General features: G+C 36.2%; 8 protein-coding genes, 1 long non-coding RNA gene and 2 pseudogenes across 15 annotated transcripts in view; 5 read left to right on the top strand and 6 right to left on the bottom strand.

Annotated features, from left to right (window-relative positions):
• side-VII (sidestep VII) overlaps window positions 1–39,339 on the bottom strand; it is a 321,489-nt gene extending 282,150 nt beyond the window's left edge. The window contains exon 1 of the mRNA XM_034977882.2: window positions 39,058–39,339. The gene's annotated coding sequence lies outside the window, so the exon portion shown is untranslated. The remainder of the gene's footprint in view (window positions 1–39,057) is intronic.
• Window positions 39,340–107,358: 68,019 nt separating this feature from the next.
• On the bottom strand, window positions 107,359–138,326 carry LOC117990746 (zinc transporter ZIP1-like). Of its 2 annotated transcripts, XR_011237833.1 has the most exons (6): window positions 137,872–138,326; window positions 111,430–111,692; window positions 110,509–110,687; window positions 109,663–109,997; window positions 107,679–109,302; window positions 107,359–107,609 (listed from the first exon to the last, which is right to left on the bottom strand). XR_011237833.1 is itself a non-coding variant. In XM_034978234.2 (5 exons), exons 1-5 carry the CDS (start codon window positions 138,152–138,154, stop codon window positions 109,220–109,222), a joined length of 1,143 nt encoding a protein of 380 aa, XP_034834125.1. In that variant the 5' UTR covers window positions 138,155–138,326; the 3' UTR covers window positions 107,678–109,219. The 2 variants fall into 2 exon arrangements, 1 of the variants encoding a protein (XP_034834125.1); XM_034978234.2 differs by lacking the exon at window positions 107,359–107,609 and having other exon boundaries at window positions 107,678–109,302.
• Window positions 138,327–160,235: 21,909 nt separating this feature from the next.
• Snap25 (Synaptosomal-associated protein 25kDa) lies at window positions 160,236–196,252 on the top strand. 6 transcript variants are annotated; one of them, XR_011237834.1, is made up of 9 exons: window positions 160,237–160,611; window positions 173,459–173,549; window positions 174,142–174,183; window positions 176,545–176,593; window positions 179,130–179,247; window positions 179,503–179,631; window positions 179,801–179,945; window positions 188,699–191,033; window positions 193,295–196,252. XR_011237834.1 is itself a non-coding variant. In XM_034978238.2 (8 exons), exons 2-8 carry the CDS (start codon window positions 173,460–173,462, stop codon window positions 188,762–188,764), a joined length of 639 nt encoding a protein of 212 aa, XP_034834129.1. In that variant the 5' UTR covers window positions 160,236–160,611; window position 173,459; the 3' UTR covers window positions 188,765–190,385. The 6 variants fall into 6 exon arrangements, 5 of the variants coding, with proteins under 5 accessions (XP_034834129.1, XP_034834128.1, XP_069360844.1 ...); XM_034978238.2 differs by lacking the exons at window positions 176,545–176,593; window positions 193,295–196,252 and adding an exon at window positions 177,367–177,415 and having other exon boundaries at window positions 160,236–160,611; window positions 188,699–190,385; XM_034978237.2 differs by lacking the exons at window positions 176,545–176,593; window positions 193,295–196,252 and adding an exon at window positions 178,236–178,284 and having other exon boundaries at window positions 188,699–190,385.
• On the bottom strand, window positions 168,247–170,932 carry LOC117990749 (uncharacterized; annotated as a pseudogene).
• Window positions 196,253–197,088: 836 nt separating the features above from the next.
• LOC117990747 (zinc transporter ZIP1-like) lies at window positions 197,089–214,999 on the bottom strand. The gene is made up of 5 exons (XM_034978235.2): window positions 214,384–214,999; window positions 209,235–209,604; window positions 206,844–207,051; window positions 200,139–200,274; window positions 197,089–199,650 (listed from the first exon to the last, which is right to left on the bottom strand). Exons 1-5 carry the CDS (start codon window positions 214,673–214,675, stop codon window positions 199,643–199,645), a joined length of 1,014 nt encoding a protein of 337 aa, XP_034834126.1. The 5' UTR covers window positions 214,676–214,999; the 3' UTR covers window positions 197,089–199,642.
• Window positions 215,000–215,688: 689 nt separating this feature from the next.
• On the top strand, window positions 215,689–218,870 carry LOC117990908 (beta-1,3-galactosyltransferase 5-like). Its single transcript, XM_034978407.2, has 3 exons — window positions 215,689–216,037; window positions 216,766–216,913; window positions 217,686–218,870. The coding sequence occupies exons 1-3, from the start codon at window positions 215,875–215,877 to the stop codon at window positions 218,440–218,442; spliced, it is 1,068 nt and encodes a 355-aa protein (XP_034834298.1). The 5' UTR covers window positions 215,689–215,874; the 3' UTR covers window positions 218,443–218,870.
• On the bottom strand, window positions 218,833–221,653 carry LOC117990909 (uncharacterized). The gene is made up of 3 exons (XM_034978408.2): window positions 221,119–221,653; window positions 220,225–220,403; window positions 218,833–219,492 (listed from the first exon to the last, which is right to left on the bottom strand). Exons 1-3 carry the CDS (start codon window positions 221,380–221,382, stop codon window positions 219,084–219,086), a joined length of 852 nt encoding a protein of 283 aa, XP_034834299.1. The 5' UTR covers window positions 221,383–221,653; the 3' UTR covers window positions 218,833–219,083.
• Window positions 221,654–232,922: 11,269 nt separating this feature from the next.
• LOC117990906 (63 kDa chaperonin, mitochondrial-like) lies at window positions 232,923–234,701 on the top strand. Its single transcript, XM_034978406.2, has one exon. It carries the CDS (start codon window positions 232,948–232,950, stop codon window positions 234,604–234,606), a length of 1,659 nt encoding a protein of 552 aa, XP_034834297.1. The 5' UTR covers window positions 232,923–232,947; the 3' UTR covers window positions 234,607–234,701.
• A 1,007-nt stretch (window positions 234,702–235,708) lies between these two features.
• LOC117990834 (uncharacterized) lies at window positions 235,709–274,023 on the top strand (annotated as a pseudogene).
• LOC138403577 (uncharacterized) lies at window positions 252,946–254,579 on the top strand. The gene is made up of 2 exons (XR_011237835.1): window positions 252,946–253,054; window positions 253,957–254,579. It is a non-coding gene; the product is annotated as an uncharacterized lncRNA (long non-coding RNA).
• Window positions 274,024–278,189: 4,166 nt separating the features above from the next.
• LOC138403536 (uncharacterized) lies at window positions 278,190–288,140 on the bottom strand. Its single transcript, XM_069504482.1, has 2 exons — window positions 287,349–288,140; window positions 278,190–286,547 (listed from the first exon to the last, which is right to left on the bottom strand). Exon 2 carries the CDS (start codon window positions 281,227–281,229, stop codon window positions 280,288–280,290), a length of 942 nt encoding a protein of 313 aa, XP_069360583.1. The 5' UTR covers window positions 281,230–286,547; window positions 287,349–288,140; the 3' UTR covers window positions 278,190–280,287.
• Between the last annotated feature and the right edge of the window lie 218 nt (window positions 288,141–288,358).

Genomic DNA, 288,358 nt, shown 5'->3' with positions numbered 1-288,358 from the left:
CAAAGGCAACTCTTTTCACTTTTATCTTTTATCAAGAGTTTTTTGATAATAACCGTGCTCGAGTCATTAGCGAGCTCTTAAAATTATATTTTGGGGTACACCTTTATTGCTTTTATTTTATTACAAAATCTCTTTGAGATGGGCAATATAATTTGCTTTATTGGTATTTTGAATAACCTTATTTCCTATTACTTTTAACCTTTTAACAAAAACATTTTTAGAGCTAGTAACAACTTTGGTTTTCAACTTTCTTTAGAAAACCATATTAGCTAAAGAAATTTTAACAATATTATATTATAAAAGCGAAAGTATGTCTGTCTGTCTGTTGCATTTTCACGGCCCATCTGCTTAACAGATTTGGTTGAAAGGTACAATAACTTACATCATGGAGACGCATATAGGCTATGCTTTTTATTGCGGAAAATCAAAGAATTTATAAGGAAGTAGCTGATGCTCGCGACTTCGTCCGCGTGGACTACACCAATTCCAAACCTCTATTTTACCCCCTTAGGAGTTGAATTTTCAAAAATCCTTTCTTAAGGGATACCTACGTCATAACAGTTATCTGCGTGGCAAATTTCAGCCTGATCCGTCCAGTAGTTTGAGCTGTGCGTTGATAGATCAGTCAGTCAAGCAGTCAGTCGGTCACCTTTTCCTTTTATATACATATTTAGATAGATAGAAAAACTAAAATTATGTACATATTATCTACATTTACATATAGCTATATTAATGTTTTTTTTTTCAGGGTAAAAAACATACAAATAGTAATAATAATCGAACATGATAATAACTAGACTAGATGATGCCCGCGACTTAGTCCGCACGGATTTAGGATTTAATAAACAGACAGACAGACACACTTTCGCGTTTATAATATTAAATAAGAACGGATAGTATGGATTATTTGCGCTCGTACCCGCAGCCGGGTACAAAACAAATACCGGTATAAAATTACGTTACCACGCTCATATTGTGTCATGACATAAAATATTACATCTTATCGATTAAGGGCTAATACTTCCAACTACTAATTAGATCCTTCCTCACGACACCTGCTCCTAACAAGATAACTTGAAGGCCGTTGTGTGTTATGTAAGCTTATGTTCATAATTTATTGTTGTTGTCGACTAGTCAAGCAACTGTGGAAGCAACCGGCTGAGCTTTCAGTTGCCCACAAAATGATGTAGTGAATTGTTGTGACGGACATGATCTACTTTTTGTCCTAGAAAATCAAAGAGTTCCAATAGGATCTATAAAAAACTAAAATTCACGTGAAGTCGCGGACATCATCTGAGTAGTTGATAATATTGCAACTTATATTTTACTAATTTATTCCCGCGAAAATTTTAAACCCCTATTTTACATTTTTTGGGGTTGAATTTTCAAAAATCCTTTCTTAACGGATGTCTACGTCATAATAGCTATCTGCATGCCGAATTTCAGCCAGATCCGTCCAGTAGTTTGAGCTGTGCGTTGATAAATCAGTCAGTCAGTCAGTCAGCTTTTCCTTTTATATATTAAGACGATTGGAAAAGAGCAACTGCTGAGTTTCTTGTTGGCTCTTCTCAGTAGAATCTTCTTTTTGAACACCGTGTGGTAGAGACACAGACGTAGCATAAAAGTAGTCCTACATGAAATATTTTTTAAATTTGCTTTTGATAAATTTTGAACGAAGTCAATTCAAAGAGTGGTCTCACCCCAGTGTTATTTTCTTATGTGATCCTATGATCACACACTTAATTATATAAAGAAAGGTGCCTCTCAATCCGCACTTGGCCATCGTGGTGGACTTGTGCTGAACCCTTCTCATTCTGAAAGGAGACCGGTGGTTATTAGTGAGCCAGCGATGGGTTGCTGATGATCATGATAATGTTAATGATTCTTGAATCTTAATTTTTCTATGAAAAATAAGAACTGGGTAATATTATCCATTTTAAAACTACCTGTCCGGTGGAGAAACATACATAAGCTATGTACTTTTAGTTTTATGATTTTGTAAGCCTTGTTCGCATGACCTATTTGCACACGTACGTCAAAACTATTGCATTAAATTACCTGCTATAAAATAATGTGCTAAATAAATTGAAAACCAACGCATACATCACTATTCCTTTGTTCTTGACAAGCACGTAGTCTTTTGTTCCAGTCGTTTTACTAACATTTAATCGCTAGGCTGAGAAGGTTAATTACTTACTCTACCTACTACTGATTAAAGCTCGCTCTTATAACAGATTTAAATCCTCTTGTTTATCGTTTTAGTTATCCTCAGTAATCCCTTAATAATACTTTCACACTGATTTAGTGATTTTCCTTTTTATTACGGAAAAGCCCCGAAACCGATCGTGAGTACAGTATTCAAATGTATGCCTGAGAATTCTCCATAATGTTCTAAAAGGTGTGTGAAGTCTGCCAATCTGTACTTGGCCAGTGTGGTAGACTATGGCCAAAACCCTTCTCACTCTGAGAGGAGACCTGTGCTCTGTAGTGAGCCAGCGATGGATTAAAATGTATGTTTCACGTGAGCATATATTATTATGTATTATTTTTTTATTCATATTGTTCATTCATAGTTTGTTAGGTTTGAAAAAGGATACCTAGTCTTGTAAAAATCTTAACGTAGGTATGTAAATAGTTCTTCAACGTAATTGAAGGTAGATCGTCAGTTACCAATATTGATATACGAGTACAAAAGAGACAGAAACGCAGATTCTTAGAAAAGTCAATATGTAATGATAGATGTATTCTACTTATAATATAAAAATGAATCACTAAATGTGTTGGTCATCGCAAATCTCGAGAACAGCTAAACCGATTTCGCTAATTCTTTTTTTATAATATTCCTTGAATGGATGGTTTTTACGGAGAGAAAAATTTAAAAAATTTGAATCGACTGTTAGGTGGAACGAAGTTCGCCAGGGCAGCTAGTTGTATATAAAAATATGATAAATAATTGAAATTGAAACTGGTATCATGTTTGTTACCTTAAAATTCTCTAGATGCTTATATAGGTAACTCGAACAAGATGGACCTCTAAACCTTTGCGACAGTAAGATTGAGACTTAAATCCGCATTAATCATAGCAGACGAACCGGCTCCGACGCGGAATAACGACGCGAGCGAGTTAATGGCACTTTTATCATCAGGACAATCAATAATGGCGACTCTGGGCTCAATAAAAATGATTAATACCTCCACAGGAAGTGTCCACTCGCGTGTGATAGATGCCCGGATGTGTTGAGATGTTTACCCGTGGTTCCAGAGCGGTTGAGGCTGGTCGCACATCGTGACGTATTGCGTTCAGTAATCCTTTTTCAATTCGAGTTAATTTTGAACGATATTCGATTCGGCAATTATAAACTATTAGCTTATGCCTACGACTTTGTCCACTTAGACTACACAAATTTCAACCCCCTATTTTACCTCCTTAGGGTTGAATTTTTAAAAACCTTTCTTGGCAGATGTCTATGATAACAGCTATCTGCATGTCAAATTTCAAAGTCTACTAAATTAAAAATTTACTTAAAATTAATAATAATATTATTTTATTGTTCATTTACTACTCGTACTAATTAAATTAAAAAAAATTAAAGTCAATGCCTAAAAGTGAAATCTAATGTAATCTAAAAATATTCTAATTCATTTATTTTTTTGAGATTAAAATATACACGGCGGTACAGAGCGGCACACTAAAGCCACTGTCACGGTAATGTCCACTGTAATTGAAATGTATTTTTAATTTTGATAATAATTATTACGCATCAAGCATTAAAAGTAGACACTGGAATGAAAGGGCGTTAATTTATTTAAACAGGTCAATCGCACTTGATGGATTAACCTCGATTACAAATGACGACGAAATAAAAAGTAACATGTACAGAAAGTAATTAGCGTTACTGATGTTTTCGGAAACACAACTTCCGAAATCCTTAATCGACATCCCCTATGATTGATACCAATTTGCGATACGAGAAAAACATTGTACGTTATTCTGTGAACGATAACGAAATGTATCTGCAGAGAGCAGGGTTTAATTAAAATTTTGTAATTTTATTGCCTTTTCGCTTTGAGGCGTGTAAATTGATGTTATTTATGGAATGGCTTATTTTAATGCCATCTTTTTTCGTTATTTTTACGTTTCAATCTATAGGTACCTCTCTATTACTTATTTAATTAGCTTATTGTCGTTTAAGTTCAAACACCATGTAAATCAAAATTCAACTTTACAGGTGCGGGAAAGTCAGTCAAAGAATTTATTCAAAGTAGGTACTATTATATACTTTTTCATTGATTTTTAAGATGAAAAAACCTGCTGTTACCAGAACTTTGATAGTTATGGTTCCAAGAATTTCTGTTGCATGTTTTCTTTTTTCTAAATAGCCAAAACAACGCATCTCTCAATTCTATAGCGAATGGTTTCAAAATGTTAAAAGCGCCAAATAATGACTTCGGTGCGTGGTTTTAGAACTTAAGCGACGTGATATTCCATTTTCCCCTTCAATTCACCTAATCATAAAACAAAACTTATGCTTTAAATATTGAACTATTAAGTACTTATCTACTACCCTAACTACTCCCTGCAGGTACAAAAACGAGTAGGATTTAAACCTACCTACGTCATTTTTACACACCCTTTAACAATTGAGCCATTGTGGCTTCAAATATCATTTAAAAAAATGTGCTTCGTCTATAGATAGATAGATTATTGAATTTCCGTTTTAATTTTATTTAAAGGGGGATGCTAAATGGAAAGACTTACTATAATAAGTAATTTATCATTTACGAAAACCTTATTACTGTTCTATCATGTTCAGCTGTCACCATAGTTGTCATGTATTAAGCCCTTAAGAGGTGTTTCGTTAACTAATTAACTATGTATTTGATATGGTATGATAATATTTAAGGATATAATAGATTAGGCGGACTCGTTTTTTGACTACTGAAAAACATGTAGGTATATTTTTTATATTTTACACTTTATAGCTTTTTAATATTAAGTACCTTAAACACAAAGAACATACACCTAATATATATTTTAGCTTTTCATTTACTTTTACAAAAGTGTCAATAAAATAAAATAGTGCAAAAAAAGTGTCCTTCCAAGTATGACTTCCACAGATCAACATAGACAGAGTAAATTAGAACAGAAGAGATGGTATTAAGACATGTTTTGGCCAGAGAAATATCGAATAAAAAGAATTTATCAAAACAGCCAGAATCCAACAACAAAAACTTTGTTTTCCTTTCCGTTAAATGTTATGAGCCAAAAAACATTTAAATACTTAAGAATCGCCTCGCGCAACAAAAGAAAAACTTTAGATTCCCGAAATCGCATCAAACTTAAAACCGAAACGTACCACAATACAAGTTTGGTAAACAAAATAAAGTCGGAAGCGACAAACAAAACAAAACCCGAGGGAAAAGCTCTAGATCTCAATAAAGACACCAACTTACTACTCAGAAAGAGTTAGTAACTTCATCACGTTTCCGTTGCTCATTTCAGCGCTTAGTTTTGTATTAAAGTGAAAGTTTTACGATTCTTGGGGAACGATGAACCCGTACATCCTTGTGTCTCGTATTACCTAGTAGCTACTGCAGAGTTATCACACGTGATAATACATACTATTTTCACACCACTCGCTCGACAATGCCTTATTACAGACCGGTTATCTAAAGGTAAAGTACGTCATAACATTCCTATGACTTAGCCGGATTTCTAGCACTAATAGTCTGTGAGATTAACCGAGGACGGACGGACGGACAGATTGACGGACATGGCGAAACTATAAGGGTTCCTTGTTTACTACGGAACCCTAAAAACGACCAACTATGTTATAAATCTGCAGTTAGTAACTTTATCACGTTTTCGTTGCACATTTTGAAGCTCAGGGTTTCTATTAACGTGAAAATTTTATGATTCTTGGAAAATGGTAAACCGTTGTAGGTACTTATCTGTATTTGTATTCTCTACTACTGAAATCTTTTGATAGGGATAGATGCCCTTTCATTTTTAACTAAATTAAATACAAAACAGAGATTAACACCTAGGTGTGTGGCCCAAATATGAATAATATGAAAAACGATGACCAAAATATTTTATTTTAATAAGCTTAGTAGGTATATTATATCATATTAGCTGTAAGTTTTCCTGATAAATAAAATAAAATAAAATTATGTAAGTACCTAGTCAATTATATATTTTTAAATAAATTACTGACCTTATCCAAAATTTTCGTACCTACTTATGTAAAAAACTTAGCACTTGATACCTACACTTTGTGAACTGATATAAAATTAACATTGGAACTTTTTAACCGGGATGAATTTTTAATCTTTTTTGTTCGAGCAAATTGTTTCGAACTTTGCACAACTACTTCGCGTAATTCCCTACCTTTAAAGTTATTTAACTTTGCAGCCGAAAATTATGCTAAAAGTACAACTGCATAAGTAATAAAGTACTTATCTGTTTTATTAACAAAACTAATTAGGTCATCGTCATCATCACCATCATCGCGATCAACCCATCGCCGCCGGCTCACTGCCGAGAGAGGGTCTCCTCTCAGAATGAGAAGACTTGGCCATAGTCTGCCACACTAAGTGCGGCTTGACAGACTTCACACACCTTCGAACATTATGAAGCACTCTCAGGCATACAGATTTCCTCACGATATTTTCATTCGCATATAACCCCGAATAGTTAGAGGTGCGTGGATCCGCATCCGCGGGTCAAACCCCTGGAGGCCGACATCTTAACTACAAGGCCATCACTGCTTTAATAATAACTAGCTTATGCTCGCGACTTGGTCCGCGTGGACTACACAAATTTCAATCCCCTATTTCATCCCCTTAGGAGTTGAATTTTCAAAAATCCTTACTTAGCGGGTGCCCACGTCATAATAGTTATCTGCATGCCAAATTTCAGCCCAATCCGTCCAGTAGTTTAAGCTGTGCGCTGATAGATCAGTCAGTCAGTCAGTCAGTTACCTTTTCCTTTTACATATTAAGAAGATTAGGTAGATAAATCTAATTCTAAATTTGAAAGAAAATGACATACATAATCTGGTTTTCATACCACAATATACCTTGTATGTATGTATAAGCGATCTGTTATACATACATACAAGGTATATTGTGATTAGTTTGGAATTTTGGATGGGTCTCAAACGCCAAAGCATCCAATTAACATCGGGGTGGTATGCCTATTGCACTTTATGATAGATGTTAAGTATAATTCATTAAGATTACCCGGCTATTGTATGCTTGTGTAATATTAACTAAAATTTACTGCCAATAAAGCTGTAATCACTTAAGGTGTATTTATACATTCTCAAAAATTGGTGCGCAGAATGGCGAGCCGGGGTGTGAGCGATGTACCTGCTCACACATTCGACTCCGGTCTGGTCTTGCAACTGCGCGGTGGGTGGCGAGATAATGCGTGGTGACATGTCAAACATTAACAGCGAGCAACGAGACGTGCTGCGATAGGGAATATGTAGATGCAGGGTAATGTTATTTTGTTTTGTAAATATTTTATTGTTTGTTCTGTGGCAACAAACTTGAAACAAATTTTAAATAAACTTAAGAATAAATTAAATTATTAATTCGGACGTAAAAATGTGGTTATAGAGTTAACTCTCACAGGAAATTATACAAATACTTAATTTGAAGCTAAGGTAGAACATAGATTAGTACATCACTACTCATGTTATGTTATTTAAATGCGAAAGTGTGTTTGTTTGTTGGTTTGTCCTGCAGTCACGCCGCAACGGAGCAACGGATCGGCGTGATTTTTTGCATGACTATAGTTAAAGACCTAGACTATAGTCTAATTTATTCCGGAAAATCAAAGAGTTCCTTTGGGGGTTCTTTTTGACGGGATTTAAAAAAAGTAAACCCAGGCGAACGAAGTCGCGGGAATTAGCTACTTTTAAATATAAATAATATCCCTGGTCCATATTAATCTGCCGATTTCATTACATCCAGGATAAGGCGGGTCGGATCCAAATATATGAGGGTAGGTAATAAAGGCCGAGTATTTTATGTTTGGACTGCTATTTCAATATTGTTTCAAGTAATATAAATATACACGATAAAATTTATTACGCGTACTGCAATAAATAATTCGTGTTTTCGAAATTTCATGCGTCTGAATAGTTTAATGAAGCTTGATTGCTATAATAACTATTTGAATTTATTTGGATTGACACAAACAATGTTTTAGGAATCACAAAATAAGCCCCTTATTTTGTGACTTCTTAAACTTTTATTTTAATCCATAACCCATAAATAAACCCAATTTGACGACCTCCCTGGCGCAGTGGTGAGCGCTGTGGTCTTATTAGTGGGAGGTCCCGGGTCCGATTCCTGGCAGGGTTTGGAATTTTATAATTTCTAAATTTCTGGTCTGGTCTGGTGGGACGCTTCAGCCGTGCTTAGTTACCACCCTACCGGCAAAGCCGTGCCGCCAAGCGATTTAGCGTTCCGGTACGATGCTGTGTAGAAACCAAAGGGGTATGGGTTTAATAAAAACTGCCATACCCCTTGCAGTTTAGCCCGCTATCATCTTAGACTGCATCATCACTTACCATCAAGTGAGATCGCAGTCAAGGGCTAACTTGTATCTGAATTTAAAAAAAAATTAAAAAAAAATTAGTCTGATTTAATAGTTTTCTTTGCTTGCGATGAATTTTTTAATAATTTCTGCTTAACTGAAAAAATTATGTTGCTTTACGTGTTTGTTGAGACTATGATATCATCAATTTTGCTTGAGTATACAAACCAAGTGTAAAATTAATTTAGAACCTCTCTCAAAATCGTGCGCCTATATATCGCGTGCGGCGACGCACGCGGTCGAATAAATTTGCGGCGAACGAAATCGGTCGATCAATCTAACGGATTTATTTGACCGCATCACCCTTACGCCTATATTCCATGGGGGATTCATTAATACTGTGTCAAGATAAATATATAGGTCACGTAGAATAACCCGACACCAGTATAATAATGTGTCTATTATGTGTTTGTGTTCCTCTTAGGGTCAGAGAAGCTAGAACAAATATTAAACTAAAGCATTAGTGCCAGTTTTTGTAGCAAATGACCCGTGTTCTTATTAGGTATGATTTATGCCAATACGTGCCGAGTCCGTACGCGGACGCCACACGTTGATGTATGAACTACTTCATATAAAATGTTCGTGATGTTTTCAAATCGTGCCTCGTCCGCGCCTCGTATGTGGCACGGCGCGCACCCGGCTGCCACGTATTGGCATAAATCATCCTTTAAGTTTACCTATACCAAAGGATGATATTAAAACGAATTGAAAGCTCAATGCTCAGTCACGGTAATGTTATCTATTACATATATATGATAACATTATCGTGGCTCCGTTTTCATTATGCCCTGTCTGAAAGAAAAACCTAGCATACTAATGACGTCGTCCTTAAGTTACATCAAACCTTGTACCTACACTGTGTACTGCATATAATATTAATATATCACATGATATTTTACAGATTATTTCAATGATTTATAGATTAGATTTATAGATTAATTTCAACATGCTTCAAAATTATTTTCGTCGTCAACAAGAGATTATCAAATCAAAAAAGGCTTACGATCATCTGAAATTCTGTCGATCGCTTTTTATCAAACAGCGGATTATACGTTAAGGAAGATTATACCTACTTACATTTAAAGCCTTGGACACACATAACGTGAGTCGGCAGCGACGCGTGGCGACTACCCGACCAATGCGGCTCCTAGATAATTTGTAATACAAGAAATTGTAGGAGGCTGCACACTACAGAGTGCGTAGAAACCGTACTATTACCATGGTGCTTTGCAGTGTGACGTGTTTAGTGCAGTTTTTGTAGTAATTATTATTTAAATTGCAACCCCAAATGTCAAATTATACTTACCGCTCTTGTCACTATCATTCGGAGCTTGCGTTATTAGATCAGATGGGATCGCACCTCGATATTCCTTTCTCGTTTTTTTTATTGCACCACAAACACCACAATGTTCCCAAAACAAATGAAGTGTCACCGAAAAGGCGTTCAAGAAAGAAGAGCGGGCCCGACTTCCATCGAAACACAAACAATACTTATACGTCATGTTTAAAATTGCATATATTAATTGTGCATGTAAAATAATGAGTTGCCAATAAACTATAAACTAAAAGTAGAAGTCTTTCTTTTCTGAAAGCCAGCTCAAGTGAACCTTATTGCAATCACCAACTTCACAAGGTAATAAACGTGAAATACCTACACCTAAAAATAGTAATTTCGGTTAATTTAATCTCCGCGAGATTGCAGACGAGACATACTTCCGATTATTGATTATTTTTGTATCGAAAACACGCGTTCAGTATGTACATCTTGCCGTGGAGTTTAGGGCTGGATAAAATCTAGTACCTAAGGACAATCACTTTTGATCTCAAATATATTATGCATTATTTGATCTAAATAAATACAAATCTATATTTATCAATAATAATTAGTGTTAGATGTAATAAATCACAGCACAACAATATTTATATCAGAAATAAATAATTTACATGGCTTTTATAGATCTCGAATAGGCTTTCGACCGAGTACCCCGGAAGCTGATATGGGAGGCTTTACGATCTCAGCAGGTCCCTGAACAATACATTAAACTAGTGAAAGATATGTACTGCAATATAACCACCAAAGTACGAGGACCAGCTGGGATTAGTGACAAGTTCAAAGTCGATGTGGGAGTGCACCAGGGTTCAGCACTGAGTCCTCTTCTTTTCAACCTAGTAATGAATCATCTCACAGCTAATATACAAGAGCAGCCACCTTGGGATCTGCTATATGCGGATGATGTAGTGCTCATAAGAGAACACCCAAGTGATCTTCAAAACGCCCTCGAAACATGGAGAGCAGCTCTTGAAGATGCAGGCCTAAGAGTGAGTCGAAATAAAACTGAATATATGTGCTGCAACTTTGGTGGTATCGATAAAGGCGCTACCATACAACTGCAAGGAAATCAAGTACAGAAGGTTGATATGTTTAAATACCTAGGATCAATGGTCTCATACAATTGTACTATTGATGCCGACATCACACACAGAATAAACACAGGATGGATGAAATGGAGGGAACTTTCTGGATTAATGTGCGATCCACGGATGCCTATTCATATTAAAGGTAAAGTTTATAAGACCGCTATTCGTCCTGCTCTAATCTACGGCTCGGAGTGTTGGCCTCTAAAGAAAACCCAGGTCTCTAGGCTGCACGTAGCTGAAATGAAAATGTTGAGATGGGCAGGTGGAGTTACCTTACTTGATAAGGTACAAAATAGGCATATTCTGGGCACCTTTAAAGTAGCGCCAATTGAAGATAAACTCTTGGAGAGACGCCTGCGGTGGTATGGTCATGTTATGAGAAGACCCGAGATGCACATGACCAGAAGTGTAATCAATGTTAGCGCTGGACCCAGACGACGGGGAAGACCTCGACAAAGCTGGATGTCAGTCATATTGAACGATCTTAAAACAGCCCAAATTGACCCCATGACGACCCAAAATAGAACAACTTGGAGAAATATGGTTAGGAAAGCCGACCCCAACTAACATGGGAAAAGGCTAGGCATATATATATATATATAAATAAATAATTTACTTTGATGTACGTCGTGCTTTGTATGGCCAATCCTTTAGCTTTCTTCTGTAGCAACTAATTTTTTTCTGTACCAATAAGCCTGTTAAGTAGAAATAGCTTTAACAACTTTATTTACGAAATTGCCTTATAGCCTTGAAAGTAGATAATAGTAAGAGATCCAGCGCGTGCCAGACCTTCGTTATTTTGTAAAAGCTAATATTAATCTCTAGCTCTGCGTATTGTCCCCAATACTTGGAGGTAAGTTAGTTTGGATCATGGTGGCTTGGGGAGGTAGCAGGTAATAAATATGTAAAAAATCTTACGTCAAAGTATAAAGTCTAATTTTTTATATTTTCTTCGGACACGTCTTAGTATCATGATACTAAGTGTCTAGCAATGAATGGCGTGATTTTTAATACTAGTGTTTAGATGCAAACAAACATTTCAACAAACGTTCCTCCCACTATTGGGGGCAATACGCATGGAAACTTTCAGCTTTTGTAAGTTAACGAAGGTTGGGCACGCGCTGGCTACTAGTCCTTTAGTATAAAGCGTAAAATGCAGAAAACGTGGGGCTAAGTATCCGCTTTTATAAGAAATACTAGATAGGTACTGTTTTTTTTAAAGATTGGCCACTAGAAAAATGTAAAACGTACTTATCGAGGCTATAATAACATTAACAGTATATTATAACTAGATTATGCTTGCGACTTTGTCCGCGTGGACTACAGAAATTTTAAACCCCCATTTAGCCTACTTAAGGGTGGAATTTCAAAAAATCCTTTCTTAGTGGATACCTACTTTTTACAAAGAACACACCATCCAAGTTTCGTGTCGCTAGGACCAGTGGTTTAGGCCGTGCGTCGATATATAAGTCAGTCAGTAAGTCTGTCAGTCAGGACTTTGAATTTTATATATACACAGATAATAATATTTCGTAATAGTGCATGTAAGAAAAAGAAAATTTTAAAGTACGTAACATACGCATAGCAAGAATTCAAACATAAAGAAGCGATGAAAACAAATATAGGTATGATGTTTTCATGATTTTGTACCAAAAACTTCTACCTACTCGTATTTTTATGAATCCGTACAGCACAACCTTGTCAGCTTTATAAAAAGGTTTGAGGATATAAGCTTCCTATTTACAATAGGTACCATTACATAAATCTGTAGGTACGGTTTACAGCAGGTGTAGACAAATGTGCCCGTATCACAAAAATAAATTACGAAAAAAGGCTTGTATTTCCCGATAATTTTGTAACAAAATTCGCATTTCCCTAATAATCACACAGGTAAATATTTACAAAGCTTCGGCGTAAAAAGATATCCTTGATGGTCGAGGGAGAATTACCTCCCTCATAGTATTAGGTTTTTTATGAACAGGAATCAGGTGAAATCAGACTCTGATGGGGAGAAAAATGGGAGGAATTTTAGAAGGAGAGAGGAGTTTTTTTAGGAAATCAATAGTCGATGTCCGTAACCTCCTGCACTCATTAGAATGTAGGTAAAGGTTTATCAGTCATTATTCGCAAAAAAAAAATACAATATGTTTTACTGAGATTCCGTCTGTTTATCACACTAATATTATAAAGCTGAAAGTTTGTATAATATGTTTGTGAGTGTGTGTTTTTTACTCTTTCACGCAAAAACTACTGGACGGATTTGACTGTTTGGAATGGAGATAGCTTATAAGTACCCTGACTTCACACTTTTTATCCTGGAAAATTAAAGAGAGAACTCTTTAAAGAGGGGAACTCTTTAATTTTCTGGGCTTGAAAAAACGTATATCCACGCGGATGAAATCGCGGGTATCTAATATAATCTACAGTGATACTTTTTCATGTTAAGTACTTTTTTCTTAAACTGTAGTCACTCGCCACTTATTAGTTTTAGTCAAGGTTATTTAGTTTGGTAGTTTGAAGCTGCTATAACTTATATTTTAACTTATTTTATAACTTATATTATTTGGCTATAACTACTCACATACTTTTATTTTTATTATAAGTACCTACCTACCTTATCATACATGTTAGTTAGGTACTTAATTATCTTTTTATTTTATTTTTATTATTGTCTAACCATTGTTTTATTATATAATATAACGACAAGTCTTTAGCATTTATTTTCTACTAGATGATTCCCGCGACTTCGTCCGCGTGGATTTAGGGTTTTTTTAAATCCCGTGGAACTCTTTAATTTTCAGGGATAAAAAGTAGCCTATGTTCTTCCCCGGAATGTAAACTAATTTTTTACCAAATTTCGTCAAAATCGGTTGAACTGTTGGGCCGTGAAAAGCTCACACCATTCACAATAGCTAGGTACTATTTTTTTTTATTGTGAAGACTGTTGAGCTCGTGCGCGTCACTCGTTTCGGCCCCAGCAGAATACCAGCGCTCAGGTTTTATTTTTAAAACCTGCAGCATAAATGCTTTTCATCTTGTGACATGTGGGCCTGTGGTATGGGTGCAAGAACTCATTTTAAGTAATTATTAAGAACTTACCTATTTAATACCACTTACCGCTCATTACTTTGCAGTCGCAGGGAGCCGCTGGTTTTAGGCGGCGCAAGACCGTGGCGTGTGGAAATCCCTACAAGAGAGCTATGTCCAGCTGTGATGATGATGATGACTACTCATTATTAAGTTTGTTTATATGCACAAGATGAAAAAAATCGTTTTCTTTCTTTCTTTCAAGCTTTTCAACGATTATTATTTACGTTTCCAAAAGTCCCATGTTAAAAGGCTAGTAGCCTAGTAGGTATACGCCAATTATACGCGCTAAGGGCCTGAAATTTTGCGGACGACGAAGCGGAGACGTGACGCTAACGACATTAAAGCAAATAACATGCAGAAGCTTATATGAACAGGAAATTTAAGGAACTCCGTTTATTAAACGGCGAATGTACGTGTCACACTATATGAAATTTCTTCCTCAAGCGTTCTTTTAATCGTGGTATAAATAGATCTCAATTTTATGATTTAGTTGCTTGACTTAGTAGGTATGTATTGTTAGACGGCATAAAAACTAGGTGATTGATTATCTGTATCGTGCTCTGCGGAGTAGCATCTATGCGAAATGTCACTCTGAAATGGCGCGTAAAAAGTGGTGTTTGCTTATATTGTGTTGATATAAATAATAATTACTATGTGAACAGTGAATAAAAGCCTTCTAAAGTATATCAAAGTGGCTTTCATTCTAATAGTAGGTATATTAGCTAAATTATGTTATTTTGTTATATGTATGTAATATATTTATTAGGCGAAACCCGGGCAAGACGCATATTATGTTAAGAGAAAGTGTAAACTCAAACTCAAAACTTTTAAATTTGATTTAGAGCTGTTAAACCTCCGGTCTTAATCTGCCAGTTGCAAGCCCTTTGTTTAAATTTATACCGCGTGCACTCAAATTTAGAGCCTTTAAACGTAAAATTCATGTTCCGTCCTTTTTTAGTAATACTTATTAAAAAGAAATACAGATGCAGATACTCTAAATTTAGTTTAGAGAAAGATAACAGAATCAGCGCCAATAATAATTGTAACCGCAAAAAGAGATTAAGATTATTTGGAGATGGTTGAATTTTGCTAACAGCGCCATCTATTAACATTATTGTGAAATTATGATAGAAATACTTAGTTTTACTAATCAAAAATTAAATAATTTCGTTTCTTTATAATATTTATCTAATTTTAGGATTTGTTGTTCAAGCACAGGATATAACTGAAATTATACACAAGTATATAGTTTCTAATACGTAGCCGTTTATGTCAAATAGCGTCGACTACAAACTCCACTTTAAAGCCCCCATTTCGTATGGGAGCCCCCCTGAAATAAAATTTTTATATTTTGTATGCAATATTCGGCTGAAAACCATCACTTTACATACTATTATGTTGAAAGATCTCATTATGTTCAGTAACTCAGACTTAGTTATAAGTCTGTGACAGACGGACGGATGGACGGATAATTTCAATCAAATAGACTCAGAGGCCTCGCTTCGCTTGGTCAACTATCCATTTATTTTTAAATCAGCTTATCATAAGTAGAACAACATTTTTTTCAGTAATTCATGAGGGCATGTGGAGCGTAGAGCAGACGTATTGCGACGTCACGTATTCGTCACGTCAAATTAAAAGGAGAGAGTCGTGAGTGGAGAAAAATGGGCGACGTGTCGGCTTATTAAGTCCCTTTTACCTTTGAAGGTTAATTCGTTTAAGTGTTATATAAAAGCTGAATTACGCTCTCAATTTTGATAATAAATTTAATTAAGGCTACGCCATATTCGAATATAGGCGTGGATACTGTGCAGTGATAAAACTTTTATTAGTGATACAATTTTCGTTAACTTTTGAAAAGATGACCCTAAAAACAGTTTAAAAATATAATTATAAAAGGAAAAGCTAACTGACTGGCAGACTGACTGACGGACTGATCTATCAACGCACAGCTCAAACCACTGAACGGATCGAGCTGAAATTTGGCATGCAGATAGCTAGACGTAGACATTTGCTAAGAAAGGGTTTTCGAAAATTCAACTCCTAAAGTGGCAAAATAGGGGTTTGAAATCTATGTAGTCCACGCGGACGAAGTCGCGGGAATAAGCTAGTATCTTATATAAGCCTACCCAGTATTCTATTCGTATACTATTCGTGAGAAAAACGAACCATTTCTAGTTTATAGGAACAGGACATAAGTATACAGGGTGTAACCAGAACGCTAGCAAAAATTTAGCGTTATTGTTATACTACCTTAACACAATCAATTACCTATAACCATTTGCCTCATTTTGTAGTTTTAGTTTAGTTTAGTTTGCAAAACTCGGATCAATGCCCCACCTACGACGCGGCATTGAGTCCGTGTGGCCTACATACGCAATGTTTGTTGACCTCTAGCTGACGCTAGATGACTGACGTCAGATGTTTTATTTGCAACATATCGTGAACTTTAACAAAATATAGATTTATTTACTTTTTTCGTGTTTTTGTGGTATCATATCAGTAATCATCAGTACTATCACCTGTCTTTGCTTTTTCTAGCGTTCTGATTAAACCCTGTATGTGTGCCTGTAGGTATGTGGCCGAAAATCGACCTGTCCCTAGCGCGGCGTGCCTGTGTCACCTCTGTCATAGTACTATTATAGAGCGCACTCTGACTTAGCTTAGACTTAAGACAGTGAAAACGAGAAAAAAAATCACATAAATCTGTCTCGTTTTAACTCAATCTTAAATCTGAGCTAAGTCAGAGTGCGCTCTATAGAGCTCAGCCGAAATGATAGCCATCACTTTAATTATTTATATTTCAGGCATAAATAAAAAACTAAGCAAGTGCTTGTGTTTCCTATGAATGTCATTAGCCTATTAAATTAACCTCAAATCACTCTAGACTACAGTAATTTTACAATAAATTAGACGTAATTATCGCTCAATAAGCTTTCCATCAAACGTTAATTGGACGCTTTCGAGCGAATCACACTCCAACTACAATCGATAATTGCATATTAATATTATATTACCCTTTTCAGACATAGGGCCGATATTTCTATAAACCATAATTCTTTTTACTGGCCTCTATGGCTTTTCAAACATCCTACTTTTGTTTAGGCCTAAATTACACTTTATGAAGTGCAGGTACAGGTACATGAAGTGATTTCTGATGACCTCCCTGGCGTAGTCGTGAGGGCTATGGTCTTATAAGTGTGAGGTCCTGGGGCTGATTCCCGGCAGGGGCAATTTGGGGATTTATAATTTCTAAATTGTCTCTGGTCTGGTCTAGTGGGAGGTTACGGCCGTGGCTCGTTACCACCATACCGGCATAGACGTGCCACCAAGCGATTCAGCGTTCCAGTGCCATATAGAAACCGATAAGGGATATGGATGTAATAAAAAAAATAAAAAAAACTGCTATATCATTCCAAGTTAGCCCCCTACTACCTTGGACTGCATCACCATATTTTACCTACTACTATAGGTGAGATGGCAGTCAAAGTCAAAGTCAAAGTCAAAGGCTTCTGATGGAATTAAAAAATAACATGTTTTGTCAAAATACCTATACGCGATCACTTCACATTTACAATTTTCCCCTGCACTTGCTACTTACAATGTGTAAACCAGGCATTAGTCATAAAATCGGGTTATGTCTTGGTAGATTTTACTCCGTTGGTCTCTCAAAAAATTTCTCACAGAAACAATGTTATCTTTAGCCTAAGACTTTTCAGTTTTCAATCCACCCCCTAATCCGTTGAGCTTTTGAGGCTTCCTAGCTTACGTTCACCATGCTGCACTGGAGCGAGCCACAAATATCTATCCTAAATTTTCTCTCTATACCTACTACTTCGTAATATGTCGGGAGTCGGGATCATTTCAAATATATTATTTGTACTTATAAGTATTTTTAATTAAGTATAGCGTGAACATCATAGAGCAACTTATAATTTATTTAGGAAAACCAAGAGTCCTTCCATTTTCTAACCTATAAGTATTCCATCCAGTGTTAACGTGTTCTAATACATTTAAGCAATACTACTTAATAGTTCCATACTTCATATACCTACCTTAATTTTCGGAGTTATGAGCGTTTCAAGCAATTAAATAGGTAAGCATCAGCATGCCTCAGAGTTCTCCATAAACGTTTTCAAAGGTCTGTAGGTCTGAAGTCTGCGAAGATGCTTATTTTGCGAAGAGACCCGTATTCAGTAGAGAACCAGCTGTGAGTTGAAATAATGTTTTTTTTTAAATAAAAAGGGCAACCTGATTACCGCCGCCCATGAACATATTATGCAGTACCACAGGAACCACCAATGTGTTGCTGGTCTTTCAGGAATTTGTTGGTCCGCTCTTTGAATAACCCCATGTTGTAATCTATTGGGAACACCGCCTAATTGATTCCACAGTTTGCATGTGCGTGAAAAAAAGGATCTGGCACAACGGGTACCACCCGTTGTGCGAAGTGCACTCAAGTGGTGAGGGTGAAATTGTTTGCAGTGGCGTGCGGTGGCGTAGAAAAAGGATTAATACGATTTGCACATATGATAGACAAGTGTGAGAGTCCAGTCTAGTGATTCTATTAATATATACATGAGATCGCAGTAAGGTACGCCTTGCATCTATACAGTGTACAGTAATCTCGTAATAAATTACACGTAATTACCGCGTAATAGGCGTGCGAGCTAATGTTAATTGGATGCCCTAGAGCGTGACGCACATCAATAATAATCGATGTGTATGCAATAGATTGCTCGTATATACGCTTGGTATTCCTATTATTGTATGCAATAGCCAGCAAGCCACCTGCGGTCTACTTTACCTAACAATACATCAAATGCAATTGATAATAAAAGAGAATAGTTTATCTATCGATACATACAAAAAGACTTGTCCTGACTGACTGACTCATCTAAGCACAGCCTAAACCGTGGGGGTTACAAACTTGAAATTTTGACAATAGGTTCCTTAACGTAGGCGCCCACTAAGAAATGATTTTTGAAAATTTCATCTCTAAGAGGTTAAATAGGCGATGACAGTTTGTATGAAAGTCCGTAATTTTTTCAAGTTATACCTTTAAAAATTGGTATTCAGGCTTTCGGTTATAAAGAGCAAGCAAATGCGTCATAGCCGCCCATAAACATAGTCGTATAAGCAACATTTTACCTGAAATCGATTTGAAACGACTATGAAATGAAATAAATTCACGTATTTCATGTAAAACACCTGTGCCACTTATGATATCTCAAGACTACCACCCAGTTCGGAAAGCTGGTCCTACTGAGAAGAAAAAAGTTAAAACCATAATATTATATGGATTCCATTACATGAACCATTATGGCTTGCTCTATTTCACCTACTTTATTATTAACTTATAGGTACTAACCCAAGTTATTAACCACATTTTTTATACTTACTTATAATATAATATATTCTTTTTTTAAATGTCTGAAACTTCTGGCTCCACGGAAGACCAGCGCTGTGCCTGTTTTCCCGCCACAGGCGCAGCAAATGCTGAGTGGAGTCCAGTTTGGTACCACACACCACGCATCTTATTTTGAGTGTTTTTATGTCTACTTTCTGTGGCACCAAACAAACACTCTTTCTTTCTTTTTTTCTTTTTTTTTTCTTATGGATGTTTAAGGAGTTTTTTGAGAGTGAGGTGTTGAATGTACACAGATCGATTTTTGCCGCTGGACCGTACGATGAAAATCGACTACGAATTTAAATAGGCTGCTGCCAAAGGTAAAAATCGACCCGTGTATATCCAGCTTAAGGGTTTATAAATCTACTATTTTCTTACCATAGTTATACATCTAAATATATAAAAAGGAAAATGACTGACTGACTGACTGATCTATCATCGCCCAGCTTAAACTACTAGAAGGATCGAGCTGAAATTTGGCATGCAGAAAGGATTTTTGAAAATCCAAACCGTAAGGAGGTGAAATAGGGTTTTGAAATTTGTGTAGTCTACGTGGACGAAGTGGCTAGCATAAGCTAGTCTATCAATAAAATTGTCATCAATTACTAAGTATACCTATGGGAGACCACGGTCAAATACCAACTGTCGTGAAAATAATCTTCTAAGAATTAGTGTAAATAAAAGAAGAAAACTTATTGAATTTAGAAGAGGTATCCAAATGTAATCAAAAAATCCTATTTCGATTTCAATTTAATCCTGTTCAAATGTTGCCAAACATCAATAGCGTGTAATAAAACCAAATCTGATGGCACTGTTTGAGCAACGCAAATATTTGCTTGTCATATTAGGGGTGGGGTTGCTATACTAATTCATCAATAATTTTGTTTGCCATTTAGGGTTGAGGTGAACGTATTTCTTTTATATAGCCAGCAAACAAGAAGGCAGATCACCTGGTGACATTTTTTTTTTAATTTAACAGTATAATACATAGTAACATATAAGAAGATTTTTTAAATCGACTTTGCGATCACAAGCAATCGAACTCTACTTTGTGAACTTTCACCAGATTTCAAGATTCATGACATTATATTAGACTATAAGGACCAGTTGCATATCAAGCGTTTCAAGTTAAACTTACGGTTAAATTTTGATTGTCAATAAAGGTAAAATGGGTTGCAGAGATCAAGGTATGTTATCTTTGGGCACGTGTGCAACCCAATTCACATTTTATTGCTGGTCAAAGTCTGAAGGTAACCGTTACATAACTTTTAACTACCTGTCATGCAATAATTGGAGCTTAGTGAAGTTGTGACCTTATTGACTCAGCTTTGATAGTGCTGGGTCAATCTTATATAGAAATACCTGTAGCATGATGAAACGTATACCGTTTCATATTATTGGATCCGTTTATAACGTTGACAAAATCCCATTGCGTTTTAATTCAACTGAATTTGATTGTATTGTGCTTGACTAGGGTTAACATTTGGGAGTCATATTAGGTCCAGGATATTGTTTTGTTAAAACTTTTCAAACGCACAACACAAATATTGATATTTAAATTAAAACCGATCGTTCAAAACATCGACTATATCGGACACAATAATCCGAATAGCTGTTACCCTTTTCATATACGAGTAAATAGATCACCATTGTTTATTGTTGATTGTAAAAAATAGCATTTGAAAAAAAAAAACTGAAAACTTTGTATGTAAAGCCTAGAATGAATAGGTAATGGTACTGATTCTGAGCACACCTAATAGAGTATTCGCATCCTCTTCTTACTAATGTAATATGAAAGGGGCATACACAGATTGACAGTTTTAAATTTAATTTAGAGCTGTCAAACCTCGTGACTTTAGCTGCCATTCACGAGCATGTTTAAATTTATAGCGTGCACTAAAAAAATGTAAAATTCATGTTCTGACCTTTTTTAGCAATATTAAAAAGAAAAAGATGCAGATAATGAAATAATAGGTATATAAGTGACGTACCTACTATCCAAATAGCCTCCGTAATTTAGGTATTTTGGCCAGTGAAGAAATAGAATGAAAAGGTTTAATAATCTAACAAAACTAATACAGCACAATAAACACTTCACCTAACAACACTTACGAAGTTCGTCCTAATCAGATTTACTACCTCATCCGACAATGGAAACTCAAGTCAAGCAGAAGTTACGACCTTAATAAGTGCGGACCTTCTGTAGGTATCACGTGACTCGTCTGCCTCATATAAATTAAGAGAGACAATTGATACAAACACGCACATACTGTATCGATGTTACGATAAAGTCGTGGCTCTTATTAACTTTCTGATACGCTGCTGCGTAGAAAATAATTACCTTATAGTAGGGTAAAAGTATTTACCTAGTATTATTAAGTATAAATGCAAAAATGTGTCTGTTTGTCTGTCTGCTAATATTAGAAATAAAAGATCATATTGTGATGTTTAAAAAAAGTTATCTTCGCGGTTGAATTTTCGGGCATCATCTAAAAGTTGGTTATCCCTACAGATAAATTATCTGTGGTTATACCACATGACATCCTCGTGAACGCATACGGTCTTTAATAAAACCATTAGAATAGAATAGAATAGAATTTTTTTTATTCATGTAAACTTTTTAAAAGTGCTTATGAATAGTCAGGTAGTTTTAATTATAATAATATGATTGAGAATATTTAACTTCGAATTGTATCAACCAACGTTATCGTTAAATATTTACATACAAAATGATTGAAGGTACAGAAACATGTTGAAACCAAAATTAAAGTTATAAACTTGAGTCTCGTAAAATGAGTGGTCGTTCTGAAAATATAAAGTTACCAAGTCGCGACCTTCCGCAGTTATTTAATCGTAGCGCGAATACTCAACTTCATTTAATAAACGTAGCGTACCGGGAAAATTACTTAAAATGGTGGTCGTTGACCTTATGGTTAAGATTAAGGCTTAGACAGATGCAAAGCGTTACGGCTAACGGCAGCGATGTGCAACAGAAACGTGTCTACGTAACTCCTTTGTACCCGCTAGATTGTAACACGAGGTGTATAAATAACTAGCTTATACCCGCGATTTCGTCCGCGTGGTCTACTCAAATTTCGAACCCCTGTTTTACCCCTTTAGGAGTTGGATTTTCAAAAATCCTTTCTTAACGGATGTCTACGTCATGATAGCTATATACATGTCAAATTTCAGTCCGATCCGTCCAGTAGTTTGAGCTGTGCGTTGATAGATCAGTCAGTCAGTCAGTCAATCAGTCACCTTTTTCTTTTATATTATACTAGCTTATGCTCGCGACTTCGTCCGCATGGACTACACAAATTTCAAACCCCTATTTCACCCCCTTAGGGGTTGAATTTTCAAAAATCCTTTCTTAGCGGATGCCTGCGTCATAATAGCTATCTGCACGCCAAATTTCAGCCCGATCCGTCCAGTAGTTTGAGCTGTGCGTTGATAGATCAGTCAGTTAGTCAGTCACCTTTTCCTTTTATATATTTAGATTTAGATAGAAACCGTATAAAGAAAATGTAAAATATGAGGTGTCATTATAATCATCATCATCATCATCGTCAACAACCGATAGACGTCCACTGCTGGACATAGGTCTCTTGTAGGGAGTTGGTCTTGATGCGCCGCCTGAATCAAGCGACTGCCTGCTGTCAAAATTTTAAATTTCGAAACAGTCTGCCAATCAGGACAAGTCATTTTATAGATTTTACCTTTTTAATATCTAGGCGTTTATTGCTGGGGCATTGCATTCGCATTTTTGTCTACCCTAGCCTATTGTATAATTTAAAAAAACCGGCCAAGTGCGAGTCAGGCTCGCGCAATGAGGGTTCCGTACTACAGTCGTATTTTTAACCGACTTCAAAAAAAGGAGGAGGTTCTCAATTCGTCGGAATCTTTTTTTTTTTTTTTTTTTTTTTTTTTTTTTTTTTTTTTTTTTTTTTTTTTAATGTATGTTCCCCGATTACTCAAAAACGCCTGGACCGATTTTGAAAATTCTTTTTTTGTTTGAAAGGGTATACTTCAAAGTTGGTCCCATTTCAATTTGGTGAAGATCTGATGAACATCTTCGAAGATAGATACTGGAACTCCTCAACGGATAAGAGTAAATTGCTCGCGATCAGTGTAATAGCTTAGTAAACAGTAGATTTTTAACCAGTCATAGCATAATTCCATGGGGCCACTAAAAATTGTGAAATAAAAATTTTTTACAAAAAAATAAAACCGACTTCGTTACATAAACACTAAAAATTGAAAAATAATTTAATTTATTACCGAATATATTATGTATACAAGAGTTAATATAGTTCCATAATAATATTTTTTGGGGTCGGTGCCAATGAGGTGCCATTGTGGAGTCCCATAAAAATATGAAGTCTAGACGATTCGCGCAGCTAAAGCTAATTGGCACCGGCACCAAAAAGTATTATTATGGAACTATAATAACTCTTGTATACATAATATATTCGGTAATAAATTAAATTATTTTTCAATTTTTAGTGTTTATGTAACGAAGTCGGTTTTTATTTTTTTTGTAAAAAATTTTTATTTCGACATTTTGCACGATAATTCAAAAACTATGAAAATAAATAAAAATCTGTTTTGTATGATCTAACCCTAAATTCATGGTTTTCAGATTTTTCCCCAAATGTCAGCTATAAGATCTGCCAAATCATCTGATATATCATCTGCCAAATTTCATGATTCTAGGTCAACGGGAAGTACCCTGTAGGTTTCATGACAGACAGACGGACAGACAGACAGACAGACAACAAAGTGATCCTTTAAGGGTTCTGTTTTTCCGGAACCCTAAAAAATAAAGTGTTTATGTAAGTACCTAGACACAAAATAATAAAATGCATTTTTAACAACGAAAGTTTCTAATTCACGCAGTTTAATCCAACTACGACAAAAAAAAATTATAAAACAGAATGCACTTATCTATTCAAACAATTTTTGATAGAGCTGAAATATTTAATCCTGCAGCAAAACATTCGTGAAATACTCATATTGAAAAACAAAGCATTCCAAGTAAAGTGGTCGTTTATTTAAGAGTTTGTATACCAAATAAAAATTGTTTTTTTTTTCAGAAAAAACATTTTTAACAATATAATACATTAATACTAGCTAACGTGTTGCCAGTGATGGCATTATGGCTCCGATTATGGTAACTATGGACCTCATAAGTAATCTCACAGTCACTCAACGGGTAATGGAAAGTCCTTACAAGAGACCTGAACGTTCAGATTCTACAGTGAAGGTCCATTAGTTGATGATGATGATGAGGATTATTAGCTTACTTGCTCCAGCATCGACTAGCTATTTTATAGAGATGGGCTTGCGTCTAGCAAATTAATTTTAGATTTTAGTAGGAAAATGATGGATGGGTCTAAACACGCTTGTCTGCGCTTTGTAAGCAGGTAGGTACTCAAGTTATACAAATTTAATGGAAAAAAACACGGATGCCTAAAGGGGTAAGATAAAAATAAGTAATTTAAACGATATAAACCTTATTTCAAAGATCCATTGGTGAAAACTTGGCTAAAAATCCGTTCAGTTACGGATTTGATTTCTATGCTTACCAGCCATATAATATTATTATGTTTTAACCATTGACTTACATATTACTTCGTATGGACAGGGTTATTGAACAAATAAAATGTTGATGAAATGATTCTTGTTGCAACAATGCTTTGTAGCCCATAGTGAGCGAGCATCAACCAATCAGAGGTAATTGCGATCGTGACATTGTAGACATGACACTAAGCCCAAGTTCCAACTTTTTCACGCTTTGTTATTAAAAAGAACAAAATGTAAAGTGATGCAAAAATATTTCATGCATAAAAATTACAGCAAAACTGTATTTTTCAATTAACCAGTGTATCGGTTTTATTTATGGTAGCGGATCAAGTGAAATTTTTCATAGAAAAATTCTATTTAGTTTTCACTGTTCATAGTACAGTGATATCCGTTCAAATGTTGACAAACTGTAGTTTTGAAAGTAATGGAATTAGATGAATCTAATTGTACTGTATGGGATTGAACAATGGTACATTTTTAGGGTTCCGTGCCTCAAAAGGAAAAACGGAACCCTTATAGGATAATTTTATTGTCTGTCTGTCTATCTGTCCGTCTGCCTGACTGTCAAGAAACCTACAGGGTACCGTTGACCTAAAATCATGAAATTTGCCAGGCAGGTAGCTCTTATAGCAGACATTAGGGGAAAAATCTGAAAACCATGAATTTGTGGTTACATCACAAAAACAAATTAAATTGTGGTCATGAACAAATAATTAGTATTTTCAATTGTCAAGTATGATAACTATATCATGTGGGGTATCATATGAAAGGGCTTCGTCACCTGTGGATTGTAATACAGATTTTTATTTATTTTTATGATTTGATTTATCGTGCAAAATATCGAAATAATACGACTGTATAACGGAACCCGCGGTGCGCGAGCCTGACTCGCACTGGGCCAGTTTTTTATGTGAGTATTGTCGATTGCTTTTTTGGTGTATTTTAATAGACATAACAAAGAGGAAAACGAAAACAAGGATAAAAATGTTCTGGACCATTTAAATTTTAAAGAAACTCAGTTTCATATTCTACGTCTCTCTATCTAGCAGCTTTCACAGTTTTAGTTCAAATATCTAAACTTGGCAAATAAATCTAGTCAGGAACTCCTTGTGGTCTACCCTCATTAAATACAACTTTAGTTATTGTTCCTTCGCAACCAAGTTTCATATTTATAGCTAAGCTACGGATTTGCGGGAGCTTACCTGGTATTAAACGTGTTAGCCAGTTTTCTATGGACAAAAAAACAAATACCTACTGAACTGAATCTGTTTTGAAAACAATTTAACTATGTGCTTTTTATCCGTTGTTGTAACCTGGTGCGGGATAGCGCGGGTGACGTGCGGGTGTGCGGGATGTCCACCCGCCTCATACCCCGATTGCCATGTCGACCTGTCACAAACTATACTTGCACTGTGTAAACAAAGGCAGCAAATCTGCAAGTTTTAGTAAATATAAAATAATACTTCTGGTAGTGGACACTTCACTTTAAAAACGGCATTGGCTTGACATACCGTCTAAAATGTGGATCAAATTACTAATAAATTACGCTTATTTTATAGGAATTGTTATTGTACATGAAATAAGACCACCATTGCTTTCAAGACAAATTTTATATGTTTATTCCAAAGTATAAGTATACGCCTCCCTTAATTATACCAGCAGCTCGAAAATAATTATTGTGACACATCACTCATGCGGCTTTTGCAAGGTTTCGTCGATGAAAAAGCCCTGTAAAAGCGTCACTCTAATCGTGAATTCCCTTTACAATGTTTAATAACAACTAGTATATCTGTACATCTACTACCTTGTTATCATACAATGATTGTAGTCAGTTTTGTGGACTAAATAAAAAAAAATAGTCAAAAAAGACACTGTCAATGGTTTTAACTTTGGAGAGAATCTAGTTTCTCTAGACTGAACGAAGTCTGTACTTGTCCAAATCCGTCTAGTTACTAGACAGAAGTGGATACGTACAGCTCGACTATGTGTCATATAACATGTTAACAGACTTTGTTTTATGACACGGTCCTTATTTATTGGGAGGCTAGTGGAAACGTAGGGTTATAGAAAAATATTGCCAACTATTCAAATAAGCAGCTCTTTATCACGCGCTAAAACAAGTGCCTAATAGGGTGGGAGGCTAAGTCGTGGCTAATTACCACCGTACCGGCAAAGCCGTGCCACCAAGTGATTTGGCGTTTCGGTACAATCCCGTGTAGAAACTGATATGGGGTATGGGTTTATTAGAACTGCCATACCCCTACCAAGTTCGCCCTCTACTGTCTTTGACTGCATCATCACTTTCCACCAAGTGAAATCGCAGTCAAGAGCAAAGCTGTTGTAGTAGAATAAACAAAATATTACGTTACCTAACCTGCATATTTTTGACGACTCTCTATTTAATAATCACTAGGAAATAATAATTTATTTTAGGCAACGTCCCTTTTGCCTATGTTTTGTATATAAGTATTTATAGCTTTATGAGAAAAATATTTGTGCCATGACTGGTCACAGTTATTATTTCCGTTAGCTAAAAATAGTTGGGATAATAATAATAGCTCTAATTGGGATACTGATATTTTTATTATTCGCTTGATATTTTGCAAGTTAATTCTTGGTAAAGGTCAAGTCCCTAATCAAATTTACTGCCTTATTCAACAAAATAAACTCGAGTCACGTCGCGCCTACCGAACAAAAGTGATCTAAGCCAAAATCTTAAGTTTTCTATTTACTGTAATAAAAAGACTTAAATAAATATGTATTTTTTTGCTATTTTTCTTATCACAAAACGCCTGCTAAGGAGAACTTTTGTACATAATATAGGTACTAAACTATAACCACATTTCTGTACCATGATGAATAAACAAAGATTTTCTTGGTGACTGCGTGTGGGCTGTAGGTAAGTACCTTTTTTTGATCACCATAAATAGGCAAGGCAGGCAGTAATCGCAACCAAGGGCTCAATTTTGTCATCGAATAAAAAAAATACCTCTTCATATAAGTACATACATGGTCTTTTTTCATTTATATCAAAAGAGATAAAAATCCATTGCCGCATGTATGCAAAATCGTCACTTGAGAACGTCTCGACCTATTTAACTGCTTTTATGTTGTGTTCGTGATTATGCTATGAAAGAAAAATTTTGAAAATCCACTGGAATCCATCGAAAATCTGGATGGGACCTTCTTCTTCTTCTTCTATATATTATATTATAAAAGGAAAAGCTGACTGACTGACTGATTACTAGACGGACCAATCTTAAATTTGCCATGCAGATAATTATTATGACACAGACATCCGCTAAGAAAGAATTTTTGAAAACTCAACCCCTAAGGGGGTAAAATAGGGGTTTCAAATTTGTGAAGTCCACGTGGACGAAGTCGCGGGGATAAGCTAGTTTTTGCATAAAATCTCAATACACTTTTTATTTTCTTCATAAGTAAGATAATTTAAATTAATAATAACTGTAAGTAGTCTAATTAAGTTACTAACATAGCTAATAAGGTCTACTGTTACTAACAAATTATATGGACGAAATATCTGAAAATAAATGTTTATTATTATTTATTATTATTATTAGTGAATTGTACCCGTGCAAAGTCGAGACGAATAAGAAACCTCTATTAAATAGTTTATTTTCATAAAAGATAAAGGTTGTTAGCTATTAAAATGATATGTGATGTACGTAATAATTGTAGATAGAAGATTTAATAGAGTAATTAAATAAGCGCATAGGCTCCTTTTGGTCAACATATCAGTTCAAATTGCAGTTACCCTTTTTGGTAAGTGATATAATTATGCGCCCATATTGGCGGGTGGAAATCCATTAGCCATAATTTTCGTCCGTGCCGCGTCACATGCAACTATTATTATATTATTATTCAGCGATTGAGCCCAGGCATCTATATTCTATACTTTATGTAATATCCTGTCCAGCTGATACTAGCAATTACAGTATGCGGCAGAAAATACCTTTAGAATGAGATTTTGGCTTTGTAGAGTGTTGTCTCTGTCAGTCATACCTATGTGACGTTTTGTCGATCTCAACAACATAGACAATGCTCTACAAAACCGCTATCTAAATATATAAAAGGAAAAGGTGACTGACTGACTGACTGTTCTATGAACGCACAGCTGAAACTACTGGATGGATCGGGCTGAAATTTGCCATGCAGATAGCTATTATGACGTAAGCATCCGCTAAGAAAGGATTTTTGAAAATCCAACCCCTAAGAGGATTAAATAGGGGTTTGAAATTTGTGTAGTCCACGCGGACGAAGTCGCGGGCAATAGCTAGTAACAATATAAAATCGACCTAGATTCTAAGTTATACCTTTCTTACTAAAAATATTGTTTTTTACCGGTTTAAAAAGGTTTTAATATAAATGGTGTTTAAACCTTTGACAAATACGTACTTAAATGTTACAACGTCTTTTTCACATTTATCATGAAAAGGACATTAGGCACCCTTAACAGTTCCGATCCCAAACGAAACTTTAATTAACAGTTTCTGTAACACATTTATCTCATAAGATAGCGGAATGGGCTCAAAACGATGTAACCCGTTCTAACTTGGAATTAAACACGTTTGAAACACGTCTCAACTGTTTAACATGAGTCTTTAAAGGTCTATTCAGACGGATCACACTACAGTGGCAACAATATCGTATAATTCCCGCAAATTACCAATGCGCGTGGCCGCCATTTTAGTGATGTCAGCACTAGACTGAAATTTCGAGCTGATGGTATATTTTTATTTCAGCTGACGTCAAAATGACGTCATTTCGATGTTAATGAGACATGGTTCCAGCGAAATAGCAATTTGGATCTTATAAAGCAGTGTAATTAATGCCTGAAGTTGCACTGTCGCAGTTACAAAATATATATAATATGATAGCTTACTTTCAAGTGTCACAAGTGGTTACCAAATAATGATATTATGGTAAAAGTAAAAGTAAAAGTAAAATATGCTTTATTGTACACCGAAACAAAAACAATAGACATATAACAAAGATAGCATGTACAATAGGCGGCCTTATCGCTAAAATAGCGATCTCTTCCAGACAACCTTAGGGTAGAGGTATGGTAGAGGTTTGGTAGGGTAGAGGGTAGGGTAGAGGGTAGGGTAGAGGTATGGTAGATGTAGTATTTAAATTTATGACAGCTCTTATGCGAGATTGCTAACTGTAGTATGTGTAAATAAGTTTTAATACAATTTTATGCTTGGCGACATGTTTGATGCTGTGGTGTGGTTGTTATTGCGGCACGTCAGAAAGAACCCTAACAAAAGGATACTGCTGTTCCGTTGTCACGTGATGCAAACATGTCGACAAATTGGGACATATAAAGTTTAAGTATATTTATTTTTCTAATTGTCTTATACCTAGGTGTTTTCTTATTTTTAACCAACGCCAAGAGATTATATCACAAATGTTTATGATCAACATATTCTATTATTGATTATTTAATAAATTGTTATAGAATCGTAACCATTCCCTATTCCATTCCACCCTCATATCAGTTTTTAATATAACACCACGTCTTTTAATTTGTCTTAGCTACCTTAAGGAATCTGAAGAGCCTAAATCTAAACATTCACTCAACGCGCTTATCTAGTACTAGCATCTGCCCGCGGCTTCGCCCGCGTGGCCTACAGGAAACAAATAACATTTTTTTTCAGAAACAAACATTATAACATCAGGACGCGCACTCTGAACAGCACCGAATAACACATATAACCTTCCAACTCCCATTTCACCCCTTTAGGGGGGGGGGGGGGGGGGGGATTTTCAAATAGTCGTTTCTTAGATGCCATTTAACCCACTTAGGGGTGGAATTTCGAAAAATCATTTCTTAGTGGATACCTACTCATTCCAAAGACCTAGAGTGGACCTAGAGAGATGAAATTTGGATGGTCTACCTCCAAATTTCATCTCTCTAGGTCCAGCGGTTTAGGCTGTGCGTTGATTATATGTCAGTCAGTCAGTCAGTCAGGACTTTGAATTTTATATATATAGATTTGCCATGTGCGGCTTGCGCTGACCGGCTTTTCGACGTTTGCTAGATTTTCATACAAACATGAAAGCATCTTGGTGATACTTTAACAAGCATTTTTTACATATTGAGCGACACTAGGCATAAACATCAAGCCCATGTCTATTGGAGCCATACCGTTTTATATTGTAACATCTTTATGAGCTATATTCGCTCGCTCTCGCACTACACGTAAAGCACATAACTCGTAGTGACGTACAACTACAATAAACACATACGCGTACATCCACCTTTGACGACAAGTTTACGAGGAATTTAATTATAGGGTATATTGAGGTGTATAAACATAAATAACCTTCTTGAGACATTCCGCCACTGTATTTAAACGGACAGAAATTAATGCTTAAAGAAACAAAAGAAAGCAATGATCTAAATATTATTATGTAACAGGAAAAGATGTAAATGTTCAACATATAAGTCAAGATTACATCCTCAAATCAACCGATCCCATTGCTGCCAGTTTCCACTTTCCACTGTTAAAGATTGCACCCTATTTTAGTGCGAAGTTATGTCTTAGGGCTTTTTATATTGATAGGGATTTAATGGAATTTTGGGGTAAAATCGAACTTCAGGTGGTGGTCACACTGTTTTTCATACAAATAACTCCCTTGATGTATAAAAATGACGTCAGAATTCCACCGAATTAGAAATCAGAGTATAGGTGGCTCGTCTATCAACGCACAGCTCAAACTACTGGACAGATCAAGGCTGAAATTTGGCATGCATATAGCTATTATACCTTTACATCCCCTAAGAAAGCATTTTTGAAAATTTAACCTTTTACAGCGATCGAGGTAAACTACGGATATAAAGAATATCTACGACATAATATGTCATAACATAAGCTACCAAGCATACAAAACAAAAAAGAATGTATTTTCACGGACTCAGGTCAGGAGTGCGTAAATAGGCGTTTGAAATTTGTGTAGTTCACGCGGATGAAGTCGCGAGCATAAGCTAGTTATACATTAATGTTTTAAGATAAAAAGAATCATAAGTGGCTGATGGAAAACTTAACACAGAATTCGACGGTTCATATTATACTATAATCGTGCCTTCAAATCATAGGGGTGTATCTCGCGGCTTTATAAACAAAATGCAAATTTTAGCGTTTAAACTATCGTGAGTGATTTCCATTATATACAACCTCTGACCTTCCATTATATGCAGTCTCAACCGTGACGCGTGCGCGAAATGACTCCCTTGAATAAGGACCCCGGATGGGTTCGAAACTAGTCGGGCTAACGTCGACTAAATCCATGAGTACAGCTGGTGACAGATATTGTATATAATAAAACGCAAATGCTTATTTATCGAATCCAGCCTAAAACAGCCTTGAAATAAATAGTAACTTTAAAAAATAAAGCAATACATACTTAGGTATTGTTGATGTATGGTTGTTACAACAACAAAGATATTTAGTAGTTTTAACACCTGAAAACAAAGAGTAAGTATAATGTGAATACGCCCCTATGGTTTGAAGCCCATGAAAATAATGGTCCCTATTCATGAAAATACGATTGTTCATGGTGCGACCCCAAAATACTAATTACACACAACAATAGCATGAAATTATCTATTCAAAACGACAAAACACCATATTAAATTTAATAACTTTTATTTCTCAAACAAGTGGTTTGCGTGGTTGCTCTTTGATAAAACGAGTGGTCACGAACCCCTTATCACGCTATGCTTAGTGGTAGAGAGAGAGCCAGCGCGTGCCAGAATTTCGTTATTTTATAAAAGCTGAAAGTTTCACTGCGTATTGTTCCCAACACTGGGAGGAACTTTTGTTTGGATGTTTGTTTGAATCATGGTGGCTTTGGGAGATAACAGGTAATAAATGTGTAAAAAAAAATCTTCGGAATAGTATTAGAAATTACGTCAAGGTCTGGCAAGCGCTGGCTCTTAGTCCATGGTGGTATGTGGTAGTAGCCAACGTGTAAAAAATAATCTGCAAAAGCGTAATTTTGATTTCAAGCAAATGTACTTCTTAGGGTTAATCACGTAGAGGTGATTGTACTGTGAGGGAAATTGTGTTTTGCCTTCGACGTGTCAGAAATTCTGTATTACTCAAATTGATTTATGCCCCCGTCTAACCTGGCGTGTGTTTTGTTATGTCAGATTTGTGTCAGGTTATGTGTTTTTAGGCGTTAGGGCGAAGTGGGTATCATTAATGTGCTATTAGAACGCGTAGTGGGGCTATAAAAACAATTTAATTTGTACCAAAAACTACCACTATATTTTTATTAATGTCTAGGTATATTATACTGTTTCATAATTAGGCATATGAAATTTAACAATTTGCGAAAATAAAGCCATATTCTAGCAGTGAGTATTAGAAACGAGGAAGTGAATCTTTTCCTGCTTATATTTCTTTGTTATATTTCTATTGTTTTAGTTTTGGTGTACAATAAAGAATATTTTACTTTTAAATTAATTTACTTTACTCTTTGTACAAGTTTATTTCTACTTTCGTGATAAAGAAGTCAGTGTACCTATATAGTAGGGTGAATAAATTTATATGGCGCTAGAAGTGGGTGGGCGAGAAGCTTTCACAGGGTGAAGTAGTCTCCGTGCGGGATGGAAAAATAATAGTCTCTGCAGTGCCATAATAATGTTTGAAGTATGCTCTAAGGCTCTACGTTAGCACCGAATCCGTCACAACGAAAGATAGCTAGAGATCTGGTAGAGAATGCCTATAAAACTGGTAGAGAAAAATGTTCGGGGATAATATTATTGTAAGAATATCATAATATAAATATTCATGTTATGATGCCATAAGTAGATTTTACGAATCATGTAGTTACTTCACATTTTATCATAATTAAAAAGAACAACGAGTGAGTTTCTATCGATTATTTACTTTAGCGCGAGCTCCTGTAAAATAAACCTACAAGGAAATAAAGTACAATCCGTACAAAATAAGTCCGCCACGAGCCATTTTAACTCTGTGTCATGTCAAAAGTACGGTTCACCTAAATAAGGACTAAAATCGCACTTTTAACATAACAGTTGACATATAAAGTTAAAATGGCGCGTGAAAACTCATTTTGTACGCATTATATTTGTGTTTGAGTTTTTAGTGTAGGTAGGACCTAATACAACTACAATAATAGTACCTACGTAAGCAAAACTTGATTTGAGCCAAGAAACCAAATTATAGAATCTCCACGATTTGTAGTAGGTCAAATCGTGGAGACCTACCTACTAAGCAAATAAACAATCGGAAACTTTCGAACAATAAACCATTTTGTTTACAAACAAGAGTAATCAGATGTTATTACTTCGGTAAAGAACTTGAAAACTTTACTATTAAAACTACGAATCTAGCTACTTTTTGTTGATGTCAATTTTTGCGCGTATCATCGAATTGATTTGTTACGACTGATGCAAACAGATTGCCTTTTACCCGACTATACGGCAAAACCAAAAGGAAGGGTTATTATTTTGGCAGTTTATGTATATATGTATGTATGTATGTATCTATGTGTGTTCCACTGTAGCGACTATACTACTGGGACGATTTTGATGAGTGAAGTGTCAATTGATTCGTTATAGTCCGGGTAACAGGCTACATTTCATATAAACAAAATCGATCTGATGGATGTTACATCCAAAGAAGTGGGGGTCTTTATATATTTTTTTGCTATTGTATCGAGTGAGATTTCAAATGAAAAAGGAAAAATACTGAGTTCATGAATATACTTAGTATACTAATAAAATATACCAAGCGACAGAAAGCCAATTTTATTATAATATTTCAGCGTTTATTAAGAGGTCGTAGTCGGGTTTTAGTTTCCAACTTTATAACTTTATTTATTCTTTGTAATTGATAACTTGCAATCATCTTAATATAATTTAAACTTTAGTGAAATACAGAAAATCTACGTAGATAAAGTCGTCGAGAACAGGCGTTAATTTCCACATAATTAATAGTATCACGTGGTATGATAAGACCTGATACCTAAACTGGAACGCCTAAGTATCTAGTTATAGCCGACCGCTTGGAGAAAAAGAGAAGAAGAGAAAGAGTGCCCATCCGCTGCGCGCTGGCGTCATTATTTTGCTAGGTCACCCAGACTAATATTTAAGGTTCTTTCCAAAAGACTTAAGATCTCATACATACTGGCGAGCCTTATAGATATAGTTTACAGAGAGGATCACGACTCATAACGTTGAAGAAGAATTAATTATAAACTTAAGTGACAAGAGAGTAGAATAATTCGAGAACAGAAGAATTCTTATTACTTATTCAACTTGGAAATTAATTGTAAATCCAACACCTTTAGATTTACTGGAATGGAAATTAGGCGAGACCCAAAATTTATTATTAAAGCGGGAAGCCAAGTTTCTGCACGGTTGGTTTGGTCCTTTGAAGTTGAAAGCCAAAATCTGCGTAACTCACTACGTGTAGTAATCGTTCATGTGTTTGTTTGATGATTTTGTTGTTGTTCGCAACTAATGATTTTAGATACAACAATATTTTTGGTTTGTGTGGCTTTAGGAATCATTTAAAAAGCTTTCTTCCATATTCACGAACATTACCTTGCATCGATTTTTAGAACACAGTGTTGCCTGTCACTTTTTGTTTAGGATTTGCCTTTCCAGTGTACCTATTTGTAGTAGTTGCAAGTACATAGTGTACGTACGTATGTACCTATTCATAGAAGACATGCTACCTAATGTTTTTGAATACTAACTTAGACTCTGTAAAAGAGTTTCATGTTTTGGACGTATCTGTTCGGACCCGATCTTGTTCTTAAGCAAAACCACTCAATTATATTTTTACGGCAAGAAAAACAAATCTGCTGTAGCAGATGTCCTGTTTGGCTTCTAATCTAATACTATCAGTATCAAATATAACTAATCAAAATATTTTCTCATATCAAAAACGAACAATACTAAGAAACCATTAAACTTGGCTTTTGGGCTTTTACAAAAAGGGCTCTTAGAAGTTTTTTCAGAAATAAAAACTCACGTAGAAACTGCGATGATGGAGACTACTCGTTATAATTTTTACCTAAACGTAACGAGCCCACGCCACCAGAAAGTAACATTAAAAATACAGTATGAAAATATTACGCCTACTCCCAATTAAATATAAGTGCTTATACATTTTTCTTTGTCCGTACCCTTAATCAAATGTTTCCCATTGTGCTTCCAACAGAACCTATAAATGTCAGGCGAGTGGGTACCGAGAGCCTGCGTAAAACAATAAGCCCAGTGGGGAGCCTTTCAGGGAAAAGAAAATATTCCTGAAAATGTTATCTTAAAGCATTGTTTGGTGAATACCTTTTCTATGTTTTTTTATTGATGACAGGTTTGTGTCTGACAACGGAATCTCAAGATGGCGAATGATAATGCAGTCCAAGATAAAACGAGAACAAAAAAAAATTTACTGGTTACTTTAAAACGGATTGTGAGCTCGCCTGTTGATAGGTGATGAAGAAATGTAAGATGGAAGCAGGCTAATTTGGAAGGGGTATATTTATATATTTTTTATTTATATTTACTAGGACAGCCATAAAATTGTTACATCTATACATATTTAAATCTATACACACACACACAATATAATTAGACCTATACTCGCTTGGCAGACCACAACAGAAATAATTTTGCCTAGCGGGAGTTTATCCTGCGACTTCCAACTTACCTATAAGACCTCAGTACATAACACTGCGGTAGGAACGTCATCGAGATAATGGCAAAACCACTTTGAATCCCACAGAGCCAAATTGAATCGACCAAAGTCTTCGAACAGTGATTGTTGACAGTGGCGCACATAATTCGGAAAACTGATACATTGAGGTCTCAAGGAGCTAGAATGGCAGACTGTCCTTTAGATAAACAGACAACGACAGCATCAAACGAGTCGCAGAAGTGTTGAAATCCCTTCATGAGACCTAAGTCCAGCAGTGGTCATTTATTGGTTGACAACAACGACACAAACAATTAATGCAGGTTAATACTTTGTCATTCCAGCACCTTTGGATTCTCGCACCGGAAGACGCAGTGTTGGAAGACCCCTCACTAGGTGGACGGACGACATCAGTGATCAGACGGGTCGCAGGGAGCCGCTGGATTCAGGCGGCGCAAGACCGTGGCGTGTGGAAGTCCCTATAAGAGACCTATATCCAGCAGTGGACGTCTATCGGTTGAAGATGATGATGATGATGAATACTTGTGCCTCAGATTAACTTTGTTCTATAATATAGTTTTTAGTTATTTATTGAAACTTCAAAGCGTCTTCATAGTGTTTAAACCGATAAACAAAACTTAACGATACATTACATAAAAATACAATGTTTGGTATAATATTTATCCATCAACCATCAGAGAGTATAAAAATGTAGAGTAGAACATGTAGGGGAAGTAATGGGGAAAATAGAGCAATAGTACATAGACAAAGAGAGGCATCTCACAATAATGAGCACCATCCTTCATTTTGGATCTGAGCGCGTTAGGGATCTCACGCATGTTCAAATCTATTACCCAACACAATAGTTGGATCTAGTTAATTTTAACGTGTGCATACTGCATATGGATGAATTTGAAAAAGACGAAAAATGCTATTGTAGAGACCAACGGTTCTGCTGCCTTGAATTTGATTTTTGTCATGTAAGTTGCTAGCTGTGTATTATGTAGATATATTTTTTAAAGAAACTTAGACATCTTTAACCAGAGTAATACCTATTCTCCTTTCATCTCAAACTAATAGCGTAAAACTTGTGCTAAAAGTAAGTAGATTCGTTGAATAGTGCAACGATTGGATTTGAACAGAACACCTTTCGCTTTTCGGTCCGAGCCGTGATTTTGAAGCATCTTATCAGACTGGATATACGATGTATTGACTTCCTCACATGTGAATTCAAAGTACTGAACGTGTGTAAGACACCTTATGCTCTCATAAGTATAACAGTATTAGGTAGGAATATTATTAGGTTGAATGAACTCAGGGGTCTCTCCATGGGGGATATATTCTCAGAAGGACTGGATGTATTAAAAGGGATGATGACCAGTAGAGCTTGTATTTCACTAAGCTAAGTCTTCACTAGGAATAAAACGTCTTGAGTACTAGGCTATCAATACTCATACCTCTTAAAATGTGTAGGATAAAACACAATAAGATATGTAAGAAGCGTTAGTAAAGAAAGAAAAATATCATCTGAGAAATATATTTCATAAATGTACTTCATAATAATGCGGTGAAAAATGTAACAATAAATAAATTATAACCTAAAATATATTTTGTAAACATTGTATTGTCACTTTTGTTACAGGCTAGCTTTTTCTCGCAGCTCTGCGTAGATAAAATTTATATTTAAAAATATTTTATACAAGCAGTTCTCAATGACTCCATCCGCATTCAACGTATACGTACAACGTAAATATATCTACATAATACCGACCTTGAAATGTTTCAAATAATGATGAAAATCGCATAAAAATCCTCTTAAAAGTTTAGTAATTACTATAAGCGAATACACAAGCAAACGTGGATTTTGACTTTGTTTTTTACCATTAAGAGATAGAGACGAAAAGAGATCACATTTCCTACAAATAGACGCCTAGGTTTTTTTTAAGTAATGCTCTTGACTACAGTAAGTTATTAAATTACTTGGTTTGGACACACATATTCTGAAAAGTATGTATAAATGTAACTATATCAAATATATTCTAATTATGTAATATATCTGTTATCAGTAGGTACCTAAGCATTTTTACCAAAAATCTCCGTGGCTAAGTATAAAGAAGTTGTTCCAAATTCTCGTTTGTTAATTTTCGAAACATTCAACTTTATGTACTAAACGTACTCGACATCATTAAAAGAAACATCATTATAAAAGCAGTACACGGTTATAAACTCCAACAAACAATACGTACCTTAGTGAAAATTCATAGCATTCATAAAGCTGAATAAAAAATTTCGCTTCAAAAGCTCAGTCACAAAAAATGTGTCATGACAAGTCAACATCACACAAATTCTACTCGTACATAAGGTATAACAAAGGCGGACTCTATAATAGAGAACCTTTCGCACAAGCACTTCCACTACACTCCATACACGCACAAAAATTACAAGTGTACCGCGAATTACAGTAATGCACGAGTATTACAGGTCGGCACTTCACTGCATACGATCGTACCGGCTACGGCGTAGCGCTACGAGCTACGCGCGGGCTACGACTGCCGCCGCGTCGACCCCACCCCTCCCGTTTCGGCGCAATGTGACGTCTACGTTATTAAAGATATTGAAAAATAAGTTTTTAAGGTTTTCCAAAACCCAAAGCCTTTACCTACTCCTGAATTATTGCATAGTGTCGGAATGAATGAAAACTGCAATTTAATTACACGTATTTCTTCAAAGCTTAATGTGTCCGTACCCGAAGGGTGTCACTGGGACTCTATTACTAAGCCTCCTCTGCCCGTCCATCTGTCTATCAGCTGTATCTCATGAACAACAACAGGTAGAGAGATGAAATATTACAATAATAAAAAACGGAAATTACGATTTCCAAAACGGTTGCCATGCAAATTAAAAAAAATGTATATAGTGCTATATCTTGTTTAATGGTACCGAACCCACTCGACCGGTTTTATTTATGCTACTATTTATGTTACTTTGATTATAGATCAAAACCTATTCACTTCTGCTATATTAATTACATCTATATATTTTAAGTAAGTAAGTAAATGCTTCTTATAATAAACAAACTTTCATTATTTCTATACAAGTTGCATAACGTACAGAATAAAACGTATTGTCTTTGCGATGACAATGCGAAACGGCATCATCAATTAAAATTGCCATGCACCAGAATTTTTCGATGGCTCAGTCATTTTAAAATGCGCTTCGAAAACATTGAACTAAACTGTAGAGCGTAAACAAACAACTGTCTTAAAACACGACAATACAATATTACGTGTTTTTGCGACAGGTATATCATGTGAAAACTCATCAAGTTTCCTTTCAAGATTTGATGCTTTATAAAGATTGTGTGACTTGGTATGTATCCATCAGTCTGCATGTTTCCACAGCTGGAGGCCTTTTCAAGAGTGCGCTACAAAACACAAATTGGTAAGCATGTCGTTAGACAATTTTGTCTAGCGTCTGCACTCACCAGACTGAATGGTTGGCAGGCGCGAACATATTGTAGAACTCCGAGCCAAGTGCTCGATAGTTACTAATTCGATAGAATTGATACTTCTTCTTATTTATTACAACTATTCTTCTTACTACGAGGAATCTACTCAATCTGTGAGTCGATAGCTGGAAATTAAACTGAAGAACTTTGAAGTCACTTAAAGTTTGTTTGTTACAGAACTTTAGTTTTAAACAAAAGAGAATAAAACTCATTATTCTGTCTCTTATGTAATCTCAACTTGTTATCAGAATTTCAAAGACTAAGAAAATCGAATATAAAAGCTTAGAGTCGGTATCGTGTACACAAAAACCTTATATTCTTTCGTTTCAAGACACTAGTTTTCTTGGTTACGTTATTATTATAATAGGTGATCTCATAAGATGTTCTGCAACATCCACAGAAGGCGCAAAAAGCACTAGCGCCTCATTTGTCAATCCTGGAATGCATGTGATAGCATCAATAAGATTCGGCAGCACCAAGGGCATTGAAAAAAATGATACTGAGGTGAACTACTCTTGCTTTTTAAAAAAAAAGGTCACATCAACGTCTACCTCTGATGGGCTCTATTTGTTATGATGTCACATAAACTATGACACGCTAAACGCAAATCGAATAAAATTTTATGCTAGGTAATTGAGATGGAACCATTGAACCAATAAATAAACAAACAAAGTAAAATTCTAATATTATAACCCTCCCGAAGTTGAGTTAAAAATATGTCAACTTCCTAAGAAACAACGCATAAAAGCAATTTTGTGACAACATTATCGGTCTTACAATACGCAATCTTTCGATTGCTGTTATTATTACAGCAACCGAATGAATGACATAATATAAAGTTATTTATGGATACTAAAACGTTTAACAGTCGATAGCCGTAAAAATCAGTGATGTATCGAAATCATTGCAGTAAAAAAGGACCTTTGTGATAAGGAGCGATATTATTTTCTTTGTTCGGCACGGGGATAAATATAGCGATCTCTGTCTGGCGCACTCTTCTCGCCGTTCAACCACCCGTAGATTGTGGTGTAATTGTAAAACTGTTGCGGATTTAAATTTTATCTATGATTAATTCGTTAGAACAATAAAAATTATTGTATTTGTACTAAAAAAATCAGTACCCTTATTATAAATGCGAAAGTGTGTTTGTTTGTTGGTTTGTTGGCTTATTGGTTTGTTGGTTGGTCCTTCAATCACGTCGCTACGGAGCAACGGATTGACGTGATTTTTTGCATGGATATAGTCAAAGACCTGGAGAGTGACATAGGCTACTTTTTTAAGTTCCCACGGGATTTTTAAAAATCTAATTCCACGCGGACGAAGTCGCGAGCATCAGCTAGTCATTCATTACTCTAAAGCTCATTTTTCGGCGGATGAATTCCTAGGGCTTGTTTTTTTTCCAGTTTGCATTATTATAAACAGTTCTTGAATAACGATCGATAAGCCCTGATAAGCAACAGTGGTCAGTTTGTGCGGAGTTGCAGGCCTTTTATGCATTACTATGAAGCATTTCTGAATAACGCTGACAGGTTAGCGCTTGATCGCTGACGCTGATCATTAGCCTGATAAGAAAACTAGCCCTAACAGATGAATAACGCTCATTTTCTTTGAGTTACGACACGAACTCAGACCCTGCGTACAACGCACGCGCTGTGTAGCAAAACTAACTCGGTAGCAAAAACCTCTGACTGAACTACCAACAAAATTATACAAAAATAAAATTACAAAATACAAATCCTATGTGCCAGGCTATTATACAATGAAAATTATAGGCGGCTACAGCATGCAAATTTAGATAGATAAGTCATGCGGATTCCGTGTTTGACATAGGAATTTTAAGAACCCTAAAGAACCGCAATTCTTTCTAGTGGGTATACAGGGAATAAGCCCAAAATAATTAGCAGCTTAAAAAAATCTGTAAGTCTAAATTTCACACGTGTTCATATAAAATAAGTAACTGAGCGAATGTTTTGTTTGCCAAGGGAGCAGCATTGAGAGAGTTTTCTTTTTGATAGCTCTTGTCGCTGCGATAAACTAGAGGAGAGAGAGTTCTTCTCCACAGTGTTTACAGTCGGTGATCAACTATATTTAATATTTTTATATCTTTTATTGATTTGGAATAATATATTGAATGTACGTTTCGTAAGCGCGAAAATAGTCTTTTCCTCGTTGGCGGTAACACAAATGCCCAAAACGCACATTTAATGCACGTGAAAATGTCGCCCTGTGCAAATGCATTTAAACACAATGTATTGTTTATACGGCATCCTAAGGCATCAATCATTCTTAAAGCATACCCTGGTACCTCTTGAATTTTTAACGAACACTCCTACCAAATTAAAAAAGAAACTGCGCTGCATTAATTCTCGGTGTGCGAGATTTGTCCGAACGGTTGGTTTTTTAACAAAACTTTTTGTTCCTTTCACGAAGTTTGCGATGCAATTGGAGACGCTTGGGAATTGCTTGTTGGTCCAATTAGCAAAGTTAGTGGTATTATCTATACTTCAAGAAATAGAGGAAGGGACAGACAGAAAGAAGTTTTATTGTTAGTGTCAACTTACAATTCCACCCAGTGTGTAGACTAAGAAAGCAATAAGATAATATAAGACGTTTATTTTTGTTCGGCAGGATAAATTACTTACTTACAGCAGATAACAAAAGCGTATCTGATAGATTAAGAACTTCCTTAGTAAACTTTTTAGAATTCTGTAGTGAAACAAGGAACCCTGAAATTTCATCTAATCCATCTGTCTGGGTGTCTCCGGAATTTTAAAAATAAACTATGAAAGCTGTAAAATTGATATTTAGCATTGGTATAGAAACCTATTATCGCTACATAAAAGCCTATTAAAGTTTCAATAAATATTCTGGGTTTAACTTCCATGGTGAACATGAAAAGTTAGAGTGGAAAAAAACTGGTTAACCTTTCGTGTGATTCCTCGTTAAATATTATTTTGAAACCATTGTGAGGCTTAGACAGTTTTCGGAAAAAGTACCCACCGTTCGAGAAATAATGACTGTTAAGATTTTAAACAACTGCATGGCTATGGAACTCTACTTTATGTGTGTTCTAACAAGTACTTAAACAGTTTTTCATGTTTGATTTATCTAAAAAAAATAGCCAAGTGCGACTCAGCCTCACGCGCTAAGGATTCCGTACTCGGGTATTATTTTCAACATTTTGCACGATAAACCAGAAACTGTAATGCATAAAAATAAATAAAAATCTTTTTTAGAATGTACAGGTAAAGCACTTTCCTATGATACCCCACTTGGTATAGTTATCTTATTTGTTTATGAACATATTTTAAATTTTTTTTAATCATGTCACCACAAATTCATGGTTTTTGGATTTATTCCTTTACTTGTGCTATCAAGACCTACCTACCTGCCAAATTTCATGATTCAAGGTCAACGGAAAATACCCTGTAGGTTTTCTTGACAGACACGACAAACGGACAGACGGTCAGACAGGTTATTTATTTATTTATTTATAAGGGTTACTTTTTTCCTTTTAAGGTACGGAATCCTAAAAATGTAGACAAAAAATTTACAATCGATATATTGGTCAAAACAAATTAAATTAAACATTACCTAAACGTTTGAGATTAATCCACAAACTATATAATCCAATCTATGGCTACTGCTAATATTATTTTCTATTATTTAACAGATTTTATTTAATTGATGCAGAGGTGTTAGTAGATGTGAATGATTCAAATTGAATTCACTATACATACCCTACATTTTAATAAAAGCACAAACTTGACTATTCTACTTTATTTAGGTAATATTCGTGACATCCCTGATCCACCTAGATCCGACTCAATCCACTTTGAAGCGGTCTCATCCAGCTATCGGTTAGACATCACGCCGCGTTTATCACGATTAACGGTATTGACGTCTAAAAAGTCAAATGCAAAATCGTTGAGCTTAGAAACTACAAAAAACATTTTGTTATAGGTTGTGTATAGGTTTTCTATCGCCCGCACCCACCATACAAATTTAGCATTTCGACGTAACACAGCTTTTGAAAAGATTAGATTATAGTAATAGCTTTGCTCGCAACTTCGTCCGCGTGGACTAAACAGATTTTAACCCCCTATTTCATCACCTTAGGGGTTACATTTTCAAAAATCCTTTCTTAGCGGATGCCTACGTCATAATAGCTATCTGCATGCCAAATTTCAGCCCGATTCGTTCAGTAGTTTGATCTGTGCGTTGATAGATCAGTCAGTTAGTCACCTTTTCCTTTTATATGTGGACTTTATGCGTGGACTTTACAAATTTCAAAACCTTATTTTACCTCCTTAGATGTTGAACTTTTAATAATCCTTTCTTAGCTTCTTTTCTTAGGATCTAGCGAATAGGATCATTATAGTAGGTCCACAATATCGAATTAAGCGACCCCCTGAAACGACTTATAGGGCCTTCCCCTTTGTGCCTCGAGAGCTGTTTAAGCCGTTGATCCCAGGTATTATTACTAACATATACTTAATTAATCGCTTGCCGTTAGTGAAGCATTATGCCAATCTATACGTTACTAATACATACTTAACGACTATCTGAGGTATACTTTAGTACCTTATGTAGATTTAATTAAATCCGTGTTAAAGTATTGTGCACACTTACTTACGTATAACTTTTTTCAAATAGGTAAGTAAGTATCAGTAGCAAAGACTTACAAACAATCTGTGCTGGTTAGTTATTCATGTGAGCCAATGCATCTGATAGGTTACTACTACCATTTTATCCGACCAAGCATTCAGAATAAATCTACACTTTTTCTGACGAGCCTGATGACACTTCTACACTTTTTCTGTTTAGTTAAAGCATTATGTGCTTATGACATACTAGACGATACCCGCGACTTCGTCAGCGTGGATATAAGTTTTTTTAAACAAGCGGGAACTATTCGATTTCCGTAATAAAAAGTAACATAATGTGTTAAGTCAGTATATGAAGCTATCTCCATTCCAAATTTTAGCCAAATCCGTCCAGTAGGTATAATTTTGGCGTGCAAGAGTAGCAAGCACTCTCACACATACACACACGCACACACACAAACACACACACAATCTTTCACCTATATGATATTAGTGTGATCCGTGCTAATTCGAATCCAAAATTCTCGAAATGCGTGAAGAGCCTTCACGATCAACCCCGGTCCACTACTGAGCACAATTAATCTCGTCTCAGAATGAGAATGGTCTAGGCCATAGCCCGCCACGTACGAGAGGAGGTCCAAAAGTTCGTGGAATGAAACGGTTTTAAATAAAATGAAACAACAAATCTATTTTTCCTTTTCAATATTATAATCACCCTTAAGCTTCACACAGCTTCACTTCACACACCTTTGAGAACTTTACGGAGAATTTTTCGGTATGCAGGTTTCCTTACGATATTTTCCTTCACCGTTAAAGCAAGTCATATTAAATTGCTTGAAACGCACGTAGGTCTGAAAAGTTAGAGGTGCATGCCAGAGATCGAACTTCCCTCCTCCCGAATAGGAGGCGGATGTCTTAACCACTAGGCTATAACAACGGCACATTTTGACATAGAATATTTGACTTCAATTCAAGGCCCTTTAGGTCATTTTACTTTATTGTTACTGTGTTTCGACTCTTGAATTCTAGCAACGTTGGTGTGACGTAGAATCTTATACTAAGTGTACTGTTGTAGCATTGCTTAGTCACACAAATCCATGAGCTGTTTCCAACTTCAACACCTCAGTAGGTGATCTATAAAGGCAATAAAAACACCAATTAAGTTGCGGGCGCCGTTCCCGACCGTTAATCTGGCAGTTAATAGTGTAAGTCCATTAAAACGCCTCGTTGGCCTAATGACTCTAGGTCTGCCTTCGAGATAAGGGTCGCGAGTTCATCTGGCACACCGATCGGGGTAACTACGCGATAACGCCTAATGGAAGTTTGGATGACACGATTTTACATCAACTTGAATTTACTTAATTACAAACTAAAAGTGATAAGAGTAACCGACATAGCTCAGCGAGTGGCAAAGTTGAGCGGCAATGGACAAGGCACATAGTTAGAAAAACCGATATAGTCTACAACGTGAAAGTGCAACGTTGGAAGATCCCCCATTTGGTGGACGGATGACATCAGGCGAGTCGCACGGTACCGTTGGATTCAGGCGGCGCAAGACCGTGGCGTGTAGAAGTCCCTACAAGAGACCTATGTCCAGCAGTAAACGTATATCGGTTGATGATGATGATGTTGAGTGATAAGACATGGGATCAAATTAATGTCTTCAATGTCAGTCCACTAATCCAATTACAATGTTTCCTTTTATGATGATAAGTATAAAAATCTATTGTGCAGATTTTACTATACCTAGCTATAATTTTATTTACGTTCATAAAAGAACTTTGCTAGTCACACAGACCACAGTCGTATACCTGTTTGGCATATCTGCATGAATTTTTATTATGTTTCCTAGGCTTTTGAATCACAAATAAGGTAAAAACAAATCCCCTGTTCGGAGGTGTCGCCTGCATTATTTATAGCTTATATACCTGCCTATACCGGTTTGTTTACGCGAAAATTCTTTTGAGATGAGAAAAAACGAAGCACAAAATATGAAGGAAGGTGCACGCAATACATTTTTCAATACTGAAAATGCATCTAAGAAATGCTGATGAAGTCATTAAATATAGAGTCTATATAGAAGTATGATACCAGAATACAGACTAGGTAGGTACAGATCTTATTTATAGGCTGTTTCAATCATCTTTTACGACAGCTTTTTTTTAGGGTTTCGTACCCTAAGTATCCAACGGGACCCTATACTAAGCCTCCGCTGTCCGTCCGTCTGTCCGTCCGACACGGTCCATCCGACCGTCTGCCTGTATGTCTGTGTCTGTCAGCGGGCTGTATTGATGGTTACTGACTTAAATTATTATCATTAACCGTAACAGGTAGATAGTTGAAATGTTCACAGATTATGTTTTTCTATTGCCGCTACTTACAACAAGAAAGAATTTAAAAAAAATGGGCGCCATGTGAATTATAAAAAAGCTTTAAGAAAGAGATAGCCGTTTTGTAGAGCATTGTCTCTGTCGTTGAGACCGACAAAACGTCACACAGGTATGAGTGATAGACAACGCTCTACAAAGCCGGAATATCTTTCTAAAGGTTGATGTAAATTATTTTCTGCCGCGTACTGTACATAGGTACTTAGTATATTATGGTCTTGTATGATGGTACGGAACCCTTCGTTTGCGAGTCTCACTCGCACTTGCGGGTTTTTTCTGACTTCCAGACCAGAGCTCAAAATGTTACTGAGAAGCTTCTATGGACGAATATTCAATAGGTACAACTATACCGTTGAATATAATACGTATAGGTACCTACTATCGGACGAATATTCAATAAGTACAACTATACCGTTGTCGATTGAATATAACAGGTTAGGAAGTTAAACAGTTACCCGAAACAGATAATTTCAACTAATCACAAGTTAATTAAGATGCTTATGTAGCGAATCTAAACAGGCCTGTATCGCGCTGTAGGTACGCCCCCTGGCGCCAAAATTAAATTTTAATGAAAACATTGTTCAGTGAGTTAGAGAGCATAAATAAAGCTTTGTAATAATTTCGTGCGTACAGCGGACTTTGGATTGAATCTTTGTTTATGCCAAGCGTTGTACTTTACTAAATAAATAAATAAAAATATTTTTATTCAATTAAACTTTTACAAGTATTTTGAATCGTCAAATGCATCTACCACTGGTTCGGAATGCCTTTCCCACCGAGACGAACCAGCAAAAAACTCGGCGGTTGCTCTTTTCAAAGATTTGATATACAATATTATGCCATGTATAAAAAAGTATTTGCAGTTGCTGGAAGTTGGAACGAGCTGCAGGTCAAATCCACGCTTTTTTATCATTCAGATAATCTTCAATTGTGTAATATGCTTTTTTCAGGAGAATAGTTCTAATAGATTTTTTAAACTTGTGTAAAGGCAAGTCCAAAATAGTTTGCGGAATTTTGTTACTAATAGGTTATACCCACAAATGACTGTTGCACTTTTTCCTGAGGTTACTTTTCCTAATGGTTACTTACCTAAATATTATTATTATACTTTCATTTATTTATTTTTCTCATTTTTATCATATTTAAAAAAAAAACAACAAACAATAAAATAACAGAAGCAACAAAAAAAATTAAAGTAAAGTAACAGAAAATCAAATAACAGGAACAACAAAAAATTAAATTAAATAAAATAAACAACAGAATATAAAGTAACAGAAACAACAAACGATAGAATAACAGAAACAATAGAAATTAAAATAACAAGAACAACAAAAATTAAAGTAACTGGAACAACAAAAAAAACAATAATTAAAAATATGATAAAATGGATCCCACTAGCAGCGGGCTAGGATCCAAGCTGCCAATAGTCAGGTCTCCAGAGTGAGGAACCTCCTCACAATGCGTGCCGTCTCAAGAGCCACTGCTTTCTGTATCTTACCCTTGATCCAACAATTAAGCGATAGTTTCTTAAGATGTTGGTCGAAACTATTCGCAATAAGACCATGGACTGATACAACTATCGGTACAATAATCGTTGAGTCAACACTCCACATGGCGGTCGTGAGCCAGGTCCAAGTATTTTGATACTTTTTGCTTTTCTGCTTTCACTAGGTTATCATCATGAGGAATAGTAACATCAACAATTATTGCTCGACGCGCTGAACGGTCACCTAGCACTATATCAGTAAATCACGACGTATATCTTACCTAAATTATTATTATAATACCTAAATGCAAGTGTTAAATTTTGTCGAACTGTTTACCAATTTTAGCTCAGATTTAGCACTCATGGCCGATCTTCTGCCAGACCTCAATACTTTCTTTCAAATTTAGATACAAAACTGTGGCTTCACTACGAAGCTGAAGATAGAAAATAGGTAGATACTACATATATATAAGGGGGTAAAATTGGGGGTTCGAAATTTGTGTAGTCCACGCGGACAAAGTCGCGGGCATAAGCTAGTTAAATCATAATTGCTCATCAATTAATTGTAAAACAAATAAGGCTTGTTTACTTGGATATTGTTACCATTAGTACATTAAATAGCCTTATCAGCCTAAAACAACAAAGCCCAATCAATATGCTAATTAAATCCTAAGCAACACGGCACGGCACCTAATTTAAATGCATTCTGATCAAAATTAAGTGCACAACTACAAAGGGATGGTTATAACAAGTATCTATTAATTTCTAAGTCATGTATGTATAATAAAAAATATAGGTACCTACGATTTAATATAACTATAACACCATTATTTATTATAATCACTTTAGAATAATAATCTTCTAAATATATAAAATGTTTACAAAAAAAATAAAAACCGACTTCGTTACACAAACACTAAAAATTGAAAAATAATTTAATTTATTACCGAATATATTATGTATACAAGAGTTAATATAGTTCCATAATAATACTTTTTGGTGCCGGTGCCAATTAGCTTTAGCTACGCGAATCGTCCAGACTTCATATTTTTATGGGACTCCACAATGGCACCTCATTGGCACCGACCCCAAAAAAATTATGGAACTATATTAACTCTTGTATACATAATATATTCGGTAATAAATTAAATTATTTTTCAATTTTTAGTGTTTGTGTAACGAAGTCGGTTTTTATTTTTTTTGTAAACATTTTTTATTTCTCAATTTTTAGTGGCCCCATGGAATTATGCTATGACTGGTTAAAAATCTACTGTTTACTAAGCTATTACACTGATCGCGAGCAAAAAATCGGTCCAGGCGTTTTCGAGTAATCAGGGAACATACATAAAAAAAAAAAAAAGTTTCCGACGAATTGAGAACCTCCTCCTTTTTTTGAAGTCGGTTAAAAAGGAAAAGGTGACTGACTGACTACTGACTGATCTATCAACGCACAGCTCAAACTAGTGGACGGATCGGGCTGAAATTTAGCACGCAGATAGCTATTATGACGTAGGCATCCGCTAAGAAAGGATTCTTGAAAATTCAATCCCTAAGGGGTGAAATAGGGGTTTGAAATTTGTGTAGTCCACGCGGACGAAGTTGCGAGCATAAGCTAGTCCATACTATCCATACTAATCCTTACCAATATTATAAATACGAAAGTGTGTCTGTCTGTCTATCCGTCTGTCTGACTGTCTGTCTGCTATCATTTTACAGCCCATCTGTTTAACAGATTTTGACGAAATGTGGTACCGACATGTCTTACATCCCAGGGCTAGGCTACTTTTATCCCAGAAAATCAAAGAGTTACCACAGGATTTATGAAATCAAAACTTACGTGGACGAAGTCGCGGGAATCATCTAGTTATTAATGTTGAGTAACTAACTGATTCCCGCGACGTCGTGATTTTGTTTTTTAAAAATTATGTGAAAACTTGTTGATTTTTCGGGAAAAAGATAGCCTGTTTATCTCCAGGTTCACTATACCATATCCAATTATCCATGTAAAGATCACGGCAATCCGTTGCTCTGTTGCGGCGTTAAAGGACAAACTAATAAACCAACAAATAAACACACTTTCTCATAATTTGGTGTAATCTGACATTAGTCTTAAAACAAGTTCCAGAAAAACCTGCCCTGTAAAAAAATCCCATATCTCTATTTAATTAGGCAGAGTACACGCCAGGAAGTGCACGCCTAGATAATGTTTATGTTTGCGCCCTACGGTCGTGTGCATACAATTACGAGACTAACTTAGTGTCCACGCGAGACCGTGTAATCCATTTAAAGCCAGAGTTACACAGTACGACTCAAATGTCAGGGATTATTCATACCGTTTTAAAGGGGAAAGGGGTAAGTTGTGTAACTAGAGCCGTGAAAAATACCGGCTGTAACCAGAACGCTAGCAAAAACTTGCGTTATTGTTATACTACCTAAACGCAATCCAATACCAATAACCATTTGACAGATTTTGTAGTTTTAGTGATTCAGTATTTTTCGATCAATGCCCCACCTACGACGCGGCATTGTCTTCAAGTGGCTTACTTACGCAACGTTTGTTGACCTCTAGCGTCAGTCAGATGCTTTTTTTTATTATATCGTGAATTTTCACAAAATATAGGAATTTTTTTATTCGCGTTTTTTAATAGTATCATGTCAGTAGTCATCAGTACTACCACCTGTCTTTATATTTGCCAGCGTTCTAGTTTAACACCCGGTATCTAAGAGGTTTTTTTTCCTAGTGCACTCCAAACGAATGTAGTTTGGCTCTCATTTGAATACTCATTAATCAAGCTCAATGTATTTGTATGTATGTTGTATGTGTCTGTCTTTCCAGATATCCGATAAATGTTTTATTTTAAAGGTACACGCACTCAAGGTTATAATATCCAACTAAATACTTAAGCTACTTGCAAACCCGTATATTATTATTTTTCTGAATTTTTTTGCGATCTTTTAATCATTATAATATGACTGTGTCAGATCTATAATAACTTATCATATATCTTTCTATCTTATGCCCGTGTCATTCAAATCGGTCCATCCGTTTGAGCGCTACAATGCTTCGGACAGTCACACATAAACAGATACACAGACACACAGATACATACATTAGACTTATATATGATTTCAATGGCGGTTAAAACTCCTATAACTTACTCATAACTGACTGACTCATCAACGCCCAGCCTATTCCCTTGGACCTAATTAGCTAAAATTGTGAATAGAAGCAGGCGTTATTTCGCGGAATGCAGGTATTTTCCTGCATGTTTAGCAGTGGGAGGGCGAGCGGTAAATATCGCATGCTGCATGTTGCACCATACAGATTTAATCTGTTTCAGCGGATTAGAGCAAATTAAGCGTTTGGTATAGCTAAAATTTTGCACAGAGTTACTTACAAAATTTAAAAAAAAACATAGTTTAAATACTACCAGCAGTCCCATCACTAAGTTTACACTACACCGAGACCACATACTTAATCAGTTTAAGGAAAGTACGCACTATAAACCGTGTCGAGTGGAGTTCAGTAATTATAACATGAGAGCTGAACAGAAGTTATTGTTTTAATCTTCTCGTACGCAGACCTTGAAGTCATAAGCACATGTTAAATTCAAAAACCGTATACTTTATAACTACTAATCATAAGCGTGAAAATGTGTCTACTTATCTGTTGGTTAACTTTCCACGACTCAATCACTGAGCTTTGGATATTGAAATAGCTTATATGTTGTAATTTATCTCAATAGTCAGACAGCTTACTTTTAAACCCAGTAGGTATAAGCTCCTGAAAATTTTGTGATAGGATGGGAGATTAACATTTTATTATAAAAACAGCACATTTTAGTCGTGAAAGAGCAGATTATGGAGGCGGGCGGGCGGAAAACATCTTAGACCTATCCAGGGATAATAGAAAAAGATAATATACGTATAAACACCTAAACTTCACCTGGACGAAGTAAAGGTCCTAAAAAATCTCTCGGTAAGTTACTAACAGCCGTACTCAGAGTCGCTAATCGTTACTTAAGATTGAGTTAAAACGAGACAGATTTATGTGAGAGATATAACTCTGTCTTGTTTCAACTAAACTTAAGTAACGATTAAGCGACTCTGAGTACGGCTGTCAGCCACGTTGTTAATATTGTCAAAAAGACCATACAATTTGTGAAAAAAAAACAAAGTTTCTAACGGTCAAAATTAATAGTCAATTTATTTTATATTTTTATTTAGAAATCTTTATTGCACACACTAAAATATAGGTATACAGAAAACAATAATATAAAAGAAACTATACTAGAGGTGCAAAGGCGGCCTTATTGCTGTAGCAATCTCTTACAGGCAACCTTTGGTGATCGGATTTAGTGACCAGAGCGCGGGATGGTGTACAAAGCAAAATTAATAAGCATAATACATGCTACAAAGATAATAAAATATACATTACACACTGTCATACACATTGTATTATAATACATACAAAAATATATCATCAATCTATCTGTAATCTGTCGTAATAAGTTTTTTTTTATATGGTATATTAGCCATGTTAAATGACTAATATTCCCCTTTTTCATCTCCAACTAAGCGTGAAGCTTGTGCTAGGAGTAGGTACGACAATAGTGCAACGGGCGGGGTGTGAACCATCGACCTTTCAGTTTTCAGTCCACTCCTTTACCAGTTGAGCTATTGAGGCTCTGCTCTGCTATTTATTAGTAACATTTTTATTTATCAAAAAAGATCATACCATTTTGAAGAATAAGCTAAGTAACCTATGACCAGATTAAGATAAGATTGATTATTATTATTAATTTCGGTCCTTAAACAGTAACAACACAGGATAATATAGGCACATCCGGATCAAAATGTAATGCAAACACCAAACGAATTTCAAATATTAATTACTTAAGCAAACCTTTGAACCCGTTGAACTCTATTAATTAAACCGTTGGGTCAAAATTAACTTAGCGTGAAAAACATTTTAATTACGAGCACAGTATTAGACAAGATATAAAATTATAGAACTTTACGATATTTGTGATTTAAGTAGTACATTATTGCACGGCGTTAGTTAGCGTTAACGCCGTGCATTAATGGTCTTACTGAAGTCACGAGAATCGCATACTATTTTGTTGCTCGTGTGACCTAAGTTCACCATGGTCTTAAGGGTGGCTGTTCGAGAGACCAATCACAGCCAGTGACATTCTTTAAGCAGATCGTAGATCAAGCAGCTACGACTAAGCGATTCCCTTCAATCTATAGAGAGAAGATATAAGAGACAAGAGTTTACGCGTTTGTTAAACTTACCTTTTCTTCTACTAAAGTCTTGTTACCATAAAGTTGCACTTTATTGCGTTGTGACAAGAGTCGCAATTTATTTGAACGTCTTAGTCAAGTGATCCTTCTGTTCCTGTAAGATACCAACTATGTGATAAGGTCGGCGGAGCAGTGCTATGAAGGCTTAGGGCCTCGAGGTTGGGTGTTCGATTCGTGGACCTCCCGCGGGCAATGAACTCTTCTAGTCCGGTAGTGCTCGCTTCGTAAGGTATCCATCTCTATACAGCTTTCCGCACTGGTGAGTGTAACCTTAAGCAAAATATTGTACTTGTTTTACGAGAAAATACCATCACCAAATTCCTCAGTACAATCGTCTTTTTTCGACATTTTGCACGATAATTGAAAAACAATGATGCATAAAAAGAAATAAAAATCTGTTTTAGAATGCACAGGTAAAGCCCTTTCATATGATACCCCACTTGATATACCTAGTTATCTTACTTCGAAAATTGAAAATACAAATTATTAGTGCATGCACCACAATTTTTTTTTGTGTGATGTAACCCTAAAATCACGGTTTCAGATTTTTCCCCCAATATCTGCTATAAGACCTTCCTACCTGCCAAATTTCATGATTCTAGGTCAACGGGAAGTACCCTGTAGGTTTCTTGACAGACAACAAAGTGATCTTATAAGGGTTCCGTTTTTCCTTTTGAGGTACGGAACCCTAAAAACAAACTGTACCTACGGATTTTTGTCTTGATCCCTTACAACAAACTACATTACATTATTGAATCCATTTTTAAATAAAACTACCTCACTTCTCTGTTTGTACCGCAACACACAGTCGCGAACTACTTTTCACGTGTGTAAATATGTATACAAAATAAATGTTATGTATTTATGCATTAAACAGGAAATGACGCAAGGAAAGCCCTCTCGTCTGCCATCGAACCGATTGAAAGAAGCCGACAGAAATACGTTACTAAGGCAAGGGAATAAAGGAAATCTATTTACATAACAGCCTCGAGTTTTGTGAGGGGATTTTTTTCTCAATAGGCTCACTTGTTCTACATTCAATATGTGAGTCGATATGTGTACCTTGGGCTGTCTGCCTTCCTATTGTTACACCTCTCTCTCTCCGGTCGTTCCTTCATTGCTGAAGATCGTGGTCCCGGCAAACTTCTCTCGAATGGAATTGTTACACCTAAAACTCCTCAGATCAAGTATTTACTGTGCGCCGTACAACAGTATCTTTGAAATGAAGTTTGGTTTTATCAACCAGCTTCGATCACATTACAACAAAAAAAATTGGAGTTCCGTACCCGAAGGGTGTCAACGGAACCCTATTACTAAGCCTCCGCTGTCCATCCGTCCATCTGTCCGTCCGCCCATCTGTCTGACGTCTTGTCCAATTTTTTTGTGGTGTTAGAAAGATTGATATGAGCTTGAAAAATCATAATTTGTTCGTAAACCATCCGAAGTTGAATCGTATTTTAAAAATTGTAAAGTTTCTGTTAAACGATTTTCGCGAACCATTCTCATAGATAATCTTTTTGCCAGTTCAAAAGTGATTTTGATTAAAATAAGAAGAGTGTCAACTTATGTTTTCTGCCTTTTTTTACTTAGGGCTGATTTTCAATCACCAAATAACTTTAAAGTAATGAATGAATTATGTATAGTTTCTAATAAATTTATCTAAATAAAAATAAAAAAATAAATCTAACGTCGGCACTAACAGAACGACAAAAAATTAATTTGGTTTATTTTGGTAGGCTGCAATTCACACCAGTATCTCATTTTGCTTGTATTTGCAAACTAAGACCCCAAGAACGCCTGACTGCTACAGAATGCGTAACGAAACACAGAAGCGGATTAAGAATGGCTGACGCCGTTGGAATTAATTATTTTAATAGCACCCGTAGTTATTGTCATAAAGGACGTGCCAAGGATGAGTTAGCAGGAGACTGGTCACTCCTATTTCAGTTTGGGGATTCTTGAAGATAGTTAAAAATTCAACCTTTCTCTGTGCGACAGTCGTCATTAGCTTTCAGTTACACTTAGCTCTAGTACTAATAACTTCAGCATTTGTGATGATGTGATTCCAACAGATCTTAAACATTCCGTGTAGTGTCGTAGTCAATAAAAACTTACTAAATACAATACGCTAATAGGTATTACAAATACCAAAGATGCATGCAGATTTATTTGTTTCATACTTTTTACTGCAGTATCAATATTAATGTACAATTTCGCCAACCCGTCCTCGAAGAAAATTGGCATATAGATAGCTTGCATTCTTGACACAAACACGGGAAAGCATATTGCTGCGAAAATATATAAATCACATATATAAATACAAAGTCGCGAAAACAGCTATTGTAAATAAATATAACAATCGAAGTAAACAAAAGAAACCATTATTATCTTTTAGGCAGGACTCTCAGATGGTCATAACAATTAGGCAGAAACTCATTAAACAGACCTTGGAGTTCTTTGTGGACTAATCTACTGCAAACTGTCCACATTATTCTTTAAGCAAGCGAAGCTAAGTGCTCGACATTCACTATTCAGCAAATAAAAGCTCCATTTCCCTTGGATCTGACCGGATAATGGGAAAACAGAAGACGGTGGGGCGTTACGAAAACTGACGACTTTAGTAAAGAAATGCATGTTTAAAAAAATAAAAGCTGGTATAAAACTTATAAGTAAAAACCACCTGACTCGAAATACCACACGTGACTGTTGAGTTAAATCAAATTAAAGTATTATCTAAGGGCAGTAATCCTGATTGTAGTGTTTGTGTGTATGACACTACAATCGAGCCGAGTGGTGTATTTTACTTAAGCAATAAGGGCGTGTATTGTTTTAATTATATCTTATTCTTTTGTAATATTTTCTTCAAATTCAGAAATGTGGATAAACATAACAAAGAATCTTCTCTAACATAAGGAATTCAGAAGAGTGAATGAACATAGGAAAGACGAGTGATACGCAAGTGGGATATTCACACACTATATTCACACTTTTCAAGTAACAATCATTTTACAGCCCAAACACAACAGAAACCCCTTTTTTAGGAAAAAAAATAGCTTTTACTTACTTACATTTTCAGCCTGCAAGGATCCATAAATCACATAATCTAAACATTGTATATTTTAGAAAAGTATAAGATTAAATTCAAAGTATCTGTAGTTAGACCAAAGCAGCCTGGAGTGTTCGGTCGAGATAAATGCGGCAACAAAGAAGTATGTAGTGTATAAAATTTGTAAAATACTAGCTTATACTCGCGACTTCGTCCGCGTGGACTACACGAATTTCAAACCTCTATTTCACCCCTTTAGGGGTTGAATTTTCAAAAATCCTTTCTTAGCGGATGCCTACGTCATAATAGCTATCTGTATGCCAAATTTCAGCCCGATCCGTCCAGTAGTTTGAGCTGTGTGTTAATAGATCAGTCAGTAAGTCAGTCAGTCAGTCACCTTTTCCTTTTATATTTATAAAATACTTCACTTCACTGAGAAAAATGTATATCTATATTCATTCACGCTTTTTTCCTATTTGAATAGGTACTTTAAAGTTCAAGGTCAATTATACCTACTAGCACCTTCTCGTGTTAAAATTTTAATATAGAAAAAATAGTGAGGAGGAATAAGAAATTCTTAATTTTAATCTTCTTAGAGTTCTTCCAAAGATTTCAAGCTCACTTTTTAAAAAAAAATTACAGTAATATTAATAGGTAGTTACATAATCTGTACGAGTGAAAATGGCAAAAAATATTTCGTTGGGCAGTATTAAGCGAATAAGTTGGAGATAAAAACAATGAATTTGAAGTCATTTATTGAAAATTCATCGCCAAAATTGTTACAAAACTTTTTCACATAAATACCTAATACTTTATGAACGATGTTCATATGTTCGTCCACGTGGAATTAGGGTTTTAAAATCCCGCGGGAACTCTTTGATTTTCCGGGAAAAAAGCATTATATCTCTGTAGTATACTTCGGATACTCTGTAGTATAGGCCATACTCCGGAGTTCAAGCTATTTTTGTATCGAGTTTCACTATAATTGGTTAAACGGATGGCTCGTGAATATGTAACAAATACACTTTCTTAGCGGATGCCTACATCATAATAGCTATCTGCATGCCAAATTTCAGCCCGATCCGTCCAGTAGTTTGAGCTGTGCGTTGATAGATCAGTCAGTCAATCAGTCACCTTTTCCTTTTGTATATTTAGATATTAGTATGGTACACCGACACCTTGTCGATACCGCTGATGCTAAAGATATAGAAATTAGGATAGTGTATAGCATACACTATTTGAATTTCCATATCTCAATCAGCAAGTCAAGTTCCAGAGAGGGTTGCGGTAGCTCAAGTTTGTCGCCACAAAATATAACGACGAATTATAACACATTAGGCATGTGCCACCAGGATTTTTTTTTTTTAAATTTAAAAGTATTATTTCTCGTACGATGGTACGGAACCCTTTGTATGCAAGTCCGACTCGCACTTGATCGATTTTTTACATAATATACTATCATTGGCTACAAATAAGTTATACGATTCGAATGTATCTCATTACATTCTGATTCTGCATACGGCTGGAGGCAAAGTAGAACTTACAATAATCATTGTCACGTAACTCCCGGAGCTAAACGTAAAGCTAGGAGAACGTTCCATTTCACTAAGCACTCAACCCACTTTGCACTCCACGAGTATAAAATATAATATTCAGCAGAAAGCGCCGATTAGTACGGAATCTCGTTCGAGAGAATGGACCAAAAGCAAATTCCGTGTTTGCACGTCAGGGTGTTCCGCGGAGAACCATTGTAGCGATTCGCGTACACTGCTGTGGTATCACGTTGGAACGGAAATTCGACACGACCGGAGAGGAGCAGGACCGAGGGCTTTACGTGCTCTCTCGTGCGTTCGAGGCACAGAGGGTGCAACATCGTTAACTTCGTAACTCCGGGCTACTACTAAGAATTTCGAATCACTACCCATATTATTATAAATGCGAAAGTGTGTTTGTTTGTTGGTTTGTCCTTTAATCATATTGCATCGGAGCAACGGATCGACGTGATTTTTGCATGGGTGTAGTTAAGGACCTAGAAAGTAACATTACTACTTACTTTTTATCAGGAAAATTTAAAGAGTTCCCACGGGATTTTTAAGAACCTAAGTCCACGCGGATAAAGTCGCGGGCATCAACAAGTAAGCAGTGTACGCTCTCGCATGTGGTGAATAGATTTTTATACAGCTCAAGGAGGGTGGGCAAGTACCGTTCACTGTAATGCACAATTAATGGAGGACACAAACCGCGCGCAAATTAGATTGGTTTCGTTAATCCACACTCTGAACGTTGTGGTTGAACCCAGAATAGGAGTAATGGATGGGCAGGAAACGGACTGTCAATAAAAGAATTTATGATTCTACTTTAGTAGATAATTCAGAACGAAAAATAATACCTACTTACAGTAGCCGGCAGGAAATATTGTACCTACATCAATTACCTTCTAACCTTTACAAATAGATTCCGGCTTCGTAGAGCGTTGACTCTGTCACTCATACGTATTTGACGTTTTGTCGGTCTCAACGATAGAGACAACGTTTTACACTACAGCTATTTCTTCCTAAAGGTCGATGTATAATATTTCCTGCCGGGTACTGTAACTATTTTTTTCACTTACAAATTTTAAAAAGTGCTACCTGTGTAAATTTAACTATTTTTACTTTTAATTCCTACCCTCACGCAGTGGGTGTACGGGTAAATACGAATTCCTTTCATTCCCACCCACAGGTGGGAGAAGCCGGTGGGTGCACTGGTCGCCTCCCCGATAATATTATAAGATATTAACATTACAAAATCTGATACTTTAACCTTAGTTAATATCAATTTTGTATTTTACATTATAAGAAATTAATATTACTTAACTATAAATAAACGATACAAATTGAGAAACAAATAACCAATAACCGAGTAATCGATTGCCTATATTCATTTCAGAGAGAGTTAATTGCTGTTTACTAGGTACTTAATTATGCTACGTATTTGCTCTTCAGAAGTCGTCTGTAAGTTAATTAACTACATTATTCTACTGAAACAAGCGTTTAGGTGTAATAAACATAAGCGCACATATTACAGCGACGCACCGGAAAATTAACAATATTTGTGTCACGGTAGGCTGACAGATGTAAAAAAAATTATTGTAGATGTTCTTGTCCGTTTGGGTTTAAGCAGATAAAAACCAGTTCAGATTTTAATATTATAATATAAAAAATAAATATAAAAGTATCGATTTACTCACTGACTGATTCATCATCGCCCAGCCCAAACCCTTAGGGCGGTTACGCACTCATCCGATCCGAGTCCATGAAAATACGTTCCGAAGTCGTCATAGAACTATTTGTATGGTAGCTTATGACATATGACGTAGATATTTTTATAATCATACTAGCTGCCCCGGCGAACTTCGTACCGCCTAACAGTCGATTCAAATTTTTAAAATTTTTCTCTTCGTAAGAACCATCCTCGTACTTCAAGGAATATTATGAAAAAAGAATAGGCTACTTGACAATTTTTTTAAGTTGGTCTTAAATGGTTAATATTTGTCCTATTATATCAAAAAAATTAACACTATATTTTTTTGCGCCCTAAAAACCGTAAAACTTTAATTTAAAAAATATTTTTCTTAGACAGGTGAAAACACTGTCGGCCATGTTTGGCCGATAGATTATCTGTGCTCTGACGTCATGCATTTGTAAACAACAGTATAACCACAGGGTTATACTGTTGTTTACAAATGCATGACGTAACCACAGGGTTATACTGTTGTTTACAAATGCATGACGTCAGAGCACAGATAATCTATCGGCCAAACATGGCCGACAGTGTTTTCACCTGTCTAAGAAAAATATTTTTTTAAATTAAAGTTTTACGGTTTTTAGGGCGCAAAAAAATATAGTGTTAATTTTTTTGATATAATAGGACAAATATTAACCATTTAAGACCAACTTAAAAAAATTGTCAAGTAGCCTATTAGTGAAATCGGTTCAGCTGTTCTCGAGATTTGCGATCAGCAACACATTTTGCGATTCATTTTTATATATAGAGATTTTCACGGATTCGGATCGGATGAGTGCGTGATCGCTTTTACACCTAAAGAGCTGAAACTTTGCTTAGAGGTTCTCATAACCCAAACAAAGGAATAAGGCCAGATTTTTCAAAAGCTCCACAGGATAAGGTATAAAGGTGATATTTTATATTTTCGCTTTATGAGTGAAGTGACCAAGCAAAGCCGGAACGGCTCAGCTAGTCTATCTTCCAGCTTATTTAAACGTGACTTCGTCCGCGTGGAATGCGCATTTTATTTGTGGTTATTATAGTGCATCATTAAAATAACTAAAGCTTCACTTTCCATTTTTATTCTTTTTACATTAAAGCCTACTCGCACAAAGACAGTCAGACTGATAAAGGTAAATTTTTGTTATTTTAAAACTTCCATTTTTATTATTTTACAACTTCAGCAATTTTTTATGAGAGCCTTTTTGTTTGCTAACCTAACCTAACCCTTTGTTATTAAACCTCTGCAACTCAGCCCCAGTACTGCAAACTTGATGTTGTGACCACGAAACCCAAGTTTGAATCGTGAAATACGTTTTATTTTGGTATTGAAGTGCAAAACTCATTTGCGGTTGTTGCAGTGCGCCAATAGAATTACTGGAGCTATCCGCTCCGTCGTAATTGGAATTTATTTCAATAGCATTTATTTAGATTTCAGTGATGCGGGCGCTCCACTGCAAATCAATAAACGCGTATAATGCTTACGAAAATCGTTATTGCTATACGTTATACGCTATGGGATGACGTTGCCGGGTAAGCTCGGTTTGGATTAGTATGGATATTATTAATAAATACACCAGCTATTTCTGCTATCATCATCACTATCTCCAACCTATCAGTGGTTTGCTAGGTACTGTGCACGGATCTCCTCTCAGAATGAGAAGGATTTGGCCGTAGTTTACCACGCTGGTGAAATGCGGATTGACAGAATTCAAATCCGAATTTCACCCCGCAAATACGTTTTAATAAATATTGACTCTTTTTACATCACAATAAAGTGCAATTCAGCTCGCACAGCACTGTAACCTAAAAAAAACAAAAATTTCTCTTTCTTTCACGTAAACTCTTGACGCTCTCTAGCTATCTTGCTGATATAAGACTTACGCGGGAGTCGGATCGAGACAGATACCAATGATATCAATACATACTATAAAAGAAATAGTGCTGACTCACTGTTCTTTTTCTTCTCTTGTTTGGATAGACTCAGCAATAGCCCAAGTCCTTGAAATTTTGAACAGAGGTACCTTTTATAATACAGTCAAGACACAAGACCGAATTTTTCAAAATTCTCACGGTATAGGGAATACAGAAGGACGAGGGGAGCCGCGGTTTATTTATTTGTACCTATACTAACACGATATACCTGCAATAGCGCGAAGTAAGTACACTTTTAACGCCAGGGCTCCCAAGTTGTGAGCCGCTGTAACTTGTTTCACTGTTTCTATCTTGTTTCACTCGTTACTGGATTTACTGTGGAACGTCCAACAGGGATATCAAGTTTATTTTCTTAACAATTCTTCTGTTAAATATTTCAAGCTCCTGTCACAAAGCGCGGGGCTTAGTTAACTTGAAAACTTTTGTCTTGATGTCTCTTTGATGTGGATATCAGTAGATATATTTATTTGTTTTTTTTAATAAAACTTAAAACTAGCCTTATCTTATAACTATATAAATCATGCCCGCGTGGAATGGTGTCAAGAATACTTTCTGCATTTTCGCGCTGGACAACCAGGCTGATCTGTTAGGCAAAAAATGAGCCAGCCCTTAATCTGTCACCAGATGAGGCGATGCGTCTTGTAATTTTTTTTAGAATTGTTTTCTATTGTATTTTGCAATTTATTACAAATCCATTTACTATAATTGCAAACGTGTCTAAGTTTCATTACGCTTATTTGAGATAGGTACACTTATCTATATGTATAAAAGGAAAAGCTGACTTACTGACTGACTGATTGATTTATCAACGCATAACTCAAACTACTGGATGGATCGAGCTGAAACGTGGCATGCATTTAATATGACGTAGACGTCCACTACGAAAGGATTTTTGAAAACTCATCCCCATATCGTCGCGGGGATAAGCTAGTTAAATAAAAAAAGGAGAAGAGTTTCTACAAAACCGTTATGTATTCTTAGTATTTCTATTTTTCTTCAAATTCAAAAATTCTTAAATTATAATATGCGATATGATTTTCAAACTTTTATATTCCGCTGAGTCGTCACGAGTCTCTGCTATCAGCATATCTTGATTGCCAGAGCCTGAATTGAGTAGAATTAATTTTTATGAAACTCCGCCAACTCAGCATTTCTAGTATCAATGTTGTGGTATATTGTTTAGAAAGGGCATTTTTGTCCAGGTAGTGTTTATTTTGCGCCCTGCAAATACCTATTTAAAAATATCTAAATCAGTGAAGTAGGTATTTATTTTTAAATGGGACCTATTTACTAGTAGATACGTTTTATTAAAACTAAGTATAACAAAGTGGTTATAGCCCAATGGCTAAGACGTCGGGGGGTCCGGTATTCAATCCTGGGAAAGTTAGAGGTAAACTTTTACTTTTCGGAGTTACGTGCGTTTTAAGCAATTAAATATCACTTAGGTACTTTAACGGTGAACGAAAACATCGTGAAGAAACCTGCATGCCTGAGAATTATCTAGGTATAATGTTCTCAACGGTTCGTGAAGTCTGCCAACCCACACTTGGTCAGCGTGGTAGGCTATGGCCAAACATTCTGAGAGGCGACCCATGTCGAGTTATGACTTATGGGTCGGCGATGAGTTAATCATAATGATGGTGATCGTACAACAATATCTATAAAAAAACCGGCCAAGTGCGAGTCAGGCTCGCGCAATGAGGGTTCCGTACTACAGTCGTATTTTTTCGACATTTTGCACGATAATTCAAAAACTATGATGCATAAAAATAAATAAAAATCTGTTTTAGAATGTACAGGTAAAGACCTTTCATATGATACCCCACTTGATATAGTCACTTACTTCGAAAGTTGAAAATACTAATTATTAGTTCATGACCACAATTTAATTTTTTTTTGTGTGATCTAACCCCAAATTCACGGTTTTCAGATTTTTACCCAAATGTCAGCTATAAGATCTACCTACCTGCCAAATTTCATGATTCTAGGTCATCAGGAAGTACCCTGTAGGTTTCTTGACAGACAGACGGACAGACAGACAGACAGACAGACAGACAACAAAGTGATCCTATAAGGGTTCCGTTTTTCCTTTTGAGGTACGGAACCCTAAAAATGATAAAAAATATATGATACGCATATAATATCTCACAGAAATGTATGGTAGACATAAGATAGAATAAAAAGAGCTAGTCACTTTAGATGTTGAGAATCGGTTTCAGATTTTACGCCGGTATAGGTACCTACGCCGGATTTTTGCGAGATAATATCATTATTATAGTTTATTTATGCTAACTTTTGTGATTTAGCGGACCAACTTATTATTTTTAACCGACTTAAAAAAAGGAGGAGGTTCTTTCTCAATTCGTCGAAATCTTTTTTTTATCAGTCATGTTTAACAATTGAATAATTTTAGTTCGAGCTTGTTTTACCTATTATATTACATAAATATTTGTATAAGATTATTGAAATATATTATTCTCAGTATTTTTTCGTTTATCTTTGGGTCAGGTCAAAATATAATATATTTCGGGTCAACGGTAACAAAAACAAAGGCCCACCGCCCGCGGGTAACAGCAAAAATGATGGAAAAATGACTAAGTAAATATTCTTATTGCGTTGTTGCTCGGGGTCTACAAACGCGAATCTTGTTAAAATAACGTTAAGTACAGTCGGCACCAAAATATGCGAGATCAAACATAGCCGTAGTAAAATATTTATATGTTGTAGATTATTATTATTCTTTTGATCGTGACTCCCGCAATGCGTGACTTTAGGGCGGCAACACGCACGGATATCAAACCGTCTATTCCCACCACATTCCCACTGTAGGTGTTGCTCGGTACCTAAAGGTCGCGACAGGTTGAGATGGCAATCATGGTATGAGGCGGGGGGACGCTTCACACACCCGCACGTCACCCACGCTCGCCCGCACCGGCTTAGCGCGGAGGTTGTGCGGGTGTGCGGGGCATTCCCTCCCGGATTACCATCTTGACCTGTCGCTTACTATCGTTAAGTGTTGCTCAGTACCTACGGATGATTTACAGCTTAATTTTTCATCGATTTCATAATATGATTTAGCTTTTTAACCGACTTCAAAAAAAGGAGGAGGTTCTCAATTCGTCGGAACCTTTTTTTTTTTTTTTAATATTACTCTATCACCCCATATTACAAATGCGAAAATATGTTTGCTTGTTGGTTTATTGTTTGTTTGTTGATCTGTTGGTTTGTCCTTCAATCACGCCGCAACGGAGTAACTTGATTTTTACATGAATATTATATATATACTACGCGCAAGGTCGAAATGGCAATCGGGGTAGGAACGCCCCGCACACCCACACAGCCCCCGCGTTTACCCGGTGCGGGCGAGCGCGGGTGACGTGCGGGTGTGCGGGGCGTCCCCCGCCACATACCCCGATTGACATCTTGACCTATCGCGGACTATATGTGAAGGCCTGAAGAGTGACATACAACATTATACATTTAATGAGATATGTCCATGAATAGCCTTTATTTGAGTTGTTCCAAGCAACATTATCAGCTGCGCTCACATCGCTGCATCCAGATCGTTAAAATATTAACGGTCTGCAATGCAGAGATACATACAATATTATACTTAACCATATCATTATTTCCTTCACTTGAAACTGAGATTATAAGCTAAAAAGCCTCGGAATTATTCGTTAGGTACATGAAAGTTATTTTTAAATCATAGTTCTGAGAACCGGTAGACATTATAGAGTCCCAACTCTGGGTACATAAGGTACTGGACTGGTGACACTACACACCGTCTGAGGCACACCACCACCTCAAACAGATACTGCGATAAGTTTGAGCAAAATTGGTTGAATTGAATTGAGTCTGAGGCAGACTCTCTGAATCTGAATAAATCACAAGCTATAAGCTATACAGAGTGTAACCAGAACTCTAGCAAAAACTTAGTGTTGTTGTTATACTACGTAAACACAATCCAATTCCAATAACCATTTGACTCATTTTGTAGTTTTAGTGATTTAGAATTTTTCAAACCCGCAATGTATAGCGTGCAAAACTTGTGTCGGCATTGACTCCGAGTGGCCTTCTTACGCAACGTTCGTTGACCTCTAGCGTCAGTGAGATGTTTTATTTGCAATATATCATAAACATTTACAAAATTATAAGATTTTTTCGCGTTGTATTTGTGGTATAGTTCTTGCAATTCACGAAGGCGAGTGAACTTTAGGTACTTGTGGTTACGTCGTATGCACGGACATTGCGTATGTGTGCGTGCAATTTCAAGAACTGCTATTTAATTGGTGCGGCCTATAACTTAAGACGAAACTTAAGCAAACTAAAATAAGAGATTACTATGTACGTAAGGGAAAATGCATGCCACCACATCTCTACATAGTATAAAATAAAGTCGCTTCCCGCGTCTGTATGTATGTATGAACGCGTAGACCACCTACGTACCGTTCTAAACCACGCAACGGATTTTAAAGCGGTTTTCACCAATAGATAGAGTGATTCAAGAGGAAGGTTTATAAGTATAGTTTAATTCTCGAAAAATTAGAGATCCCTAGGAAAATTGAAATAATGTGAATTAGGGTGGAAAAAATCCTTTTATTTGAGAGTTTCCGAGGCGTGCGCTGCCTAAATGGTCAAAGTTACACGAAAACAATGTATTACACCACATTAGTATGTACGTTGCACCCATGCGAAGCCGGGGCGGGTCGCTAGTATCAAATAAGGCAGAAATACACAGTAAGTATTATATTAATACCAATAATATTTTTTTTATTAATTAATTGGTTCAATGAGAACTATTGAACTTAATTAGTACCTGTAATTTAGAGCTATTTCATACAAAAATCGGGTTATAAGAAGCTTTCAAGACTAATATGCCAGTGGATTTCTGTTTGAATTGATACGACCTGTGATAGTAAAGTAAACACTAAGTATACATAGAAGTATTTGATAAGTACCAAAACAGAGCACGTATATTTTCCCAAATAGACGTCAAAAGGTTCTGAGAAGTAATTTGAAGCCGTCAATCCGTATGTAGCCTAAACAAACTTAATAAACTAGTAAAAACACAGGAAACACGATGCTAGGAAGGCACGCGTTCCTATCACTCGTCTAGCGATGTCTTCCCCGGTTTATCCCTCCCTTTTCTTGACTAATGTCTGCGCTCGCCCTTAGATAGCGTTTTTAGCAATTTATCTCTCTAAATACGTAATAAGTCAAAGTGGAGCGTCTTTTTGACCCGTAAGCAATTCACCCTACGTACTTGTTTATCTTTATAATAAAAAAAACCGGCCAAGTGCGAGTCAGGCTCGCGCAATGAGGGTTCCGTACTACAGTCGTATTTTTTCGACATTTTGCAGGATAATTCAAAAACTATGATACATAAAAACAAATAAAAAATCTGTTTTAGAATGCACAGGTGAAGACCTTTCATATGATACCCCACTTGATATAGTTATCTTACTTCGAAAATTGAAAACACTAATTATTAGTTCGTGACCACAATTTAATTTTTTTTTGTGTCATTTAACCACAAATTTTCACGGTTTTTAGATTTTTCCCCTTATGTCAGCTATAAGACCTACCTACCTGCCACATTTCATGATTCTAGTTCAATGGGAAGTACCCTGTAGGTTTCTTGACAGACAGACAGACAGACAACAAAGTGATCCTATAAGGGTTCCGTTTTTCCTTTTGAGGTACGGAACCCTAAAAAATTAAAGCAGTGACGACAAGTCTTTATCATGATTATATTCTATGACCTATCTCAAAAGGAACAAAAAACCGGCCAAGTGCGAGTCAGACTCGCGCACCAAATTTTTGGTTACATCCAATGGTTACATCACAAAAAAAAATGTGTTCATGAACAAATAATTTCAAGCAATGTCTTCAATTCAAATTAAATTGTTCACATTATATGGCTGCCTTTATTATACTTCAATCGAGTTACAATGCTTTTACTTTGTCTATAAATCTTTATAGCGACAAGTTAAATCCGGTGACCTTATTTCCATTATAATATTAAACGATACAAAATAAGGTACTCGTAAATGTAAAAGTAGATTCGAATCCTACAGTCCCAGATCCCACTGTTAAACTGCAATACTTAGGAATTACAATCCATGATTCCAGGGCCTGAAGAATTCCATTTTTGAGTGATCTAAATAATATATAAAAGGAAAAGGTGACTGACTGACTGAGTGACTGATCTATCAACGCACAGCTCAAACTACTGGACGGAACGGGCTGAAATTTTAGGAAGCACGGCTTTCACTTATTTACGACAGAATGGAAACCATCATTTCAAAAGTCAAGTTTTTCTCCAATATGTTTTTAGGGTTTCGTACCTCAAAAGGAAAAAGGAACCCTTATAGGATCACTTCGTTGTCTGAAATGACCGATTCAATGACAATGCAAGTCATTGATTGACGAATCGTACCAAGTTAATGGAAACACGCTTAAAGTTGATTAGTAACTTGAACGCTCGTTTGTAATGCGACGGGGACTAGGCAAGTTTACGGTGTAAACTACGTCAGAAGTAAAATGAAGCAGTAAAGTGCTTTTATACGCTCTTAATCGATATGACGATGATAAAATACGATACATACGTTAAACTTATAACACCCCTCTTTTGCGTTAGGTATATACCTTCTATTGTTATTACACGTACTTAGTTAGAAAGTGTGTCTGTCTGTCTGTCTGTCTGCTATCCTTTCACGGCTCAAACGTTCAACCGATTTTGACGAAATTTGGTACGGAGTCAGCTTATATCCCGGGGAAGGACATAGGCTACTTTTTATCCCGCAAAATTGAAGAGTTCCCACGGGATTTCAAAAAACTTAAATCCACGCGGACGAAATCGCGGGCATCAACTAGTTGACAAATAAAAATGAATATGTAGGCATAACAAAAAGAAAGCAACTAAAGTGAATAGAGTTTTACATTCCTATATATTTTCCAATGTCAAACGTGCAAGGACGTAGGTAGGCAATGAAATTGGCCTCGATGTATAAATCATGTAAACCTAAACATGTCTAGTTGACAAAAAGGGTGATTCCGTCGAATTTATGGTCTCCCCGCGCTGGGTAGGGCGGGTACATACACGCAATTAATCAAAATTTTAAAATACCTACTATCACCAGATTCTGCGGGTATACCTAACGGTATAACCAATAATCAATACGCCTTTATGAATTTTACTACTGTTTATTTTTAACCCCCGACGCAAATAGGAGTAATATAAGTCCAAAGTGCGTATGTGTGTCTGTTTGTGGCATCTTAGCGCTCAAACGGATGGACCGATTTGAATGTGGTTCCTTTTATTCGAAAGCCTGTTTGATCGAAATGGTTCTTACCTATGTTTGAGGATAAATAGTTGTTTTCTCAGCGGGTGTAGAGATCTTAGTTGATATTTCTACCAGTTGTACTGGTCTTACATAATCACCGATATCTCTTTATACAAACTTTATGTGAATACACCTTTACAAGATTGTGTCCTGAATCCTGATACAATAGGATGAATACATTAAATCTACTATGCGTTATATACAATACATGACGATAGCATCACTTTCATAAACAGAAAGGGTACCTAAGGCTCAAGGCACATTAGCGAAAAGTAAAAGCGCAGCGCAGCGTCATTCCAAAATTATCTCAAATTAAACTGTACTTTAACTTCACTATATAATGAACATAATAATATATCTGTGTGGACCAAATTCCTCATCGACGCTGGCGGGTGCCAAAGGGACCCTATTACTAAGCCTCCGCTGTCCGTCCGTCCGTCCATCCTTCCGTCCGTCTGTCTGTCTATCTTGTGAATGCGATTATAAATGCGAAAGTGTGTTTGTTTGTTAGTTTATTGGTTTACTGGTTTATTGGTTTGTCTTTCTATCACGCCACAACGAAGCAACGGATCCACGTGATATTTTGCATGGTTATAGTTACAGATGTGACAGAGTGACATAGGCTACTTTTTATCCCGGACAATCAAAGAATTCCCACGGGAATTTTAAATACCTTAATCCACGCGGATAAAATCTCGGGCATCAGCCCGATAAAAATGGTTTAAATAAAATTATTTTTAACGTGTTTTATATTCAGAACAATATAGAAACTGACAAACTTTAACATGCTCTTCAATTAAATATCAAAAATATAACAAGTTGTCTTTTTTGTTTTAGTCATTTAGCCTTAAATTGGGCAACAGCAATATAGGGACCTACAATAACTAATTACATGGCATAATATTAATGTAAATTAAATATTTATTATCATGCAACCTCCAAATTTCTTGCTGGTTCTTCTTTCGCAATGGGCATTCCGAACCAGTGGTAAATCAGTGACAAATCAAAATCACTTGTAAAAGTTTATTTGAAAAAAACTATTTCAATTTAATTATGTGTACTTCAAATCTTTAATATACTTACAGAGATTATCATTTATAGGAATAAAAATACACTTCAATCTTTATTCCACAATATCTAAAAAAATTACAGTCATCTCTGAGCCTTTAGTCTAGTTATTCAAATTACACTGGTCCTGTTATACATATATACCCTGGAGGCATTGATAAGAGATTTGCTATAGAACGCATCTGATTACTGCGACGACGCTTTAACAGACCAGGCCAGATTAACACACACAAAGGTTGAATTGAGGCATGCTGTGCAAAATTCTTCTGCGTTGACTTAGGTTTTTAAAAATCCCGTAGGAACTCTTTAATTTTCTGAGATAAAAAGTAGTCCTATATACGTCTCCAGGATGCAATCACGTATAAAATGTCAGCACGTAACACGTAACAGACAAACAAGCACACTTTCGAATTTATAATAACTAAATATAAAATGAACAGCGTTTATAGTGCGTTCAAAATGAGAACTCACTCGCCATTGTAATTCTATGTGTAAACTGTCATGTCAAAAGTACGGTACACCTTTAAAATAAGGTCCAAAAGCATACTTTTGACATGACAGTTGACACATAAAGTTAAAATGGCGAGTGAGAACTCATTTTGTACACATAATATTAAAATTAAGTGCGAAAAGGTAAACCTACTTATACGTTTGAAAAAACTCCAGACAGTGATAATTACAAGATAGTCTGCTATTTGAATTATTTAATCAAAGCTCGCTTTGAGTCTGTCTGTAGGAGCACGATGCAACTCCGGGTGTGGTTCTATTGTAAGCGTAACTGAAGGTAACAAAATTCCTAAAAATATAAGTCCCGCAAATTGCTTATGCGCATGGCCGCCATTTTAGTGACGTCAGCACTAGACTGAAGTTTTGAGCTGATGGTATATTTTTATTTGGCTGACGTCAAAATGACGTCATTTCGATGTTAATGAGACATGGTTCCAGCGCAATAGCAATTTGCGGGACTTAAACCTATCTCATTTTGCAAAATGATCAACTAGTTATCTATGATAGCTTTGATTGCGATTAAAAATAAAAGAAATGATTAAAATAATCCTGCATAAGTATAGGTATTATATGGATTTATTTAGAGCTTTAGTAATTATTTATTACCTGTCATATTTTTACCCTTCATTCTAAACCAATGATTAAAATTTAATACAAAAAGCTGATTCTTCAAAATAAAGGCATCTTGCATAATAATAATAAGTAAAATCAAATATGTTTTAATTTACCTACCTTTATATTTACCTGAGCCACGTTAAAAAAGTGTATATTGGTACTATATTTTGAACAATAAAAGATTTAATTTAATAATGTTATTCTACGTGCAAATTCATGTAATTGACGAATATGATAATGATAATTTCGTATTTTTAAGCCTTGGTGCGCTGGGTGTGGGCCACCCAACCAAGCGCGCCAACAGAGTCCTGAGCATGATATTTTTTTAGCAGCGTAGCCAGCAGACTTGACTGTGTTTGCTGCTGCTTGATTGAAATAAGGAATTGACTTATTAAGTTTAATCATTTTTTCCCAGCTGACACCTATACGCCACCGTGCTACAACGCAAAGCTACCATCTCAAAGTAACCGAAACCAGACGAAATTCATAATCGCGAAATAACAAAAGCGACGCTCTCTCTTTTTTACATGCATTTACTTAATTCATTTTAATTAATCTATGTTTATTTATATTTTAGGGTTCCGAACTTGCCCGGCGCAAATGAGTTTGATAAGGTGGAAAAAGATGGATGGACCTATCGGTATCCATTGGTCCTTACCATATCGGTAGGATAAACTAACTGACATAATATGATCATAATGACATACCTACTGGATGTTGGTATGTTATCAATAAATAAAAATAAATACCTTCAAATGTTAGGTCTAGAAACTGGAGATTTGTCATGTCCCTTGTTTTTTCTAAATAGACTCACACTAAGAAACGATTTTCAGAAATTTACAGTAGTACCCTGAGCGGGTCAGCTAGTTCAATTATTATAAATCATCCTAGCTCTGCATTTATGTGGGATACTTTATTCTACAGACTAACATAAATTTGTTATACATATTATTATTACGTACCACAAAACCTTCCTCGTAAAATGTTTTAAATGATTATTTAAACCACTTTGAAATCCACTTAGAAAAATGGTTGTGAATACTAATATACAGATTGCTACACTGTTTTAATGGTTGGAATTTTTAACAAAAAGTATAATTATAAATGTATTATTTGTATAAAAGTATGTATAATTGTTTACTTAAACTAGACACTGTACAACTTTTTATTTATCTCTGAATTTTCACGGAAACTAAGGGATTTTCACACAACATTAAGAACATTATGGCTAACTCTCAGGCATGCGGGTTTCCTTACGATATTTTGTGATACGGTAAGCTAGAGGTGCGTACCTGGGATCGAACTCCAGATCTCCCGATTTTTTTTAAATGTCATATAAGGAATGTTTAGAAGTCTGCTTTTAACACAGCAAAAAAACCACGAAGGTTTACATGAGTACAAGTACTAGTACAAGTACCTACAAGAATTGCTCATTAAAAGTTTGTTATCCTTAAAAATTATAAAAAACTCGCACAACTAAAGTCGCGTATCGTAGCGAGTTGAAACCATATTATAGCAAAGCAAAAACAGATAATAAAATCGGATACCACGAAAGGGGATTTACTAACAAGCAACGTTACAAGTCCCAGTTTATTTAGAACATACATTTTAGCATCAAAAACTAGCTCCGAAATGGAAAACTAAATCTGACACTATTTTGCCAGGCAGTTAGTATGTGGTTTTGTTTCATGAAATAACTAATAACGCCAGACATACCCACATATTATATTTTCCAAAAACTCACAGTTTTCGGATTTCCTTTACTTGTGCTATAAGACCTACCTATCTGCCAAATTTTATGATTCTAGGACAACGGAAAGAATCCTATATTTTTTCTTGACAGACACGACAGACATACTGACAGACAGACAGACAAAAAATTATCTTATATAAATAATCTTTATCCTTTTTACTGTAGGGTACTGAACCCTAAAAATAACAATATTATTAACAGAGTAAATGAAGTTCCAGCGTAAGTCCAGCGTCCAGCGACAATTTACTGTATTACGCACAAAAGCACGAATGATACACTTGAAAGACCTGGAGATTGACATAGGATACTTTTATCCCGGAAAATCAAAGAGTTCCCACGGGATTTTTAAAAACCTAAATCCAGGCGTACGAAGTCGCTGGCATCAGCTAATCTAAATATATAAAAGGAAAAGGTGACTGACTGACTGATTGACTGACTGACTGACTGACTGATCTATCAACGCGCAATCTCAAACTTCTGGACGGATATGGCTGAAATTTGGAATGCAGATAGCTATTGTGACGTAGCCATCCGCTAAGAAAGTATTTTTGTAAATTCAACCCCTAAGGGGGTGAAATAGGGGTTTGAAATTTGTGTAGTCCACGCGGACAGAGTCGCGAGCATAAGCTAGTAGTCAATAAAAGGAAGAAGATTTATTGGTATCTATATCTACTTACTAATTTTTACATTTACTTAGAGTTTACTTAACTATAGTCCGTTCAAAATTTCAAAACCTCACGCGCCATTTTAACTCTATGGGTTAAATATCATGTCAAAAGAACGGTTCAGATTCAAAGGATACCAGTTAGAGATTCTTACGCGGCCCATTAGTTTCAGTCCAAGAAAGTTCAGACAAACGCATTAACAAACCAAAAAATGTATAAATTTTTATCTGCGTCTACTTATTTAGTCTTTAAACACGTTTCATGGATCCACAAATAAATTAGACCTAAACAAACAACACTGTCCAAACGTATTATTTTGGGTCAAAGTTTTCTATGATTAAAGGCCGCAATTTATAAGCCCTTTTTAATCGCTATGCCATTTGAGTCGCCATACTTACTTACTCATTGTTCTTTATGGATACGTTTTTTAAATTACGATTAATTTCGCGTTGTTGAGGAAAATAATACTAAGCCAAATTACTTTCTTGGATGAATTACGTTAGCTCCGCCGTTTGGTCGGAATTTTAACAACGTTCGAAAATTATTGGTTACATTTAAATTAACAACTTCATTTCAGATTAGGTAATGAGTAGGTCGATTTCGTAAAACCTGCATCTATCATTATTACAATCTCAATTGTTCTGATTGGCTGAATTTGTGTGATTCTTGTTACAACAATGCATTGTAGCCACTGTAGCTAATAGTGAGCAAGCGTCAACCAATCAGAGGTGATTGCGATCGTGACATTGTATAGCTGTCATTCTACCGCAAGCGAGCAGCTGATTGTTTATTACGTTAGTATAGTGTTATTAAGCTGTAATATACTAACTAGTAAATAGTATGTTACAGAGTCACTCAGCGGGCAATGGAGAGAGCTATGCTCGGAGTTTTAAGTCAAATCAGAATTAATAAGGAGATCCGTAGGAGAACTAGAGTATCCGACATAGCTCAATGGGTTGCGAAGCTGAAGTGACAATGGCCAGGGCACATATTTCGGAAAACCGATAAACGTTGGGGTCCCAAGGTGCTGGAATGGTGACCTCGCACCGAAAGGCGCAGCATTGGAAGTCCCCCCCACTAGATGGACTGACGACATCAGACGAGTCGCAGGGACCCCCTGGATTCAGGCAGTCCAAGTCCGTGGCGTGTGGAAGTCCCTATAAGAGACCTATAGAAAAAAAAACTTAGTTTAATATTTTTTACGCTAAAGTTTCATCAAAATATACGGCTGAATAAAATCCGAGGTCAATGCAAAAAAACCGCCGGCATAAGCTATTGCTGCAATAATCTTTAAATTGAAACACAATTGAAAGAACTAAAAGATACCTACCATCAACCACGCACGTAGGCTCAATACTTTTTCTTTTTTAACCACCGTGTATTCATGCATTTTACATGACGCGACTGGGAATCAAAACATGTTGTCCTCAGCAAGCTTCCTGGCTCATAGCTATAATATCTCTGAGTGCATTTCACCGTGATCTGTGGTGGAGGTTATGAATTTTTCATAAAACGATCTGCGCCCATGTGCTCCCCGCTATAATGCAGCGTTGTTTTTGGACATACGCAGAACTTTTGAGCTTTCACGTTATGGAGTGCGAATTTGAAGTTTGTTTTATCTATTTTTTTTAGTTCAGAGTCAATAGTCCAATAATTTATTAAAATAGGTAACTGGTAAGTAATAAATTACACTTTTTGATTGCGAATTATTGGCACACTTAACACACTTTTAAAAACATTATGAAGGACTCTGAGGCATGTAGGTTTCTTCATGATGTTTTGAATCACCGTTAAAGCAAACGATATTTAATTCGCTTGTGTCAGAAGAATTTAGTTATTTGCGAAAATAGTTTGACCTTAAACCTTTTGCATTTGGGTACTCCTTTAACCTATCAGCTATTGAGGTTTCGTTTATTATACCTAATAACGATAAATAATCTGCCAAATTTTCATCATCATCATCATCATCTTTCACTGCTGGACATAGGTCTCTTGTAGGGACTTCCACACGTCAGGGTCTTGCGCCGCCTGAATCCAGCGGTTCCCTGCGACTCGTCTGATGTCGTTTGTCCACCTAGTGGGAGGTCTTACCAAAATTTTGAAGGGGTCTAAATCACGTACAATAACGAGAGTCATTTAACTACTCAGTCGAAATACTCGTTGGTGTTATGAAGTTTTTAATTGCAGTTTTCTCTTTTCGTCGACTCGCATGTTTCCGGCTGTGTTCAATTTTCCCTAATAGACAATTATTTCGCTCGTGACATTACTTTAAAAACCTCATAAAACTGTGGTCATGACTGCGTAATGTAATCGTCTTCTGATGTTGAGAGTATGTTGGGAAATAAAAAACGTTCATTGTACTCTTTATGGGACGATAGGTGAGTGCCTTGGAGAGAAAATTACATTTCAGCATCAGAATCAGAATTATTTTATTTTCAAAATTATACTATACTTCATTTTGGTTTTAACTATTTATACTTAGTTTTACAGAATACTAGCTAACCCGCCCCAGCTTCCCCGGGGTGGAATTTATAAAAATCAGTGCGGGTGTATGTTACGTTGGGGTTTATACTGTGGCGGTTACCACAATAGAAACTAGATGGCGCTGTTCAATCGATGACGTAGTCCCGAACAAATGTACCGCCGATAGCAATCGCACTAACGGAGTTTTCTGCAATCTGGACTATATATAGAAGTTTCAAGACATAACCGTCGGCCCAGCTGGCGCTACCGTGCACAACCAACCGCTCGGTGGGAGATCTCCCCTTTGGTACGGTCGAGCCTGCACACCGCTCCCGTACAATACATACAGAAAACCGCGAGTGCTCAAGTTTGTAAAACCAGTGGTCATTGTCCACATAGATTTCACTTTTTTTAAACTCCGTGGGAACTCTTTACATTCCAGGATAAAAATTATAGCCTATATCATTCTCCAAGTCTTTAATTATATTCTAGCATAAACAACGTGTTTGAAGGACAAACAAACACACTTTCGAATTTATAATATAGGTAGTGATTAATATAAAATTAACTAGGTTAGGTAGGGTAGTACCTAAGTGTATTTTAATAATGCAACTCAAACTTGCATAATTACCTTGATATAGATAAGCCGCCAATCACAATAAACCATCAAGTAGCTATCTGCTCTACCAGTACGATTTTAAATTAGTCTTATTGTTCAACAAACATATTATAGTCTAAACTGTCTTCAGCGGGACCTAATTTGCATAGCTATACCTGGCTCTACGTTGTAGCTTGTCATTGGCATCTTCAGTTGATTAACTACGGGCTTTATGCTTCTGAACCAATCATGTTGCCTGTGATACGTATCCAATCTCAAGGAGCTTTCAAGCTGAGCTCTTTATATCGTGAAACTTTTTTAAATTTTGCGAGTAGAAAAACACACTAGATATTCATTTATTTTCATAGCAATACGGGTCTATAAGTTATAGCTTGTCATTGGCATCTTCAGTTGATTAACTACGGGCTTTATGCTTCTGATCCAATCATGTTGCCTGTGACTCGTTACTGATATCTTGCAAAATCTCGCAATTTAATTCAGTTTTGTTTTATTCCCATCAGCAATCAAGGGCTTACTTGTATCTGAATAAAAAAAAATCCACAATAATTATAAATATTATATAAATAATAAAAAAAATCAAAATTCACTATATTATAATTTTACAACAAGATAATTATTTCATATTATTATTTATCTGTATGCTAGTTATACTATATCTTACTTAATATTGTTTCCTAACCTAGATACTGGTATATTGTCTTCAACGAACAAGCTTTATTTGCATCGCTATGGGTTGTAGCTGGTAATTGAATCAGTTTCGCTTGATTGAATATAAACCCTGTAAGATTTCTATATTGTGTATTTAATCGTATGATAAATCCATACTAATTATAAATGTGAAAGTGTGTCTGTCTGTATGCGAGCTTTTCACGGCCCAACAGTTTAACCCATTTTAATAAAATTTGGTGCAGATTTAGCTAACATCCTGGGGAAGGACATAGGCTACTTATTACCCCGGAAAAATAAAGAGTTCCCACGTGATTTTTAAATCTGAAAAACTTAAATCCACGCAGACGAATTTGCGGGCATCTTCTAGTCTTCCAGTAAATATATAAAAGCAAAAGGTGATAGTCTGACTTGATTAATCAACGCACAGCTAAAATTACAGGGATATGGATCGGGCTGAAATTTGGCATGCAGATAGCTATAATGGCGTAGGCATCCGCTAAGAAAGGAATTTTGAAAATTCAACCCCTAAGGGGGTGAAATAGGGTTTGAAATTTGTGTAGTCCACGCGGACGAAATCGCGAGCATAAGCTAGTATGTAATAAATGCCCTTCTTTAAAACAGCCTTTATGGATTAAAAGATGACAAAAGTGCACATTTCTAACAGTATGACAAAGCAAAATATTCTTATTATAGCACCGAAGGAGTGAAGCGTTTAAGATTTTGCCAAAGAAACCGCATTAAAAGTTTAACCTACTCGTGCCTGGAGTACAATTTTTCATAAAGATAGATTAATGTATAAGTTTTAGTGATGAGCCTCCAGTAGCAGCTATAAATAGTGTGCTATAATTATTATTGCGGCACGTAATAGTGTTTTTATTTTCACTGAAAAATGAAAAACATACCTATTAAAATTTTACCTCATTTAGTTTATGGATAAAGAGCCATCAAGAAACCTAAATATGGTAACTACTGAACAGTTCAAAATATTTATTTCAGTTCTCAGCATTTTCAAGTGTAAAACAATGTCGTTAATTATTATTAAACCAAAAAACATAAATATACTAGACTTATTACATTAAATTCACGCGTTTTTAAAAATATGAATATGGTTCGTGAAAAGAAATACTTATTCCTAAAACTTGAACGCAGTGCGCTCTGTATACTTTTTACATTAGTAGTATTTTCAACCAGACAGAAGGAAGACTGACTACCTATATATTTAACTAGCGGATATCCGGCGTGTGCTACGTCACTGAAAAAACATTCTTGAACCATGTTCTCATTATTGCCTTTCTAATTAACGAATAGTTTGGGGCACATTGGTTGGATAGTTTCAAAATCTATAACAGTTAGAAACAATTTTTGTGTTTCATATATTAAGAAGATATTATTATGTGATGTGGGGACGATCCACACTAGATTTAATAACTGCCATAACACTGTGTTGAGTTTTATGGTCTAATGAGATGTCCCGGAGTATGATACTTCGCAGTGGCAGCCTGAAAATTTATAATTTCTTAAAAGGCTCTGGCTAACTCGGCTAAGTAGGTACCACTTTACCTATTAAGGATATGGTTTAATAAAAACTGCCAAACTCCTGTCAGGTTTTTCTAGACTTAGACTACATCATCACTTACCACCACATAAAATCGTAAAGTACTAAATGTTATTAAATAAAAAGAAAGCCTTAAGTGTTATCTTTAGCTTAGCTCTGGTAATACAGGCTCGCCCTAACCGGTGCCGCAGTCTTCCTAGTAGGTAGGTACTCTGCGCGAGGTGACAGAGATTTGATTACAACTCGCGATCCCAACTGCGTCTCTATAATTTACACCTGAGAGCAGTATATTATACAGCAAATATTAAAGTTTCTTGCTTATGACTTTCATTGTTAGAAATTTAATAACCCTCTTCTGTATCCGTATCCCTACCTACAGTAGATGAGCTTTATTAAAGTATCAATAGGTACTTTGAAGGGATGATATTAGATACCTATGTGTAATATTTTATTCTACTTTTAAATAATGTTATCAGAGTTTTTATATCAAAGCAACTTTTTCAAACTCCAAGGATTTACATCCTTTCCAACGGTTTTTAAGCAAAGAGTTTTCTTTTTCCTACGAAATTTGGAATGCAGCTTTGAAAAATCGCAATATATCGGTAAATACCTTTGATGTCTTTAAGGTATTACCTACCCAATGAGGTATTGCAATTATTTTATAATTATATCTCTGTGTGAAACATTGAGAAACTGCACCAAGTAGATGACTACCGCGACTTCCTCCGCGTGGATTTAGGTTTGATAAGTATCCCGTGGGAACGCTTTGGTTTTCCAGGACAGAAATAGCTTATGTCCGTATGCAAGCTATCTCTGTACCAACTTTCGTCAAAATGGGTTAAACGGATGGCCCTTGAAATGCTAGCAGACAGAAACATTTTCGCATTTCTAATATTAAGTATGGACCAACCATCGTGATAAACCCATCCCAGGCACACTAAAGACGACAAGTCTCCTCTCAATATGAAAAAGGTTTAGCCACAGTCTACTACGCTGGCCAAGTACAGACTGGCAGACTCACATCTTTGAGAATATTATAGGGAACGCTCAGGCATGCAGGCTTTCCTTTACTGTTAAAGCAAGTGATATTAAATTGCTTAAAACGCATATAACTCCGACAACTTAGAGGTGCGAGTGCGTACCCGGGTTCGAACCCTCGATCTGCCGAATAAGAGACGTACGTGTTAACCACTAGGATATCACGGTTATAAGTAAGTAAGTATGGCTTGATCACATACTATTTTAATCCATATTGAAAGCAGTGGGTAGCGGGTAGTCAGGCCGATGTTCTGAGACTTCTGAAACAATAAAGTAGGTACAAAGAGCACACATCTCGCTTCGACAGAGTCCAATATTCATATAAAGATTCTCATAAGATGCCGAACACGTAATTTCATCGCGCATATCTTTGATATTGTAATATTCGGAGATTCCTTTCAAGTTTTTACATTAATATCGATCCTGTAAATAATATATGAGTGAGGTGATATAATTACGTATTAAAATGTTTGTAAATCTTAATATATAAAACGAAAAGGTAACTGACTGACTGACTGATCTATCAACGCACAGCTCAAACTACTGGACGGACCGAGCTGAAGGCATGTAGATAGCTATTATGACGTTCCTTCTTTTAGTATTTATTGGTACCAAATTACTTAGTAAAATTTAACAAAAAGATAATTATGAAGTTTTTATAGTTTTATAGAGAAAACATGCATGCAAAATCTCAAGACGTAGAATTTTCGTCAGTCAATTTATCTTTTTATTTAAATTAATATTGTGAAATATCTACCTACCTTTAGTATGTTTTGCTTAACATTTACCGAGACGAGGTCATTAGCTAAATTTCTTAGGCCCAATAAATATTAAGAACGGACATTTTTATGGGTCGCTATAAAGAAATAGCTAAGCTTGCGTTGCGAAATTAAAAGTTGCCTTATTACACATAAATCAGTGGTAACTCATTTGCGTTTTGTACACAATTTGAGCCTGCTATGCCTGTTAATTGTGTTTATTTTGAAGTACGAGTGTTTTTTAGTATTATTTTCTGTATTTACGTTAGCATTTAGAAGCACTCCGCTAGAAATATACAGGGTGTAGCCAGAACCCTTTGATTTTTAGGGTTCCGTACCTCAAATGGAAAAACGGAACCCTTATAGGATCACTTTGTTGTCTGTCTGTCTGTCTGTCTGTCTGTCTGTCTGTCTGTCCGTCTGTCTTTCAAGAAACCCACAGGGTAACGGATGGGTCGTGAAAGGCTAGCAATCAGACAGACAGACACACTTTCGGATTTATAATATTACTAGCTGATGCCCGCGACTTCGTACGCGTGGATTCAGGTTTTTAAAAATCCTGTGAAACTCTTAAATTTTCCGGGATAAAAAGTAGCCTATGTCCTTCCCCGGGTTGCAAGCTACCTCTTTACCAAATTTCGTCAAAATCGGTAGAACGGTTAAGCCGTGAAAAGCTAGCAGACAGACAGACAGACACACTTTCGCATTTATAATATTAGTATGGATAGTATGGATATTTTTTTCACGGACACGTATGCACATATTTTCATAATATAGGTATTAGGTCAGTTCGATTACCATTATCTTCAAAACACCACATCAAGCACAAAACAAATCGGGCTAACACGTATCTCATCACGATAGCCTAAATCCCGTTAATAAAAAATGTTACTCATCTAAAAAACCGGCCAAGTGCGAGTCAGACTCCCCCATTGGGGGTTCCTTACTACAGTCGATTTTTTTCGATTTTGCACGATAAATCAAATACTATTATGCATTAAAAGAAAAACTGTTTTAGAATGTAGGTACAGATAAAGCCCTTTCATATGATATCCCACTTGGTATTTTAATCTTACTTTGAAAGATGAAAATACTAATTATTTGTTCATGAACACATTTTATTTTATTTTTGTGATGTAACCACAATTTCGCGTTTTTCGGATTTTTCCCCTTATGTGTGCTATAAGACCTACCTACCTAAATTTCATGATTCTAGGTCAACTGGAAACACCCTATGGGTGTGCTTGACAGACACGACAAGACAGACACACAACGAAGTGATCCGATAAGGTTTTCTTTTTTCTTTTTGAGGTATGGAACCCTAAAAATGTTACTCATGTAAAAAAGGTTCAAAAAACGTACTTACCTAATACATTTCGACGACAATAAATCGCATCCAGCGATATCAAATATTCGTTAAGACGATCCAACGTTTCAATGCGCCATTAATAATAATATCGGATACATTCCCGAACCGAGCCGGCCACAAATCAACTGTAAAGTGGAGGCGATCGCTCGCGGGTAATATCATCCCTCTGAAAAGAAAATTAGGCACGATTTATACGATGTTATGTGCACCCTGTAGGTAAAAATGTACTGTATAATGTATATAAAAATATATGTATGTAATTTGTGTTAAATTGATAATAGTTGTATAGGTTGTATATAATACCGGATTTTATAGTTGTTGTAAGCCCCGTCATTAACTTTTCTTAAATTTATAAAAGGAAAAGCTAACTGACTGATGACTGATCTATCCATGCACTTCTTAAACTACTGGACGGATCTGGCTGAAATTTGGCGTGCAGATAGCTATTATAATGTAGACATCCGATAACGAAGGATTTTTCTAAAATTCAACTCCTAAGGGGGTAAAAATTAGGGGTTTGAATTTTGAGTAGTCCATGCGGATGAAGTCGCGGAAATAAGCTACTCCCTACCCCCTTAGGGGTTGAATTTTCAACAATCCTTTCTTAGCCTCACCGCACCGCACCGTGCCTAATATTATATTTAGCAAAATATTTATTTATCAGTAATCCAAAGTTGAAGACAACATAAATACTCGTCGAGCGAATTTCAAAGAGCTAAGGAAAGTGTTCAAGTTTAAACCAATACCAAGTTCAAAGATTTTTCCATTAACTTTGAACCCGACGAATTTTAATGTAAGTACCTTATTTTAATTAAACTCGCACAAGAGTCAACAAAGTTCGGTATATATTTCAATATTAGGTATTACTTTGCCAAAACCTTCAAAAGATGCCTAGCAAAGCACGACAACTAAATGTAAATTTTATCAAAGTTTATATATTATTAATACGAGTCTCCTCTCAAAATGGCAAAAATTTAGCCGTAGGCCGTAGCCCACCATGTTGGTCTAACGCGGATTGGCAGACTTCACACACCTTTGAGAACACTATGGAAAACTATCATGTAGGTTTCCTCACGACATTTTTCTTTCATCGTTAAAATAAGGAATAAGTAAGGGATATTTAACTGCGTTTAGTAAAACGCACATACGAATAACTCCGATAAGTTACCTATGGTGCTCGGGATCAAATTCCGGACCACCCAAATGTCGGACGCCGAAGTCTTAAACATTATTTCCACGACAGACAAACTAGGAACCGTAGTAAGCTTGCAACTCATACGCTCCGCCTTCTTAAAGTGGGAAATTTGTGGGAATGAGTGTAATATGTTATAATAAAATTCCACAAACAATTTTAGATTTGCCTTTACACAAGTTTAAGACTATGTAAATGATAAAAAAGCTTGGATTTGACTCGCTCCAGCAATGCACGGGGCTGCAATTGCTTGTACAGTATGGTATAATAATATTGTAAATTGATCTCTTGAAAAGAGCAACCGCCGATTTTCTTGCTGGTTCTTCTCGGTAGGAACGGCATTTTGAACCAGTGGTAAATTAAACTAGTTGACAATTCAAAAGCACTTATAAAAGTTTATTTGAATAAAAACCGCTCTTTCGCACAAAATGACTGTCATGGTATATACTTAGGGTTCGGTACCTCAAAAGGAAAAACGGAACCCTTATAAGATCACTTTGTTGTCTGTTTGTCTGTCAAGAAACGTATCGTATGAAAGGGCTTCACCTGTGCATTCTAAAACAGATTTTTATTTATATTTATGCATCATAGTTTTTGAATTATCTTTGACTGTAGTACGGAATCCTCGGTGTGCGAGCCTGACTCGCACTTGGCCGGTTTTTTTATAAGTACTTATGCAGAAACCATCACAGCAATATTACATTAAACTTTTACATACACACGCTACACTGGAAGCCCGTCTACGCTGATATTAAGTGGCCATAAATTCTCAGATGTCGGTCGGAATGATCCAAACGTTTCACTTTTAGCATTTACAGTAAAATATCATTTACTTTTACGTTTCCCCAGTCTCGCTGCTGCTGAATATATCGCAGTTAGATTCACTCATCGCAAAATCCATACTAATATTATGAATGCGAATGTCTGTCTATCTACTTACTACATTTTCGTTAGTTTAACCGAGTACAGAGGTAGTTTGCAGTCCAGGGATGAGCATAGGCTACTTTTTGTCCCGGAAAATTAATGAGTTACCGCGGGATTCTTAAAAAATCAAAATCTACATGGTTAACGTTCCAGGTCTATTTGGTACAGTGATACTCGTAGCTTCGTAGAGACTGGTAGAGACGGACTCTGAAAATCAAAGAGTTCCTATGAAATCGCGAGTAATAGCTAGTTACCCACGAGTATATATTTTTAAAGAGAACATGGTACACGTCTTATAGCTCGAAGAAATCTTTTATAGAGATGCATCCTTTGTGCATATCCTTTTCATTATTTTGTATTAGTTTTCTTTCAAATTCAAGAAAATGTTTTGCTTTATATTCAAAGCAGATTAGATTTGCATTCAAGTATTATGTTTACCACAGGAGATATTTTTATCCAATTTATAAATATAAATTATGTAGTAAGTACTACGATATTTATGTGAACAAAATATCGATAATAGTTTATTCAATGTTTGTATCATAGATTAATTTGGTTTGTATTTTAGACTAGCTTATGCTCGCGACTTCGTCCGCGTGGACTACACTAATTTCAAACCCCTATTTCATCCCCTAAGGGGTTGAATTTTCAAAAGTCGTTTCTTAGCGGATGCCTACGCCATAATAGCTATCTGTATGCCAAATTTCAGCCCGATCCATCTAGTAGTTTGAGCTGTACGTTGATAGATCAGTCAGTCAGTCAGTCACCTTTTCCTTTTATATATTTAGATTTTAAATTAATTTATTTTATAGAATTATAGGATCTATATTGGACGCGTGAGTCGTGACAAACATTTCTATGTATTTACAACTAAAAGACTGTAAGGCGAACTAAGTATAAATCTTGAGGTATAAAATGTCGCTATCCAATAATTATCATTTATCACCATCATCATGAATCGTGATCAACCCATCGCAGACCACGTGTCTCCTCTCAGAATGAAAAGGGGTTTTGCCATAGTCTACCACGTTGGGCGAGTACGGATTGGTAGACTTCACACACTTTTGAAAACATTATGGAGGTTATTCAGGCATGCAATAAGCGGATTAAACCCTAATTTTCATTCTGAGAGGTTTAGTGGTCAGTCCCTACTACCTAGTGGGCCGGTGATGGGTTGATCATGACCAGTTGAATTGAAAATTGTATATCAGTACCCTTATTATAAATGCGAAAGTGTGTCTGTTTGTTGGTTTGTTGGTTTGTCCTTCAACATTGCAACGGATTGACGTGATTTTTTGCATGGGTATAGATAAAGACCTGGAGAGTGACATAGGTCACTTTTTATCCAGGAAAATCAAAGAGTTCCCACGGGATTTTTAAAAAACCTGATTCCACGCGGACGAAGTCGCGGGCATCAGCTAGTATTGAAATAAAAGTGATGAGAATGAAGCGGCATTTTAGGCACTATCGCATGAAGGCTATCCTTGAACGGCACTCCCTTTCATAACATCTAAGAGTCGGAACGTTGGTATTTCGATTGGTTCTTTGAAACGCTTTCACCACCACACTGGTCGTTCATTAAAGTGGATGACACTGAACAAGCCACAGTGGAAGCCTTTAACAAGGCTTTGACGTGAAATGACGCAAACATTTCTAAGTGTTTTCTGCTTCTGTTAAACATTGAAACACGGAGTGTTTTAATTTCGTTGGTTTATAATCGTTCTTTTAATGCTCAATAAAAGAATCTACTTTTTAATGAAAGAAAAATTATGTAGGTACCTACCTACTACTTACAAGTGACTAGGTTATTTCAATGCTGGTAAAAAAATTGGGGTTTTAATGCAGTACATCTTGTATTATTTGGTTACATTATTATTCTTTGTATAATATTAGTTGTTTTATACAATTTTTATGCGTATTGTGTAATATACTGTTATGTATATTATGTAGACCATAATAATATTAATAATATTCTTTTGAATTCAATTTTAGAGATCCCAGTCAAACATCATCATCATCATGAGAGCAATTGAACTTGAACTCATAAGTAGAAACTAATAGAAAGAGACGTCTAAGTGTATAAGTATACACGTATAGGTAAACGGTGTATAATTTATTATGTCTTGATGAAACCCGCAACTTCAACAGCTATGTACATGAATTGAGCATTTTAAAAATCGAGTGGTAACTCTTTAATTTCCCAGGATAAAAAACAGGCTATAGGATTACTCTCCAGGTCTATTAACTATATTCATGCAAAAAATCACATTGATCCGTTGCTCCGTTGTGGTGTAAATGAAGGACCAACCAACAAAGAAACATGCACTTTCGTATTTATATTTACGTGTTATCTTTTGTCCCGCGTAATGAAAGCGTAGAAGACGAAATTGTAGCGCAGCCAAAACAGTTTAGCGAGTAGGCAAGATTAATGAATGCATACAAATTAGCGAGCAACAACTACCAACTATAACTAGTATACTTAAATCCTTTAACCCAAAAGCATATTCAAATTTCAATTACAGTAGTGTCAAGTTAGCCTCCAAGACACTAGCTAGTTACTAAGTGAAGACGTTTTAGGTGAAATTAGCTTAAACATGAAGCCGGTCTAGTGCACTTTGAGACTTTAAGATGTCTGTGACCGGTTTACATGGTTGAGTAATTCGTAGCTGTGAAACTAAAATGCATAATATTATAGGTACCTACTTATATAGAGTTTTGTATGTAGCTAAAACTTCTACTGTTTAAGTCTACTATCATCATCATATCATCATGAACCCATAGCCGGCTAACTACTAAGCACGAGTCTCTTCTCTGAATGAGAAGGGTTTGTACGCCGCTCACTGGCCAAATGCGGATTGGCAGACTTCAGAATAGGAGGCAGATCGCATTTGTGCTATCACCGCTCACTAGTCTACTATATTAGGAACTGGATGATGCCTGCGACTTCGTCCGCGTGGATTAAGGTTATTAAAAATCCCGTGGGAACTCTTTAATTTTTCGGGATAAAACTAGCATAATGTCCTTCTCCGGAGTGCAAGCTATCTCTGTACCGTACCGAATTTCATTAAAATCGGTTAAACGGATGGGCTGTGAAAAGCTAGCAGACATACAAACAGACAGACATACATACAGACAGGCAGACAGACAGACAGACATACAAACTGACAGACAGACACACTTTCGCATTTATAATATTAGTATGGATTTCACCATCGTCACCATTCGTTCCGCACATCGCGTCGTTCATTCGATTGAGTTGAAACTTTTTACAATATTTTGTTAACTAATGTGACATAGGGACAAAAACTACGTCACTGTATTTTACTAACCGGATTTTGATATGACGAAAGAAGACTAGTAAATTATGACGCGATTAAATAAACGCGACTCAACATTACGCACGACTACTTACAAAAGTAGGCTTATTTAGCCCCACCCTTGTGATAGTAGGTATAGATTCCACCACTGCCTAAGTAAACTGGATTCAATTGATTGCGAGTGATTTACTGAAATCCGCTGAGAAACTCCTTCCTTTATCTCTGAAGTTCTTCATCAGATCTTCACCAAGTTTAGTGATAAGATTCATCTGATAACATATGTCTAAGTATACAATAAAGTTAATGTACTTATATAAAAAACATTCGTACTCAGGTACTCTTTCTTTTTAAAGGCTAAAAAAATAGCCGAAATGCGAGATATTCAAACAGTAAATAAGATCTTGGCTAATTTATCGCCTTAAGCCGTAAATTACTTACATCCATTATTGAACTTGTTCTCCCAAATAGTGCTATATTACAACCCCAGTAACAATGGTAGCCATTTCCCCGAGAGGTTTTAATGACGCATATTTGGGGGATTGTACATAAAATCATTTTCATTGTAACCCCAAATGAGATCTATTGTTCGTCTGTATAAAGTAACGCAGGAAAATTACGAAAGTCCCGTCTGCCTGTGTCCGTCATTCAATGTAGAGTGTCACAAAATATTGCCGGATTTTTCGCACTTTAAGTATAACGGTGGTTCAATTTTCGGCTTTTCGTTTACATTTTTGCTCGCATAAACAATGAAAAGCAACGACCTCGACTTGTTCGTACTGAAAATGGGGCAGATCCTTTCATTTTCAAAACAAAGTAAAGCCATTTTGGATGTTTCATCATCATCATCATGATCAACCCATCGCCGGCTCAATACAGAGCACGGGTCTCCTCTCAGAGTGAGAAGGGTTTGGCCATAGTCTACCACGCTGGCAAAGTGCGGATTGGCAGACTTCACACACCTTTGAGAACATTATGGAGAACTCTCAGGCATGCAGGTTGTTTTCCTTCACCGTTAAAGCAAGTGATATTTTAATTACTTAAAAACGCACATAACTCCGAAAAGTTAGAGGTGCATGCCCAGGATCGAACCCCCGACCTCCGATTAGAAGGTGGACGTCCTAACTACTAGGCTATCACAGCTTTTTTAATCGTAGTTTTCGATGTTTACCTCCATCTATTCTATAACGGCTGAGTAAACTCTCGGTAGAATGAGACACTGAGATATCGACTGACCGATTCATCTTGCCTATAGTTCCTTGGCCCCACAACATAAGGCTTGAACAGACAGAAAGCGCGAGAACAGAATCATGCGACAACTACCAACAGATACCAGCAGACCAACAGATTACTTGTTTACCGCGCAATAAACACAGCACCACAGTGACTGATTTACAACCAAAGACATTTAATCTTTTAATCTACATATATAAAAAGAAAAGGTAACAGACTGACTGACTGACTGACTGATCTATCAACAAACAGCTCAAACTACTGATCGATTATGCTGAAATTTGGCATGCAGATAGGTATTATGACGTTGAAATCTGCTAAGAAAGGAATTTTCAAAATTCAACCCCCGAGGGGGTAAAATAGGGTTTGAAATTTGTACAGTCCATACTGCGCGCCTACTACGGCTCCTAAGCACACTCGGCTGTGTGAAAGTCTCAAATCTCAATACATTTAAATACATTTCAACTTCTAGGAGACACGTTAGACTCGTTGCCGTTACGTTGCGCGGCTGCTAATCGTTGTGTGTCTTAACCACGGAGGAGACAAGACAGGTCAAGATGTCAATCGGGGAGGGAACGCCCCGCACATCCGCATAGCCCCGCATAGATACGGGCGAGCGCGAGTGACGTGCGGGTCTGTGGGGCGTCCCCCCGCCTCATACCCCAATTGCCAACTCTACCTGTCGCGGACTATACATTCGCACAAGATGTGCCTAACTTAATAGAAAAAATCAATTAGGTATACCTACTTAGGCACTCCACACATAAAATTCTTGCGTCAAAATCACATAAATTATACATGTCACACACCTGGCTTTACTCACGCGTTTAGTTGACGTCTCAACCGTGACGCGTGCGCGAACTGAGTCCCTGTGAAAAAGAACCCCGGATGGGTTTGAAACTAGTCGGGCTAACGTCGACTGAACACGTGAGTAAAGCCGGGTGTGTGACATGTATAATGGAAATCACTCACGATAGTTTAAACGCTAAAATAATTATAAATTCTATTGTTTTTAAATTGAGGTCATTGTTTTTAATCATAAAATGTCATTTAAATCATGTAAATTGAATGCAATTACCTAAACAATTGACTATTTAAATGATGTTCACGATATGCGTTGTATTTAACAATTATTCACAAAATAGAGTTGGTATGTTCGGGATAATAAATTTACTCATTTTATTGAATAAAATAAATTGGAGGTTTTGTACGTGGCTCGTCCAAATTATATGTCCAACTAACCAATTTATTCTTGTTAATACCTACGCAGGTTGTTGTTGCCAATGATTCGACTAATTAGTAAGTACCTAAACATTAAAATTATATTTAATCATCCAATGACTATCTGGGTCTAAGCTGACAAAAAAAGGAGATATATTATTATTATTCATGTTTTCTTTCAGGCAATACACGATCACTAAGCACCATCCACTACGAGTAGGTAACTCAAAGTGATACTTTCTGTCTTCCACTAACTCCGTTACTTCGAGTCCTAGTAATATTATAGTAGGTACCTATAGTATAGCTTGATTGCGTGAAGTGAATGATCGTGAGTATCGGTAAATTTTAACATAAAGGTTAAATAAAATAATATACAAAAATTATAAGCCTTTTAATAGGTTCTGCTCATTTGCCACTTTTTAGACTCCAGCTCCCGTACACAAAAATACGCACCAGGCTTTGTTGCCAGTATTCGTTTTCTGTGTGGTTACTGCAATAGCACTGTCTACTGCAACTGCGTTCCTAGTTACCGGCCAGTCAGTTGCTAATCTTGTTTACTTTGAGTTGCAACTAGTATTAACTCCGTACCAAACAAAGGCAGGCGAAAGGTTTCAAAACACACGCTATGCTATCTCCCTCGTCAAAAATCATAAAGTTTCAGTAGCTCCTAGTCACGCAATATTTTAGTATATGCTTTAATTGTTATTTAACAGGTTTGACGTCGTTTGTACGCTGGAAATTCTCCACTCTTCCTTGTTCTTGCGACCTATCTTCTTTCGTATAAAAAGACTTTTCCTGACTGACTGATCTATCAACGCACAGCCTAAACTGCTCTAGGGTTATAAATTTGAAATCATGTCGCTAGATTTCTTTTGGTGATATGACGTAGGGACTCCATAAGAAAGCAATTTTAGAAATTCTATAGGGGGTTGAAATTGAGTATGGAAAATTGTATGAAAGCCCGTCATTTTTCAAGTAATATACCTACCTACCAAATTTCATAGGTACCCATGAAAATTATTCTACTCGAGTGAAATAAAATTGATACTCGCTAGCCGCCTATGTTGTGGACAGCATAATAAACTTGGAGGCAATTAAGAGGAATGTCCGCGGAAATTGAAGCGATTTCATTTCTTACCTCAAGCGGCGGAAAACATTAGGAGCGCCCGCTGATGCAATTAGGGTTAACTAGGAACGAAGGCTTTAACCTGGGCTTTTGTCATAGATCTTTGTAATTAATCAAAAGCGAGCGAAAGTGTAAACCATTTGAGCGCGTATAGAAAACTCTGGAGCTTGTTAGTACCTATAGGTTTTTGCGGTTTTTTGTGAATTCATACTGCATCCGTGTAGCTAATGGTGACAATTTTACAATACGGGTGCGCAAACAAAGAACGCGTTCTGGAAACTAAATTTAGTCCGCGACAGGTTGAGAAGGCAATCGGGGTATGAGGCGGGTGGACGACGACGCCCCGCACACCCGCCCGCACCGGTTTAGCGCAAGGGCTGTGTGGGTGTGGGGGGCGTTCCATCTCCGGTTGCCTTCTTGACCTGTCGCGTACTTATATATGCCGTCTAAATAAAGATTTTTGAGTTTGAGAGGAGAATTACAGAAACAACACCGTACAATACTTAAAAGAGTAAAAAATCTTTTGTCACTAACTAAACTAACTCATCGTAACTACGCTATTTCTGTGCTGTTACACTCTGTAGTGTGAAATGCTTCTGACACATCCTTCCTAATATAAGAAACCGACTTTGTGACCCAGTGGTTTTAAAATAAAGCTACTTAATAAGGGTTCTAATGTTTTTGCAATTTACACAATGTAGGGCATACCTGAATAAATATTGATACCTACAGTACCTACTCGGTAGGAAATATTGTACATCGACCTTTGGAAAGACAGCGGTTTCGTAGAGCGTTGTCTCTGTCGTCGAGACAGACAAAACATCACCTAGGTATGAGTGACAGAGACAACGCTCTACGAAGCCGAAATCCCTTTCTGAAGGTCGACGTACAATATTTTCTGCCGGTTACTGTACCCACATATTTAGGTACCTACCTACGCTGAGCTGATTAGGAGCCTATTTATGAAGTTATTCAAACAAAAAGTCCTAACGGAAATACAGAAAGAATAATATTATTTAATAAACAAGAAATGGATCCCGATTCATTTATACGCAAATTAATTGCAGTCGATAATGACGATAAATGCGATCCGTATACGTAATGAGTAATAATGACCGGCCACAGCAGCTATCGCGGTCATAAATTATAGTTTTCCTCAGTTAATACCAGCGCTGTCCATATAAATTACGATAATTTTTATTTATTCTTAATTGTAATCTTCAGTTCAATACAAATAAAATATTCTTAGCTATTTGCCTTTAATTTGTGTAAGAGTCTTCCCAGGTTACGCGCTTATACCTACGATCCGAGTCCGTGAAAATACGTTCCGAAGTAGTCATAGAACTATTTGTATCGTAGCTTATGAAATAATATGATGTAGATATTTTTTATATTCGTATTTTCACGGATTCATTGATTGTTGTCGACCGAGCGATCGCTTCTGTTGATTTTCAGAAATTGAACGTGTGATTTTGTAAGCTGAGGCGCAACGCTGATAAACGAAGTGGAAGGAAGCCAAAGTATGGCTACCGACTACACGTGTTAGTAGTTAGTACCTATACGTGAGTTCAGATATCAGACCTTTTTGACAACCTCCCTGGCGCAGTGGTGCGCACTGCGGTCTTATTAGTGGAAGGTCCCTGGTTCTCTGGTCTGGTGGGAGACTACGGCCGTGGCTAGTTACCACCCAACCGGCAAAACCATGCTGTCAAAGCGCTGCGCCATCACGCTCGCGTCTTCGCGCTCGGTCTGCGCTAGACCACAGTTCATTCAGGCCCGGCCCTGGTATCCGAATAGGCATATGAAGTATTTGAGCGATTCATAGAGTTACTAGAGAAGCTTCTTCTTTGGATGTTATCATTGCTATAGAGGCTAGACCCTAAGCCCTGAGGCGATAGTAGCCTAGTATAGCGCACAGCCCCCACGCTAACCCGTAGCAGGCGAGCGCGGTGACGTACGGATGTGCGGGGCGTCCCCCTGCCTCATGGCGATTGCAATCTCGACCTGTCGCGGATTATAGTTATATTGTTATAAAAAGTAATATTTTAGCATTTTTCTAAAAATTTAGAGTGCCTAATTGCTAATTACAGTTTTTCTTAGCTATACTATACTTTACATAGAAAATAATAAGCTTAGTAGTACCTACAGTATTTTTTGGTATTGCCGCTTGTAACTTGAACCATAAGCAGGCTTGGTCCGTGGCAGCCATTCCGAAAACACTACTTTCCTTTATTGCTGTACTCAACTTTTTGTAGCCTGATGTTTTGCATTCGCACACGATTTAACCACTTAACACTAACAACTAAAACAAATAGAGCAGCCATTTAATTTTCGATTGTACTACAAATACTTTTACTTCAAATTGTACTTATATGCCACCATTGATGTTGGAAGAGCCCTTCTGAGTCTGCAACTATATGGCATAGTTACGAATATCTTAATATAACACTGATTAAACTTTGTTGTGCATCCCAAAGCACAATATAAATCTGCGTACAAAAATCGCTCGATTGAAAATGATAAATACTTTAAAAGCATTCTTTTATTATAATCGAGGCAAAGCCACAGTGGCAAAAAAAAATTGTGCAAAAAACAAAAAAGAATGCCCCAGTTTAAGCATTTCTTTTTAGGTGCAAGTGGAATTGTCCTCCGTTTTATTGTTTGGCCGAACTAAAATATAAAACCCGAAAATTTTAGAGCCACCGTTGGAACTGGGTAATGCGGAAAACCGGCAATATTGTCTAATACCCCGGACTGAATGATGGACACAGCGCGGACGGGACCTCCGTAATTTTCCTGTCTTATTTTATCTAGACAACAATGGATCTCATTTTGGGGGTACAATGAAATTCATTTCATGCGCTTACCCCTAAATATACGTCATTAAACTCTGTTGTTTGAATTGATGCCGTTATAACGCCCTCGCTAATCTGGCACTATTTGTGAGACCTAGGTCAATAAAGGGGTAATTTATGAGACCATGTTTACGGATGGAATTATTCGAGCTTCAAACAAGTCAACACTATAACTAAAATACGTAATATAGTTACACAGCTGGATTTTTATTCGATTACATTATGCTTATCCCCTAATTGGTTTCTATTCGGCATCATACCAGAACTCTAAAGGGGGCATTATCTTGTATTTTGTAAGTTGATAAAAATTGAAATAACACATACAGCACATGAACAAAGTACGAACTCCTCATCTTAATCACTGGCTATTACCTATTTTAAGCGAATTAATCGGGAGGGTCAATCGACAATCTTCGGATTCGGTCCACGTAGCAATTAGTGGGGTTGGGGAATTGTCTCCATTGTATCTTTGAATGACCTAGTTGCTTTACAACGTCTAAGAGTAAAGTCCTTTTCTAAAACTCTTAAAACGGTGTAGGTATGATGAAACTCAAAAATTATAATCTGAATAGTCTACGAGTACTGCACAGTTTAATCGTTAAATCATCTTATAGAGAGTATATTACTATCGTAACTTAAACATTGCTACTTACTTCATAATTTTAATTTTGGCTATAGTAATTAATGCTTCTAACTATTTTTAAGTTATCCCTTAAAACAAAACTTGGAGCAATCGTCTGGCGAATAAAAAGACTACGTCAGCTTTTTATAAGGAGCCGCACATACTGGCCAGACATTTTTTTGTAATGTATGTTTCGCTGGCAATCCTCCGACATGGTTATCGGAGACTTTGTATTGCTTAACACGGTATTTTTTAAACCTTTTTCTTTTTAGATAGTCATGAAAAAGGTTCTTTTTTTGTACTGTGACCATGGTTTATAAGCTAAAGCCTTACGTTTTTTAACTTATTCTATTTAGACTGATATTTATATGCATATGTGACATATTATTCTATTAATATATTAGCGAGACATTACAAACGTCCTTTCCCTCTGACAGTAGGTCATTTTGTCCTGTCCGATCCCAATCTGTCGGAAAATTAACTTAAAAATCAGAAACTTTTCAATTATTTTAACTTTGGTGCATGGTGGCACAGAATACTTAATGGTGACTTCCAGTTAGTAAACTCAAGTTATCCCGTAAAAAATCTTGGAGCAATGAAAACGGGCAATATAATCCAGTGCGGACGGGCTACAGCCAGTTTCGTCGCCCATCCGGCCCGATTTGTTGCGTGTCAATTGTTTTTGTAGAACACGTGAACCGAATGCTAATCGCGGTTAATCGCGAGCGAAGTAGCCTTCCTAACTTTTAGTACATGGTAGGGAATTCTACAATGTCGTTTATTGGCACTTAAAGGCATGCCCTTTGAGTTTGTTAAAGCAATCTATTAAATATGCTACATATTACCTACTTACTTTTTATAAACAAAGATGCAATCAACATTTTCATAATGACTCGTTTTAGGTACTATATAATTCAGGTATTTCGATGGCTCTGGCACATTCACCTCCTAACTACATTCTAGTAGCTCTACAAACCGCGTTCGTTTCTTTACAGAAAGATCTACAACTAGCTGACCCATCCCGCTTCGCTCGCATGAAATTTCTGAAAATTATGAATGGTTAAGGGTCAATGCACTCAGCCCTCGATGGTCAAATAATTGCAGGTTCGACTTCCGCTAGTTCACATATAAAATGTTTTTAGGTCAACGGGAAAAGTGATAAGTGTTCCTTTTTTCCTTTTGAAGTACGGAACCCTAAAATAAGGTTTATTTTGAACTAGCTTATGCTCGCGACTTCGGCCGCGTGGACTTCACAAATTTCAAACCCCTATTTCACCCCCTTAGGGGTTGAATTTTCAAAAATCCTTTCTGAGCGGATGCCTACATCAGATGTCGTATGCTATCTGTATGCCAAATTTCAGCCCGATCCGTCCATCAGTTTGAGCTGTGCGTTGATAGATCAGTCAGTCAGTCAGTCAGTCACCTTTCCTTTTATATATTTAGATGAGGGTCGTCATTACATGTATGAAATTTCAGGTTAACTAGTGTGGGTACCAAAAGCGTTTCATATGATCTGCGCTCGTCTAATTCGGGTCAGTGGGTAATTGAATAGCTCGTTAGTTTGGCTGCTCTAACTTAGCTTAAATAGCGTGTTACGCTTAAAATAGTTCTGCGAATGCTGCACACTTGTAAAGCTTTCAAGCGAAGGGCTTTGAAAACATCAAACAGGAATGATATAGGAATTATATTGAGAACATTTAAAATGTACCTATTACTAGTGTTGAAAATGAAACTGAAAAATTCTTTATTTTTCTCTTTACATCGATTGCCTTAAAAAGAACGGACTGCTGCTGTTGAAATAGTAAGAACTGCTTTAGTTAGAAACTGTGCTCCAGATTAAGAAATTGCAAAAAATGCTAATTTGATTGTAGGTACAAGATATATCTCTGTCAGGTCAAGTCAAAGTCAAAGTCAGGTCTTATGACCTTAATGCTACTCACAAAAAAAACCTTTTTCCAAAATCGAAACAAAACCATTTTTTCTTGACGTTACCCGATTTTCAGGAGATTGAATTACAAACAAAATATATTATACTTATTAGAAAGCGATCCAGGACGTACCAGACCTTTGTTATTGTATAAAAGATGTAAGTTTCACACGTATGTTTGGATGTTTGTTTGGATCATGGTGACTTATTTAGCTATTATCTCCCAGAGCCACCATAATCCAAACAAACGTTCGTCCTTATTTTGGGGACAAAATGCAGAGAAACTTTCAGCTTTTGTTATTCATATTTTATGTTTGGGATGGCACTGGCCCCTAAGACACGGGGTTTCCTAGTTTAGGGGTCAGGATTCCAGAGAGTTGATTACTGTACTGAGTTGTTTAAATAAATAAATATTACATTATATTTTTTTTTTTTTTTTTTGTAATACAATAAAACTTAAAGCTAGCCTTATCTAATTATATTATATTATATTATATTATATTATATTAAATAACGAAGGTCTGGCACGCGCTGGCTCTTAGTTCATTACTATATAAATATTCGCGCAAAATAACGTTAAAATAATAATTTGCCCTAAGTAGCATTTTCTATTTAAAACGCCAGTATTGCTCGCAGCCGGCTCTACCAGCACTAGGCAGATGTTCCTTAAATCTTTACGCGACTGCGGGTTTTCATCTGCGCGCCCGGTTTTCACTAGCATCACAGGGTGTTCAGAAACAAAATATTTTTACTATTAAAATATTTTAAAATAGTACATTTTTTTTATTGAAAACATTACAATAAAATTTAAAGCTAGCCTTATGTAATTAATATGCAATTCATGCCCGCGTGGAATGGTTCAAAGAATACTGGTTGCATTTCTGCGCTGGACAGCCAGGCTGATTCGTTGCGCAATAAATGAGCCAGCCACACATATACTTCAAATACTACATTATCACAAAAAAATTGTCAGACAATCAAACACTCAAAGAAATATATCAATTTCAACTGGTTCCACAGTCAACCAGAATTGTCAGCTGAACATGAAACAAATTTTTTCAATCACCTTTGCATCTACCGCGTCTTATCCTCATTAAAAAGCGTGGTACCTATACAGTCTCATAGACAAATATTATGTTGACCATTTCACAGCACGGTCCTGCCCGTAAATGACTCAAAATACCTTATCATAAAAATATGTCTGTCATCAGATAACACAGTAACGTAGGTACAATGCCCTGCAATGTCCAATTAACACTACAACCTTGTAATCCAAGATATGTTGTCTCTTGTTCCAGCAATTATATTGCCTGAAGCATTCACAGCAGACGATGCAGTACATCAGTTGGAAGGTTTAATTACAGATGACCAATTCGTATCCCCTTTCACAGATAGGCACCCCTGTACAGTTTTAAGCTATTTCAATGAAATAAAAATAAATAGGTATACTAAGGAAAATTGTAGTGCAATAGCAGACCTAGCATAAATCCCTGTCCCTATAGGAACACTAATCGATATTCCTGCGGGACGGGAAATTATTCATCCTAGATCTACAGATAGATTTTTTTTTAAATAGCGAGCAAACGAGCAGGTGGGTTACACGATGTTATGTGATAACTACCGCCCATGGAAATTTGCAGTAGGTACTTACCAGAAAAACCGCCAATACGTTGTCGACTTTTCACGAATTTGACGAATGATACCGCAACGGTGGTCTCCAGATTAACGGATCCGATGGCCACAGTTAGTACACCATTCAGGGGGAAGGGAAGGGAGGAACTGGCTCTCCAGCTCGCAGCTGGAACACATGGAATGCTTTGTGGCTGGTTACGACTGGAGTGTGATCGCTATGGTGGATTTGAGATAGAATCCTAGCACGAAGCAGAAATTTTAATATATGTATGTATGTATATTATCTATGTTACGAGTATGTAGGTACATACTCGTAACATAGATAAGTATAACTACGAAAGTGAAGTTAAATAAAATTAGATAAAATATTATAATAAAATATACATTCTGTATATACCGCAGGTACAGTCGCCACCAGAAAGGCGTGAAATATCAGGTGATCTTTTAAGAGATTATCTTTCCCGCAAGATCATTTTTACCAGAGTAGTTTTTCTAGACCCAGGTAATAACATGATAGCCTTACTAGACTTTTGATTTTACATTTTACTTTTACTTGAGATTTTACTTATTTTACAATAGTTGAGTCGTCCGGCTTCGTACAGGTCGGCTTGCTCATTCTATAGACTGAACCTGAATGATACATTACGAAATGTGAATAATTATTATTATGTTAAAGCTTTCTCGTGAAATGTTCAAAATGAAGATTATAACTAATTCGTTGAATATTATTATTGCTAGAGTTGAGAATAAAGGTAAGTACACACAACGCAGGTCAACGCACATAATTATTATTTGACATAACTTTGAATGGGTTGCATGCCCAGGATCGAATCCTGAACTCCCCGGATAAGAGTCGAAAGTCTAAATCACTAGACCATCACCGCTTTATTGCTTTTGAATTTTATTTCAAGTAAATATGTAATAAAAATATAGAGACGAAAAAGGTATTTCAACGAAATCTAATACAATCATTCCGTCTAAATCTCTGAACGAAAATGTATGATAGATATGTCGTACCGACGGATGACGCCTTGAAGACAAGGACGAATTATCCGGGTTACGCCGACCCGGGTAATTTCCCCTGTGGCCACATCTTTGCATGCCCGTTTGAGCACATTCCAGCTAAGTGGCACATATCTGACACTTTTTTATATGAATCAATAGATTTCGAGACATTGTTATCAGCGGTTTAGTGGATGGGCTGTGAAAAGGTGTCAGACAAACACACTATCGCATGTATTATCATCTATAATATTCATTTGGATTAATTATCTTAGTTCGTGACTATTTATACGTCGTACTTAGTCTCGCAATTGCTGACGGACGTAACCACATTACTCGTATTCCGCAAAATTGTATGTTTTGTGATACAAGTTATGTAACTTTTTGAAACGTCGCCGGTTCAAACCCGACCCGTTACACTATTGTTGTACCCTACTCCTAGCAAAAGCTTTACGCTTAGTTGGAAGGGAAAGGGGAATATTAACTGTGATAAATATGGCTAATATTCTTTAAAAAAATGCGTATTTTTTTTAAATGGGTAAGTACAGCTTGGAGTATCGCTACTCTATCAGTTAAGACAAACTAAACGGGCACTTCACAATGCTCAGGTTCGTCGGGAATTTTATGACTTCTTCCCAAACTAACTTTACCTCTCATTCACTTGTATTTGCATGTTTTATTACTCTGGAGAACTGGCTGCCAACGGAATTAACTAAAATCACGTTGTAAGTGCAAAATTAAGCTAAAAATACTCAGACTCTCTTCAACTAAAATTGCTTGAGTTGGATTCTGATTAGATTCTAACCGTCGAATACTGAAACTTCTCTTAGTGCTTAAGGGCGTCTCAATTATTTCTGAGATCCAATTTTTGGAGTTTTGTCCATCCATAGAAACAGTAAATTTAGAGTTGGGATGCTATTAAAGACTACGATGATTATGCAAAATTTTGCGACTTTTGGAGACTATTTTTGAAATCTATTCATACAATAACTTCATTGTTCAAATATTTGCTTTTCGGGACTTTTATTTAATAAATTCCTCGTAATTAACATAAACACTATTGGATAACTACAATGTCTTCGATAGAAGCAAAATCGTAAACTGCTCCAAATATTTAGGTCTTTTGTTTTACTTACCTAAATCATTTCTTTGTAGTTTTTATGATGTGGATCAAAAAGTAACTGGTTTTTTAAACGCTATAATTTGATTTTTCTCGTTTCTTCAGTAATCTTAACTTTCACTAGTACGCCAGTCACCACTCACCACGTCCGCGTCAGTTTATAAACGATACTTTAGTCGTGAAAATGTACCATTGTTTTCAAGTCCTCTTGACTTGTTCTCAGCTAAAGTTACCTTAAGAAACTCCTCAAAACATCATTGACAATGGTATTATTAGTCAATCTTGAGGAAGTTTCGAGATTAATCGAGAGTGATCTTGTGTTTGACAGCTGATAACTTATCATAAGAAAACAATCGCCTTGTTTCAATTCATCAGTTTCATAAAGTTGAGAATTCTCAAGTAATGACCGAAAAATATCAGTGTCCTGCCTGTAATGACGTATGGAGTGGAAGTGTAGACACTAACTGTTTGCCTTGTAGGCCAGTAAATAGAGCATATTTTAACCGAAAAGTTAAAGGATCCCGTGGATCCGAGAAGCCCGTGATCAAATCCCCGATCTCCGAATAGGAGGCGGATGTCTTAACCACTAGGCTACATTATTATAGGCTATACAATAGATGATATTATTGATTCTACTTATTTTACTATGGTATCCTAAAAATGGAAGGTTAGGAAAGAAAGATATTACCTACTATGTCAAATAAATGAACGAAAAAATATGTTTTCGACAAAAAGCAATTGGAGGTTGCCACAGCCGTAAACAAATAGAATAATGCGGTAATATAATGGCATCATAAAAATATACCCAATGATATGTACAATAATGAGATTCATAAATTCATGAGTGTAGACAGTGGGTGGCATCAAATATTCACGTGGTGAAAAACGTCATCAGAATATTAAAAACTGTTTTCTTCTCATACAATATTATATGGAAAAGACGATTCCCTTTACCTTATTGATGGTATGGAGGAATTAAAAGAGAGATCGAACATAGTCTGACATTTTATGGAAAATGATACCTATAAATTAAAGTTAAGGAATAGAATTAGAAAGATTTGCCAAAGTCGTACCTTTTGAGGTTTGCCATGTCCACCACTTGTGTACCACCTAACACACAATGTTAAAAGATAAAGGGTCCATTTTTCGATCGCTAAATAATGTTTAACAGGAATTTTAACATTTTAACTTAATTAATTCAATGTCAAATTAGTAATTATCCTTCTGGAACTTGAAGGATTAAAATGTAATTATTTGATTGTCATTAGCCACAGTTATAATTTCTTCAGCAAAATGCAATTTCATAAAGCCCAAATATATTTTAACAAAAGAAGAAATCTCTGAGATTATCAACGTAAGTATACTTATAGCTCAAACCTCTAAGTCTAAAACCCTGTGTATGTAGGCAAGTTATCTCTATCACGTAAACTCCCATATAAAAGGATTTTCGGAAAGTTTAATATTACTTGGCTCTCGAAATCGATTTTGGGAACGCATAACAGGAAGGGAATAATATTATAAGTGTACTCGTTCTAATCGAATGTGTCGAGAAAACGAAAACAAGAACTCTATTACGCATTCCAAACAACTTTTTATTGGTAACATATTATACGTGTCTCCTGAAAGTGCCTAAGGTTTGTTCAGGACTACCCAAATAATCTACTGGCTTTTACAACTGTTTTTCAACCTACGCGCTTAAAATTATCTGAACTTATGTATGTGCTGTTAAGGTTACAAATCGTTTGATTATTCTGTTTGCAGGCGCTAAAGTAATGTGGTGAAATACCACATTGTTATGCATTCCTGATAGAATTAAAATACTTAGTTCCAAGTCCTTAATGGTATTTGCATTGTTATAACATAACGCTACTTTTCTTTCATGTTTATTTTGCTAATAGCATTTAATATGTAAATGTAATATGACCCGAGGTATAATGTATATTTTTTGTTGGCTGTGTTCTTACTTTTGCCATATACAATATGGCATTCTTAAAAAATAATATTATTGATCAGTAAAAAAATTAAGAGTAAAAAATTGGCAGTCAGTGGGGACTGCCGGCGAAGGGAAAACTTAAAACTATGAAATAACAGTGGTTTTTCTTGAGTTTTCAAATTATATGTAGTAGGTACTTATCAAAAATTAAAATTTTATAATTATTTATCATTAACATTAGTTTAGTTTCTATATCCATCGGTACTTTGATCACTTTAATGTCGGGGACGCGATCTTACCTAGAAGTTTTTACCCATCCCAAATCGCATAACGCGCCTAAAGCAATTTTCATCTTGTTTTAAGCCGTAAATTTAAAATGGTGAGATATGTTGTGGCCGTATGGTAATAATTAAATGCGGCAACGGTGAAAGATGTTTATTGGGAGCCGGCTTATGATCTACTCCCGCTTATGGACTAACAATAACAATAAATAAATCTTACATACTATTGTTTAAATCTTATTGCTTAACTACCTAACCTACATAATTTTGCATCACCTCTCTTTCAATCCGATGTGCAGGCAACCTACTTTGATAAATTGAGGAGTTGCATTTTTATGTTACAGCTAATATGAACATGCTACGTAACCATAAAAATGTATGCGGTTACCCCTCCCCTTAAAAGAAAAAAAAATGTTAGACGCTACATCGAATCAGAAGAAAAGATGATGACAATCACAAAAATAAAATCTAATGCTAAATAAAATTAAATTATGTAAGGAAACATTTTTTTTAGTTACTTCCTGTGCTTAAAGTGCAATTTATCTTATCTCTTACTTCGTATGGGCATACTTTTAACCTTACTTATATAAATATAAAAATCGTAATCTATTAAGTGCACAGTCAAGGATTTAACTTTTACAAAAGTTTCGAAAAATCTCATCATAATAAAATAATCTCAAAATAGCATCATAGGTATTAGATATGTATAAGTTGAGGTATCGATTTCACAAATCGACTTCAAAAGATTCTTTGACCTATCAAATCGTCGTCATCATAAGTATACAGCTGTCGTATAGCATCGTCGTAAGACGGTAAATATAAGGTTTCTATTCTATAACCCATAATAATACCTATTATTAAGTAAACATCTCAGGTATTCATATTTCCTGGACAGTCAAAATAAATCTCTCCTAGTCTTCATCTTCCTTTCAAGTTACTTCTTCACATAATACAAATAAATAAACAAATCAACAAACGCGGCGCGTACTCTCCTAATTAATATTTAACATAACATGCTTGCAAGCATTTTTCATAAGACTTATAGTCTTCATCAAACTTATTTCTTTCAATAAGTATTTCAATAGCATTCAACTTTTCATAAAAAATTCTAGGTCTTTCACTAACACCAGCGCGGTAGATAATGATCAAGAGTCTAGACAAATATAGTTGAATGAGGAGGTACTAAATATGCGCAAAACATCGCGTCCAAATAAATAAATAACAATCATCTTCCTACGTCAGTATGTCTCAATCCAAAATAAATAATTGTATATTTTATACCTAGCACTTCTACAGCCGAAGGGTGATCAAGCCTTTGGTTTGCAGAGTCCTAAATTGTTAAAGCCGGGTATAGCCTTATATCGTCAAAACTTGCACGAAACTAGACGAAAAACGTCTGTAGGGGAAAAAATTCTCCTTATTTCATATTCATTTCCTTGTATTTGCAAATTGCATCTCGAGCAAAACCATTGTCTCGTATAACAATACAAAATGTTCGGATACGCGTGTGTCTTTGACCACGCGATGACACCGTTATAATTCTCTGAATATTTCGATTTTAACATCGAATATTTACGAAAGAAGTAAGTACCTACTTATTCATTTATTAATTATCTATTATTATTTTAAACTATCCTACACACTATATAAAATCTTACTAATAAAGCACGAATGGAATTTATTAGTAGATAGTGGAACAAGTATTATTTGTTATAAAAAACCAATATTTACCTAACCTACGTACAAAATTAAATTAACTAGGTACCCAAGAAAAAAAATTACAATAGCTACACATTCTACCTATTTGCCCATTACGAGAGATGAATTGCACATACTTTAACTGTTAGCGACGCATTTCAATAGTCAATTTCGTGACCGCCGTGTAGTCGCCGTCGTCATCAGGACAGGTTTTGGTCATCAGGTCCGGAGGTCTGGAGTCTGCGCCTCTTCTTTACTGCATCTTAATGGGCCGGGAAAACCCTGGACTCCTCGAACTGGGCCGGGAATACCCTGGACACCTCCTAGTTTTGCCCGGGATAACCCTGGACGCACGATGATGCTGGGCCGATCAATGAAGCTTGAGATGTCTTCTGTTCATAAGCGATTCAATTTTTTTTTGGCTTATTTCTTGATGTTAGTGTTTCTTGATTTTTAATATAGGACGTGGAATTATTTTCTTCTTTTTGTTCTAATTGAGTCTTGAATCTTGATAATATTCTTTTGAAAATTGTGTAGTCTTCATCTTGATCGGTGCCCAGCCGGTGCACGCACTTAGATTAGGCATGCACCGACTGGCAAGGGTCGCCATGAGATATGTTGTGGCCGTATGGTAATAATTAAATGCGGCAACGGTGAAAGATGTTTATTGAGAGCCGGCTTATGATCTACTCCCGCTTATGGACTAACAATAACAATAAAGAAATTTTACATACTATTGTTTAAATCTTATTGCTTAACTACCTAACCTACATAATTTTGCATCACCTCTCTTTCAATCCGATGTGCAGGCAACCTACTTCGATATATTGAGGAGTTGCATTTTTATGTTACAACTAATATGAACATGCTACGTTTAAACTGACAATTCGTACATATTACAATGGTAAGAGTAAAAATTTTACAATGAATCACGTTTCAACCTTTTTCAGAAATTTTCATATAAATTAATGATTAATTCGTAGCAAGTGTTTATATTTTGTTATGAAATAGAACGTCATCGTATAAAGGACAGCGGGCGTAATGAAAAAAGTTTTTCGTTGAAACGGCCGAGTGTTGGGAGCTTTCCGACCCCATACCAGTTTGTATTGAAAATTGAAATCCAAATTATCAAAATTCTGCCATAGTTCTGACATATTTTTAAACAACCAAATACATAGACCAAAATATTATGTGTATTAGTTTTTTGTGTCATCAGATCATCATCAGATAGATTCTTGTTTACCTATAAACAATTTATACACAAGAGCAAGAAAAGCAGTTTTAGTCCGCTTACAGCCATAAAGAAGAACTTTACGAGCATGAGAAGTGAAAAATATATTTTTTGATAAATCAAGAATAGTACGGTCGAGATGGCAATCGGGTGGGAACGCCCCGCACACCCACCCAGCCCTCGCGCTAACTAGGTGCGGGCAAACGCGGATGACATGCGGGTGTGCGTGAGGTCCTTGTGGCGTTCCCCCGCCTTATACGCCGATTGTCATCTCGACTTATCGCGTACTAGGTACAGGATTTGTTCTAAAGTGCAAAAACCCGAAAAACCAATAAATACTAAAAATTCGAAATTCGAATTCGAATTTGAAAAGAAAAATTCCGCCCGCCGTAACCGTCCATATGTTTGAATTTTCCTGGGCGGATTGTATATCAACGCCATCTATGAATGATCACTTTTATTATTATTACATAGGTATGTACTTGGAAGACGGTAAGTTTCGATCGAGATTGTGTTTTTATCGTTTTTTGTTGAGATTAAAGGAGCGTCAATCCCTATCGTGTGAAAATATACAGTAATCGCAAACAGGTAGGTAGGTAGTCCAATCTGAAGTAGCAACATGGGGATTTTCGCAGATCACAGACTAGGATTAAATACATAATCCCGGCTGAAATCTGTTTTTTGTACAAAGCTCAGTCATATGCCTCGTGTTCAGATTGGACTACTTACCTACTTGTTTTGCAATATGAGCGTATATTGTTATATACATATTGAGACTACATAATAATAGGTATCAAGACTGCTTGTCCTGAGGCTCAAATAAATACGAAGCTGAAAGGTGAGTTTGTATTACAAATTATCCCTCGTCAACTGAATGTGAATTGATATGTTTTGATAAAACTTTTACTGTAAAGAGTCAAATCAAATGATTTATTTTTCTAAATATGGTAACTACGTAAACTATTTCAATGTGTATAAGAAAATTTGATAAGTTATTTACGGAATATATTAAGTACTTATATATTAATACTTCTAATAAGTTTTTCCACCCTTGAATTGTTTCCATCTATGTTGGTAACGGAGTAAGATTAAAATTACGTCGTTTCGTAGTAACCAGTTATAAAAAGACATTAATCTTATATTCTGTTACGAACCCGGATAAGGTATAAATCATATTTCGTAGCTGGTTACGAAAAATTGGTTACCAACGTGGCCGGAACCACTTGAATTTCTTCTGCTTTTGATGCATAAAATAAAACAAGTTTATAAATCAATAAAATGCATAATTTATTTACACAAAGCATTTAAAATTAATGTTTAAGTATAGGTACTTACAAGTTTTATTTTCAACAAAAATAATTAATTTGTAATAATATGACCTAAGTACTATATTGCAAATCTAAAATATTAATATACAAAATATACAAAAATGTATGTTTATATACTTAGTTTTGTTAGTCATTAAATATATCACAGACACACAAGTTGTTTTATTTTACTTAATGCATAATATGAGAGCCTACGATGAATTAATTGTCTCTCGAAGATGGATTTAAAAAATATTTACAGAATAAAAATATATGAGAGCCTACGATGAAATTGTCTCTCGTATATGGATTTAAAAAATATTTACAGAATAATAATTAAGGTAGGTAGGTAGGTATGTCTAACCATTCTACCTACACAAAGTTATATTATGCTGATACGGGGTTCAGCTATTCATCAATATAACATTGTCCAAATGTTAATAGGCACAACCTGCGCTTGTGCTAATTTGACGGCAATATTACAAAATTATAAGTTAGAAAGAGCTTTTAAGCTATGCCTACTATTAGCTGTTATTAGCGCATAAAAAAGACAAATTCATAAAAAGCAATATTTACACATGCATACGGCATTATTATAGATATCACAAGGAATATTTAATTACATTGTCTTAATATAAATCATAATTTAACAGTTTACTCTTAATCACTAAGGCGCAAGGCACACCGATAGAGTCGAAGTGCGGCGTTTTCCTTGATAACAAATTAAACTAAGTTTTATTTATTATAGCGCGGAACGCGGTGGCGCGTGTTAAGTCTAGGCGTCGTCGCCCATATCCTCCGTGTTTTATTTTCAGTAGGTACCTAATATTTCAATGTCAACGGTATGTCAATAAGTATATACATATATAAATCTGAGTTTAAGTGGTTACAAAAGAATCGACTCTGCTCCACTCCACCTATTCGCGCTAGCTAACGCTATAACTATTAAAATATTTATAACGTTAATAAGTTCTAACTATTTTAATATATTCTCTTTCATTGACATGGAACTTTACATCGATTGTACGTTTCTTGAGCGAATAGTCGCTATCTGTCGCTGCCTCGTCAGCGGTGGAATAGTGCCTAATAATAATATTATTATCTAGTTCGGCAAAGTTTGAAAACCCATATCCACATAGGTATTTGATTGCACATCAATTACCATTTCAAAAAGGTAGTATCACATCTCTGCATATTTAAATTTTAAATATCTTATGTTTAAGTTACAAACTAAATTAAAACTATGTATGTAACTAAGTCAAATATTTGCCAAACATTAATAGGCAACTACCTATAGGTAGAGACGCATAGTAAGTAGGTAATAATTGCAGAAAATTATTCGGTTCATCTCGAAATTCCCTGTACTCGTCATACTGTGACATCTTCACACTATAAAGACTCGTTCAAATTGGAGGACATACTTAACCAACTTGTTGGTGTTCAGCCTGCATTAGTTCACTAGTGCGTGTTCACGTCAACCCGCGGCAGCCGTGGTGGCGAACGCATTATGCATCCATCACTTATATCACAAAATATCTAAGTATAATAAATTAAGGTAAGTGATAACATCACTTAGTAAATTATAAATACAAGACCGGCCTGCGGTCTTCTATAGTGGTATACCTAGGTACTTAGATATAAAACTAGCCGCGCCTACCATCGCGCCTGCACTCGCGCCTTCGACGTGCACACGCACAAAATACGAATTACCATGTCCATGTCATGTCTTATTTTACTAGAAACAGTAGAACTAAAGTAGCCTAATAATCATTTGGACTGGCTGAATCTTAATAATAAAATAACTAATAACAACACTTTTATGCTAACGGCGGTCGTGGCTGTGGCCGTGGTCGCCACTCGAGTCGCCATCGCCTCCACCGTGCGAGTGACTGTGTGAGTGTCCAGCTGTTGACAAAAAAACTACGTGTTATATCTTCGAAATCATCGTTTGACTGATTAACTGATTTGGACGAAAGGTTCAGAGAAAGCTTGCATCTCGGAGATGAACATGGGCTACTTTTTATCCCAGAAAAACAAAATTAAAAAAAGTCCACGTGGACGATAATATAATAATAATAACATCTATTTGGTACAGTGATAGCTTACATCCTGAAGACGGACATAGGCCATATATCATCCCGGAAAACCAAAGAGTTCCCACAGGTTGTTAAAAAAACCAAGTGGACAAAGCCTTATAGGAATTATCTAATTCTAGTAGATAGGTACCTAACAAAATATTATGCAAAATTATAGGTAAGTACTTACTCAACACCTGCAATCCGAACATCAATCCGAAACCAGCGACCGCAGCAATGTACTGAAGGATGCCTTCTCTGTCATTCTTCCAGATTTCAAAGAATATGACGTATAGAAGGGTTCCAGATGCCAGGCCTTGCAGCACTACGGAGTAAACTCCGGCTGCCGTCGCGCCTTCACCTCCAACCAGGAGGATACCGATGGCTATACCCAGAGGTGACACAATGGCGTACACAACGATGTATACCACAGTCAGCCATGTTTTAGTACGGATTGCTACAAGTTCTACGCTTATGCAGAAGGCAATGACGAGCTTGTGGGCTGCTACGGCGCCTAACATGTACCTGTGAACAAAACATTAAAATCAAACAATTTAGGCAATGAAAGTTTGTTAGTGATTCTCTCAAATTGTTATAGGTATATTATGTAGTTTTAGATTTAACTATCTGGCATATGGGTGATATCCCTCGTTCAACAAACTCTAATAGATACTAATTCAGTATTTTCAGTTCAATGCAGAATTATGATAATATTACAGGTCTGGGTGGAAAGATTAAAATTCAGAAGAGACAAATTTTTTAAAATACTGGATTCTATATTTTGTATGTTGATTTCAGCGTCATCTAGTAGCAAGTAGTAATACCTTATAGCAAATTATGTTTTTCTACTCAACAATAGATGGCGCTAGCAGTCTTGTATAGCTTATAGTAAATTATTTTTATTTACTTTTTGAACCGAATTACATTTTGAATAATAATATTTTTTATAAATAAAAATCATTTATGCTTCATGGCTTATGTAACTAGGAAATAACAAAATTAAACTGTTCAAAATACATGTCACTAAGAAGCTTACCAAACGTGTGCAGTGCTGGATTCTAAGCCAACGGCGAGACCCTCGAAGAGTTCGTGTATGGAGAGGGCCAGCACCACGAGTAGACCTCGAATGGCTGAGTTTACGCTATCTACTTGGTTTAGAGGAATGTGACTATGACCGTGTCCGCCGTGGTTGTGGCTGTGGCTTACTTCTATATCCTGAAAAAATCAGTTAAAATTACTCAAAATCAAAAACGTTAAGTTAGGTAGGTACCTAGGTACAAGTTAGTAAGAAGCCGAGGTAGGTTAGTATGTACCTACTCACTAATTTTGAATCGTCTGGCGGAAAATTATGTTTAATTTGGTATGATAATCTAAAACACAAGTTCTAAAAGAAAAAGATTATTAAAGAAAACTTCGTAAATTAATGCAACCTACGCTAAAATAGCAAAAATATTGAAATAAAGCCTGGCGCCCTAATTGTGACCGAAAGCCACCTTATTTATGAACTAAGAAAAATAAAAGGCGAAATATTATAAAAATCAATAAAATTAATAAATGTTTCAGTAGATTTCGCTTGTTTCACAATTTGATTTCACATTTTGACAGAAATCTGGGATATTAGCGGAACCTATGGACTAAGAGCCAGTGCGTACCAGCCTGCCGTAGTCCAAACGCAACAGTATAAGAATAATCATTAATAACCCAACGCTGGCTCATAATAATTATCTATAGGTAAGCACGCGCCTTCTCTCAGAATTAGGATATAGGAATAAGAACCTACTATCATCCGGTTATTATTTCTTGTAATATCACCATGTCACAATTCAGAACTATGTATTTAGAGCAATTAATATTAAATTTCACACCCACACTTTTTCATTTTGGCTTTAGTTATTGTAGATGGACTGATCATGATGATGATTGTAGTAGATAATTTTGTAAGTAATCTGAATCTTACCTTATTTTTTTTAATCGAGTTTGGGTCAATAAGATCGGCAGTGGAGTTCGTAACACTCTTCGTTCCGTTCTCCTTTCCGCCAACACTAATTTGACTCCTCCGTACACTCAGGTTCCTCACTAACGGAGAAGCTTGACCGCTCTTCCGTTCTCTTCTACGTAAGTAGATGTGCACGAGCTCCTCGACTAGGTACATAACGAAGAAGCCGCATATCATCAGTAGAGGTGCCAGTGCGAAATCGAACTCTTTCATACGGCCATCCTCTGAAACAAAAGATGACAACCATTAGAAAAATAGAGGTTGGCAGGAAGTGGCTAGATGAGATAGGCTGAGGACCGGGTGTCATGGCGCACTTTAGGAAGGCCTATGTCCTCAAGCTGATTGGCAGGCAGGCAGTTTTCTGATCAGGCTATTCAAGGGATGTGTAAACTTGTTTTGTTGAATATATCTGTGGTACTACAGATCTTCATACAATACAGCATAATAACTTTGTAAAACGTAAGAGTCAAAATCTCGCTCTCCTAGTCGAATTGTATCTGAAAAGGATCTGGGAAGCTACCGCATTCTTGTCCCACGAAAACTCCTACCATTATGTATTTTTTTGAAAGGAGTCACGAACCTTATCATTGAGGAATACCACGCTGATAGAGAATCTTTGGTAGGTACATTGATTCAGTGATTGATTATAAATATACGTATAATTAGTATAACGAGAAACACTTTCTGTATTGCAAGACATTGACAATACATTCTAGCTGCGTATGATAAAGACGTAAATTATCATTTACTTTACACTGGCAAACCGCAAACAGAAGCCTACATTTTGAACAATTGCAAATAAACAGAGATATTCGCATCTGATCAAACAATAGTCGCAGACGTGTGTTGAATATATCAATCGAAAGAATTATTTATACGAGACATCAAAAATTGCATGTGAACGATGAAACGATGATATAAATATACGTGTTCTTGACGTCAGAAATATCGGACAAGGAAAAAATAAACATATAAATTAACATAAAAAAAAGTTATTAATATACAAATTTTTAAATTTGCATACCTACTTACCTATCTCTAAACCTAACAAATTCACCGGTTTAAAACAATGCTATCCTTTTGGCAGAAAATATTGTGAAAACGATTACGTCACTTTCAGTCCTCTTTCATTCCGGTTATAGATAACGTTGGTACGTAACTGAGTGAGCATCAATAATACCTGATAATAAATTCACAATCGTTAGATTTTTAGTCCTCGCAGTTTAAAGGTGTTACCCCCGCAGCATCAACACAGAACTGATTCAGAGCCAGTAGTTCGCGTAATACGTATTGTGATAATTTAATGATAATAATGAATTGTTTGCCAAGGTCTATAAGAATAGGTTCAATAGAAACTAATTATTGAAAAATCCGTCGCACGATTTAAATTAAAAATACTTACGAAATTTAGGCTAAATAGCTGTTTAATATCAAATAACTATCATTAGGCTGCAGCATGGTTCCAACGTTGAGGGATAAAGGTTTAAGACTAAAAATTACGGAAAACATTTAAGTAATTTTTGATGAAAGGATTATTGGTTACCTACCATTGAATGTCTAGAAAGAAATCAGATAATACTAACATTTTATGACCTACTTATAATCTTCTCTATATATAAAAATGAATCGCTGAATGTGTTGCTGCGCTAATCTCGATGACAGCTGAATCGATTTCGCTAATTCTTTTTTTATAATATTCATTTAAGTACGGGGATGGTTCTTACGGAGAGAAAGATTTCAAAAAAATCCTGAAAAAGAATCGACTGTTAGGCGGTACGAAGTTCGCCGGGGCAGCTAGTTGGATAAAAAGAAATGAACAGCTTTCTACTTTTACGTCAACATTTGAAACTTCAAATATTAATAAAACTAGAAAATAAATCCAATCATGTTAGACCAAGGTCACAAATCAATGGGAGGATAAAGATGAATATGTCTGCTTCACTAATTAATCAGCTTCTCGATGATCTCATAGTATTTTACGTTAACAAGATAGATGAATAGACATTTAAAAAATCATAACCATTATCAAGCATTACGATAGTAAGATCTAAAAAGCTACTAAGATTTAGTATTTTTATACTTGGATTGGCTGCGATTCTATAGGCTTTTTTCAATTTTATTTATGGGTTTAGGTAATCAATAACGAAACAGTTCAAATACCTACTATATTAAAAAATATATAATGCTTGCTAAATGAAAAATGATCGGTACGTTTGATTTATTTGACTTTGGTTTATACTTACCTAATTATTGACTTTGATTGATGCTATTGTGATTCCAAATGAAATATTAATTAAGTACTTAGGTACTAGTAAACCTGTGTACAACATTGCGGTTAGTAATTAGTTACTAACCGCAATGTTGTACACAGGTTTACTAATTTTAACTGATATTTTGTTGATAGATACTAGGATAGAATGATATAGATAATCCGAGCCCTGAGTATAAGATTTCAAGTTAGAATACTTGACATCAAAGTAACTTAAATTACATGAAGATCTAGTAGGCTAGGCTAGTCAATAATAAAATAAGAGATTTAGCTAACCCTGCACATAATCACCTTAGTTACACTGGGTCTCAGTACCATGGACGTAGCCAGGGGGGGTTTCGAGGGTTTGAACTCCCCCTAAACCCTAGACATAAAACGAATTAATTTTTATTCAGTTCCTGAATTTCGGCAAACTTTTTCGTAAGTAAACCCCTCAAAATCAATTCCTGGTTACAGCCTTCCTGAGTACATAAGGTCTGAGTGACAATAAATAATTGCAGAGCTATTAATATTTATAGACAATGCAATAAAATTGCAACATAGTTCTCAATCAATGTTTTTATAAATTAATATAGAGCAATTACTTATGTTGTTGAATAATTCATATAAACGGCGGTTTCTATGCGGCTCCAAGTCACTACGTTATAAACCTTGACATTATAAGCGTGGGTGTCTTGTAGGAAATTCCTCTGATGGATGGCGGATGCACATTTTGTCTTCAACAACCAAGTTATACGTACCTAGTACGCGATAGGTCAATATGGCAATTGGAGTATAAGGCGGGGCGACGCCCCGCACACCAGCACAGCGCCCGCACGCGGCCACACTGGGTTAGCGCGGAGGCTGTGCCGGTGTACGGGGCGTCCCCACCCTGATTGCCATCTCAACCTGTTGCGTACTATACACACGGATACAATACATATTATATTATACAATGCAGTATCTTACTCTCATAATATAACTCGGTGGGGTTCACTGTTTCATCTGAAACTGCATTATATCCAGGTAGATTTTCTAACACTATATATAACAGTGGAGCTAAAACTTATTTTGTTACTGATCGTAGTACCAGTGAAAATCCACCTGAAAATTAGTTCCAAGTTTTGTTTTGACTTGAAAAAACCGGCCAAGTGCGAGTCAGGCTCGCGCAATGAGGGTTCCGTACTAGTCGTATTTTTTCGACATTTAGCACGATAACTCAAAAACTATGATGCATAAAAATAAATAAAAATCTGTTTTAGAATGTACAGATGAAGACCTTTCATGTGATATCCCACTTGATATAGTTATCTCACTTCGAAAGTTGAAAACACTAATTATTAGTTCATGACCACAATTTAATTTTTTTGTGTGATCTAACCCTAAATTCACGGTTTTCAGATTTTCCCCCAAATGTCAGCTATAAGATGTACCTACCTACCTGCCAAATTTCATGATTCTAGGTCAACAGGAAGTACCCTGTAGGTTTCTTGACAGACAGACGGACAGGCAGACAGACAGACATACAGACAATAAAGTGATCCTATAAGGGTTCCGTTTTTCCTTTTGAGGTACGGAACCCTAAAAACCAAACTTGGTTCTTTAAAACCTAAATCGCCCATCGCCTGTCGAAAATATACAAACTTTCGACTACAATTTCAACAGTAGTTTCGATTACTACAAGCCTCAAAGGAACAAAGGTAACATCGTTCGTTATGCCACCTGGCAGCACCAACATAGCGTGGGCCGGTGACCGTGACCTTCACACACTTCGCTACCGTATGCCTCTCCTCTTGTTTACACCTACACATTATATTTTATTCTACGTTATGAATATGTAGACCTAATCTCTACAAAACTGAATTACTTAAATATGTAATACTAGCTTGTTCCCGCGACTACGTCCGCGTGGACTACACAAATTTTAAACCCCTATTTTACCCCCTTAGGGGTTGAATTTTCAAAAATCCTTTCTTAGCAGAATGTCTACGTCATAATAGCTATTAATAAATTTCAGCCCGATCCGTCCAGTAGTTTAATTTAATAGCCCAGTCAGTCAGTCAGTCAGTCAATCAGCTTTTTCTTTTATATATTCCTTTCCTTTGGTCAAAGGTTGCCTGGAAGAGATCGCTTTAGCGATAAGGCCGCCGTTGCATTCTCCAGCTATTAGATTAAGATCCTTGTTTTTAATATGTTTACTTGTGTTGTGTCCAATATTATTTTATTATACAGTTCAACCCGATTTTAGTGTAGGTAATGGTTTTTGTACAACTAAAAAGACATTTTTACTAAGAAGTTCCGTTAAGAACAATTTCAAGACTTAAGTGTGGTGTGGCATGTAAATTATATTCGCGGTTTCCATACATTTTAAATGGATTTTTTAATGGACTAATAACAGATGATTGTATGTAGTTATGCCTACATTATTATGAGTGAAAACCCAATGTCCTGTCGCCGAAAAAAGGAAATTTTGCAGATTACCTTAAAAAAAAAAAAAGATTCCGACGAATTGAGAACCTCCTCCTTTTTTGAAGTCGGTTAAAAAGAACTCATTATCTGGTTTTTGGTGACCAACTTGCGTTCCAATTTCAAACCAGTCTGATGTTGACTAAGATACTTTGGTAGCTAGTACATTTAATTTGCAATGAAACCGTTCATTCTGAAACAAACCTCATCTGTTTCACATAAGCATCAAAGTTGTGTGGTTATTGTAGTTTACCTGGAGGGCTTAAGCCGCGTTAGGGCTGACAACTATCTCGTATACTCAGGATATCTCCGATGTACCTATCTAATAATTTAAGTTTACCTAGTAATTTTTACATTTAAATTTTTAGTAATTTTTAGGATCGGGATTAGGACTTATAGGATCACTTTTTTGTCTGTCTGTCTGTCCGTCTGTCTGTCAAGAAACCTACAGGGTACTTCCCGTCTAGAATCATATATTTGGCAGGTAGGTAGATCTTATAGCTGACATTTGGGGAAAAATCTGAAAACCGTGAATTTGTGGTTACATCACACAAAAAAATTAAATTGTGGTCATGAACTAGTATTTTGAATTTTCTAAGTAAGATATCAAGTGGGGTATCATATAAAAGATCTTCACCTGTGCATTCTAAAACAGATTTTTATTTATTTTTATGTATCATAGTTTTTGAATTATCCTGCAAAATGTCGAAAAAATACGACCGTAGTACGGAACCCTCATTGCGCGAGCCTGACTCGCACTTGACCAGCAATTACATAGTGCCTTAGGAAATTCCTTGATTAAAACTACATTCAAAATCTACGCGTTCGCCTCGCACCAATATCCACGATAAGTTATATTTACAATTTGCCTGACAAGCCATAATATGGAAAGAAATAGCTATTGAAACCTAGAATTGTATCTAATTAAAAAACGCTAAAAAACATCACGTGATTAATAGACCGCCCCTAAGTAAATTGAAAATACGAAGTTTTTTGTAGAAACGTTCAAGTTAGTTCAAAACATTTCTGACTTTTGGAACTTCATGTCCTGCTTTTAAGGGATAGAGAATGGCAACACTAAACTGCACAGAAAGTTCGTAAAACTGTGTCGCAGCGTTACGCCATCTCACTGCATCTGACCTTGAGTGATACTTCAACAGATCTCCAGTTATAATTAAAAATAGCAGTCTACTTGACTTGACACGGATGTAGGTTATATTTCAATAGCGACAGTTTAAATGCCTAGAATATACAATGCAAAAAAGGAAGTGTGAAGCCTTTTGGTACGAGAGAATAAAAAGAAAATAGAAAGTTCCTTTGCCAAGACGTAAGCCAACAACACGTAAGTTACCAAGAATAAGTACCAACTTAACAAATGCCTACCCTGGCTTTGTACCCTGTGCACGCCACTGCCGTAACATATACACGGGCGCCGGAAATAATACAAGATCAAGAAAATACATGTCTCATAAAAACTATTCGTTTTCCTTTACTACAAAGTACAACCACACATATCTAGGTACTATTATAAACACAGAAGACATAGTATTATCCAATTAATGATGATTATGCGTACTGTGGTATAGTATAGGTAGGTAGGTACTGCATTGTTCTACCAATACGAAATTTGAATTCATAGTCCGCTAGATAAGAAAAGTAAAGACTACTAAATATTCATGCCGAATAAGCCGTGAAAGATTTAGGTTGTTGCAGTATAAAGACCGTTCTACAGCGTTTAAGATTCAGAACTCGCAGCATAGCTCCACTGAATATGTAAAAGTCCACCACAAATGAAGCATTAAAATGTTCAGTGTATTTTAACCCTTATGTTCAATGGTCTAAGGGTCAAGTAAGTAAAAGTGAAAAAAAATATTAGGTATTTCCTGGCATGAAAATAATTTTTATTAAATTTAATGCTGTAAAAGTATAAAGAATTTTTAAGCCTGTCAAAATATGGACCGTGGCTAACTTTGTCCTGACGATTTTTGTATTTTGTTTTTTAGATCGACTCGTCAAAGAATAAATACGACTTGTCAAAGAATAAAGATAATCTCAAAAACTTTCAGTACCTACCTAATTATATCAGTAAAAATTACTCGGTACAAGAGCGCATGCTAATGACAGTATCATGCTCTATTCATCTTTGCTCATAACAATTCAACTTTTTGTTTACGCTATGCTACATGTCTTAGTAATTAGGTAATTATTATAAAAAATAACGCCTAATTGGCTTAGTTATAAAATCTAGATATCCATAAACAATATAATTTACTTCATTTGCAACTAGCAGATTTTCCACTTGTAAGTTATGTACCTAATACCTATACATTACCGTCACAATTGAAGTGTATATTGTGGAAAATCTACTAATTATATCAGTATATTGCTTTATTTTATTGTCCGCCACAATAGATTCTTTGTCACGTATAACCTTCAGTAGGTACCTATGTCTAGTTTGCACAAAACACCTAATACAGGCAGTGGCGTGCAGGTCATAGAGGCATAAATGCACTGCTTACCCCAGTTGTAATAGCTCAATGCAAATTTTACATTATGACAACAGTGTAAGTATGAGTAAACAGGTTCCCCTAACTAATGCCTACCCTGGCTTCAAACCCTGTGCACGCCACTGAATACAGGTAGGTACCTACTTATTATAAATTACTATTGCTGTAAGTACTTGTTTGTGTGGTCTAATGGGCAAACTAATGTAAGGCAACTAATAATTGAGTCGATATTTTTGTAACAAAATAAATTAAATGAGAAATCTTTTTTAGAGCTAGCGCGCACCACGGTGCGGCGATTTAAAAAAAAATTAATTTTAAATGTATCAAAATCCGGTAGCTCTTAAAGTCAAGATATTATTAATTTCCCTAATCTAATTTAATTAAGAGTTCCCAAGGCAACTTTGGGAACTCTTTGATTTTTAGACAGAGAGATTTATAGTTCTAATACACTTTCGCATTTATAATATTAGTATGGATGTATGGATTATATAAATAATACATAATCTTATTTATTTAATAATAATATGAAAAATATTAGAATTTCCTTCATTCGTGCTCTACATTCCAACCGAAATGATTATGTGATCCATCGCGTCACGTGCGACTGAATAAATACACAGTAACTGAATGACCTAATGAGGATCATATTTTGATCTGTACTTAATCAGAGAACTCAGGTAGGGTTGCCAACACTGCAATCAAAAAAATGACAATACTTACCTACAATTTTGTTTTAAAAACTCTAGTCGAGGCAAAAATAAAATTAAATGCTTGTTCTACGATTTTATCAACAATTTATAAACAGTTTCAAAACCTGCTCCATAGATCTATGCCCTTGACAAAAAATGAAGGGAAACAACCTTATCAACCAAATTAACTCTACTGAGTATATATCACAAAACTGTATAATAATTTGTTCGTTTGTACTTAAATCACGTATAAACTTCTGACCTATTGTGGTAGGTACCTAGTTAAATACCTACATCATCTGAAGATGATCATCGACGATGATGCCTACATCATCGGTGCTTCGACTCTTTTTGTATCCGTGCCCGCTGATTCGATTTCAACGTCTATCGATAACGATCTTTCATTACCTATGTCCAGCAGTGGACGTCTATCGGTTGATGATGATCTTTCATTGAATGTTGTCGTTCAGTTTTGCACATATACCTTCACAGACAGTTGATATTTTGCATCTCAATCAACTCCTTGTGTCTACCGCAACTTTGGTCTACAGAGTACCAATAACATAGGTACTTCCTTACTAAAAAGTATACCGGCATCATCTAGGATTTTAATAAAAACATTATTTACGATTTGTGAAAAATGTAGCATCTAAACAATAATAATAAGAAGGAATTTTCCGTGAACCAACATCCCTGATTCGAGGCTAGATACTTTCAGATATGATCAGAACAATTTTATTCTTTAGTTCGAATGTTCCTCATTCATTAGATAACGGAACAATTACTCAACAACAATGCAAATAACTTTGTTTGATTATTCAGGCAATGCACACTCCGTTTTAGAACTCTTGTAAACAGAACAGAATTACTAATTATAAAATTCCTTTGACTTAATTGTTTTTCACACGAACAAAGGATATCGTTGGTTGTTTTTCATGTATTTTTAATAACGTCATAGTAAGCCAATCTTGTACTTAAGTTTAAGAGAAAAATTAAAAGTTCCACACAGAAACACTATCACTAGGTAGGTAGTAGCCAGTAGGTGACCAAAATAATTATTTTAAAATATGGAAGTGTAGGCATTTGTTTGTTGGTTTCTCCTTCAATCACGCCGCAACGGTTCAACGTGATTTTTTGCATTTTTAAAGTTCATATCTGGAAAAATAAAGAGTTCCTAGGGTATTCAACTAAAATTGTCAAAATATGACACTGTAGCACCATAAAATAAAGTGAATCTATTCTTTGTTTTTATAAAAAAAATAACCAGTAAGGTGTGCCGGGAGCTTTGCTACGCTACGAAGTTATACACCCTCGAAATGTCGACAAATTGCCTAGGAAGGTACAAAGCTAGATGGGCCGGTAAGTATTGCTTTTGACTACATACATCTTCTCTATATATAAAAATGAATCGCTGAATTTGTTGCTGATCGCAAATCTCGAGAACAGCTGAACCGATTTCGCTGATTTTCGCTTTTTTTATAATATTCCTTGATTTAATTCAACCTCCCCCTCAATTTTCTAAACTCCACCCGAGCGAAGCCGGAGCGGGTCAGCTAGTTAGAAATAAAAATAATGTTAAAAACGAATATTCTATTTCTTATCGTACAATTCGTTTGTTCACGTTACATTTGTTCACGGTTTTGAAAATTTTATTATAATATTTTAATTGCAAAATTAGCAATGCTCTAACGGAAACTACCTGTCCAGTAAAATGTTGAAAACTGTAACTTTGTAAAGATCTTTAAAATTATGCGTGTAAAGATCTCTCCAAATAATATGTTGCTCGGCAAATAATTTTCATGTATTTTTTTAAAAAATATTATGAATGCATAATACTTTCTATTGCTATGTACCTATTTAGGATATCGTAATATGATAAAATAATCACATACTTATTATTTATTCGTCCTATCTACACACTACACACACCTAAAAATATACCTGTATTAAAATATAGAAATAGAGTGTGTTTTACATTGTGAAAAATAAATAAACTGAAAACAGAATAGAAACATAAGGTATTCATATGAACTTCCTGAATCAAAAGTAAAGAATGTGTTATTTGTTACGCCAAGCACGTGTCTACGAATATAGTAGGTAATAGTATAATAGGTACCTAGGTATGTTCATATGAAATGTAGGAGCTAGGTGTTCATTCATTGCCTAGTGCACTTTGTGTCTGTTCTGGCCTTAAACCTACTTGTAGTAGGAGATTGTGCAATATGAGGAGGCTTAAAAGTAGGTAAGTAACAATGTATGTATATTACGTAAATGTGGAAGGCAATTAGTTGAATTTCGGCATTTTTAAACGTCGGCGTCCACCATTCACTACCAACAAAAAATCTAATGACATCTTTTTGTATTCGGGATTCTTTTGTGCAAATCGCCTCAATTAAGCCGCTAGTGGACTAAACCATTGACATTGGCAAAGACAAAGAAAAATCCAATTATCGCATGGTTTTCAATAGATTTTGAGAAAATATATTCAATCGCATCACCTTCAAGACAAAAATATACATAGTAGTAAACAAAAAACAAGAGCATAATTTTTTATATGAGAGGTGATGCCAAGGCTGATGCTTGTTGCAGTTACATACCTACACCTGATGATTTTTGTTTTAATTTTCCTATGAGAAAATAGCACAAGACTTTTAATAAGTTGGTAGGTATATTATAATCTGTCCGACCCAAGGGAGTCCAAACGTGTGTTTTGAAAACGTTTTTTTGTTTTTTAGAACACAATGGCTGAAATGTACCTAATAATGCACCTAGTATATTTTTAGAATCAACTCATGAAATCCTTTTACTTGATACTTCAGGTTTAAAAAAATCATGCAATAAAATATGATGTCATAAATTCTTTTCAGACTATTTAAAAGAATGCCAGCATCATCAAACTATACTTTTTTTAACTACAGAATACATAATAAATTATAACAGTAGTCGAACTGCGGTCTTCATTTATTTTACAAACGATATTGCTGGTCTAATCTCTAGACCATGTCGCCTTAGTAGCCTTGGCGTCAATTAGTAGTCTACCGTTTTCACTTCATCCTCGATTATCTCTTGTAAAACTGGTGCTAGGGTTATTAATATTTTAATAGAGACATTTATCATCATCCACTCTAACTATCTATGTTCGGGAAGGCATTGGCCACGATACAACATTTCCCAGATTATTTGCCAGGCTTCTATCGCATGTGTAATCAATAAACATTTCATTTAATTAAATAAAAAACATTGATTTTATTTTTAAAAAGTCGAACTCACACACGAGGGGTTCCGTACCGTCGCGTCGTACAAGAAATAACACTTTTATGCATAATTTTACTTTTACACATAATTTTATTAACCTATTGTGATTTGTTACAAGGGTGATAGGTTCTGATTGAACAAACCCTTTAATAAAGAGAGAGAAAAAAACACTTTTTAATTTATTTTAATTTTCATGGCAGTCATTTTGAAATTTGGCAGATTCTGTGAAAATTTCAACTCTCTACCTATTACAGTTCACGAGATACAGCCCGCTGACAGACAGACGGACGGACGGACGGACGGATAAACGGACGGATAAACGGACGGATGGAATTGCTGACGGATGACGGCGAACAACTCTCTGAAGCCATATATGATACTGCCTGCACTGAGGCCTAAGGGCACAGACCACCATTTATATGTACGTATAACTATGTATTTCCGGCGCCTGAAAGACAAGATCGTGACCATAAAAATATAATACCTACGATACGGATATGACTGGTAATGGTATAGTAAGTAAGTAGGTACTACTTGTATTATTTAATACGGTAAGTTATGATTGTACTGCGTAATCGTTGCCAAATTTGTGACTCACCGGTCTAATAAAGAATTACTCGTATATGCTGCCAATCCGCACTTAGCCAGCGTTGTAAACTATGGCCATACCCTTCTCATTTTGAGGGGAGACCCGTGCTCAGTTGCGAGCCGGCCATGAATTGATCATGATGATGATGATGATGACTCTTATAAAAACTTATTCCATGGACCACAACATAACAACTCCACAACCAACTAACACCACTAGAACTAACAACCATTAGAAGTTATACCGTAATAAAAGTAACCTATAACATGTCCATCTCTAGGATACGAGCTATCACTGACTAGTTAAGCAATACTAGCAGTATAAACTGCTGAACCGGTCTTGATGATAAGAAAAACCGGCCAAGTGCGAGTCAGACTTGCGCACCGAGGATTCTGTACTATAGTCGTATTTTTTCGACATTTTGCACGATAAATCAAAACTATAATGCACAAAAATCTATTTTAGAATGTACAGAAAGGTCATAAATGATACTCCACTTGGTATATTAATCTTACTTTGAAAGTTGAAAATACTAATTATTTTTTCATGAACACATTTTAATTTATTTTTTGTGATGTAACCACAAATTCACGGTTTTCCCCTTACGTGTGCCACAAGACCTACCTACCTGCCCATGGTTCTAGGTCAACGGGAAATACCCTATAGGTTTCTCGACAGACAGACAGACAGATAGACAACAAAGTTATCCTATAAGGGTTCCGTTTTTACGAGGTACGGAACCCTAAAAAGGAACAGACAGATAGACTTTCCGCATTTTATAATACTTATTAGTATGGATTATTTATGCATTTATTCCGGTATAACACATGCGATGTCCCGGCGACTAATTAAAATGTATATAAGGTGGTAACTACTAAACTGGTTACCTATTATACTTAAACGTATTTGCCTCTGATACCTATAATTGTTTAGCGAGAATTATGCAACTACTAGCGACCCACCCCTGCTTCGCACGGGTAGCTTATTACAATTTTCACGGAGTCAATCACTATTACAAAAGGGTAATCACTATTACAAAAAAATAGCCTATGTCACTCAGGAATAATTTATAGCTTTCTACTGGTGAATGAATTTTTAAAATAGGTTCAGTAGTTCCAGAGATTACAAACACACAAACAAACAACAACAAGGTTGAGAACAAACTTACAAACTTTACCTCTTTATATAATAGTATGAGTATGATTTGTAGCTAAATAAACGAAATGTATTTGTATATTCCGGACTGCAGTTCCGTTTGCGTTAGTGCGGAAAATTTAAATAAGACTTGGATACTTTTTGTCCGTAAATAATTTATTATTTGGATAGGTAAGTTTATCAGGCCATTTTTTGTTAATCTACACTAATTGAAGATTTCTCAGATTTCATGATGTTGTGTAACGTGTAAAAAAATAAAATAAAAACATTTTATTGCGACTACGAAGTTCAGATGGTTTTTTTTATTCCTATCGAGTCTTTATATAGCGGCTGGCTGGGTAGACATCTTTGAACACACTAGAAATATTTAGGAATAGGATAAAGTATAGGTACAGTAGGTACCTATATTAGATGAATATTGGTACCTATCTATTATCTAGCCACTCTCTGCGACTTCGCTCCCGTGGGAATTTCGAAAAAATCAGCTCTTCAAGCAATTATTGCATAATGAGCAGATCTGTGCAAATGCAGCTTTGTAGGTTCAAGGGGGACTAGGCGTTGATGAGTCAGTTATTCAGTGATTCGTCAACTCAGGACTTTCCTTTTTATGTTGTAATATTAACTGATCCGCCCGGCTTCGCTCAGGTGAAATTTGATATACCTAGACATATACCTACATAATATACCTATTATGTTAGGGTTCTTCTGGATAATGTAGCTCCCTAATAGTGAAAGAATTATTAAAATCGGTTTAATAGTTTCAGAGTTTATCGATTGCAAACAAACAAGAAATTATTTCAATAAGTAAGAAAATTTGTACTTAATTAATATTTAAATAGAAAAGCACTTTGTATTTATTTTCATACAACAGCTGCTTAAAAAGCACGAAGAAACTCAAAAATAATACGTGTATTCTCTGTAATTAAGTAGATAACTTAGCGTATAGCAAAAAAAACAATAGTAAAACTATGGTGCTCATATGACCTTTATGGGTACCACCACCTTTGTTCCAAGAATCGGTGATGCGTGTTGGCACAAATAACATTGTTTAAATTCAATAGATTCACATACATACGCTAGATATTTTGTATAGTCAAACATTTGATTATGCACGCACACGTAACTTGCTAGAGGTATAGGCAAGGTGTTTGCAATGGTATACAAATTGAAGGAAGGTTTGTAAAAATACTCATCATCAAACCATCGCGCATCGCCGGCTCACTACTGTGCATGGGTCTCCTCTCAGAATGAGAAGGGTTTGGCCATAGTCTAACACACCGCTGGCTAAGTGCGTACGCAAGATTAGAGGTGCGTGTCCGAGATCAAATTCCGTATGCCTCAAATGGGAGGTCCACCTCTTAACCACTAGGCTATCATCTCTTCTCACTTTATGAACTTTATTTATGTAAATACTTTACGAGTATTTAAATAAATGAGTTTCATTTACCAAATTTGGTTCTATTTATAAAAATGATAGTATGTAATGTGTAATTATGAAGTACTAGACAATGCCCGCGACTTCGTCCGCGTGGATTTAGGTTTTTTTCAAATCCCGTGGGAACTCTTTGTTTTTCGGGATAAAAGGTAGCCTATGTCACTCTCCAGGTTTTTATCTATACCCATGCAAAAAATCACGTCAATCTGTTCCACCGTTGCGACTTGATAGACAAACCAACAAACCAATAAACCAACAAACAAACACACTTTCGCATTTATACTATAAGCATACTGATGTAATTATTACAGCCATGCGGTGGCCCGCAACCACAGGACCACAAATGGCAATGAAATTTTCTTCTGGCCAAAAGAAAGTAAAGTTCCGTTAAACGATGGAACGGCCCAATACAATCACCTGTCACACAATAGGTAGGCACTATAATATATTATGGTTTCACACGCGACCGTATTACAAATTCCGACAGCTGTTTTGCAAGTTGCACATGAAAGTAACGCCTGTCGCAGACGACCTATAATAATAATTCTTTGCCCAACAAAAGTCGGCAAAAATAGAACACATGTTATTTATTTATTATATGGTAAACCTAGTTATAGTACGCGACAGGTCAAGATGACAATCGGGGTGGTGACGCCCCACACACCCGTACAGCCCCCGCGCTAACATGGTGTGGGATAGCGCGGGTAACTTGCAGGCGTGCGGGGCGTCCTCCCGCCTCATATCCCGCTTGACATTTCGAGCAGGTGCTAAGTATGTAAAACAAATAGGATACGTAAGTAAGATACCTTGATCCAATTTTTGACAGAACATGACGAACTGCCAATGCTAATGCCGAGCCAGAGAGTGCTTTAGTCAATGTTTAAAGGTCCCAACGCACTTGAGCTGCGCTGTCCGGCGCATCGCGGCGAATATAGTTTAAACTAGATGATGCCGCAACTTCATCCGCGTGGATTTAGGTTTTTAAAAATCCCGTGGGATGTAAGCTAACTCTGTACCAAATTTCATCGAAATCGGTTAAACTGTTGGCCGTTAAAAGCTAGCAGACAAACAGACAGACACACTTTCGCATTTATAATATTAGTAAGTAAGTATTGATGAGTTTGTATAGAGCAAAGCGCACTTGAGTGACGCGGTAGGCAACTACGCGTCGCGACGCGGCAAATATATTATGTAGTTTATACGACTTTTTATGGAGTGAGGCGCACTTGAGCGATACGCCAGGCAACTAAGTGAACGCCGCGTCACGTCGCGCAGCGCAGCCCAAATGCATTTGGACAGCACAAATAGGTACGTCGTTGTCAGATTTTAAACATTGATCGCACACAAAAAGCGGTAGTCTGTGTTAATCCTTAAATACATTCTTTGCCAATTCTAATGTCCCAACTCCCATGTCTTATTTTAAGGACATTGTAATTCGTATGTACCTGTATTGCCTTTCGCAATGACTTTGTACGTGAATAAATATTATTATCATTGCAAAGTCGCTAATCTATTGGCACAGTGTAACTGTGTTATCCATACTTCTATATACCTAATTGTGGGCAAATAATTAAATGACGTTAAGAATAAGAAGATATTAATAAAACAAACTAAAACAACTCTACATTTGCCTACGAAATAGCTATAAGCGCCCAAGATAATCTAAATCGAAATTCGGTTCGTAACAGCTAATCTATATAGGTAAGTACCTATACTTAAATAAAAATGAATCCCCGAAATGTATGTAGGCACGGCATAACTTGGAACGACTGCACCAAATTGGTTAGGTAATTCTTTTTTTCTTGTTTTCGTTATTGTTAGGACAAGGTTTGTCTCAATTTTTTTTTTGAAAATCCACGGGATAAGACAACTCCCGCGGGATGCGGACGAAGTCGCAGGAAGCAGCTAGCTATATACCTAGTTCTCATAACAGGAGTGCTGATTGGTGGATTAAAATATGTTTCGTTTCAAGTTACTTTTAATACGTATTTGTAGTTGAAAACCAATAGGTATTAACTAAAACAAAAACGTTGCAATGGCCTTTCTTTTATATATTTTTAATATTTTAATCACGAAATCTTCATAAATATTATATTTGCATCTTCCCTATTGTTTATTATTGTTTGTAGTTATAATGCTATCTAATCAATTAAAGTCAATCGTTTAGTAGAAATCAATATTTCGACATAGGTACCTACCACTACTTAATATATCATTACTCAATAGTTACACGATCTAGCAATGAATATCAGTGTTGTCAGGATTCTTTTGTTTACCATCTTTTCATCGCAAATTGCGAAAGAAATATGTACCTTCGTTATTTTATAAAAGCTGAAAGTTTCTCTGAGTATTGTCCCAAACACAGGGAGGAACGATCTGTAACTATTGAAGTTTGGATCATGGTGGTTTTGGGAGATAACATAGTTAAACTTTTAAACTTTAATGGTGGCTAGCAGGGGTTTGCCACGATGCGATGCTAAGTGTCTGGCAATGCATGACGTGATTTTTATTCCGAAGAAAATATAAAAAATAATTGGCCTTTATACCTAGGTACCTTCTTTGACGTAATTTTTTTTAACCATTATTACCTGTTATCTCCCAAAGCCACCATGATCCCAACTTCATAGTTGCGGATCGTTCCTTCCAATGTTGGAGACAATACGAGAGAAACTTTCAGCTTTTATAAAATAACGAAGGTCTTGCACGCGCTGTCTCTCTTTCTATAGGTATAATAAGACAATAGACTACTTTGAACTGTAGGTACTACTTTCTATTAATTTATTTATTTTACTATTGAGAATTATATTCGCCAGAAATAAAGCAGTGGAATCGCGCTTTCTTCGCACTGGCTATGCGATGTGGTCAGTTAAGACAATTTGTAAGACAATTTGAGTTTCTATGGCTATTAAACAGAGCGAACATAATCATGCTAATATTATAAATGCGAAAGTGTATCTGTCTGTCCATCTGTATGTCTGTTAGCTTTTCACGGCCCATCCGTTTAACCGATTTTGATGAAATCAGGTATAGACGATAGCTTGCATCCCGGAGAAGGACATAGGCTACTTTTGATCCCAAAAAATCAACGAGTTCCCACGGATTTTTTTAAAAACAAAACCCACGCGGACGGATCAACCAGTCCCTTAGGTAGGTATACATATTATAAAAGATTTCTTCGCGTCTACTCTCTGTGATAACTTTAACAATAAAATAATTAAGAACTCTATGTTGCGTTTACAAGCATCCTCATGATCAACCAACCCATCGCCGGCTTTTGAGCACAGATCTCCTCCCAGAATGGTTAGAGGCCATAATCCGCTACGGTGGCCAAGTGCTGATTGGCGGACTTCACATACCTTTAAGAACATTATGATATTTAATTGCTTGATACGCACATAACACGTTAGATGTGCTTACCTGGGATCGAACTCACGACCTCCCGAATTGGACGCTAACCACTAGGCTATCAGGGCTCTTTCACGTGCATTAAAGTGTTTATTTTTAAATACTGGCCTATAAAACATAAAAGAGAAAGCGTGTTTTTTTAATCACATGCAACATTGACGTAATAAATTTTTATGGAACTGCATTTTCAATCTGAGTTAAGTAGTACCTACCTTGGACGATTTAACCTATAAATCGTCCAAGGTACCTACGTATAAAATAATAAAACAAAACTTTTTGAACATAAACTGGCTTTGAAAAATTATTACTTAAATAATGATTAACAAAACTTTTATAATACCCACTACTTAAATTAGTTCGTTGCAAACACGTGAGAAATTAATTATTCCATCGAACCACAAATTATGTGTGGTGTGGCGGTAAATTTTACCTCTAGAGTTGCGAATTTAGTTTCATTCTTTCTTAGAAGACGAAGCATAAAAAAATAAATTATGCTTGTAATAATAATAAACTAAAAAATTCTTCGAAATTTATCTCAGCTATGGAATTTCCGCTCATAAGGAAAAACTTAGACATTCATAATTTGTTTACTATTACATACCTACTGTTTTATGATAATCGTGAACTGCCATTTATTATAGTGACTGGATAGTTCACTGACCGTGGATAAGATACTGGTTGAAAGGACTTTATGTAATGCTTCGTCAGATATGGCAATGGACTTTAACAATCATTAGGTTAGGTCTTGAGCTTTCTCTGGGATTTAATGACGTAACCAATTTGTAAACATGTAGGTACCTACATAACTTAATGTAATACGAGCTTTTTGACTTTTAGTTTTTTTTTAAATAGATATAGTGAGCAAACGAGCAGGCGGGTCACCTGATGTTAAGTGATTACCGCCGCCCATGAATATTTGCAGCACCAGAGGAGCCGCCGATGCGTTGCCGGCCTTTTAGGAAATTGTTGGTCCGCCCCTTGAATAACCCCATGTTATAATCTAGTGGGAACACCGCCGATGGGAATTCCACAGTTTGCACGTGCGTGGAAAGAAGGATCTAGCGCAGCGGACGGTCGAAGTGCACCAGACACCCAGATGGTGAGTGTGAAATTCCTTACGGTGGCGCGCGGTGCGGTTGTAGAAAAAAGAGGGTGGAATGAGGTCGAAAAGCTCTTCAGAGCACTCCCCATTATACTGGCGATAGAACACGCATAGAGAGCTAACGTCTCTGCGGTGCTCTAGGCATTCCAACGAGCCGGTTAGTTTGGGAAAAAGATTATCTTTGAAACATAGACGTACTGTTCTACTTATTTTAACTTATTTTCGGTAGTTTTTTTTTAACTTTTTTTGGTAACTCTTTGATTTTCTGAAATGTAGTTTATGTTCGTCTCCGAGATGTAAGCTATGTATCACTGCACCTTTCGTCAAAATCGGTTAAGAACGTGGACCGTGAAAAGGTCGTGAACAGACAGACAAACACACTAACACTTTCGTAATTATAATATTAGTAGTGATTATGTTATTTTGCGGCAGTAGAACTAGAAAGATTTTTTATCCAAATAAACTTTTACAAGATCGTCAAAGAATATACAACTGCCTAGTTCGGTATGCCTATCCTACCAAGAAGAACCAGCAAGAAACTTGGCCGTTATTAAAAGACTTTAGGTTTAATAAAGATTTATACAATAAAGACTATCTCTATCTATCCACGCTGTCTAGCTATTTGGGTCTAATCACTTTTACCCCGTGCACGCGACAGGTTGAAATGGCAATCGGGGAGGGTACGCCCCGCACACCCGAACTGCCCCCGCGCTAAACCGGTGCGGGCGAGCGCGGGTGACGTGCGGTGAGCAGGGCGCCCCCCCGCCTCATATATGGACTATAGGATTGATGCGATACTGTGCATTTTCTTAGTTACGCAACATTGCACTACTCACTTATAGATATACCTACTTACTAGAAGGTGATTTCCCACGCCGCTAGACCTACCTGAGATATTGGTATTTCCTCATTACAAATGACTAACCATTATTGCTCACTCAACTAATTATGCGTTTTTGATGCTTTTGCAACTTTTTTAAAACCACAATTGTGTTTACATGCATTCGGTACCTAGGTATTTGTATTATAAAAACCCAGAAATCAGACGCATTATCCTCAAAGATCTTATAACTTATTTTATATTGTTAGTGATTTCGCTTCGTTTACAATCATCACATCACATCATACTTTTTGATATAATGTGTAAAATGTCGAAAACATACTACTGTAGTACGGAACTCTCGGTGCGCGAGTCTGACTCGCACTTGGCCGGTATTTTTTTGCTATAGGTATACGAAGAAATATTGGCGTTTAAGTGATTTAAAAAAACCGGCCAAGTGCGAGTCAGGCTCGTACAATGAGGGTTCCGTACTACAGTCGTATTTTTTCGACATTTTGCACGAAAACTATGATGGATAAAAATAAATAAAAATCTGTTTTAGAATGCACAGGTGAAGACCTTTCATATGATACCCCACTCGATATAGTTATATTACTTATAAATTGAAAATACTAATTATTGATTTATGACCACAATTTAGGTTTTTTTGTGGCATGTAACCACAAATTCACGGTTTTCAGATTTTGCCCCGAATGTCTGCTATAAGACCTACCTACCTGCCAAATTTCATGATTCTAGGTCAACGGCAAGTACCCTGTAGGTTTCTTGACAGACCGACAGACAGACAGATAGACAACAAAGTGATCCTACAAGGGTTCCGTTTTTCTTTTTGAGGTACGGAACCCTAAAAATCTAAATCCACGCGGACTAAGTCGCAGATATCCTTTAGTATTAAAATATTCGTAATACTTATATAGGTATAATCAAAGGATTGCGATTTGTTACTGTTTATAATGCCACACACGTACATACGGTCTGCTCTGTGTTTCCCTTCATTGAATTGGTAATAAGTAAATTGTTGAGTATGTCCGGTCCCAGAGCATCTAACAGGAAAGTTGACTAGACCGATCGATTAAATAAGTATTCGATAATAATATCTGAGAAAAGATTATTAACTGACCTTGTAATATGTAAATAAGTAGTTTTAATTAAAGTATTTTGTTATTTTTGAACTAATATGTGTAGGTATGTTTCTTCTGCTGGATCGAATTTCTGGGCGAGCATTTTTCCCATGGTATGTCACTATACGATTTGACGTAGAAAAAATTCCAACAAAGATTTTGTAAACAATTTTAAGCTTTACTATCAACAACAACACTTTTATCAATTACAGAAAAAGTCTACCAAAATTGGACCACTAGAAGAAGTTTATTTTCAACATGGCCGCGCTAACATTGAAATTTAATTTATAACTTACTACTTTATAGTTAAGTTATTCGATCCAAGCAATAAATGGTTGTTCTATGAGTAATTCATATTATATTATCTAAATATATAAAACGAAAAGGTGACTGACTGACTGACTGACCGATTGACTGATTTATCAACGCACAGCTCAAACTACTGGATGGATCGGGCTGAAATTTGGCATGCAGACAGCTATTATGACGTAGGTATCTACTAAGAAAGGATTTTAAAAAAATTCATCCCCTAAAAGGGGTGAAATAGGGGTTTGAAATTTGTGTAGTCCACGCGGACGAAGTCGCGGGAATAAGCTAGTACATTTTTAAAATCATTCATACATAAAAAAGTTTTAAATACTAAAACCGTATGATGAGTAAACTTCGACTCATTCAGACGCAACAAACACCGCAATCTTACTTAATTTATCTCAAGAAGATATAACCAATAAATCGTAACTGGTATTAAATAACAATAGTCTCGGTATAAGATGAGTGGACGCGATCGGGCAATGGCACACATACCCACAACACAACTGGTGAGTAGCTGGTGAGGTGCGTTTGCGCAACTGCTATTAGATAATGTCCGTACAGTCTACTCTAATGGCAGGCCCAAAACAATTGAACCTTGGGCCGCTAATGTGTTTATTAGTTTCCGAGTTATTAATATTTTTTCAATGGCTCTATCGATAACCTGTGATTACGATAAACGCGATCAAGTTTTATAAATATGTTTTATCACAGTGTCTTATGTCTTTGGGTAGATCGTACCCAATCCAGGGAGTGGATTTAGTGTAGGGCTCTCTCTGTAACGTAATCTAAATATATAAAAGGAAAAGGTGACTGACTGACTGACTGATCTATCAACGCACAGCTCAAACTACTTACTGGACGGATCGGGCTGAAATTTGGCATGCAGATAGCTAGTATGTAATAGGGGTTTGAAATTTGTGTAATCCACGCGGACGAAGTCGCGAGCATAAGCTAGTCCTATACATACATCACAAAAATAAAAAACTCAGTGGGCGTTAACCATTTTGATACGCCAACCAATCATAACTAACGTTTTCAAATTGAATTTCGAACGTTTTTGAAAACATTTTTGAATAGGCTACTTGACACTTTTTTTAAGTTGGTCTTAAATGGTTAATATTTGTCCTATTATATCAAAAAAATTAACACTATATTTTTTTGCGCCCTAAAAACCGTAAAACTTTAATTTAAAAATATATTTTTCTTAGCCACGTGAAAACACTGTCGGCCATGTTTGGCCGATAGATTATCTGTGCTCTGACGTCATGCATTTGTAAACAACAGCATAACCTCCCAAAGTTTAATAAACATGACTTCTATACTAGTTTACATGAAAAATATAGTAATTATCGTTATTGTATCATCCGAGAATGTAAAAAACGCATCGATAAAGACCACAGGAAAGTTGTGGATTAGAGTGCCCAGTGAAATAAATATACGTAACACGCAAAGACTTGCTTAAAGGGATCCTATATGACTAACGACTTCAACCCAAATTTATTTTTGCAAAGATCACTTTGTTGTAAGTCTTACCTAATAACTTATTCAATTTATAAAGAGAAAACGATATTTTTTTACCTATTACTATGAGTTTTTAGAAATATATAAAAACTAGCTTATGCTCGTGACTTCGCCCGCGTGGACTTCATAAATTTCAAACCTCCATTTAACCCACTCAGGGGTGGAATTTCAAAAAATCCTTTCCTAGTGGATACCTTCTCTTTACCTACAAAGAACACACGCACCAAATTTTATGTATCTAGAACCAGCTGTTTAGATGTTTAGGCTGTGCGTTGATATATAAGTTAGTCAGGACTCTAAATTTTATATATATGGATACTACGTTAGTCCCCGCGTGACATAGGGATGACATTTCTTTGTTTACATATTTAATGACGTCACATCATGGCTGACAGCGTTTTCTGCGTTTCAAATAAAAATAAAAACTGTATTTTTTTAAATTGGATTTATATATCCATCCTGCGTTTTTAATAATTGTTATTGATATATTTCGTTGTCTTAAGCAAAATACTATAATAAGTAATCATTTATTGGACGGAATTAGATATGACTCAAGTAGCCTATTGAATTTCGAATGTTTTATTTATTATTAGTATCTACCTACTTATTATAATGAATTGGTCTACTTATTCTAATCCATGTTTGCTAATACAAAGTTCTCGTTATCAGTTTCCGTTAAGATATTGAACTATAGATAGGTATATAGATAAATATAGACAGAAATAGCAAGTTAAATGGATTTGAATTTGATAGCGCATAACGCGATAAAATCAACACTTTAGAGTTAGATATTTTATGGAAGCGATTTAATACAGATTGGCATTAATATGATTGGCATTAAATAGACGATTAACACAGGGAAGGATTTTACGTACCTATAACTTTATAAGGTAGAGCAGTGGACAGAAATCACCGAGGAGAACAGAAATGTACTTTCTGTTTGAAAAAATCTTTTGAGGATACCATGGTAGATTGCACAGTTAAAGGCTAAAGCCGGCCAAGTGTGAGTCAGATTCGCGTACTGAGGGTACCGTACTGCAGTCGTATTTTTTCGATATTTTCCACGATAAATCAAAAACTAATGCATAAAAATAAATAAAAATTATTTTTTAGAGTGAACAGGTAAACCCCTTTCATAATACCCCACTTGGTATAGTAATCTTACTTTTAAAGTTGAAAATACCAATTAGTATTGTTCCTGAACACACTTTAAATTTTGTGTGTGATGTAACCACAAATTCACGGTTTTCGGATTTTTTCCCTTTACGTGTGCTATGAGACCTACTTGCCTACCTGCCAAATTTCATAATTCTAGTTCCACGGGAAGTAACCCTATAGGTTTCTTGACAGACAGACAACGAAATGATCTTACAGGGGTTCCTTTTTCTTTTTGAGGTACGGAATCCTAAAAAAGGTCGTTAAACAGAAAATACTAGTATACTAAGTACAGTATAATAATACTGTATAGGGTAATGATTATAAATTCGAAAGTGTGTTTGTTTGTTGGTCTGTTGGTTTGTTAGTTTGTCCTTCAATCACGTCTCAACGGTGCAACGGATTGACGTAACTTTTTGCATGGGTATAGATAAAGACCTGGAGACAGAGAGAGAGAGAGACCTAAGAGACACAGGCGACTTTTTGTCCCGAAAAATCAAAGAGTACCACGCTGGCCATGTGCGGATTGGTAGACTTCACATACCTACCTTTGAGAACATTATGGTGAACTCTCAGGCGTGCAGGTTTCCTCACGATGTTTCCCTTCACTGTTAAAGCAAGTGATATTTTACTTAAAATGCATATAACTACGAAAAGTTAGAGGTGCGTCCCCGGGATAGAACCCCTAACCTTTGATTATAAGGCGGATGTCCTAACATCACATCATATCACAGCTTATTATTTTTTCTATAGATCTTAAACTCTAAAAAATTAGAATTTAAAATCACTGATTTCTTTTTATTGATTGATTTATAGCCGGATCTTATGGAAAACTCTGTCATCAGAAAGGTACCTACCAAGTAAGTAGTATAATAAATCAATATTATAATTACGGAAATATTTTTTTACTTAAAACAGTCAGTCAGGAAAACATTTTTAGAACCTAAATCCGCTTAGTTTGCAGTCAGTTCTGTGTTTTTTCCTTTTCCTGTTAAATTGACAAACCTGCGTAGGATTTCCGTTCATATGCACCATTCCGTGCACCACTAGTATCGTGCGTAATATACACTAATCGATTGTTAATGATTTTCTTAAATTCATTAAAGAAGAAACAACGCTGGTCTACTAGCTACGTATTCTAACGTACAAAATGAAGATCGCTGAATACGACCATAAGTATTACAATGATCCTAGATACATGGTATAGACGAAATTATGTAAAATAATGTTTGTAGAGTTGCAAGATTTGAGTGCATTGATGTTGGTATCAAGTACCTACCTATCAAAAGTAATCTTTGACTTATAAAATAACTAATTGACTCTCCCTGGCTATATACGGGAAAGCTTTTAACGAACCGGCTATTCTGTAGACTAGACGTAAATATGAATAAAAATATATTCTATTCTAATTATATTCTATTCTATGTACATTGTACAAGCATATGAAATGTTCTAAATATAGAAATCTACGAAAATATTTACAAGATAATTTAACACCTAATTAGTAATTATTACTCAGCCAAAGCTAATTGCGACTTTGTAGTAGGTATCTTCCTACGAGTATTTAGAGAAAGAGAAGAGATTCAGTATAGAAAAATTGATACGATATTTTTAATAAAACAAAGCGAAATATGAAAAATAAAAAAATTTAAGATTCTTGAGTCTAATTTTAAGATATTAATCATAACAACATTTGACCTTTAAGTAAGTACAAGTAAACAGCTCGTAACTTAAGATGTTGAAACGCACCTGTGCGAACATAAAACACTTCGCACTCATCTACAAAATATTTTTTTTTTTTTATTCAGATACAAGTTAGCCCTTGACTGCAATCTCACCTGGTGGTAAGTGATGATGCAGTCTAAGATGGTAGCGGGCTAACCTGGAAGGGGTATGGCAGTTTTATTAAACCCATACCCCCTTAGTTTTTACACGGCATGGTACCGGAACGCTAAATCGCTTGGCGGCACGGCTTTGCCAGTATGGTGGTAACTAGCCACGGCCGAAACCTCCCACCAGACCAGACCAAAAAATTTAGAAATTATAAATTTCAAATCCCCGCCGGGAATCGAACCCGGGACCTCCCACTAATAAGACCACAGCACTTACCACTGCGCCAGGGAGGTCGTCAAATTGCTTATTTGGTGACACCTAGGTAATAAAATACATCTTTTGTATTTTGTTAAGAAGGAATAATGTAACACTTTGAATAACTTGAACATAAGAGGATAAATTTTTAACAAAAGTTTCAGACTTGGCAAACACTTTTTGATGACTTATACACGTATCCAAAATGGAGAAATTAGCTGCTTCTCAAATCAGAACTAACTGAATCAATTTGTTATTTATCACTAAAACGAATCTAAAAAATTGTAAAAATTACAGATCGAAAATATCATCAGAACGCTGGCAGCGTTACCTCGTTGAATGGCCAGCCCTCCGGTCCCCCGTGGATTCCGCGAGACGGGATGAAAGGCCCTTAAAAAAGGATCTAGCATCACGAACCCATGGTCTCCACCCCAAAAGGCACAAATATGAAACTATTTTCTATATTCTCATATTTGCGCCTCTACTTAGAAGAAGAAAAATAAATAGAACTCACCTTGCAAGTGGTGAATGTTGTGGTCGACCTCGGGGAGTAAATGCAGGAAGGTGGTTGACAGGAGCACACCGCCACCGAACGAGAGCAAGGTCATAACAATTTTGTTTTTTGATTTTAACGAGCCGGCTTCTTCGGCAGATATCCAGTTGAACCGCTTCGCCACAAACATAGGCACGAGACCACATATCATGCAGGCGCAGAACAACACCACCATAGACACCCCCTTGGCGACGATCACACCCTCGGTGTCATTCGGGCCATGCATCGCTTCTAAATCTGCCATTTTTTTAGGTTGTACTTCTCACAAGTTTGGAGGAGAATTGGACCGGCTTAAGGGCACGTCCTCTTTTATACCGCTTTGTGGTATCAGCGATATGCGCGTGCGTCGGCTCGGACCGACACGCCTGTACTATAACCACCGGCTTCAGTTCGTTCCACTCCAGCGTAGCCTTTGCATACAAAACAAAGCCTTTGAATGCGTTGCGCTAAATGCGTTAATTGAGATATTAGTATTTACATCTATATGAAATGTGTGTTACGAGCAAGTTCTCATGTAAACACGTTTGATAAGATCGGGAAAATACCTAGGTACCTACTTCAGTTAAAGAAATTTTTTTTTGTTGCGAAGGAAATAAGTCATTATTATTATTATATTATTTTGAAACTGTTTGTAGAAATTAAAAGATTTTTATTCAATTAATAAACCTTAACACTTGGTTTTTCTTTTGGAAGCTTAAGACCCAATTCCACCAAGCATTTAACCCCCGTTTAGTTCCCTATCCCTTTTTGTCAGATGACATAGGTACGCGATATTCAAAAAGGAGAGATACAAAGCAAAGATCGTTAACTAAACCATGATTAATTGGCTTGATGAAATTAGGCAATAGGCTTCGTAAAAAAGAAAAATAATTAACAATAATTGATATTGGAATGTACTTAGAAATCGAATAAAATTTGGTTCTAATGTAAGTAACTTTAATAAATTGACTTTTAAGGATACTGTAGTAAAACAAGCACCCCTATAATTTTGTCCAGTACATCTGTTCATCCATGTGGTCCGGTTATTTCAAAAATAAACTATCAAGTTTAACAATTGATTTTGAATCGTCGAGTGAACCTACAAGAAGTGACATAAGACCGTAGTGTGGAATCTCCACAAGAGAACTTTGTCCAAAATTATATTTCCAAAAGTTAAGCCTATACGATCTCATAATGGATCTCTTATTAATAATTGTAAATACTTTATTACATAAACAAGCATTAGGTAACATCCAAAAGATTTTAAGACTTTATATCTTAAGCAATCACTGTGTACATTACAAACAAAATAATTCCACGAATCGACAAAAACTTAATAGGCAAAAATCTTGTCTTGAATAACAACCATTTTGGTTTGGCTTGAAGTTATTGAGAGTTGGCATTATGATATAACACGACCCAAGAATTTTGAAATGTTTTACATAAACTGAGACGAAAGATCTCATCTTTGCATTTACTCTACACTCGTTTATCGTTTGAGGATGTACTTAATATTTTTATAATTATACGCTGGTTTCATTTCTAAGTGCGTTACACTATCACTCAATTGACGCAGTGTTATTCTTTTTTTACATTTCATTTTATGTTAAAACTAGCATATGGCAGCGACTTCGTCCGCGTTGACTACACTTTCAAACCCCTGTTTTACCCCTTTAGGTTTTGAATTTTCAAAATTCCATTCTTAGTCTACGTCTATATTATGTCTACGTCATAATAGCTATCTGCACACCAAATTTCAGCCCGATGAGTCCAGTAGTTTGCGCTGTGCGTTGATAGATCTGTCAGTCAGCTTTTCCTTTTATATTTCAAACCCCCATTTAAGCCACTTTGGGGTGGAATTTCGAAAAATCCTTTCTTAGTGGATAGCCTACGTACCTACCTAGTACCTACCTACATATACTTTACCTACCTTTACAAGGAACACGCTCTCCAAATTTCATGTCTCTAGGATCAGTGGTTTAGGCTGTGAGTTGATATACATATAAGTAAGTCAGTCAGTCGGTCAGGGCTATGAATTTTATATAATACCTATACTATATGATATTATTATAATCTGTTATAACTATAGTATTATATTTGAGGCTTATCTATTAAATGCTCTACTTAATTCAATCAGTAGCAGAAATTGTTTTACTGCTGTTTAAAACCTTACCAATTTAATACCATATTACTATGTTTAAGCACTTTATTCTATTTCCTATTATTTTATCTAACAACTTAATCAATCCTTCCATTATTATTATCTGATAGTATCTAATCAAATGGATCATATTGTTAATAGTAGGTAGAGTTGCCATTCGTTCGGATTTCCTTGGAATTGTCTTTGAACAAATCTTGTTTTTGATGATAAAACAGAGTTGAGATGTAGATACCTAATTATAAATATTGGAAAACCTTTTGTACCTAAACAGTGCCATTAGATATGATCTTCCATGTTAAATAAGTCGTAATCAAAAAATTAAAAAATACGACTTCCTAATTTTTTTCATATTTGAAAATTATTTTCGAATTGTATGATTATTATGATTGGTTGGTGTCTCAAAATGGTTAATGCCCACTGAGATTTGTGTCTCAGTCATTTGTATAGGATTACGTTACAGAGAGAGAGCGATATACGTCTACTTCTTCTTCCATGGATAGAGTATAGATAATAGGTACCTACCTCTAAGATAACACGACCCGAATAATTTCTATGGATTAGATAGAAAGCAATTAGATAAACTTTTTATTCTAACTTTTTATAGAAAAGTAGATAAATATGCCTACACAATATATTGATCTATTTATTAAGTAGTAACTCGAACACAGCAACACACATTAAAATAGAATCACAACGATTCTTATCTATTGTGCCGTATTATCATATTCGTTACATTTTATTATTTATGAACAGGTGAATTGTGTAAAGCCGAACGCACATTACAATATTTTTACACACTTGTAATCACAATAGGATACCTACTCCATATTTCCCATTATCTTCCAAAAACTGTAAACTTAAAGCTAGTGCTAGAAGTACTTAGTATTTAAAATACCGTAGCAATAGTCGAATTTTACCCGACTACGGCAAATGTTGTATGGAAGCAGGCGTTACTTTGATTACGGCAAAGTCAAAATGAAAACCTACAGCTTTACGTGCTCTCAGAGGCACGAGGGTGGAAACACCACCACCTTCCTCATCTGTACCTACTATTTAGCTATTGGTTCAGTAGGTAGTTTTTTTTAGTAGTATTTATCGCTTAGTTACGAACGAACAAACAATTTTTTTTATACTTAATACTAGCTGATCCTCGCGGCTTCGCCCGCGTAGATTTAGGTTTTTAAAGATCCCGTATAGCCTATGTCACTCAGGAATAATGTAATGTAATGTAAATAAATGTAATTTTTAAAATCGGTTCAGTAGTTCCAAAGATTACCCCCTACAAACAAACTTAACGACATTACCTCTTTATATAATAGTATAGATTATTATAAATGGAGTGAATATTCAAAATAAATAATGACCGACTAATTCCCTCTGAAACAGGTAGTCTGGGAAAAACAATTAAAAGGCCAATTTCCTGCACTCATTGAGCCGGGATTAGTCGTGATGATGGCAAGAGACCTGATGGATTGACGCTGGTTCCCTGGGAACGGGGACGGGCGCTAATGTGGGACGCAACTTGCGTTGACACATTGGCCCCGTGTCATATCAGGAAGACAGCATCAAGACCGGGAGCTGGCGGGAGCGGGAAACAGTTGAAAACGGCAAGCGGCGCAAGTATGCCTCTCTTATAGAGAGTTACATTTTTGTGCCGTTTGCCGTGGAGACCCTAGGGCCATGGAGTCTTAGTGCAAAAAAAAAATTACGAGACCGCGATTAATAGCCTCATCTGGTGACAGAAGGGCTGGCTCATTTTTTACGCAACGGATCAGCCTGGCTGTCCAGCGCGGATATGCAGCCAGTATTCTTGGCACCATTCCACGCGGTCATGATTTATATAGTAATTTGACTTGATAACTTAATAAGTACTTCTCGAATGATATTTGAAATATAGTAATTTATAATAAAAAAAAATAAAAAAGGCCAAATTAGCCTCTAAAAAGCTTGGGGTGCTCAACATTGCAAAGCGGTACTTCGCGCCCGAGCACAGGATTCTTCTCTATAAAACGCAAGTCAGCCCACATAATTTATGGAGCACTGCTCTCACCTTTGGGCCGGAGCACCCCAGTACCAACTTCTTCAATTTTATTGGATCCAAAGGCGGGGTGTCGGATTTGTGGACGATCCCAAACTAACCGGCTCGTTGGAAAGCACCACTGCAGAGACGTAAGATCTCTTTGCATGGTCTATCGCCTTTTAATAGGAAGTGTTCTGAAGAGCTGTTGTCTGGCCTCATTCCACCCTCCTTTTTCTACAAAATTACTAAATAATTTTAAATACATATCAAATAATTTGGAATAAAGTCCCTTCGACGATGTTCCCATTAGATTACAACGCGGGGTTATTCCAGGGGCGAATCAACAAATTCCTGAAAGGCCGGCAACACATAGGACTAGACTAAGATTTGAATTTTCTGATTTTACAAAAATTGTGGGGGGCATGATAGCAACGTTGAGTAAACGTTTCTTCTATTCTAACAACTTGATATCAGGTGATCGGTAATAAAGCCAAAAAATATCTAAATATATTAATTGTCCTGAAATTGTCCAAATACAGCTTTATTGTAATATTATCTAAGTATAGATAGCTCAATTTCTATGTAAGTAGATAGATAAAATATAATATCTATTAAGAGATAATTTTCAGTAGGTAAGATAGTCTGTAAGGAACAAAAGACGTCAACGATCTCTTGGTATGAAGTAAAACGTTCAAGGTCAGATAAAAACAAAAAACGGTATTAAGTTAGCCGAGTTAGCCGAAATCAAATGACGTAGACCGTACACAGAGTAGGTACATTGGTATAATGTATAAGTATTTATTTCACGCCATCTTATTGCCCTTTAAAATAGATTTATTGTAATTCGAACATTGCAAGGACTTGTTTTTTTAAAGTATTTAGCAGTCATGTAAATCTCTTATGAAAATATTTGGATATTACACTATCATAATATTGCACTATGTACAAACCAAGCTATAAACGTATACTTACTAATTGAAAAGTAACACATGATATTCAAGAAGTAGGTAGGTACACTGAAGTATTTGTAATCAGCGCCGGCACAAGCAAACTCTTCGCCCTAGGCGAATTACTATTCGCGCCTCTGGAGACAAACATTTGCTGTGTTTGTAACAAAATAAAACGCAAAAACTATTCAAATAATTTTCTTAAATAACTCAAGACTTAGTTTTTTTTTAGAAGTTAAATTTTCTATTGTTCAGTACAAAAGACCTGCACGCTTGCGTGACTTTAACCAAGTAGGTAGGTACTAATGAGTAGGTACGTCGATTTTAATAATTTGTATTTTGTGTGTGAAATTTTCTTATTGAATTTTTGAGAAATAAAGCGTGAAGCTCGCCTGACTTCATCATACACACGTGTAGATTTTTGTTTCTACAGTGTAGAAACAAAAAATATTTTTACATTGTATTGGTTTTGAAAGTCGGTTTTTTAAATTATCTTTTTATCTTACAGGGGCGTTGTAAAATAAACAGAAAAGCACTAGACACGAGAGCGAAGCGAGCGTGAAAATTTCTTTAATTTTATAGAAACGATTCTTAGGTACGGCAGATAAAACTGTCGCCATGCTGCTCTCCAACAGTGCCCTAGGCGGTTTCCTAGCTCGCCTTTATGGACGAGCCGGCCCTGATTGTTGTGTCGAAAGAAATACCAACCCCATAATAAACTTGACCTACTTTGCATATCTCAGACGTATTTACGTTTACATAGTAGGGTAAAATCGTAGCCAGGCTCCTCGATCTAATGATAGACATACATAATCCATTTAGTATAACGCTTATTTTATAGGTACCTTTATATAATATGTCTTTTTTCTTCAAAATAATATAGTGATAGTCATGAATCCTTTGCTAAACACATATCTTGTTTCAGTCGCACCACTCCTAAAAAGGAGTGAATCTGGACTTGTTTCAACCTTTTCGTGGAACACTGCCATGTCACTTTGTTTTCTTATCCGCAGAACCTGTACCGTAACCTTGAATATGAACATGGCATTTACACCAGATATATCTACTGCTTGCTACTGAGGCCGAGGTATAATATAACGTATCCTATTCAAGGAAAATTGATTCATTTGAAATAATCTTCCTGAATGTATCTAATATTTTACTAACTTATTTAGGCACCTATTTATTTAAGTATAAAAACTTGTTTTTTATTATTAAGTGTCAGCAAAATTAAAATGGACCCAAGTTGAAGTTCTTAGGTAAAACTTGGATTCGATTCGATTAAATCAGTTAGGAAGGATTGTAATTAAATAATTCTGGTTTTCTGGGTTAACCTAGTCTGAAAGCTTTAGAGTGCCAGCCAGGTAACCTCACAGTGTGCCTGGGTGCTGCTGGTCAGGCTGGTCACCTCTAACTTTTCGCAGTTATGTGCGTTCTAATAAATTAAATATCACTCGCTTTAACGGTGAAGGAAAACATCGTGAGGAAACCTGCATCCCTGAGAGTCCTCCAAAATGTTCTCAAAGGTGTAGTCTGCTAATCCGCAATTTGACAGCGTGGTGGACTATGGCCAAACCCTTTTCATACTGAGAGGAGACCCCTGCTCAGTAGTGAGCTGGTTATGGGTTGATAATGATTATGATGATGGTATAAGTAGACACAGGTACATAAATCCCCGTATTAGTATACTTTTACCTATCTGTAATATAGGTTTAGAAACTGGTTCTCGACTGTGCAAAACATATAATATTGCATCTTATCGCTTTCGGGATTCCCACAGGTAAGGATACTATAACATATAACAAAGTCAGGCATCAACGATGCTGCTGAATAACCAGGCAAGTGATATCAGGAAACATTCCAACTATTATTAAACTTTACTTTCGTTTCAAATCTTGCGATGGATTTGCTGATGCATCCGACTATTCGAAAGTACCTACTTGTAAAAGTTTATTTGAATAAAAAAGATTTTTATTCACTTTTTATTTATTTATTTTGTAATTCTTCGAAAGTTGTAATTATAACTTCATGTGACCTCAACATGGAAATCATCCAACGCTTTGACGCGGCTCATCGATTTAAACGCATTGTAAAAACCACTTTAGAGATAATAAACTTGCTCCGATTTAACTTAAACTGCTGGTAGGTATGATAAATTTCTATATTAATTTCAAATTAGGGCATTTATGATTTTTTTTAAGTTAAGTAGGTACCTATACGTGTTTTAGAAATAAAATCAGTGGGTACTATTATAATTAAATAACTATGTTTTTTTTTAATCTGTAAGGGGAGTATAGATCTATACTCGCCCTAATTTCAAATCAATTTTCGCCTTGGCATAAATAATACCTAATCAAAATCTATGTTAATTGCATTTTAATTATTACGTATTTACCAACGTTCTAATAAACTAAAATAAATAGTAATCACTATTATAATTGTATCAAATACTTAGACATTAAAAACATTCAAACTTGATAGCGAATTTGTATAAAATCCAACCTACTTTTGTAGTTAGGTGCTTATACTTTATGAACATCGCAGTCCATGCAATAATCATCAAATAGGGTCATGTTTTCTCCTTTACATATTAATGTGCAGCTTTCGCAAGATGTGCATACGTCAGTACCCTTATTATGCGAAAGTGTGTTTGTTTGTCGGTTAATTAGTTTGTTGGTTTGTCCTTCAATCACGTCGCAACGGATCAACGTGATTTTTTGCATTGCTATAGTTAAAGACTTTCAGAGTGACATAGGCTACTTTTTATCCCGGAAAGTCAAAAAGTTTCCACGGCCGAGACGAAATCGCGGGCATCATCTACTTAGTTTATGATAATAAGTATTTGTATAGATATTTGTATATATTAGTATGCAGTATGGATGACTGAAAACACATATTAAAGCGTTTCTAGGCGATCTTAGCCATGTTCTTAGCATTCTCTAAGATTGTTTTACAAAATTATGAATCTACAATGGCTAATTCCTTTGTACACAATCTCTAAACTAAACTAAAATATCACGTCTAAATCTATTGCTATCCCTTTCATAATGTTGCTTGCGGAAAAGGAAAGCACTAGATTAAGACCTGTTAATTTAGTTTAGTTTAGAGATTGTGTACTAGAGAATCGGGTAAATTTTAGATAGGTTGGTACTTACTTTAGGAATAAATCTATATTATTTGCAAGTTTTCCTTCACCAAATAAGGCACGCTCCTAGAAAAAATAAATTATAGTAAGTAGTTCCCCGATATTATGATTGTAGTTACCTATACCTACCAAAACAAAGACCTATGTCATTCTATTAAAAATTAGATATGGTATGTATGAAAGAAACTTTGTGGTCGCTTGCAAATCTATAAGCTTAACAGGATTGTATTTTAGTGATTTGAATTCTATTGAATGTAAAGTGAACCACCGAAACAATACTAAGTATTAACAATAGAACAACATGCATACATAATATATCAGAGATAGAACGTGCGTATTCGCATTGTTCCAAAGTTAATGGAAAATCCACAGACATTAATTTTAAAGATAAGTAGCTGTCTTGGCATCAAGTATGTATAGTACAGATTGTTATCTCGACCTGTCGCAAACTATACTTAGGCACTTGTTACTGAAAAACATACTTATCTGGAAATATTAATTTGCAGGAACCATACAATTACTGGACGCCTGGTTTTCAACCTATCCATGTTTACCGCAACCAACCGAAAAACTTATTTTGCGTACTATGCATAATTGTATCACTGTACCATACCTACTTACTTGTCTGGTGTTCCTAATAAATTATAAGAGGTAGAGCGGTTACGCACTCATCCGATCCGAGTCCGTGAAAATACGGATATAAAACTCGGACCGAACTCGGATATTGCTTACGCACTAATCCGATCTTTGACATATATCTACGTCATACGTCCGATTTGAAGCTGATGCACATCCGAGAAATCCTCACGGATGACGGAGAGAAATCGGATGACAGAAGTCAGATCTAGTGCGTAAGCTACCATACAAATTGTTCTATGACGAGTTCTACAATGAGTGCGTAACCGCCCGTAGTAGTTCAAAGAGGGTACACTTTCTAGTGACTTAACTACACACGGAAACTTTCTCTGGGAAATAGGTTACACCCTAGAAGTCACTGAAAACTACTAACGTCAAAATCCATAAAGCCAGAAACGAAAAAATTGTGAACATGTATAAACAAACATACACATTAACATAAACATATATTATAAGTCAGTACTTTCCCTATAAAGTTCAAACACTTATATGCCTAATATTCAGCACAAAAAAGTCTTTCAAAATTCGTTTAGGTAAATACCTACTTTTGAATGAATGAAACAGTTTTTATTATTTCCTGAAAAACTGAGTGAGTTATGCCGTTTTGAAATAACTGATTCAATTACATCAAGAGAAGTTTCCAATTACTAATTACAACGTCACGATCAACCGAACAGTCAATTGCGAATAATTTAGCACGATAATTCAGCAAGGTATTCCGATCACGATCAAGGAAATTGCTGAGTTCGAATTCGAAACGTCAAAGGGGATTCCTGGGACGTTGTTTTGGCAGTTGCCTGAACATAATTAGTTTAATGATGGCCACTTATTGACAAAGACCGTTGGTATACGGTAAAAATGATATTTTAGGGTAACGGTAACGGGTTTCCGTATCTCAAAAGAAAAAAAAGGAACCCTTATAAGATCTTCTTTGTCTTATTTTAATGTATAAAACGGGTACATACCACGATTAATTTTTGTTTTTATTTGTCTATATTTCAACCCAATTGAATGGGTCGTGGTCACGACGGGACTGCGGTGCTTCTTTCTTTATTTTTTTTTTTCGTTCGGGGAGGAGAAAAATCCTCATGGATGCCTCCGGCATGCCCGACTCCACAATGGCCTACGGACTAAAAACCTCCTCCCCCCCCCTCCGCTCAATCTTTCAGGTAAAAACTTTGCATTGCATCTGAAAGATGGCTGTCTTTAGAGTTTAGGCGCTATCTTTTTTCTGCCTATCCCATTCATCCGTGATTCTTCTTTTAATAATAGCACGCAACATTTCAGTGCATGCATCCCACTGTGATTCGCTTCAGAGCATACGAGGAACAAGATTCGTAGGCGTTATTGATTCGCCTTCTCCCTGGGCTTCTTTTCTTTTGTGCTCGAACTCCACACACTGAAATATTGCGTGCTCTGGCGTGTCTTCTGCACCGCAATACAAGCATGAGTCACTGGGCGCTTTCCCAATAGCATGGAGGTAGGTATTAAACACACCATGGCCACAAAGTGCTTGAGTTATAAACTTATCCAATTACTGCGGTGCTGCGAGAGATGAAGTTCGAGCTGTCAAGGGCAGTAGCGAACTACCCTCTTTCTTTTTCTTTTCGCTGGAACTTCACGAGCTGTCTGGCAAAATACACTCACAACGTCACTATTAACTTTCGATGTCGTACGATGCTGTCCTGGTTTGCATAATTCTACCACTGGATTCCACATATTTGCTAGTTTAAAACCATCCTCACGATTGAAATTCTGGTGTTTGCGAATTTCAATCTCTTTGTCTATCTAATGTCTTCTTTGTCTATCTGTCTGTCGTGTTTGTCAAGACCCAAGTATAAGGTACTTCCTGTAGCAATGTTTTATAGCACAAGTAGAGGGAAAAAAAGGGAAGAAAAACCGTAAGTATATTTTTCACCGACTTCAAAAAAAGGAGGAGGTTCTCAATTCGTCGGAATCTTTTTTTTTTTTTTTTTTTTTTATGTATGTTCCCCGATTACTCAAAAACGCCTGGACCGATTTTGAAAATTCTTTTTTTGTTTGAAAGGGTATACTTCAAAGTTGGTCCCATTTCAATTTGGTGAAGATCTGATGAACATCTTCGAAGATAGATACTGGAACTCCTCAACGGATAAGAGTAAATTGCTCGCGATCAGTGTAATAGCTTAGTAAACAGTAGATTTTTAACCAGTCATAGCATAATTCCATGGGGCCACTAAAAATTGTGAAATAAAAAAATTTTACAAAAAAAATAAAAACCGACTTCGTTACACAAACACTAAAAATTGAAAAATAATTTAATTTATTACCGAATATATTATGTATACAAGAGTTAATATAGTTCCATAATAATATTTTTTGGGGGTCGGTGCCAATGAGGTGCCATTGTGGAGTCCCATAAAAATATGAAGTCTAGACGATTCGCGCAGCTAAAGCTAATTGGCACCGGCACCAAAAAGTATTATTATGGAACTATATTAACTCTTTTATACATAATATATTCGGTAATAAATTAAATTATTTTTCAATTTTTAGTGTTTGTGTAACGAAGTCGGTTTTTATTTTTTTTGTAAAAATTTTTTGGTTAGGTACATCACCAAAAAATAGGTCGTATTTCTTGAACGATAATACGTGACATTCATAAATATATAAAAGGAAAAGGAGACTGACTGATTGATTAAATTTGTGTAGTTCCCCCGAACGAAGTCACGGGCATAAGCTAGTATACCTTTTAAATTTTTTAATACTTGTTGCACTCAAAGGAACTTCCTCAGATAGGAAGGTATATTATTTCAGTCATATAGATTCATTAATTTGACTGGTCACGCAAGGATTACTTACCTTATCCCTCGTAATTATTTGAAAAAGCCTTTGGCGTAATAATAGTCAATTTAAGTAGCAATATTTAAATTACTCCTATAAGCCTAATTAATTACATTAATCTCTATTGGCTATTGAAAATAATCTTATCTGTGGGTAATTTTTTCATAGTTAATCTTATCCAACTATATAACATATACACCCGTATATTATATCGGTATAATGTGTGTATCATAAATATTAAGTCTATCCGAAAAGCCGAAAGAATTTTCCTTGATCCAAGAAGCCTTCAGTATAGCAGTATCAGTTTAATCCACGAAACATGTAATTTGAATTTAATATTCAGGGTACTGGGCCCGAAGGGCACTGAATGGATTACTAAGCCTCCGCTGTACGTCTGTCTGTCCGCACGACCGCCCGCCCGCCTAACCGACCGCCCGCCCGAGGTCCGTGTGTGAGTTGATATTTTCAATGAAAGAAATGTCAAAAAATACGACCGTAGTACGGAACCCACGAGTCTGATTCGCACTTGGCCGGGTTTTTTTATTTTTTTATTTACAGACTACCGTAGCAGCACCATTACAAAACTTTGTAGGTAAGATACCTACCTACCTATAGTACGCGACAGGTCGAGATGACAATCATGGTGGCGACGACCCGCACACCCGCACGGAGATTAATCCGGTGCGGGATAAGCCTTATAGCGCGGGCGATGTGCGGGTGTGCGGGGCGTCCCCCCGCCTCATACCCCGATTGCCATCTCGACCTGTTACGTACTCTAAAGAAATCACCACAATGTATTGTACAAGTAATAAATAATTACTTAATTATGTCGTTCAAAACCATTGATAGCACTATAAGGCATGTTTCTTTATAGCACTTAATAGATACAAATCGCGACGCCAGCGAAGCGCGACAGTAACTGGACCCACACGATTACATACGATTTGTACCTTAACCAAAGTGTACAAATTACATGGGAATGCGGGGAAACCCAGAACTAAGAAGCTCACTTTTAGAAGCTTCAATAGCTCAACGGTTAGAAGGAGGAAAGCCGAAAGGTCGGTGGTTCAAACCCCTGCACCCGTTGCACTGTTGTTGTACCTACTCCTAGCACAAGCTTTACGCTTATTCAGAGGGGATATGAGAATGTTAGTCATGATCGAATGGCTATTTGTCTTTTTTTGAATCTTCCCAACAAATAAACACTATAATATCAATAAGATTTATATCTCTATTAGCTAACGATTTTCAATAAGAATTAGGTGTTAAACATCAATAGATATTTATCAATAGATATAATATTATAGCGTCATAGACTCAATTATAGATAAGCGAAAATTCTTTTGTTTTGGCCGATTTCAAAAAAGGTTACAATCATTCTTTCTGTTGACCTCTTCACGATATACATATATACCTATAGTCCGTGACAGGTTGAGATGGCAATCGGGGTATGAGGCGGGGTTACACCCCGCACAACCGCACGTCACCCGCACTCGTCCGCACTGGGTTAGCTCGGGGGCTGTGCGGGTGTGCGAGGCGTTCCCTCCCCGACTGCCATCTCGACCTGTCGCGGACTGTTAATATCACCAGGTACCTCTGCCTATACATTGAAATGAAAATTAAAGTAATCCTAAATCTAAACTGAATCTTTAAACTCTTTAAAGCAATTAAACACACAGAATACTTAATTCTTAATAGTACTTTATGAGAATGTAGACCATAGTTTTACAATCGTGTCATATTATTACGATTATACAAATTGCAATGTAAAGTACCTAGCTACAAGTTGACGTTGACGCCTTCGGCCACCATGGGCTCTCCTGTTCGAGAAGCGCTGGTCGCTTCTCCCGCCATAGTACCCGTAACGACATCATCCGGAGGTCCCTTGCCACCGCCCATGTGCCAGCTGTACTAGAACCTATTGGTTTGGCACGTAGCGATGGCAAGAGACCTGATGGTATGACGCTCGTACCGTGGAAGATGGGCAGGTCGCTTGTTTGGGATGCAACTTGTGTAGACACTTTAGCTGCATCCTACATTCAGGCGACCTCCTCTATGGCGGGTGCAGCGGCCATCAGCGCCGAACAGGCCAAGAGGCGCAAATATGAAAACCTCGATGGGAGCTTCGTATTCGTGCCTTTTGGTGTGGAGACCTTGGGGCCGTGGGGCCCGGGGGCTCGAGCTCTTTTTGAAGAAATTGCGAAAAGAGTTATCGAGTCAACCGGGGACCCGAGAGCTGGCAGCTACCTTGGTCAAGAATTAGTTTGGCCATCCAAAGGGGTAATGCTGCCAGCATCTTGGGTACAATGCCTCGCTGCGGTGGTCTCGATGAGGTTTTAGATTTAATTTAATTTATTTTAGTTTTAATTTAATTTAATGTTGTTTCTTTTAATTTAGATTTAAGTTTATTTAATAGAATTGTATGTTTTTGTGAATAAAATATTATTTAATATTGATAAAATAATTATACTAGCTACAAGTTATTCAGGTTGTCTTTTCTTTAGTAAGTAAGTATGATCTTTACTTTGAACGTGGGAGATAATTCTAATGTAGAGCAAGGTATGTGAAAATTTTTGATTGTATAATCTGATGAATACCTACTACAGATTCGGAAAGCAAATTTTACTGAAAAGAGCCGGAAAGAAACTCAGCAGTTACTCTTTATTTTTTTAAATGTTACAATATGTACAGTCAAAGGGCAAAACTCGCTTAGCACCTTAATGACCAAATTCAGGGCACGGTTATATACGCACATCTCTGTGTGGCGTGTTTATATAGAAAAATGTCATAAGTGCGACTGTTCTTATTATGCATTAGTTTTGCGAAATTGCGGAACTCGAATTCTGGGGCCGGCCGTGCATACCTAGATATACAATACATAAACAATGTAACATTACACTACCTTATGGACTGCTGAATGCAAAGCCGATCGTATCCATCCTTATCATCATAAATTGAAAGAAAACGATCTTTAGCACTTGTCAACAGATAGGTAACTTTATCTATTCCACGTGTATCTAGTGTGTATCTGATTAGGATGGCAACAAATTAACATAAACGATTCGGACAGTTCTGCCTTAGCCCTTAGTGCATCATCTCTGTGTCTCATCAACAAAACACATAAATACCTTTTTTTTATTCAGATACAAGTTAGCCCTTGTCTGCAATCTCACCTGGTGGTAAGTGATGGCAGTCTAAGATGGAAGCAGGCTAGGCTAACCTGGAAGGGGTATGACAGTCTTTATTAAACCCATGCCCCCATAGACTGATTATATTAATGCCCCTTTTGGTTTCTACACGGCATCGTACCGGAAAACTAAATCGCTTGGCGGCACGGCTTTGCCGTTAGGGTGGTAACTAGCTACGGCCGAAGCCTCCCACTAGACCAGACTGAAAATTTAGAAATTATAAAATAAAATTCCAAACCCCTGCCAGGAATCGGGACCCGAGACCTCCCACTAATAAGACCATAGTGCTTACCACTGCACCAGGGAGATCGTCAATATCTACCCCTTGACTGCAATCACACCTGGTGGTGTGATTCTGATGATGCAGTTTAAGATGGGAGCGGGCTAACCTGGAAGGGGTAAGGCAGTTTTTATTAAACCCATGCCCCTTTGTTTTCTACACTGTATTTCGGTCTAGCCCTTGAACCGTTAAACAAGAATTGATGCTGTCTCTTTGGGTCCGATATATCAATCAATCAATCAATCAATATACTTATAATAAAACTGTAACAGGTCAAATTCTGTACATTGAAGATATTTTGAAAATTTTTTTTCGAGGGCACTCTATAATCGATACTGAACCAAAAACTGTAATTTTTTTCATTTTTGTCTGTCTGTCTGTCTGTCTATCTGTCTGCCTGTCTGTCTGTCTGTCTGTCTGTCTGTCTGTATCACGGCCGCGCATCACGCTGAAACTACTGAATGGATTCCAATGAAACTTGGTACGATTTGAGGTCATACTATGAGGAAGAATATAGGATACTTTTTATCCCGAAATTCAGCATGGTTCACGTAGGAGAGGGGATGAAAGTTAAAATGTATACTGAGTTGTAATTCATTAACGCGTAGTCCGATTTCATTCATTCTTTTTTTTGTTAGAAAGGGGATATTTTAAAGATTGTTCCGTAAATATTTCAAGGTCATCGGTTTTTAACCGACTGTCAAAAAGGAGGTGGTTCTTTTTTCTACATCGATTTTTTCGAGGTTTCTGGACCGATTTGCAATTTTTTTTTTTTATCAACAATAAAAGTTTTCGTGGTGGTCACATAAAAAAATCTGGATTCAACTCCTTAACTCTGATGCTGCAGGGTTACTGCCCGCCTGAGTTATCAAGATTCAGGAAGTGTTCATAGTGAATTCATATTGAAGGTACCAAGCAACGACAACAATCCCGAAAAATCAAAGAGTTCCCGCGGGATTTATATTTTAATTTAAAATGTTCAAAGATCATTAAAATTAATTTTTAATGCCTTAATTTTTAAAGTATAAGATACACGTCCTAATGAAATCTACGTCAGAAGTTTAAAAACAATACGTACATTAAATACAACGATCATTATTGAGCATTATTTTGTACTATATTTTGTGGCAATAATATTACTTGTTTTTAAGTAATTTATATTGCCTATCTTTATTAGCAATCGTAAAAGTAACGATTTATGATTATTGATATTTTTACACAATGTTCATATCTACAATGATACAATGTAACTACACTCAACTTAAAAAAAATATACACAGGTCATCATCATCATCATCGACAACCGATAGACGTTCAATGCTGGACATAGGTCTTTTGTAAGGGCTCCTGCACACCATAGTCTTGCGCCGCCTGAATCCAGCGGCTCCCTGCGACTCGTCTGATGTCGTTCGTCCATTTAGTGGAGGGTCTTCTAGCACTGCGCTTTCCGATACGAGGTCGTCATTCCAGCACCTTGGGACCCTAACGTCTATAATCGGTTTTATGTGCCCTGCCCATTGCCACTTCAGCTTCGCCACTCGCTGAGCTATGAAATGAAATAGTTTATTTCTATGAATATAGGAAGACAAGGTATTTACAATACAGAGTTAAGCCAACATAATATTATCCAGTCAGGAAACCCTGTGACATAGGTACAATTTTTTTGATAAGTCGGTCGATCTTGAAAGTTGAAACAGAATTACACAGACTTTAGTTTTTGTGTTTGATAGATTTAAGTTATAATTTTTAGGGTTCCGTACCTCAAAAGGAAAAATGGAACCCTTATAGGATCACTTTGTTGTCTGTCTTTCTGTCGGTCTGTCAAGAAACCTTCAGGGTACTTCCCGTTGACTTAAAATCATGAAATTTAGCAGGTAGGTAGGTCTTATAGCAGACATTAGGGGAAAAGTCTGAAAACCGCGAATATGTTGTTACATCACACACAAAAAAATTAAATTGTGGTCATGAATTAAATATTATTTTTTTCAATTTTCGAAGTAAGATAACTATATCAAGTGAAGTATCATATGAAAGGGCTTCACCTGTGCATTCTAAAACAGAATTTTATTTATTTTTATGCATCATAGTTTCTGAATTGTCGTGCAATATGTCGAAGAAATACGACAGTAGTACGGAACCCTCGTTGCGCGAGCTTGACTCGCACTTGGCCGGTTTTTATACTTTTAATAGCTGTTGCATACGTTTTCAGTATAAAATACCCAATCTCGCGAGATCCTGTAAAACTCGAGATCGAGCCGAACTGGCTCTATGGTCTCGCGAGATTTCAGACCTAGCCGAAATCTTGCGAGATTGCATTGCGTGTAATGTTTATGGCCGGATATATTTGGCTTTTACTCGTGACAGCCTTGCGGTCGCTTCTCGCTGTAACGCGTACACTTCCCGCAAATTGCTATTACGCTGGAACCATGTCTCATTAACATCGGAATGACGTCATTTTGACGTCATATGACGTATATTGAAGTAAAAATATACCATCAGCTCGAAACTTCAGTCTAGTGACGTCATTAAATGGCGGTCACGCGCATTAGCAATTTGTGAAACTTATAAGAGGCGCAGAGGCTTCCTATACGTGATCCATACCACCTTGTTACCGCTTACTGACAATGAAATCATGATACGAGTGAAAAACCTAACTCTGCCAGCCGGGCAAATCGCGTCGCTTACACATTTCTCCGAGAAGGATTTTGCGATTATTTTATCTTCTAAGCAAATTAAGGAAAACTAATGAAAACTAAGGAAAATTAAACAAACTAAAGAAAACATGGACACTGACAAAACAAATAACATAAAATCTTTTAAAAGAGCAACCGCCGAGTTTTTTGCTGTCTCGATAGCAAAGGCATTCCGAACCAGTAGTAGATGCATTTGACGATTCAAAAGTAATCCTAAAAGTTAAATTGATCAAATAAATATTTCGATTTGATTTGATTTGATCCAAACTGCAAGTCGCACGGCGAGCATGGAGCGGGCCATGCTGTGTATATTGCTCATTGACCGTGTGCCAAACATCACAATCCGGAAAAGAACGGAACTACCGACACGTTTTACAAGACGTGTGGGTTAAAATGGGCAGGGCAGATCTGAAGCGTGCACATACGGAGTCTTACGTCCAAAAATTGATAAATATGGGCTAGTAAAGAAGAAGGAAAACTAAAGTATTTAAAGTATGGGGAGGCGAAATTAAACAAGTTGCAGGAAGCCGTCGAAACCAAAACCGCGCTAAATGGAAATCCCTTTCAAGAGACCAATGTCCAACCAGATGTCTATCTGACGACGACGATGCCGATCAGTTGGTAGGTACGTGAACAACTTGAGAAAACACGTTTTTTATTGCAAATATATAAATGGATTCGTACGTGATATTTTCGTGTATTTATCAGTAGACTTATAACGCGATACGGCATACGCTTATCATCCGTTATTAGCGATTAACGAAAGCGTTAAAGTAACTATATTATGACCGTTACTTACATAACGACGATAGCGTTATCGGCTCAAGTACTTAGATATGCTATTTTGCGATAAAACGCACAATTTTCCGCAAATAAGAATCGAATATATTATTATTTATCGGTAGATTAACATCGAAACCTTGAAGATGAAGGTTAATTTTCAACTGCGCAAGTATTTTTAAATATTAAATGTTATATTATTTAGGATGATATCACACACTGAACGCGCGAGTACGTGAGCAGTGAGAGAAGCAGCAGAGAGTAGTGTACACGTGAACAATTTGTCATACAGGAACAGCATAAAGCACGTAAACTTGCTATAACGCAAATCATGCGCTACTGAAAATTCGTGGCTTCAATGCGCGCTTCGCAGATAGTTTTATGCAAATTAAAATAATATCACTTGCTCGTTGAAGGAAAACAACCTGAGGAAACCCATACCTGACAGTTTTCAATAATATTCTCAAAGGTGTGTGAAGTCTGCCAATTCGCAGCTGGCCAAGCATGGTGGGCTATTAGCCTAAACCCTTCTCATTCTGAGAGTAGACCTGTGCTCAGTAGTGGACTGACGATGAGTTGATTATAGTATTTGGCTTTTTATGGTCATCATCATTCATAATAATCAACCCATTACCAGCTCACTACAGAGCACGGGTCTCCTCTCAGCGTGAGAGGGGTTTTGGCCATAGTCTACCACGCTGGCCATGTGCGGATTGATAGACTTCACACACCTTTGAGAACATTATGGAGAACTCTCAGGCATGCAGGTTTCCTCACGATGTTTTCCTTCACCGTTAATGCAAGTGATATTTAATCGATTAAAATCAATTACAGTAATTGTCAATAATAGATACCTACTAAATTCCCACGACTTAGAAGTGCAATACCTACCTACCCTGCAGCATCAGGATTGGGAAGTTGGGACTTCCAGTCCAATCCATCAGCCTGTTTGCGTCCACTGCTGGACATAGGCCTTTCCAAGAGCGCGCCACCAAACACGGTCCTCCGCCTTCCTCATCCATCCGCTCCCCACCACCTTCTTCAGGTCATCGGTCCAGCGGTACACGGTCTCCACTCCAGAACACGACACAACACACACAGTTGGGACTTGCAGTTTAATAATACTCGGGATTATTTTATATTTTATATTATTTTATACCATTAACAGTTCCTTAATACCTACCTGTACTTTAAAAGTCTTGTACTCTGCATCATGAGAGTTGAAGAGTTGGGACTTGGAGTTAAATCATAAAGTCGTGGTTTGGTACCCACAATAGGTATCAATTCCTATCAAGTTCCTGAATCTCCCATACCTTGCAGCATCAGGATTAAGGAGTTGAATCCAGAAACATTTATAAGACTATCTCGCAAATTAGATGGAGTAGGAAATTTTGCAAATCGGTCAAGAAATCAATGTCCATACTAGGTATGTATTTGTCCATACTTAGGACAAAATTTGCAAAAAGTACTTAGGTAGGTACAAAAAAACGGGCCAGAAACTGTAGGATAAAAAAAATATTTATCCTCTAAATTAACTTAAAGTATTTGCTATGAATATTCCAAATTGCATTCAAAGCCGTTCGGCAGGTCGCCTCGGATACGGACTACGGAGCCCTAAAAATTTTCACTTTTCCATTTTAATTTTTTTGTTTATTTATGTTACTGCCATCTATTGTTGAATAGCAAATAACTTGATTTTTCATAAATGCAATGAAAATTTGGTAAAAGCCAAAAGATAATAAGGAAAAATAATCAAATAATTATTTCAAAGATGAATCGATGTGCGGGTCTTCTCCATTTGGCAGGAATGGCCAAGGGGAGGTAGGGGCCTCGAGGCATGGCCTCCTTACCTGGCTAGGGCGCAGGGCAACTTTTTGGCGTTGTGAATACATATCTTTAAACCAGAATTTCACCGGCTAGAGCCAGCCAATCTTGGCTTATGCTCCTAAGGGACCTGTTATGCCCGAAGTATCATCTTGATATATAAATAGTTTTCCTACTCAACAATAGATGGCACTAGTTCCTATTACTGCCAATAGACAATACGAAATGGGAATTCCTTTATCTGTCATCCTCATCCGTCATCGAGTCAAGTGTGACCATTTGTTTCCATGGCAGATCTACCATCTGGGCAGATTTGACTAGGTTAATTTTTGGGTTAATTTAAAAAAAACGTTAAAAATGGCAGCTAACCAAACCAAACAATGATATATTTTTTTACAGATTAACTAAATAACTTCCTACAATGGGTATTCCCTGTTGGAAGAAGTTATTAGTTAATTATGATTGACCGAGTGATGCGAGGTCTCTGAGTTTACCTTGGTGAAATTGCACTTGCCCGTCTGTCCGTCTGTCAGAGCCTTATTACTTCCAATTACTTAACGTAATTACTTCAAATTTAAACATTATATGTAAACATCAGTTTACAATCAGCAATATTCGGCTGAGAGCCATCAGGCTCTCAGCCGAATATTGCATTAAAAAATATAAAAAGCTTTATTTCAGGGAAGCTTCCATACAAACTGGGGGGCTTTAGAGTGAAGATTGAATTCAAAGCTATATGTCAAATGCATCTACCACTGGTTTGGAACGCCCATCCCACCGAGAAGAACCAGCAAGAAACTCGGTGGTTGCTCTTTGCAAAGATTTGATATACAATATTATGCCATGTACATAAGAAAAGTATTTGCAGTCCTGCGCGTTGCTGGTACGAGCTGCAGGTCAAATCCACGCTCTTTTATCATTTATGTAATCTTCAATTTTATTATTGTATAATATGCTTTTTTCAGGAGCATAATATTTTTAACAGATTTTTTAAACTTGTGTAAAGGCAAGTCCAAAATAGTTTGCGGGATTTTGTCATCAAAGGTTATACACAAAATGACTTTTGGACTTTCCTGAGGCAGAAGGTAGAAGTTGCAAGCTTATTACGGTTTCTAGTTAGCCTATCGTGCAGATCACCGATTTTCTTGTAACTAAGAATATTCTGTCTTACAAAAATTATGTTATTGTAAATATATTGCGACTTGCGAGGCTACAGTAAGGATGCCTATTTCCTTAAATTTCTCTCGAAGAGAATCGCGTGGTCTTATGTTATATTGTTGCGCGTATTAATACAAAATTTTTCCCAATATCAGCTGCTTTACCCCATATAAAGATTCCATAAGACATAATACTATGCCGAATCTTTCCAACAGCGTAAGCGGCAGAGCACAGTTTGCTATCAAGAGTTGATATATGGGTGCTCCATTAAAGCTTCGCATCTAAGGTTATCCCCAAAAATGTTGTAGTCTCTTCTATTTTCAATGTATTTATGACTACATATTTTTAGCACCTGCGTTTGAGATTGGGCCCATGCTAGTAGGACAAGGATGCTTTTACAAATTTTGTGTCCTGAAAGTGATCCAACGCGTCAGTTGACCCAAGAGCTGATGCGTATTTAGAACCTATATTAGGCAGTGTACATAATGAATGCCCAATTAGAGGATTGGCACAATGATTATTTTGATCAGTGTTATTCTTTGTCATGACCATGGCTCATGGCTAAAATATATAGTTAAGCATTTTCAAAAGAGTTTGGCAGCGTCTGGCAGAATTTCAGCATTATTGTATAATAAATAGCAGATTATCTATTTTTGCGATGGTCACACTAATTAAGTCATTGAACGTCGTCGACCTTTTCAATTATTGACATTTTTGACCGCTTAGTATTGATTTTTGTGATTTTTATAAGTAGGGAATTAATTATTTAAGAATTAATTTTGTTTTTATTCATAATCAAAGGCACACAATAACATCTGTTTGATTCTACCAAGATTCTGTTAATGGGATACATACGCGCATGACAATCACAGAAAAATTTAATGCGCATAGTCAAAACATTGCGCATTTCGTAGGCTAACCTCATCGAGTCGATATATCGCCGAGGGTTTGTGGCAAAGAAGAGAAAGCCTTTCACACCACCGTTGTGCTATATTTTGGTGCTTAGTGTGTGCTAAGTGACTTCAAGAGGATTTTCTCCAAATAAACCGCCTACCATAAAATTACAAGTAAGTTTCTATCATTTACTTTGTGTTGTCGCATTAGGTAAATTGAAATCAATAATAATTTGTTGATTGTATTGACCTTTACTTTCATAATTTCATTTCAATTAGATCGGAAGCAAAGAGTCTTTATTAAATTATTTTTACCGCCCCTAAACTAAATAAAATGACATCATAAGCTGATTAATCGCCTGACGTCAGACGTTCTTTTTTGTGTACATAATGCACTGTACATGTGAGCCATGTATGTAGTTAAAACGCCTTTCTCCCGTTCTATTATTTTAAAACCTAGATTTTTGCAGACAGTCGTAGGAAAAAATACTTAGTTTATTAGGGTATCTAAATCATATTTGACTGGCTACAAGTGTCTATGTTATGTTCAATTACTTAAAATATTTATTTACGTAGGCGAACTCACACACATGACCTTGCAGTTTAGGAAGCTTAAACTGCTGCTTACATAGCTCTAATTGTTTCCTGACCCTGAAGCTTATAATCTTCACCAAAAGCTTTACATACTTGAGTAATACTCTTATATGGTTTTGAAGGAATATCTTTGCTGTCTCAACCACAGAACACCCACTGCTGGATATAGGCCCCTTTTATGGATTTCCAACATCTTCATGGTTATGACGCTTGTGTAATCTAAACTAACAACAAGAAAATTATTTAAATACCTACTTAATTAGCTAAAGCCTAATTTACATGCAATAAGTTGTTAAGTAGTTAACTAAATTTTAAGTGACATAATGTATGTAAACAGTGAATTTAGTAATAAGTTGCAACTTGCAAGTTAAAACTTAGTGTGCAAGTAAACAAGTAGAATAGAATTTTGTCTATTTTTCCATTAAAGATTAAGTAACCGCACGCTCCCCACCACGTGCATGTTTGGATAGGTTAAAACAGATAAATATAGTTAAAATGGATAGGATAAAAGGTATAAGTTCATTGTTACTTCTGTGACTTCGCTGAGCACATAAACCGAGTTTAATATTTAACCAACTTTGCTGTTCATCTTGGAATTAACTTGAGAGCTTAACTAAATCACTTATGTGAAAATTACGTTGCTTAAATTTAAGTTAAGTTTTGCACACACTATCTAGTTAAGTAACAAGAAAACAATTTCACATCAATTATTCTTAATCAATAGCTCAACGGTTAAAGGAGCAGACTGAAAACCGAAAGGTCGCTGGTTCAAATCGCACCCATTGCACTAATATCGTACCTACTCACGCACAACAGACAGAAATGTTTAAGTGCGGAAACCAGCCCAGAGCGAAGATCGTATCTACTCCTAGCACAAACTTTAAGCTTAATTGGGGGGAAAGGGGAATATTAATCAGCAATTAACTTGGCTAATATTCTTTATTTTTTTATTTTAGTACTACCTAGTTAGATAATGCCTGGAACCTTGTCCCTGTGGATTTAGGATTTTTTCCTGATCTCATGGCATGGCCGAAAGTTCTGTATGGTTGTGAGACTTGGGCAGTCAAAAAACAATACTTACAAAAAACTAGAGGCCTTTGAAATGTGGTGCTGTCGAAGAATGCTGCGAATGAGTTCAGTCCAAAAAATAAGAATTTCACCATACATGGTTTTCGTGTAACTTTGACCATTTAAGCAGTGCACGCCTCGGAAACTCTCAAATGAGAGGATTTTCCGACCTAATTCTATCTCTAATTTTCGGAGAATAAAATGTAGCTCATGCTACTTGCTAATAATGTAGATTTCTATAGGTGAAAGAATTTTGAAGTTTATCCTACATTTTTCTTATTTAATATTTGTTAATTTTCGATGGAAGCTTGATTTCTTCCGACATTTTGTTCAAATATCGATACCTACGAGTATAAACATTCCTCTTGAATCACTCTATATATTGATGAAAACCGCATTAAAATCCGTTGCGTGGTTTAAAAGATCTACGCGTTCAAACATACATGTACAGACATCAGGTCTTATGTAGATATTAATGGTATGTGCTATGTAACATGTAAAATAGATACACATCTCATTTAGAGGTCATTGTTCTGCAAATTATGAGTATTATGAATCAACCAATTTTATTCAGTGGTTATGTACTTACTTATCTATATATTACATATATCAAAGGATAAGCCGACTGCAAAAAAAAATCAAAAAGAGTTTCGAAGATGTTTTTAAAAAAAATATGTTCCAAATTACTTAAAGGGTTCAAAGTTCAAATTTAAAAATTAATTTTTCTAATCCGAGGGGTTGCGCGAACTTTCGCAAGTCTAATTTTAACTTGTTAAGATCCCGAAAATCTTTGAACAAGATTACCTTAAAGGCGTCGGGTAAATGAAGCTTACTTTGTTTGCACTAGAGTATTGAAATTTGGAATCGTAGGGTTACTCTAGAAATATTTTAATCAGCCGAAGATCGATTATTCCAAATATGACGAATTTTGATTAAAGGCGCAAAAATTACATGTTCAAGATCATGTACATCGATATGCTTCCAAAAGTTGCAAAATTTTCAATATCCCCATATCAAAAATTTTGCAACTTTTGGCTTAATTTTAAAAACATCGCCCCAAGTTCTGAGGTGTAGAATTACCTTTGCCGACTCTCTATAGGAGCTAATGTTGTGGCTTTTATGAAATACACGTGGGTAATGGGTATAGTAATTATATTAATTGATATTTTACTATAGGCACATAGGCTATGTAATTATTAATACAATGTGAAAAATAACACTTCGAAAGCGAGAGTTTGAAAACAACCTTACCTGTCACGCTAACCTCCAAGAATCGTGACGGATCAACGCCAACTCAAGATTACGAACAAACACGCAGCTTTACTTTGCTAACTACTATTTCATACCTACTTTATGGACTAAGAGCCAGCGCATGCCAGACCTTCGTTATTTTATAAAAGCTGAAAATTTCTATGTGTATTGTCCCCAGCACTGGGAGGATGTTTTTTTTGGATGTTTGTTTAGATCATGGTGGCTTTGGGAGGTCAGGTAATAAAGGTGTAAAAAAATCTTACGTCAAAGTAAAAAGTCTAAATTTTTAATATTTTCTTCGGTATAGTATTAGAAATCTCGTCATACATTGCCAGACACTTAGTATCATGGCAACCCTCTGCCAGACACCCTTAAAGTTTAAAAGTTTTCGAAGGTCTGGCACGCGCTGGCTGTCTCTATTTGTGAAATCAGTGTTTCTATAGTTACCTATCTGTATTTCTAAAAGATGTTGAAGTAGGCTAGCTATTAAAACTCCTCCGATTTCCCAGTGCGCTTTGAAAGAGTACCTAACCAATTCAATTCATTCATAATACACTTTCAATAGATTCAATTCCATTTAGGTTTATGAATACTAAGCATGAAAATAAATCATTTGCAATCTGTAGAATAGCTGCATAATTTATATTGCAATTTCTTAAAAGATCACCAAATTATTTTTACTATCAGAAAGTGTACTAAGTATTAATTAGTACCACGCTCAGATTTGTGGTCTTCTGTGGTGTTTCTGTATTTTTCCTACGCTGACGTACCTAGGTCGCGTTCGTACGTTCCTAGTCTGATTGTTTAGTATTCCAATGAGAGCCAAATTACCACGTCTATTTGGAGCACATTATGAATAAACCCCTCTTGAGATTTAAATAAAAATATATGAAACTAGCTGCCCCGGCGAACTTCGTACCGCCTAGCAGTCGATTCAATTTTTTTAATTTTTTCTCCGTAAGAACCATCCTCGTACTTCAAGGAATATTATAAAAAATGAATTGGCCAAATCGGTTCAGCTGTTCTCGAGATTTGCGATCAGCAACACATTTAGCGATTCATTTTTATATATGGAGACTAGCTTATGCTCGCGACTTCGTCCGCGTGGACTACACAAATTTCAAACCCCTATTTTACCGCCTTAGAGGTTGAATTTTCAAAAATCCTTTCTTAGCGGATGCCTACGTCATAATAGCTATCTGTATGCCAAATTTCAGCCCGATGCGTCCAGTAGTTTGACCTGTGCGTTGATAGATCAGTCAGTTAGTCACCTTTTCCTTTTATATATTTAGATAAGTAAGGCCGTGATAGCCTAGTGGTTAGGATGTCCGCCTCCTATTCCGGAGATCGGTGGTTTGGTCCTGGGCACGCACCTCTATCTTTTCGGAGCTATGTGCATTTTAAGAAATTAAATATCACTCGTTTTAACCGTGAAGGAAAACATCGTGAGAAAATCTGCATGCCTGAGAGTTCTCTATAATGTTCTCAAAGGTGTGTGAAGTCTGCCAATCCGCACTTTAGCAGCGTGATGGACTATGGCCAAACCCTTCTCACACTGAGTGGAGACCCGTGCTCTGTAATGAGCCGGTGATGCACGATGGGTTGATCATGATGATATCAAATAACTACAGCGAACAAGTAATTAGTTTGTTCCCGCGACTTCATCCACTTGGATTTAGGATTCTTAGTTAAGAACAGTACACTACGTAGGTATACAAGCAAAACTTCAAGTATCTAGGCCTCGTGGTTTGAGCTATAGCCTGATAAATACCCACTATTGGTATGGAAATATACAGCATACAAATAGGTACAGACCATTCGTACCTATTTGTATGAAAACGCATACCATCACGTAATTATATATTCATCATGTAAATATTGTTACACCTATTTGTGCTATAATAATAAATAAGGTTACTGAAATAACACTGATATTATCTTTTATAATCGAGACAAAACTTTAACTAAATGTAACGAGACAACAGTAAGTTAACCAAACTTACTTTTATTCCTTTCTAAACTTTTAATGATTGTTTTGTCAGACAGAAGCTGTTGAAGCATTAGTTTTAGTGCCTAATGATGTAACACGATCTACAAGAACGCTTTAACTTTTGCTTATAGATAAGAAGAATATTGAGATGGCAGTTAGCGAAGTGACGATATTAAAGACGAACACAAAAAAAGTATTTAAAAAACCGACTTTCAAAACCACTACAAAATAAAAAAGATTTTTTGTTGTAAATACATTTTTAAACGGGCCGAGTTGAGAACCACCTCCTTTTTGGAAGTGGGTTAGAAATAATTCTACAGAGACCCAAACTCTTAACTCAATGGCCAATGAGTGAATAAATGTTAGGAGTGGCTCAAAGTTCCAAATTATCTAAATTTCGTTGTTGGCTGCGCGCCAAAATTTCCAACACCATGTAAATAAACGCTCCCCATAAATAATGCTTGAAATTATGAAACGTCTAGACCGTACCATACATTGCTTATATCGGTATCATGCTAACTTGGCGCATAACGAACTATCTTGAACACTAAATAAGTTGAACTTGTGCAAGGCACGAATAAAGGGAGCTAAACCGCGGGGGTGGTGCGCGCGTCTATTGATTTTACCCCGACAAAGCATCGCCCTATCTCGCTGAATTCCAAGATTATGACCAGACCCCTATTTTAGCAAAGTTTAAATATATGTCAATTGAAAATAGATTTTATTGAAATACGCGTTTACCTCAGGTTACCTTTCTTTCTAGGTCAAATCAAGTTCTGTTGATCTCATTGGGAATGAATGAGAGCATAACAAATTATTTCGTTATTTCTCCTGTATATGTAATCTTTTTATATATACATACTACATACATCCTTTATGCTTTCCTGCTGAAGAATTAGATTAAATATCTATTTCTTAATTTTCTGGCTGGCACTGATTGAGTGCTAAAAGCTGAAACCCGAAAGAGTTAGCGCTACTTTAAAGAGCTGATGATGATGATAATGAAATTCAGTTGGCTATAAACAATTCCATCCTTCCAAATCAATCCTGTCAAGAGCAGTCATCCCTGCGTCAATGTTAGGAAAAGGCTGTAGTAATTACTTCAAAGATTTTCAAATAATTTAAATCTGACAAAGAATTTGTTGACCTAAAATTGAGCTCATATTCCATATCCACCTCGTTACGTATTGCAATCTCGCGTTCAACATTAATATTCAAAGGTCAGACTGGCACGGCATTGCATGCCTGCGGGGTTTACAGCATTTACGAGCTCACCCTCTTGTTTTCGAATTTAACTAACCGTAATTACTTTCGTTTTCAAACATTTTCCTATCAATAATTACCAATGTCGAAAACCCGATAGACGTTGGGGTCCTATGGTGATAAATGGCTACTTTGTACTTTGTGTTGGCAGTATCCTCTTTATGTGGACAGATGAGATCGGAGCCGCAGGGAGCCGCTGGATTTAGGTTACGTAAGACCGTGGTGTTTGAAGTCCCTACAAGAGACCAGTCCAGTTGTGGATATCTATCGGTTGGCGATGATGAATATAATATGATATCGACACATCATTGTCTCAATCGATAGACGTGAGCTGCTGGAAATAGGTATCTTGTAGGCAATTCCACAATCTACGGTCTAGTGCTGCATACGTTTAGCTGCTTCTACGATTTCTGTGCAGTGTGCATCTATAGAGGCTCAGGGGTCTACCAACACTGTGCTCTCCGGTACGGCAAATTATAGTTTACTTTGTAAGTAATGTAAGCCATTAGTTAAGGTTTAATAGGCCTATGCTAACATGGGACTCCAGCCAACTTGTAACTGCCAAGTGGGGCTTGGCAGTTTGCTTACTATTTCATAACACTTTGTTAAATTTACAAAACGTCCAATCAGTTCAACGTGATTTTATTTCGTTCAAAAGGAATGGTCTACTTTTTTGCATGTGCCGTGTGTTTTAAATGCGTCTACGAAACACAATTTTGAACTAACAGCTAGAGATCGTTCATAAAATAAGGACAAAATTTAAATCTGACCTTGTTCTATTTAATAGGTACCTAATACGAAAAATAGAAAATCCGCGACTCGAAGATTTTACGTAGTTTTTTCCCACAATTTTTTTTTAATACACTCATGGCTGATTATGAATCAATTTTTAACAATACTCAAATCCTGTCAGAATTATTATATTAATTACTTACTTAGTGTGTTCTAGAAATTTCGACCTAGTTCCTCCTCCACCTTTGTACTACTAGTATCTTACCGCATGGCATCGTCAAGGTCTGCACCCGTATGAAGTTGAAATTCCACGGACACATACCATTTGCTTCCTCGTTTCTAAACCGAACTGCTAGGATATGGAAACGCCCTACCGGTATCAGTTTTCCCCTCCATTTTAACAAGGTATCTTAAAGTCAAGAGTGAATAGGCATCCATTTTAGACTGCATCACTTGCTATCAGGTTTAATAGCATGTCTATAAATATAGAAAAAAATCTACTTAGTTCCTTAAGTAGATAGCCCAGACACATAATTACACAAGGGTGCAATAAAGATTGATCACCTATCTCAATTTGTCAATAGATAGGGTGGACTGTGACGCAAGACCCCCGCTCCCCCCTTTCTTTTTTACCCGTGTTGAAGGTTCGCTACACCCCACCACCGCTTTATTTATGTTTACCAAGTTCAATGCTCACTGTCAACCGTGAAACGATTTAAAAATGCAAAAACGAGCTGAATACACTGCAATAACTGAATTTAATCTTTTCAGTAAACATTTTGGAGCACAAAAGAAATTTTTCATCAAAACGATTTTCTGTACTGCAAAAGGATGTTATACACTATGGTTATAGCTGCTACGGCACAGGCCGGTTGTTATGCTATAATGTAGCATTACTTATAGCATTTTATTAACCCTCTACTTAACTCTAAAGCTTATTCCACACTACGGGATATAAATTACATTACAGTCCGGTCAATATTGGTGTTCCCAACAAAGTTCAAAATCTTTAGAGTAGGTAGGTACGAATCTTGGGAACGCCAATATTGACCGGACTATAATATAATGTCTATCCCGTAGTGTGAAATAAGCTTAAAGATATTATTTCTGTCATGCATTTAACGTGTATGTATATTGCATAAATCATGAGTCTACACTCTAAACCACGCATAGATTCCTCCTACATCATTTGTCTCAACAGTGACTAGGTATCTTTTTATTAGTAGCCTTATGTTAAAACTTATGCCGTCAATTACTGAAACGTATCATAAATCTAAAGGCACCGCATCACTAAACTGTGGTTGACTTCGTATCGTGGATTTAGGTATTCTTAGAATCCCGTGGGAACTCTTTGGTTTTCCGGGATAAAATACTTTTTATCCGGTATGTCCTTCCCCGGTATGCAAATTGTACCAATTTTCTTCAAAATCGGTTGAATAAATGGGCCGTGAAATGCAAGCAGACAGACAGACACTTTTATAATATCATAATATATAATATAATATTTGGACAACGATCCGCAAACCTGGGTTGAATTATTATATTAAATAGTATCGTGCTACGTACAATGTACATACATTATTAAACAGTATAATATTAGGTAGGTATGTCGTTAAGTTAAGCTAAAAAAAATAAAAAAAAATCATTGCAATTCTCTTACAAAATTGTATAGAATTTATATAACCAACACAAAAATATTTACTTTACTTAAGAAAGTTACATAACATATGATAAAACTATAACCTAGTTATTTATATTCTTCAGAATATACAACACGTTTGATAAATCATATAGCATGACCAATGGGGTATGAAGTAGTTAGAGGCATCTAAGATTCTTTCGTTGTCTCTGCTATTTGACAAACGTTCAAACAGTCCTTTGAGTTTACAGAAGTTTTTTACGAATTCATTTCCGTAATCAGCTGTTTGCCCGATTGTTACTTGGAGTTTCGAAAAAATTTAACAAAATCTCCAACGGGTGTCACTCTACGAGGCTCATTATTTCTTTGGTACATCTACACATCGCAACTATCCTAACCTCTTGCTGGGATGTTACGGACATTACCTAACACCTTGCACTTAACTGGCGCAGTTTAAGATAAAGTATCGTGTAATATAGACAACATTTTTATTTTCACTCCCATCTTTTTGTTTATAGGCACCTGTTTCAAAGTTTCGTGCATAGATAATAGGAATAGACGATCCTCGTCCTCCTCTTCGTCACTTAACAGTTCTTCGGATTCACAGGCTTTACGTTTTTTATTATTTTTTACACTTTGATTATTTATATGAGTTTGATTATTATCATCATGGGTTTGCGATCGTTCTGATAAGTTTTGGTTAACTGTGGTCTCAGATTGACTAGTCTCATTATCATAAAAATATACATATTCTGGTTCACTCATATCTCTATCATGGATATTCATTACATTTGCAAGGAATAACAAGTTTTGTAGGATATATATTCACTTTTACGGCCAGGAACCGATCCAGAATTCCTTTGACGCTTCATTTCCCTTCCGAAACAGGTTCTGAGATTCTTCCATTTTTGCTGCAGTTTGCATGCTGAAAGTTTACAATCGTATTTGAAATTTGTTTATGATGAAATATTTAAAATGTGTACTTATAAGTTCACGTAGCCATGCTAGATAAAAACTTTAGCGTACTTGCTTAAACGATAGAATTTTTCCATAAACTGTCTAAGACTCTGTCTGTCAATCAGATTTTAAAATCTCTATACTTAATAAGTAATATTATTTTTATCCACTCTCTCTAAAATTTTTGTTAATCTTTGCACTTATATAGCAAGTAATTAGTAAGTGAGTTCCTTTAGGTTATTTTTCCCAAACATGCAAATGACGAGCGGAAATATCAGTTTGAGAATGTCCAGTTGAATTGAACAGATAGGTAGTTAGTAGATAATATTATAATGTGTAGTACATTTTGAGAAAGGACTCGCCATATTTGCTCCAACGGTCATGTCAAAAGTACTGTTCACCTTTAAAATCTATATATATAATAGGAAAAGGTGACTGACTGACTGACTGACTGAATGACTGACTGACTGACTGACTGACTGATCTATCAACGCACAGCTCAAACTACTGGACGGATCGGGCTGAAATTTGGCATGCAGATAGTATTATGACGTAGGCATCCGCTAAGAAGGATTTTTGAAATTCAACTCCTAAGGGGGTTAAATAGGGGTTTGAAATTTTGTAGTCCACGCGGACGAAGTCGCGAGCATAAGCTAGTAATGGACTAAAATCGTACTTTTGACATGACAGTTGACATAGAGTTAAAATGGCGAGTGAGTTCTCATTTTGTACGGACTATATCTACTATTGTAATTACTAACCTAAAAGTCTTTTGTCAGCCGGTGACATATTTTCCTCCCCGAACATATCATTGATCTCATCCCATGCCTTCTTTTTCAACAGCTTAGGAAAATCTGCTCTTGTGTTCCAGATGGCTGGTCTTTTTCGAATCTCATCAATAAATAGAGTTATATCACAATTAAAATGTTTAGTCATTGTTTTGACATTAAAACATGATATCACCAACAACAGATAGATAGGCAATGGCGGCCGAATAGGTACTGAAGTCTGAACTCGAAAATCGAGATGGCCGATCGGCAACCGGTAGCGCAACCGGTGAACAATGCGTGGGAACGAGACAACACATTTCAAACTGCGTCGCTACAGTAAAATGGCTCGGTCGAACGTGAGTTGACCTACCACGCACGTTCGAGGGCAAAACGAACCGACTACAATCTACAGCGAGTTGCGCAGCCAGATCTAGATGCTTTCAATTTTGTACCTATTCGACACAAAACACCTTTGCAATGTTTTTTGAGCTATTTGTTTCAAGTTTGTTTATTATTGAAACCATAGATTAATTAGTCTCGCTCCGCTCTACATTAAAACTTTAAACTCACATGTTTGCTATCGACCTATAATTTACGCTAACTAGTTATTACCCTATAGTATAATAGTTATTATTTAATGATAATAATTATTGTAATATTGATTATTTATACCAGATAATGCCCGCGACTTTGTCCTCGTGGATTTAGGTTTTTTAAAAATCCCGTGGGTACTCTTTGATTTTCCGGGATAAAAAGTTGCGTGTCAATTTCTGAGACGCAAGCTACCTACCTTTCTACCAAATTTCATATAAAACGGTTAAACGGGTGGGCCTTTAAGAGTCCCGTCTTTGATTTTCCGGGATAAAAGTGGCCTATGTCCTTTCCCGGGATGTAAGCTAACTCTGTACCTACTTACTAAATTTAATTAAAATCGGTTAAGCTAGCAGACAGACAGACACACTTTCGTGTTTATAATATTAGTATGGAGTATGGATAAATTGTATTAGTGTGTAAAAGCTATTATACAATAATTGATGAATTCCTTGGTGACAAAGTTATGTGGAAACGACCTAAGCTTTCAAGTTTTAGATGCCCACAACATAATGTACCTACCTACCTAGTAAACCTACCTAGTAAATTGTTAGAGTACGCGGCAGAAAATAATGTAGGTACACATCGACCTTTAGAATGAGACTTCGGCTTTGTAGAGCGTTCTCTTTCACTCATATCTATGTGACTATATAGATACAATAATACTATAATATACATTAATATGCAACTCATAATATCTACGTACAATAATTACCCTCGAAAAACAGATATAACTCCTTAAAATTGATTACAACTGCCGTGATTTTTTTCACGTTCGTAAATACTACCATTTGGCTGATAGAAGGGGGGGGGGGGACGACGACGACGACACTTGACTCTAATAAAAATTAGCACTTTAAAACATCATATTTTACAAGCGGATCTAGAAATGGAAAAATGATGGTCTCACACCCACAGTATTTTTAAAAGACCTATTCAACGATACCCCACGCTATGGGGTAGACGAGAAAAAAAATTCATCCCCACTTTACATGTAGGGTAGGGACTAGGGAGCTACCCTAAAAAAAATATTTATTACAATAATTTTATTTTACCACTTTGTCGGCATGATTAATATTTATACCCATGCCAAATTACAGATTTCTAGCACTAATAGTTCTTGAGATTAACCGAGGACGGACGGACGATCGGACAGACGGACGGACATGGCGAAACTATAAGGGTTCCTTGTTTATTATAATAAATAATAAATAAATAAATAGCCATTTATTTCCAAAATACATAATTACAATTGTTATCTAAGTAGGTACATTATTAGATTATTTGTTATCTGTCTAGTTTGTAAGATCTATATAAATTTCTTATGTCATTGCTTCAATTTAATTATTATATAAAGTTGGTAAATTTTTTATTAAAACTAAATTAAGTTATTTCAGTACAGACGTAGACAAGCAGCAAAATAACATATATTTAATTATTCTATTATTTAATTCGTGTTATTCATTCATATAATATTTGTCATCTTTCTATTCAATTTATATTGCATTGTTATTATTATCACTTTCCATTAATAGTATTGATTATCAAAAAATTTAAAAGATGTAACATATTATTTAAAACAAAGGATGCACCTATTATTTAGTTTGGTTATATTAGTTTATATTTTGGGTACCCATCTATGGGTGTAGGCCTCCTCCATATATAATATAGAACCCTAAAAAACTGCTGAATTTTAAAATTCTGGCTTTAGCTCTTTTCAGTCGAAATAAATGAAAATGAAGGGATAAGCGGCTATTTACCAACCTATCAGCAAAGTCGTATCGCCAAGCGTTTTTGCATTAGGTATTTACCATAATAAAGTCTTTTCAGAATTGCCCAACCATGTAATTAAGTATTTATTATCTTTGTAAATGACGACTGACGATGAATCGAATCGAGTTTTAAGTCTCAGTAGTCATTGCTAAATTATCGCGAGTGGATACTTCATTTCATTAAACTCGAGTAGAGTCGCCAGAATCTAGTCTTATATAGATTAGATATAGTACGATTGCGTGTATTTTGTGGGGAACACGTTTACCATAACTGTTTTATCGATTCAAAGTCGATAGAAACCGCAACATACTGTGATAGTGTTTCACGCGTCACGCTTGTTATCCCTCTCACTATGAAGTACAGATATGAGCCAGTGCACACCGATTGTTCCAGGATGCCTGCTGCAGTGCCACCAGCAGAAAATGGCGCGCCGCGCAGCGAGCTCGAACAGATCCAATTACGTGCCGGGCAGGTGACAGATGATGTAAGTATTTTAAAAGATTTTTATTAGTTTCACTAATTGTATGTGTGTTGTCATTCCGTTAAAATTGGTAACTGATTGTTAGGGTTCCGTACCCAACGGGTGCCAACGGGACCCTAATAAATAAAAATCTGTTTTAGAATGTACATGTGATACCCCACTTGGTATAGTAATCTTACTTTAATAGTTGAAAATACTAATTATTTGTTCATGAACACATTTTAATTATTTTTTTGTTGTTATGTAACCACAAATTCACGCTTTTCAGATTTTTCCCCTTATGTCAAAGTCAAAGTCAAATGATTTATTCAAAATAGGTAATTAATAACTCTTTTTGATGGTCAGATGTTGGATTTCTAAGATATAGTGGTGATAATTATTACGCAAACTTAAAACTAAAGCTACGAGGGTTCCAGTTGTCTGCTATAAGACCTACCTACCTGCCAAATTTCATGATTCTAGGTCGGGAGGACGGGAAGTACCCTGTGTTTCTTGACAGACATGACAGACAGACAGACAACGATGTGATCCTATAAAGGTTCCTTTTGAGGTACGGAACCCTATAAAGTCCGAATTTTTTTTTTCTTTATTTCAGTCCTTGGAGTCCACGCGACGTATGATGCAACTATGCGAGGAGGTGAGTGTACAATAGACAAACATACATGCGTGTTTAGTGATAATGTCATATGTAGTTGGAAAATGTAAAGTAACTGCCATATCATAAGTTCGAAGCTGCGCTCGCAGAATAATTATCGCCTAATGGAAAAAACTACTCAAATTTATTTTCTGGCAGTTACTAGAAAACCTTTAAACCGCATTAAAATTAACTGCAATATGACGCGCGACAGCAGCGCTTATGCAGCTAGTTCGAATGTGCTCTCTCTAAGATTAAAAAATAAATTTCGAGAATACCTTCATTAATTAATTTAAGTATCTCCCAAAAATCCTCTTTATGAATGAGCATACCCCATCCGTCTCTTTAATTAAGAATGGTATTTAGGTATTAATTAATATGTGTGTTTACATAATATGTTCATGTAACTGATAATATTTATTTTATTGTGTTAAAATATTTCATTGGATTTCCAAGCGAATAAATCACTGGAGAGAGTTAAAATATCAAATACTTAATGATTAGTTTATAACCGGAGTCGTAAAGTTAGACGAAATTATTTTTCAATGACTTTGTTTCCCCACATAGTTTGAACATTTTATGTTGAGTTGTTCCGTTGTTGTGATTATTTGTAACCATGTGTGAGAGAGGTGTTCTCGATGCGAGGGAGTGAGGGGTATAGCGAAGTGGGGGGGGTCCCGTTGAGAGGCCGCCAAAACTCGGTTTGAATTCCCCCCCCCCCCCGAAGCCCCCCCTTAACCCTTTAGTGCCGCAGCCGTTGCTATCCCTGCTGTTGTTGTTATCGATGTCGCTATTGTTATTATATACTATTCGAGTTGTATGTATATATGTATTGTATCTGTCCGGTCATGTTTTTGTTTTTATTATTATATTGTTTAACATATATATTATATCCTTCTGCCAAATAACATAATATATTATTTATTTTATTTAAATTAACCATTGGGTGTTGCATGCTCCGTGCCTACTTGTATCCGACATTGTTAGCTCTCTATAGCCCTTTGTGTTGTTTGTAGCATTGTATAATTATATGTGAGTGAATACAAATCCCTTTGTCCAGATTTGGCGTTGACAGTTAATTCGAGAAGATCATTATCACGAAATAGTATGAAGCATAAAGGAGTTTACTGATTCGATTTCAAGCACGTACCTAAACTAGTAAAATTAACTGTCGGCATCCAACTAACTCGTCCAAATAGCCTGTTTTTAAAAGTTATAAGTATACCAAATTCATAGCATGAAAGTCCATTTTAATGTACTAGATGGATTCCAAAATCTCCTACTACTTTGGAATACTTATCTGTGGCCCTAGAATGTTATACGATCCAGACATGCTTTCCCGTCTACATAGTCAATACCGTTGTGCTTGGGCTTGCTTTCAAGTCGATGTTACTCAATCTAATTGGACGCATTTTTCTGAATCGACTTTTCGCCCTCGAGGCTGTGAACCACATCTTCAAAAGCACGTTCTACTTTCTTACTTCCTCTTTGTTTTGAATTAACACTACAGAAACATTTTCCTGCGATTTTCTTTTTGTTTCAGAATACAATTATTGAAATATGATTTTAATTCTTCCAAATCACATCTTTAAATAAGCAAACTGTACCCTATTCTTCAGTTTATGTTCATTCTCTATACTGTTTTAGTTCAATCTTTACTGTAGGTCTCTGTGTAGTGGCTGATCTCTGTTGTTGACTGTACTATTATGTTGTATGATTTTCGTGCCTTCTCCAACATTCACAATACTACCAATAAGGGCGTAACCACACGCCGTACCTACTACTGACTCCAACAAAAATATCGAGCTACACCTTCCGAACTCTCACAACATATACAGACCACAATTAAATAAGTATTGTCAATATCGAAACTAATATTTTATTTGTTCCTATTTGTTTATTTACAATGATATAGTATTTATTGTTTTCATTTATAGGATTTTGGTTGATATATACCTAGTTGTTAGTTAAGTATGAACATCGTTACAATTACTTTGTTTTATGTTTATTAATGGTTAAGTCTGTATCAAAGTTTCATACAAATAATATGACACTGTACAGATTTTGCATAACTTCAAAGTAACACAGCTCCACTTCGATGGGGGACATCTTCATGTTGCAAGCATCTGAGCTTCGTAACTTTTCTATAAAATGTGCTTAGCTGAAAGCATCGTGTGACCGTGGAAGATGTCCCCCTAACACTAATATCGCATCGGAACGAACACGCAGTCATGGTCGCCAGTCGCGCGGCCCAGGCGGCGAGGGCGCGCGGCGGAGTCGCGACGACTCACCTCCACTCACTCCACTGTACCCCTCACAACTAACATTGCTCTCTGACTTTTTGTTTCTGCGGCTGGTGTGTAGAGCAAGGAGGCCGGCATTCGTACTCTGGTCGCTCTAGATGACCAGGGAGGTGAGTGAACTGCAATTGCAACACTAAATAATTTTCAATTTTATCTATTTTACTTTTTCGCTAACCTTAACGGAGCCTGTAGGGTTGTCGGCCCACCCGCGGCGGGTGCGCCGATAGCGAGGAGCGTCGAGGGTATCGCAGCTGCTGTGTATTTGTACTTACATATATATTGTTGCAATGCAAAGGTGCGGGCATCCTTTAACTTAATTTGACATTTCGAGGCTCACACACAGAGATGATCACGGAAAACCCACATCTTTGTATCCTTATTATGCGTTTTGTAGCTAATCTACACCATATTGCACTACTTATCAGCGAGCGCTAATTCCGCCGGCGCCACTCGGGCAGAACAAATTAACATTACCAGCTATCCCATTATCTTCGTTCGAACGAAACTTACATTCTGCATTTCAGATGTTTTGTACTCGACTCTGAATCGACAACTTACCTGAATCACATGCAACGAATTAAGATAAACCGAGCGAAGTAAATTCGAAACGCTTCTCCTCAACGCACGACTCTTTAACATTACACAAAATAATCATGATTCATATGAAACTGAGCACAGATAAAACTGAATCTGGTTTTACTTGCAAGCTTCACTGCATGCATGCCGTTGCTCGAGTAGTGTGTGCGTCACGCCGCCCGCTGCACTCGCACGCATCGCCACCGCACGCGCGCGTCCGTGCGGACGGCCCACGTGCACGCCCCGCCACCCACACCCCGATACTCTCTCCTGCGATATATTATTTTGATTTGTATTTTATGTATAGAGCGAGGACGCCGGGGGGCAAGCGCTTCATATGTTGAGTCACCAGGGCGGTAAGAGTTAACTGATCACTGGGTAGTCGAGCCGTGAGAACGTCTGTGTTGAATGTGCAGTTATACTAACTAAATTAATCTCTTTGTTTTTCTTTGACGTTTCTCTTGAATAACGACTTATCTCAGATCGATGTTGCGTATGTTTCTATGTTTCGATGGGGATGACTTTGACAACATAGTGTAAATAGAAGCCCGATGGCCGTTCGTTGCTAATTGTCGCAAAAGACTGTTACTCTATCTTTTGCTGAAGATTTAATTTGTATGAGCTGCGCAATCTGTTTATTTCTTCCGTTGATATTATCGATCGGAACGCTTTTTATAGGTATATTTATTTATCTTTCCGAATCTACTCCTCTTCTCTATAACCTGCGGTACTGAAATGAACGCGCGTCTACCGCGGCGTCTGTTGACGTCTAGCGCAAACGGTATACGCCTTCATCTCCATGGCTGGCAGCGTACTTCAGTGTTAGAGCGTAGGTCTGTAACTGTTAGCTCGATGCGATCTGTGTCGGTGCGAGGCCGGCGGCACCTCCGCGCGCCGCAATCGACTCTATCGTGTACACGTATCATGTAGGAATGGCTTGTCGAACCGCTCATTGCTAGCACCATCAAACATCGACCGCGGAGGAGGGGCCGCCTGCCTCAGCGCGGCTCACCGTGACCATGTTCATGTATTGTTTTCTTTGGTTTGTTTGTTTGAGTTTTGAGTTGTGTTGAGTTGTGCGACGAGGCGCGAGGCGCGCGCCGCCCGGCCGGCGCGTGCGCCGCGTCTCGCCTCCGCATCTTCGCGCGCTATAGTGACATCATTATTGTGTTGTAGAGTCACGAGGTGGGCATGAAAACCCTGGTCATGCTGGATGAACAGGGCGGTAAGCATCCCGTAGTACTTTATACATCACCCATAACTTAGTAAGGCTTTGTCTGAAATGCCAGTTCAAAATGTCTATGAAAATTCATTGAATGGCGATAAATTATAACATTTTAATGTCGATTGAAAACGTGCTAACAGTTAAATAATGATGGATAATAAAACGAAGGTAAAAAATTATCATCATCATACTTAAATAGTGAGTTAATGCGTATCTCCGTTCCGACTTGTGCCTCGATGTGAATGGAGACGTTGAGATTAAAAGTTCTTTATCTTCATGTATTTTTTTATTATTTTTTTACTTCACGCATCTAGCTATGCACGATTACTTCAATTTTGCTGTTGAATGCATGAATTTAGTATTTATTATTATTCTAAATGTTAGTCGATAAAGTATTTGGTATTTTTATATCACTTAGTCTTAGCACATACATCATCTAATATCAAAGGTAAAAGTTTAATTAGTTATCAATTTTGATCGGATCGAGTGTAAGACAATGTAAGATCTAAGACTAAGAAAAAGTCAATTCAAAATAACTAAAAGCTTTTAATAAGATTAGAATTGCTGTCATAGAATATGGAATGCATGATTAGAAGAAAAAAATAGTTCAATCGAGCTTCGCAATAGAGAACATGTCTTACACTTAGCTCCGATATTGTCGAGAGCGTTGAGAATTTACAAAAAAGAAAAGTAATTAATTCAAAAAATAAAAAAATATCAAACATTTGCAGTATCGCGAAATAAATAAAGATGAGAAATCAGTAATTTGTTAGGAAGTGAACACAATATAATTGATAGACTTTTAAGGCCAGTACTAAAGCTGTGTTTGTGGTGTGTGTGGACAGAACAATTGGACAGGATCGAGGAAGGGATGGACCAAATTAACGCAGACATGCGTGAAGCTGAAAAGAATCTCTCGGGCATGGAGAAATGTTGCGGCATCTGTGCACTGCCGTGCAACAAGTGAGTGTCAAAAAAACTTAAGTTTGAGGTTCCGTACCCAAAGCCAACGAGACCCTATCACTCAAACTCCGCTGTCCGTCCGTCTATCAGCAAGTTGTATCTCGTGAACCATAATAGGTAGAGAATTGAAATTTGCACAGAATGTGTATTAATATTGCCGCTATACCAACATAATAAACATTTCTTATTATGTTGCTTCATTTTTAAAAAGAAGGAAAAAGTTACTGACTGATGGAATAACTTGCACTTTTTCAGGGGAGCGTCGTTCAAGGAAGATGACGGGACATGGAAGGGCAACGACGACGGGAAGGTGGTGAATAACCAGCCGCAGCGGGTGATGGACGAACGCAACGGCATCGGCCCCCAGGCTGGCTACATCGGAAGGTCAGTATTTATTCCAACTGTCTTACTCTTAGGGTTCCGTACCTGAAGGGTGTAAACGGGACCCTATTAGGTAGGTACTAAATACTAAGCCTCTAATGGTGAGATCTATATATCGCACGCGGATTATTATAATTTATAAGTTTAGTGATAATAACTTGTTTAATTCCAGGATAACGAATGACGCCCGCGAAGACGAGATGGAGGAGAACATGGGCCAAGTGAACACCATGATCGGCAACCTACGCAACATGGCCATCGACATGGGCTCCGAGCTCGAGAACCAGAACCGCCAGGTCGACCGTATCAACCGCAAGGTGAGTACCGAACCATCATCCATGATCCAACGTCAACGGGACAAGGCGTTGCAGATAACCACGCGATTTCGTCTAAAAACTTTCTATATTGGCATCAAACATCGATATAAATGACAAGATATGCCCAAGCGAACAAAATTATTCACGGTTTTGGAACCAAATAAATCAGCGCCACCTCTTAGATACCAATGAACGACCCGTTTGAAATCCAAACGTCACTGAGGTTGCATTGGTGCTAAATAAACATTTTAGGACCAATGATTCGGTGCCATTTTGCTTGTTGAATGGCCCTGTCCTTACGAAGTAATATATAATCAATGGCATCAAACTATCTATAAACTGATAACGGGCTGCCACATGCCAAGAGTCATTTTAATCAAAAGTCTAAAGTCAAAGCACTTATAATCCGTAAAACGACTCCTTACACGCTATTTTAACACTATGCGTCAACTGTCCTTATGTGATTTTAGTCCTTATTTTAAAGGCAAACCGTACTTTTGACATGAAATTTGACACAAAAAGTTACAATGGCGTCATTGTACACTGTTTTGATAGTCAATTGTTGAGTTTGTCAGTTAATTCATATAATAGTGATACTTAATTACGTTAACTTAAAGTTAAGTAGGTCCCAAACGCATCTGAGAGGTGCGGGTCAGTTATTCATTGAGTAATAGACGAAATTGCGTGTGTAAAAAGCATAAAATGTAATTGGCAATACATAATACTACGAAAAATATGTATTTTCAAATGATTTCTATATTTACATTCTTATATTTCAAAGGCGAACTTTAAAAGATAAAAATAACAAGTTCGTCAATTTCCTGTGTTTCACACACATTTTCGCCATACCTAGTGTTATTCTACCATTTTTTATGTGGACATGGATTTGGCTGTTCCAAATTATCTATTGCGACTAATCCTATCGCTTGTAGCCTAAGAATTCAAGAATTAAATCGGGGAAGCTATTTGACAAAGTTGAAAGTCTTTACAGTCGTACTTTTTCCTTAAACAAATCATAAGTTACAAAACCACACACATTCGATGATTCATGGCCATTTACACAACAGTACCACACACATTTGTTGATTCATGGCGATTTACACAAAAGTGTTACACACATTTGATGATTCATGACCAATTACACAAAAGTACCACACACATTTGCTGATTCATGGCCATTTACACAAAAGTACCACACACAATCACTGAGTCATGACCAATCACACAAAAATATCACACACATTCGTAAATTCATGACCAATCACACAAAAAATAAATAAAATAAAAAATCTTTATTATTCGAATAAACTTTTACAAGTACTTTCGAATAGTCGGATGCATCTACCACAAAAATATCACACACATTCGTAAACTCATGACCAACCAATCACACAAAAATATCCCACACAATCGAAAATTCATAACCATTACAACAAATGAAAAAGCACGCGTACACTCCAAAAAATAAATTTATTCTAGTTAGGTTAGTCTATGAATACCTTGTTGATAGATCCAACGTCGTAAAGGTAGGTACCAGTGTACGGACTTCTGAACTTTTATCAGGTTCCCCCAATTTAGTTCTTAATTCTGGGACACTATTATTGGCCTTCTAAATTTCAGTATGCTTACAGAAAATCACCTAGACTTAATTCTCACCAAGCATGTCTCTTTCAAACATCGGTAGTGAATGCGGTTAGAAATTTACTAGGTGTTGTGGAACTCCTTTACTGTACCTATTGAAACAACCACTACTTTAAAAACATGTTCACAATTTCTAGTTTACCATTCAGTGACTAATCTACCCTCTAACTAGAATATCATCAGAAACATTCGCTCCACTCATCACAATTTTTAACCGACTTCTATTATAATTAACAACATGAAACGATCAATATAAACCGGTAGGTAGGTACTCTTCATTTACATGCGAAACTTTTGCGCAGATCACAAACTTTTTCTCTTATAACTTCTTAATCGACTTCACATTATCTTGCGTTCGTTCATGCTGAATTATCTAAAAAATATGGATAGTACTAATTGTCCGCTGCAGCTCCCTCCTCTGCGCAGGCCCTTACAATCCTCGATTGTAATGTTTAAGGCGGAAACAAACTATGAGACGTCCATGAGCCGCGACTGACAGCCGCGACAGATAGGTGTGCACAGTCGTTTGGAAAGCGGCTTGCGAAATAACTATCGAACGTCCGAGCGCTCAAGGTTACGTCCGCGATTTACTTTCCATAAATAATTTGTATAGTTCAGTGTACTGTTTAGTTTTACTATTCAGATACCTGTAAGTCGCGCCCGTCAGCCGTATCCGATAATTTATTTCCACCTTTCGCTCCGAAATATAAGTTTCTTCAGCATATAATTATGCAATCATTATCTCTCTTCGTTCCAATTATTATTGTTACAGTTTATATAAAGCAGCTAAACGGAATTTGCCTTTGGTATCAAAATCGATTTAAAAAAATGTTTCCTTTATAATGTGGACAAAGAATAAGGCCGGATTTTTTAAAATTCTTTCGGGTTAGGGAATACAATCGGCTTAGCAATTAATTTGAAGTCAATTAAACTGTTTAAATAACGTGTACTATAAATCAAACAATGCAAATGTTTCAAGTGTAAATGGACAGTACAACGTTTGTACATTGGAAACGCAAGACAACCGCATTTCTGTGTCGTAGGGCGAATCGAACGAAACGAGAATAACGTTGGCCAACCAGCGAGCGCACGAGCTCCTCAAGTAAACGTCGGCAGCACACACACACATACACAGTCTCGTGGTTCGGCCGGTTGCAAAACCATAGATCCTATGCTAAATAGACATTTTAATCAGCATTTGGAAAAGCAGTTATAGATGTAGCTTGATTCTGTTTATTGAATGTTTTGCATTTTTTTTACATTACCTATCTGTTTAGAGTGATATTTTTTGTTAACAAAATAATTATATCGATGGCTTAGTTCACAATTGCATTGGTGCAATAATTGTGAATGAAGCCATCGATATATGTGGATTTATCGTATTACATAGCATGAGCCATGGAATACGATAAATCCACATATATGGCTTAATTCACAATTATTGCACTAATGCAATTGTGAACTAAGCCATCGATATAATTATTTTGTAAACAAAAAATATCCATGATCCATGCCCATACAAGGCTCAGTCTAAAGCTGAGATTTATAGAGCGTACTTTGACTTTGCTCAGACTTAAGTTTCAGATAAAACGAGACAGATTTATACCAGTGATGTAGAACTGTCTCGTTTTAACAGTGACAACTTTAAAACGAGGTTTGGCTATGCAGGAGGGCATAGCCAAAATGCGTTCTGTACATCCCTACCTAAGATAAATCCACCCTGAAACTCTTAGGTCTAAAGTAGGTAGAAAATGTATTCATCTACATTTTTTAATTAATTCGTTCTCTGTATTTAATCTGATTAATATGTCTTGCTGTATGAACATTCTTAGTGTCAAACTTATTATATACTAAAATCCGCAACCGGTCATCGTTATTGCATTGCGTTTACTCTATTCCGATATTTTTTTAAAAGTAATTGAGAACATCTTCTATTAAAATTACTATTTAATATTGTAATTAATGTATTACTTAACTTTGCTTTCATGTAATCCAAACGCTCAACAGATAAAACATTACGTTTGGTGCTCATTTTATGTAGACCAAGTATTAAAAACATCTACTTATATATTTTAAACCATTAAAATATTTTACCCACTAGTCAAGTAGTTGAATATTGAGATTTATTATTTTGTGAAAGTGAATTTACTGTTGTTGACATACTACGTTAAAAATATTATATTACAATGTCGCTTTTTAAATGTGGTAACATTCAATAACCAATATTATGTAACCTAAAAAAATATCCTATTCATGTTGTCGTCATATATTATGTACCTAACTATTTTCAATTTATAACAAAATGAAAATAAAATTATTGATTTAGTGTAGCGTTAATATTAACAAAAATATATTATTAGAACGATGCTAAAGGATGAGTTGATATGTGATAATAGTTCGAAATTAAGTGATTAGTGTTAGTTATTAATGTCTCTTTGAACTTCATGAATCTGCACCCCAGATCTCATAATACATTTCATAGGAGCATTTATGTGGTGAACAAAAAACGGAGAATTTTTGTTAATTTGCAGTAGGTAGATGAACCTACGTACAGTGCGTTCTTATATGGGAATTTAAGAAGGATTATGCTCAAGGCATATTGAGTCGTACTCGTATTATGACTTCCCTGATAGTAATAAATAACCACCAAAGTATAACCATAAAAATTGTGTGCGAAGCAAAATAAAATGATAACGCGTGTAGGTTCGCAATTATTTTTAGCAGACCGCCAGCGTTTAACTACGTCTTGATTGCGGAGAATTAGTAATTAATTATATGATTTGTACACTGCTTTGAAACATTTTCGAATCGAAGCGTCGCGTCGCGTCGCTTCCTCTCTGCTGCAATGTGCCTTGAACCTTACATACGCTGAGCCATACTGACGAGATTACTTCATTAAAATAACACGATCCATACATTCCTTGTAAGAAATTAATCTAGTCGATATTTAAATTGTCATTAAAGTCACAAATAGCGTGCACAAAATTGCAAAAAAAACTTCTGAAAAATCCATCCATTCGATTCATGAAAAGTATGACTTTTATTTTTGACAAACATAATTTCCTCGGATTTGTGCATATCTCAAAAACATATCTGCTTCTATGAATTGGTAAAAGCACTCAATATTTGTAAACTAGAGTTTTAAACAATTTATAGATAGATATATTAATTTGAATAAACTGTAAACTTTTCTTATATGTATGTTATGAGTAGGTATTTTACTTTTAATTTATTTTATACTTTTTTTATTTAGTTTAGTTTTGTATTTATATAAAGTTCAAGTACTCGGCGAAGAAAAGGTGAATATGAATCAGTATGTCACTTAAAGTATTAAGTAATAAAATTATATTTAGCAACTATATGACCTACTTTTTTTGAAAAGCATTCCCAGAAATAGTTTTCACTTTTACGTACTTAATAAAATATAAAATTTTCATAACATTTTCACAAAAAATCTAATACTTTTTCACCTCTCTTTCTATACTATATCGGTAAGATCTGTAAAAAGTAGTTTAAAGTAAAATCATCTCATTTCATTCGCAAATATAGTTCCCGGCAGTTAAATAGTACCCTAAAAAAATGCTTTTGTGACGCGTCAAGAACGACTATTTAATTGGCGCGGACTATACCGGACATTTGTTTGTGTATACTTGTATGTCTGTATTAAGTATTAACTATGCCTCAACCACGAGACACACAAAGACACACTTACACAGCCAAGTCTGCGACAACGTCCGTGAGTATATATGTATATTTTTAATGCACCTAGATTTAACTAACATACGCAAACCGCACAGCTTGGAATATCAAGCAAAATGCTTATATCTATAGTACGCGACAGGTCGAGATGGAAATCGGGGAGGGAACGCCCTGCATACCCGCACATCCCCCGCGCTAATCCTGTGTGGGCGAGCGCGAGTGGCGTGCGGGTTTGCGGGGCGTCCCCCCCCCCCCTCCCTAACCCCATACCCCGATTATGTCGTCTCAACCTGTCGCGGGCTATATTATTTGTGATTTTTATAGCTCATCAAATTCCAAGGGTAGTAATGGGGGGAAATTTCGATAAATCTATATATATCAAAGGAAAAGGTGACTGACTGACTGACTGATCTATCAACGCACAGCTCAAACTACTGGACGGATCGGGCTGAAATTTGGCATGCAGATAGCTATTATGACGTAGGCATCCGCTAAGAAAGGATTTTTGAAAATTCAACCCCTAAGGGGGTGAAATAGGGGTTTGAAATTTGTGTAGTCCACGCGGATGAAGTCGCGAGCATAAGCTAGTAACAACTAAAACGCTAAGTGTGATATAAAGTGGCGTGTCGTGACTATACAAAGTGACACGTTAACGTCTGAACGATGCGTTATCGTCTTATACTACTAATATCGCAACTATTTGAAATCTTTTTCATATTATCCTTAAAATAAAAATAATATCAAATAGTTCGCGATTCAGGTGTCAACGCGGCGCGTGTTGCAGTGTCTGCGCTGTGCATAAAGTCTGTTCACTAACATAGTGTCTCTACCCAACTTGTGTTTATTATTTATATTCGTATTTTATTACAATAACCATAACAATAGTATAGTATTCTATTTTTTTCTTAGAATTGTAAACATTTATTTATGAAACGCAGTGAAAAATAACATATTAAAAGCAAAATATTAAGTGTGCCTGCGGGTGTAGCGACACTAAGTCAGCGAACAAACTTTACTTTTAACGCTGACGCTGGAGAAACGCTAGTTAGTGTGAAGGGGCTCTTATAGATAGATTTAAGTGAATAAATGACGATTTTATTTATGCAAAGCGTTGCACAGTGGCTCGTCCTAGTTAGTGATTAGCTGTTAATATTATATCCTTTTTGGCCTTTTGGAACATGGTACTGAAATTTGACGAGCAATAGTTTTGTTTATTTTATAACCACAATAAATCACTTATACAGGTATTAAAATCGCTCGATAAGCTTACTAATATACATTTACGCACTTGCTTTCTTAGTTTTAGTGCTGTGTAAGTTATGCAATATATATTTTATGACTAATGTACTTAAAACCATTAGTTGTATAATTTTGGTATTTTTTGCAAATTAATATTTCATAATATGTAAAGAATGATTGAATAAATTTTGAAAAATATTATTAAAATGTTACTTGCATTTTATATTGTCAGTATGGGTATATAGATATAGAATATAGATGCTAGAAAAATAATGAATAAGAGGTGACTTTTTAATATTAAATTTCTTTTAAGTTTATGTGCTAAATTAGGTAAGTTTATAATGGGGCTGATTCTCTTGTACACAATCTCTAAACTAAAGTAAAATGACACGTCTAAATCTATTGCTATCCCTGTTCTTATGTTGCTTGCGGAAAAGGATAGCACTAGATTTAGACCTGTTAATTTAATTTAGTTTAGAGATTGTGTACAAACGAATCAGCCCCATTATCTCACTACTTTTTCGAAATATACACACTTTGAAATATACCTACAGTAAAAAAAACTTATATAACTAGGTCTATTATTTTTTTTATAAATGACAAAAAAATTATAATCAAGTAACTTTCATTCGGTTATTTTGTTTATCACAAAGTTTATTTTATTCTCAACACATAATTGTTTCCTTTAAAAAAAAGTACACAAAATGGGTCTCAATCCATTTTCATACATTAACGGCCTTTGCACATGACATTTTCATGCAAAATCAACGCGCGTATTACTAACGCAAGTCGACAACGCCACCAACGGCATTGCTAATATATGCAAAGTTACACGGACTGCAACGCATTCGCAGCACGTTTATAGGCATAGGCACCTTCTAGGCAAATGCGTCCCATCTTAGGCCACATGATCGCTTACCATCAGGTGTGATCGTGGTCAAGCATGCGCCTATAATGAACAAAATAAAACGTTTTAAACCTCAAACATATTAGGGATAAGAGTTGTTTAGTTTGATGGACAAAAAATGCGCGTGAGGCCCTTCTCCCACGGCTATTCATAAGCTACGTGATTGAGATGCGGACGATAGGTCGCCTACTGGTATGCTACTCTATCGACGTAGCGCGCGTCTGATGTCAAACGTGTTGTCAACGGGTCGCATCATGTGCGGAACATCATCATTATGGCAAATTTGTACGGCGGCGACTACTGACGAGCGACTAGTAGGATAGACGTACCATATTCGCTTCGCTTGTCGATAACCTTGTAGAAGAAGGGCCAGTAACTTTGTATGGTGTCCCTTACTAGCCTGACGGGCGCGTTTCGATGACGAATCGCGCAGACGTTTGTTTTGTCTGGTTCTAGCTGTCGGACTAGGACTACCTAGCGAGTCTAGGATCTGCCCTAAGCGTAACTGTCGGAGAGGAGAGATGGTTCAAATCTTCACACGCTAGTTTGTGCGGCTTCATTTTAATGTCAGAGATTCATTATACGCCAATTTTTTGTCCTTACATTAGATTAGAGTAAGCCCGCAATATGCACTGGGCTATTTTTTCTGCAGAATTCTGTGACGGAAATTGTATGAAGCCGTTCGCACATTCAAGATGCTTTCGGCTCCTTATATATTCCATAAATGTCAAAACTCACAGAATACTGGTGATAAAATCGCGCGGTGCGCAGTGCGGGCGTATCCTTAGTGTGTTTGAGCTCTTAGGTTGAGATCTTTAGAGCGTACTTTTACTTTGCTCAGACTTAAGTTTCAGTTAAAAGAGACAGATTTATGCCAGCGATATAGCGCTGCCTTGTTTTAACGGTGACTTATGTCTGAGCAAAGTGAAAATTCGCTCTATATAATATTTTAGTCATATTTGCGTCCGCGTCTGACACGCTTTAACTGCACGAGAAAATGTCGCTGCGTGCAAGCGAACTACAGTAGCCGGCAAGAAATATTGTACATTGACCTTTAGAGAGCCTGAGATTTCAGCTTTGTAGAGCGTTGTCTCTGTCACTCATACCTATGTGACGTTTTGTCGGTCTCAACGACAGAGACAACGCTCTACGAAACCGCTATCTCTTTCTAAAGCACAATGTACAATATTTTCTGCCGCGTGCTGTACATTGTATTGGACGAAGATCCGTTACAATATTCTAATATTTTATAAACGCTATGTTTTAGGGAGAGAGCAACGAGACTCGTATAGAAGTGGCGAACCAGCGAGCGGGCAAGCTGCTCAAATCCTAAACGCCTCATCTTCATCCGTGCAAGGGGGAAACCAACGAGATTGACAAAATGGGGTTGCCTTACTTTAAACTGTACCTATACCAACATGAATCTATAATATATACCTGGATTGCTTACTCGTAATATCTATTTGAAGCACAGCCTATTTATTGCTATCCTACTTCCACTAACAAATTAGAGCGAGTGATCGGACAGTGGGGTGCGATCTCTCGCTCTCGCTTGGCAGGGATAGTGATAAGTAGGTATTTGCTTCAAGTAAGTATTGGAATTGAACTATCTATTACTTCTACTTAATGATACCAACCAATCCTTAATAAATTATTCTTTTCAAATTTTGAGTTATATCTACTGTAAATATTATAGGTTTCTTTAGTAATGTATTCTAAAATTTATTTAAATTTAAATAATTTAGTTAATTATAGAAATGCAATTTCTATTTTGAAAAAAATAATATGTAATTAACGTCAAAAAATAGCCTAATTAGGTTCATTACTCATGGCAGTAGAACACATACTAAATGATCCAAGATCCCAGTGCTGCCAGAACTCTATCCTACACATTTTGGCTTCGTTAGCGGGCGAATATTCGTGTTGCGTTGTCGCGCCAAAAACTTCGTCTACGGATAAACGCGATGTTCTTGTCTACATCGACGCAGTGTAGCTACGCAAGCGCATGTGCCGCGACAAAACCCTTTGAAGCGCCCCCCACCCGCCAGTGCCGCGATGAGCAATCGTCTGCGCTCGAATACACCGCGATGCGACGAACTACTCGGCCACACTTGTCGCGACAACGTGAATATTCGCCGCAACCAGCTAAGCCCCGCCACCAGAAAGGTAGGTAAGCTCTGGCAGTCCTAGGAAAAAGACAGAGATACTGTAACAAAATTTGTCTTCAGCATTAGTTTTTTCTTTGATACAAAAGTTGCTCATGCTCATGCACAAAGCTGATACGCTACAACTACTCTCGTAGTTGTATGACTATATTAACGCGCGGACAGCGTTTGTTTCCCGTTTATTGTCTAGCTTTTTCAGACCAGCTTTTGTCGCATAATATAAAAAATATATAATAACTTACTGTGGGCAACACCGTTTTGTGTATAAAAATACATTATTCTCGTGGCTAGGTATATAAAAGTATTGAGTACGATTTTGTATAGTCAAGCAGGAAATAAGTCGAAGGCAATAATAGTCATTTACTTCATACAAGTACTTAAATATATCAGAGATTATTTTATATGATTTTAGTTTTAAGTATTACTTGCCTTTATGTTTCCTCGCTTTTTTGGGCATTATTAAATTTAGACCTCTGCCACTTGTGCTATTAGTTAGAAACTATTTAATATTCGATAGTGAAATAATAACTTATGAAAATGCAAAATGAAAAATCTATTATGGAACCGGTTCCAGATAATTAAAATTACTTACATTTTCATGTAATATTAAGCTTAAAAACTACCTAATTTATTTACTACAAATTCGCTTTGGACGTTATTTATTTATGTAATGTGCCAAAGTTCCTTTTTCTTTAATAACAAACTTAAAAAACGATGTAAAAAGACATAAAATATATTATTTTCATAGTAAATGTAAGAGTGCTTATAACATATTTTGCTCGGAACAATGAAGTACCAATTTAGCTCAAACATAGAATACACATATTTTCGATAGATCATAAATAATACCTTCGGCATAATACACAGATATTTCTCGAAACGCATTAAATAAAAATATCTTAGAATATAGGAATTTTTAAATATCTAAAAAGATAGTGAGATCAATAATGTTACTATAATACTGTTTAAAAAATGCTAATCATGTATAATTGGTTTTTGAAATTTAAATATGGCGTTATTATATTAAAAAAACTATTTTTTTTCACTCTTTATATCAATAACCTGAGCTTGAGATAGAGCGTACTCTGACTTTGCTCAGATTTAAGATACTGTTAAAACGAGACAGCGTTATTTCGCTGACATAAATCTATCTCGTTTTAACTGAAACATTCTGACCAAAGTCAAAATACCTACGCCGCGCCCTATGGATATCGGCTCAAGACTCAAAGCATATTGCGGCAGAGTCAAGCGACGTGCTGTTTCTTTTCTAAAATGTTATAAAGTTTCAACTGTAACGTTATCACCACTACGTAGGTACTTTACTACTTTTCATCCCACTTCACACAGTACAACGTTGTCGAGTATAGTTCAGAATACTTTGTGTCATTTTAAGAAAGAAAAGACGCATCTTTTGGACTCCATATGCCAATATTATATGTCTAGAGTACAACGTTGTCGAGTATAGTTCAGAATACTTTGTGTCAGTTGAAGAAAGAAAAGACGCATCTTTTGGACTCCATATGCCAATACTATGTCTTACACTAGCGGCACGCTATGATGGCCGGTTTGACACATTACAATAGTGATGTGGAATGTCAATTTATTCTCGAACAAAAAACAATTAAGTTTTGTTTTTGTACCTGATTAAATAGGTTTAATAAAACAAAAATGTATATGTTTATTTAATTTATTTGAACGAACTGAATATTTGAACGAAAATGAATATACATACTTTATATGCACACAAGAAACATATGAATACAAAAGATACCGAAAAAGGTGCCACAAAAGGCCATAATTAATCAGATTCGTCCATACTACTATTTTCACTGTCGTCACTGCTATCATCACATACATTAATAATTATATGTTCGTTTTCTATAATATTATCTATTTTCACATCTCTTTCATAATCTTCCCTTATTAATTTAACAGTTCTATTCACAACCTTTTCCCAGTCTCCTTTAGTCACATGTTCACAAGCTTCTTCTAATAATTTTAGCATTTTTTTTGTGGTAAATGGGGGTTCTGTATTGTGTCTTGCAGCATATCCCTTAATTTGAGCCCACACCAACTCAATCGCATTATACTCACAATGGTAAGGCGGTAACCGTATAACTCTGTGCCCATGTTCTAATGCTATTTCGTCAATGACGTATCGGATCTTGGTTGGTTTGTTTTCTTTTAAAAGACGTACTAATTCCGCTTTTAACATATTCATGTTTGCATCTACGCCATTTTTACGAAGCCATGCGACGATATCAGCTTTCTTTTGGGATTGGGCAGGTGGCTTGTCAATTTGCATCGAGTGGTATGGGGCGTTGTCCATAATTATAATAGATGGTTCAGGGAGGCTACACAACATTGAGGTAAACCATTCAGTAAACTTTTCTCCATTCATGTCTTCATGATAGTCTCCAGTGGTTTTTGACGCAAAAGCCATGAGAGAACCTTCGACAAACCCGTTGATGGTTCCGGCGTGACAAATTATAAGTCGCGATCCTTTTCCTACAGGAACTTTGGAAGTAGATGCTGCTGTGTCATCGTTCCAAGAACGGCCTACAGTATGGTTAGCATTAAGCCATGTTTCATCCAAGAACACAACATTTTGCCAATTTTTGATTTCTTTCACTTGCCGTAAAAAAGTATACCTTGCCATCGCTATATCAAATCTTTCCATCAATATTTTGCGTTTGTTACATTTTTTGTATCGAAATCCAATGGTCTTCAAAATCTTCGTTAAAGAACTTTCCCCACCGAAGAATAATCCAGCTTCCTTCAGTGAATGCACCAACTTTTTTCTTGTTGGATACTCCTTCTGTAAATAGTAGCCGTAAACATGTCTTCGGATAGCATCGGCATCAAAGCTATCGATGCCTACGACTGGTTTTGCTCGTTTTCTCTTTTTTGGTGTGTGAAGTTTATTTTCTTCTGTGCCAGTCTCGCCATATTTTTTTTTAGTTATCCGTCTAACAGTTCGTTGTCCAATATTAAGCGCATCAGCTACGCGTTCAACCACTGACGTTATAGGTAAAATTGGCCCTCCATTTTGAGCTTCACGATCGAAATAGTTACGAAGGCGTATTAGGAACTCACGTGTCTGACTATTTAGAACAGTTCTCTGCGTACGTTCGGTCATATCGACGAAATCCACAACAAAGGGCTTGAACAGAGTCCAAATTAACGAGCAAGGGTCAACAGTAATGCAGTATCAATATTTGAAATCCAAAGCCAGGTCAAAACTATATCACAATCGCATTGCACTGACAGTTTATACTTTTCGAAGCAACGTCAATTCGAAACTGCTTTGTTTTGCATTGAGCATTGACGCGAGTTTGCCGGAGGTAGTAGTTGTGCTAGCCAGCGATCCTATGTGACGATCGTATTAGATTCCATTTTTAAAAATTTATTGATATTTTTTTGCGATTTCAGAGGTTTGTCCACATAGTGAAAATTGTTCATATTCACAAGTACATTCACCCCTTAAATGGTGCAAACTGATTTTTCTACACTTGTATACATTTAATAAATAAATTTTGAGTCCTAAACCTAAAACTACATTCGATAAAATTTATGAATCTCTGCACATCACTATCGTCAATAAAGTAATACAATTATTTCCTTCAAAGTCGTTATCAATTAATACGGAACTTCATGAGCGGACAAACGTCAAACCGGCCATCATAGCGTGCCGCTAGTTTAGTACAACGTTGCCGAGTATAGTTCAGAATACTTTGTGTCATTTTAAGAAAGAAAAGACGCATCTTTTGGACTCCACATGCCAATATTATGTCTTGAGCCTAACAGCGGTTACGCACTCATCCGATCCGAGTCCGTGAAAATACGGATATAAAAAACTCGGATCGAACTCTAATCCGATATCTGATCATTTAGTGCTTCATTCAAGCTATTCAGTGGACATCTATGACATATCTACGCCATAGATATTATGTCCGATTTGATTCCGAGGCACAACCGAGATATTCTCACGGAGTACGGAGAGAACTCGGAAGACGGAAGTGCAGTGCGTAATCGCTCTAAGAGGGATTTATTCGTAGTGCGCTCCAAACATAATTTGGCTCTCATTTGAATATTAACCAATAAATCTCAGTTAAATTTTGTAGATACGTTCTAGGAACTAATATCTGTGTCTATGGTTTTCCAGATTTCCCGAAATATTTTGTTTTAACGAGTTACTTACACGGATACAAGGATTTTCATACAGATCTTTAAGCCCGTGTAACTTTAAAACTAGATATTTTTATGGGACAAACTATAGACACGGATATTCAGAGTCAACCTTTTTTCAGAATGGGTATTATTGTATATAACGCGTAAAACTACGAGGGTTCCAAACGCGCCCAGGTCTGAGATTACTAGTTAGATTATTAGTGTCTAAAACGTTTATAAAACACTAGATGATGCCCGCGACTTCGTCTGCGTGGATTTAGGTTTTTAAAAACCCTGTGGGAACTTCAATTTTCCGGGATAAAAAGTAGCCTATATCCTTCCCCGGGATGCAAGCTATCTCTGTACCAAATTTCGTCAAAATCGGTTGAACGTTTGAGCCATGAAAAGCTAGCAGACAGACAGACACACACTTTCGCATTTATAATATTAGTATGGATAGATTGGCTTTGGTTATTATTGAAATGAGAATTCAACCACGTTTGTATGTAGCGAGTGAGTCTGTTAATTTTAACAGGAACTGAATATTCCAATTATTCAATAAAAACCTCAATCACAATTAATACGAATCTTGTAATGTGATTATAGGTATATAAAATAGTTGAACATTTAAATATTTATTACTTAAAGTATATTGTTGTAAGTGAATTTGGGGGCTGCTCACACGAATTTTCTGGGTAGCTGTGTTAAAGAGTCTCGACTGTCTTCCTAAATGATACGTTAGAACACATCTAATTTCAATAGAAATAACCCCTTGTATTATAACTAAAAGAATTGTTGAAAAAAATTGTTACCGTAAAATGGACAACTTCTAACCATAGGACTGGGAAAACGTGCCACTAAATTTGTAGGACTATGTGGCCATTTCATTGTACAAATATTTACTAAGCTGCATACAAAAAATCAGCTGGTTATTCATAATTTTTATGACCTCGTTATTTCGACATATTCGGAGTGGAGGACCCTCCAGTCATACCATTTATTTTGTAGGACAATTGTTTTTCCGAGTTTATTACCCAATTATCTCAATGTTCAAAAAATACTTAGGTACTGTTATTCAGACAATTTCAACTACCCACCAAATCGACAAGTTAAGCACCTGCGCAGTACAATAGCTACCTTATAGAGAATTTTCACAGAACAAAAGTTAGGCGTCTCGAACGAACGAACCTACAGACGAAGAATTAGCTTGTTATTAATTAGAAAAAAAACCCTTGGCGGCTGCTGAACTACTAGTGAATCCGTGTGAATGCATCCCCGCAAAGTTGTACCGGCCTTAGGAGTAATGAATAGGAATGTTAAAGATGATGGCTTGACTAAAATACTCGAGTACAGAGGGCCGCTAATAAATACGTCAATATTTCTCCAAATAATTTAAACTGTGCTGTAAAATTTTAAATTGTAGTTGTTCGATAATAAAGGGACCCTCTGTACAAGCGTTAGATTTAAGAATTTTCCAAATTTCTCTATGTCTTTCTCAGTCATCTTAGTTTAAGTGTAGCGTGGGTCCTTTCAGACGTGCCACAATTACACCACATCGGCAAAAAAGGCCTATGGACATAAAAAAATGAAAATGCGTAGTTCCATTCACACTTACGATAATTATTTTCAGTCGCATTCACAGGCTATCGCAATATCTTATCATTACCGACGACATCGCGGCAATCTATGCAAATGACCTACTGCGATGTAGTTGAACAGTTCTCATATTGTAACGGACGAGATTTATAATAATCTATTAAACATTGCTAGGAAACTTATCGAAAGATCACAGATAGAATTGATTATTATTATTTCGGTCGTAATTTTGCCGGGCCGAAATTGGTATTAAGTGAGTGCAAAGATATAGTGAACTTAAAGAGATAGATTGAGTTATAAAAAACTTAACTTCAATCCGGCAAAGTTAGAGCTAGCGGGTGCGGCGAGTTGCGGTGCGATGCGGTTTAAAATCCGTAAATTTGAATTTAAATGTATGAAAATCCGGTGCACAGTTAATTCCGCAGTGCGTAGATTTTGCGGGGAAAAAACGTACGGAAATTTACCGTGGTGCGTGCTAGCTCTTATAGTTTGAGAACTGTCCCTGCATTACTCATTCTCACTAATTATTGTAGCTGCAACAATAACCATTCACACACGACTACTGCCGTGCGTCATTTTTGCCGCTGTAATGTGATTGTATAGTGGCCCGTCTGAATAGACACCAGGTTTTTATCTAAGTACATAATATTCCAGTAACAAATATATTTTATCCGTATCTATAACATATAGACCTGTGTTATTAAGATCAATTTAATCAATAGATGTGTATACCGCCTGCGCAAAATAATATTCATTTACATTCAGCCTAATATTTGTCTAATTACAGTATACATAGATAAATGATAATATCTATTTTCTTTAAGAATAGAATAGTTAGTATAATAGTGTTAATTTTTAATTAAATTATTGATTTGTTAATATTACCTATATCTTGTTGTATTATTTCTCTACCTCACATTTTTATTTTCAAAAATCAAACGCTTTAAGGTCCAAATACATTTGCGCTGCGTGACACGACGCGGCGCGTGGTTGCCTGCCGCGTCGCGTGCGTCTTGCTCAGTACAAGCTCATAACTATATTTGCCGCGCCGCATCGTGTAGTTCTCTGCCCCGGCGCGTTGCGCAGCGCAGCGCAGCGCAGCGCAGCGCGAATGCGTTTAGGCCTTTAGAAATGAAAATTAAAGCAACTTATCGTGCTAATTCAAATATGTATACATAAATCACTAAATTATGAAGTCTATAATTCTTTTACCTTGGAGTGCATAGCACTACTTTTTGATGGTTTGTCAATTTAGCTTAGAGATTATGAACAAGCGAATTAGCACCATATAAATTGCACTTCCTATTTACACAGCGTGTCGTCTCTGTCACTCATACTTATGTGATGTGTTGTCGGTCTAAACGACAGAGATAACGCTCTACGAAACCGTTGTCTCTTTCTTAAGAAGTTCGATAATGTGCAATATTTCCTGCCGAGGACTGTACTTTCTGTCTATAATTAACTTGAAATAGTATTGAATATAGATATAATATTAGGTGGCAGGTTGGTTATACCAGCTGGGCGATTGCCTAAAACCTGCATTAATCATTATTACAATCGCAATTGTTTTGATTGGCTGAATTTGTGCAATTCTTGTTGCAACAATGCATAGTAGCTAATAGCGAGCGAGCGTCAACCAATCAGAGATGATTGCGATCGTGACATTGTAGCTGTCATTCTCCCGCAATCGCGCAGCTTAACTCTCGTGAAAATGAAGAAACAAATATTAAATTCATAAACATTTATTAACAAACAATTATTATAATCGCTGATTTTTAAACCGCTAAATATTCTGTAAATGAAGGACGTTTTGACAGGTACAAAAACTAGAAAAGTCATATTTATAGGATAGTTAAACATTTGGCGATTTAAAAATCAAAAACGAATTAACTAAGATAAATGACTATTCTTAGGCATAATACTATTTTAAGTAGGTAATAATTACGTCACCGTTCACAACGAGCTTGGACGATCTAACCTAAGGACGCGCCTCGCATGATTATTCCCCTCTGTCAATAGTAATGGATTTTTAATCCACTGCGTTTATAAACACTGTTTGCGGAATCGATTTTGTCATTGTCAGAATCGTTTTCGATGTGTGACGACGTCTTACACGCTGGGTGAAAAATGCCTGTTTGTGCCGTTAGTGAGTGCAAGAACAAATCAAACACATCAAATTTACAAAAAGATGGAATTTCATTTCATAAGTAAGAATTTTTGGTGTAATAAACGCTTTCTATAAATTAAATTACATAAATTATTATAATAAAATAACAATCGAGAACTTTACCGATTCAGTAATTGAGTACGTAATAATTCGGTAGAAACGAGTCACACTTCTCACGAGACTATATTTTGTTTTTTCTAAACAATTGCAACCCTCGTTATATACAAATTAGGTTAAAATTTGAATACGCGTGAACAGCATGAAATTACGTAGTAGTAAAAATAACACTAGTCTCGTGGGAAGTGCGGTATACTAAAGACGGAGAGCCAGCGCCCAAAAAACTGTTTGAATTTACTAAGGCTAATTTTTTGCGCATACTGACCAGCTCTGTCCCCATATTCTGCTGACTAACCATTACAACTTTTATTTATATGCAATATACAAGTTATATAACAATTTTCAGCCTTAGTAAATTCATTTTATTACCTCGCAGGTACGACACCTTTGATAGCGCACCTGAGTCACTGTTCTCAGGTTCACTTGACTGACCGCAGTATGTTTGTGTACGCAACCATTCTAATGAACTATAAAAAAATTAGCCTTAGTAAATTCAAACAGTATTTTGGGCCCTGGCTCTCCGTCTATAGTATACCGCACTCCCCACGAGACTATAGTGTTATTTTTACAAAATTTTTCAGTATTAGATTTAATTGCATAGGACATAAGGTTCGATTTTTAAGAATCATGTGATAGTGATTGCGGTTCGATTATCGATATCAATGAAAACATTTTCTTTATTATTAACGACTAAATTACCGTCTTCAAGTCAAGTAAAGAATAGTTATTATTAATTACCACAATTTTTTCGCTACCTATACTTGTAATAAAACTGGTCGATTTCTGTGATTTCACGTACTTAATACATTTAAAAAAATATTAAAGCAACGCAATTTTAGTGATAGGCGAGAAACGGGGTAGGGTGTCTCTGAACTGGGTAATTTGTAGCTAAAAGGTGTACCTTTCTCAAGGATGAGGATTAGGTAATAATTTATCATAATCGTTTTATTTTTACAGATTTCGATATTTTTACAGAGAGAATCGCCAAGAATATACATAACATTAACCTAATGGTAAATAATGACGTGTTAAAATAGAAGAGGCCACCGTGTGTGTTTACTAATTTATTTTCATAGTATCATATCTGTCTTATGGAATTTTGCTGTGGGGTAAAAGCGGCAGGTATTGAGAAAATTTTTGCATTGCTAATTTGTAAGGGCAATACGTGTAATATTTAATAACTTACATTTAATTTTTTTGGACAAAGAGTACACCATATTGGAATTACCATGTAAACCCAATGTGCAATAAATAAATGATTGATTGGAAAGAAAAAAACATTTTATTGATTGATATACCTACTAATTATGTTTGGTAGGCTTTTGCGCGGTCAGGTTTATTTTGTATTATATAATAATATAAGTCATTAATAAGCACATTTTCACTATCGAAATTTTAAATGAAAATTTCGTTATATAAAAAAATACAAAAGATTAAAAATGATATAAAATAAGTAAAAAAGTATGTGCATATTTTTTAAATAAATATTTTTCTTATTTTTACGTTGCATTATTAGTTTTTGGGATAATTACCTATTAAGTGAGGTGAATGTATGCAAGAATACGCTACGCTGACCAAACACTGGTTTTAAGTAATTAAATACGAGTAATAAATTCTTACTTCTACTTTTGTTTCTGAAAAACTATCGATATATTTTAAATATCGATACGGTAGCATCGCAAATCAATTTGACTGTCTTACACTCGTAATGTCTTTGTATGTTGATGTATATAACTTATTAGTGTGCGTAAAATGTAGTAGTGTTGAAGATTTAGATATGTGTGTGTTAATAATGACACAAAACTTTGTTGAGTGAGTGTGTCAAGTTGTCTATGTAGTGTTTCCTCGTCCCGCACCAAAAGTGACAGAAATTTTTATTCGTAATATTAGGCGCGTTACAAGTCCATAGGTTAGATCGTCCAAGACAACGAGGTCCTAATTTTGTATCATAATTCCTGGCGAAAATATCTTTGAGAGTATTTTCATGCAACGTGCGTCAAACAACTGAAACAAAACAAAATTATTAATACCCCTCTACTACGCGACATTGACTCTGAGTAGCCTACTACGCAACGTTCTAAAATTTTAGGATTTTTTAAATATTTTTTTCGCGTTTTTTTTAGGTACCTATATCTGAATCATCCGTACCTACTATCATCTGTCTTCGTTTTTGCCAGCTTTCTGGTTACACCCTGTATATAAAAGGAAAAGCTGACTGTATAAACTTAGGTATACAGTTCAATCAAAGTAATGTACGGATCGGGCTGAAATTTGGCATGCAGATAGTTATTATAACGTAGACATCCGCTAAAAAAAGATTTTTGAAAATTTAATCCCTAAAGAATTAAAACCGGGGTTTGTGTGTAGTCCACGCGGGACAAAGTCGCGGGCATAAGCTAGTAAAATATAAAATACCTTTTACACTACCAGTGCATAGTAGTGCAATTCGGTAGTGTCAAGGGTCCAAAATGAATGATTCTATAGAAACCTACCTATATTAGCGACTGCTTCCAAAGCTACCATCAGCCCAAAGCCGAGTATTGAACAGAGGAACTGCATAATGCCTGTTCTGTCTTGTCGCCACACCTCGAAGAACACCACGTAGACCAGCGTACCGCACGCAAGACCCTGGAAACAAAAACATTATTTAAAAACTTTCCACTTAAGGCGTCGGGGTACGGGAGCGGTAGACTGCGCCGCGAGCGCATATTTAAAATTCTATGTGCTCTATGTTACCATAAAATAATACGTAATCCCTTACGTTGATTACGCACTGCACTTCCGTCATCCGTGAGAATACCAGCGATTATCTACGACACATATTTTTGATTTGTACTTAGTTATTATCTAGTTTAGTTTAGTTTTATAAGAGGAACTAGTATTTTGCTCGCTGCTCGAGCTGCTAAAGCAGCTCTCGAGGTCTATAATCGCCATTTTGAATAATAAAATTTTTTGTATGAAAAAATAAATTCCGCCATTTTGAATTTTTTTTCCATCCATCGAGTAGACCTTCGGACCCTGATCATCTCTTGCCAAGAAACCACTCTTCCATCTTTCATACCCTCCGAGATGGACGCGGATGAAATTTGTATGGCGGCCATCTTTTTTTCGGAATTTTAAAAAAAAATTCAAATTTTTGGCAATTGGATGAGGTTTCGAATGACATTTGGTCGAGCACCTCCCACCTATCTTCCATACCTTGAGCGTGCCCTTCACCCGTCTCCGAAATCCTCAATCATCAGCTCCCTCCATATGTTGCCCTAAAGGAATCTTTGTCTTCTATATGAAACTATAAGTGAAAAAAAAAAGTTTCATACAAAATTTTACAGGAGGAAATTTTTTGAAAATCTCGGCCGCCATCTTGTTTTTTCAATATTTTTCACTTTTTCTAAAAATCGTTTGCTAATATCTAAAACAACTGCAAGTTTAAACAAAATCGGTTGAAAAACAAAAAAGTTACAAAAGTCAGGTCGGCCGCCATCTTGTTTTTCTGAAATGTCATAATTTTTCCCTACTCAAATCCCACTTCTGAACATATCTCCCATACATTATTATATCATTTTCTATCTCTTTCTAGGAGAACAATTATGTCAATGAGTCAGTCAGTGGTAATTGAGCTATATATAGTATAACTAGTATTTTGCTCGCTGCTCGAGCTGCTAAAGCAGCTCTCGAGGTCTATAATCGCCATTTTGAACAATTTAAAAAAGTCTTAAATTTTGTATGAAAAAATAAATTCCGCCATTTTGAATTTTTTTTCAAGTCATCAAATAGACCTTTAGATCCTGATCATCTCTTGCCAAGAAACCACTCTTCCATCTTTCATACCCTCCGAGATGGACGCCGATGAAATTTGTATGGCGGCCATCTTTTTTTCGGAATTTTGAATTTTTTTTCAAATTTTTGGCAATTGGATGAGGTTTCGAATGACATTTGGTCGAGCACCTCCCACCTATCTTCAATACCTCGAGCGTGCCCTTCACCCGTCTCCGAAATCCTCAATCATCAGCTCCCTCCATATGTTGCCCTAAAGGAATCTTTGTCTTCTATATGAATCCATAAGTGAAAAAAAAAAGTTTCATACAAAATTTTACAGGAGGGAATTTTTTGAAAATCTCGGCCGCCATCTTGTTTTTCCAATTTTTTTTACATTTTCTAAAAATCGTTTACTAACATCTACAAGAGCTGCAAGTTGTAACAAAATCGGTTGGAAAACAAAAAAGTTACAAAAGTCAGGTCGGCCGCCATCTTGTTTTTCTGAAATGTCATAATTTTTCCCTACTCGAATCCCACTTCTGAACATATCTCCCATACATTATAATATCATTTTCTGTCTCTTTCTAGGAGAACAATTATGTCAATCAGTGAGTGAGTGGTAATTGAGCTATATATAGTATAACTAGTATTTTGCTCGCTGCTCGAGCTGCTAAAGCAGCTCTCGAGGTCTATAATGGCCATTTTGAATAATAAAAAATTTTGTATGAAAAAAAAAAATCCGCCATTTTGAATTTTTTTTCAATCCATCGAGTAGACCTTCGGATCCTGATCATGTCTTGCCAAGAAACCACTCTTCCATCTTTCATACCCTCCGAGATGGACGCTGATGAAATTTGTATGGCGGCCATCTTTTTTTCGGAATTTTAATTTTTTTTTCAAATTTTTGGCAATTGGACGAGGTTTCGAATGACATTTGGTCGAGCACCTCCCACCTATCTTCAATACCTTGAGCGTGCCCTTCACCCGTCTCCGAAACCCTCAATCATCAGCTCTCTCCATATGTTGCCCAAAAGGAATCTTTGTCTTCTATATGAAACCGTAAGTGAAAAAAAAAAAGTTTCATACAAAATTTTACAGGAGAAAATTTTGGGAATATCTCGGCCGCCATCTTGTTTTTCCAATTTTTTACACTTTTTCTAAAAATCGTTTGCTAACATCTAAAATAACTGCAAGTTTAAACAAAATCGGTTGGAAAACAAAAAAGTTACAAAAGTCAGGTCGGCCGCCATCTTGTTTTTCTGAAATGTCATAATTTTTCCCTACTCGAATCCCACTTCTGAACATATCTCCCATACATTATTATATCATTTTCTATCTCTTTCTAGGAGAACAATTATGTCAATGAGTCAGTCAGTCAGTGGTAATTGAGCTATATATAGTATAACTAGTATTTTGCTCGCTGCTCGAGCTGCTAAAGCAGCTCTCGAGGTCTATAATCGCCATTTTGAATAAATAAAAAAAGTTTTAAATTTTGTATGAAAAAATAAATTCCGCCATTTTGAATTTTTTTTCAAGTCATCAAATAGACCTTTAGATCCTGATCATCTCTTGCCAAGAAACCACTCTTCCATCTTTCATACCCTCCGAGATGGACGCCGATGAAATTTGTATGGCGGCCATCTTTTTTTCGGAATTTTGAATTTTTTTTCAAATTTTTGGCAATTGGATGAGGTTTCGAATGACATTTGGTCGAGCACCTCCCACCTATCTTCAATACCTCGAGCGTGCCCTTCACCCGTCTCCGAAATCCTCAATCATCAGCTCCCTCCATATGTTGCCCTAAAGAAATCTTGGTCTTCTATATGAAACCATAAGTGAAAAAAAAAAGTTTCATACAAAATTTTACAGGAGGGAATTTTTTGAAAATCTCGGCCGCCATCTTGTTTTTCCAATTTTTTACACTTTTTCTAAAAATTGTTTACTAATATCTTCAATAGTTGCAAGTTGTAACAAAATCGGTTGGAAAACAAAAAAGTTACAAAAGTCAGGTCGGCCGCCATCTTGTTTTTCTGAAATGTCATAATTTTTCCCTACTCGAATCCCACTTCTGAACATATCTCCCATACATTATTATATCATTTTCTATCTCTTTCTAGGAGAACAATTATGTCAATCAGTGAGTGAGTGGTAATTGAGCTATATATAGTATAACTAGTATTTTGCTCGCTGCTCGAGCTGCTAAAGCAGCTCTCGAGGTCTATAATGGCCATTTTGAACAATTTAAAAAAAAGTCATACAAAAATAAATTCCGCCATTTTGAATTTTTTTTCCATTCATCGAGTAGACCTTCGGATCCTGATCATCTCTTGCCAAGAAACCATTCTTCCATCTTTCATACCCTCCGAGATGGACGCCGATGAAATTTGTATGGCGGCCATCTTTTTTTCGGAATTTTAAAAAAAAAATCAAGTTTTTGGCAATTGGATGAGGTTTCGAATGACATTTGGTCGAGCACCTCCCACCTATCTTCAATACCTTGAGCGTGCCCTTCACCCGTCTCCGAAATCCTCAATCATCAGCTCTCTCCATGTTTTTCTCAAAATGATTTCTTGTCTTCTGTACGAAAGTATTAGTGAAAAAAAAAAGTTTCATACAAAATTTTACAGGAGGAATTTTTTTCAAAATCTCGGCCGCCATTTTGTTTTTCAAATTTTTTTAACATTTCCTAAAAATCATTTACTAATATCTACAAGAGCTGCAAGTTTAAACAAAATCGGTTGGAAAACAAAAAAGATACAAAAGTCAGGTCGGCCGCCATCTTGTTTTTCTGAAATGTCATAATTTTTCCCTACTCGAATCCCACTTCTGAACATATCTCCCATACATTATTATATCATTTTCTATCTCTTTCTAGGAGAACAATTATGTCAATGAGTCAGTGAGTGAGTGAGTGAGTGGTAATTGAGCTATATATAGTATAATGTGCAACATCCATACAAACTCAACAGAGTTTTAGGATGGCAAGCGTAAAATTGTAAAATTATATTTGGCTAAATAAAGAATTTAAAAATAAAAAATAAAATGTCATAAGCTCCTATACATAACAAAAAGGAACGTATTTTCACGGACTCTGATCGGATGCAGTGCGTAACCGCTCTTAGTGTATTACTATTAAACGTTAAACTCGTTCGACATACATATTACATACACGTGTAAAACCAAGTTATTTTTTACTTTGTAGTGGTTTTGGAAGTAGGTTTTTTAAATATATTTTTTTTATTTTTTTAAGCTTTTTAGTGTAAGTAGTTATTGCTTGGTACCTAAAATATCAACTCACCAGCAAACCCTTCCAAATCCACACGGCTTAGGAGTTCAGTACCTTGCAGCATCAGGATTGAAGCGCTGGGACTTGGAATTCAATAACAAAGTCTATGCTCGGAATTTACAATATTATTTCACCAGGAACAGTTCCTGAATTGGTTTAGGAGTGCTGTATCCTGCATCATCAGGTTTAAGGAGTTCGGAGTTGGAGTGTAATCATGAAGCCATTGCTTGATACCTTAACCATCAGAAATCCCCGAATCCCCACGGCTTAGGAGTTCAGTACCTTGCAGCATCAGGATTAAGGAGTTGGGATCCTAAATTCAATGATGTAGTCTATGCTTGGTACCTGAAATAATATTGCACCATCCGCAGTTCCGGGATCACTATAGTTTAGGAATGCTGTTACCCTACATCATCAGGGTTGAGGAGTTGGGACTTGGAGTCCAAGCATAAAGTCATTGCTTGGTAGGTACCTACAATATTAATTCACTCATTTCCTGAATCTTGATAACTTAGGCGGTTAGTACTCAAACTCCTCTGTGTCAAACTCCTTAACCCTGCAGCATCAGGATTAAGGAGTTTGACACAGAAATTTCCTTCTTTCTCAAAACTCCCTCTATTGATTAAAAAAACATTTTGCAAATCGGTCCAGAAATCTCGAAAAATCGATATACCTACATACATTAAAGAGAAAAAAAAACAGCCAAGTGCGAGTCAAGCTCGCGTAACGAGGGTTCCGTACTACGAGTCCAGCCGTATTTTTTCGACATTTTGCACGATAATTCAAAAACTATGATGCATAAAAATCTGTTTTGGAATGCACAGGCAAAAGACCTTTCATATGATACCCCACTTGATATAGTTATCTTACTTCGAAAATTGGAAATACTAATTATTAGTTTATGTCTACAATTTTTTTGTGTGATATAACCACAAACTCACGGTTTTCAGATTTTTCCCCTAATGCCAGCTACAAGACCCACCTACCTGCCAAATTTAATGATTCTAGGACCTAGGTCAACGGAAAGTACCCATGTAGGTTTCTTGACAGACAGACAGACAACAGTGATCCTATAAGGGTTCCATTTTTCCTTGTGAGGTACGGAACCGTAAAAACGAGCCGAATTGAGAACCACCTTCTTTTTCGAAGTCGGTTAAAAAATAGCAGTTGACTCATTGATAAAAATAGTGACATCTGACTTGACTCGTAATTTTTATCATCTACGTGATCGATAAAATCAGGGATATGATTATAGTGCACTTTTAAGTGTAGGTATTTATGTATCTAAGTAAACCTGTAAAAAAGTTGTGACAGGCTAGTAGTTAAGACGTCGGCCTCCTATTCGGGAGGTCAGAGGTTCGATCCCGCGACCGCACCTCTAACTTTTTGGAGTTACGAGTATGTACCTAAAGTACACGATAGGTTGAAATGGCAATCGAGGAGGGAACGAACGCCCCGCACACCCGCACTAACCCGGTGCGGGTGAGCGCGGGCAGGGTGTCCCCCCTCATAACCCGATTGCCATCTCAACCTGTCGCGGACTATAAGTACGTTTTAAGCATGTAAAGGAAAACATCATGAGGAAACCAGCATGCCTGAAAGTTCTCCATAATGTTCTAAAAGATGTATAAAGTCTGCCAATCTGCACTATGGCCAAACCCTTCTCATTCTGATAGGAGACCCGTGCTCAGTAGCGGTGATGATGATGATTATAAAAACGTATAATACAAAGGACGGGCTCTCAAAGTAGGTAGGAGCCTCTCTTAGTGTAGACATAACCTGCTGATTGGTGGCTACGTACCTAAGTCACAATCACACCTTATAGTCCGCGAAAGGTCGAGATGGCAATCGGGATATGAGGCGTGGGACACCCCGCACACCCGCATGTCACCCGGACTCACCCACACCAGGTTAGTGCGGTGCGTTCCCTCCCCGATTACCATCTCGACTTGTCGCTACTTTACCAATGACTTATAATTGTACTTTACCTACTCTTTACAAAGAATAGACCCTCCTAATTTCATGTCTTTAGGACCAGCGGTTTAGGCTGTGCGTTGATATATATGTCAGTCAGTCAGTCAGGACTTTGAATTTTATATATATAGATAGTAAAAAATAAAATGCAGATAATATATAGGTACCAAAATTTCTTTACCTGTAATACAACAGAGTATATCCCAGCTTCAGTCGCTCCAGCTCCACCCACCAGCAAAATGCCAACCCCGATGCCCAGCGCTGACACGAAGGAAAAGGTGAAGATGTAGACTACGGACAGCCATCGCTTCGTTCCAGCAGCAAGGAGTTCCACGCCTATGCAGAACGCTATGATGTACTTGTGCGCTGAGACTGCTCCGAACATGTACCTGTAGGATCAGATAGTGGGTAGGTAAATATAGGCACTACATGGTAAGTAGGTAGGTACTTTAATCTATAATGGTAAAGAATTTTAGGCCTCCAACGCTGCTGGTCAGTCGCGCGTATGGTGTCTAGTATTATAATAAGAAGGCTCTATATTTTACACTACTGGGCATGACTGAGGCTGAGGTAAAATAGATCAAAAACAGTTGCAGTTCGTTTACTGAGGTTTACTTACTTCGTCCATAGAGACCCTAGAGCAGGTTGGGAAACGAAGATTTTCATAAAGATACCGTAAAAATATTATGAAAACAACATTATCTGCGGTTGTTTAACACTGATTAATTATTATCTAAATAGGTGGCTCATGATATAATTAGCCCAAACGATCACAAGAACAAAGTGTCTGGTGTCGTAAAAAGGATAACCGATAAGGTAAAGTCACTAACCGATTCTATTGTATCTAGATGTTATGATTTAAATTAGGTTTTTTTAAAGTCAGATACAAGTTAGCCCTTGACTGCAATCTCACCTGGTGGTAAGTGACGATGCAGTCGAAGATGGAAGCGGGCTAACCTGGAAGGGGTATGGCTGTTTTTAATAAACCCATGCCCCTTTGGTTTCTACACGGCATCGTACCGGAACGCTAAATTGCTTGGCGGCACGACTTTGCCGGTAGGGTGGTAACTAGCCACGGCCGAAGCCTCCCACCAGACCAGACCAGAAATTTAAAAATTATAAAATTCCAAATCCCTGCCAGGAATCGAACCCGGGACCTCCGACTTATAAGACCACAGCGCTTACCATTGCGCCATTCGCAACAGATTGGCATAGCAATCGGGGTGGGGACGCCCCGTACACCCGCGCCCCTCGCTAGCCCGGTGCGGGATAGCCCGGTGACGTGCGGGTGTGCGGGGCGTCCGCCCACCTCATACCCCGCTTAGCATCTTGACCTGTCGCCTACTATACTTATAGCTAAGTTAAAAGATCTTATAACCAAATTAACAGGTAAGTACACCAATCAGTTTCCCTGTAAGATTACATGTAAAATTGACACCTTCAGATAAAATGTGAAGTGGTTGGTAATTGAGAATGTAGGTACTCAAACGGCTACGTGCCGAGTTTGGGCGATAGATACGTTGCTGATAGGAAGTGGATATCGTCAAGTACTCACCTATTCTTAAGTGCCTATAGGTCCTATGGGCACTTTACCTAAGTACTCCTGTTCACAAGCAAAAGTGAGTGCTTGGAATATAGGATTAGGAAATAGGATCTACTTATAATGGATTATGTAGAGACATTTGCAGGAACAACTTTACTAATATGTGGGTAGTTATTAAAATCTGGTGAATTTACGTAGTTACCTACCAACTTTGCCTAAAACTTGTAACTTTAGGTATTAACGTATAGGTAGCTAACCTACCTACTGGAATCCACAAGTGTTCAAGTAGGTAGGTAAGCTAAAACAACCTTATTGACTTTTAACAGATTTTTAGGCAAAATAAAAATATAACAACTAAAAACGTAGGTACAACACAGATAGATATGTATTCCTACCTTCTTCAAATATATTTTAAAACGAATCTAAATCTCTAGGTACATATACGTGGGCTTGTTAGCCTTGATAGTGTTCGAGTTCTGGAGGCATATATGCCACTACATACATACACTATATAGTGTTCCTTACACAGCTTATATGACGTTACCAACGACCCCTACGTACCTACTACATACAAGAACGCGAGTCATTCGAAAATTTAAAATAAACTATTAATTATTATTAGTTTATGACCACAATTTTTTTTGTGTAATGTAACCACAAAACCACGGTTTTCAGATTTTTCCCCTAATGCCAGCTATAAGACCTACCTAGCCGTCGTCGCCGTCACCGACGTCCGCCTTCTAATCGGATGTCGGGGGTTCGATCCCGAGCACGCATTGAGAACATTATGGAGAACTCTCAGGCATGCAGGTTTCCTCACGATGCTTTCCTTCACCGTTTAAAGCAAGTGATATTTAATTTCTTAAAACGCACATAACTCCGAAAAGTTAGAGGTGCGTGCCCGGGATCGGCCTCCGACCTCCGATTAGAAGGCGGACGTCTTGACCACTAGGCTATCACAGCTTGTTCCTACCTTCCTTTCCTACCTTACCTATACCTAAATTCTTTAGGTTAATTCATATTACATACCACACGTTTCTGGCAGACGACTCCAGCCCAACAGCAAGCCCTTCAAAGAGTTCATGTATAGACAGCGCCAGCACAATCAAAAGACCTCTAAGGGCGGCCACAATTGTATCATCGGATTCCACAGCCAAATGACTGTGACCATGGTGTCTTGCTTGGGCTTCCAACTCCTTGATACGTTTGTCAGAACCCTCGGCATCTGTACTACTTCTTCGTATACTCAACACCCTAGTGAAGCTTGTATTGGCAGTCTTATTGTCACGGCTGTTTATGTAAACGTGAACTAGTTCTTCGACCAGATACATCATGAAGAAACCGCAGCACATGATCAATGGGGCGAGGGCTATTGGCATCTTGGATAAATCACCTGATTCTGAGAAAGAAAAAATCTCTTTTACAACTAAGTATACCTACATAATACTTATATTAGATTTAAGAACATCTATGGATCCTGAATACTTTAAAATGATTAGGAGACTAGCTGATGCCCGCGACTTCTTACGCGTGGATTTAGGTTTTTAAAAATCCCGTGGGAACTATTTGATTTCCCTTGATAAAAAATAGCTTATGTCACTCTCCAGGTCTTTAACTATACCACAACTATACCCATGCAAAAAATCTCATCGATCCGCTGCGAAGTGATTGAGGGACAAACCAACAAACCTAAACCAACAAACGAACACACTTTTGCATTTATAATATGGGTAGTGAAGTGATTACAACTTTTTGTGGTACCTTATCAGTAAGTAGGCTAGGTATCACCTATCTTCGTTTTTGCTAACATTCTGTTGTTGTTTCTGGTTACATTTTGTAATAATACTATAAAGTTTGTCTTTTGAATTAGCTATTTAGGTTAGCTGCTGAGGTAATTACCAGCTCTTCTCAAAAGAATCTGCTTTCCGAAGCGGTCTTGACTGTGAGAATTGCTTAGTTACTTATCATAAGCGCCGTGAGTTGGCGTAGTGTGGTTAGTAGGTACCTAAGTATACATGAATTGGTATTGTTAAATTTTTTTATGCTCTACTTGCAAGCTGTCTCTTATTTAGTTAGGATGTTACCTTGTAGTGGAGAAGGACACTTAGGTACGAGTATATAAGATACCACTGGTATTAGTTAGTAAATTATAATCTGCAAATTAAGAAAGGACAAGGTTAGCTGCTCATTAAACAACTTATTTTCTTCTTCTTATTTAGCTTTGTGGCAAACAACTTATTTTTAATTTTAAATTAAAGATTGGACACATGCGATTAAGTATAGTACGCGACAGGTTGAGATGGCAATCGGGATATGAGGCTAGGGGATGCCCCGCACACCCGCACGTCACCCGCGCTCGCCCGCAGTGGGATAGCGCGGGGGCTGTGCTGATGCCATCTCGACCGGTCGCGTTTTATAGGTATTAACAAGTTACAACCTATGTCCTTCGCCTAGTACCTAAGGCTGAAATCTGAATCAAACAATGCGCAATGGAAATTGCACGAAAGAACGCGCGAGTACGCGTGAAATTTTGTTACATAAGGACTCGAACTAGCTAAACACTCAATAATGGGTCCAATCCAATCCAATCCATCAGCCTGTTTACGTCCACTGCTGGACATAGGCCTTTCCAAGAGCGGCTTAGAGCGCCACCAAACACGGTCCTCCGCCTTCCTCATCCATCCGCTCCCCACCACCTTCTGCGGGTCATCGGTCCAGCGGGCGGGGGGTCGTCCCACACTGCGCTTACCGGTACGCGGTCTCCACTCCAGAACACGTCTGCCCCATCGGCCGTCGGTTCTGCGACAGACATGACCTGCCCATTGCCACTTCAGCCCGCTAATCCTTTGAGCTATGTCGGTCGCTTTTGTTCTTCTACGAATTTCCTCGTTCCGGATTTTATCCCTGAGAGTGATACCCAACATAGTTCGCTCCATAGCGCGCTGAGCGACTTTTAGTTTGTGGACGAGGCCTACTGTCAGTGTCCACGTTTGCACGAAGCACCTCACATAGAATAGAATCTAGTCCTAGTGGCATGTGTGACTAGGGATTGCAATCCCGCAAAACGGGATCCGGCATTCCCGCGGGATCCCGCTCCACTTATTAATCTGCTGGATCCCGCACCTTCAAAACGCGGATCCGCGGATCCCGCAAATTTAAATTTACCGCTAAAACATTCGTGAAGTTTTGCGTAAGAAAGCGAGTGGCTCGAGCACGACGTTGCTGGGTCTGTGGCGTTATAATACGTACATAATGTAAGACATGTTTAATTAATAATACTTGATTTTTGAAACAAAAAATTCAATTCGATTTTATAACATAATTTTAAATAAGATTTTATATAAGATCGAATAATTTTAAATAAGATTTTATATAAGATCGAAAAATTAATACTTTATCTTACATACAAACGGGGCAAAAAGTTGAACTACTGTGAATAATTTCAAATATGCGGGATCCCGCGGATCCCGCGCGGGATTGATCAATCCCGCATATCAATCCCGCGGGATTGAGTGAGCTGCGGGATTGCAATCCCTATGTGTGACGCGACGGCGCGCGATTTCAGCAACGGACCCCTACCCTACATGCGATTTCCTCGGTAGGAAAGGCATCCCGAACCAGTGGTAGATGCATCCGACTATTCGAAAGTACTTGTAAAAGTTTATTCGAATAAAAAGATTTTTATTTTATTTTTTATTTTATTCGCAATGTGAATTGTGAACGCTTAGATACAGTGCTTGTATAATTTACAACTTATACATGTCTCACACCCGGCTTTACTCACGTGTTTAGTCGACGTTAGCCCGACTAGTTTCGAAGTTCAAACCCTTCCGGGGTCCTATTTCACAGGGACTCAGTTCGCACACGCGTCGCGTCGAACTGAGTCTTTGTGAAAAAGGACTCCGGAAGGGTGCGAAACTAGTAGGGCTAAACACGTGAGTAAAGCCGGGTGTGAGACGTCATCAGACATGTATACCTAACCGAAATCACTCACGATAGTTTAAACGCTATTACAACTTCCAGCACAGCACAGAATACCTACCTATTTCATAGTAACTTCTAGGTATGCCGTCCCTAAAATGAAATATGAATCACTACCTACTTGATTTGCTCCTATTTATAAAGACGATAAAGAAATTATTACAATATAAAGTAGGTAAACAATTTCAAATCTTATCAAATAATGTCAATACTTAATCTTAATAACATTGGTATTAAGATTTCTATGGTCAACAATACAGTAATTGACCGAGCGACGAGTTCTCGGAGTCTACATTTTTATACACCGAAATCTCCATTTCTGAACCGATTTGCGTAATTTTTTTTATCGATAGAAAAACTTAGTGACATCGTCCCATAAAAAAATTGGATGGAATCCAAATCCTGATGCTAAACGGGACCTGACGACCAAAACTGATGGGATTTAGAAACTGTCGGTTATAAACTGGTATTGGAGATCCCTACCAAGTAAAGACTTTTTGACACAACTCCTCAGCCTGTAAGGAATTAATTGCGTTCCTAAATCGTGGTGATCCCACGGGATTCTTAAAGAATCATATGTTTAAATGTGTTTACCAAATTTTGCATTCCGGGGACGGGCTACTACGGATAGGCTAATTTTTGTCCTGGAAAATCAAAAGTTCCCACGGGATTTTTAAAAACCTAAAGCCCCGCGGGCGAAGTAGCGGGCGCTACTTATTAGTATGGATTATCATTTATCACATAGTAGCATAAGTATTCTGTGGTATTTGTATGAATCTTGATTCTTGTGGCATTAGCCCACAGAAATCGTAATAGGTAGGTACTTAATTTTATTATGATTTCTATTGTGCGCGGTTACGTTATTGCTAATGGCCTAAACTCTAAACGTAACCACTTACCTACCTATGGCGTTCCTCGCTTATAAAACTATCTTGTTTAAATTCTGATTAATAAAAAAAACTAGAAACGTAGGAACCCTACTTTAGCGCGATAAATACTATGTGTACAAAACATAGTAGGTACAAAGCGTGAATTATCAACTTGTATTACCTACTTAGATCTTAGAATAACAACCACTTAGATGCAATTGGCACGCGTTTGTCTCACATTATAGTCAAATAACCAGACTTTCATTGTGGTGTTTTGATAATCATAAATAAAATATTTTAGGCAGGCACTACAGGTACAAAGTACAATACTGGGATGATTAATGCCAACAGGTGGCAGGCGTGGGCCGTGCCATACCGTGCCACGAACGAGGCACGGTTTCAAAACATCACGAACATTTTATATTAAGTATAAAGCACACGTTCGTGGCACGGCCCGCGCTTGCCACGTGTTGGCATAAATCATCCTTTATCGAAACGGCAGGCCATGGTTAATTGGTTAAGCAAGAGATATTATCAAACTTGAGATACCTATACGGAAATAAGCTATGGACATATTGTGTAAGTAGTAGGTACCATCTAAAGAGCTGTCATGGGCAAATGTCTAGTCCGTACTCCGTACGTTTATCTACCTTTACCTTCTCTAAATTACCTTTAAATGTCAAAGTAAAGGTCGCTACCTCTACGTATATCTCTATGTAAATAATAATTTGAATGTAAAATAATACAACTACCTGCAATTAATTACTCGGATGCGATAATGTGCCGCACACAAACACATACCTTCCTTACATTAAATTACTTTACAGAAATAAATTAGGTAGGCACCTACCTACCTAACAGGTTTGTATCATAATTATTCCTTTTATTTATCTGTTCAACTACTAAATGGCTGATGCTCAATCATCAGTAAGTACAATGAGTTCTTGCCTAAATAAGCAAGAACTCATTCAGTTGATTCATATTTCATAGGAGAGCTTTTTTTCGGTTATACCCACTGTGAATATTATACCCACTGTTTTTTAGACACGGTCAACTAAACGTAGTCTGGTCAGTCTGATGATTTCCATAATAATCATCATTTTTTTATCAATGGAGACAATTTATTAGTTTAACTTACGGAAGTGGGAATCAGCTAAGGTTTAACTGGTTAATGCTTCGTAAAGAATCTCAGTACGGGTTTAGAACAATAAATATCTAGATGTGTAGGTAGGTACTAGTAGCATGCTAGGAAGAGAACAAGTATTTAAGTGCCTGCTTTCTTTTTAAAGTAATTAAAATTCAACACTGTGCCAGTTTAATATTCTTACCTTGTAACAACTCAATATTTTCAGCGACTTCAGGCAATAGATGCATAAAGGTAGTCGCAAACAAAACACCGCCGCCAAAAGAGAGCAGTCCGATCACCAGTTGATTAGAGGTCCTCATATCTGGCCCACTCGATTTCCTGAACCAGCCGAATTTAATGGAAATGAGCATGGGGGCGCATCCGACCAGCATGGAAACGCCGAATAAGCAAACCATTGTGATTATTTTAGCTCGCAACGCGTATCCCTGGTCTTCGTCGGCGGTTCCGTCGGTTGGGTCCATCGCTGCACTCATTATAAATGTCAGTTTTAATTTGTTCGTACGAGGTCACTTTGTCTACGCGCTACAGCCCGCAACCTATCTCGTTGCCGTCGGTTCGTACAACTGAGGATTCCTCACTCAGCGTCCCCTGTAGGCGGACTCATGATAAAGTTATTAAATGATAAAAATGTCACTGGCTGTGTTCGCTACGACGACGATTACGTCTCCCAACTCTCGACGTAGAAACTAATGCATTTCTGTTCATGGAAAATATTTCAAAGTAATTTTCGTATAGCCTAAAAGGTAATGATTTTTATGGAATTGTTAGCACTTTTGTGTTTCGACGTTGATGGATGGGCATGTTAACAAGATTCTATAAGTATCCGCAAAACAGCAACCTACCTAGTAGTTTTGACTAAGGATGCGTTTCCACTGAAGCGGAGGGGACGAAATTATTGAGATGACGGGAAAAAATTATGACGGTACTTGATTGATCGTAAACAAACAAGATCTGCGATGCGCTCTGCTTCAGTGGAAACGCACCCCTAAGATATAAATATATTCACCTATAGACACTTGCACTGCAGCGTAAATGCATACCTAGACAGTGAGACGACATCTTGATTATAAATAGGTACCTACTTAGGATATAATATTATTATGTATGATTGCTTAACTCACGTGATTGTCGGAGTACCTATGTCTGACTGGTTTCGATCCTGTCCGAGGTCCTTATTCAATCGGACTCTTCTCGCGAGTCGCGAGCAGAGGCCCATTTTAATAAGGAGCCCGGTCGGGTTCAAAGCTAGTCGGACATACTCCGACAAACACGTGAGTTGGCCGCGACGTCATATCATATGTATTATTTATAAACGTAGTGATTATATAGGTACTCTTTGTTATTCATACCTATCACTCACGATAGTATAAATGCTAAAATAAGACTTCTTTGATGTTTTCACATATAACTATTTTAGGTTTTTTGGGAGCAATGACCTTTTTAAAATCTGACAACACTGGCACAAAGGTCAAGGACGCTAATGTCAATCGGACAAAAATGTCACTGACTATGACTAGTAAACAAATTGAGTATTTAAATAGTTTTTAAGTTAAGTTATTTATTAAGGAAATAGGAATCTATGTACAAAATATAATAAAAAATACATTCAATATGTGAGCAAAGGAAATAAAAGAGATCACCGACGACGAATCGTAAAGTGGAAAACTCAAAAATGACCAGAAAAGTGGTATATTTAATTGTTATCGCTTTACTCTCAGTATTAATTTGGATTTATCGTAGTTCGAATTTAGAATTTAGCAACACAGTACTGGTATTAACACAAAATAATGTTATAAAAAATACTTTGATACAACCACACAACTCAACATGCAACGGTAAGTAATTTTATTAGATTAATTCAATTCAATTCAAATTTATTAATTGTGAATTGTGTAAACAGTGGAATTTTTACAAAAACAATAAGGTACAGCCAAATTCTGCCCATTTGCATGCAAAGTAAGTAAAGGTAGTAAAATGTCAAAAATTAAAACCTATTACCATGGGCCTATACTTACCTTATAAATTCTCCTTATAACTTAATAATGAAATACAATACTTAGCGACCTATTTGTACTTATTTGAATGATCTTGTTATATAAAACTGCTCAAACAGTTTTTCTGAATAATGTACCTACTACTTATGGTTCCTACCTATAACATAACTCAACTGAGAGCCTCAATAGCTCAACCGGTATAGGAGTGTACTGAAAAACCGAAAGGTCGACGGTTCAAACCCCGCCCGTTGCACTATTGTCGTACCTACTCCTGCCTGACGCTTAATTGGAGAGGAAAGGGGAATATTAGTCATTTAACATAGCTAATATTCTTTAAAAAATAAAAACTTTAATTGCCTATTTGTGCAACTAGCCCTAATGATGCATATTAAAACCACCAAAAGCTTTAATGTATTGGCACTTATGCGCGTTTAAGGGCACTGGGAGATAAACTGAAAACACATACTGTTGTCAGAGGCAGGTAAAGTGTACCTACATGTCTTTGGTAGATCAACAAAGTTAGATAGTTGGTAAGGTATATTAATTTATACACTCCTCTTTTTTTTCAGAATCACCGTTCATTGTGATAATTGTGACATCCTATGTAGGGCACGTTGAATTAAGGAGTGCCCACAGGAGGGCAATGCCCTCTGCATATCTTTCATCACTAAATATTACAAGAGTATTCTTATTGGCAAGGATACCTAAAAATGAAAGGTAAAGGTAATAATACTTTCTCCCATTAAGATAATCCATACTTCCATACTTAATATTATAAATGCGAAAGTGTGTCTGTCTGTCTGTCTGTCTGCTAGCCTTTCACGGCCCATCCGTTCAACCGATTTTGACGAAATTTGGTACAGCGATAGCTTGCATCCCGGGGAAGGACATAGGCTTCTTTTTATCCCGGAAAATCCAACAGTTCCCACGGGATTTTCAAAAACCTAAATCCACGCGGATGAAGTTGCGGGCATCATCTAGTCAATAATAATTCATTCCAAATCACAGAGAATTATGTACACAACTCTACAAGTATGCTAGATAAGGTGTGTCATACAAAATAACAGCAATTTTTGTGTTAATTCAAAGCACCCATCTGACCATACCATATTAAAATTTACACTTTATAACAAGTGGTCTTCATGTTGACACTATGTTGACAGATGTCTTAACACTAATATTTAGTCCTGAGTATGTTCACATGACCCTCACTGTTGCTATCAGCGCCATCAAGTTGCTTCAGAAACTTGTCGGCAATAGCAAGTCCAGTGTACCTACTTGTATTAGCAGAGGTCAGTGTTCCCAATTAATTTAAGGGCTATCACCTTTAAAATACACTAATTTGTCAAGTATGTTGGTCAAGATACTTTAATATTGCATGTATGAATTATCTGAAAAAGTGTGATACCACATATCAATGTTTTGCAATCCCTAAATCAGAGTTTGAACAAAATAAACTTATCTAACTAATTAATTTTGAAACTTTCAGATATATAACACAAGATGCTATCAATAATGAAAGTATTATATTCGGTGACATACTGCAAGGTTCCTTCTATGAGAACTATAGAAATCTTACTTACAAACATCTCATGGGACTGAAATGGGCATCCTCACAATGCCAAAAAGCATCATTTATATTAAAAGTTGATGATGATACTGTTTTCAACATAAACAAGACTTATGAATTTCTTAATAAAATACTAATACCAGACCGAAATGATTTAATCATGGGATATATTTTGAATGATACAAAACCAAGAAGAAATGAACAGAACAAGTGGTATGTGACATGGGAGGAATATCCTAGAAGTGTATACCCTCCCTATTTATCGGGCTGGTACTACATAGTGACTCCAAACATTGCAACTATGATAACTGATGAAGCAATCTACCATCCATTTTTTTGGATTGATGACATTTTTGTAACTGGTCTACTTACTGAATCTTTGGGTTTAAAGTTAAGACAGCTACCGCAAGATTACTGGCTTGAATACTATGAACATATGGAATGTTGCCTTCGTGATATGATAAAGAAGTCAATAAAGTGTGATTATGTTGTTGGGCCAAACGGTAGAAGAAATAATTTGATAGTAGAATTTAATGAAGCTTTTGCCAACTGTCAGAAATGGGGTAACTGTACTAGTAGGGCACATGCAGATGACTTGAAGAAAGGATGTGTTATGTTCAGAGATCGGACTATATTTAGTGATGGACAAGCAGAAATACAGCATATTAACTTGTAATCTATTTTTAGGGTTCCGTACGTCATGAAAAAACTGAACCCTTATAGGATCACTTGTTTCTCTGTCTGTCGACTATCTGACACAGCCAGTTTGCTCCAAACCTACTGGACTGCACTTATGCATTAATTTCTGAGACACGAATACGGATGTGTAACGTATAAATTATTTGAAATATGGGAGTCACGTAAGGGGCAAAATTAAAAAACTAAAAAGATTTTTTATAGGTATAAAAAGAAACTGGCCTATCAATGAACAGGTCAAACTGCTTGATCTAGAAATCGGCATATTCAAGGTTCTCTCTATAACATAGACTGCCACTAAGAATGGATTTCGAGAAATTCCAATGGGATCTTTTAAAAACATATATTTTAATTTTTAAGCCAAACACAATTTTGTAAAAATATTATAATATATCTTATCCTATACAATTAACTACTTACTATTTGTATAACACTTGTTAAGCATAGTCTAACATTTTAAACTTAAATGTATCATGTAAACAAGATTTTAAATTATTGCCGAGTTAACAAAAACCATGATAATAATTAAATGATACGCATATCAGTCAATTCATTGAGGATTAAACTAATAAGGACACAAAAATGAGTGTTATTTAAGTATATCCATACAAGTGATCTTTATCAAGAAAGCTGTAGCCAGGTATTGGTAACCGAGCTTCCATTAACTACACAGTCTTTAAAGCCTTTCATAATATAACTTGATTGAAACCATCTTACATCGTCAGTTGACTGAATTTCACCAAATTCTGGTTCGTCTCCAAAATTGATTTCATCCACAGTTTTGCTGATAGCATCACCAAAAATTTGGAAGTTGTTGCAACAAGAAATATTTGAAAGATTTTGAGTCCTGAAGTTTAGACTAACAACTTTACAGCTTCGCGGTATTTTGTACCCATCAATTGACTTAAAGATGTTGGAGCAGACAACATCCTGGTGGTTTAACATGTTCTTTTTAATAAGAATGTACATGTTAGTGGGGGATAGTCCATTAAAGAAAATCTGGCTTAGTTTCTCAGAAGTCACCAATGTTCTGTAACAATAATTAAATAATGTAATCTTTCAGTGTACAAAAGTTAAAACCACAATCCATTTACATTTTTAACTTGCAATGGATTCCAAACAAGAGTTTTTTTGATGTGAATCGCCTTTTCTATAACTAGGCTAGCGTTACATTTGATTTGACTGCTTAATGTACCCAATTTTTGGTTGGAATATCCAATCTATAAATTTAGTTTGTTGGCACTTGGTAGGAAAGGCGTTCTGAAACAGTGGCATTAGATGATTTAAAAGTACTGGTAAAAGTTTATTTGAATCTTTATTAATATTACAAGAGCGAAAGTGTTTTTGTTTGTCCTTCCTTCACACCCTAACTAAGCAACCAATCGATTTGATTTTTGGAATTGAGATAGTTGAAAGGACGGAGAGTAACATACTTATACTTATTATGACATAGCTACTTTTTATCCCAGAAAATCAGTTCCCATGGGATTTTTAAAAACCAAATCCACGCGGACGAAGTCGCCGACATCAGCTAGTAAAACATATTTCTATTATATTCTAATTTAAAGATTTACAATATACAAGTGCAAGGTGTCACATAATAAGGCCGCTGACCTTATAGATAACTAAACAGATCTTATATCAATGTAAAGGGCTATGGCAAAGATGTCTATTCTGTCAGGCATTCGTTCTCATGCTTCATGTTCAAAACATGGCGGCCCATTACTAGTCTATTAAAATTGTTGAAAAGAATTATACTTACTTAAACACATTCATTTGAATTTTCTGATCTGTTGCGATATGAGTAGAATGGCACTGTTGCTTGTGACACAATCTAGGCAGTAACAGCCGATATACTTCTTTACATGTGATTGGAGTTGCACCCAAAACAATGCAAATCTCATCAGGAATCGAGGCACTGTCAATTTCTTTTAATAGGCTCTAAAATTAAATTCATGTCTTTAGTTAATCTAATTGCTGCAAAATGTTCAAAATATACATTGTAATTTCTCACAGTTAATTTACGTACTAGCTGACCTAACCATGTTTAGTTTGGAAAAGATCCTTCCTTAGTGGGGCCTGCACTAAGAAATGTCACAGATTTTTTTATACATGTCAAATGTCAAGTTTCAGGACCTAATACAATCAAACTGTCTAGAAACTATATTTCTATGATCATCTATTTATTTTATTCCAATAAAATTTAGCCCTTGACAGTGATCTCACCAGTAAGGGATGATGCAATCTAAAATGGAAGTGGACCAAGTTGGAATGGGTTTGGCAGTTTTAATAATTTTCTACACTGCATCATACCAAAAGTATAAATCTCATGGTGGTAGGGTAGTAGCTAGCCACGGTCGTAGGCTCCCACCAATCCAGACCAGAGACAGTTTAAAACTCCTACTCCTTCTCCTATTACTTCTGCCGGGGATCGAAACAGAGACCTCCCGCTTATAAGAACACTTCGCCAGGGAGGTTGTCAGACTTTTTTGGATTCATCCATCTGTTTAAGTTTCCCTGTACTGTGGAGAATCGGGCAGCAACGTTAAACTTATAATATGAAATAATCCAGGCTGGGCTTTTAGGTCTTTCCTAGGTAGGTACCAGTATATTCTAGAACAAAACCTAGGAATAAAATAGGAATTAAAAAATATACCTTTATAATAAAGTCCAGATTACTTAGTGCTGTGGATGCCACAAAATAATGTCTTTCTGACTGAAGACTCTCTCTTATATCTTCACATGACTTTCTCTTGTTAACAACTTGTTTCAGCCACTGATAAGTGTAGGGAATCTGGAGCCTTTGGTATGCTATAAATTTTATTAATTCTACAACAATATGCCCGCAAGATATGTAAGTTAATTGGTCACCTATGTTTAAGTTAATTTTGATAGATTTGTTGGCATTTACGGCACTCATATTGGTAACAGTGTAGACAGGTAGGAGTTGGCCAAAACGTTAGAAACAATTTAAATAGCAATGTGAGTCACACACTTCATAACTATTTTAATAACTTGCATGTAAATATCACAGTGAAACGTGGTATAAGGTAAAACTGTAAATAAATTTTATTTTATTTAAATTTTAACGGTTTTGAGTTTTGTCAAGCAGGCGAAGTTTTGTACAGAAATATTTTCATTTTTGTATGAAATGGTGGAAAGAGTGAAAGACTAAAACACATGTCAGTAGCCACAGAATAATAACTCACATTTCACGACAAAAATAGGTTACTCTCTGTGACTCAGTCATAAAAATTGGTCTGTGTCATAAAAAAGGTCGAAAAACTGACAAATTTCTAGATTAATTTTACAAACTAGCCGATGCCCACGACTTCATTTGCGTGGATTTAGTTATCAAAAATTCTGTAGTAACTCTTGATTTTCCAGGATCAAAACTGCCTTATGTCACTCTCCAGGTCTTTAACTATACCCATGTAAAAAATCACGTCGATCCGTTGGAAGGCATACCTTAACCTTACCTACATATACATTAACTTAAGACTAACAGCCACCTAACAGCTGAAATGGTTAAAAAACTCATTTTAGATGTCACAGGTCACAGGTATTTACTTATTTGTAGAAAGTAGAAACGTTAAAAAACTAAGTTTCAACCAGACTTTCTGCACCAAGTTTCATCAACAAGTTTCATCATAAAGTTTCGTCAGCAAGTTTCCGCAACAAACACTACAGAGTCAAGCATGGCTACGATAAGTACAAGTGGTCCTTTGGTACTGCGACTTTTAGTGCTTGCAACGTTATGTTGATAAGGATAGGGAATACGAAAATGAAAAATAAACCTATGCGCAAAGTAAAACAGACCAAGACCCAGTGCAAAAGTTTCGGCAACAAGTTTCGTCAAAAAGTTTACCGCACCAAGTTTCTGCAAAAAGTTTAATTTACAAGTTTCCGCCTCAAGTTCTGCATAAATTCGTCAACAAGTATCAAAAACAAATTACAACAAGAAGTTTCAACAGCTAGTTTCAGTTACAAATTTCGTCAAGAAGATTCATCGATAACTTTTCGCAATAAGTACCTAGTTATCTGCAACAAGTTTCGTCAACAATTTTCGTTAACAAGTTTTAACAACAAGTTTCCGCAACAAGTTAAGGCAGCTCAGTTCGGTGCTTTCTTCATACAAACGTAGGAGGGAAAATACAACAATATTCGATATTGTACGCACAAAACTAAGAATTATATCGATTTATCTCGTCATTATCTAGGTTCAATGATATCTAAAACATTGAAAAAAATATTGATTTAAAAGTTACGAGCCTCAAAAGATTCCTATTTTAACACTAAATTTATGTCAACTTTGGGCGTAAATAAATAAGATTAGGAATAGGAAAATTCTAAAAAAAATTATCATTAGACATAGTTTATTTATTCATTAGTTGAAATAACTTTACTTTGCAAACCTAAATTCAGTAGTTTTTTCTCAAAAATACTTTTCCCAAACTACTGTTCAACCCTTTTCAAGCGCTAGATTTCGGCTAAAATCATCATGCTTCTCACCCCAAAACATTAGACACCGCGCGGGTGGCGGAGGGAAGGGCCAGCCCAGCGGCGCGCGGCTGCGCGTGTAATATTGTGGTTTCTATGACGACAACTGTTGTTATGTTTTCAAAAACAAAAGTCGTAATGATTTTATAAAATTAATTTTTATTCAGTGGCTATGCAAATGTGTAGAAGATTGAGCAGAGCAGAGTCAATAAGTCCTTCAAATACTTATTGCATTTTGTACATTGACCTCTGGAATTTGAAATTTGGACACCAATTTTATTCATTGGTTTATTGACCTGACTTTGTTGTTGAGGTCCTAGTAGGGATATCTACTCGTGTGGTCCTAGTACAATAGGTAAGTAACTTTGTTTAGTTATTTATTTTATCTAATTTTAAAAAACCGGCCAAGTGCGAGTTGCTCGCGCACCAAGGGTTCCGTACTCAGGTATTTTTTTGACATTTTGCTCCATAAATCAAAAACTATTATGCATAAAAATAAATAAAAATGTGTTTTAGAATACACACAATACAGTAAAGCCCTTTCATATAATACCCCACTTGGTATACTTATTATACATTGAAAATTGAAAATACTAATTATTTTTTATTATACACTTTTTATTAACACACTTTTTTTTTTGTAAGTTGTAATCACAAATCTATGGTTTTCGGATTTATTCCTTTACTTGTGCTCTAAGACCTACGTACCTACTAAATTTCATGATTCTGGGTCAACGGGAAGTATCCTATAGGTTTGTGTGACAGATACGACACAGACGGAGAGACGGACAGACAGACAGACAACGAAGTGATCCTAAGGGTCCCTTTTTTCCTTATAAAGTACGGAACCCTAAAAAGGTACCTGTATATGTATAATAATATAGGTAGGTAGGTACCTACCTGGTGGTATTTCTTTGTATTTTTAGGGTTCCGTACCTCAGAAGGAAAAAACGGAACCCTCTGTCTGTCTGTCTGTCGGTCCGTCTGTCCGTCCGTCCGTCTGTCCGTCCGTCCGTCCGTCCGTCCGTCCGTCCGTACGTCCGTCAGTCCGTCCGTCCGTCCATGCGTCTGTCGGTCCGTCCATCGGTCCGTCTGCCCGTCCGTCTGTCCGTCTGTTCGTCTGTCGGTCTGTCCGTCTGTCTGTCTGTCCGTCTATCTGTCTGTCTGTCTGTCTGTCCGTCTTACAAATAAAGTACGCAACGCTTCGTACAAATAGTACTTTTTTATTTATTTACTAGCTGACGCCCGCGACTTCGTCCGCGTGGATGTAGGTTTTCAAAAGCCCGTGGGAACTCTTTTATTTTCTGGGATAAAAGAAGGCAGGTCATGCCTGTCGTAGAGGTGATGGCCGTTGGAGCCGGAAAGTTCTTGAGTGGAGACCGCGTAGGTATAAGTAAGCGTAGTGTGGGACGCCTTCCAGCACGATGGACCGACGATATACAGAGGCTGGCGGGAAGTGGCTAGGTGAGGAAGGCTGAGGACCGGGTGTGGTGGCGCTCTTTAGGGAAAGCCTATGTCCAACAGTGGACGACCGCAGGCTGATGATAATGGAAAAAATCACGTTGATCCGTTGCACCCCTCACACGTCCCTATCCGCCTTCTCCACTCCTGTCACGCTGGCGAATAAGTTTGGAATAGAATAGGATTTCGATGGAGTGCGTGGATTTTTGTGAACGGAGTTCAACCATGTAGTCGTGGTTTGGTACAATAGTAAATGGTACAATATTAATTCACCAACAACAGTTCCTAAAACCCATAGAATAGGAGTGCAGTACCCTGCAGCATCAGTATTGAAGAGTTGGAACTTAAAGTTCAATAATGGTATATATGTTTGGCATCTACAATATTATCTCACAATCAACAGTGGCTTAGGAGTGCAATACCCAGTACCCTGCATCATCAGGGTTGAAGAGTTGGGATATCGAGTTGAATTATGAAGTCGTTGCTTGGTACCTAAACCAGAGATAGTTTATTCTAAGCGTACCTTTAATATCAATTCAACATCAACTATTCCTAAAACAGCTGATTGAAATCCAAAAGTACAAAAGCTACCCGTGATTATTATGATGATGGTTGAGAAGTTGGCACTTGAAGTTTTAACATGTATGGTTTCTAACAAAAAAGAATGAATGAAATCGGACTACGCGTTAATGAATTACAGCTCAGTATACATTTTAACTTTCAACCCCTCTCCTAAGGGAACCATGCTGAATTTCGGGATAAAAAGTATCCTATATCCTATATCCTCATAGTATGACGTCAAATCGTACCAAGTTTCATTGGAATCCATTCAGTAGTTTCAGCGTGATGCGCGGCCGTGATACAGACAGACAGACAGACAGACAGACAAAAATGAAAAAAATTCCAGTTTTGGGTTCAGTATCGATTATAGAGTGCCCTCGAAAAAAAAATTTCAAAATATCTTCAATGTACAGAATTTCACCTGTTACAGTTTTATTATAAGTAATAAAATAATAATAATAATATTGATTCAGATACAAGTTAGCCCTTGACTGCAATCTCACCTGGTGGTAGGTGACGATACAGTCTTGCTTACGACTATTTCGGATCGGAAATTCTTGGATTCAGGTTAAATGCAGTGCAAAAAGAGAGATCATTAGGATTCCGTACCTCAAAAGGAAAAAGGAACCCTTATAGGATCAGTTTGTTGTCTGTCCGTCTTACAAATAAAGTACGCAACGCTTCGTACAAATAGTACTTTTTTATTTATTTATTCAGATACAAGTTAGCCCTTGACTACAATCTCACCTGGTGGTAAGTGACGATACAGTCTTGCTTACGGCTATTTCGGATCGGGAATTCTTGGATTCAGATTAAATGCAGTGCAAAAAGAGAGATCATTAGGATTCCGTACCTCAAAAGGAAAAGGGAACCCTTATAGGATCAGTTTGTTGTCTGTCTGTCTGTCTATCTGTCAGTCTGTCAGTGTGTCTGTCAAGAAGCCTGTAGGGTACTTCCCACTGACCTAGAATGATAAAATTTGGCAGGTAGGTAATAACAGTTATAACACACGTAAGGGGAAAAATCTGAAACAATGAATTTGTGGTTACATCACGAAAAATAAATAAAAATGTGTTCATTAACGAATAGTTAGTATTTTCAACTTTCAAGTAAGATTAGTAAACCAAGTGTGATATCATATAAAGGACCTTACTTGTACATCAAAAACCGATTTTATTTATTTTTATCCATACTAATATTATAAATGCGAAAGTGTATCTGTCTATCTGTCCGTCTGTCTGTCTGCTAGCTTTTCACAGCTCATCCATTTAACCAATTTTGATGAAATTTGGTACAAAAATAGCTTGCATCCCGGGGAAGGACATAGGCTACTTTTATGATAAATAAGATTTAGTGGATACCGCTATTTTTCTGGAAATAACGTTAGATGCGAAACTTCAATGGGGCTCTCATATAAATAACTTATCGAACAGACAGTTCTGCTGCATATGCGGTAAAAAAGATTCGCCAGTTGACAGACATAGAAACGGCGAGACTAGTATATTTTAGTTACTTTCACAGCATTATGTCATATGGCATATTATTAGAAAAGAAAAAGAAAGAAAAGAAAAAACGTTTATTTTTTAAAGCTGTACCACACATTACCAGTTACCAACTGGTTAGGTTATCCCAGCGCCTCTTATACTTGAGTAATAAAGTCAAAAAACCTCAAGTAGAAGAAGCGCCGGAATAAAGTATGTCATGTGTGGCACAACCCAAAAAAAAAGGTCCCTACTCAGCATAAATGCATATTGTCTTGCACAAGTACAAAAACATACAGCGCTGGTTTTCAGTAGAAACCCTGATTCAGATGGCACCACGGAATTATTATGGGGTAATGCTGCTGATATAAATTCTATTTTTGTGCTGCAGAAAAGGGCTGTTCGAGCCATATATAGTATGGGACCACGAGAGTCGCTGAGAACTAAATTTAGAGAAGTTAAAATTATGACAGTGCATAATCAATATATTTTTGAAAATTTATTGTACGTATATAAAAACATAAATAAATTAACAAAAAAAGTGACTGTCATAAGTTCAAAGTGACTGTCATAAGTTCAAAGTTTTCATAAAACGTAAACTAATTAAAAAATCCTATTACATTGTAAAGGATTATTTAAATGATAAGCAAGCTTGGGAATGAGTTGCTCGGCTTTGTGATAGTTCTAATAAGTTTAATTTATGATTTTGTAAAGTGGTGATAATAAAAAGAATACCCGGCTGAGTTAGCTGTGGGCTCTTCTCAGTCTTGGGCACGTTTGGAACCCTCGTAGCGTTTGCGAAATAATTATCACCACTATATTTTACAAATCCAACAACTGACAATCGAAAAAAAAATAAAAACCGACTTCGTTACATAAACACTAAAAATTGAAAAATAATTTAATTTATTACCGAATATATTATGTATACAAGAGTTAATATAGTTCCATAATAATACTTTTTGGTGCCGGTGCCAATTAGCTTTAGCTGCGCGAATCGTCTAGACTTCATATTTTTATGGGACTCCACAATGGCACCTCATTGGCACCGACCCCAAAAAATATTATTATGGAACTATATTAACTCTTGTATACATAATATATTCGGTAATAAATTAAATTATTTTTCAATTTTTAGTGTTTATGTAACGAAGTCGGTTTTTATTTTTTTTGTAAAAAATTTTTATTTCACAATTTTTAGTGGCCCCATGGAATTATGCTATGCCTGGTTAAAAATCTACTGTTTACTAAGCTATTACACTGATCGCGAGCAATTTACTCTTATCCGTTGAGGAGTTCCAGTATCTATCTTCGAAGATGTTCATCAGATCTTCACCAAATTGAAATGGGACCAACTTTGAAGTATACCCTTTCAAACAAAAAAAGAATTTTTAAAATCGGTCCAGGCGTTTTTGAGTAATCGGGGAACATACATAAAAAATAAAAAAAAAAAAAAAAAAAAAAAAAAAAGATTCCGACGAATTGAGAACCTCCTCCTTTTTTTGAAGTCGGTTAAAAAGAGTAATTTATTACCTATTTTGAACAAATCATTTGACTTTGACTTTTGATCCCGGAAAATCAAAGTTCCCACGGGATTTTTAAAAAACCTAAATCCACGCGGACGAAGTTGCGGGCATCATCTAGTGCATAATAAATAGTTTTTGATTTATCATGCAAAATGTCAAAAAATACTATTTACCTATTTATTTATTTTTATTTTTCACTAGCTGCCCCGGCGAACTTCGTACCGCCTAACAGTCGATTCTTTTTCAGGAATTTTTTAAAAATTTTCTCTCCGTAAGAACCATATTCGTACTTCAAGGAATATTATAAAAAAAGAATTAGCGAAATCGGTTCAGCTGTTCTCGAGATTTGCGATCAGCAACACATTTAGCGATTCATTTTTATATGTACCGAAATTCTAGTTACATAGTAGTAATAAATTAAGTTACATTGTAAATGCTTATCTCTAAACAGAGATTTAGAGATAAACATTTTACTATTGTAGTACGGAAACCTCGGGGCGCGAGTTTGACTCGTACTTGGCCGGTCGGTCTGTCGGTCGGTCGGTCGATTTATTTTAGAATGCATCGTATCGACAGCTGGTGGTAGTAGTTTACATATATCCTACTAATATTATAAACTAGGTGAAGCTATGATAGCCTAGTGGTTAGGACGTCCGCCTTCTAAACGGAGGTCGGGGGGTTCGATCCCGGGCACGCACCTCTAACTTTTCGGAGTTATACGCGTTTTAATTAATTAAATATCACTTGCTTTAACGGTAAAGGAAAACATCGTGAGGAAACCTGCATGCCGAGTTCTCCATAATGTTCTCAAAGGTGTGTGAATTCTACCAATCCGCACATGGCCAGCGTGGTAGACTATGGCCAAAACCCTTCTCACTCTGAGAGGAGACCCCTGCTCTGTAGTGAGCCGGCGATGGGTTGATCATGATGATGATGAGGTGATGCCCGCGACTTCGTACGCGTGGAATTAGATTTTTAAAAATCCCGTGGAAACTCTTTGATTTTCCGGGATAAAAAGTAGCCTATGTCACTCTCCAGGTCAACCATACCCATGCAAAAAATCACTTCGATCCGTTGCTCTGTTGCGACGTGATTGAAGGACAAACCAACGAACCAACAAACAAACACACTTTCACATTTATAATAGGTGTAGTGATGTGTGTGTGTGGATGTTTGGATGTTTGTTACTCAATCACACAAAAACGGCTGAACGGTTTTGGATGAAATTGGGAATGGAGATAGATAAAAGTGTTAATTTAGGGTATACCCTAAATTAACACATAGGCTACTTTTTATCCCGGAAAATCAAAGAGTTCCCACGGGATTTTTAAAAACCTAATTCCACGCGGACGAAGTTGCGGGCATCAACTAGTAATAAAATATAATTTGGACTTATCCGAATTCCGAAAGTCAGGGTTGTCAAATCACACTTATATTATAAAGGCGAAATTTTGTATCTGCGTGTGTGTGTGTATAGGTTTGTTACCCTTTCACGCAAAAAGTACAAGACGGATTTGGCTGAAATTTGAAATAGTGATCGCTTTTGAAAGAGTTCTCGCGGGATTAAAAAACCACTATATCCTCGCGGACGAAGTCGCGTGTATCATCTAGTTACAAATATAAGTATGTAGGTCATATTGTGTGCTTAGACAATTTAATTATATACTTGAGTTTTCATGTAACAGAAACAAAAATGGATTGGCGGAAGAGGAAAAAGAAACGGTTTAGACTCGCAAAAGCAAATCCCTTGCAAAGAGGAGATCTATTAAAATTCATCAGAATCTTTCCAAACCATAATATTATCTTGTGATGATAATGCCATTACTTTTTCGGGGTTATTCCCGTGCGTCACACCCGACGTGAGTAACAATGTGACTCGACGGGAATTTTATTTGACTGAATATGTACTTTTCCGGGATGCTGAATTTGATAATGACATTTATTTTCAAATCCAAAATAGCAGACATGCACTTTTCACAAAAAATAGAAATGGGTGTCGTTTTCAGGGTTTCCAGGATGCTGGTTTTGATAATGACATTAATTTTTTAATCTAAGATGGCGGGCCAGCACTTTTTATAAAAAATAGACGCGAGTGTCGTTTTCAAGGTTCTCCAGGATGGTGAATTTGATGATGACATTTATTTATTTTTAATAAATACTTATATATTATACTTCTATTTTAGTGGATCACGGGATTTTCTTTGGCAAGGAAACGACAAAGCAAAAATCGAATTGAATTAGATTATGATGCTATCACACCGTACCATTTAGAGCCAGCTTCTGAAAGTTTGACACTGTGTTTGTAAGTTGATATTATTTAGATACTAGCAAATGCCCACGACTTCGTCCGCGTGGGCTACACAAAATTTCGAACCCCTATTTCACCCCCTCCAGAGTTGAATTTTCAAAAATCTCTTCTTAGTGGATGCCTGCGTCATAATAGCTATCTGCATGCCAAATTTCAGCACGATCCGTCCAGTAGTTTGAGCTGTGCGTTGATAGATCAGTCAGTCAGTCAGTCAGTCAGTCACCTTTTTCTTTTATATATTTAGATTAGGAATTAGGATTAGGATAATATAATTATTATGTTACTAGCTGCCCCGACGAACTTCGCACCGCCTACAGTCGATTCTTTTTCAGGACATTTTTTAAATTTTTCTCTCCATAAGAACCATCCCCGTACTTCAAGGAATATTACCAAAAAGAATTAGCGAAATCGGTGCAGCTGTTCTCGAGATTTGCGATCAGCAACACATTCAACGATTCATTTTTATATAATAATATAGAGATTTACTATTTGTTGTCAGATTTGTCAATGCTGAATTATGTTGTATTTTAGTGACTCAAGACATTCCTTTTAGAAGAAAACAAGGAAAATAAAATGAATGTGCCCAATATACGTACCACTGAAATCCAACATGATGCTGCAACATTCAATTCCGTACTAAATATTGAAAGGTCTACCCATACCATACTTGTAAGTTGTTATGCTATGTTTTTTGCATACATTCTATATAGATAATACTCACAATATATTTACGTTGATTGTATGTTTATTAATTCCAGAAATGAAATGGAGAGCTTCAATAGTTCTGCGTCGAATGATACATCTAATGTGACTGTTGAAACAGAAAATGATACATATTGTGTTTATGTGTGTAGTGGGCTTTTAGAGGGAAATTGAATTGTACCTACTTCCTACTTATAAAAATAAAATTTTCATTTTTGAGATCAAAGTGGAATTTATTTAGACTTTTTTATACACAAGTAGATGGTATATATAGTTTTTAGTCGCTACTAATAGATAAGTGTAGGCAACAAAATTTATTTTCACAGACAAACGAATGTGTAATCATGTGTTCCTAATAGGTAATCCGCCAGCACAGAGAATTCAACTCCTAGAGTACGCATATACAAGGATTTACATGAAAACAAAATCGTAAAATGTTGGCGGGGGACAGGGGAGAATGCTTTGTTGTGATTGGTGGACTGACTAATAAAAACAATGTGCGGAATGAGGGTACCGAACGGGCGTGGGCGATGATTCATTTAAAATTCCGTGGGATCACCACGATTTAGCAATGCAATTCCTTAGGTACAGCATCAGGGTCGAGAAGTGGGTCTTCGAGTTCAATGATAAAGTCTTTACTTGGTAGATATAGGTACCTACCTCTCAATATCAATTTATAACCGACAGTTTCAAAATCCCATAAGTTTTGGTGGTCATGTCCCCTGCAGCATCAGGATTGAGGAGTTGAAATCCACATTTTATATAGGACAATGTTGCAAAGTTTCTTTATCAATTAAAAAAATACGCAAATCGGTTCAGAAATCTCGGAGATTTCTGTGTACATAGGTAGAAAAACACAACTCCTTTTTTAAAAGTCGGTTAAAAAAGTATCCTTTGTTAATTCTCTACTTGTCTGTAAAAGTCCCGTCAAAATAGGTTCTGCCGTTCCGAAGATTAGCCCGTTCAAACTTCAAACAGACAGACAGACAGACAGTTTTTAAAAACATTTGATTCAGCTGTTATGGTACAGTTCAAATAACAATATTATGAGCTTGCGGTAGTTATTTCGAAATTACAGACAGACACTTCATAGAAGTATGGATTTCTATAATATAATATAAGTACGAGTTGTTTATACACGCTGAGGTAGTAGTTACCTAATAGGTATGTATGTAAGTGAGATTTTATAGTATTCATCAAAAGATAAGTAGGTAATCATTATCATTCAAAAAAAATTTAAAAATATCTATTTCAGTAGGTAAAACAATTTCACATAGTGCGTAGTAATTGGGACCATCCCAGTAAGTGTTTTAGTATTGCTACGAGTACTCGTGGCAGGCGACCCCGCTCTTCCATAAAATCTTATACAATAATAATTGAAATAAGTAGTTCCTTCATAAATCATATATTTACAAAAATTCATCGGTGACATCTGTCCAACTATCTGTGTGCCATCATCAATATATCCGGACGCTAGTGTGAGCGCATGCACTCGCTACACTGCTCATCACTGAGTCTATCTCTTTCTATCACAATGTTAGGTGAAATAGCATACAGGTTACCCACGTGGGCCGAGCAGTTCGGACGTGCATCCAGCGTCACCTTAACTACTAGTTACAACAAGTTTCGTCAGAAAGTTTCCCGCACCAAGTTTCTGCAAAAAGGTTTCGTCAACAAGTTTCGCCAAGAAGTTTCCGCAACATGTTTCGGAAAAAAGTTGCGTCAACAAGTTTCAAACAGCTAGTTTCGGCAACATTTTGGCCTTATAGTTTAAACAAATAATTACCTAATAGTAATTAGATAAGGCTAGCTTTAAGTTTTATTACCTAATTATAACTGGCCGATAATAAATAAATTTTTAAAAATGTATGCGTTTGAAAGGTATCTGTCATGAAAAATTGATGAAAACTCAGTATGAAAAGCTTTGAATTTCCGATTGTATTTTAATGCGTGATTTTTTTACAATGTACAAATTACAAAAATTTGTTGCAAAATTAAACTTAAAATATGGGACTTGGATGCTATCACATCGTAAATATGCAAAAGAAGTACGATTTGGACCAGATGTTCGGTCAATTATGTTACAAGGAGTAGATATTTTAGCAGATGCTGTCGCTGTTACAATGGGACCTAAAGGGCGGAACGTAATTTTAGAACAAGCATTCGGTCCACCAAAAATCACCAAAGATGGAGTTACCGTTGCAAAGGGAATAGAATTAGAAGATAAGTTCAAAAACATTGGTGCTAAACTTGTTCAACAAGTGGCAAATAAAACCAACGAAGAAGCTGGAGATGGAACTACAACAGCTACAATACTAGCCAGAGCGATTGCAAGAGAAGGTTTTGACAGCATTTCAAAGGGAGCTAACCCTATTGAAATTAGAAAAGGAATCATGCTAGCAGTAGCAACAGTTACAGAAGAACTAAAAAAAATATCAAAACCTGTTAAAACATCTGAGGAAATAGAACAGGTTGCCACAGTATCTGCTAATGGTGATAATAGCATAGGAAAACTTATTGCAACTGCTATGAACAGAGTTGGTAAAGATGGTGTTGTAACTGTTAAAGATGGTAAAACAATGGATGATGAATTAGAAATAATAGATGGAATGAAAATTGAACGAGGTTATGTATCCCCCTACTTTATTAACTCTTGCAAAGGTCCACGGGTTGAATATAATGAAGCATTAATTCTTATTTCCGATAAAAAGATATTTAATGCTAATCAGATTGTACCTGCTTTAGAAATTGCCAATAGTCAAAAGAAACCTTTGATTATAATCGCTGAAGATTACGAAGGTGAACCAATATCAGTTTTGGTAGTAAATAAACTAAAAATTGGATTGCAAGTTGCTGCTATTAAGGCACCAGGATTTGGAGAATATAGAAAAAATATATTGATTGATTTAGCTATTGCAACTGGTGGTGTAATTTTTGAAGACAATGAAAATTTAATACGCTTAGAAGATTGCCAACTTCAGAGTCTGGGAAAAGTTGGTGAGGTTTTGATTACGAAAGATTCGACTCTATTATTAAAAGGACAGGGGGATAAAGCAGAAATAGAACAACGCATTGAACAAATAAGAGCTGAATTCGAAGAAGAAAAAAGTGAATCCAAGCGAAACAGGTTATTGGATCGTATTTCTAGACTTAAATGTAGAGTGGGGATATTACGAATTGGAGGTTGCAGTGAAGTTGAAGTAAATGAAAAAAAAGACCGTGTTAACGATGCTCTCAATGCCACACGAGCGGCAGTCTCAGGAGGAATTGTCCCTGGTGGTGGCGCCGCTCTTGTACGATGTATACCTGTATTAGAAAGTCTTAAACCATCTAATTCTGATCAAGCAGTTGGAATTAATATAATTAAAAAAGCCCTTCGTACTCCCTGTATAACAATAGCTCGTAACGCTGGCTTCGATGGGTCTGTGGTTGTATCTAATGTTGAAAATTTAGATGCAAATTATGGATACGATGCTCTAAATAACGAATACGTTGATATGTTTGAAAAGGGTATTATAGACCCAACGAAAGTAGTTCGAAGAGCACTAACTGATGCTAGTGGAGTTGCTTCACTATTAACTACAGCAGAAGCTGTTATTTGTTAAATAGCTGCAAGTGAAAGAGTAAATTCTCCAACTTTAGAACCGAATACCCCAGGTGTTACAATTTATTAATGTGTGAATAAAGTATTTTAAATAACTTTAATTAGTTTTAATTATTATTAAATTAATGTGAATCATGGTGTTTCAGGTAACATTACAATTTAGCCTAACTTACCACCAGGTGAAATCGCAGTCAAAGGCTAACTTATAATATTATAATGGATGGAATAAAAAAGGCCTAGTAGTTAAATTACTACACATTACCCATATTATAAGTGCAAGAATGTGTTTGTTTGTTGGTTCTTTGGTTTCTCCTTCGATCATGTCGCAATGGAGCAACGGATTGACGTGATTTTTTTAACCTGTACGCTTAGTACGAGATTTTATGCCTCACCAAGCAACGTTGATAGTATTTGAGCGTCGAAACATCCGCGTTATAGTAAACTGGATCTTAACTGACTTGTTTTAAAGCTCAAGTTTGTCTACACATTTACAGCAAGTGCTCCAAGCGGAAACGTTGCGAAATTTTAATCAGTGGCATTGAATTTTTTACTTTAATTCAAGGTTAATTAGGTCTTTTTTACTTTGACGGTATTGTGTGTCGACTCTCGAATTCTAGCAACGTTTGGTGAGACGTAAAATCTTATACTAAGCGTACTGGAGCGTGACATAAGGCTACTTTTTATCCCGGAAAATCAAAGAGTTCCCACGGGATTTTTAAGAACCTAAATCCACGCAAACGAAGTCGCGAGCATCAGCTAGTAGTTTTACTAGCTGATGCTCGCGACTTGGGGTACGGAAGTTGCGAGCGGGGTTTATGTTTATAAAGCAGCTGTTTTTAGGGTTCCGTACCCGAAGGTTGCCAACAGGACCCTATTACTAAGACTCCGCTGTCCGTCCGTCCGTCCTCCGTATGTCTGTCAGCGGGCTGTATCTCGTGAACCATAACAGGTAGAGACCTGAAATTGTATTTCTATTCACCGCGGTTACAATCACGCGGTGATTGATGGAGGCTTTAAAAGGCTACAGCCCAGAGCCGTTAAGCCAGTTGAAAAAAAGGTGCTTGAGATTGACAGTTAACAAATGACCAAATGTCAGAAAAGTAAATTAAAGGCGCGAAATTTTGCCCTTATTTTGCCTATTTGGTAAAATAAAAGGTTATTTTTTTTTCTGGTCGGTCTATAAAATATAATTTAACCAAAGATAAATATTTATTAAAAGAGTAACAGTATGAACAAGAATTTTTTTGATATTCTTTTCCTTCGTTAACGTTTTATAAATTTGACTAAAACTTGTTTATGATGTCTGAAAAGAATAAGATTTTGATGATTTCTTCGCAATCACAAGCTCTTGAGAGTTTTGAAAATGTTCAAGAAGAATCAGAAGACAGCCCAAGCTCTAAAGAACTCAATATTACTAGCGATGATGAAGCGGGACCAGTTTCATGTAAAAGAAAACGAACTATGAATTTTTCTGACAGTGAAAGCGATTTGGAGAAGGAAAAAAAGAATGTTGAAGATAATATCATATCGCCGAGTAAATCTGAAGATATTGTTCAAGATAGAAGCAGTTCACTCAACAGTACCAAGAAATCTAGGATAAAACACATTGATACTTCTGAAAGTGAAAATAGTTCCGCTGAAGATAAAGGAATACAGAAAAAGTCTATCAGAACTGAAGACAAACTGAAGAAACTCAAAGACAAGTTCAAAGGTTTAATTTCTCACCATGCAAAGGGTTCACAAGAAATAAAGACGCATTCCTATGAGAAATTACCCATGACTGATATTGAGAATAGTGAAAATTCGGATGAGGAGGTTTCTTGCTTGAACATAAAACAGGTACATAGTTAATTTGCAATTGCAAAGTCATAACTGTTTTATTTAATACTAGCTGATGCCCACGACTTCGTCCGTGTGGATTTAGGTTTTTAAAAATCCCGTGGGAACTCTTTGATTTTCCGGGATAAAAAGTAGCCTATGTCCTTCCCCGAGCTGCAAGCTATATGTGTACCAAATTTCGTCAAAATCGGTTGAACGGATGAGCCATGAAAGGCTAGCAGACAGACAGACACACTTTCGCATTTATAATATTAGTATGGATTAGTATGGATTGCTTAGAGTTTGGTGCTACTGCAATACCTTGGCTTGCCATCTTTTGTCTTTTCTAGCATCCAGTGTTTTGTATTTGTCCATAATGCATCAGAGAATTACATGGCTAGCCTGTCACTTTGATTAGACTTTTTTTAATGAAAATAATACTAAAACTTAAATCTAGCCTTATCTAATTACTATACAAATCATGCTCGCATGGAATGGTGCCAAGAATACTGGCTGCATTTCTGCGCTGGACAGCTAGGCTGATCCGTTGCGCAAAAAATGAGCTAGCCCTTCTGTCACCAAATGAGGCTATTAATAGCAGTGAAATGTCCCATAACTTTTTTTTTGCACTAAGATCATGGCCTCAGGGTCTATATGGCAAACAGAACAAAAATGTAACTCTTGGAGAGAGATACTTGCGCCGCTTGCCGTTTTCAGCCATTTCTGCTGCGGCTTCTGGTCTTGATCCTGTCTCCCTGATATGACACATGGCCAATGTGTTTTAAAGTTACTGTACTTACTCATACTTATCATACAGTAAACTGAGTTGAAATATTTGATGATGCAAAATTTCCATCTGTGTGGCTTTAGGTTTTTAAAAATCTTGTGGAAACTCTTTGATTTTTTAAGCTACAAAATAGCCTATGTCCACAGTGTGGGCATACACACCCAGGATGCGAGCTATCTCTGTACCAAATATTGCTAAAATCGGGTAAACTATGGGTCATGAAAAGCTAGCCAACAGACAGATACTTTTGCATGTTGAATATAAGTATGGATTATTTAGAGTATTGGACTGATTTCAGAAAATAAAAAAGTCAGCACATTCAATGGATTCCATATGTGACCCAGATACCTCGGATGAGGACAGCAAGCCCAGGCCATTTCATAAACAGAGATCCAAACAGTGTAAACCTAGAAGTACAAAGCCTACATCACCAAAGCCTATGAGAGTAAGTAGTGTTTGAGTAACACCAACGAGATATATGCAGTTGATACTGATGATTTTATATTAGAAATAGTTAGGATATTATGTTTAAACATTTGGAGCTGGTTTGTTTCCTAAACATGATAAATGTGATCAATTTTTAAGTTTTACTGCCACTCACATTTATATGTATATAATAATAACCCCTTATTAAAATCTAGTGAGGACCCCACCAAAGGGGGTTAGTTTCACAGTTTTTATGTCTGTGGAAAAAAGATCTGGCATAATTGTTGGCACTGTGGACACCCATGACAACCCAGCAGGGTTAGCATGGGCGGGGATATAATTTTCTCCCCGGGGAAAGGATAAAATCTTTATCCCCTCCGACAGCTTTATCCACTCTCCGAGCATGGGCTCACGGGTGGATATAATTATCCACAGTGAATAAAACGGGGGACTTTTCGGTTTTTGGATCTTTTCCTTTACCTTTATTGGGTTAATGGTAATTGGTATTTGGGACCTATGTTGGGGTTCCCAACCATATTCCAAACATAACCCAAACACAACCCAAACATAACACAAATACAACCCAAACATAACCCAAACACAACCCAAACATAACCTAAAGCCAACAGGTACCGCGAGACATGTTTTGATTTTTTAAGTTCTATGAGAATAAACTTAAACCCACGTCTAATGTCGAGGATAAAATTGTCCCCGAATTAGGGATAAACTTCTCCTCTCCCCTGTTGCCGTGCTTTGAGAGGTGGACAAGTAAATTTTATCCCTCGTCAGTGGATATAATTGGGGGATAAAATTTTTGTCTCCTGCCCATGCTAGGGGGGCAGCAAAAGAATTTTCTCCTAGTCTCTAGGAGGTATCAAATCAGTGTTTACTTTTATAGTGTTACTAGCTAATACCCAGCATGTGTTGTAATGCGATTCGCGCGCCACCTGTCGTATGTTAAAGGGAAACCTCGCAAGTCTCAACAATAACTCTACAAACTTTCAATCCAATGAACAATACACGAATTTATTGATAACAAACAAACAGACTTTACATTATTTATTTATATTAAATCGCTTTGAAGGATAAGAAGTCTTATTGCATATTTATATAAATAAAAGGAAAAGCTGACTGACTGACTGATATATCAATGCACGGCTAAAACTACTGGACAGACCGGGCTGAACTTTAGCATGCAGATAGCTATTATAATGTAGACATCCGCCAAGAAAAGATTTTTGAAAATTCAACCACTAAGAGTGTAAAATAAGGATTTGAAAATTGGGTATTCCACTCGAACGAAGTCGCAAGGATAAGCTAGTCATCTATAAAATTGATATGGGAAAAATTTAAATCCTGAAACTTAATATTGTGAAACTTAATTTTTTTCCACAGATGTCAGCAAAACAAGCAATGGAAAACATGCACAAAATAAAGAGTGAATCCAATCGGATGCTGCGAGAGAAAGAAGTCTCACTACCATATCACAGACCAAAGGCTTTGTCACTCAAAGACATCATGAGCAGAAGGAAGCCTGCAGTCACATCTGATGGAAAGGCACTCCCAATTAAAATGAACAATGAACAGCTTAAACAATTTGTGTAAGTGCAGCATTGCAGTTATGCTGTATTGTAAATCCATACAATATTTCAAGCAGTACCCCAAATATTACAGAAGTTATAGTTTTAAAACCAAATAATTTGTACCACATTTTATTGTAAATGAATTCTTTTTCAATTCAAACTGATGAATGATGTGCAAACATATATATGTAATGAACAGACCAACAGACAAACATTTTTCATATAAAGATAAGAATATTGTAGTAGTACTATTATGTTTCAGATTATTGTTAGAGCAAAGACAAAAAGAAGTGATAGAGTTATGTAAAAGTGACACTGAAGAAGAAGAAGAAGAAGATTGTCCAGAAGATGAGGCAAGGGTTAGAAATGACATCCCTACAACCAATTATCTAACAGAACCAAATTTGGAAGATACAAACATAGGGCAAATTGCTAAAGGGGATAGTGGTATTTCTAATGAAATAAGATGTATTGAATCTAATGCCAAAGAAAATATGAATGTAAATATCGATGTTGAAAATCAAGCTTCCAAAGAGACAGAATGTGCCACAGAGACTGGAACTGTTGATGAACCTACAAATATGGATGTTGATAAAGAATATATCGAAACTAACGTTAAGAATGGTTCAAGAAGTGATAAGGAACAGGGAACTGTCAGGGAAGAGACTGAAACTGTAAATAAAACTCCAAATGTGGAAGTATGTAAAGAATATACCGAGACTGAAGCTAAGAGTACTTCAGGAAGTGAGAAGGAACAGGAAAGTGTCATAATGGAGCCAGAACCTGTAAATGAACCTCCAAATATGGATATAGATAATGAATATACTGAGACTGAAGCTAAGAATAGTTCAAGAAATCAGAAGAAAGAGGGAAGTGTCATAATGGAGACAGAAACTGTAAACAAACCTCCCAACATGGATGTTGTTGAAGAATATACAGAAACTGACGTTAAGAATAGTTCAAAAAGTGAGAAGGAACGGGAAAATGATATTACGTCAGTGGAATTATCTGAAAATCAACCAGTTAAGGAACCTGGACGAAATACAGAACAAGACAGCCAAAATATGGAATTGCATTATGATTCCGAAAAAGTAGAATTAATTCAAGAGAGTGAACAAACCAAAGACCATATTTCAGAAGTTCCTTCCACTAGCATAGAGAAAGAACAAATTGAAATTCCGCAAAGTGATGATGATGAATTTGTAGATAATGATTTTAATTATGATGAAATTGACAAACTGATTGAAAATGCGGAATGTGCAAGTGGTATGGTAATTAACAGCCTAGTAGTATTAGATCATCACTAAAGCTATGTATAATTTATATCAAAAATTTCATATTTTCAGATGGTGTACAAAAATTATCCACCCCAAAATTGACGGGAGCTCCTGGTATGGTTATAGATTTAGACAGTACTGATCCACTGGCCTCAAAACAGTTAACTGGAGTAGACCTTTTAAAAGAGAGATTTACATATTTTGCTAAACTAAACTTATTTGAAGACATGGAAAAGGATAGAGAGAAAAAGTAAGTGTTGCTTTGGTTTAATAGTGCTGAGTTGTACACAAAGCTTAAGGGGAAAGGAAGTGTCAAATCGCGAAAATGCTGTAAATTTGAAGAAAAAGATTTTCTTTCCTAAAGCATTAATAGCTATTAAATACATGTAATAAAAAACTTCAATTTGTGAAGATCATAATGACCTATATCACATTTGTTCAAATTATCCCGTTTTTTGAAGAATTGATGTTGAAAACATTGCTATGATCAACTTGTTTTGTTGTTTTTTTCTTTAACGGCTAAACGTGTTAAATTCAAACCATCACAAAACAATATGTTTAGGTTATCTTATCATTTTAAATTATTGGTTTTAAACTAAATGTTTTTCATTTCTTAAATAATCTAAAACGAACGGAAATTATTCATTTTCTTGCAGGCGCTAAATGCCGTCAGTATTTGCAGTAGCCTTTTGGCTGTCATGGCGGGTGGAGCTGCGCGCCACCATTTCTTCGTAAAATTACGCTATAAACTTATTATTTTTGAATGAAAGTTGTGTTTATATGTACTGGTAATGGTTGAATAATAAAATAGGGATTTATTTATCTCAAAATGTAGCATGCTCACTACTCAAATTTATTTTAAAATTATCGTAGTATTACGTACTAGTTGTGAGGTTGCCATAGATTATGTTGACAGACAGTAATATTTTCTAAGTAAGTATTATACCTATGTGTCAGATCCATATTTGAATTTCATTTCATTTAATTTCATTTCATTTCAAGTGGCAATGAGCGCTCGTAATTCGAAAAGCCAATATATATTTACAAAATACAATCCCAATTCCCAAGGTACTGGAATGGCGACCTCGCACCTGAAAGCGCAGCGTTAGAAGACCCCCTCTAGGTGGACAGACGAATCAAACGAGTCACAGGGAGCCGCTCGATTCAGGCGGTGAAAGACTGTGCCATGAGGAAGACCTTATTAGAGACCTATGTCCAACAGTGGACGTCTGTCGGTTGATGATGATGATGATGATGATGATTATGCCTTTCTTCTTCTTCTTAAATTTTGAAAAAAATAATAATTTGAAAGCATCTGGCATAACCTGTTAACTTGAAGCCTTAATAATAATTATTAAGGCTATTTCAAATTAAAATGATATTTAAAACTAGATGATGCCCGCGACTTCGTCCGCGTGGATTTGGGTTTTTTAAAATCCCCTGGGAACTCTTGCGAGATAAAAAGTAGCCTAAGTAGCCTTCTCTGGAATATAAGCTGACTCTGTACTAAATTTCATCAAAATCGGTTAAACTGTTGGGCCGTGAAAAGCTAGCAGACAGACAGACAGACACACTTTCGCATTTATACTATTAGTATGGATTATAAGAAAAAGATTTATTGCCTCTCAGCCCTCTGAGAGACGTTAGGTTAAGTGAACACGAATTATGACAGTTCTGTGTTCTAGCGTAAGCTTTAGGTCTTCTGATAGCGTCAACAGTGACATTTCGGCTGCCTAAAATCCAAACCCTGTAAACGACATCAGACGAGATCGCAGGGAGATAATTTAATTTATTTTATTTTAAGACTAAGTATTTTCAGTAGATTGTCTAGTAGTTAGACTTTGTTAAATAATGCAGAAAAAACATTATTGTATGCAAAGTATTTTCCTTGCAAACATTTAACATGTACCTATAGTACGTGACAGGTCGAGATGGCAATCGGGGTGGGGACGTCACCCGCGCTATCACGCACCGGGTTAGCGTGGGGGCTGTGCGGGTGTGCGGGCCTTATACCCCGATTTCCATCTGTCATTTTCTCATCATTCATCTCGCGTACTATAGAGCTTATTGCCTTTCCTATTCTTACTTTTAATGCATTATTAAACGTCTTTACTGTTTTGATTTGGATTTTAGATCATGGGTTATGTTTTTAAAATGGTCACAGCGACTTACTAGGCTTTGAATTGGTTTTCTCATTGTATAAGGTGCACTTACTATATATAGCCTGCGACAGGTTGAGAGGGTAATCGGGATATGGCAAGGGGACGCGCCGTACACCCGCACGTCATAAGGCGCACGACTGCACCTGGTTAGCGCAGGAGCTGTGCGGGTATACGAGGCGTTCCCTCCCCGATTACCATTTTTTCAACCTGTCGCGTACTGTAGGTTTAGACTTTAGAGGTATCAAAATTTCTGTTATATGGAAAACCAGAGGATGCCCGCGACTTCGTCTGCGTGGATTTAGGTTTTTAAAATCCTGTGGGAACTCTTTGATTTTCCGAAATAAAAAGTAGCCTATGTCCTTCCCCGGGATGCAAGCTATCGCTGTACCAAATTTCGTCAAAATTGGTTGAACGGATGGGCCTTGAAAGGCTAGCAGACAGACAGACAGACCGACGGACGGACAGACAGACAGACCGACGGACGGACAGACAGACACACTTTCGCATTTATAATATTAAGTAGGTATGGAGTATGGATATGGATGTGGAAGTATAGATTTTAATGCTGTTTTCCTTACAGTAATGGGAGATACTATTGAAGTAAAAATTATGACATAAGATAACGATTTTTCAAAAAATGTCATTTACTGGGTTTCGATATGGGGCGGTCGGTTTAATCAGGTTCTAGGGTAAAAGACTCAAGTGAATGAACAAATCACAGGTTTTTACCATAAATAAAAACTACCAGGAATTAAACCAGCTGATACAAATTTTTATGAATAAGAGTTTTTAAGGGTTTCCGTACCATAATCGTAAAAACCAGCCAAGTGCGAATCAGACTCGCGCACTAAGGGTTCCGTACTTCAATCGTATTTTATCGACATTTTGCACGATAAATCAAATACTACTTACTAGATCTCGTTCAAACCAATTTTCGGTGAAAGCAAACTTTCATGGTAATATCATCATATTTTTTTTTTTTGTTTCATCATTCTAGTATTTTAGAAGTAACAGGGGGACACACACACACACACACACATTTTACCACTTTGGAAGTGTCACGCAAACTATTCAGTTTGGAAAAAAATTATATTAGAAACTTCAATTTCATTTTTAAAGACCTATCCATAGATAACCCACACGTATGGGTTTGATGAAAAAAAATTATTCAGTTTCAGTTCTAAGCATGGGGACCCCCCAAAATTTACTGTTTTTTTCTATTTTTGTGTGAAAATCTTAGTGCGGTTCACAGCATACGTCTACTTACCAAGTTTCAACAGTATAGCTCCTATAGTTTCGTAAAAAAGTGGCTGTGACATACGGACGGATAGACAGACAGACATGACGAATCTATAAGGGTTCCGTTTTTTGCCATTTGGCTACGGAACCCTAAAAATGGAACCCTTATGGTTCGATTTGCTCCGTCCTTCCGTCTGTTTGTCTATCACAGTCGATTATTTCCGTAAGAGTCGGTTTCCACTTGTCGGTTGTCGGGCCCGGATTTTAATCGGATGTTCCAGTGGCAGAACATTTTATATGATGCACGCTTGACTAAAACCGATTTTGTGTTGGCGCCGACAAGAAATGTCGGGTGTTTTGCCAGCCCTCTACGTTCGGAATAAAATCGTGTCGGATTTTGCTCGCCTATGAGTAAGTATGACGCTGTTTACAAAGGTCCTAAGTGACTTATAAACTACTAGGTGATGCCTGCGACTTCGTCTGCGTAGAATTAGGTTGTTTAAAAATCAATCGTCAACTGTAGGTGTTACAATTGACGGTATACGACAAACATTTACTACTTTTGCCTCTATTCTCTCTCTCCCTCAGTCGAGTTTTTTTTTGTTTTTTGATCTTTAATATAGAAGGAAAACGTGACTGACTGACTGACTGACTGACTGACTGATCTATCAATGCACAGCTCAAACTAATGGACGGATCGGGCTGAAATTTGGCATGCTGATAGCTATTACAACTAGGCGACGATAGGTATATACCTATCGTCGTCGTAGTCGAGTAATATATATTACTATTATGGATTGTATATATATTGATATTTATAATAGATATGTATATGTATGATAGTTATGTATGTATTACTGAAATAGTTAGGTACTTATTAATTAATTATATTATATTGTTTTATACTACTTCATTTTTCTGTATTGCGTGTAAGTACTATCCAACACACCTAGTTTCTCCTTTCACCAAAGGTTGCCTGGTAGATTGCTGTGAGCAATAAGGCCGCCTTTGCATACAATCTTTTTTTCGTTTTAGTTTCTTTGTCATGTTATGTAATATTTTTTATGTGCAATAAAGTATTTCTATCTATCTACGACGTAGGCATCCGCTAAGAAAGGATTTTTTGAAAATTCAACTCCTAAGGGGGTGAAATAGGTGTTTGAAATTTATGTAGTCTACGCGGACGTAGTCGCGAGCATAAGCTAGTCTTATATAAATTCTATTTGTGAAACTTGTCATCAGCTTCAATTTTCTTCTGTTCTTATCAATTTACTTTTCCAATTAGCTGTAAGTTTTCCTGTTAAATAAAAAAATATAAGTATAACAATAATTAATACCGCGCATTATTTTTGCTCTTTTTGATTATTAAATAATTTATGACTATAATATAGATTCACAAAATAATAAAAAAATACTAAATGATGCCCGCGATTTCGTGGGCGTGGATTTAGGCTTTTTGAAAATCCCGTGGGAACTCTCTAATTTTACGGGTTAAAAATTAGCCTTAGCAGACAGACAGATACACTTTCGCATTTAGTAACCAACTTCCAAAAAGGAGATGGTTTTCAATTCGGCCCGTTTTTTTAAATGTATGTACACCGATTTTTTCGAGGTTTCGTATTCGTTCATTTACTGGAGTCCTTTACCCTAGTACGTTAAAGTACTAAAAGTGCGTGTTAGTAATTAGTATCAGCTGATCAAATGTCAATAAATTGCGCCAAAACCAAACGCCAAAACAAAAATTGCTAGTTTCAAGGTGAAACGGCAACTGTCATTAGCGAATGCAATGGCCTTAAACTAAATTGATAGGTCTAACAGTAGTGTCATCCATTTCTGTGTACATAATATGGAAAAGACAACACTACTATAAGACCTAGCTTTGTTTAAAACTATCATCACCAATATCACATTGAATTTACTATCACCATGATAATAATAATTTTGTTTTCTTGCTATAAAGATTCAAACCAGGCATTCAGCATCTTAAACTTAAACAAGAATTGGAGGAACAAATAGCGGAACAGCGATCAATGGAATGGGAAAAACGTCTTGAAGAAGAGAAACGTCTTAAGTCTGAAATTAATGACCATTTATCAGATGACGATATAGAAAAGCTTGAAGCTAAGTTAGAAGAGATTAACGAAAAAGTGGATGGTGAGAAAGTTGATAATGAAAGTTCTGAAGGCGAAGAAGAGCCTATAGAAGATGATATAATATTGGAAGATAAACCAAAAAAGCGAAATCCGATGGTTGATGATGAAGCCGAGGAATCCGAATGTGATGAAGGAATTCCTGTTGATAATGTTGAACAAGACGTTGAAATGAACCATGGTGAAGCTGACGATGGTGATGAAGCAGATTTAGAAGATGGTGGCGATGATGATGAAACTAGTGATAGTTCTTCGGAATCTGAAGAGGAATGTGAAAGTAAACCTAGAAAAGGCAGAATATTGAAGGCTTTTGAGGACTCCGATGACGAATCTGCTGTTGTAGATAATCCACTTAAAGAAGCAAATAGTAAGATGACAGAAAATATAGTTAATTTAGTCACGTCTAAGAAACTTCAGGACAGCGAAGCTATTAAAGATAGTCAAGGTAAGTACAACGTAATATAAGAAGTTTATTAACATCCTCAGAATTCAATAGTATATTTAAAAATATCAATCTTCTAATTTACAAAAAATATTTTTTGTTATCTGTGTGTTTGCGCATGGTTAATCCGATTGAGTTGAAACTTTGCACAGTTTATTGACATGGGTAATTGACTCCAATTTTTTATTACTTTATTATAATCTAGCGAGTAAACTAAGTCGCGAGCATAAGCTAGTTAAAATATAAGATTAAAGATCAAAGATGCCATATTATATATACCTTCACGTTAATTTTCTTTCAGATGATGAATTGCAGTTAGCTCAAGGAAACAAGTCTTCCGAAGATTTGTTCAGCACCCAAGAATCTGATAAACCGAATGCAGTGGTAGCTGCTTTAACTAAAAATAGTGAAGATAATGCAAGCACTGATTTGGGCACTCAGACCTTTTCAATTTTAAATTCATTAGGACCTAATCAAACATTACATATGAACTCACAGGATAAAACACATGTTCGTAGAACACAGACCCTAGGCGATGTAAGTGCTATGAGTAGAATTACCATTAGGTTTTGTAATCCTTTTTTTCACTGTCCCAACTGCAATGGGTATTTATCTATAGTCTATACATAAGTGACTATGTATCTATTCTTCTTCTTCTCATTCATTTATTTCAATTACTAGATGATATCTCCGACTTCGTCCGCGTGGATTTAGGTTTTAAAAAACCCGTGGGAACTCTTTGATTTTCCGGGATAAAAGTTCTTGTCCTTCCCCAGGATGCAAGCTATCTTTGTACCAAATTTTATCAAAATCGCTTGAACGGATGGGCCTTTAAATTCTAGGCTAGACATAGACAGACAGACACACTTTCGCATTTATAATATTACTAGATGATGCCCACGGCTTGGGATTGAGGATGTTTAAATTATTTTTTTGGGATAAAAGTACCCTATATCCTTCCCCGGGATCCAAGATATCCCTGTACCAAATTTGGTCAAAATCAGTTTTACAGATGGGCTGTGAAAAGCTAGCAGATAGACAGACAGACACACTTTCGCATTTATAATAGATATTATGTATGTGTTTGTTGTGAGTATGGATATGGATGATGAAAGTTCTCTTTTTCAGGACTTGAACTTATTAGTAGGAGTGTGTCCCGATATAGCTGACAATCTTGTGACAACACAAAATGCCCCACAACAATTTTCACAAACCCAAGAAATCGGTGATGACGTTGTAGCATTATGTACTGGAAAATTTTACGACAACCAATTCTTAGTGCTAGATAAACCAACCACGTTTAATTCTCCAGCAAAACTTCTAGAAAGTTCCCAATCACAAGAGTTTGGTGACGATGTAGCTGCACTTTGTACTGGAAAATTCTATGATAACCCTTTCGTATCACAATATAGTGATAATAGTGATATCAACAAATTGGAAACTTTAAAGACAACTCAAAAACCAAAAGAAGATAAAGATTTAGTAAATCCAAACGATGAAAAGGAACCGGAATTAAACTCGAAAAATGTTGAGAAAACTATTTTAAATTCAATACTTGAAGAGCTAGATGGACCAGAATTTGAGGAACCTAAAAATAGATATTTTGCAAGTGATACTCCAACAGATAAAACGAATGTAGGCTACAGTCAGATAAAGAAGAAATTAGTGATTGATTCCGATGATGAAATGAATGACTGTCCTTCTCAGAAGAAAAATAAGAAGCAAAGGAAGAGGAAAGCAGAAGACAGAGCGTTGCAGATATCAGGTACGTAACAGACAAGAGTTCAAACATCAGCGGGGTGATTCGCTAACTCAGGGCTCAACACTGAGTGGAAAATCACGGAGCGGTTTTCACCCGTGCCCGCCGCGGTTGCGGGAGAGCTGTCTTATTCCTAAACTTACGAGACCGTTTGCCCGGCCGCGGTTGCGACCATCGCCCGCAAACTGAGCGGGCGATGATGGCGACGAAGTCACGGGCATCATCTAGTACTATATAATTAATTTTAAAGACTTCACTTTTTTATCTACAAATATCCAAAACGCATGATACCGTATCCGCCATGTTAATTCCGACTGTGACGTCACATGGATTGAAATTGTAATTATTTCACTAAGGAAACACCTTACCAATCCGTGTTACGTCATGATAGCTCATGGACCTAAAAAGATGGCGGGTAGCGTTTTCGCGGCGAAATTTGAAATACATTTTATTGCACTTATCGATCAAATAATTTTTTTGAAATTTTCTAGTGCTATAATAAATCTAGTGCTATCCTTATGAAAAGGCTATATAATTTAGATCTGCCAATTTAGTTCAGTTTAGATATTGTGTGCAAACATTATCACACATGATTTCTCTAAATCCTATGTGAGTACAACTGCCAGCAAGTCTGCCGTGCATGGCCTACGTCAAAGGGAGGTAGTTTATTATCACTTTAGGATCAAATTAAGACACTTTTCAAAAAAAGGGTAAAACACCCCATTCTGTTACAATTTGATTTCAATACTATTTTTATATTTAAGATGATGATGAAGAAGAAGAAGTGCTAGATGAAGAACAGAGTGATATTGAGTCTGATATCAATGAAGAGGAAGAAAGGATTGTAGAATATGATTCAGAGGAAAACGAGGTAAGTTTTACATACTTTCCAATTATAGTAATAAGTAGGCAGTGTTTAAAACTGTTGCTGTCACTTTGAAAATTCAACCCCTAAGGAGGTGAAATAGGGGTTTGAATTTTGTCAGTGTAGTCCACGTGGACGAAGTCGCGAGCATAAGCTAGTAAATAAATAAAAAAACTTGCGTTGCAGGTGGAAGTGCAACAAAAATCATTAAAGAAGAAGCGTGTAGGGGCATTCTTCGAGAACGAAGCCGAACTAACTTCGGAAGACGAATGGGTGGGCTCGGGAGACGAAGATGAGAGGGGATTGGATAGGATGGAGCGTGAGGAGGGGGATGACGAGACCTTCCACCAAGGACAGTTGCAGAGGGAGCTTGGACAGATTCACATGTGAGTAGACCTAGGAATAAGATACACAAACAGAAGATGAATAGGTGGGCTCGGGAGACGAAGATGAGAGAGGACTGGATAGGATGGAGCGTGAGGAGGGGGATGACGAGACCTTCCACCAAGGACAGTTGCAGAGGGAGCTTGGACAGATTCATATGTGAGTAGACTTAGGAATAAGACACACACACAGAAGATGAATGGGTGGGCTCGGGAGACGAAGATGAGAGAGTACTGGATAGGATGGTGCATGAGGAGGGGGATGACGAGACCTTCCACCAAGGACAGTTGCAGAGGGAGCTTGGACAGATTCATATGTGAGTACATACACACAGAAGATGAATAGGTGGGCTCGGGAGACGAAGATGAGAGAGTACTGGATAGATGGAGCATGACGAGACCTTCCACCAAGGACAGTTGCAGAGCGAGCTTGGACAGATTCACATGTGAGTAGACTTCCCTATCCATAATTATAAATGCAAAAGTGTGTTTGTTTGTAGATATGTCCTGCAATCATGTCGCTACGGATCGACGTGATTTTTGTATGGGTATAGTTAAAAACCTGGAAAGTGACGTAGGCTACTTTAATCCTGGAAAATCAAAAAGTTCCCACAGGATTTTTAAAATAGCTAAATCCAGGCGGACAAAGTCGTGAGCATAAGCTAGTTAAAAATAACGGTAGAAGGACAAACCAACAAACAAGCACTCTATTGCAATTATAATATGGGTAGTTATTCTTTATGATATTATTGTGTTTAGGACCCTACGTTACTTTTTTTTATTATTATTATTATTATTACAGGTCAACTCCTAATGTAGGTCCACTGGTAAATGTTTATGTTATGTACAAGTAAGCAAGTATAATATACACCTAGCTAGTCACTTATCACCATGACTTGTAATTTGTAATGAGGAAGTTTCAGGGCAACGTTCGATAAAATTTTCATAAATGGCGCTAAATACTACCACTACTATGATCTATGCTTTAAATTTTTAAATTTAAATCGAATGAAAAATTAATTAATTACTTCTATTATAGTTCACAGATTTTGTGGGGAAGAACATAAGGAAAATTGGCAGTGCACGCTAGCTCTTACTCTTCATCTATGAAAACTTTATCGAACGTTGCCCTGAAACTTCCTCATTGTACTAATAACTTATACTTTGTACCAATACTTTTTTGAATAATAAACGATTATTCTTACTAGGGCGGGAGGTACTGGACCAGGATAAGCGAGAAGTGCGAATGATACAAGAGCTGTTGTTTGAGGACGGTGACCTTGGTGACGGGCATCGGCAACGGAAGTTCAGATGGAGAAATGCAGGTAATCATTCTTCTTCTTCTTCTCAATCGTTCCATCTCTTGACAGAGTGGTCGGGCTATGAATTCTTCACTGCTGCCGTGCGATCTCCCTCCAGTGACTTCTGTTGTGCTCAGGTTAATCATAGTTTTACCTTTTCTTACTTAGCTTGGACTGGTTAGTATTTATATGAGAAGCGAACTACGCTTGTATGGGAAAGCGGGGACTCGCGCCTAGGGAAACTTCTTTTAATTCATAAAGCGAAATCAATACCCTTATTATAAATGCGAAAGTGTGTTTGTTTGTTGGTTTGTCCTTCAATCACGTCGCAACGGTGCAACGGATTGACGTGATTTTTTGCATGGGTATTGGGTATAGATAAAGACCTGGAGAGTGAAATACTTTTTATACGGGAAAATCAAAGAGTTCCTACGGGATTTTCAAAAACCAAATTCCACGCGGACGAAGTCGCGGGCATCAGCTAGTATTGGATATTTTCAACTCTGTTAGGCGCGAATTAGGCAGAAGAGGCGTAAGGTAAATGCGCGGCGTAGGGGCAGCGCAAATATGCTGCCGTTCAAAACTTATTCATACATAAATTTATGTAATCGACGCGTCGGTGAATTATACTCAAACGGCGCAACGCAGGCATGCCGCTTCGCAGCCTGCGTTATTCGTTCCACGGCCGCGACGCACCTTACCTTATGCCTCATCTGTGTAAATCGCGCCTTAGCGTACCATATGCGCTACCATTTTGCCCACAGAATATAAAATATATTGAAATCTGATGAAAATATTACAGATGGAGAAGAAGAAACAGGTACGAATCCAGATGAAGTTTGGATACGCAAGAAGAGAGAATTTGAGTCAGAGGAACAGTGGAGAAAGGTAGAGGCACGAAAGGGAAATGTTTTTAAGGAAATTGGTAAGTAATGCCTTTGTCACATCACAGACCACCACCTATAGACGCCTAATAGCCGGACACCCCCGATCGCCAAGGTTAGGCAGTTGCTTAGCATAAAAGTCGGTCAACATTGAAGTATTTGAGCGCATGAAGATGATCGAAGCGACGAATCGTACCGTTTATGTGGCCTTAAGCCTAGTTAAGCGCGTAGACTAAAACATGTTTAAAATAAACTTTTATTCAATTCCATCAAGAAAAGGATGAAGAAATTCTAGACATAAGTATAAATAGGACGGCAATTATCAAAGCGAACCTTTGCTCTAGAATATGTCCCTATGTTGCACTCTGAAAGTAAGGTGACATGACTGAAAAAGATGCACTGCAGTTACAGAGAAGAACCCTGCTAAGAGATACCCAGTCCTAAAAAGTCTTTCACGATATTTCAGGTACCTACTTGATTTTATTGTAGTTTGTATTTATTATTTTCTTACAAACTAGATAGAAAAATAATTAAATATGTACCTACTTAGACACTAATTGTAATTATGTATTTTGGAATAAATGGCTTATTTATTTATTAATTTATTTATAGACTTTTTAACACCATACTTTGTAGCCCAAAAGCACTAGATTAAACGGAGACGGGTGTTGTCAATGCTCAGCCCGAATAGACTATAATCTGTGTAAGGGGCTGACTAAAATCATCAGCCTTACAAGACTAATTTGTTTTTAGGACTTAAAAAAACCTACATTAAAATAATATCTACATTCAATTTAACATAATATACATTTTACATTATATTTAATCACAATACAACCAAGTAACTTATGCTTTCTAAATACGAGACTAAAAAGTTTCAAATTTTTTCTAAGCAAGCATGCGCAATTTGAGGCTACGTCTGATTGCAGTCAACGCTAGTCTATAAATTTTAAAAAGGCCTATTTTAAAATAAACAGAGTAATCGATGAATTATACTATATTGATGTTTAAATTAATTTTCAGCAAAAACTACCACGGTTCGTTATTGACCCCGGTCGCGGCGCGCTCGCTCGACTAGCCGCGCTCGGCTACCCCACTGGCGGCAGACAACGTCGACGCACCGAAAGTCGTCACCTCGACCAATAGACGCAACTTCGTCTTCACTGCTTTGTCGCAAAATGAAAAGCCAAAGGTAAACTAAAAAACTCTCTTTGCATCCGCTATAAAACTACCACAGTTCGTTACTGACTCGCGGCCGGGCCACGCTCGCTACCCCATTGGCGACAGACAACGACGACGCACCGAAAGTCGTCACCTCGACCAATAGACGCAACTTCGTCTTCACTGCTTTGTCGCAAAATGAAAAGCCAAAGGTAAACTAAAAAAACTCTCTTTGCATCCGCTATAAAACTACCACAGTTCGTTACTGACTCGCGGCCGGGCCACGACGCTCGCTATCCCATTGGCGACAGACAACGACGACGCACCGAAAGTCGTCACCATCGATCAATAGACGCAACTTCGTCTTCACTGCTTTGTCGCAAAATGAAAAGCCAAGGTAAACTAAAAAAACTCTCTTTGCATCCGCTATAAAACTACCACAGTTCGTTACTGACTACGCGGCCGGGCCACGCTCGCTATTCCATTGGCGACAGACAACGACGACGCACCGAAAGTCGTCACCTCGACCAATAGACGCAACTTCGTCTTCACTGCTTTGTCGCAAAATGAAAAAGCCAAAAGGTAAACTAAAAAACTCTCTTTGCATCCGCTATAAAACTACCACAGTTCGTTACTGACTCGCGGCTGGGCCACGCTCGCTACCCCATTGGCGACAGGCAACGTCGACACGCCGAAAGTCGTCATGTCGACCAATAGACGCAACTTCGTCTTCACTGCTTTCTCGCAGGACGAAAAGCCAAAGGTACAACAAGCTCTCTACAACCTGCAATAAAAAAAAATACAGTTCGTTACTGACCCGCGGTCGAGGCATCCCATAAAACATGCAAAACTGTTTCTTTGAAATATAAAATACATACCCGGCAGGAAATACTGTACAATCGACCCTATAAAAAGGAGATAGCGGTTTCGTAGAGCGTTGTCCTTGTCGTTGAGACCGGGGACAAAACGTCACATATGTATGAGTGACAGAGAGAACGCTCTACGAAGCGAAATCTCTTTCTAAGGTGAGGTGTACAATATTCCTGCGGGGTACTGTATATATCATAATGTATAATTATATGAATATTTATGTAATTATATGTTTTGATTAAAGGTAACCAAACGCAAGGTGGATACAAATGCAAATACTCCTAGACAAGTGAAGAAAATGAAGACTGAAGAGCCTAATAAGCATTATAAGAGTATTTTATTAAATCATTTAAAGAGTTGATAAAATTTGAAAGCCATTTTATGGATTTGACAAATCTTTGGATTGTATAATAAATATTTATGCTTAAGTAAATGTTGTTTTACGCAAGACTAATTCTTAGAATTGTAAAAGTTTCATCAAAATCTATTTAGTTGCTTCAGTTCTAAACAGAACTATCAACCTGTAGGCCTAGCACCGAAGTTTGACAGATAAAGGTGACGATCGCAATCGTTTTTTATTTCGGACACTTTTCCGTTATTGGTTATAACTTATAATGCATTGTTGTAGCAAGAATACCTTAAATTCAGCTAATGTTGTAATTGAGATTATTGCAATGGTGATAATCGCTATTTCCGTGTTCATCCCCGGTTTTTTCCATTGATAAAATTTTCAAAATTGGGACACAGGTCGGTTCCACTTATGTATACCTACCCTTTTATAACATAGCTTCAGTCTGTATTTTATATAATAAGAATAACATTTTATATAAGAAGAAAATATAATTAACACATACTAATTGCAAACGATTGTTGAGTTTTATTCAATTTATTTACTAGATTAAATGGTTGTGAGAGGAAATATTGTACATCGACCTTTAGTAGAAGATAGCGGACTCGTAGAGCTATCTAACGTTGAAACCGACAAAACGTTGCATAGGTATGAGTGACAGAGCAAGGCTCTATAAAGCCGAAATCTCAGTCTAAATATGTCTGTGCAATATTCTTGCCGGCTACTGTAGGTACGCTAAAAAAACTAGTAACTTATGTTCTACACACCAGCTAAAGTCTTGCAGCAGCGATTCAAATAATAGCAATCGAGCCTGCTGATCTGTTCTTAAGGCTAGACTACACCCAGCGCATCAGGTAATAGAGCAATAACCAGATTAATTGAAAAAATAAAACCGGCCAAGTGCGAGTCAGGCTCGCGCAATGAGAGTTCCGTACTACGTCTTATTTTTTCGAAATTTTGCACGATATTAAAAAGCTATGATGCATAAAAATAGATAAAAATCTTTTTCAGAATGCACAGGTGAAGCCCTTTCATATGATACCCCACTTGATATAGTTATCTTACTTCGAAGTTGAAAATACTAATTATTAGTTAATGACCACAATTAATTTTTTTGTGTGATCCAACCCTAAATTCACGGTTTTCAGATTTTCCCCGAAGTCACTATAAGACCTACCTACCTGCCAAATTTCATGATTCTAGGTCAACGGTAAGTACCCTGTAGGTATTCTTGACAGACAGACAACAAAGTGATCCTATAAGGGTTCCGTTTTTCCTTATTGATGGTACGGAACCCTAAAAAGTCGGAACACATATTTAAGATAGGGTTCCGCCGTCATGTTTATGCTACGTGTGTTAATGTGTGTATGTACTAAACCAACCAAAAAGAATCTGAGACAAGCTATTTTTGTTGTGAATTTTTTTTGTCACTGTTTGCCCAGAAAGTGAAAGTAGGTACACACCACCGACGCGACCGTATCATCTGCATCGGACTATAGGGTTATAGCTGATCAACTATCAGATATCAACTAGATCCTTGTAATCCTACGAATCCTAAGAGATGAGAATGGTTATCTTGGAAATTTCAAAATTTTAGGGTTCCGTACGTCCGTACGTTCCATAAAAAAATGACCTTTATAGGATCAATTCTTAGTCTGTCTGTCTGTCATAGCCAATTAGCTCCAAATCTAGGACCGATTAAGTTGTAATTTGGTACACATTATAGTGACCGGACACGGACGTGTAACCATAATATATATCCGTGCGTGTAACGTAAATATAGTCCGTACAAAATGACTCCTTCCTCACGCGCCATTTTACCTTTTACTTCACGACTCACGTACCATTGTGTGACATATCAAAGAAAGGGCTTGTTGTGAACAAGTTAAGATTTAAGGTCACAAGTATATGTATTTTTATAATTTTAAAATACCTTAATAGATTTAACGTACCTACCGTACATAACTACGTTTAACGTTATTTTAATTTAGAGAATCGATGAATCTTGACCATTCCATCTCCTCGCGGAAATTATAGAGCTTAAATTTTTTTGGGAAAATATACAAAATTACAAAATAGTTCTTTACTTTTAGATTACAGGAAACACTATAGAATTGTAACTACCTAATGGTCTAAGAATATCATGATAAATTTCTTTGTGCGTACAAACTTACATAAATTCATCGTACAGAACCCCATTCTCGTGTGTTCAACTCGCACTCGTAAATAATAATTATTATTACAATGCATTCACCATCAAATCACAATGTTAGAAACTTTGAAAAATTTCTGAAGTTACCCGCCACCACAAATAAATTTTTCAGTTAAATGGTTAAATGCAACTGGCAATATTTGAATTTAAAAAGAATTGTTTTGTTGGATGCACTGACAATCGGCTACATCCTTCCGCTCTTTTATCTCAGTCTCTCGTTTGATGACTGCACCCATCCTGCTCACTCCCGAGCTCACCCGCGCGTCTTTCAGTCCGCCGAGTTCTCTTGTCTGTTCGACTTCAATCAATGCTTTTTTTTCTGTGGTGCGGGATAGCAGTGTGGCGTGAAACAAATTTCTAGTCAAATAAAAATACTAAACTCTTTCGAAGTACACCTGACAAAGGTAGTACTTAATTAAAATGGCGAATGAAAATAAAGAACTAAGTGACATCGTAAAGAAATGCAAAATCTTGCTTTTGGACATCGAGGGGACAACAACATCGATCAGCTTTGTTAAGGTAGGTCTATATGGCTGACCGGCCGGTGTTTTGTTTAAACACGTGATAGTTTTATATATTTTCTTTTTAGGATTATTTTTTGTATTTCAATTGTATTTTTCATCTTGTAAAGATCACGCCAAAATTCCTAGTTTTATCTTTATTGAGAAATGCAAAATGGTCGCGTTTTCGGATTCGCAACATGGAGGACAAAATCAAAATGGTACCTTCTCCATACTCCTTCAAAATTCATTATTGTATAAGATAATGCCTGATGAATCGTGACTAGATATATAAAATAAATAATATTCAAATAAAATTATATTCAAAATAATGTAGCGATAATTGATTTTACTTGCACATGGTATTTATGTAAATTAAGGGGGTTTACCGTATCACAATTCATTTATTTATTTAGTATGTACTTAACATAATATTAGTTTTGTAAAAAATTAAAGAACATTATTAAAAACGTGTTTTATAATATTACAGTCAACGCCTACCGGCATAAACAGCTGTTCGACGCAGCTGGCTCATTGCTGTTAAAAAATGTGGAGTAGTTAACTGTCCTTTTCATACAGACGTCATGTTCAGTGTGTTGTCTCTTTTGTGCTCGTCAAAAATGTATAAAATCACGACAGATGCTAAATGTAATTGATGTTTTGTTTATTGCTGAGAATTTGTACCGAGAAACGAGGTTTTTATGGGTTTTTAATCATTTTCATCAATCATTTATTAATTATTTACTAACTCGTTTCTAGTATAAATACGGCGCTTTATCAGTCGAGCTCTATGTTGATCGAGCTCTTTGTTCCATCGTAGTCCTTATTTTTGAGAACATAAAAGCTATAATTATTTGTCTGAAACTCACTACGCTAGGTGGTGTATTGTACCTGGGTCCGTTTTATCGAAAGCGAAATTCCGGCGCGACGCGTGGATAATGTAGGGTCCAATGGTCCAGTTTTTTTGCTCACTGCTGTGAGGTACTTATTTGTGTCAATGCTCACCATTTTTTAAATAACCCAGTTTTTACTGGCTTCTTTATCTGTACGTTTTGCAACTCGTTGAAGTTATGGGTTGCTATGAGTATTGTTTAGTTACGAAATGTAATATTATGGATAGGTAGGAATTTGAGTTTTACATGTTTTTAGGGTCTCATCCCAAAGGAAAAGTGGAGTCTTATCATTCTGCTGTCTGGTCAAACTTTCTTCTATGTCATGGATCTTTTTATGCTTTTGAATCTAAAATTGTATAGTGAATTAAAAATTGTTTTTCAGGGGTCAGGGTATATTATACTTATAGTCGCCGACAGGTCGCGATGAAAAATAATTAGTATTTTTAACTTTTAAAGTAAGATTACTAGAAGAAGAAGAGAAGATTACTATACCAAGTAACAATTTTTTTCAGCTCTTTAGTAGTAGGTACCTAAGTAAGTAACTATGGTAGGCGACAGGTCGAGATGGCAATCGGGGTATGGAGCGCCCCGCATACCCGCACATCACCGCGCTCGCATGCACCGGGTTAGCGCGGGGGCTGTGCGAGGCGTTCCCTCCCCGATTGCCATCTCGACCTGTCGCATACTATAGTTACCTACTTAGTTACATAAAAAAGAGCTAAAAAAAATTGGTATAAAGTTGACAGTACCTACTAATTATTTTTCATGAACACATTTTAAATTTTAGGGGTTCTGTACCATCATACAAGATAATAATATACCTACGTAACACTTTTATGTAGACGCAAGTTAATGACGGGCTGCGCCATCTATATACTGTGATTAAAGTAAATTAATTTTTTCGTTAACACTTTATTTTTATTTTTTTGCGATGTAACCCCAAATTCACGGTTATCGGATTTTTTCCTTTACTAGTATAACCTGCCACATTTCATGATTCTAAGTCAACGGGAAGTAGGTAACCTATAGGTTTTCTTGACAGACACGACGGACAGAACAAAGTGATCTTATAAAGGTTCCTTTTTTCCTGAATTACCTGATAAAATACCTGAAATTATGAAATACCCAAGTTTTCCCAGCCCTGTAAACTTCTGATTCATCATGATTAACCCATTGGCGGTTACCCCTCCACTACTGAGCACAGGTCTCCTCGCAGAATGAGAAAGGTTACGCACTTTAGGTACCTACCACTTAAGTACGACAAAGAAAGTTATCAGTTTCTAAAGAAAAGATTAGATAGGTATAATACGCGAGATGGCAATTGAGAGGGAACGCCCGCCCCGCACAGCTAACGCTAACCCGATACGGGCGAGCGCGGGTGACGTGCGGGTGGGCGGGGCGTCCCCTCGCCTCATATCTCATACATTGCTATACCAACCTGTCGGCTGTCGCGCACTACAGGTATTCTAAGTAACCTCTGTAATTTATATTTGTCTCCAAGAAACCTTAGCTAGTATGACGACAAGGATTAACATCATTTAATATAAAACGGGCAAGGACTTAAAACGGTGTAACGTGCGTTCCTATTCCCAGTGAGTTCCTTGTAGGAAACACGCCCCAGATCGATAAACCATCTTTCGGCACAATTACCTTTTTGTCGAAATCTATTGATTATATATCTATCTATAGTTCTAAGCTGTGATAGCCTAGTGGTTAGGACGTTCGCCTTCTAATCGGAGGTCGGGGTTTCGACCCGCGCCACGCACCTCTAAATTTTCGGAGCTATGTGCGTTTTAAGTAATTAAATACCACTTGCTTTAACGGTGAAGGAAAACATCGTGAGGAAACCTGCATGCCTGAGAGTTCTCCATAATGTTCTCAAAGGTGTGTGTAGTCTACCAATCCGCACATTGCAGTGTGGATATGACTATGGCAAAAACCCTTCTCACTCTGAGAGGAGACCCGTGCTCTGTAGTGAGCCGGCGATATGGGTTGATCATGATGTTGATCGTTATCCAAACTATAATGTTATAAACGCGAAAGTGTGTTGTCTTGTCTGTCTGCTACCTTTTCAGGCCCATCCATTCAACCGGTTTTGATGTTTGGTACAGAGATAGCTTGCATCCTGGGGACGCGACGGACGGAATATATGCTACTTTTGTCCCTGAAAACCTTAGGCGCAATTTTTATAGATAAGGCGTAAGGCAAGCTAAGCCTATGAAGGCAAGGCGTGGCGCAGACGTGGAACGAATACGCAGGCGGCGAAGCGGCCGGGTGTCGCGCCGTTTGAGAAATTCACAAACGTGTCGCTTTCATATGTACATTTTGTATGAATAAGTTTTGAAGCGCCACTATATCTGCGCCGCGCATTTGCCTTACGCCTTTCCTGTATAAATTGCGCCGAAGAGGTCCCACGAGATTTTGAAGAACCTAAATCCACGAGAACGAAGTCTCTGGCATCATCTATATATTGGTACAGACTACAGAGATAGCTTGTGTCCCGAAGACGAATATAGGCTACTTTTTATCCCGAGCAATCAAAGAGTTCCTATGGGATTTTTAAAAATCGGTTAAGTGCGATTCGGACCATCGCTCGTACAAGAAATAACACTTGATATTTTTTTTTGATATATTTACTAGCGACCCCGCCCCGGCTTCGCACGGGTAGTTTCACAATTTTAAGTACAATTTTAATTTTAAGTTTTACATAGTTAAAAAATTTCGGAGATTTCCTTGTACCTACATAGATAGAAAAACACAAATCCTTCTTTTTAGAAAGTCAGTTAAAAAAGTAGCCTATGATATTCCTTGACTAATCCTCTACTTTTCTGTGATAGTCCCGTCAAAATAGGTTCAGCCGTTCCAAAGATTAGCCCGTTCAAACAGAAATTTAAAAAAATGTGTGATTCAGTTATGGTACTGTTCAAATAACCATATGAGCTTAATATGAGGTAGGTCTCTTTCTCTCTCACTGACTGTCTCGTGAACCTAGAAAGCTGTTGCACAGAGGTGCCCTTTATAATGTAGACAAGGAATACGCTTTTTGGAAATTCTCACTGAACCGCGACGTGACGCCAAATTATGAACCATCCATCAGTTTTATTGATTCTTCCAAGTTGAGTTTTAGTTTTGAATTTTATCTTATTTTAAAACATGCTAGATATTCTTATTTATTACAAGTATCTATATTGTATTTTTTGATCGAAAAATATTTTCCTGTTGTTTTTTATTTGTATTAGTTTTTAATTTTAACTTGTTTTAAAAACATGCTAGATAATTATTCTTTTATCCTAGTTGAATGATTACAAGGATTTCTATGTAGGTACATGTAATGGTTAGAATTTTGACGAAAAAATAGGATAGCTGATTCGTGATTCACCCCGTATAATTTTCCTGTTGTTTTCAATATAATTGGAGCATAAAATATAACCTTTGGAAACAAAGTGGCTGTCCCTGCCGGGGCCGGTCGCTGTCTAGGCTATCCGGTTTGGACGACGGCTCAGTTCGTTCACCCACCCTGTCGCATCGTGTAGCGAGTTTCACTAGTGTATCACGTTATGCTAAGTCGTTAAATTGTTTCTTTACCTTATCTATTTTTGTTTATAGCTCAAAGTAATAATACAGGTGATTAGAAGATCATTCTTATGCTATACATTCCTAGCTATGTTTAAGAATATAACTACCTAGTATTAGCGATGATAGACTTCGGCGTCGTATCCGGGGATCGATTCCGGGCACGCACCTTTTAACTTTTTAGAGTTATGTGCGTTTTAAGCAATTAAATATCACTTGCTTTAATAGTGAAGGAAAACATTGTGAGGAAATCTGCATGCCGGCCGGAGAGTTCTCTATAATGTTCTCAAAAGGTGTGTGAAGTCTGTGAATCTGCACTGGGTCAGGTGGTGAACTATGGCTTAAACCCTTCTCATTCTAAGAGAGGACCAGTGTTCAGTATTTGACCGGCGTCGATGGGTTGATGATGATATCCATACTAATATTATAAATGCGCAAGTGTGTCTGTCTGTCTGTCTGATAGCTTTTCACGGCTCATCTGTTTAACCGATTTTGACGGAATTTGGTACAGAGATGCTTGCATCCCGGGGAAGGACATAGGCTACTTTTTATCCCGCAAAATTAAAGATTTCCCACGGGATTTTTAAAAACGTAAATCCACGCGGATAAATTCGCGGGCATCATCTAGTAATTAATAACTTATCACTCAAATCTTAGAACACGGGTCTATGGGATGCTAAATTGTCAGACTTTAAACATTGATGGCTTTGGGAAAATCTTAAGGCTTTGGGAAATGGGGTGAATAATGTAGAGCTACTATGATATAGCTCAACTGGTTATGTACATTAATGTTGTTTTAGGATAAGCTGTTCCCCTACGCGGAGGAGAATGTGAAACAGTTCCTAGAGAGCCAGTGGGAGAGCGATGACGTGAAGGAGGTAGTCACAGCGCTGCGGAAGTTGTCGCTTGAAGATCAGGAGAAAAGCGTTGAGGGGCACGTCGCCATTCCTGGAGAGGTAATGCTAAACCAACCGCTGAAGAGTTCTGATTGTTGATTCGCGAGCATAAAAATTGCAAAATTTTCCATGAGAGTGGGGGCACACGATGCGTTGCGGCGGCGGTGCGGTGCCGGAGCGGTGTCGCTGCGTCGTCTTTACATAGAAATGTCTGTGGCATGTCACACGAAGCGCTCCGGCGCCGCACCGGACTTGCAACCACCGAGACGAGGCGGGGAGGGGTGAATGCGTTGCGACGTCGGAGCGGCAGCGCTCAGTTGTTTTTATTAACAGACTCCAATGCTGCAACGGCGCCGCTGCGATATAACAACGTTGCAGCACCGCACCGCTTGTGTGCCCGCTGATATGGTGAAATCATTGCGGTGTGACGCCGCAACGCATCGTGTGCCCCCAGTCTTACTTAGCAGTTTTTCGGATTTTTTCCTTTACTTGTGGTATAAGACCTACCAACCTGCCAAATTTCATGATTCTAGGTCATCGGAGAGTACCTTGTCGATTTTCTTGACAGACACGACAGACACAGACATACAAAAAAGTGATCCTAAAAGGGTTCCCCTTTTAGGATCGCTTTTTTGTATGTCTGCTTTTTTGCTTTTGAGGTACTGAACCCTAAAAATGATTTTTAAGACTTTTATAGAATTGAAATCAGTTTTCAAGTTATCCTTTCAGGATGCTTCAAAAGAAGATCAGATTGAGGGTCTAGTCAATAATGTGAAGTGGCAGATGTCAGCGGACCGTAAGGCGGGTCCACTGAAGCAGTTGCAGGGACTGATTTGGAAGCAAGGCTATGACAAGGGCGATATTAAAGGGCAGTAAGTAATGAATTTGTTGTATTAAAACGCACCCCTAGATCTAGACTGTTTCAACTCGAAATATCCTTTTTTCACGAACTTAGGAAGACTGATTTTTATTAATATTGCTTCCCCATTAGATGCCCACGACTTCGTCCACGAGGATTAAGGTTTTTTAAAATTCCCATAAGGTAGGGGAGCCCAAGATGCTAAATAGGGATTTACTCGAGCGCGTCGTGGGGACCTACTGGATTGTGAAGATTAGGTGCTAAAAAGAAAAAAGGTTATATTATTATGTAACCACTTTCACGAGAGAGCGCGTACAGGTTTCCAAAATTGTAAAAATTATATTTTCACAAATAAATACTCGAGCGCTTTGTTTTTTCTATCGCATAAATATTTATGTGCCGGTTTGCACGGTGGGGGTGATCGTGCCAAGGTGTAGAAGGGGGCGCTCCATCTGAGGCTGCATTAATACTTCCCACCAGGTCAAATTGCAGCCAAGCGCGAGTCTTTAAATTAAAAAAAAAAGAAAATTAAAAAGAAGATAGACCCAAAAATATTTATCGAGCGCGTCAGATATTGAGAAGGGATGTTAAGTGAATCCTCAAGTAACTTCTAAAAAAACTGACGATTTGGACGCAACCAAAAGTCATGGCAGATATTTGAAACTTTGTGACTCTCCCATTTCCTTATGTCACGCTCAAATAGGCTACTTGACTCATATCTAATTTCGTCCAATAAATGATTATTTATTATAGTATTTTGCTTAAGACAACGAAATATATCAATAACAATTATTAAAAACGCAGGATGGATATATAAATCCAATTTAAAAAAATACAATTTTTATTTTTATTCGAAACGCAGAAAACGCTGTCAGCCATGATGTGACGTCATTAAATATGTAAACAAAGAAATGTCATCCCTATGTCACGCGTGGACTAACGTAGTATCCATATATATAAAATTTAAAGTCCGTAAAAGTTTGTCAGGACTTTAAATTATCTACTTTTTTACATTCTCGGATGATACAATAACGATAATTACTATATTTTTCATGTAAACTAGTATAGAAGTCATGTTTATTAAACTTTGGGAGGTTATGCTGTTGTTTACTAATGCATGACGTCAGAGCACAGATAATCTATCGGCCAAACATGGCCGACAGTGTTTTCACCTGTCTAAGAAAAATATATTTTTAAATTAAAGTTTTACGGTGTTTAGGGCGCAAAAAAATATAGTGTTAATTTTTTTGATCTAATAGGACAAATATTAACCATTTAAGACCTACTTAAAAAAAGGGTCAACTAGCCTATTGTCAGATCAATGAAATGCATACTTTTCTGCATCTAATTAACTTACCTTGTCTTAATCTGACGCGCTCGAGTAAATCCCAAAATCTTGGGGTCCCCTACCAATAGGAAGGAACTCTGGTTTTCTGAAAACAAAGGTCAGTGTTTCCTGGGATGCAAGCTATCTCTGTACCAAATTTCGTCAAAATCGTTCGTCAGACGACACTTCCGCATCTATAATATTAGTATGGATAATATGTATATTATAGATATACTACTTCACTGCTAATATTATAAATGCTAAATTTGTTTGTTTGTTGGTTGCAATCACGCTGCAAAGAAGCAACAGATCGGAGTGACTTCTTGAATGCGTATTAACTAACTTAATAACATAGGCTACTTTTTATCCTGGAATATCAGAGTTTCCATGGAATTAAAAAAATTGAATGCCCGCGATTTTGTCGGCGTGCCTCAGGTATATAAACTCACTCTCATATATTTTATCCATGGAATCACAATTATCTATGGAATAGGTAAGTCCATCTGTGAGAAACCAGGGCTGGTCAAGTTTGCAATAAATTAATTTACTTTTTTCAGTGTCTATGACGATGTTTCCTTGGCACTTGAACAATGGCAATCCATTGATGGACAGAAGGTCTACATCTACTCATCTGGTTCAGTGCAAGCCCAAAAGCTCCTGTTTGGTCAGTCCCAGGCTGGGGACCTGTTGAAATACATTGAGGGCCACTTTGATACTGCTGTTGGTGCTAAACAGGAGGCTGCCAGTTACTCTGCTATTGTTGGGAAGATCGGCTGCAAGGCTGATGATGTTCTATTCCTGACTGACATAGTCAAAGGTAAAAATCATTTTTCTTTTTTCAATTCACTCAGACATTTTGTTATGATCAGTCTCTTAGACTTCCGCGTGGATGTCAGAACTCGTTGATTTACTGTAAGCTATCTCTGTACTAAATAAATTATGTCTGCGACCTCTTCCATACGGATGTAGGAACTTTTTAATTTTCCCAGATAAAAGTAGCCCACTAAAAGTCCTAGAAGCAAATTGCAAACTATATCTGTATGTACCAAATGGTATTTCAAATGATGATCAACAGGGATTGCAATTAATGGACTTTTCAATGTTTAGAGAAAATAATGAACTTTCGAGAACTCACGCGCCATTTAAGCTCTATGTGTCAACTGTCTGGTCAAATGCTTGGTCAATAATAATTAGTTTGCCATCAAAAATGTTTCGACTAACGTTTATATTTTATACTTCACTTATTACAGAGGCGGAAGCAGCCCGAAGCGCTGGCTTGCACGTAGTCCTAGTAAGCCGAGAGGGCAATGCACCGCTACCCTCTGAAGCTACGGAAAGTTTCAATGTGATCCACTCATTGGGCCAACTCGCCTCCAACAAGCGCAAGAAGGACCCACAGGTGCCACGATGATTCCATGTTACCTATAATCCGCGACAGGTCGAGAATCGAGATGGCAATCGGGGAGGGAACGCCCCGTGCACCCGCACAGCCCCGCGCTAACCCGGTCCGGGCGAGCGTGGGTGACATGCGGGTGTGCGGGGCCATTCCCCACATAAGCCGATTGCCATCTCGACCTGTCGAGTACTATACATAATTGTAGCCAGCTTGCATGCCATATATTTACCTATATGTATATTGTCTGTGGAGGTTATTATGAACAGCAATGTTCACCTTTCATGTTATTACATGATCATCATCATTATTATTGATCAATAGCACTGCAATTTTAAGCATCTTACTCCTATTTTTGAGCTGAAACTGCGACACATGTCTGAGTGTTCTCCATAATGTTCTCAAAGGTGTGTGAAGTCTGCCAATCCGCACCTGGCTAGCGTGGTAGTCTAACGCCTAACCCTTCTCATTCTGAGAGGAGCCCAGCGCCAGTAGTGAGCCGACTACATTTGTTGATGATGATGATAAAAAAATCTATTTAGGATTATTATTATTATTATTCTAAGCTGTGATAGCCTAGTGGTTAGGACATCCGCCTTCTAATCGGAGGTCGGGGGCTCGATCCCGGGCACGCACCTCTAACTTTCGGAGTTATGTGCGTTTTAATGAATTAAGTATCACTTGCTTTAACGGTGAAGGAAAACATCGTGAGGAAACCTGCATGCCTGAGAGTTCTCCATAATGTTCTCGAAGGTGTGTGAAGTCTGCCAATACGCACATGGCCAGCGTGGTAGACTATGGCCAGAAACCCTTCTCACTCTGAAGGAAGACCCGTGCACTGTAGTGAGCCGGCGATGGGTTGATCATGATTATTATTCACTGTTCGCTCTCATTATAAATTTCATTGGCCGTTTCTGTAAAATTAAAGAAAAATTTCACTCTTGCTTTGAAATCACACAAATGTCATGAAAATCGTAACAAGCGTACCGCCCTCCTGTTAGGACAGTAATCAATGAGGTGACGTTAAATTTTCTATTATCTAGGGATAATAGAAAATTTAACGTCGCCTAATTGATTTTTTTAAATAAATTATTTGAATGTCTCTTGTGTTTTTTGTTCTTGTACGCCAAGCCGCTTGAAATTAATCTGATATATTTATTCGCACGCTTTTATTTATAGTTTTCGAATACATACCCTTTGTTGCAAAGAATACATGATTTGTTTGAATATTGCTGTTATTATAATCTTAACATTATAAATTCTTCTATGAAGACTCAAATGAATGCTGTGAATTTATGGTGTTGGTAATATTAATATTTTTGTTGTTGTTACCTTGTCCTTGTTATTTTCTCTAATTATTTCATCAACTTTGTCTTAGCATTTTATCACAGCGTCAAATTTAATATGTATTTGTATTAAATATGAGTAACTATAACATTAGTTTGTTGACTGTAATATAAGTACTAACATATATTTTAAAAATATGGAGTTGTAAACAAAGCAAAGCAAATAAATTATATATTTTGATTTAAACAATTCTTTTCAATAACTCTCCTTGCTTCTTATTTTATGGCTCACGTCAATATGATATATTAGATTCGATTCTCGTGATTCCGTTATAGTATTTTACGTGTGGTAGCAAACTATAACTAATGTGGTGGTAATAAACTATTTTAGTGCCTTGTATGAAATTGTAGGTTATTACCTACATTACCATACATTTTATTTATTACCATACATAATTAACTAAAATTTCTTAAACCGTCATTAAATTTTGTTTCAAATATTTCAGGAAGAGCAACCTGCTAAAGTTCCTAAGACTGATACTAGTAACGACGTTAAGACTACAACAGAGACAGAAACCCCAGTCGAAAAGAAAGAAAGCGAAACAGAAAAAATGGAGGTTGAAGAAGAGCCACCTATGAAACAGACCACAGATGAGACTAAAACACAAACTGATGATACGAAAATTATCAAAGAAATCCCAGAAGTGGTTGTTGAAGAAGTTACAGATTTAAAGGATGATATTCCTGTCATTGATGTTGAACCCGTTGTAATAGAATGTGAGGAAACTAAGGCTGATAAACAAGAGACTGAAAAAATGGAAACCGAAATCACTGAAAAGTTGGAAGAAACCAAGGTCCAACCAGAAACCAATTCTGATAAAAAAATTGAAAGTGAGAAGGTAGAAACAGAGAAATCTGAAACTGAGAAACCAGAACCTGAAAACCCAGAGACAAAGGACACCTCAGGCAGTGACAAAAAGACTGAAATTCCAGAAAGACCCATTGTGCCAAAAGAAAAACTAGAAGTTAAGGAACAAGAGACAATCGCTGAAGAAACGCCACAGACTATCATTACTGAAATTGAAGAGGTCACTGACAATGAAAATCTTGTAGAGATGGCAGAAATTATTGAAGATATAGAGCCTGTTGTAGAGGAACCTAACGGAACCGAGGATTTGGAATTATTGGTGGTTGGTGATGTCTTAGAGAAAGAGTGTGATGAGATATTATCGAAAGTGCAGGATGTAACGAATTTGGATAATATCCCATTAAAATCGACATTGAAACCAATTGCTGAAGAGACTATGGAAACAGATAATTTAGATTCTAATGATATCATGGAAAGGATATTAGACTCTGAAATGGAACTTGAAAAGAAACAGTCTGAAAATGCTTTGAAAGTGACTGAAGCTGTAGAAGATTCACAAACAGACACTGTTGCTGAAAATACAGGTAAAGTTGCTGAAAATACAGATAAAGAAACAGTAAATACAGATAAAGTTGCCGAAAATACAGATAATAAAGCTGAAAATACAGATAAAGTAGCGGAAAATACAGACAAATTAGTTGAGAAAACAGAAAGAGGTCCAGAGAATACAGAAACACCACTAGGAGGAAAAACTGACGTTGTAACAGAAAAACCAAAGGATAATAATGATGAATCTAGCAACACAAAAATAAATAGTGTTTCAGCCGTCAAAGAAACTGAAAGTAAGACAGAAGAAGAAATCCCTCCCCAAGTGACCGCAAAAGAATGTAGTCCACAAGAGGAAAAATCTAAACCAGAAACAGTGAGCAACATGGAAGAAACGAAGAAAGGTGTACAGAGTATTGAAACTCCATCAGAACAGAAAACCGAAGAAAATACACTAATCGCTACGAAGGAAAATGATAATATTACTGAAGAACAAAAACCCACAGAAAGTGCCACTGCGGAATCACAAGTGAACGGCGATACGACAAACGGTGAAAAAGAAACGGTTAATCAAAATGGTGACGTCAGCAATGATGAGGAGTTAAGTTCGCGATTATCTGTCGAGAATGGTAACGGTAAAGAAGTGAACGGTTCAAACGGCGACTCCAGGGATGCTAAAAATGGAACAGACAAAAAGGTGGAGGCAGATGTGGCTGACATTAAAGTTAAAACCGTCACAACAGACGAGCCACACCCCGAACCTATAGAGCAGCCTACTGAAGCATAAAATATCTTGGTAAGTTCAATTTTTATCTTTTTAGGGTTCCGTACCTCAAAAGGAAAAAACGGAACCCTTATAGGATCACTTTTTTGTCTGTCGGTCTATCAAGAAACCTACAGGGTACTTCCCGTTGACCTAGAATCATGAAATTTGGCAGGTAGGTAGGTCTTATAGCTGACATTCAGGGGAAAATCTGAAAACCGTGAATTTGTGGTTACTAATTGGTCATGAATTAATAATTAGTATTTTCAACTTTCGAAGTGAGATAACTATATCAAATGAGGTATCATATAAAAGGTATTCACCTGTACATTCTAAAACAAATTTTTCTTTATTTTTATGCATCCTAGTTTTTGAATTGTCGTGCAAAATGTCGAAAAAATACGACTGTAGTACGGAACCCTTATTGCGCGAGCCTGACTCGCACTTGGCCGGTTTTTGTTTTCAGCATTTCTGTCACCATACTATCTGCTAATAGAGATTTGTCAGCTACTAAGAGAGATGTATACATACTTACTAATAGAGATTTGTTTGTTTGTAATCCATAAACTCTTTTCAATGAACTGATTTCAATAATTCTTTCACCATTAGATAGCTATTAACATATTATTGACTAGCTTATGCTTGCGACTTCGTCCGCGTGGACTTCACAAATTTCAAACCCCTATTTCCCCCCCTTGGGGGTTGAATTTTCAAAAATCCTTTCTTAGCGTATGCCTACGTCATAATAGCTATCTGCAAACTTCCTCTATTGAAAAAAACAAATTGGTTTAGAAATCTCAGAGAAATCAGTGTAATTACATATCAAAAATATTGATGACGTAAGTGTAAATTTATGTGTATTATTACTCCGTACGTAGGCATGATACCTATAGTCCGCGACAGGTCGAGATGGCCATTGGGATATGAGGCAGGGGGTCGCCCCGCACACCCGTGCTTGTCCTCACCGGGCTAGCTCGGGGGGGTGTGCGGGGCGTTCCCTCCCCGATTGCCATCTCGACCTGTGGCGTACTTATAGATGGTTCATTGGTTTTGAGATAATCGCAAACATACATACGGATCGAATACATAACCTTCTTTTTTCAAGTCAGTTAAAAATCACCAAATCTTTCCGTCAATCTTATTCATCCGAAACAGAATTAAAGCTATCATAAACGGTTTTCAGTGTGGGACGGGATGTTAACCCGGGCGTCGTGTCGTTGTTCTCATCACACGATGACAAGACTGAGGCTGCTTCCACGCTAACATCATCTAGTTTATATGTATTGAACTTTCTATACCGCGCGGTGACCATTTGTACATTGCCTATAGTATTAAGCAATACGAAAATATGATTTTGTATGACACTATTCTTAGCGCCGGCTCCACACGTTGGCCTGCCCTTGACGCTGGCCCCAACGATATTCGCCCAACGTGTGGATCGGGAAATTAGCTTTGCCAACATTGGGGCCAATGTTAATTTCCCGACCCTCACGTTTGTCGAACAGTGTTGGGGCCAATGCGTGGATCCGGCGTAAAGCGTTTTATCGTTATCTGATCCAATATTAAGGTCTTCACACATTAAGCCGACTCCACTCCGACGGAAGCACGGAAATGTGTGTGTTACATCGTGTCCTTTACGGTGCTTTTCCGAATTCCAAACTAGTAACTGTATTGAACTGTCATACTACGGAGTACGAAACAGCATATTATTTGAAATCGTCAAAATTTTTTTTTAAATGTTTTCAAAATGTGTGCATTAGTACTGGTTGCCAATTCATAGTCGATATGGCTATTGAGAATGGTCTTCAGATCGGCGTTCTTTGATACCATTATTGGATACGGTATCATAAAAACGCTTATTTTACCTTAAATTACACATTTAATTTTTTTACTTAATCCCGTAATAATATTTAAAAAAAATAGAAAATAGGAATAGATTACGGCAAATTGAGTGTATTCCATTTTCAAGAGAAATGTATGATTTTATTGATTTAATATGATTTGATTTGATATTAAGAGTGCGGTATATTTTCTACTTAAAAAGAGCGTAAGTTTAATGATTCAAGTGTTGAATATAAAATATTTTCGCTTTTTAAGTGTACCTACTCTAATACTATAAAATATTAGTGTAAGTTTATTTTATTATTACGAAACTTAATAAGCTTAAATGTTTTGTATTTACGTTTACTTACTTAAAATATAATATTATAATATTGTAAGTAAAATTTTACTGATTTGAGACCTTTATAGTGTGATTGCATAATATATCATATCGCACAAGTAAAATTAATTTGATTGTTGTAATTGTATGAACATTCCTTTACAACTAGTTGAATTAAGAACATTAGTTAGGTGTTTTTCACACTATACCTGAGACTCGCGCGTCGTTCCTGTTTTTGTATGAACTTTTATTGCACTGTATGCTTGATCAACATCAAAATATTCTGTTGTTGATTTTAAAAATAAGTAATCCAACTCTTAGACTAAGGATTAATTACAAAAGCCCAGCTGAGATCTGATTTCTAAAAAAATTAAAGCATAGGCATTTATTAATGACGTTGTTGATCAAGCATAATTAGTAAAGATATCAATAACCAACGTTTTAAAATAAGACTTAAAATAAGATTTTGATAGCGAAAGTGTTGTACTCTAAACGAAAATTGTTGATGCGAGTTCAGGGGATGGCATTGTACAATATTTGTCACCGTTTGTCGTATTTAGTTAAGGTAAGTTTATTCCTAAGTATTAACTGTATTGTGATCTTAATTATCGTACATATTACAATATTTTCGTAATTTTTCTTATACTGCCAAATCACTTGCCCTCGCTCACTCTCCGTTGGTTCGCTGCACATTGTGATATTGACATGACAAGACTGGAAAATAGGTTATTGATAATATCAGGGCTGTTATAAATTACATTATGCTAATTTGAAAATATACTATGCGTTATAATACAGTATTACTACACGAGCTATTAGTCCATATGTAAACAGAACAATACTGACTAAAAATGTATGTGACGTAAGAAGAAGACCTTTTAATAACAATTATTTAGGCTTCGCCGCAGTCGGTTAAAAATTAGTTTATTCTTGACCAGTAACAAATAAAAACTATTGAGTTATTATTATAATATATTATGTATTATATAGTATTAGTATATATTATTATATTTTGTAAATCCAAAAACGTAATAGTGATTTTTAAAATGAAAACGAAGCTAATAATAATTAAATGTGTATATTAATATTTTACTAGATTTAAGCAAATAAAATAGTCAATTATTTATTATGTTTTAGATTGTAGGTTCAACAGTTGGCAATTTACTTGTGAAAAAAATAACAATCTCCTATGATCGCATCTGAGCGTGGTCCATACAAACGAAGTTTGCCAAATTTTGAGAAAACGAATGTCTGAGAATCATTTTTTGTAGAATGTGATTCATTGTTGTAGCTACTAAAAATGGTAGTAAAAACTACTTTTAATTACTACATGACCTCAGACACTTACGTCCCTTTCAAGTTTTTTGTTCATTTTGTGTGAATCTGTCATTTAATATGGATGGAAAAGGAATAATAGCACAATGGCGTCGATTCTGATGTTTTTCTCTTAACTAAATTTAGATTATCTACATCTTTTTCTTTTAAATATTGCGTAAAAGGACGGAAAATGAATTTTAAAGACTAATTTCTATGTACTCTACTAAACAGTATTCAGATACTGGCTCGAAATTTGATAGTTATAAATTAAATTAAGTTTGTCTGTCCTTTTCTTATTACATTGGTAAGAAAAAGATGCGAATACTCGAAACTTAAGTTGCGATAAGAATCAGTACCAATATTTCGCTCAGTTCAGATTTACACACAATAACATTTACTTGAAACTTACGAACTCTCGATAACCTGGTATTCTTATTTTTATATCCTTTTCATAAAGGTTCCGGCGGAAAAGGATAGTACTAAATTTAGAGCTGTCAATTTAGTAATTTAGCAAAATTGGCCACATTGCACTAGTTATAGTATATTCTCAAATTACACAACTCAGAACGACTGAAAACTAACATTTATAGATTGCCATACAATTTTTCAACTTTGTATGTGAAAATAATATGGTCTAAAAGAAAGTATTAGTATTTAGTATTTTATATCGTATGTAATTATTTTTTTCGTTTTAAAGTCATCAATTTGAGCCATAAACAAGACTGACCATTTGTATCGATGATTTTTTTATGCATTTTCTATATAATAATATGTTATATTGTGCTAAAAATAAGGGTGCGTCGGATTAAAAGTAAGATTCTTTTTGATTCAAATAATTTAATTTCTAATGAATAATGATTTATTTATGAAATGGCAAAGGCATATCACACAACAATTTTTTTATACCAACTAGTCATGGTGCCCAGAATCTCTCAAGTTATTGTGTTAATTGTAACATATTTGTAAAAATATGTGATGAATATAAATATGGATATTTCGTATTATTTAAATTATAGTTTCTTTTACGTTCCTTTAGTATTAAGAATGCGAATGTGTCGTCGATTTGGCAAACCAACGTCGAGTGAGGGAACAAGTCAAGAACAAGGGACTGATTTTTACTCATTTATACTCTCAACTTACATTCAATAATATCCAAACCGGCATTTTCTATTTTATTTTTTATTTAACGTCGTGTCGAATTGATACATGAGAGAAGCTTAAGTAATAAGTAAGTCTCCCTTTAGTTTCCTAGGATACCAATAACTATTGTATAAATAACATGATTTTGAATTCGTCTGAAATACTGTATTAATTTTAATAATTGTCTCAACTAATGACGTTAAAATATAATGGATGTAGAATTTTTAATGGCTTTTTATTTATACCTTGCCTTGGCTTTCGTTTTAAGAGATTTAGAAATTGTATGCCTCAAAGGTAGTAAGGGTCTGAAACTCCGTATATTTAGGAGGTAGGTAGACTGAAATTGTGCTGACTTGTATACTATCTTCAGTAGGACAGATTTTGTATGACTTGTACAGTGAATAAGAACAGCTTTTATCAAAACAACTCCAGTAGGACGGATTCCGTATGATATGAGCTGTGCACAAGAAGAGGTGATGTGGCGCGAGCACCGGACCCAAAACCTACAATGAATATAGGCATGTGTCGGCGCCACGTCCATTTTCCGCTCAATAATATTATATCGATCCCAAATGTCTACAATGATCAAGTTGGGCAAGTCCCATAGAACTTGGAAGTAGTAGGTATTATTGGGGCATCTGGATCACAGGAGATCCATATGCCCCAATCTATTAGAATAGATGCCACAATCTATTAGAATAGATGAAATTTATCTATTTGAATCGATGTGAAGTAACAGATGAAATTGAATAGATGAAATTTTATCTATTCAAATAGAGCAAAATGTATTTAATAAATATAAGTTTTATTAGAATACAGCGCTACCCATCTATTGGAATACATGTAATTTAACTATTGAAACAGATGTAAATAAATAAGTATAAATAGATGAAATTGAACAGATGAAATTTATCTATTCACACTGATCAAAACGTATTTTAAAATAGATATTAGAGTATATTATACAGACCCTTAGTAAGAGAGCAGTTCCAAAACCAATCAGGAAAGAGGAATTTGAATGATTAAAACGTAGCTGTATCTAAGTATTCAAACAAATAAAACTTGAGTTCATTTGTTTATTATTGTTTATTTGATTAATATATCAATTATCTATTTAAATTGATTAATTGATGTATCTAATATATTTAGATTTCTTCTTTGTATATTTTGATCAGATGAATAAGTTTATATATTCAAAAAGGTCCATAATACAGAAAGATAATATACGAGAATAGCAAGACAGATGCAGTTTATTTATTAAAATTCACTGGTATAAGAATGATAGTTTTTCAATAGGTTGAACTAATCTATTCTATTTAAATAATAAGATATGAATAGAAATAAAACACTAGTATGTCAAAAAATTCATATATTAATTTAATATTATAATAATTCATTTACATTTTCTCGACATTATAAATCTTTAAAGAAATAAGAATATTACATTTATCCTACATTAAAGCGCCTGATTAAATTATTTTCCAAACACCATTTTTGTAGACAAATCACATTCCTAACAGCACAAATATCATTATGATACATGCAATAATATAAATCATGAGATAACAAATATTTTTGATGTAAGCTTATTAAACTAGGACAGTCTTTATCTTCTAAATTAAAAACAGAATTATTTTTAAACATTTTAAGTAACCATTCACTTTTTTCAAGACCTTTCACATATATAGTTTTGCCATCTAAAATCCTTTGGATGATATTTTTATAATTTTGGTACGGTATGTAGCCTTCATTCCAGAATATCCCTCTGTTTCTTTCAATCCAACATACTTGTTTTCTTACAGTTTTTGTTAAATCATAAAACGGAAATGGTGGTTTGATTAAGAAACTTTGTATGCGGTTGTTACAAATAATAGCTATTTCTTTTAAAATAAATTCATTTTTATCATTTTTAAAACCTTGGATATCTACTATAGCGTTCATGATAGTTTTCGAACTATATTACTTAAGGGTTTATACTCTATGAGCCGATCATTTATTATAAGACAATAGGCTGTAGTATTTTCGGGGATATCTTCAGAATTTTCTATTTCTATTCGCACGTCCACTGGCCCAGTTTTTAAATTTTCATTTTGTCTTGTACAATCAATAACAAACAATGGAGCTTTTTCTTTAAAGGTTAACAAATCAAGCAATGGGTCCACAGGGAGGTTGTAATAAGACTGACGGAATCTACTGTACATTTCATATAATAAACTGTATTTATTTTCATCAAAGTTTAGATTAAGAGATTCATACGGATAATATTGTGAATTAAGAAATAGTGTTACATTATTTGTCTTACAATGATCGAAAGAAGAACAATCTTTGGACTTATTATTTTTCCTGTTAGTTTGAAGACCAAAAATAACATACCGAGGCTTTTCCAATTGAGAAGCTGTCTTAATCGACCAAGAATGTTTTGTAGTTTTAGGCAAAAACGGATATTCATATAAATCCCAGTTTCTGAAAGCCATTTGTATTGGTTTGTCTTTTTCTAATATTTTAAGCAATGTAAGCCTTTCACGGTCTGATACTTTTACATGTGGGACTCGCCATTGTATTCTGTCTATAGTTAGTTGAACGTTTGTAGTATCGTCTATTTTTACACTATTTAGATTGGTGTTACTTCTGTTCAAAATAAGTTCATGTTTACAATTCATAATTATTTTATTATAATCTTCAGCAAATCCCAATATTTTATTTAATGGAATAATAACACTGAAACATCCATCATTACTTTTGATTCCTTTCAGGTTCCAGCCCCATATAGCCGCAACTTTACTTTGCCCCATATTCATAGACACATATGATTTTATTGTAGTTGTTATTCCAGCGTTCTTAACGCGCTCTATTTCAATACCGTTTAATTCATATCTTATGTCTTGAAATAAAAACATTATTGCATTGTTAGTAAACTCCACGGGTGCAGAAAGAGGTTTATGATCTTTGCCAATAATTGTTGCTTTTCCCTCAATGTATATGGAACTGCCGGATGGTAGAATGTAAATATCTTGCTGTTGTATTGGAATCCGAATCTCATCATTTTCTTTAAAACTATTATTATAAGGGCTATAAGTATGAATTTCATAGCTTTCGATCGAGTTATCATAGTGTGGTAATTCAGCGACCTTAAGTATATTCATATTTTGTATCCAAGTGAGCAAAGAAATTCCTTATTACTTTTTGTAAGCTTCTTGAGGGGCTTGATACGTCCTGTGGCGTTGCACAACTCGGGGTTTAGTAATTCGTTTTACTGGAATAATTAGATTTTTATTGAATATTATCATTTTTGTTTTCGTAAATGGAGACGAAGATGAATACTCTCTTTTCTAAAGTCAATGCATTCACCGTGTTCATCAACAATTTTTATATTTATTGATGTTATAATATTTTTATTGACTGGAAAGTAAATAATGTTTTTTGGGACTTCCTTGTATCGATAACCAGGAGGCACGTTCGGTGCAAATTCATATATAACGTGAGATGGTGACCCGTTAGTATATGAGCCCTTTATTAAATCACATTCGATTCGTATCACAGATGAGGGTAGAATGTTGACGGTGTTCTCAGATTCATGCCATTTATTTGCATCTAATTTAATATTTTTAAAGCCTAATATACTGCCTATGCTGTTATCTATATCGAAATGCATTGTTTTAGAACAATTTACTAAACATTTTAAAGTATTATTATTAGGTTTAATTTTTATATCACAATCCGTTACATTGCTTGTAATATAATCAGCTATGTCAAATAAATCATAAGCACCATGTGGAATTTTTATTATTTTATCTTTTCCATAAGCAAATATATTGTTTTTTTGATTTATGTTTGGTATGGAATTGATGGCCGAGAAGTATATCAATCCACACTCATAATTATCATCTACATTTAAGGGTGGTTGGAAATACGTATCCAGAACGGACTTTTTTCCCGCGATGGTAATTGCTATACTCATTATTATGTATTAAAGAATATTTTACTTTTCCAAGCTATTTATTAACTCTGCATACTATTATATTTACACCAAAAATTATACAAAAATTTTAAACTCAAATGTCCACAATTATAAGGGTGGTCCCGCTGAATATTATTATAGTTATAATAAATATTTGATCCAAGATATTTAATTAATTCTTTTGGTGGTTTTAAATTACCATAGCTGTCAAAGTACTCAATATAATTATTACATTTCGCATAGGCTACCCAATGAGTACCAGGATTTATTGAATCATCTAAGTTAATTATACCACATTCTTTTTTGTGAGGGTATTTAGGTAACTCATCTCTCATAAATACTCCGCGGAAATGAGGGATATTTTGAGAATAATTCAAAATATCTATATTGGTAAGAGCTTTATTGGGTAGCCGAATATTTAGTTTTTTTATCAGATACATTAATTCCAAAACCTTCTTTATATGTCTTAATATTCAACCCATTTCCAAAAGGTAAAGATCCAATTTTTTTATTATGTTTTTTCAACGCTTCCAAGCGTTTTTTCGCAACTTTATAATCATTAATGGCTTTGGTAATTCCCGCTGTACCGCCAGCTAAACTTCCAGTAGCTGATAATCCAGCGAATATAGGTATTAAAGGCATATAACCCCCCGTTTTCGGAATAGGTATAATGCGAGGAATTGTAATATTTGCACTCTTAGCTAGTTCCTTAGCTGCTTCTACTGCCAATTTTACGGCCAATTTTTTGCACGTTGGTTTAAGTTTCTGAAGATGTCTCTTTGCATGAGCTATTACGTATTTCAAGTTTTTCTTTATACCTGTTCCAGAACGAGTTTGTATACGTTTACTTTTCATGTGTTTTAAACCAGAACCAGTTTTAACTTTAGCTAACATAGCTTTATTAACAATATGTGCTGCTATCTTTTCTCCTAAACTAGCATCAGATGCCGTTGTGCGGTTTTTAGCCATTTTCATCAGTATGATATCAGCTTTATGACGATCAGTTAAATCTGATGATTTCTGATATGCTATATCATGCGCTTTACAATATTCATCCAGCTGGTTAGTACCGCTTTTATTATTGCGCAACTTTTCATTTAACCTCGTACCGGGTCCACAATAATTATATCCAGGAAGGTGAAGCTCGATGGGTAAGTGATTAATCAACCAATTTAAGATACTGCTCTTGACCATGCTCTTTGGTATACTAAAGGCAATTTATTAGACCGCTTAAATAAGTAAACAATAATTCAATCCTACAGAATGACATTCATCTTGTCAATCCAGCTATTCTCAACAGAAGGTAAACCTAACCATTTGACAAAAACTTTATTTCCTTTCCTTTTTAAAACTTTTTCTACAAGGTATATGTCCGGATGTTTTGTTTTCTGTAATTCTTGAGAATAAAATGACCCCAAAATAGGTTGACCTCTTGAATCTTCTAATAAATAAGTAATAGGAATTGTTTCATTCACTTTAATGATTTTAAATATTTCTGTTGACCAATTAGGTGTATATCCCTTTTCAAATGCTCCTTTATATTTACTTATACGTACAGAATCACCAACTTTCAATCGCCCCAGCTTATTTACAAGACGAGACTGACTTTTTTGTAGTTTATATCTTTCTAATATCATTCTCTTATTAATTGCATCCACTTCACATGGCTTCCGATTGATGGTACGATGATGAGTATTATTATAATCGTCAATGATCTTATCCAAGGTACCATCAACCCACCTATATTTTCCTTTTAGGCTAAATTCTTTATATAATTTTGACTTTAACGTTCTTATGAATCGTTCTGCAATTGATGCTTTCTTTGTAGAATACGTTGAATAATGATTTATTTTGTAAGAATTAGTCAACTGTTTAAATTTATCATTATAAAATTCGGTACCAAAATCAGTTTGTAAGTTTTTGGGTATACGACCACCGTTAAGCAATGTTTTAAACGCATTACACACAACCTCCTTTCTTTTATATTTGAGTGGATATGCCCAAGCATACTTTGAAAATGTATCAATAACCACCAAAATGTATTTATAACCTGAATTTTCTCTTGAAACAAACTGCATATCTATTAAATCAGCTTGCCATAAATCATCTATATCTTTCATTATTACTCGCCTTCTTGGGAAATGTACTCTAGCATACTTATGGATTTCGTTTATCACATCTAATTTGCTCATTCTTGATCTTTTTCTTGTTATCGTTCAGTTTTTCTAAATTATTTACCCTGGTTATCATTACCGTGACTAAGTCATTTATGGTTGTAATTTTTTTATTGCAGTCGGTTATAAAGTTGTCAACGTATTCTTTCGTAACACTATCAGATGCATTTACAGGAATATGTAAATTGGTTATTATTTTATTTTCAGCATCTAAATTTCCATCATTTAATATCTTCAGAGAAAAGTTATTTGTAACAATATTATTATGAAATTTGGGTTTTTTATTCAAATGATGCCCAAATTTATCAACGTTCATGTTGAAGTATTAGCTGCATACTAAAAGAACTGTGAAATATACCATTACTTTTGTTCTTTGATGATACCAGCTTCTCTAAGTTCTTCTATTATTGATATTATTTCATTATCATGGCTAGTATTGCCAGCATTTTTTGAAGCAATAAGCAATTTTAACCTATCGACTAATTCATTCGGATCATCCCAATATACAAGATCTGTATTTGGTTTAAATTTTTTTTTAAGAGTTGATAATGTGCCACCCTGTTTTGAACTAATTTTAGAATCGAAAAATAAGGGTTTTATTATTTCTCGATACTTAACACCTTTATCTCCTTTAATTTGTCCATAAGCATGATAGTCTCTTTTATGCGCGTTAGTGTTATATAATATATCTTTATATACAAGTTTGTCTTTGTCTTGTATAAGCGACAAATCAGGTTTCTTACGTAGTAAAAGTTCTTTTAAGCCAGGAGTTAATTCATATGATCGCCCACCAATGTTTAGCATAATAGTTTTATCTCCCATTAAAGGGTTTTCAATTTTAGTAAATCGTACCTCTGAATTTCCAATCATTATGTTTTTATCGCTTTCCTTTCGTATTCCAAATGGAATATCCATATTGTCATAAATATCGATAATATCATCTTTTTCTAATGAAATGTCTAGATCTGTATATATTTTTTTTTCGAAACTGTCAATTTTATCTTCATTATTATTATTAAATTTGCCAGTATGTGAATCGTATTTTTTTTCATTTAGATCTTCATTTTCCATGATTTTACTTAAATTTCCGTGAGACATCTCTTCATTTGGTTCTTTATTTTTCTTTTCCTCTTTACACGTAGGTTTAGAGGTATCAACTAACACTTTTAATGGCGCTGTTATAGGTTTCAAAATCCTATTCAGATTTAAATCTGTATGATCATCTACGTTACGCATATGTTTTAATTTATTTTTTATAGAATTAACTGATTGTAATAATTGCTTTTTTAGATTTTGCTCCATTATACCAAACTCATGTACGACAGTTCAAAGATTTTTTGTCAATGATTGCTTTTTATGTTTTTCCAATATTTATATGTTCATTGTAATTATAAATATTATTTAAATATAATAAAGGTGTCAAAAGTTTTCCTATATCTCCCTTTGTTCATATTACAGTCTTTATTAATTACTAAGAAGTTATGTGGCTCCTTCCACACCGTTGTACAAACTTCTTTAAATTTGGACCATGATATATCCGAATTAATGTGTTCTTCGAATACGTGTTTAAGATTGACATCATCTTGTTTAAATAAAATCAGTAAATTTGCATTGTCACGTAATAATTGTTTTGGGATTTTGGAATAAGTTTGAGTTAAATAAAAACAATCTAGTTGCTTGTGTCTTCCCATCGCAAAGTGAGTACGTATATTTGTTTGATCCTCACATGCGACGTCATCGAATATGATTACAGAGTTTGGTAAAGCTTTATTAGGATGAATAATGTTACTGCCATCAAAAACGAAAAAATTCACTTCCGGAATATTTTTTAAAACAGCAGCTAAAAATGCGTACTTAGGTTGAAACGCTGTTTTAGAATATAAATATATATTTTTAAATTTCAGTCCATTAGAATGTAATAGCAAATTAAGCATAACATTTGTTTTTCCACAATTTGATGGTCCACAAATTATACAACGAATAGAATTGGGTAAAAGTTCACTATGCTTTACACATAATTTGTCTTCACATAATTTTATAGTATTTATATTTAATGAAAGGGGTTGTTTAATCAACTTCATCATACCATTTGATTTATAATCCATTCATCCAAAGTATTTATAGTTAAGCTATGTAAAATACCAAAACCATATTATAAGGGAAGTAAAAATCAAAATAAAATAAGTTACAAATCATTTATTCATAAAAATCTTATTAACAAGCATCATTCATATTTTTATATTTGTACTACATGAGTAACTGAAAATATACATAATTATAAGAACAGTATGCAGGTAAGTAGAATTTCTTACACTATAAAATTGTCTTTGCATGCCCCCAGGGTAAGGTTTCTACTTGATTCGATAAAATTTGACGTTTATCGTCATTCCTGTTCAACACAATTTTATTTATTTGTTGAGTATATAATACATGCTTTATAGATCTTATTATATTCATTTTGCACCTTAAAGTTTTATCGTCTCTCAAAGTATCTCTGTACTTATTTAAACTTAGACGTTGACTAATACATTTAGAAATACCTTTTGCTTTCTTTACTTTATGCTTTAAACTATTTATATAGTAAAGTTTAGCCCTTAAACCAATGAATTCTTCTATGATGTCACCTCCTAACTCATCTTTAAACAGACCAGGCACTTTCCCATTGATTAAAGGAATACCAAAAACATTTAATGCTGGATAATTGCTTGTATCAAACTTACAAATATTTTTCTTAATATCTTCGTAAACATCTCTTGTTTCTATGAAGTATATTAAACTATCTGTATCAGTATAACATAATTTTGCTCTTTCAGAATAAAGTTTTTTCACAAAATTGTAATGAAACTTATAAAGATGTTCCTTTGCATATTCTAAAACGGTAAATCCTATATAAATCGGTCTATCAAGGATTATTTTTTCTTTTTCTAATTGAATGGCTACAAAATTTTCAGAGAACACTGAAACATTTTTTAAATTAGGGCGAGCAATTAATTTTTCAGCAGAAAGGCATTTTTTCGTTTTGTTATCATTGTCATTCCATTTTGTGACTAATTTAACATTAACTTGTTTGCGTTTATTTTCAATAGTTTTGCCAAAGACTGAGTTGTTTAATAGTTTAAAAAAGTCTTTTTCGAATTCAGATGTAGCTGACTTTCTTAATCGTGTATTTAAATCAATATATTTCTTTAAAAAGTTTTCTTGGCGGAAACATAAAATACGATAACATTTCCTTAATATCAGACCGTTTCTAATACATTCTTTTAAATGCGTATAATGAATTACATATTTATATTTATCATATAAATTCGCAATTAATTTTGAAGTCTTTCCTCCTGGTGGAGTGAATTTTTCCACGGCAAATGGCAAATCTTTATGACCGTCGTGTAAAATATCAGGATAAACAAGGTCTACTTCTAAAATATATCCAAAATCAGAATCGTTAGAAGTATCAGAAAGATCAAAACTTGCTATTTCTTCTTGGGATAAGAAACGGAAATCAGATACCGGTATTTTTTTAGTCATAGCATAACCATAGAGATTATTGCAATCTAGATAAAGCAAATAAGTAGAAGGTTTAGAATCATTATAATCTGGAAGGTATTTGTTATTAGCTTTAGCATGTCGAAGTGAACATTGTGCTAATCCTCCTCGAATACCTTTTTCAACAAACTCATAAATTTCTAAATCATCGATCAAATCTAATTGTATTCCAGTAGATAATAGCATTGCATCCCAACTTAAACCAGGAGAAGACATATAATACAACGGATCCAGTTTATAATAAAGCAAACAGTTTTTTCTGAAACTTTCAAATATATCACATAATAAGACAACATCACTCTTTAAATACAGATCTGTGTAATCACCAAGCGAATGAATATCAAAAGTTTGCCATATCAATTTAGCACGTTCATAGTCATCATCACTAATATGTTCTAATTTTAAACTATTATAAAAGTTTTCTTTTGGTGGTAGCTGGATTTCCTCAAATTTGTCCCATGAATCAACGTAGTCATAGGGATAAATTCCCTTTTTTCTTAACAAGTCAAACTGTTTTCTAACGGGGAAACATTTCTTAAAATGAATTAGATCGTTTTTTGATAAGTTGTTACTTAGTATTTCTATGCTTGAATTCAGAAATTGAAATGAATCTATAAATCTCATTTTAAAACTCTCATTATTACAAACTGGCACAAATTTTGTTATCGAAAGATATTTCTCTTTGCTTTTAGGGATGATTTCAATTTTTCCCGGATGCTCGGCTAATTTCTCAATAAACAGATGACTGTCATAACCCGACAAATTATGAATAACAATTGGTACATATGAACACTCTTTATACAATAAATTACAGTACGAGTGTGCAGCGCCTCGGTACTGTCCAGTAATGTGATCATGATCTAGGACTCTATCATCGAATAATAATTGGTCACAAACGTGACAATTAACGGCGTTTCGAAATTCATCCGCTTGAGTTTTTGTTAAGGGTAACATTGGTTTTTTATCCGACAAAATGTTGTGAATTGTTAGTATCTCTTCAATTAAATATTTTACAAACTTTTCTACGCAATCTGAACCTCTGTATGAAACATACTTATTTAAATTTGAATCATACGAACAACAAACATAAAATCCGAAACAAGAAGCTTGATGTCGTCTGACCCTGTGTGTGCGCTGGGTAGATGTTTTATGGGGATCATCAACGCGAAGCAATACACTTTCAAAATCAGCGTAAATGACAAATTTCACTTTTTGTTTTCTTTCGTAATTCTTAAATTTTAGTTTACTGTTCTTATCCGGTAATTCTGTAACTATTTTTGAACAGTTATGTTGATCATATTTGATTTTATTACAGTAAAACTGCAAACATCTATCACATAAAAACATTTTACCTTTATGCTTAGTGTTCTGTTTACGTACGAGACGCAGAAGATCTTTAATAAGACAATAATGTCCAATTCCATTTTTTTCAATGTATAATAAATTAATATGATTTATTTTTTTATTCTGTGTGACATACAAAGGTCCAGTTACATTATTTTTAATATCTAAGCCATATACTTGAATACTTATACTACTGTTATTTTTTTCAAATAAACTTATGTCTTTTGAGGATGGTGGAAATGACATTCCGCTCGTATTAAGTATATCTGCATAGTTCGGATATGAACTGGTTCTGCATACATTATGTTTTGATGGAAACAAAGCAGCAATGACACACCACAAAAAACAGTGATTATCATTGTTTTTAATATTTAAACAACTCTTGGTATTTTTAATTTTTGTAGGTAAATCAATGTACATTCCACCTCGTAAAGGATTATATTTACTAATACTAATTTCTAAATGACTTATTGAGTGAATGGTCCAGCCCGATTTCTTGTGTTCAAATTCGGACATGTTACTTGTAAGCGCGCTTACGAGATTATCATAAAAATAATATAAATCTGAAGTACAAAACAGTGTTTCGTATTTAGTACTAAATGATTTGAGTTCCATTTCATAGGACTCGGGTAAAGTATAATATGCAAAAAGTTCAAAATAAATCTTAATACATTTATGTTCATTTATTGATGTTTTAATTAGGTTTAAAATTTTCGTTTTACTGTCGCACATAAAGGAATCTGGGTCTAAATAATTCTCTTTTTGTGGGATATTCAAACGATAAGTGACAATTCTATTTTTAAAAGCAGTAGTAATTATTTCTATATTTTCAATATCCGTTCTAACTAGACATTTAGATTTATGAATTGTTGTTCTTAAATGATGTGAAATTTTATTTTTAGGTATTAAAATATTACATTTCTCACATTCAACCATCTTTGTCTTATCTTTGAATTCACAACGTGGTGGTTCAACGATGTTCGTTGTAGTAGCTGTAAGAAATAAAACACAAATTAAAGAGCATAAAACATTATTTTAATTGAATAACAAAAAAGATAAGGAATTATAATTATTTCAATTGAATATAAAGGAATACAAAAGAAGGAATATAAAAATGCACGCCAGATTTTACAAACCCTTTATTAGTACAAACTCGTAAATGTATCTAAAATAAAATATAATAACTCTCTGCATCATGATGCTTAATGCCGAGAGCCCACCAAGCTTCGTGAATTCATATTTAAAAATATGAATTCACGAAGCTTGGTGGGCTTTTCTTGTATTCTTTTCGAACTGCCGCTATGAATTGGGATAGATGGCGCCAGGCTTCTGTATCAGTATTAGTTCTGTTCTTAACTGTAACAATGGCCTGACGCCATCTATTCATTGGTGGAGTGTTTTCAATTTCGTTGCAGTTATAAATTTTTAATTCGATATAATGAGTCCCATTTTTCGACTCAATTAATTGTCTGCTGTGCCCATTAGCCACCCGCCGTGTGATATAACTTGCTAGCACCGGTTTTGCAGTGGGAGCTGTCGGCATTTTTTCACCTTCATCCTCGGAGTCACTGCCAAACAAGTCGACAGCGGTTATTTTTGCTGCTTTTTTCGAAGTATTTGCACTCGCTTGTTCGGTCTCTCGCCTCCTTTTCTTCTTACTATGAGATGAGGATGAAGATGAGGTATCGCTGCTCTCGGCACGCGGAGAAGGGAACAGCAAATCAGCGTTGTCAGACCTGTAATTAAAGAAAAATGCTATCATTAAAACAATTGAATCGAAGTTTTAATTTTAATAAACCTGAAATTAAAATGAAATCGAGAAATCCTAAGAAATCTACAATTTTATATTTATTAAATTTTTAAAATAAATGGAATAGAACATTAGTAACTTTACACGCTTTTGAATAATCGGTAGGTAATGAATAGAAGAAAATATTCCCTCCTCCGTTTCATTACCTTTTATTAAAATCACCTATAAAGTTACTTACTTACTATTAAAAAGTATGTCTATTATAATATATACTTTACTATAAAAATAATTCAATTAAATATATAGTACTTCTATATTCTATTAAAATACTTCTATTAAAATTATATATACTATTTGGGCTATAGGTACTTTCAATATACAATTACAACATATTACAATTTAAAACATAAACAATAATACAATTTAAAATTAATGGAATTGAACATTAGTAACTTTACATGTTTTTGAATAATCGGTAGGTAATGAATAGAAGAAAATATTCCCCCCTCCGTTTCATTACCTTTTATTCAAAACACCTATAAAGTTACTACTTATTATTAAAAAGAACGTCTATTAAAATATATACTACACTATAAAAATAATTCTATTAAATATATAGTACTTCTATATTCTATTTAAATACTTCTATTAAAATTATATATACTATTTGGGCTATAGGTACTTTCAATATACAAGATAAACATGATTATGTAATTAAAATGATGTCATATTCAGAGTACAATGATTTATTTACAAAATATAGCAGTAAACGTAGGTATGTACTTACATTTTAATTTTGCACAGGAAAAACTTCTGAACTGCTTGACTTGAGGAGTTCTGCACGATGAGACTGGTAGCGAGGGAATAAGATGATCCTCATGTGTTATGAAAACTTAAATAGTTCTGGAGACATGTAAATGTGTGAATAAAAAAAAGCATCACAAGCATTTTCCCTAAGGTGAAAAATGCTAATCAAATTTAACACTTAAGGTGAAAGAAATAACGAAGTTAGAGTTAAGATATGAATAATTTTTAAATTTAGACTATGATTTGCCTCTGGTTTTCTTTTCTGCCGCATTGGTAAAGTTTGTATGGTAAAATGTTCAACTAACAAAAATAAATACCAATTTATTAACATAACAATATTTCCATGTATCTTATGTTTTTCAGCCGGGTTTGGTTGTCATAATTAAAAGTTTCTTCCTTCAAATTAGTTTGAAAAATATTCAATAAACGGATATACACTTACATTAAAGTTACTCATAAAGGAATTCCTCTAACCCATTGGCGAAATCTTCGCGTCAGCGTAAAATTCAGTAAAGCCATACAACATCTCGCCTCTGGTTCTTCTTTCAAACATACCACTTAAGGTTTGTATGATCAAATATTCAATGAACAGACATATGCAACAATTATTATCCATAACAATTCTATTTGATATTATATTATTGTTTGCAGCCGGGTTTCCTCGTCATATTTTTAGTATGGTTAGCTTTGTTTAACAATAACACAATCATCATCATCATCATCATCATCATCATCATCATCAGTATGATGGGTTGATTTTCAAAAATCCTTTCTTAACGAATGGCTACGTCATAATAGCTATCTGCATGCCAAATTTCAGCCCGATCCGACTAGTAGTTTGAGCTGTGCATTGATAGATCAGTCAGTCAGTCAGTCAGTCAGTCAGTCAGTCAGTCAGTCAGTCAGTCAGCCAGTCAGTCACCTTTTCTTTTTATATATTAAGAAGCTAAAATGTCAGCTGAATCATAATAACGAATCGCTTGTCAGCAC

This window comes from Maniola hyperantus, chromosome 18, assembly GCF_902806685.2.
Source record: "Maniola hyperantus chromosome 18, iAphHyp1.2, whole genome shotgun sequence".
In the NCBI taxonomy this organism is placed as follows: domain Eukaryota; kingdom Metazoa; phylum Arthropoda; class Insecta; order Lepidoptera; family Nymphalidae; genus Maniola; species Maniola hyperantus.
This window is presented reverse-complemented; position numbering and strand designations above follow the sequence as displayed.

Excerpts from the sequence above, each read along its gene's own strand:
- LOC117990908 (XM_034978407.2), top strand. The coding sequence starts at position 215,875 with ATGACCAGAAAAGTGGTATATTTAATTGTTATCGCTTTACTCTCAGTA. Across the intron at positions 216,038-216,765 it reads ACACAACTCAACATGCAACG|AATCACCGTTCATTGTGATA; the intron begins GTAAGTAATTTT and ends CTTTTTTTTCAG. Across the intron at positions 216,914-217,685 it reads AGGATACCTAAAAATGAAAG|ATATATAACACAAGATGCTA; the intron begins GTAAAGGTAATA and ends TGAAACTTTCAG.
- LOC138403536 (XM_069504482.1), bottom strand. The coding sequence starts at position 281,229 with ATGGAGCAAAATCTAAAAAAGCAATTATTACAATCAGTTAATTCTATA.
- Snap25 (XM_034978238.2), top strand. The coding sequence starts at position 173,460 with ATGCCTGCTGCAGTGCCACCAGCAGAAAATGGCGCGCCGCGCAGCGAG. Across the intron at positions 174,184-177,366 it reads TGATGCAACTATGCGAGGAG|AGCGAGGACGCCGGGGGGCA; the intron begins GTGAGTGTACAA and ends TTTTATGTATAG. Across the intron at positions 179,946-188,698 it reads TCGACCGTATCAACCGCAAG|GGAGAGAGCAACGAGACTCG; the intron begins GTGAGTACCGAA and ends GCTATGTTTTAG.
- LOC117990906 (XM_034978406.2), top strand. The coding sequence starts at position 232,948 with ATGCGTGATTTTTTTACAATGTACAAATTACAAAAATTTGTTGCAAAA.
- LOC117990747 (XM_034978235.2), bottom strand. The coding sequence starts at position 214,675 with ATGAGTGCAGCGATGGACCCAACCGACGGAACCGCCGACGAAGACCAG. Across the intron at positions 209,605-214,383 it reads AAATATTGAGTTGTTACAAG|AATCAGGTGATTTATCCAAG; the intron begins GTAAGAATATTA and ends TTTCTTTCTCAG. Across the intron at positions 200,275-206,843 it reads TATACTCTGTTGTATTACAG|GGTCTTGCGTGCGGTACGCT; the intron begins GTAAAGAAATTT and ends TTTTGTTTCCAG.
- LOC117990909 (XM_034978408.2), bottom strand. The coding sequence starts at position 221,382 with ATGAGTGCCGTAAATGCCAACAAATCTATCAAAATTAACTTAAACATA. Across the intron at positions 220,404-221,118 it reads ATCTGGACTTTATTATAAAG|AGCCTATTAAAAGAAATTGA; the intron begins GTATATTTTTTA and ends ATTTAATTTTAG. Across the intron at positions 219,493-220,224 it reads ATTCAAATGAATGTGTTTAA|AACATTGGTGACTTCTGAGA; the intron begins GTAAGTATAATT and ends TTATTGTTACAG.
- LOC117990746 (XM_034978234.2), bottom strand. The coding sequence starts at position 138,154 with ATGGCAGATTTAGAAGCGATGCATGGCCCGAATGACACCGAGGGTGTG. Across the intron at positions 109,998-110,508 it reads TCCAGCACTGCACACGTTTG|GTACATGTTAGGCGCCGTAG; the intron begins GTAAGCTTCTTA and ends TTTTGTTCACAG. Across the intron at positions 109,303-109,662 it reads GTTCGGATTGCAGGTGTTGA|CTGGACACTCACACAGTCAC; the intron begins GTAAGTACTTAC and ends TTTTGTCAACAG.